The sequence below is a fragment of the Papio anubis genome, chromosome 6 (assembly GCF_008728515.1).
Source record: "Papio anubis isolate 15944 chromosome 6, Panubis1.0, whole genome shotgun sequence".
Taxonomy (NCBI): domain Eukaryota; kingdom Metazoa; phylum Chordata; class Mammalia; order Primates; family Cercopithecidae; genus Papio; species Papio anubis.
In genome coordinates this window covers 77082827-77346704 of record NC_044981.1, presented here as the reverse complement: position 1 = coordinate 77346704, position 263878 = coordinate 77082827, and the positions used below count along the sequence as shown (strand labels likewise).

At 38.1% G+C, this 263878-nt stretch overlaps 2 long non-coding RNA genes across 6 annotated transcripts; one reads left to right on the top strand and one right to left on the bottom strand.

Moving 5' to 3' along the window:
- The first annotated feature begins 47310 nt into the window (after window positions 1–47310).
- LOC110743116 lies at window positions 47311–170826 on the top strand. Its single transcript, XR_002521633.2, has 4 exons — window positions 47311–48647; window positions 90172–90229; window positions 99378–99444; window positions 170143–170826. It is a non-coding gene; the product is annotated as an uncharacterized LOC110743116 (long non-coding RNA).
- LOC103883816 lies at window positions 69515–137247 on the bottom strand. Of its 5 annotated transcripts, none has more exons than XR_002521630.2 (4): window positions 133780–137247; window positions 128730–128921; window positions 88032–88265; window positions 69515–70252 (listed from the first exon to the last, which is right to left on the bottom strand). It is a non-coding gene; the product is annotated as an uncharacterized LOC103883816 (long non-coding RNA). The 5 variants fall into 5 exon arrangements; XR_002521629.2 differs by lacking the exon at window positions 69515–70252 and adding an exon at window positions 83069–83789; XR_002521632.2 differs by lacking the exon at window positions 88032–88265.
- Window positions 170827–263878: the final 93052 nt, after the last annotated feature.

Sequence of the window (263878 nt, the reverse complement as noted above, 5' to 3'; positions counted from 1 at the left end):
CACCCGCACACCCCCACACCCACGCACCCACACACACACACACACACACACACACATTTTACTACTTTTGCCATAGGGATTATTGTCTCTATTGGTAAGATGCTATAATGCCATATAAATGAACTAACTGTTCATTGAGTTCTTGTAACATAGTAGCACTTTGGTGCCTTTCTTACAGGATTATATAGTTTATAGAAATATCAGGTATCTTAAAACAGGGCAGAATGTATGTTCAGAACAGAGTTCCCTAAAACATATGCTGTGGAATTATGGAATGCTGGCTATGAGGAGTGCTGATTGTGTTTTTCTAAAAAGCCCTATGGCTAAATTAATTTGCAAAATGCTGGGTTAAACGATGACTTCGCTTAGCAGGACTTCTTGGAGGCTTTAGTATGCTAATATGCATTGAAAACTGTCAAGAAGGGACTTCTACAACATACTTTATTTTAAAATGTATACTAAATTCACTTAACCAATGAAGGCTTTTGTCAAGCAATTTATCTAGGGACTGAAATTCTATGGCAATTATTCTGGATCATAGAGGCATCAGCATTAGATATAAAAACTCTGGAATTAGACATACTAGAAAGTTATTTTACGTTTTTGAGTCCCAGGTTCTTATCTGTACATTAGGAATAATAATTTCTACCTAATGAGAGTATTACAGATTGCTAATTCATTAGAGATTGCTAGAACATAGCTTATAATAAACACTAAAAGATGCTTACTTATCAAAACAGCATTAGTTGCTGAAGCAGAGATCGCAGCCAATATAATTCCTTGACACAATGTAACAAGCCTAGATAAGCTGAGCAGTATGTCACCAAAGACAACTGTGATGTAATAGAAAAACTTGATCCATTTTATATTAAAATATAAATTTTTCTTTGGTTTATGATTCATATTTTTGTGATATATAATAGATGTACTTTTTTTGGGGTACATGATGTTTTCATACATTCATATAATGTATGAAATAGGATAAATGGAATATTTATCACCTTAAAATTTTTTCTTTATGCTGGGAACATTTGGATTATTCTCTACTAGCTGTTTTGAAATATACAATAGATTATTGTTTACGATAGTCACTCTACTGATTTATTGAACACTAGGTCTCAATTTATCTATTTAACTGTATATTTGTAACCATTACCGACCTTTCTCTTCATCTTTCCCCATCCACACACTCACCTTGGCCAGTCTCTGGTAGTTATTATTCTACTCTCTACACCCATATTAACTTTGTTAGTTCTCACCTATGGATGAGAATGTGCAATATTTGTCTTTCTGTGCTTAGCTTATATCACTTATCATAATGACCTCCAGTTTCATCCATGTTGCTACAAATTATAGGATTTCATTTTTTTAAATTTCCAGGTTTTTTTTCAATAGTTTTTGGGGAACAGGAGCAGTGTGCACTGTACCCAATGTATAGATTTTTATCCCTAAACCCCCTCCCACCCGTCTCCCCGAGTCCCCAAAGTCCATTGTATCATTCTTACACCTTTGTGTCCTCATAGATGAGCTCCCACTTATAAGAACCATGTTTGGTTTTACATTCCTGAGTTACTTCACTAAGAATGATGGTCTCCAACTCCATTCAGGTTGCTGCGAATGTACTTATTTCATTCTTTTCTATGGCTGAGTAGTATTCCATGGTGTGTGTGTGTGTGTGTGTAACATATATATATAACCATATATAATCACATATATATCATATATAAAATATATCACATATTTATCATATATAAGATATGATATATATATCACATTTTTTAACTACTTGATTGATGGGCATTTGGGCTGGTTTCATATTTTTGCAATTGTGAATTGTGTTGCTATAAATGTGTGTACAAGTGTCTTTTTCATATAATGACTTCTTTTCCTCTGGGTAGATACCCAGTAGTGGGACTGCTGGATCAAATGGTAGTTCTACTTTTAGTTATTTAAGGAGTCTCCACATTGTTTTCCATAGTGGTTGTATTATATTCCCACCAGCAGGGTAAAAGTGTTCCCTTTTCACCACATCAACACCAATATCTAGTATTTTTTTTTTAATTATGGCCATTCTTATAGGAGTACAGTGGTATTACATTGTAGTTTTGATTTGCATTTCCCTGATAATCAGTGATGTTGGGCACTTTTTCATGTTTGTTGGTCATTTTTATATCTTCTTTTGATAATTGTCTATTCATGTCCTTATTCCCACTTTTTGGTGGGATTATTTATTTATTTATTTTTTGCTGATGTGTTTGAGTTCCTTGTAGATTCTGGATATTAGTCCTTTGTCAGATGCATAGTTGTGAAAATTTTCTCCCACTCTGTGTGTGGGTTGTCTGATTATTTCTTTTGCTATGCAGAAGCTTCCCATATATTTATTTTTGTTTTTGTTGCATTTGTAACCATTAACCAACCTCTCTCTTCGTCTTTCCCCATCCACACACACACCCTGGCCAGTCTCTGGTAGTTATTATTCTACTCTCTACCTCCATATTAACTTTTTTAGTTCCCACCTAAGAATGGGTTCTTGGTCATAAACTTTTTGCCTAAGCCAATGTCTAGAAGAATTTTCCCGATGTTGTCTTCTAGAATTGTTATGGTTTCAGGTCTTAGATTTTTTTTTTTTAAATTATTATTATACTTTAAGTTCTAGGGTATGTGTGCACAACATGCATGTTCGATGTATAGGTATACATGTGTCATGTTGGTTTGCTGCACCCATCACTTCGTCATTTACATTAGGTATTTCTCCTAATGCTCCCACCCCCCAACACGCCCCGGTGTGTGATGTTCGCTGCCCTGTGTCCAGGTGTTCTCATTGTTCAATTCCCACCCATAGGTAAGAACATGTGGTGTTTGGTTTTCTCTTGTGATAGTTTGCTGAGAATGATGGTTTCCAGCTTCATCCATGTCCCTGCAAGGGACGAACTCATCCTTTTTTTATGGCTGCATAGTATTCCATGGTGTATATGTGCCACATTTTCTTTATCCAGTCTATCATTGATGGACATTTGGGTTGGTTCCAAGTTTTTGCTATTGTGAATAGTGCTGCAGTAAACATATGTGTGCATGTATCTTTATAGTAGCATGATTTATGATCCTTTGGGTATATATCCAGTAATGGGATTGTTGGATCAAATGGTATTTCTAGTTCTAGATCCTTGAGGAATCACCGCATCGTCTTCCACAATGGATGAACTAATTTACACTCCCAACAACAGTGTAAAGCATTCCTATTTCTCCGCATCCTCTCTAGCATCTGTTGTTTCCTGACTTTTTAATAATCGCCATTCTAAATGATGTGAGATGGCATCTCATTGTGGTTTTAATTTGCATTTCTCTGATGACCAGTGATGATGAGCATTTTTTCATGTGTTTGTTGGCTGCATAGATGTCTTCTTTTGAGAAGTGTGTTTTCCTATGCTTTGCCCACTTTTTGATGGGGTTGTTTGTTTTTTTCTTGTAAATTTGTTTAAGTTCTTTGTAGATTCTGGATATTAGCCCTTTGTCAGATGGGTAGATTGCAAAAATTTTCTCCCATTCTGTAGGTTGCCTGTTCACTCTGATGGTAGTTTCTTTTGCCGTGCAGAAGCTCTTTAGTCTAATTAAATTTTGTTAATTTAAAACAAAATTTGTTAATTTTGTTAAATTTGTCAATTTTGGCTTTTGTTGCCATTGCTTTTGGTGTTTTAGTCATGAAGTCCTCACCCATGCCTATGTCCTGAATGGTATTGCCTAGGTTTTCTTCGAGGGATTTTATGGTTTAGGTCTAACATTTAAGTCTTTAATCCATCTTGAATTAATTTTTATATAATGTGTAAGGACAGGATCCAGTTTCAGCTTTCTACATGTGGCTAGCCAGTTTTTCCAGCACCACTTATTAAATAGGGAATCCTTTCCCCATTTCTTGTTTTTGTCAGGTTTGTCAAAGATCAGATGGTTATAGATGTGTAGTGTTATTTCTGAGGCCTCTGTTCTGTTCCATTGGTCTGATTCTCTGTTTTGGTACCAGAACCATGCGGTTTTGGTTACTGTAGCCTTGTAGTATAGTTTGAAGTCAGGTTGCATGATGCCTCCAGCTTTGTTCTTTTTGCTTAGGATTGTCTTGGAAATGCGGGCCATTTTTGGGTTCCATACGAACTTTAAAGTAGTTTTTTCCAATTCTGTGAAGAAAGTCATTGGTAGCTTGATGGGGTTGGCGTTGAACCTATAAATTACCTTGGGCAGTATGGCCATTTTCATGATATTGATTCTTCCTATCCATGAGCATGGTATGTTCTTCCATTTGTTTGTGTCCTCTTTTATTTCGTTGAGCAGTGGTTTGTAGTTCTCTTTGAAGAGGTCCTTCACATCCCTTGTAAGTTGGATTCCTAGGTATTTTATTCTCTTTATAGCAATTGTGAATGGGAGCTGGAGTTCACTCATGATTTGGCTCTCTGTTTATCTGTTATTGGTGTATAGGAATTCTTGTGATTTTGGCACATTGATGTTGTATCCTGAAACTTTGCTGAAGTTGCTTATCGGCTTAAGGAGCTTTTGGTCTGAGATGATGGGTTTTTTTCTAAATATACAATCATGTCATCTGCAATAAGGGACAATTTGACTTCCTCATTTCCTAATTGAATACCATTTATTTCTTTCTCTTGCCTGATTGCCCTGTTCAGAACTTCCAGCACTATGTTGAATCAGAGAGGACATCCTTGTCTTGTGCTGGTTTTCAAAGGGAATGCTTCCAGTTTTTGCCCGTTCAATATTATATTGTCTATGGGTTTGTCATAAATAGCTCTTATTATTTTGAGATACATTCCATCAATACCTAGTTTATTGAGAGTTTTTAGCATGAAGGGCTGTTGAATTTTGTCAAAGGCCTTTTCTGCATCAAGAGATACTCATGTGATTTTTGTCACTGGTTCTGTTTATGTGATGGATTACATTTATTGATTTTTGTATGTTGAACCAGCCTTGCATCCCAGGGATGAAGCTGACTTGATCATGGTGGATAAGCTTTTTGATGTGCTGCTGGATTCAGTTTGCCAGTATTTTACTGAGGATTTCCGCATCGATGTTCATCAGGGATATTGGTCTAAAATTCTCTTTTTTTGTTGTGTCTCTGCCGGGCTTTGGTATCAGAATGATGCTGGCCTCGTAAAATGAGTTAGGGAGGATTCCCTCTTTTTCTATTGATTGGAATAGTTTCAGAAGCAATGGTACCAGCTCCTCTTTGTACCTCTGGTAGAATTCGGCTGTCACTCCTTCTTGTCCTGTACTTTTTTTTGGTTGGTAGGCTATTAATTATTGCCTCAATTTCAGAACCTGTTATTGGTCTATTCAGAGATTCAGCTTCTTCCTAGTTTAGTCTTGGGAGGGTGTATGTGTCCAGGAAATTATCCATTTCTTCTAGATTTTCTAATTTATTTGCATAGAGGTGTTCATAGTATTCTCTGATGGTAGTTTACATTTCTGTGGGGTCGGTGGTGATATCCCCTTTATCACGTTTTATTGTGTCTATTTGATTCTTCTCTCTTTTCTTCTTTATTAGTCTTGCTAGTGGTATATCAATTTTGTTGATCTTTTCAAAAAAGCAGCTCCTGGATTCATTGACTTTTTGAACGATTTTTTGTGTCTCTATCTCCTTCAGTTCTGCTCTGATCTTAGTTATTTCTTGCCTTCTGCTAGCTTTTGAATTTGTTTGCCTTTGTTTCTTTGGTTCTTTTAATTGTGGTGCTAGGGTGTTGATTTTAGATATTTCCTGCTTTCTCTTATGGGCATTTAGTGCTATACATTTTCCTCTACACACTGCTTTTAATGTGTCCCAGAGATTCTGGTATGTTGTGTCTTTGTTCTCATTGGTTTCAAAGAACATCTTTATTTCTTCTTTAATTTCATTATTTACCCAGTAGTCATTTAGAGTAGGTTGTTCAGTTTCCATGCAGTTGTGTGGTTTTGAGTGAGTTTCTTAATCCTGAGTTCTAATTTGACTGCACTGTGGTCTGAGAGACAGTTTGTTGTGATTTCTGTTCTTTTACATTTGCTGAGGAGTGCTTTACTTCCAATTAAGTGGACAGTTTTAGAATACGTGTGATGTGGTGCTGAGAAGAATGTATATTCTGTTAATTTGGGGTGGAGAGTTCTGTAGATGTCTATTGGGTCTGCTTGGTGCAGAACTGAGTTCAAATCCTGGATATCCTTGTTAATCTTCTGTCTCGTTGATCTAATATTGACAGTGGGGTGTTAAAGTCTCCCATTATTATATATGGGAGTCTAAGTCTCTTTGTAAGTCTCTATGGACTTGCTTTATGAATCTGGATGCTCCTCTATTGTGTGTATATATATTTAGGATAGTTAGCTCTTCTTGTTGACTTGGTCCCTTTTCCATTATGTAATGGCCTTCTTTGTCTCCTTTGATCTTCGTTGGTTTAAAGTCTGTTTTATCAGAGACTAGAATTGCGACCCCGCCTTTTTTTTTTTTTTTGCTTTCCATTTGCTTGGTAGATCTTCTTCCATTACTTTATTTTGAGCCTTTGTGAGTCTCTGCACGAGAGATGGGTCTCCTGAGTACAGCACGCTGATGGGTCATGACTCTTTATCCAATTTGCAAGTCTGTATCTTTCAACTGGGGCATTTAGCCCATTTACATTTAAGGTTAATATTGTTATGTGTGAATTTGATCATATCATTATGATGTTAGCTGGTTATGCTGCCCATTAATTGATGCAGTTTTTTCATAGTATCAATGATCTTTCCAATTTGGCATGTTTTTGCAGTGGCTAGTACCATTTGTTCCTTTCCATGTTTAGTGCTTCCTTCAGGAGCTCTTGTAAGGCAGGTCTGGTGGTGGCAAAATCTCTCAGCATTTGTTTGTCTGTAAAGGATTTTATTTCTCCTTTACTTAGGAAGCTTAATTTGGCTGGATATGAAGTTCTGGGTTGAAAATTCTTTTCTTTAAGAATGTTGAATATTGGCCCCCACTCTCTTCTGGCTTCTAGGGTTTCTGCCAAGAGACCCGCTGTTAGTCTGATGGGCTTCCCTTTGTGGGTAACCCGACCTTTCTCTCTGGCTGCCCTTAACATTTTTTCCTTCATTCTAACCTTGGTGAATCTGACAATTATGTGTCTTGGGGTTGCTCTTCTTGAGGAGTATCTTTGTGGTGTTCTCTGTATTTCCTGAATTTGAATGTTGGCCTGCCTTGCTAGGATGGGGAAGTTCTCCTGGATAATATCCTGCAGAGTGTTTTCCAACTTGGTTTCATTCTCCCTGTCACTTTCAGGTACACCAATCAAATGTAGATTTGGTCTTTTCACATAGTCCCATATTTCTTGGAGGGTTTGTTTGTTTCTTTTTACTCTTTTTTCTCTAAACTTCTCATCTCGCTTCATTTCATTAATTTGATCTTCAATCACTAATACCTTTTCTTTCACTTGATCAAACTGGCTATTGAAGCTTGTGCATGTGTCACGAAGTTCTCGTGCCATAGTTTTCAGCTCCATCAGGTCATTTAAGGTCTTCTCTACACTGTTTATTCTAGTTAACCATTCGTCTAACCTTTTTTCAAGGTTTTTAGCTTCCTTGTGATGGGTTAGAACATGCTCCTTTAGCTGGGAAAAGTTTGTTATTACCAACCTTTTGAAGCCTGTTCAGCTTTGTTCTGTTGCTGGCAAGGAGCTGCAACCCTTTGGGGGAGAAGAGGCACTCTGGTTTTTAGAATTTTCAGCTTTTCTGCTCTGGTTTCTCCCCATCTTTCTGGTTTTATCTACCTTTGGTCTTTGATGTTGGTGACCTACAGATGGGGTTTTGTTGTAAATGACCTTTTTGTTGATGTTGATGGAAACATCTAACAAACAGAAAGACTGTTTGTTAGTTTTCTTTCTAATAGTTGGATCCCTCAGCTGCAGGTCTGTTGGAGTTTGCTGGAGGTCCACTCCAGACCCTGTTTGCCTGAGTTTCACCAACGGAGGCTGCAGAACAGCCAATATTGTAGAATGGCAAATATTGCTGCCTCATCTTTCCTCTGGAAGCTTCATCCCAGAGGGGCACCCGCCTGTATGAGGTGTCTGTCGGCCCCTACTGAGAGGTGTCTCCCAGTTAGGCTACAAAGGGATCAGAGACTCACTTGAGGAGGCAGTCTTTCCATTCTCAGAGCTGAAACACCATGCTGGGAGAACTACTGCTCTCTTCAGAGCTGTCAGACAGGGACGTTTAAGTCTGCAGAAATTGTCTGCTGCCTTTTGTTCAGCTATGCTCTGCTAACAGAGGTGGAGTCTATAGAGGTAGTAGGTCTTGCTGAGTTGCTGTGGGCTCTGCCCAGTTCGAGCTTCCTGGCTGCTTTGTTTACCTACTCAAGTCTCAGCAATGGCAGCTGCCCCTCCCCGAGCCAGGCTGCCACCTCGCAGTTCGATCTGAGACTGCAGCGCTAGCAGTGAGCGAGGCTCCGTGGGCGTGGGACCTGCTGAGCCAGGCATAGGAGAGAATCTGCTTATCTGCCAGTTGCTAAGACCTTGGGAAAAGCACAGTATTTGTGCAGGAGTGTCCCATTTTTCTAGGCACAGTCTGTCATGGCTTCCCTGAGCCAGGAAAGGGAAATCCCCTGACGCCTTGCACTTCCCGCGTGAGGCAACACCCCGCCCTGCTTGCCTCACTGTGGGCTGCACCCACTGCTCAACCAGTCCCAATGAGATGAACCAGGTATCTCAGTTGGAAATGCAGAAATCACCCGTCTTCTGTATCAATCATGCTGGGAGCTGCACACCAGAGTTGTTCCTATTCAGCCATCTTGGAATGGCTATCTTCAGGTCTTAGATTTTAATCCATTTTAATTTGACTTTTGTATATTATGAGAGAGAGGGATCTATCTTTTGCATATGGTTATCCAATCATTCTTATGCATGTGATTATCCAATTTTCCCAACACCATTTTTTGGATAGATTGTACTTTCCCTAATGTATATTCTTGGTATCTTTCTCAAAAATGAGTCAGCTATAAATGGAGGGATTTATTTACAGGCTCTCTATTCAGTTCTGTTGGTCTATTTGTCAGTTTTTATATCAGTACCATGCTATTCTGGTTACTACAGCTTTATAGTATATTTTGAAGTCAGGTGTTGTGATGCCTCCAGCTTTGTTCTCTTTGTTCAGGATTGCTTTGGCTATTCAGGGTCTTTTGTTGCTCAGTACTTGTTTTAAGATTTTTTTTTATTTCTATGAAAAATGTCATTGGCATTTTGATAGGGATAGCATTGAATCTGTACATTGATTTGGGTAGTACTGACATTTTAATAATATTAATTCTTCCAATTCATGTTCATGGAATATCTTTTTATTTTTTTTTTCAGGTTTTTTACCTGAGGTTTTACTTTTCCTTATAGAGATCTTTCACTTTTTTGTTTACATTTATTTTTAGGTATTTTATATTTTTTCTAGACATTTTAAATGGCGTTGCTTTCTTGATTTTTTTTAGATTGTTCACTCCTAGTGTATGTAAATGCTACTGATTTTTTGTCCATTTTTTTAATCCTATAGCTTTACTGAGTTTGTTTTTTTGTCCTAACAGTTTTTTTGATGGAGTCTTTAGGGTTTTCTAAATACAAGGTTATGGCTTCTGTGAACAAGGATAATTTGACTTCTTTGTTTTCAATTTGGTTGCCTTTTCCTTCTTCTCTTGTCTGATTGCTGTGGCTTCAACTTCCAGTATTATGTTGAATAAAACTGGTGAAAGTGGGCATCCCTGTCTTATTTCATATATTAGAGGAAAGTCTTTGGATTTTTTCCTGTTAAGTATGCTGTTAGCTCTGGGCTTTTCATATAGATCTTTATTGTCTGGACCTGTGTTCCTTTTATATCCATTTTCTTTTTTGGTGGGGAGAGTGGGGGGTTGTTTACAATAAAGGGACGTTGAACTTTATTGAATGTTTTTTCAGCATCTATTGAAATGGTCATATGGTTTTCATTCTTAGATCTATTAATCCAATGTATCACATTGATTTATTTGTATATGTTGAGCCATCCTTGCATCCTTAGGATAAACCCCACTTAATCATGATAAATAGTCTTTTTAATATGTTGTTGAATTTCGTTTGCTGATATTTTGTTGAGGACTTTTGCAACTATCTTCATCAGGAATATTGGCCTGTAATTTTTTTTTGTTGTGTCCTTGCCTGATTTTGGTATCAGGGTAATGCTGACCTAATAGAATGGGTTTGGAAGTATTCCCTCCTCTTCAACGTGTTTGAAGAGTTTGAGTAGAATTGATATTAGTTCTTTAAATGTTTGATAGGATTCATCAGTGAAGTCATCATTTCCTGAGCTTTTCTTTGATGGAAGATTTTTTTTTTCTAATTGTTGCTTTACTGTCATTACTTACCGGTTTATTCAGGATTTTTATTTCTTCTAGATTCAATCTTGGACAGTTATGTGTGTCTGGAAAGTTATTCGTTTCTCCTAGATTTTCCAGTTTATTGGCATATAATTGTTCATAATAGTCTTTAATAATTCTTTGTATTTCTGTGATATTGATTGTTATGTCTTCTTTTTAGTTTCTGATTTTATTTATTTGAGTCTTCTCACTTACTTTCTTAGTCCAGCTAAAGATTTGTTGATTCCGTTTATCTTTTCAAAAACTGACTTTTTGTTTTGTTGGTTGTTTGTGTTTGTTTTTTGGTTTCAATTTCATTTGTTTCTTCTCTGATCTTTATTATGTCCTCTACTAAATTTGGGTTTGGTTTTGTTCCTACTTTTCTAGTTTCTTGAGATGCATTATTAGGTTGATGATTTGAAGACTTTCTACATTTTTGATGTAAACATATACTGCTGTAAACTTCCCTTTCAGCATTGTTTTTGCAGCTGGGTATGAAATACCCATGTAATTTGATATTATTTCTATTGGTTGTATAATTTGGTTGTATTTCTATTTTCATTTGTTTCAAGAAAATCTTAAATGTTTTTCTTAATTTCTTCAATGATGTATTTATTATTCAGGAGCATGTTGTTTAATTTCCATGTGTTTGTTTAGGTTCCAAGATTCTTCCTATAATAATAACTAGAAATATCTAATTTCTAGTTTTACTCCATTATAGTAAAAAAAATACTTTATATGATTTCAACTTTTTTTGAATTTATTGAGACTTGCTTTATGGCCTAACACATGGTATATTCTGGAGAATGTTCAATTTGCTGATGAGAAAAATGTGTGTTTTGTAGCAATTGGGTGAAATGTTCTGTAATTGTCAGGCCCATTTGGTCTAGTGTGTAAATTAACTCTGATTAACATTTGCTTTTATACTTGTGTGCTCCTGTGTTGGATTTATAGATATTTATAATTATTATGTCCTCTTGCTGGATTGACCCTTTTATCATTATATAGTGACCTTCTTTGTCCCTTTTTACAGTCTTTGGCTTACAGTCTATTTTATCTAATATAAGTATAGCTACTCCTGTTCTTTTTTGGTTTCCATTTGCATGGAATATCACTTTTCATTTCTTCATTTTTACACGGTGTATGTCTTTATAGGTGAAGTGGATTACTTGTAGGCAGCATATATGTCTTATTCTTTATCTGTTCAGCCTATGTCTTATTTCTTTTTCTGTTCAGCCTATGTCTTTTAATTGGTAAATTTAGTCCATTTACATTCAATGTTACTATTTATAGATAGAGACTTACTACTGCCATTTTTGATTTAATTTTTGGTTGTTTTGTAGATTCTCTATTTCGTTCTTCCTTTCTTACTGTCTTCCTTTGTGATTAAATGATTTTCTCTGGTAGTATGTTTTAGTTTATTGCTCTTTAGTTTTAGTGTATTTATTTTAGCTTTTGGTTTTGTGGTTACTTTGAGGTTTACAAAAAACATCTTAGAGATGTAACAAGTTATTTTAAACAGATTACAACTTATATTTGATCACAAAGAAAAGAACATAAATAGGTCATGCATGGTGGCTCATGCCTGTATTCCCAGCACTTTGGGAGGCTGAGGTGGACAGATCACTTGGGGCCAGGAGTTTGAGACCAGCCTGGCCAACATGGTGATAAACCATCTCTACTAAAAGTACAAAAATTAGCTAGGCTTGGTGACACATGCCTGTAATCCCAGCTACTCAGGAGCCTGAGGCATGAGAATCACTTGAATCAAGGATACAAAGGTTGCAGTGAGCCAAGATCATGCCATTGCACTTCAGGTGGGGCGACGTAGTGAGACTCTGTCCAAAAAAAAAATAAATAAATAAAAAGAAGAAGAAGAAGAGAAATAGAAAAACTACAAGAACTCTATAATTTCACCCCCCCCCCCCACATTTTGACTTTTTATTATTTCTCTTTTTTTTTTTTAAGAGACTTTTTGTTATCTCAGTATAAGTATTTTATATTGCCTATCTCTTGATAGATTGCTATGCTATGGTTTTTGACATATTTATCCTTTAGTTTTTATATGAAAGTTAAGAGTTTCTGTTACAGTATTAGAGTATTCTGAGTTTGTGTCCTTAATTTTACCAGTGGGTTTTCTACCTTCAGCTGTTTACTTTTTAAACATTAGTGGTCTCTTCTTTCAGGTAGAAAAACAACTTTTTATCATTTCTTGTAAGACAAATCTGGTGGTGGTGAATTCTCTTAGCTTTTATTTGTCTGGAAAGATTTCATCTCTCCTTTATAACTGAAGAATAGCATTGCGGGAAACAGTATTCTTGAATGGCAGGTTTTTTTCTTTTAGCACTTTGAAAATGTTGTCCCACTCCCTCCTAGCTTGTATAGTTATGGTTTCAATTGAGAATTCTGTTGCCTGATGAATTAGAGCTCCTTTATATGTTATTATCTTTTCTCTTGTTGCTTTTAGGATCCTTTCTTTTTCCTTGAGAATTTGATTATTAAATGCCTTGGGAAAGGTTTATTTGGATTTAATCTGTTTGGTGATTTCTGACCTTCTTGTCCCTAGAATTTATATCTTTCTCAAGTTTTGGAAAGTTTTTCAAATAACTGTTTTTGTTGTTGTTTTGAGGTGGCGTCTCACTATGATGCCCAGGCTGGAGTTCAGTGGTGCTAACTTGGCTCACTGCAGCCTTCAGTTTCTGGGTTTGAGCAGTTCTCCTCCCTCAGCCTCCCACGCAGCTGGGATTACAGGTGCCTGCCAACACGCTTGGCAATTTTTTTTCTATTCTTAATAGAGTTGGGGTTTCACCATGTTGGCCAGGTTGGTCTCAAACTCCTGATCTCAAGTGATCCACCTTCCTCAACCTCCTAAAGTGCTAGAGTTACAAACGTGAGCCACCGTGTCCTGCCAAGGTTTTTTTGGAGACATAGTCTGGCTGTGTTGCAGGATAGAGTGCAGTGGCACGATCTTGGCTCACTACAGCCTCTACCTCCTGGGCTCAAGCTATCCTCCGACTTCAGCTTCCCAAGTAGCTGGGACTACAGGTGCATGCTACCACACCTGGTTAATTTTTATATTTTTTGTTAGAGATGGGGTTTCACTATGTTTCCCAGGCTGATCTTGAACTCCTGGCCTCAAGCTATCTACCCACTTTGGCATCTCAAAGTACTGGGATTATAGGCATGGGCCACCACACCTGGCCAAAACTGATATTTATTAATTATTATTATTATTATTTTAAATTAAAAGAAAGAGAGGTGGGGGTCTCACTATGTTGCCCACGCTGGTCTCAAACTGAGCTCAAGTGATTCACCTGCCTCGGCCTCATAAAATGCTGGGATTGTAGGCATGAGCCACTGTGCATGGCCCAAAACTGATTTTTTGTAATTCTTGTTCAGAGAGGTTGCCTATTGCCATCTTGTTATGGTCAGTCACTGCTTCCTTGCATTGATTCTTTGGGGAAGTCATGCTTTTCTGTTTGCTGTTGTTATGGATGTACGTGAATGCCTTTACAGTGAAGAATGGGCTATTTATTCTAGTTTTCTTTTGTTTTCTTATTGCATGTGTTTCCTTAGAGATTTTTTTTTTTTTTTGAGACAGAATCTCGTTGTGTTGCCCAGGCTAAAGTGCAATGGTGTAATCTCAGCTTACTGCAGCCTCTGCCTCCTGAATTCAAGAGGTTCTGCCTCAGCCTCTTGAGTAGCTGGGATTACAGGTGTGCACCACCATGCCTGGCTAATTTTTGTATTTTTAGTAGAGACAGAGTTTCGCCATGTTGGCCAGGCTGGTCTGAAACTCTTGACCTCAAGTGATCCACCCGCCTCAGCCTCCCAAAGTGCTGGAATTACAGGCATGGACCACTGCACTTGGCCTGGCCTGCTTGGAGATTTTTTAAATAATATACCTGTTGAACTTTTCTTCACACTATGTTGCTGCCTCCTTTTCAGCACTAGATGGCACCTTAAGCCCAGGTTTGCCTCAGCTATCGCCAACTTTGGAGCATTGTCCATCCTGACACAGAGGAGGTCCCCAGGGGGATATCCTGACAGTGTGGGAAGGCTGTTCTTGCCCAGGGTACCTGTGGAATGTACCTCCTAATGCATGGTGCCCAAGACACAGAGCAGAGTTTCCTGGTCTGGAGATGCTTGTCCCACCTGCCTACTCTTTGTCTTTGGCTCTCCTCAGGAATTTTTCTCCCTTCAGGCATTCTCCCTCAACCCTTCAGGGTTGAGGCAGAGACAGTTCTTCTGCCAAGGAACCCAAGGTGATGGGGAAACTGGTTGGTTACCTTGATCTCACTTTTTTCCAGTTTAATAACTGTAAGTTGAGAAATTTATGCTTAGTAAAAAAAAGTCAATCTTAAAAGATTACATACTATATAATTCCATTGATATACCATTCTCAAAATAACAAAAGTATAGAGATAGAGTACAAATTAGTGGCTTGCAGGGGAAAGAGACTGAAGGTGGGGAGGGGGTCATTGGGAGAAGGGGGCACAATACAAAGAAGTAGCACAAAGGAATTCTTTTCTGGTGATGGAACAGTTCTCATCTTGATTGTGGTGGTTGTTACATGAATCTACATATGGTATAAAATTGCATAGAACTATATGCACATACACACACATAAATGAATTTAGGTTAAAAAATCAAAACAGTAAGGTCTGTATTCTAGTTAACAGTAATACACTGCTGTCAACTTCCTGGTTTTCAGATTGTACTATATCACTATATATTGTACTGTAATTGTGATATTGTACTACAGCTATAAATTTTTTTTTTTTTTTTTTTGAGATGGAGTCTTGCTCTGTTGCCCAGGCTGGAGTGCAGTGGCGCGATCTCAGCTCACTGCAACCTCCGCCTCTTGGGTTCAAGCGATTCTCAGGCCTCAGCCTCCTGAGTACCTGGGATTACAGATGCATGCCACCATGCCTGGCTAATTTTTATATTTTTAGTAGAGACAGGGTTTCATCATGTTGGTCAGGCTGGTCTTTAACTCCTGACCTCATGATGCGCCCACCTTGGCCTCCCAAAGTGCTGAGATTACAGGTGTGAGCTACTGTGCCCGGCCCCATAGCTATACTTTTTATATTAACAGTTAGGGAAGTTGATTGAAGACTACATGGGACTCTTACAACCTTCTGTGAGACTATAATTATTTCAAAATAAAAAGTTTTTTAAAACTGTGCATGTGAGATGGGAGAGATTATTGCTACCACCTCAGAGACAAGTTGCACACACCTCCAGCTAAGTGAATAAATAGTAGTAGGGAGACTTAGAACTTGGGCCTCTGGAGCCAGGAAACTCAGATCATGGTCCCAAATGATATGCCTTTATTTCGTTGAGAGTACAAGGACAGAAGTCGTACGTAGCTCTAGATATTTGTTGGCGAAAACCATTAGGGCTCTTTCTCCATTAACTCAGGCTCAGGATCTAGCACCTGTCTTTGAGGGTAAAGAGTGTACTAAATAGGGCAACTAACTGGCAAAAATTAAAGGGGGAACCTAGGCAGAGACCCAATCCTGTAAACAGACCAAATTGGGGAAAAGAATGGACAACGTGGGGATTAGGCAGAGCCAAGGAGTTTTTGCAGCAAGTAACCTGAGCAGGGATAATCTGAACTAGTGAATCCTGTGTTGGTCAGTGGAACTTCTTACTAAATCCTACATTGTGGCTTCAGAGGCAGATGAAATGTACAGACTCTTGAAAGATCTCTCAAATTAGGACAGACCTGAGCCCACAGAAGATGTCATGGTAAAGGGCTAGTGAATGCCCACAGTGAAAACCAAGCAAGGGTCAAAGCACAATGAGAAAATAGGCACTTCCCTTTCCCCAAGGAATCCTAAGTTTTATGTCTTTAAAAAATTTTTTTTTTTTTTTAACCATTGCATCTTTTGTACATGTTTTCAATTTAGAAATGACTATGTGCCAGCTGCTTGGGAGGCTGAGGAGGGAGGATCACCTTAGCCTGGGGAGGTCAAGCCTATAGTGAGCCACGATTGTGTCACTGGACTCCAACCTGGATGACAGAGTGAGATCCTGTCTCAAAAACTAAAAACAAAACTACAAAGTACTATACAGATTGTCCCAGACTTATGACTGTATGTCAATGGATTTACAATTTGTTGACTTTGTGATGGTATAAAAGTGATACACATTCAGTCGACACTGTAGTTAAAATTTTGAAGTTTGATCTTTTCTGGGGCTAGCCGTGTGCTCCATGATCTTTCTTGTGATGCTGGGCAGCAGTGAGTTGCAGCTCCAAGTCAGCCATTATATCACGAGGGTAAATAACCAGTACTCTACAGTGTAAAGTGTGCTCTGTACCAGATGATTTTGTCCAACTGTAGGCTAATGTAAGTTCTGAACACCTTTAAGTTATGCTAGGTTAAGCTAGGATGTTCAGTAGGTTAGGTGTATTAAATACATTTTTGACTTATGATATTTATCAAGACATAACCCCATTGTAAGTTGCGCAGCTGTACTTTTTACAAAACAAGGGTACTAATTTACTAGAAATGTTAAGTTTATACTTAGATGGACTCAAACCACATATGGTGACTGAAATCACCTAATTTCTTTGAGGAAGGAACTTTACTGCATGGCAATGTGCTTTATAAACACTGTTTTTGCTTTTTCTTTGAAGAAAGAAGAGCATTTAAAATAATCACAATGTAATCCCCCCAAAAGCTATGCGAATAAATTTAAGCATTTGGGCTTAAAATTTTTCCTAAGTAGTAGCTCTCTTGTTCACTGTCTAAGATAGTAAAATGGTGAATTTAAAAAATTTTTTATTTTCAGTCCCTCCTTGCACCTCAGGATACTATAGACCAGTAGGTTGAGTTACTGTTTTCAGTAATTGTGAATGGTCAAGTGAATAAATGCTGACTGTCTTATTTTGAGTCCTTTCCTTTCCACCCCATCCTTGAGAAGAATGTTTTCTACAAAACTAGCTCCATAGTCCTGCAGTTGCCCAACTCTATGCTCTTTATACCCCCATAGAACTGCCACTCAAACCCCTATTCCCTCGTGAATGTTAGAAATGTCAGGTACTTGGCATATACTCTCTGCACTTGAAAAATGTCAATAAGAAGTATGTCCACAGAAGGAAATGTGTCTAAACACATCCTTACTATATTCTTTGGAGAGGAGGGAGTGGAAGGAGAAACTTCATAAGCAGCACCAGGAGGAGAATGGAAGCAGTGTTGTTCTGCTATAGCTACCAGAGCTGACAAATGGTTAAGACAATTCATTCTGCTCCCCACAACTGCCCTGATGTCATCCTGTTATTCTCAGGCTGTTTCTTATCCCTACTCGCAAAACAAATCTATAAGGTAAATCTACCTCACCTAAGAAAAGTTAATTGTGTTATTCCTGTGTTACTGGAAAGTTCTTCTCACACACACACAAAACATCTATTGGGATGTCATGTAAACATATGCAGAGCAGCCAGATGATTTCTAGAGGTAAAAATCAATTTGTCCATTTTTCCACACAGAGGAGAGGCCTGTTTTCATTGACTACTGAGTACACAGTGCTTTGAAATCGTGATTTAGTTTGGAACACTATTTAAATGTATACTCTTAGTTAAACTAAACACTTGGAATAACAAAGCCCAAAGCAATTGTGAATAATACTTTCAGTGAGGAATGCACTTGCTCAACTGAACATAATACGACTTTTAAATTTGACATTTATTTTATACAAGTATATCCATTGGAACATGATTCTATGGTACCAACTCTCACAATAGCTGTGTTTTAACAATGACAATAGAGGCTCTAAAGGCCCGGGTTTCAACTAGCAGAAGTTTTATACACTAATTTAACAGGAAGATGATTCTGAATTTAGTTTCACATATTGAATAAGTGTGTTGCCTGAAAGCATGAAGTGATGCTTCAGCAGGAAGCCAGGCTTTTGGCACATGGACTGGAAATTAGGACTAATTATTGTTCAATTGTACTGCAGTATGCTTGTTGGCATACCGCGGCCTTCCCTGCCTAGTATTGCAATCTTCCAATAAGAATCTTGTTAACACCTTTTCCTTATTTCAGTGGGTTGCCATCAAAGTTAGTTGTTTTTTCTTTAATACAAAGCTCTTTGAACCTCTTTGACATAAGTGGGACTTATTTCTTATTTTCTATTGGAAAATAAGCCTAGGAAAGGAAGACACAGATCTGGGCCCAGGCCATAGGGAATAAACAGCTAACAGTCCCCTTCACACACTGTGCAGAAAGCACAGACTTGGCCAGAGCCTAGCACTAGAAACCTCAGGAGGGAGCCAGTATGATAAACTGCTGTCAGAACAACCAAAGCTATTTTCTATTTTGATAGAAGAGATCTGAAAATACTTTTTATTAGAAAAGGAATATACTTAAGAGCTGTGCCTGTTTTATATTTGACCCTGAAATCTTGGTTTCATGACTCTTGCCTACAAAGTATCTTTAAGTAGCTTCTAAAGAGATTTGAATGACTGGCTCTGCTATTGCCAGGCTCTGCTAATCACTGCATATTTTAATGGAAGAGAAAATATGGATACCGTTTGCATTCTGAAAGTCAGTGAAGAATTAATCAGACTTTGTTCTGAGCATTGAGTAAAGGTGTTAGTAACCAGGCAGGGAGTGGAGTGGACTTCATTAACACACCTTCACTGGGGCAACTTTTACTTGGGCTAAAACCACCAGGAAGATATTTGTAATTGGCAGCAAAATGTGTAGGATAGCACCAATGTAGGATATTTTGATGAGGTAATATAACAATGTCTTCTTTGTCATTATAGATATGTTTACATTCTGTAGATGACTCTGCAGTTGATCTTGTGATGAGTTTGCAGGTCTTTTATTGCAAGATAATATGGTAAGTAATGCAAAACAGTAATTTGTCTCTGCCAGAATACACTGACATACACTAGGTGGTCAAAAACTGCTTGATATTTCTGAAAACATCCTTTAGACGGCAAGCCTGACACGAAGAAACGAGTGAAGGGATTAGTTGTTTCTGCAATAATTAATATGGATAAGAAACAAGGTAGAACTTCGGGAAGACTAAAGCTCTTAGTTTTGGTAGTGAGGACTGCAGGTGGTTTTACTTGTGTTAATGAAAGCCAGAAACATTGATGATGTGGCTCAAGAAGATGTTTTGACACCTGAAGTGATTTATGGTGTAGGGCTTTAGGACTTCCTATGAAGAACCAGTTTCTTCCCCAGTGGCTTTGTGTCACCTCCTGTAAAATGTCAAGTGGAAGCTTTCAGCCACATTAACTGTTTGAACACTGTAATCTCAATGCATGGTGACCACAGCAGTTTTGGCCAAAGGCCTGGATAGAGAACCCTGGAAACTCAAGAGATCAAGTAACCTGAATGGTTTGGACTCTCTAGGAAAGTATTCAGAGGGTCTGCTTCTTTGGACATAAAACAACCAAACTCTTCTAATTTCCCACTGAACCATCATTGTTAAGGGCTCCTGGTGTCCTCTCTGTCTGTTCACCTTAAGAGAGGGGCACGGAAGCCTGCACTTAGCTGCTGTTTCTGAGCCACATTGTGTGGAGGAAGGAGGGTACTCAGGCAGACAAGGCTCACTAACCAGTTTTTGCGCTGTTACAAATTGGGACGAGCCCCAGGCATCTTTCCTAGCACCCTTGAAATAGCATCCAATTTTTGGCTAATTCCAGGTGAGGTGAAGAACCATGGTAAGCAGTAGCATCATCACCATGCAAAACCAAGGCATATGGGAAAAGTTAAAGATGTGGTGTTCTTGTAACTGTGGCTTATAATCAATGTAAGTAAGGCCCCTATTTACCAATAGTAAAGAGCATTTGTGTTTAGACTTCAAACTGCAGCCCTTCCTGAGTTCTGCTTAAACTTGATTTTTAGAATCTTGAAGTGGTTTTGGAATTATAGTTGAGATAAAGATAGTAATATCACAATATAGATTTAGCTTTTAAATTGCATTAAGTAATATTGGAAGGTTTTAAAACTTACTTTAATACTCAAGCATAGAACAGGATAGACTCAAACTATTTATATTTTCCCTTTGGAGCTTGAATTGTGTACATTTATGTAGGTGAGTGTTTTGAATGTTTTCTACTAGGTTTTTAGCTACGATAGCGCACATCAACTTATTTACACTCCAGCATAGTGAGCAGCAGCATAAGCCTTGGATCTGATAAAGTCGTGATTCTGTGGGAACATTTCTATCACGTTTTCTGTCTCTCCTAAAGGGCGACTGAGGGAACCGATCCCTCTGGGACTTTTGCGTGAGTCATTCAGCAGTCAGCATCGCTGCTTGTGAGCTACTGACAGGCACTAACCGCCCCCCCGCCATCATTCCCTGTTCTGAGAATCACACCTTTATCACTTCCATGCATTTCTTCTGTTCTGAATTTTTTTTAACAGAAGATATGTGTGTGTGTGTGTGTGTGTGTGTGTGTGTGTGTGTGTGTGTGTAGGGTGAGAGAGGAAGAACAGGTGATTTATATGTTATAAATTCCTTTTCATTTTGCAAGGAGATCACATGCCATTTCTAAGACAGAGACATCCCGTGAGAAACAGATTTCATTAGAGTCTGAAATGACAGGAATGGTTTAAATTTAGCATGGAGGAAGGGAATGCTGCCTCTAGGTAATGCACAGCTAAAGTGGTTCCAAATGTTTTATCTGATGCCAGCTGTGCAGCCTTCTGGATAAATCATTTCATATCATACACTTCAGAGCATCCAATACAGATGTATCCCCCTGCCACAGAGATCCTTAGTGGAAACAAGCGGCTACTGCACTGCTACCGCCCCAAAAGGAGCTGCTTCTTCACCCCCATCCGTTTCAGCATTTCCAGCACCATCACCTCATCCCAACAGCTCCGTGACGGAACTCAGAGCAATGCAGACCAATAAACTCTGTCCATTGGGACTGAGTTTCCCTGAGTACACTAGCCATTCACTTCTATTTATTTTCCTTTAGACCTGGTGAATCATCTTTTGTGCCGTCTTACATTGTGTGACTCATTGCAGTCTATTTTCTGCCCAGGCTCAGCCCAGTGGCTCATTTCTGGAGAGGCCCCTTCCTTGTCTTAAATGTCATGGATCACAACATTACACTTTGTAGGAATCTCAAGCTCGCCTCACTGGAGATTAGTGTAGTGAAACAGTAAGAGGATGATAAAGAAATTGCCTTTGTATGGGTGAAACTACCCAGGCCTCTCAGACCCTTATTTTAAGGCCATAATTTGCATATTGCTTTGTGGTGATGACAGTGTTGGACTTTGAAATTTCATTCCTTTTGCTTTTATCAGGAGACACATGTGTATCAAATGCAGCACGTGAAATCAACATCTGCTTAAAGAAGTTTACAGCGCAAACCTTAGCTGGTGGTGGTGGCCTTTCCTAATGGCCTCCCTTCCCCTCCCCTCTGCTCTTCCACTTACCTTTTCTCCATGTACATGCTGGAGCAACATAATTTTTATTTCTTCTTGATGCCCTTTCTAATTTATGACAAAATAGCTTTTCCAGATGACACATTACTAGTTAAATCAGAAAAAAAAGAGTTTGTCCAGTATACTTAGAAATGATAAACTTCACATTTTCTGGAGATTTGAGGAGATTTTGGTGTTTGTCTTTGACAGTAAAGAAACCAATAGTAGTCTCTGCTTCTCCTAAAGGGCCAGGAGGAGAGGCAGCAATGTCTGGTGTCTGTCAGGTGTGAAGGGATGAGCTTGGCTGCCTGCATACCTTGGCCATGATTCCTGATGGCTAGGCTGGCTGTGGCCATTGGGCAAATGTTGAATCTTCTCAGCAGAACAAAGCAAATCTTTTCCCAATTGTTTTGTTTAATCACATTTGTTTTTCAGGGCAAATTTTGGGTTTATTCAAGGGTAAGATTCAGCTTTTCCTGGATTAGGAAACGGATTGTAAAATATTTTGCTGGGTCAGTACACAAAATACCTCACCCTGAGATGAGCTCAGGCTCTTGCTCAAGGCCCAAATGCCTCGAAAGTTTAGGTTCTGAAGAAAACGTGACAGGAAACAATTGTATCTCCATGCTAGACAGTTACCTAATGAACAAAAGAGGTCCTATGTAATCCATGCAACAGTCCTGGTGAATGGAGCGTGTTGCTTTTAATAAAGCGCTCTTGACAGAGCCATCATGTGGGCTTAGAGATATGCAGCCACTCCCACAGCTGCAGCCCAGAGAACGTAAGGCATGCCATGCTTTTGCTGTGTGTTTTAAATTAGCTTAGTCAAGCTATAAATATTTTTGGTAATTTCTAAAAACCGAAATGTTTCTATCTAAGCCAGAAGACTGGGTTGTGCAATACAAATTAACTTCTTATGGAATTGAGGTCTGGAAAAGAGAATGGAAGCGTGTTTCTGACCCTGGCTGGTCCAATAGGATTAATTATAATTGGTCAAATTTGCTCTAACAATTTCTCAGTTACTTCAGGAATGAAATTCACATTTCTGCCCATGAACTCTAATGACCTCCATGGAATGCCCATGCCAGCTTCATATAAGTGTCTTCATCTCTTGATGCACACCTTCATGAGCTGCTTCTGATTGGTTTTGCCTCATCTCAATGTACTTTGTCTAACTAGGGTAATTTCTGTCTTCCTTTCTGCCATGTCCTGGGTCTTCATTTCATTGTCAGCACCAGTTGAGACTGTATTTATTTATTTATTTATTTTCTGTGGGGACAGGGTCTCACTCTGTCACAAAGGCTGGAGTGCAGTGGGGCGATCTTGGCTCACTGCAACCTCTGTCTCCCCGGTTCAAGCAATTCTCGTGTCTCAGCCTTCCGAGTAGCTGGGACTACAGGTGTGCACCACCACGCTTGGCTACTTTTTGCATTTTTTGTACAGATGAGGTTTCACCACGTTGCCCAGGCTGGTCTTGAATACATGTGATTAAGTGGTTCGCCCTCCTTGGCATCCCCAAGTGCCAGGATTACAGGTGTGAGCCACCACACCTGGCCCCAGTAGAGACTTATTGTAAGAACCTATTCTGAAGAAATTTGAACAATTTCTAATCATTTATGCTTACTCCTGTCTTTTCATTCTGTAATGATTATATAGACAGTAGACCATTGGTGTTAACTAGAGATCCATTCTGATGGCCATTGGAACAGGAAAATGCACCCATACATATGATATTAGAATGATGATGATTGAGAGCATGGAAATGAAATGACATATACATAGCATTTATTCTCTTTCCACTCTCCTTCTATTGCCTCATCGCATGAAAGAGATAAGGAATCATCAAAGGTGAAGTACTTGATCTGGACACACCTGCGCTGGAAACATTGGGCTAACTGAGTGATGCTGAGATTTTTCTAGACTTTGGAACTAGTTTTGATGCCTTAACTGGAGCTCTGGTTAACCAGACTTCTACTGGGGCTGTGGCAGCATTACCTGTGGGTATTGTTGGAAGTACCCACATTAGGGTTGTGTGGGAAGGATACAAAAAATAAAAGAAACATAAAATTCTACCATATTCAGATCATCTTTTTTTTTTTTTTGAGACAGGGTCTCACTCTCACCCATGCTGGAGTGCAGTGACATGATCACAGCTTACTGAAGCCTCGACCTCTTGGGCTCAAGCCATCTTCCTGCCTCAGCTTCCCAAGTAGCTGGAACTACAGGCATATGCCACCATGGCCATCTCATTTACATTTTTTTTGTAGAGATGAGTTCTCATTATATTGCCCAGGCATATCTTAAACTGCTGAGCTTGAGCAGTCCTTCCACCTCGGCTTCCCAAAGTGTTGAGATTACAGATGTGAGCCACCATGCCCAGCAGATCATCAAATCTTTATCATCTGTTGGGTTGTGTCCTGTGCTGTGATGGATACCATCCAGTAGCAGTTATACAACTACACGTTTTTGGTCCTAATGATTGAAAGGGGCACAATGTTATAGGAATTGGATTGAAGAAGTCAGTTGGGTATGAGAATTTAGATGTAATAACAGGATGATGAGATGTAGACAGCTTGAATTTATTGCAGGTGAATGGCTGGCAGGAAGGGGAAGGCTGGTCTGGGCTGCCATTTAGGCTTTCCTCCTGGGAGACAGAGTGGATGCTGGTGTCATTCAACTGAGGAGAATACATCAGCCTAAATACAGCACTGGAGCTTTCCAAGTCTGCATTTACTGGGACTACTAAAGACATTGCAAACTTAATATGGCCAAACCAAAGCTCTTAATTTCTATTCCTCACCCCTAAACCTATTTCTTGATCATTTTTCTCTATCTCAGACAATAGCATCCACCCTATCAAAACCTCAGGGTAATTCTTGGTTCTGTTTTTATTTGCTTTTCCTTCAACAATAACATAAGTTGGTCCACTTCAAAAATATATCCCAAAGACATGCCTTTCTCTCTATCTCCATTGCTACCATGTGTCTACCTATCATAGAAGGTTAAACCAATAGTGTTTTAATGGCATAATCTTAATTCTCTTTTCTTTGAACAAAAACAGAAAACTACCATCAGAATGTGGGGCTATGAAGTCTGGGGGCTCAGGTACATTACAATGTCTAATACCCTCTTCTTTTCCAACTCTACATCCTTGAAGAGTCACCAATGAACAGTATTATGTATGCGAAATCTCACCTTGACCGGGGAAAAAGAAGACACAAGGAGACATTGTGTAACTTTGGGGAAGGCACAACTTTTTTCCCATGTATTGTGGTATGGTTTATGAGGTTATGTCTGTATTTTTGTGAGCTTCTAGAGGAATGCCCTCTTTTTCTCCTTCCCTTTTTCCTTTCCCATCCCTTCCTATCCCAAAATCTTCCCATGAGTCCGTCTCCCACCCTTAACAAGGGAATCTCAGAGTGCAAATCTTACGGTAGGTCCCTTTGCCATTGTAAGCTATTCATCTGGGATAGTTCTGTCAGAAAGAAGAGAAAATTGAATAATTCCTTCTCAATCTCAAGGAAATTCAGGGTAGAGACAAGATGAGTCAATTTTTTTTAATATATATATTTCTTTGGAGTACTAGATTGTAATGAAATTTTGTTAAGATTTTATTTCAAAGTATCTGCAATTTTAAAAACTCTTGATAAAAGCACATTTGATCTATTTAATTTTAACTTCAGCTCTAATAGGCATGGAGACTATTTTCTAAGACAGCCCTGCCTCCGGTAAAGTAAGTCAAAATGGTAACCAGTCATGCTATTCACTTTTTACCAAGTAGATTAGGAGTCGAGAATTTTTTGAACAACATTGACTGTTAAATTTTCCTATTTCTGAGAAATTCAAAATATTTCAAAGGATTCCTAAAGGCATTTTAAAGAAAAAAGTCAAAAATGTGAAGTCTAAAGAAGAAAAATAAATTGATGGCAGCTTTACAAAATTGACATAGCTTCCACAAAAATGCCCAGGATTCAGTGCTTGTTCTTTATTCATTCCATCAATACATGCATCTTCCATTCTTTCTGAGTTCCAAATAATTTTAACACACTTTTTTTTCCCCTTTTAGTTAGGGCTGAATTTAATAACTATATAATTTTTGATGTGTACTTTGTAAGAAAAATTATATAAAAAGTCTATTCATTACCTTATAGGCAATTATCTTTTTGTGTTATTATAAATGTTTATGCACAAAAGACTCGGATTACAGTTAGAAAACTTGTCCTGAAATTCTTTTTAGGACATAAAGAGAAAGAGAAAAGTCTACATGATGGAAACATAAACTCACCCAAACCCATTTGTGAACTTTTTTGGTGACATTATTTACTATTAAATAGCAACAGAAACTGGAAAATTTAAGCTCCAGACCTATTTGTGATAGCCATCTGGACCAATCTTACCCCCACATCTCAAGCAAGACATGATCAAATTCAATCAATTTTTTTTTTTCTAAACCTGCTCTACAATTGATACCTTATTACAAAACTCAGCATACAATAAGAGAGAACCTGTAGTCCCTTCAGGATCACAGTCCAAAAACCTAAAATATGAAAATTTTGTATTAGAAAGTTGCAGGGGAACATAAAGGATTAAAAATAAAAGACACACATTCTAATGTAGCTGTCCTAAGTTTGACCTAGAGGAGAGGGAATGAGTCAATTAGCTTCTAGAAGTCTCTATTATATGTTTTATTATCAAAATATATGTTTTTATATGCTGTTCATTGTACACATAATGCTCATTATCAATAGACCATGTTACTTATCAATAGTTTATTTTTTGAACAGTACAGTAGACACATTTATACCCATCTTACTATATTGTTGGCAAAAAGTTGGTGGCTGACTTGCTATGAGACAAGTAGAGTTATTTGATCTTTATGAGATGGGCATCCTTGATCTGAGACTCATAGCAGTGCTTTGTTAAACCAGTTTCTGTTGTCTTTACAACAGCACCAATTATTATTCTAGCAATTCGATATTAATATGTTCATTCATTTTGTTATTCAATAAGCATTTATTTAAACACTTAACTGCATGCCTGACACTATTCTGGGCACAAAGGGTATAGTGATGCTGTTCTTGTCCTCGAAGAGTTTAAAAATCAAGAATTATAATACAGTGAGAAATTTATTTTATGAAGATATGTGCAAAGTACAGTCAATATAGAAGCCCCTATTTTCTCTGAGATATTTAGAGAGGACTTTACACTGACAAAGATGCTTACTGAGACTTTAAGGATGAAGAGTTTTCTTGTTACATAAGAAAGGAAAGTCCACATGAAAGAGAGACACAATGTGCAAAGGAGTGGAAGCATAAGAGAGCATGATGTGTTCTGTACAAATAGTTTAATATAGTGAGAAGGCAAAATTAGAGTGACGAGAGATGAAAGACAGAAGATGAGAGTGAACATGTTGTTAGAGTTCAGATAATGAAGGTCCACGTGTAAATTAAAGGAATTCAGTTTCACCCTTTGGACAATTAGAGCCAGTAAAGAATTTTGAGCCAGCGTGTATAATAGAAAGGTCTCTCCACAAAACCCGGGGAAGATAGATTAAAGGTGTGTAGGAGGATCTAGAGACAAAGAGAACATTCAGGGTTACTGAATGTACAGAAAAGGATGATGGTTCTTGAATGAGTGAGTAAGGATTTGGAGATATTTAGGAAGGAGACTCACAATACTGAGCTTTTATTAGAGAGGGTAGAGGCAATGGAAGAATGTAATATGACTCGCAGCAATCTAGTCTGGATGTATCAGTCGTGGACAATGGCAGTATAGGTGCAGTAGCTTGGGGGAAAGATAACGAATTATAGTTTGGAGATGCTTGGAAGTCATTAATGTGTAAATTTATAAAAGACAAGTGTATATATAGGTCTGGAACTAAAAATAAGTCTTGGCTGGAGATAAATAATTGAGGATTATTTGCATTTTCATGGAGAGCAGACCATGAAATATTTACCAGTCCACACTGCATGACCCTGGGAACAGTCGTCTGCATGGTTTCTCCTGGAGGGAGGTGGGTGTTCCCTTTGATAAGAGATACAAGAAGAGATCCTACTACCAGTCTTTCTGCCTTTGAACTACATTGAATGAGGAAGTGACGCCTTGGGATGAAGGCTAACATGGTGAGGACTGCAGAGTGGAATGATGGGAAGAAGTTGGGACCTTGATGCCATCAGTTACTGCATTGACCTTTAGACTTCGTGCTTCTTGTTCTATGAGTTTATATATTCTTGCTATTTAAACCACATTCATTTTAGTATTGTGGTACTTACAGCAGAACTTATCCAAACTAAAAGGCTTCTCTTTGTGAGATATTGTGGAAAAAATTAAAAATGGATGGACAAGCACCTTATTTTGTGCTAGAAGGGCAGTAGACTGAGAGAGCATTCTTTTTTTTTTTTTTTTTCCTGTGGTTTAAGAAGCTAAATGATGAGAAAGGAGATGACATTGAGGATTGATGACAATGATGAAGGCAATGGGAGGGGATCTGTCTGGAGACATGCAGTAAGGTTGTTGTTTGTTTGTGACAGGGTCTCGCTTTGTCACCCAGGCTGGAATGCAGTGGCATGATCACAGCTCACTGCAGCCATAACTTCCTGGGCTCCAGTGATCCTTCCACCTCAGCCTCCTGAGTAGCTGGGACCACAGGCATGCTCCACTATGCCTGGCCAATTTTTTATATTTTTTATAGAGATGAGGTTTTGCCATGTTGCCCAGGCTGGCCTTAAATTCCTGAGCTCAAGCGATCCACCTGCCTCAGTCTCCCAACGTGCTGGGATTACAGGTGTGAGCCACCGTGCCCAGCCAAGATTGTCAAACAGTATGTTGGGCATAGACAAGTCCAAAGATCACATGAGACAATGGCACTAATTTGTAAAATTGCATAATTTTCTCCATGTTGTCTAGGGTGGATGGGAAGGAAGTATGGGTGGAAGAACTGATATACTTTTGAATCATGTAGTCAAGGGCCTGGAGAACATAATGAACAAGTGATCCAGTGAAGGGACTACACGGATAAGAAATTATGGCCACAGAATGGGCTGTTGGGGCCTATAAACATTCAACAGTGAAAATAGGTCCAAGCTGCCCATGTATAGGATGTGGTTAAAAAAATAAAATCTGTATGTCTAAAATGTAGAGAATAAAGGGGAAGTGAAATGAGATAATAATGGAGAAGTGGACATAAGCCAGATGTTGGTGGGCCTCCATCTAACATCTAAAGTTGAGGTTTTTTTTTTTTTTTTTTTTTTTTTTTTTTTTTTAATCTAAAGGAGCTAGGAAGCCAATGAAGGGAGTTAGGCAGGTCAGTGACATGATCTGATATTTTTAAAAGATCACTCTAGAGGTTGTGTAAAGAATGAATTATAGTAAGGCAAAAAAGAAATCAGGATGACAGTTGGTGATTGCAGTAGTTTAGGCAAGAGATAATGATGGCTTGGACGTAAGGGTGATAATGGAGGCAGACAGAGAAATGAATAGCTTTAGAATGTAATTGGAAGATGGAACCAATAGAACTCACTGACGGATTAGATTACTGGGTAAGGAAAAGCAAAAAGTCAAAGGTAATCTCCAAATTTTGGTCTTAGCAAAGTAATATATAGTGATGCCAATTACTGATAAGGGAATATTAGAGGAGAAACCAGATTCAGTGAGGGCATATGGTAGCAAGAGAGGGTTAGCTTGGTCATGTCACATGGAGATGTTAAATATAGTCATGCATCACTTCATGAGAATATATTCTGAGAAAAGTATCATTAGGTGATTTTTTTAATGGTGTGAACATCATAGAGTGTACTTACACAAAAATAGTTGGTATAGCCTACTAAACATCTAGGCTGTATGGCATAGTCTAGTCTACACACCTGTACAGCATGTTACTGTGCTGAATACTGTAGGCAATTGTGACACAGTGCTAATTATTTGTGTATCTAAACATGTCTAAACATAGAGAAGGTACAGTAAAAATATAGTATTATAATGTTATGGTACCACCATTGAATATGCAGTGTGTTGTAGACTGAAATGTCATTATATGGCACTTGACTATTAATAGTTGGATACTTAAGTCTGGAGCTCAGAGGAGAGAAAAAAATAAAGCATCATTTTGGAATATTATGTATGGTTATAGTGGTTACCTCCCCACCATCCCCTTTTTCCTACCACTATTGTGTGACACCCATATTATTTGGAGGGAATTGACTCCTCACCTGGAGTCTGGTGTAGATATTGATTGTGAATACTCCTTCTGCTTCCACATTATGGTTATTTATTTTTGAGACAGAGTCTCACTCTGTCGCCCAGGCTGGAGTGCAGTGGCGCGATCTCGGCTCACTGCAACCTTTGCCTCCCAGGTTCAAGCAATTCTCAGCCTCCTGAGTAGCTAGGATAACAGGCATGTGCCACCATGCCCAGCCTATTTTTTTTTTTTTCTGTATTTTTAGTAAAGATGGGGTTTCACTATGTTGGCCAGGCTGGTCTCAAACTCTTGGCCTCAAGTGATCTGCCTGCTTTGACCTCCCAAAGTGTTGGAACTACTGGTGTGAGCCACCGTACCCGGCCCACATTACATTTATTGTTTAAAGTAAACTAGGTTTAAGTCATTCTGCACATGGCATTAATCTTTCCAAAGAAACTGGATTAGGAGTAGGTCTGTAAAACATTTGGGCAAATAGGACATGTAGAATCTCATTTTCTGGGATCTTCTAAAAAATAATATTTTATTTCCTTCGGAGAACGCTGAAAAATCTACCATAAATCAAATATCCCTCTCATTACGGATGATATGATTTGTGGATGTGAAGCCTGGAACTGTTGCAGCCACTTTGTCAACATAAGGGACATTGCTATGAGGATGAAACTAATAAAAGGCAGGACAGAGAGCCAAAAAAAAAATTGATCCTCGGATGACACCATTGGGCCTTCAGGATTATCTTGCTTGAGGAATTTTCAGTTATGTGAGCCAAAAAAAACCTTTATTATTTAGGACAGAGTTTGATTTTTAGTTATTTGCAGTATGAGAGTCCTACTTGATGACTCCTTAGTCATTGGAACATAAATAGCATTAAAAGCCATGTGATTTGATGAGATAACCCAAGGAGAAAACATATAGTAGGAAGATTGAATCTTGAGCCCTTCTAATCTTAGAGATTGGGCCAAGGATGAGTAGCACATAAAGAAAGAAAATAAATGGCAGAGACATAGATGGAGAGTAAGGAAATTATGGACTCATTGATTCCCTAAGGAAAGTGCTTCAAGAAGAAGGGAATGGTCACCTGTTTGAGAGCTACTGAGAGTTTATATAACATGGTGGCAGATAGACCCTTGGAAGTGCAACGTACTATGGTGACCCTGGACAAAGCAGTCAGTGGTGTGTAAGATGAAAGACTGATAGGAGTGGACTGAAGGTTAAAGGGGGTTAGGAAGTAAAGACTGTGAATGGATGGATACAAGTTTGAGAAGTTTTTCTGTGAAGAGGAGCAGGGCAGTAGGTCAGGTATCGAGGGTTCTGTGGGATCTAAGGGAGTTTGCTTTCATTGCTATTGCTATGTGTTTTTTGAGAGTGGACAACAGGAATATGTCCATGTGCCAGTGGAGTGATCCAGAGGAAAAAAAGTGAGTAGAGGATGCTGGAAAGAAGAAACAATTGCAAAAGTGATGTCCTTGTAAAGGTAAAAGGGGATGAACTCATTCTTTTTTATGGCTGCATGGTATTCCATGGTAGCTATGTGCCACATTTTCTCTATCCAGTCTGTCATTGATGGGCATTTGGGTTGGTTCCAAGTCAACATACTAGAATCTTTGGGACACAGCTAAAGGAGTGTTAAGAGGGAAATTTACAGCTCTAAATGCCCACATGGGAAAGCGGGAAAGATCTGAAATTGACACCCTAATACCACAATCAAAAGAACTAGAGAAGCAAGAACAAATTCAAAAGCTAGCAGAACACAAGAAATAACTAAGATCAGAGCAGAACTGAAGAAGAAAGAGACACAAAAAACCCTTCAAAAAAAAAAAAAAAAAAATCAATGAATCCAGGAGCTGGTTTTTTCAAAAAAGATTAACAATATAGATAGACCACTACCCAGTTATTTTCTTTCTTACATGAAATTCCTATTTGTCTCAGCAAGTTTGCTTACGACTGCGGTCTTTGTTTGTTTGTTTGTTTTTTGAGACGGAGTCTTGCTCTGTCGCCCAGGCTGGAGAGCAGTGGCGCGATCTCAGCTCACTGCAAGCTCCGCCTCCTGGGTCCACGCCATTCTCCCGCCTCAGCCTCCCGAGTAGCTGGGACTACAGGGGCCCGCCACCTCGCCCGGCTAATTTTTTGTATTTTTTTTTTTAGTAGAGAAGGGATTTCACCATGCTAGCCAGTATCAGTCTCCTGACCTCCTGATCCACCCGCCTTGGCCTCCCAAAGTGCTGGGATTACAGGCCTGAGCCACCGCGCACAGCCACGACTGAGGTCTTTGTTAACACAGACTTAGCCTTTTCTTCTTTCTTTACATTTCCTCCAGTTCTTTGGTTGGAAGAATTTTGTTAAAAGTCAGAAAAATAATTTATAACACTTATCCAAAGCTATAACTAAAATGTATCTTCTTAATAGCCTAGATAAATACTAAAATATCATATTCCATTTTTCTGGACAGTTTCATAATAAATATCAAGTGGCGAAACTGCATGATGTTTCCAGATGATTGACTGTGACTTCTAAGTTGTAAGTTAGTAGGAAGTTTTCATTATATTGCAATGATAGGTTTTAGCTAACAAAATAATTTAATTAGACTACTATGAAGACCATCTAGAGGAGGAAAGAGTGTGAGTTATGGTTTTGTGAACACTGCTGGGTTTGTGCTCATTTTAGGCAGTATGAAATAACTTGTGTTGCACAAAGCTACTTAAGGGACTTGAAATACTTCTTTTGTATCCCGCCTCTCTAGCCATGCATTTCTGAAGAGCCAGCGAATCCATCATATCTACCTGAAGAATTGGTTTTAAATCCTGATGACACATGGCTCAGAACAAGGACTAGTTTCATTCAGATAAAGTCAAATCTAGGTCAAACCCATTGTTCATGAATCAAATAACCTTTTTGGCAGAGATGAAAATGCAAGACTTATTAGTTGTGTTGTTTAAAACATGTGGCCCAGGAGAGAATAAAATAAGACATTCATAAAACACAATCACTGGGCCAGTCCCTGGCTCTTTAAAGGGCACCAGTTAAAGCTACCTTAAAGATGCTTTATTTAAATAGAAGATTTCAATCATAGTCTCTAGCTATCAACGTGTAGCTATTATATAAAATTATATATATACATAAAACGTGTTATGTTAAATTCTATGACATATAATTTTAAGTTCAAATTTATGTGAGTTTTAAGTTATATAACAGCAAGTGTCTATATATATTAAATATGTATGTGTATATGTATACACACATACACATATATACATGTATACATACATGTATACACACACATATATACACACACATATATCAACATATATATACACACACACACATATATATACAACACATGGAGCTCAATCCTCAAAGTAGCATAAAGAAACCAAACACTGTATGTGTGTGTGTATGTGTGTGTGTGTGTGTACAGTGTAATGTAACTTTTAATGAAGGGACTTTCTTTTTTTTGAAACAGAGCATTGCTCTGTCACCCAGGCTGGAGTGCAGTGGCACAATCTCAGTTCAATGCAACCTTTGCACCCTGGATTCAAGTGATTCTCATGCCACAGCCTCCCTAGTAGCTGGGATTACAGGCATGTGTCACCACACCCAGCTAAACTTTTTTGTATTTTTAGTAGAATCAGGATTTCACCATGACTCTACTACATGGCCAGGCTGATCTCAAACTCCTGGCCTCAAGTAATCTGCCCACCTCAGCCTCCCAAAGTGCTGGGATTACAGGCGTGAGCCACCACACCCAGCTCTAATGAAGGGACTTTTAATGGTGGGGGAGTGAGAGATAAGATAGAGTCCAAATAACTGTGATGTTTTTAAAACTGATTTTGAAAGTCTTTTTCTTATTGCACGGAATGGGTCAGCAGTCTTAAGTTACGAGTATAAAGATATTCCTTAAAGAAGAGGAACCTGATGAGTGATCCTTATTCCTGAAATGTTTGATATGTATTTGTTGGGATGGAGTTGTTCTAGGGATTGTTAGTAAAAAATTTAATGTGCTTTGAACTTTTAGTCAGGAGAGTTAAGTTTAGGATCAGTAATTAGCCAATTAGTAATTAACATACCTACTATTTTTATTTTTCTTAATTGGGACAAGCTACCTCTGTCCCCTGCCTGGTACACAGTAGTGAAAAAGCCAAGGGCAAGAAGAGGGAAGGGAAAAGAAAAGAAAGTCTCAGTCATTAACCTTGGATTTGTGCCTTTTCACTTGAATCTTCTTTTTTTTCAATAACTGAATGCCATGTTCTATCATTGGGATTTTGAAGCCTTTGACCAGCTTTGTTATTGGTTCAGATATAGCCCATAGTCAAGTAGTTATTTGGACAAAATGGTTTGCTTTTCATCAAGTCATTCAGATCTATCTGCAGTGGCATATTGGCAGGGCCAAGTGGGGACGTGTACATAGCCCTGTCAGAAAAGATGAGCCAAGTGCTGTGAAGAGGGCAGGGCATTGGTGATCTACGTTCACTTACAATGCATGGAGCTCAATCCCCAAAATAGCATAAAGAAGAAAACCAAACCAACAGTGTTCTCTTCTTCCAGATGCAGGCAGATTTCTATTTTCTCTTGAGTAAGTCTGACAATCAGAATTTTCAGGCAGAAGATAATGGAAGATTTAATGTTTCTCTTCTTTTAAAAATATTTAGGCACATTAAGCTAGAGAAGTGAAATTTTGGACAATTCTACAATCCTTATTTTATTTACTGTTTTTCCCAAATTGAAAGAAAAGTCTAAATTATAAGTGTAACAGATTTGGGATAGAATCCAAGATTTGTTTGTGGTATAATTTTGCACTGCCCTGTGGTTCTGGTTACTTCTTCTACCATGGGAAACGCAGGGTGACCTAGACCCAGAGAGATTTTAATCTTCTGTGTCCCTAGTATGAGGTTTCTCAAAGTGTGTTTCTAGAACCAGTTGTGCTGAATGCTCCCTGTGGCGGGTTATATATCTTCATGATTTGCTTGATCCACATGACTTGCTTCAGTCAATGAAATGGCATACAAGGTGCTAGTTGCTACTTCCAGCAAAAGCTTTAAACCATCACATGGTTCTAGCATTTTCTGTTTCCTCCTCCATGAGACTGGCAATAACCAGATGAGAAACTTGGTTGTTTAAGTTTGATCCAAGAGTGAAGAAAATGCTGAATAGAGCTTCAGCCAACTAACAGTTGCCATGTAAAGTGAACAAGAAATAAAGCATTGTTGTTAGAAACTACTGAGGGGTGTGTGTGTGTGTGATTTTGTTACTGCAGCATTACCCAACTCATGCATCCTTACAGGTATTTTCTTAGAGAAACGAGATTACAGGCACATTCCTCGAAAAAAGGGATTCTTTGTGTCAAGTAAATTTTGGAAAAGTTGCATATGTTATACCACTCAAAGGAAATAATGTACATTGGCGTCTTAAAGGATGTTAAAAATCCTGCAGAAAAGAACTTTTTACCACTGTGAATCTAGCATTTTCCCAACTATCTTGTTTAAAAAGTTTTAAAATGACTTTTTGTTGAACACACTTATTGAGAACAGCCTTAATGCATGTTTTTTTCTTTTACCTGAAAGATAGATTTAAGAAGCTGGTGGCTTTTGTGAACTTTTGCCAACTAGTGATTACTAGCTTCATTTTTTTGTTATTTCATTCATTAATTCATTCACTCATTCATTCAATAATAAAGAAATATACGAGGTACTACAGTTGGTAATGGTAATACAAAGGTCTCCCACTACTGTCTTATGGGATGTGCAAGAAATATCACTGTCATTAATTTCCGTAACTCAATTTCTGACTGCATTTCTAAGCTTTCACATAGTATGATGTTTCAGGAGTGTGATTACTGCTGGTTACTGCTCAGATGTCCCCATTGGTCAATGCTCAGATGTTTATTGCTCAGTTCCACTTCAGTATTTGGGGCTTTGACATTGGCATGCTAGTTTCATGCAAACTGGGGCCATGTGGGAATCTTCGCTTGACTCCTTAAGATCCTTTGTTCTCGGGTACATCACCCAGCCATTGCCTCCATAACCCCGATGGTGCTGCCAAGAAGCAGGGCTCAGTTCCTTGCTTTGGTACTGTAGTAGACAGAATTCTGTGATGGCCTTCAAGATCCCTGTTGCCAGGGGTCCACCTACTTTTCTCCTAATTATTCAACAAGCAATAACCTAAGTACTGCTGTAAAGGAATTTTGCAGATGTAATTGAAGTCCCCAAATCAGAAGACCTTAAATCAGGGAGATTATTCAGATGAACTGGCCTAATTACATAAGCCCTTTAAAAGTCGAGTGTTTTTTCCTATTGGTTGCAGAAGAGCAAGTCAAAGATTCAAAACATGAAAAGGATTCGATATATCATTGATGGCTTGAAGATGGAATGGGCCATATGGCAAGGAATTCAGCTGGCCTCCTGGAGCTGAGAGAAGCCCTTCCTGACAGCAAGCAAGGAAATATGGACCTTAGACCCACAACCTCAAGAAACTGAGTTCAGCCAACCTGAAAAGCTTCGAAGCCGATTTCTCCCCAGTGTCTCCACACAAGAACTCAGCCTGGCTAACACCTTGATTTCAGCCTTGTGATACTCTGCACAGAGAACCCAGCCACACTGTACTGTACTTACAAAGCTGGGCCCATAGAACTGTGAACCAGAGAGCTATAGAGCATGCTGCATCTATAGTACTGAGAGCTAAGAAACGGTATTTTAAGTTGCTATGTTTGTGGTGATTTGTTACACAGCAATGGAGAACTAATTCCTGTATAGGCACCAAAGGCTTTGCTCGCTCTTTCTCCTCTTCTGCCTGAGCTTTCTGTTTCCAATTTGGAGAAGTCAGAAAGGGGATCCTTTGTTTCTCTCAGGCTTTATACCCTCTTCCTTTCACTTTCTTCAAAACCCCTGTATGTTTTCTTAAAAGTTTAGACTTTTAGAATGCAAAATCCAGAGATACTTGCAGGCTGTTTCTGATACAAGCTCTTCCCTTCCTCCATCCTCCAAAACACACTCACAGCCCCACCTGCTATCCTAAGACCACAAGACCAGAACCTACTACTGGTTTCAAAGTGGGGAGAGGAAAGGGGAAAATACAGAGAGAGGAAGCTACTCCACAAACTAGTATCATCACATATTGTTCCATTCCAACAACTTCATCCCACTTATGTGTGGATTTAGATATGGAAGAGCAGAGTTTTCCAGCAGTGACACCAGAGACAGCATCTAACCAGGTGACAGCCGAGCCTCGTGCATGACTGTGCAGGCCCACCCCTGGCTCCATGTGTTAAATGGCACAGGATGAAACACTAGTTCTACCAGCTGCTTCTGGTAAAAAGCTGTTCCCTTTCTCCATCCTCCAAAATCCAGAGATACTTGCAGGCTCTGTTTACCAGAACAGAGAGCCGTGCCCCAGGCTCCGGTCAGGTGGCTTGACACCTTCAAGGGGCATTGCCCTGAAGTGGTGGCATGTAGCAATAAAGGGAATTATGGACAGGTTAAAAATTCTAGGGATTCCCAAAGGGAGAAATCATCTGGTAAAATCTCCTGTTATCATGATCTTGACGCATGTGGACCTAGTCCTGCTTGGTAATTTCATAAAGTATATGTCTCTCTTGGGGTCCAAAGAAGAGGTGACTTCAGGCCCTGGAAAATGGACTGTGAAGTATAGAGCCTCTGAGAATCACAGGCAGAGCAGGACTCATATTTTCTTTCCCAAGACATCCTCTTGGGAGGAGGGCAAATAGAACGAGCAGTTTCTAGTTATTCAGTGCTCTTTTTTTTTTTTTTTTTAAAGTGCACTATGCATTTTCGGTGCAATGTTTAGTTTGACCTTCATAATAAATCTTCAAGTTTGGAAAATCCCTATTTTAAAGACAAGGAAGTTGAGCCACAAAGAGGTTAAAATAGTCTTCCTGATTCACACACCTCTAAGTGGTGGAAATGGGGTTGATCAGAAAAGAAGACTCAGGAGGTGAGGTTGTCAGGGCTCGGCCCAATCACTACTATCTAGTGGTGATACAGCTTGCCTGTCATTACTAAGCTCTTCTTCATAAATATCCTCCTACAGGGCGGATTGAGGTGGCTTTAGAAAACTGTTCAATGAAAATTAGAAGTTGAAGCTCAAGGCTATTATTAAAAAGCAGGGCTGTGTTTGACATTTTTGTTTCCCTCCAGAGACCATTCACAGCATCTCTCATTGCAAAAATGACTCTGAATAAGAACCAGTAATTATCAGAATGGATATTTAATATTTATCATGTTAAGTTCTTAATAACCTTTAATCATCATTAATCATGTAAACTTATTAAGAATCCCAACAAATTTGTGAGGAACCATTTCCTGGGGTGATTTATAAAATCACAGAGACCATCAAATTTCAACAAATCATTCCATGAAGTGAAAATAATTTAAAAATGAATATAAATCAAAACAAATTTGGTGTCTGATTTTGACTTAAGTGGAATATTAATGAAAGTTATTTGATGGTATTTCTTAAGTCATGGAAAAAATAACTTGAGGTTTTTATTACTAACAATAAAGCAATTTTACTCAAATTTTCATGATTCTGAAAAGCTTGCCTGCAAAGACTCAATAGTTTCCTGGTCTGTAATGTTGAAGTTGGAAGATCATTGCCTATAGACATGAGGTTTGTTTTGTTTTGTTTTTTAACTGGCCACTTACATAGGACACTGACTGAATTTAAAGAAAAGGTATGAGTTCAATGCAAGTTCAAACACAAGCATTGATGGATCATGTATTAGGAAATTTGAATGCATACTTTTCTAATTTGTATGCTTTGATTATTAAAAAACTCAAAACCTTACTATTCTCCTTTTCACTTTTGAATGATATTTCCTGTTCCCCTGTGCATCATGCTCCAGGACTTTCATTTGCAGGAATGCTCCATGATGGATAGACATATTTTTTCTTTCTTTCCTTTTTTATTCTTTTGAGAGACAGGGTCTTCCTCTGTCACCTGGGCTGGAATGCTGTGGTGTGATAATGGTTCACTGCAGCTTTGACCTCCTGGGCTCAAGCGAGCCTCCCACCTCAGCCTCCCGAGTAGCCAGGTCTGCAGGCATGCACCACTATGCCTGGCTAATTTCTGTATTTTTTTTTTTTTATAGAGATGGGGGTTTGCTATGTTTCCTAGGTTGGCATCAAGCAATCCTGGGCTTAAGCAATCCTTCTGCCTTGGCCTCCCAAAGTGTTGGGATTACAGGTGTGAGCCCCTGCCTGTGCCCAGCCTGTGTTTTTTCTTTTCTTTTTTTTGAGACAGGGTCTCCTGTCACCCAGGCTGGAGTACAGTGGCATGATCTCGGCTCACTACAACCTCTGCCTCCCAGGTTCAAGTGATTGTCCCACCTTAGCCTCCCAATTAGCTGTGACTACAGGTGCGTGTCACTACTCCCAGCTAATTTTTATATTTTTTGATAGAGATGGGGTTTTACCATGTTGGCCAGGCTGGTATGTTTGTTCTTAATGGAAGAAAAGTTTCTTCACATTTTGAATTCCTGGGTTAAATCAAATGCTTGCTCCCCAGTTCGTGCTTGGACAATTATAGATTCTTATACCTGGTCAGTCCTTCTGCTCACTATCTAAAAGAGGAACCTAGATTCTATTTTCTAAATAACTGGGTTGTCTTTTAATACAACTTATGTAAATATTGGCCTGACTGGACACAGATTCTTTTTGAAAAAACTATCATTGCATTTTATTTCTGATTATAAAAATTATGGCAAGAAATCTGGAAATTTCTGGAAAGTTTAATGAAAATAAAAGCAGAAATCCCATCATGTGGAAAGAACTACTGTTAGAATTTTCTATGTTCTCTGTATGTTATTTCTTTCTTTTTAACTACTACCACTAATTACATGTAGGATTGCCAGATAAAAAGGAGGATGACTAGCTAAATTTGAATTTCAGATAAGCAATGAATAATTTTTTGGTATATGTATGTCCCATGCAATCTTTGGGACATACACTAAAGAATATTCATTGTTTATCTGATATTTAAATTTAACTGGACATCTGCTATTTTTATTTGCTAAATTTAGCAATTATAAATATATGCTCATTATACACATTTTTATATATAATATACAAATGAAAGAAACTCAAATCACCAGGATTCTCATATTCTCTTCAGTCTAGAGTCCTTTCTTAATTACACAATATAATTGGAGCTATTTTGCATATTTCCCAACCAAATTTCTGTAAATGAAAATGTTTCCTAAATGATTATTCTCAACAAATAATAACAACATCTTTACCTTCTTTGGTTTTTCGTTCTTTCCCTGGAGCCATCTCATTAAGACGAATGTGGATGAAGCCCAGAACAAGAAACACTGACACAACTATACATTTTCAGTCTGTTAAGAATTTACTAAAATATTGACAGCAGACCCATGTTATGATTTCCATCTTTGGCAACCAGGAGAATGGCAGGGTTCGCACAATTTGTGAATTGGTATGCATCTTCATTCCACCATCTGCCTGAAATACAGTTAATGGAGCAGAAAAAAAAAAAAAGAAAAATACAGTGCAGAAAAAAAATTGAGCAAATATCCCTCACTGCCTATTTCTTGCTCCACCTAAACAATCTATCTATTCGTTCTGCTAACATAGATGGGAGAATGGGCATTGGCTTTCTGAATAATGTTCGTGCTGTGTTGGATACCATGATACTCATGAGTGGTAGATTGTATGTATGTCTCTCCATCAAAGGGTGGGCAGAGAACAACTTGTGGGATAGGGATGGCTCCTTAGACAGCAAGATCTAATGTGGACAGAGCACATTTCCTGGGATTTCTATGTAGTGCCTGTGTGTATCAAGATATCAGTACTCTTTTCATCATGATTTTAACGAAGCCTGGAATTATTTTTGAGGAAGTAGGTTTCCATAATTTGTTAAGCAAGGAGTAGATTTCTAAGGAAATGTTCAATGCTTCTCTTCCTCTTTCTCTCCCCCAGCATAAGGGAAAGAGTATTGTGTTACCCTCAAGAGCAAGAGTATTTTGTTAGCTTGCAGAGCTGTGAGGATTTTTTCCCCTGTGCTAAGTTAAGGGATTAAGAGCCCGATCCTACAAGGGTTGGATCTCTCTTTGGCCCTTCTGACTCCTTTGGATTTTCACCTACTTCTACTTAAAGGGCTAGCTGTGCTCAAGGCCATGAGAACAAACTCTCCCATTAACTTCTCTTTTGGTTATTAGTCTAATATCAAAGACCTTCCCCTGCTTGCTGTGGCTGTTTTTCAGATGTGAACCTAAAGGATAACCAGATGCTTTCCTTTAAAATGTCATAGGTATAAGAGAGGTCCTATGATTAAACCGTTGAACTCTTTGTATCCATCTGCTGGCCATTCTTAAGTTCATGCCTAGTTATAGAGACCCTTTGCCTGTCTGAGCAGGGATCCAAAAGAAGATTCTCTTTGGATGGGTCCCTTCAATGCTTAACATCTGGTCAGGGTTATCCATTTTTATGCCAGGCACAGAATAAGTTGTTGGAGAGAAAACAATGAAAGTCTTAGTACTTGCCCTCAAGGAGCCATCTGGTGAGGAAAATAGAGAAGAAACAAAAATTGCAATACGAGAAATGTTATGGAGACTATGGCTATGGAGATGACAGGACTACATGTGTATGTGTATGTGTATGTGTATGTGTATGTGTATGTGTATGCGTACGCGTATGTGTATGTGTATGTGTGTGTATGTGTGTGTGTACCAGAGTGGTGTGTGGTGGTTTGCTGGAAGAGGTGGTATTTAAACTGAACCTTAAACCTTAACCTTACCTGTAAGAGTAAGCTAGATAGGAACATTATTCCAGGAACAGGATTAACAGTACATTCACATGGAGAGATGACACATTCAGGGAACTGCAGATCAGCGTGTCTGGATTTTGGAGCAGAGGGAGAGATAAGTAAATGAGACCCTTGGAGGAGTACAGGGACCATCATGAAGGGCTTAGTGAGCTTTGCAAAAGGGATTGGGGTTGTACTGAGAACCACGGCAAGCCATGAAAGAGTTTTAGGCGAGCGTCATATTTGGACTTAAACTTCAGAAAGCTATCAATTGCAACAACAAGGGTAAGAGACTAGAGGAAGGATAAACAGAGGTAAAAAGCAAGAAATAAACTAAGGCAGTGATGATAGAGACAGGTACAAATGGTATTTCCATCAATGGAATTTAGGAGTAAACAGGGGAGGGAAGCAGAACAACTTCCAAATTTCTAATCTGTGACCTTGGGTGGATGGTTATGCGATTCATTAAGAAAGAGAAAACAGGAGGAGGGATTGACTTTGAGGTGAGTTTATGGCATTTTCAGTGTGACTCTTGTGAAATATTTAGATAAGACTTTGAACTTAGAAAAGAAGTTGGCTAGATTTTTAGGTTTGGGAGTAATTGGTATGTAAATGTTATATTGACCCTAGAACCTATCTGTGATGTTTAGGAGTCTCTGTAATAGGCAGAAACAGACTTTAGTACATTATTTTAATATTATTTTATGTAGTTCTTTATAGATACTTTTGTAGAGATTTAAATACTTTTATTTTTGATATTTCACAATTGTTAAAGTAATTCTGAAAGATGCTAGAGGCACTATTAGCCTCATTTTATATAAAAGGAAAGTGAAGGTCATTTTGAATGACATTTCTGAGGTCATACAGCTAGTAAGGTTCCTTAGTCTGACTTCAAACCCAGGACTCTTTCCTGTGCACGGTGGGGCCTCTTATATTACAGTGAATGATTGCATAACTCTCCACATCCTCCTTCCTGTAGCAGGCAAATGTGGATCCCTTAAGAGTTTTAAAGCCTGAAGGTACGACACTCACACAAAGATTATACCATAACACTTTTGGCATACATAGCACCACATTAGAAGTTCTTTGTTGCCAAATACATTCTTCATACGCGCTTGTTACCTGGACTACACCATAAAAAAGTATGGTTCCATAAAGGACTTCAGTTTATCTGGGTCCTGCTTAATACTTGTCTTTCAGTGCCATGGAAAACAGATCCCCTGGGGTTGGCACAACTTTGAGATAGAATTATGCTCCTTTCAGCACTGGGCCTCTCCCACAGCTCTGCTGGTGTCATGTGGCCACTGGAAATGCATTGTGTGGGAGACGTATGAAAAAAGCATATGGTTGCATAGTGAGTTCCCTGTTCAATTTCTTAGGTCAAGAAACGACTGTTAGTATTAGTTATGAACTTCTAATTTCCCCCTCTCCACTCATGGGTGAGGCCACAATCCCTCCCTGAAGACCCCTTAACATCTACCTTTTTCTTTCTCCCTAAGCTCGATTGCTCTGACATCCTTAGGCCCCGCCACTCTCTCCATGCCTGGCCTTCCTGGAGTAATGCGTTGGGTTGGAGTCTCTGGATCAGACCTTCAGATCATGCTGCACACTCACATCCTCCCAGATTCCTGAACACCCTACCTGACCCACAACCTTGGCTTCAACAATAGACAGGTTAAAACAGTTAAGTGAACTCAGGAGGACAGTGGCCTTCAGGTTCTACTTTTTCCTGACTTCAGCCGTATAATAGGATCATTAAACGTTCTACTTCATTCTCACTATAGTTTACTTACCTATTTCCCTGTCATTGAAAATTTCGGTTATTTATAAATTTCTGCTTAAAATAATAGTACAGCTGTATTTGTCCATAAAGTCTTTTATTCTGTTGAATTTTAACAATTTTCCATAGTTGGTATAGGTATTCTAAGTCCTGTGATTTCTTAAGAATTTCTCTCCACCAAGATCCTTTCTTATGCCACACCGACTGATAACTCTATTTTATCTCTCTTTCTCACCCTTGTTTTTATTTCCCAACCCTAATTCAGTTCCTTATTATTTTCCTTTGAACCCTTGCGATAGCTGCTTACATAGTCTCTCTGTCTGAGGTGAAATCTTCCTCCTAATATACTATCGTACCAGGTCATTTCTCCTAATAGAGATCCTTAATGTATACAAAGACTGAGAGTCCCCACAGAAAAAATGGCCAGTCTCAGTAATTCAGGATATCTATAAGCTAAACCACCAGGAGATCTCAGAACTAAAGACCATGGTCTCTGACAAACACAATCCCTGTGTTTGTCAGAATGGCTGCCGTTCATGAGCAGCAAATAGGTGGGGGTTTCCGGAGTCTGCTCTCCTGGACTCTCTGCCACAAGCTTGAATCTAATACTAGTCAAGGATTTGTGATTCTTTATTTTGCTTTGTGCAGCTGAACTTCTGGTCATACTTGATTAATACTTGACTCTTCTATCAGAATGAGACTAAGAAGAATGCCTTGTTCCCTTTGTGCAGGTTTTAAACCTCTCAATTAAAAAAAAAAAAAAGGAAAAAAACCCTGAAAAAACAAACAAACAAACAAACAAAAAATCCTCCCAGTTTCTGTCTAGGGCTATGTGAATCCCCAAAAGGATTTTAAAAATAGGGGACCTGTATTATGATTTCATCTTATATGAAGTTCTTAGCGTCATCATGACCCAGGATCAGAGGAGCGCCTGGGAATACACTAATTCATCTAAAACCACAATATATTCCAGGAGTCTTTGATGATGGAGGGACATAATGTTAACTCCTAGCCTCAAAATCTCCAGGCCCAGTTCATCTTATTCATGTATTATACCTCAGACATTTAGAAAACCACTTGAGTCATGCTCAATCATGCAAACCTGTGATACAGCTAGAAAACAAATCAGATTCTCTGATTTTTACTGCTAAATGTCAGCCTTGCTTCCTACAAGTCTAGGATCTTTAGCTTGGAACTACTTTAATTCACCTATAGGATACCTTCAGCTTGTTCTTAGTGATTCTAATATTAACACTTTCACTTTCCATATCCTGAAACCATACATACTCAATGAAAAATTAATACAGATTCTTGAACATGTTAATTACATGCCTAACTTTCCTCCAGTTTGCACTAGACTACCTAAACCCTACATAACCTGAGCTCTCCAAATAAGTGCTTTCAAAGCTTTACAATTTAACAGTGTGTCCTTGGCTTTTAGGAGTGTCAGTGGAAGAATGACCATGTAAAGAAGGAATCTACCTGATGATTAAAGTGATGCTGAAGAGGAACCCATTATAGTGTTATCTATAATCCTCTGACTGTGATGTTGTGCATGGGATAACCTCAGCAGTCAGAGCCAGGAAAATCTAAATTTGGAGAGAGACATCATTTGGCCCCGTGGATCTAAACTGTACAAGCTGGGGTCTCCAGGGATTGCCCCTCATGGAAAGGGACTTGGGAGAAGACACTAGGACAAGAGTGTGGTCCCCCACCTCCACTTCAGTCAGAGCAGCTTCTGTTCTCATAGGTTTTGTAGATTGCACCTCTTTCAGTGATTTTGTTTAAGGAAAAGATTCATTTGCTGTTCTTACACTTGGAAACTTCTGAGTCAAGAGCATGTGATTTAAGGCATCAAATGGTCCTGAGATTAATTTTTGATTCCATCTCTTACTAGCTTTGTGCCATTGGTCATGCACTCTACCTCTCAACAACTTAGTTTTCCTACCTGCCAATGGTACTATTAATAAATAACACCTACTCTTGAGGTGATGTGTTGAGGATTTACTAAGACTTAATGAGATTAAAATTGCCCATTACATAGTTCGTAGCCAATAAGCCTTCGTTTCTTCATCTCCCTCATCTAGGATTAGAAATTTCTAGAAGACAGGTTCTGTGTCTTATTCCTCTTTGTACCTCCACCTCCTAGTACAGTAATTTTCAACCATTCCTGTCTATTTAGCCTCACTGCATTGGACAAAATTCCCAGGCTTGCAATTCTGCACATAGATTAAAAATAACCTACAATGTAATTGATACTCAGTAAGTGCTTTCAATTCTTGGAAAACTGTTTCTGCCATTTGTTGATACTACAAAATAACACATTACATTCTTGTTTTTTTGCTTTTACTGCTGGAAAGTTAAATTCAGTTTTGCACTCAGCTGCTGAAGATTTCCTTAGTTTAAGTTGTCTGGTACTACTATCTTCTACCAGGTTTATTATTCAGCACTAAAAATAATTCCCATTTTTATTTTGGTTTTGTGGTTTTATTGAATTTCCATTGGAGGTGTATGCCACCTCCAAAACCATTTTTGGAAATATTTAGTGCATAAAAACTTTTAAAAAGTGAGTATAGTTTTTTACATATCCTTTGCCCCTGCCAAACTGGAGTTGATCTTCTTTATGCTTTCACTCAAAGTTTCCTCTATGGTTGAAATGCCTTTCCTTCTATGACCTCAGTGGTTGAAATCCCTGAAACCTTCACACCCCAGTTCTAATGCCCTGTTCTTTAGGAAGCTTGCTCTGAATTTCCCTCAACGTTTCAATGAGGAATAGTTCAAAGAATACCTTTGAACTCACTTTTGGCATGACAAGGTCAAGCAGGAGGTAAGTCTGTCATTTAGTATTGTGAAATGAATCATTTTTAGGAACTTTTCCCAGGAATTGTGAGCTACTGGAAAACACCATAAGTTCTAGGTCTCAACTGAGGAAGCAGAGGCAAACAGTAGGGACAAAGAAGGAAAAGAATGGGCGCCTGGGAAATAGACGTGGACTTGAATCATGGCTTTTTACATATCGTGTGTGACTATGGTCAGTTTCAAGGAGGTTCCTCATTTACAGAAATGAGTGTGTTAGTTAGAGATTGTGTTGGGCTCAAATGATCAGAATGACACCTGCTGAAACACACAGGGCTTTTTTCTTTTGCCCTGACACCCTTAGTTCGACTACTCTTCCTCATGATTGTAAGCTGGCTCCCCTACTTCCCAATATGGTGCCTTCAGGAAAGAAGGAAAAGGATGAAGGGAAAGAGGCACCGGCTGCCACATATACTCCCTTTAAACAAAGTTTCCCAGGAACCCACCCTATCACACACCGCTTACATCTTAAATCGCAACCGTGTCACATAGACATCTGGAGTTACAAGTAAAGCCAGAAAATAGTAGTGGTGTTGGTGTGTGTTTAACCTGAACACAACTGCTTCCCCTAAAGAAAGAAGGGGAGAATGGGTACTGTGTAGTAGTGTCTGCTACAGTGAAAGTGATGTGCTCCCTTGAGGACATGGAAGCAGCACAGAACCCAGAACCCTCTGGATTTTACTTGTCAACATCCTGGGTTAGTCTGTAACTCAATTTCCTTCTGTATTTCGCCATTTCTTCTTCTTCTTTTTTTTTTTTTTTTGAGATGGAGTCTTGCTGTGTCACCTGGGCTGGAGTGCAGTGGCCGGATCTCAGCTCACTGCAAGCTCCGCCTCCCGGGTTTACGCCATTCTCCTGCCTCAGCCTCCCGAGTAGCTGGGACTACAGGCGCCCGCCACCTCGCCCGGCTAGTTTTTTGTATTTTTAGTAGAGACGGGGTTTCACCGTGTTAGCCAGGATGGTCTCGATCTCCTGACCTCGTGATCCGCCCGTCTCGGCCTCCCAAAGTGCTGGGATTACAGGCTTGAGCCACCGCGCCCGGCCTTGCCATTTCTTCTTACGCTGTGACTTTATAAATCGAAGGGCCAGGCAATATCACTATTTCAAATCACTTCTCCTTTCCTATAAATGATGATTATTCTTCGAAATTCTCAAAGTGTGATAGAGCAGTATCAAGTAGCATTATATAGTTTTATTATTTTATGAAGATTTGTTTTTCCTTTTGATACGATGTATTTGTGTTAAGCAATAAGGAAACTGCTGATTTGTAAAGCAGGACAAAACACTGCTTAATTGTAAGATGTAAGTCTCTAGTCAGCACAGGCTGGAGTGAATTTGCTCAGTAACTCCAGTATTTTCACACTGTCAGTTTTGCCTGGAAGTAGATGAAACCGTCCCTTAGGTTGGAGATTTTGCAGGTGGCCACTCAGCCATGGTGAAAAAGAAGTTTGGGTACCATTATTAGGAGAAAATCACATTCAGTGGTCAACTCAGACTCCTTTTTCCTGCTTCCTCTAAGAATTTCTCCTTCTACCCTGTTGCTCCATCTTGGCCTCAGATGAAGAAAACACCATATCAAGCACACCTCCCCTTTCTGTCCCCTGCAAAGTGAATCCAAGGGAATTTTAAGGGGATGGGAAATGACATAAGGGAAGATGATCGTGTTCAGGATCTCTGGACTGCAAAGCTGGAAAAGGCTTGTCAGAAACCACGATGGTTGACTCCGTAGTGACCTCTGCCTGTAAACCTGCAATAAAGAGAAAACTGTTGTCTGAACCACAGTCATCCACCCCCTTCAAATTGTATTGTGTTATTTTTAGTTTAACCATAGTTTTGGTGGTGATGGTTTCCCAAAGTTATTTCTAGCTCTAACTGATAGTATTTATGGTTAGAACAATCAGACCTACTCTATCCTCACTGATTTTCCTTCAGGCATCATTATAGGATTAACAGTAAATTCCTCTAAAATGATTACACGTACAAGAGAGAAGGGGCAGGAAGGAAAGCATGCACCACATCACATTCTATTCTGAATCGTCTCCTTGGGGAAATCTTAATTCTAATTTAGAATGTGATAGTCTGACTTCTGTAGTTGATGAATAAAAATCAGTTATTTAATATGAAGCTAATTAGAATTTGAAAATGGAAAATAAAGTCTATTTTCAAACAAGCTTGACTTTGACTAGGTACTAATGTCAAATAAGCCATTAAGAAAATGTTTTTGTTCATAGTTACACTGAAGCCTGAACAGGAAGTAAACAACAAAATCAAAGTGAAGGATGGTTCCACGTGAGTATCATTTCTGAGCTCCTCATTTATTCGTTCACTCATGATAATTCACTCCACGAACATTCCTGAGTACTCAGACCTCAAGGTGACAATCTTTGTTGCTAGTTCTTCTGTAACTCTGAAATGGAAGGTGAAGGGCCTCAGGGATGTGATGTGTATCTTATCACTAGAGTGACTGTCCTGAGGTTTCAGTAGCCACTGATGAGAATCATTTTCACACAGCCCGTTTTCAACAGTAAATTACAAGTGAATGTGATATTATGCCTTCTTTCTAAAGACTGTTGCCAGACTCTAAGAAACTCAAAGTGAGAAATTGTAGAGAACCACTCTTTATCACAGCTCCAAACTTTTGCATCTAATTGTTAATAATGTTTTCCTTCACCAGGTGACTTTTACATGTCACTTCAAGAATGTTTGGCTCTCAAACCAACACAATAGTGTTCCTTTTATTTTTTTTTTAATGGATACCTAGTATTAGTGGGGTACATGTGATATTTTGTTACATGCGCAGAATGTGTAACAATTAAGTCAGGGTATTTATGGTATCTATCACCTCAAGCATTTATCATTTCTATGTGTTGGGAACATTTCAAGAGGTCTGTTCTACCTGTTTTGAAATATACACTACATTGTTGTCAACTATAGTCACCCTACTGTGACTATAGTTATCTGTAAATGCTAGAATGTATTCCTTTTATCTAACTGTATTTGGCACACATTAACTAACCTCTCTTCATCTCTCCCACCCCCTCTAGCAACCCACCCAGGTTTTGGTAACTATCATTCTACTCTCTACTTCCATGAGATCAATTTTTTTAGCTCCTACATATATATGTGTGAGAATATCTGATATCTGTCTTTCTATGCCTGGCTTATTTCACTTAACATAATGACTTCCAGTCCCATCCACATTACTGCAAATGACAAGATTTCATTCCTTTTATGTGGCTGAAAAGTATTTCATTGTGTATATATGTCACATTTCTTTATTCATTCATCTGTTGATCGACACATAGGTTGATTTCATATCGTTGCTATATGAGTAGTGCTGAAATAAACATGGGAGAGCACTATCCCTTTGATATTCTAATTTTTCTTTCTTTGGATAAATACCCATTAGTGGGATTGCTGGATCATATGATAGTTCTGTTTTTAGTTTTTTGATAAATCTCCATTCTCCATACTGTTTTCCACAATGGTTGTACTAATTTACATTCTCACCAACAGTGTATAAGAGTTCTCTTTTCTCCTCATCCTCCCCAGTGTAGTTTTTTTTTTTTTTTTTGTCTTTTTGATATTAGCCATTCTAATAGGGTTAAGATGATATCTCATTGTGGTTATGATTTGCATTTCTCTGACAATTAATGATATTGAGCATTTTTTCACATATTTGTTGACCATTTGTAGGTCTTTTTTTGAGAAATGTTTCTTCATGCCCTTTGCCAACTTTTTAATGGGGCTGTTTTTCTACTGTTGTGTTCTTTGAGTTCCTTGTATATTCTAGATATTAGCCCTTTGTCATATAAATAGTTTGCAAATATTTTCTCTCATTCAACAGGTTGTCTCTTCACTCTGCTGTTTCCTTTGCTATGCAGAAGCTCTTTAGTTTAATATAGTCCAAATTGTCTACATATAGTTTGCAAATATTTTCTCTCATTCAACAAGTTGTCTCTTTACTCTGCTGTTTACTTTGCTGTGCAGAAGCTTTTTAGTTTAATATAGTCCCAATTGTCTGTTTTTGTTTTTGTTTCCTGTGCTTTTGAGGGAGGTTTTAGCCATAAAATTGCCACCTAATGTCTTGAAGTGTTTCCCCTATGTTATCTTCTAATAGTTTTATAGTTTCAAGTCTTACATTGAAGTAAGAATTTACAAGGTCCCATCAAACAAACAAACAAAAACAAACAAACAAAAAAACAGGCCAATATCCCTGACGAAGATAAGCACAAAAAATCCTGAACAAAATACTAGAAAACTGAATCCAGCAGCACATACGCATACATGATCAAGTAGGATTTATCCTAGGGATGTAAGAATGATTCAGTATACACAAATCAACAAACATGATACATCACATGAACACAATAAAGGACAAAAATATGATGATCTCAATAGATTAATTTAAAATTCATGTGAAGTTGATTTTTTTATAAAGTGAGAGATAGGTGTCCAGTTTTGTTCTTCTGCATATGGATATTCAATTTTTCCAGCACCATTTGTTAAAGAGATGTCCATTCCCCAGTGTATGCACTTGGCCTCTTTTTTGAAAACTAGTCATCTGTAAATAGATGGATATATTTCTCGATTCTCTATTCTGTTCCATTGGTCTACATGTCTGTTTTTATATGATTTTCATTCTGTTTTTGGTTACTATAGCCTTGTAATATATTTTGAAGTCTGATAATGTGATACTTCCAGCTTTGTATTTTTTGCTCAGGATTGCTTTGGTTGTGTAGGCTCTTTTCTGGTTCCGTACAAATTTCAGGATTGTGAAGAATGCCATTGGTATTTAAATAGGGATTGCTTTGAATCTGTAGATTGCATAGGTAGTATGGTCATTTTAACAATATTATTATTCTGATCCATAAGCATAAGATATTTTTCCACATGTTTGTGTCCTCTTTAATTGTTGACATCAGTATTTTATAGTTTTCCTTGTAGAGGTGTTTTACCTCCTTGGTTAAATCTATTCCTAGGTATTTTTATTTTTTGTAGCCGTTATAAATAGGATTGCCTTTTTAATTTTTTGCATCTAGTTCAATATTGGTGTATAGAGATGCTATTGATTTTTAATGTTGATTTTGTATCCTAAAACTTCATTGAGTTTGTTGATCAGATCTCAGGGTTGCTACAGTCTTTAGGTTTTTCTAAATCTAAGGTCGTATCATCAGCAAAGAGGGACTATTTGATTTCCTCTTTTCCAATTTGGAAATAAAAGAAAATGCCTTTTATTTTGTTCTCTTGCCTTATTGCTCTGGCTAGGACCTCTATATTATGTTAAATAGGAGTGGTGAGAGTGGATATCCTTGTCTTGTTCCAGTTCTTAGGGGAAATATTTTCAGCTTTTTCTCATCCAATATGTTAGCTCTGTGTTTGTCATATATGACCTTTACTTTTTTGAGGTATGGTCCCTCTATGCATAGTTTGTTGAGAGCTTTCATCATGAAGGGATGTTAAACTTTATCAAATGCTTTTTCAACATCTGTTGATATTATTATACGATTTTTATCCTTTATTGTGTTGATGTGATGTATCACATTTATTGATTTGTGTATGTTGAACCATCCTCATAGCCTTAAGATAAATCCTACATGATTGTGTATGTGTATGTACTGTTGGATTCAGTTGGATAGTATTTTGTTGATAATTTTTGTACCTCCATTCATCAGAGACATTGGCCTGTAGTTTTCATTTTTTTTGTTGGGTCCTTGTCTGCTTTTGGTATCAGGATAATGTTGACCTTATAGAATGAGTTAGGGAGAATCCTTCCTCCTCAATTTTTTTTTTTTTTTGGAATAGTGTAGGAGAATTGGTATTAGTTCTCCTTTATAGTTTGGTAGAATTTGGCAGTAAGGCCATCTGATCCTGGGCTTTCCTTTCTTGGGAGACTTTTTATTTCTGATTCAATCTCCTTACTCATTATTGGTCCGTGCAGGTATTCTGTTTCTTCCTGATTTAATCTTGGTAGGTTGTATTTGTCCAGAAATGTATCAATTTCTTCTAGGTTTTCCAGTTTGTTAGAGCATAGTTCTTCATGGTAGCCTCCGATAATCTTTTGTATTTCTGTGGTATCCGTTATAATGTACCCTATTTGTTTCTAATTTTGTTTATTTGGCTCCTTTCTCTTTTTTGCTTGGTTAGTTTAGCTAGTGGTTTATCAATTTTTTTTCTTTTTTTGCAACCCCTATCCATTTATATCTTTTCAAAAAACCAACTTTTTATTTTGTTGATCCTTTGACTTGTTTTTATAGTCTCTATTTCATTTAGTTGGTCTCTGATTTGTTTTATTTGCTTTCTACTAATTTTTGGCTTGGTTTGTTCTTGCTTTTCTGTTTCCTAGAGGTGCATTATTACGTTGTGTATTTGAAATCTTTCTACTTCTTTGATGTAGGCATTTATTGCTATACACTTCCTTCTTAGCACTGCTTTTGCTGTATCCCATATGTTTTGGCATGTTGTGTTTCCATTTTTATTTGTTTCAAGAAATTTTTTTCTTTTGTAATTCCTCCATTGACCCAGTGGTTTTTTAGGAACTTGTTGTCTAATTTTCATGTATTTGTATAGCTTTCAAAGTTCCTCTTGTTACTCTGGTTTTATTCTATTGCAGACTGAGAAGATGCTTGATATGATTTCAATTTTTATAAATTTGCTGAGACTTTGTGGAAAAAAAATATGCTCTAACATATGGTCTATTTTGGAGAACATTCCATCTGGTGATAATAGAAATGTGTATTCTGTAGCTCTTGAATGTCTATTAGATCCATTTGGTTTAAAGTGCAGTTTAAATCTAAGGTTCTTTGTGGATTTTTTTTGTTTAGATGATCTGTCTAATCATGAGAAGGGGATGCTGAAGCCCCCAGCTATTATTATATTTTGGAGCCTATCACTCTCTTTAGATCTAATAATATTTACTTCAAATAAATGTCTAGATGTTCCAGTGTTGGGTGCATATATATTTAGAATAGTTATATGCTCCTGCTGAAGTGATCCCTTTATTCCTATATAATGACCTACTGTTTTTTACTTAAAGTCTGTTTTATCTGATATAAATATTGCTACTCTTGCTCTTTTTTGATCTTTATTTGTGTGGAATATCTTTTTCCATGCCTTTATTTCAGTCTATATGTGACTTCAGGCAAAATAAATTTCTTGTAGGCAGAATATAGCTGGGTCATTTAAAAAATTTATTCAGCCTGTCTGTATCTTTTAATTGAAAAATTTAATTGTTTATATTCAACGTTATTATTGATATATGAGGACTTATTCACGTCATTTTGTTAATTGTTTTCTGGTTGCTTTATATATCCTTTCTTATTTTCTTTCTTATTGGTTATTATTACTGTTTGGTGGTTTTCTGTTTCTTGTGGTGGTGACATTTGTGTCCTTTTGTTCCTCATTTGCGTATTTGCTCTATCAGTGAGTTTTATACTTTTGTGCATTTTCATGATCGTAGATATTTTTCTTCTGCTTCCAGGTGTAGGACTCCCTTAAGCATTTCTTGTAGGACTGGTCTAGTGGTGATCAGTTTCCTTGGTTTTTGCATTCCTGGGAAATACTTTATTTTTTTATTTATTTATGAAGAATAACTTTGCTGGATGTAGTTTTCTTGTCTGGCAGGATTTTTCCCCCCAGCACTTTGAATATATCATTTAATTCTCTCCTGGCTCATAAAGTTTTTTCTGAGAAATCCATCATTAGTTTAATGGGAGTTACCTTGTATGTGACTAGATTCTTTTCTCTTGCTGTTTTTAGAATTTTTTTTTTTTTTTTTTTTTACTTTTGACAGTTTGAATATAATGCACCTTGGAGGAGAGCTTTTTAGGTCGTATCTATTTAAGAATCTTTGAGCTTCCTATATTTGGATATATAAGTCTCTTGTTAGACTTGGGAAGTTTTTAACTATTAATTTGTTGAAAGATTTTCTTTTTATTTAACTTTCATTTTATGTTCAAGGGTACATATATAGGTTTGTTATATAGGTAAACTTGTGTCATGGAGGTTTGTTGTACAGATTATTTTGTCACCCAGATGTTAAGCCTAGTACTCATTCGTTATTTTTCCTGATCCTCTCCTTCCTCGCACTCTGCACTCTCAAGGAAGTGCTAGTATCTATTGTTCCCCTTTATGTATCCATGTGTTCTCATCATTTAGCTCACACTTGTAAGTGAGAACATGTGGTATTTGGTTTTCTGTACCTGAGTTAGTTTGCTAAGGATAATGGCCTCCAATTCCATCCATGTTGCTGCAAAGAACGTGATCTCATTCTTTTTATGGCTGCATAGTATTTCATGGTGTGTATGTACCACATTTTCTTTATCCAGTCTATCATTGATGGGCATTTAGGTTGATTGATGTCTTTGCTATTGTGAATAGTGCTGCAATGACATTGGCATGCATGTGTCTTTATAATAGAATGATTTATATTACCTTGGGTATGTACCCAGTAATGGAATTGTTGGGTCAAATGGCATTTCTGTCTTTAGGTCTTTGAGAAATTGCCACACTGTCTTCCACAATGGTTGAATGAATTTAGACTCCCACTAACAGTATATAAGTGTTCCTTTTTCTCCACAACCTCACCAGCATCTGTTTTTTTGGGTTTTTTTTGACTTTTTATTAATAGCCATTCTGACTGGTATGAGATGGTATCTCAACGTGCTTTTGATTTTAATTTCTCTAGTGATTAGTGATGTTGAGCTTTTTAAAAAAATATGATTATTGGCTGCATGCACATCTTCTTTTGAAAAATGACTATTCCTTTCTTTTGCCCATTTTTAATGGGGTTCTTTGTTTGTTTGTTTTGCTTATAAATTTGTTTAAGTTCCTTATAGATGTTCCTTTAGTTCCTTTGTCAGATGCATAGTTTGTGGAAATTTTTTCCCATTCTGTAGGTTGTCTGTTTATTTCATTGATGTTTTATTTATTTATTTGGCTGTGCAGAATCTCTGTAATTTAATTAGATCCTATTTATTCATTTTTGCTTTTGTTGCAATTGCTTTTGGTGCCTTTGTCTTGAAATCTTTGCCCATTCTTATGCCCAGAATGGTATTGCCTAGGTTGTCTTCCAGGGTTTTCATAGTTTTGGGTTTTACACTTAAGATTTTAATTCATCCTGGACTTTTTTTGGTTGGTAGGCTATTAATTATTGCCTCAATTTCAGAGCCTGCTATTGGTCTATTCAGGGATTCAACTTCTTCCTGGTTTAGTCTTGGAAGAGTGTAAGTGTCCAGGAAATTATCCATTTCTTCTAGATTTTCTAATTTATTTGCGTAGAGGTGTTTATAGTATTCTCTGATGGTAGTTTGTATTTCTGTGGGGTCGGTGGTGATATCCCCTTTATCATTTTTAATTGCGTCGATTTGATTCTTCTCTCTTTTCTTCTTTATTAGTCTTGCTAGTGGTCTGTCAATTTTGTTGATCTTTTCAAAAAACCAACTCCTGGATTCATTGATTTTTTGGAGGGTTTTTTGTGTCTCTATCTCCTTTGGTTCTGCTCTGATCTTAGTTATTTCTTGCCTTCTGCTAGCTTTTGAATGTGTTTGCTCTTGCTTCTCTAGTTCTTTTAATTGTGATGTTAGAGTGTCAATTTTAAATCTTTCCAGCTTTCTCTTGTGGGCATTTAGTGCTATAAATTTCCCTCTCCACACTGCTTTAAATGTGTCCCAGAGATTCTGGTATGTTGTATCTTTGTTCTCATTGGTTTCAAAGAACATCTTTATTTCTGCCTTCATTTCGTTATGTACCCAGTAGTCATTCAGGAGCAGGTTGTTCAGTTTCCATGTAGTTGAGCGGTTTTGATTGAGTTTCTTAGTCCTGAGTTCTAGTTTGATTGCACTGTGGTCTGAGAGACAGTTTGTTATAATTTCTGTTCTCTTACATTTGCTGAGGAGTGCTTTACTTCCAATTATGTGGTCAATTTTGGAATAAGTGCGATGTGGTGCTGAGAAGAATGTATATTCTGTTGATTTGGGGTGGAGAGTTCTATAGATGTCTATTAGGTCTGCTTGCTGCAGAGATGAGTTCAATTCCTGGATATCCTTGTTAACTTTCTGTCTTGTTGATCTGTCTAATGTTGACAGTGGAGTGTTGAAGTCTCCCATTATTATTGTATGGGAGTCTAAGTCTCTTTGTAAGTCTCTAAGGACTTGCTTTATGAATCTGGGTGCTCCTGTATTGGGTGCATATATATTTAGGATAGTTAGCTCTTCCTGTTGAATTGATCCCTTTACCATGATGTAATGGCCTCTTTGTCTCTTTTGATCTTTGATGGTTTAAAGTCTGTTTTATCAGAGACTAGTATTGCAACCCCTGCTTTTTTTTGTTCTCCATTTGCTTGGTAAATCTTCCTCCATCCCTTTATTTTGAGCCTATGTATGTCTCTGCGTGTGAGATGGGTCTCCTGAATACAGCAGACTGATGGGTCTTGACTCTTTATCCAGTTTGCCAGTCTGTGTCTTTTCATTGGAGCATTTAGTCCATTTACATTTAAGGTTAAGATTGTTATGTGTGAACTTGATCCTGCCATTATGATATTAACTGGTTATTTTGCTCGTTAGTTGATGCAGTTTCTTCCTAGCCTCGATGGTCTTTACATTTTGGCATGTTTTTGCAATGGCTGGTACCGGTTGTTCCTTTCCATGTTTAGTGCTTCCTTCAGGGTCTCTTGTAAGGCAGGCCTGGTGGTGACAAAATCTCTAAGCATTTGTTTATCTGTAAAGGATTTTGTTTCTCCTTCACTTATGAAACTTAGTTTGGCTGGATATGAAATTCTGGGTTTAAAATTCTTTTCTTTAAGAATGTTGAATATTGGCCCCCACTCTCTTCTGGCTTGGAGAGTTTCTGCCGAGAGATCTGCTGTGAGTCTGATGGGCTTCCCTTTGTGGGTAACCCGACCTTTCTCTCTGACTGCCCTTAAGATTTTTTCCTTCATTTCAACTTTGGTGAATCTGGCAATTATGTGTCTTGGAGTTGCTCTTCTCAAGGTGTATGTTTGTGGCGTTCTCTGTATTTCCTGGATTTGAATGTTGGCCTGCCCTACCAGGTTGGGAAAATTCTCCTGGATGATATCCTGAAGAGTGTTTTCCAACTTGGTTCCATTTTCCCCCTCACTTTCAGGCACCCCAATCAGACGTAGATTTGGTCTTTTTACATAATCCCATACTTCTTGCAGGCTTTGTTCATTTCTTTTTCTTCTTTTTTCTTTTGGTTTCTCTTCTCGCTTCATTTCATTCATTTGATCCTCAATCGCTGATACTCCTTCTTCCAGTTGATCGAGTCGGTTACTGAAGCTTGTGCATTTGTCACGTATTTCTCGTGTCATGGTTTTCATCTCTGTCATTTCGTTTATGACCTTCTCTGCATTAATTACTCTAGCTATCAATTCTTCCACTCTTTTTTCAAGATTTTTAGTTTCTTTACGCTGGGTACGTAATTCCTCCTTTAGCTCTGAGAAGTTTGATGGACTGAAGCCTTCTTCCTTCATCTCGTCAAAGTCATTCTCCATCCAGCTTTGATCCGTTGCTGGCGATGAGCTATGCTTCTTTGCAGGGGGAGATGCGCTCTTATTTTTTGAATTTCCAGCTTTTCTGCCCTGCTTTTCCCCCATATTTGTGGTTTTATCTGCCTCTGGTCTTTGAAGATGGTGACGTACTGATGGGGTTTTGGTGTAGGTATCGTTAAAACCACAATGAGATACCATCTCACACCAGTTAGAATGGCAATCATTAAAAAGTCAGGAAACAACAGGTGCTGGAGAGGATGTGGAGAAATAGGAACATTTTTACACTGTTGGTGGGATTGTAAACTAGTTCAACCATTATGGAAAACAGTATGGCGATTCCTCAAGGATCTAGAACTAGATGTACCATATGACCCAGCCATCCCATTACTGGGTATATACCCAAAGGATTATAAATCATGCTGCTATAAAGACACATGCACACGTATGTTTATTGCGGCACTATTCACAATAGCAAAGACTTGGAATCAACCCAAATGTCCATCAGTGACAGACTGGATTAAGAAAATGTGGCACATATACATCATGGAATACTATGCAGCCATAAAAAAGGATGAGTTTGTGTCCTTTGTAGGGACATGGATGCAGCTGGAAACCATCATTCTTAGCAAACTATCACAAGAACAGAAAACCAAACACTGCATGTTCTCACTCATAGGTGGGAACTGAACAATGAGATCACTTGGACTCGGGAAGGGGAACATCACACACCGGGGCCTATCATGGGGAGAGGGGAGGGGAGAGGGATTGCATTGGGAGTTATACCTGATGTAAATGACGCGTTGATGAGTGCTGACGAGTTGATGGGTGCAGCACACCAACATGGCACAAGTATACATATGTAACAAACCTGCACGTTATGCACATGTACCCTAGAACTTAAAGTATATATAAAAAAAAACTATGGAAAATATTAAAAAGAAAATAAAAATCATCTATAAACTTACAAAAAAAAATAAAGTGGGGAATTTCACTAATTGATCTTAAAAATTTAGACCATTCCTGTATTCTGGAAATAAATCAACTTTTTAATGATGTATTATCCTTTCATGCACTGCTAGATTTGGTTTAATATTTTGTTTAAAATTTTTGAATTCTATGTTCATAATAAAGTTGGCTTGTAATTTTCTTAAAAAAGAAGATTTTAATTCATCTTGAGTTAATTTTTGTACATGGTATAAGGAAGGGGTCCAGTTTCAATCTTCTGCATATGACTAGCTAGTTATCCCAGCACCATTTATTGAGTAGGGAATTCTTTTACCATTGCTTCTTTTTGTCAGATTTGTCAAAGATCAGATAGTTGTAGGTATGAGGCCTTATTTCTAGCTTCTCTATTCTGTTCCATTGGTCTATGTGTCTGTTTCTGTATTGGTACCATGCTATTTTGATTACTGTAGCCTTATAGTACAGTTTGATGTTGGGTAGCGTGATACCTCCAGCTTTTTCCTTTTGCTTAGGATTGCCTTGGCTTTTTGTGCTCTTTTTGGTTCCATATGAATTTTAAAATAGTTTTCTCTAGTTCTGTGAAGAATTTCAATGGTAGTTTAATAGGAATAGCATTGAATCTATAAATGCTTTGGAGACTATAGCCGTTTTAACATTATCAAGTCATCCAATCCATTAGCGTGGAATGTATTTCCATGTGTTTGTGTCATCCCTTATTTCTTTGCATAGTGTTTTGTAGTTCTCTTTGTGAGATATTTCATTTCTCTGGTTAGCTGTATTCTTAGGTATTTTACTTTATTTTTTGTTGCAATTATGAATGAGATTGCATTCCTGAATTGGCTCTCAGCTTGACTGTTGGTGTATAGGAATATCAGTGATTTTTGCACATTTATTTTCTATCCTGAGATTTTGCTCAACTTATTTATCAACTTAAGGAGCTTTTGGACTGAGTTATGGGGTTTTCTAGATATAGGATCATGTTGTCTGCCAACAGGGATAGTTTGACTTCCTCTCTTTTTATTTGGATTCCCTTTATTTCTTTCTCTTATCTGATTGCCCTGGCCAGGATTTCCAAGGCCATTTAGAATAGGAGTGGTGAGAGAGAGAGGGCATCCTTTTCTTGTGTGGGTTTTCAAGGGGAATGCTTCCAGCGTTTGCTCATTCAGTATGATGTTGGCTCTGGTTTTGTCATAGATGGCTCTTATTATTTTGAGGTATGTTCCTTCAATATCTAGTGTACTGAAAGTTTTTCATAATGAAGGAGTGTTGAATTTTATCAAAAGCCTTTTCTGTATCTATTAAGATAATCATGTGGTATTGGTCTTTGGTTCTGTTTATGTGATGAATCACATTTATTGATTCGTGTATGTTGAACCAACCTGATATCCCATGAAAAAAGCCTACTTGATTGTGGCAGATATACTTTTTGATGTGCTGTGGGATTTGGTGTGCCAGTATTTCATTGAGGATTTTTACACTGACGTTCATCAAGTATATTGGCGTGATATTTTCCTTATTCGTTGTGTCTCTGCCAGGTTTTGGTATCAGGATAAGTTGACCTCAGATAATTAGTTAGGGAGGAGTCCCTCTTCCTCAGTTTTTTTGGGAATAGTTTCAGCAGGAATGGTATCAGCTCTTCTTTGTACATCTGGTAGAAAATTCAGCTGTGGATCCACCTGGTCCTTGACTTTTTTGGTTGGTAGGCTATTTATTACTGACTCATTTTTGGAGTTCATTATTTGTCTGTTCAGGGGTTAATTTCTTCCTGGTCAGTTTTGGGAGGGTGTAGCTTTACCTTGCAGTTTCCTGGAACTGGGGCATGGGGCAGCACAAAGAAGCACCTAATGAATAACACACCTATGAAGAAAAGGGAAGGACATTTCTCTCTGAGAGCTAGCAATAAATCTAAGCTATTTGCCCCAAGCCTGCTCAGAGTAGGGCCATTCCAAGAGAGAGAGAAAAAAGAAGCAATAAAATGTTAAGAGTGGAAGAGTAAAAAAGGAAGAGTCAGAGGGCACTCTGTAGGGACACACATGCATCCCTGATTATGCCAAGTGTCCATCCTCTGCAACAGGGCTCCATTAATGCCTGAACCTATAACCCTCTGAGTAAAGTGACAGTGGTAAAAAGGGTAAGTTGTGGGCTCTCTTTTAAAGCCAACAACCATTTTCTCACTTTTAACACCAAATCTCCTTGATTGACCCTATGACTGCTAACCTAAATCTCTTCTGGTAGGATAGAGATCTATTCTCATATGTTGGCAACTGTTTCTTTCCTGCACAACTCACTTCAAAGTTCACCTCGTCAGTAAGTAGTCAATGTTATTCTCACACTACTATTGTACTGACTGTCATTATCTCCTAGTCTCTTGGAACTTGTGTAAGTTAACAAAAGTAGAGAGAGAATGAACCCCCAGGTGGCTGTGTTATCACACCTTCAGGGATTGTGCTTTGTGTGTTATAAGTAGTCAGTAAATATTGAACCATCACAACAAGTATGATTCATAGAACAAAAATGACTCACCTGATGTAACATGAAGATAATTATTCATAAAAATGGACCAGAGATCTTAGTTCCAATCTTCAACAGTACCTAGTTATGTGTTCTATTATTATTATTGCTTTCTTCCATTCTTTTATCTTCTTAAAGTCTAAAGCATCTCCTTACTAGACATAAATGTCAACACCAATTTTATCTAGAAAATTTGCACTATAATGCTTGTTTATCTCTTTATTCTTTTTTTTTCTTTTTCTTTTTCTTTTCTTTTTTTTTTTTTAGACAGAGTTTCGCTTTTGTCCCCCAGGCTGGAGTGCAATGGCACAATCTTGGCTCACTGCAACCTCCACCTCCTGGGCTCAAGCGATTCTCCTGCCTCAGCCTCCCAAGTAGCTGCGATTACAGGCGCCTGCTACCATGACTGGCTAATTTTTGTATTTTTAGTAGAGACGGGGTTTCACCATGTTGGCCAGGCTGATCTCGAACTCCTAACCTCAGGTGATCCACCTGCCTCGACCTCCCAAATTGCTGGGATTACAGGCATGAGCCACCATGCCTGGCCTCTCTTTATTCTTTAACATTTAAAATCTAACATTCTTAGAGTAGTTTCTAATCAAATGCATGTTTGTGGGAGGAATTATTGTATCGGCATGAATAAGAAGGTTAAAAAGAGGGCTGAGATGGAGGCCTTGTTTCCTTTCTCTGCAAGATGGAGGCAATAAGCTCTACCGTTCAATGTTGTTCAAGGCTAGAATGAAATATTATACCTGAAGGTGTTACTCAAACTGTAAAAAACTACGGAAATATGTTACCACTATAGAGAAAAATTTTGTTAGTTTGTTATTCCCAATCATACTTTAAAAATATACTGCAGTGTATTGTTCAAGGAAAGTATCTGATACTGTGAATTCCAAGCATTATTTCTTAACCTGTTCAAAATTAAGCAAAATGTGAGTATATACCAAACAATACTTTATTTTTCCATATTTTCCATATTTGAAAAAGCTGCAAAGATTTATGGAAGACTGGGCTACATGCTGAGTTTTATACTAAAATGTATGATAAAAACAATAAATGGGCCGGGCTTAGTGACTCACACCTGTAATTCTAGCACTTTGGGAGGCCGAGGTGGGCAGATCACCTGAGGTCAGGAGTTTGAGACCAGCCAGGCCAACGTGGTGAAACCCCATCTCTACTAAAAATACAAAAATCGGTCGGGCGTGGTGGCAGGCACCTGTAATCCCAGCTACCAGGGAGGCTGTGGCAGGAGAATTGCTTGAACCTGGGAGAAGGAGGTTGCAGTGAGCCGAGATTGCATCATTGCCCTCTAGCCTGGGCGACAAGAGTGAAACTCTGTCTTAAAAAAAAAAAAAAGTAATAAATATAAAATGTTTGTCAGATCACACATTATTTAGATAGAAATTAAGATGCTCATTCTTAAAAGTAAGAGTGAACATAGATTAATAAAACACCTCTACTTACCTCAATTTTGGTATGCTAGTTTAATGACTTGTAATAATCACTAACATTTATGCAGTTTTATGTGGTGGGTTTTTTGAATCATTTAAACCAAATAGGGGTATATATATCCAGTTATTTTATATTATTCCAAATGCCTTCTAACCTGTTGTGTGTAATATTCCTTTCCCACCCCTTAATAACATTTGTCTAGAATATTTTATTTCCTGTCATTTTCAGTTATGTAAAGACTCAATCTGGTCCAATATGAAATTTAAACTTCTAATTTCAAATTGAATTCAAACTTTGTCTCCTTGTTCCCACCTATGCATTCCCATCCTGTGGTAGCTAGTCTCCAAAGCTGGCCCTCAATGGACCATTCCCTTCTATGTCCCCTTCTGCATCGAATCCGCACTTGGCCTGTGACTCATTAAACAATAGAATGCAGTGGAAAGGATGCTGAGCTGGTTCTGTGCCTGTCATTAGAAGGCCTGGAAGCTTCTTATTTTGTGATTTTGGAAACACTGAAGCACCATATAAGAAATCTGACATGTCCACATATCATATAGAGAGACCACATGAAGAGGGAGAAGCCCTGAGCTTTCAAGGAGAGAGAGAGAGAGAGCGCGCGAGCGAGCGAGAGAGAGAGATTCCGTTATTCCAAAGTACCAGCTCAGCCCCATCTTCCAGCTGTCTTTACCAAGGGACCAGCCATGTATCTTGGGTATGAGAGCTTAGTCAATCCAGATGATTGCAGCTGCAGTGAACTTCACATGGAGCAGAAGAATTACCCAGCTGATTCCAGTCAACCTTCATACCCATGACAGAAAAGCCACTACATTTTGGGGTAGTTTATTATGTAGCAATAGATAATTGGAATGTGTCCCCTAATATGGGTAAGTTTTGTGTTCCCACCCAAATCTCATCTAGAACTGTAATCCCCATAATCCCCACGTGTCAAGGCAGAGACCAGGTGAAGGTAATTGACTCATAGGGGCAGTTTTCCCCACGTTGTTCTTGTGATAGTGAGTGAATTCTCACGAGATCTGATGGTTTTCTAAGAAGCTCTTCCGCCTTCACTTGCCACTTCTCCTGCCTACCCCTTTGTGAAGAAAGTGCTTTGCTTTCTTTTCACCTTCGGCCATGATTATGAGTTTTCTGAGGCCTCCACAGCTATGCTGAACTGTGAGTCAATTAAACCTCTTTCCTTTATAAATTACCCAGTCTCAGGGGTATGAAAGCGGACAGTATGAAAATGGACTAATACATCCCCTTTCCTTTTTAATCTGGTCTGGGGACATAATTTTTTTCTCTCTCTTCCTTTTCTGCTTTTAGCTTTTTGTATTGGAGACTGGTAAGAGGAATGAGGGAATAGAAGCAAAGTATTTTTTCTGAACTGATCCTGCCTCAGGTGATGCCCTAGAATTGACTTGCATCAGCTGATTATTAAAGTTACAGGAATTTTCTGTGCCAATTGTTAAATGTTATGATTAAAATTCAATAATATCAAATTATATTGAAAACAAGCAATAAATGCTAACAACGTGCCACTTCCTAATTATTTTACTGTTTTACTATTATCTATTCTCTTAAAGTTATTTACGTGTATCACACTTGTATGTGGTGGAAATACTATTGTAACTGTATGCTGTTACATATGTCTCCCAACTCCACAATCAGTCATATCCCACTGATAGCTTAAAATCACACATGGTGGGTGTGTTTGTACAATGGAAATAAGCAAACATTACATATCAGTACTTCTTCCCCTCTGCATTGATTTCTGGTTGTCAAACCTTTACTAGCAAACCACTGCCTGCAGTTCTCTGTTGTATATATTTGTATCATCTTGGACCCATCCTGGTTAGTGAATGCGATCTGTGTGGTAAACATGAAAATGTTAGTGCTTTTAAGGGGAACACATGAGATTTTTGAGGGTATACTTTGAGACCCCCTCAACATCACAGCTCCTAATAGGAGAAGCTCCTGCTCTACCTTTTCATCTTTACCTGTAGAAAACCTCTCAGCCTCTTGCTACTAGGTCCCTTTGCCCGTGGCTAGCCCTCACTTGTGTAGCATTGGCAAAACAGATCAAGCCCCATCTCTCTTTAAGTCCATTTGACCCATCAAATAAAGTTGGGCCTGAAAATGAAAGGATATGATTATCTAGATAAAGAGTTTACTGCTAGTTACAGTAATACTGTCCCAGTTGGGTTCCCCAGCAAGAAAATTCTGAAATGGAGCTAGTGTACAGAAAGTCTATTAAAGTGGGGGTTAAAGAGGAAGAAAAATTGGGCAGAAAGAGAAGTTGGGCTGAGGGGCAGTCACAACAAGGCCTCTACCTACACTGTGGCAGCTCTAAAACCAGAATGGCCTTTCAGAGTTGCCCTGATTTGTGGTGAGAAGTCCAGGCTTTTATAGTGCATTAAGTGGTCTTTATATGTGGTCTGCCTGGAAGGAGGCATGACTTTGGGATGAGGTCCTCTTCAGCTGATGCAATTCCCAAGGAGGACAGACAGTCAACAACCTTCTCTTGAGCTGGAGAGATACATCTTTCAATCTTGCAGGGAGAATCTGACCGTGGCACTGCATTTATGTTGGCCGATTCCTTATACTGCTTGGATGTACTTACTTCACATGAATTCTGGGCCAGTTCCTATAGGATTCTGGTGGGCCTCTTTTCCAGAGACACTCTTAAAAATGCTGGTGAGTGACAGAAACTATTGCCCCACCACTGCGGTTAGCCTCAAGGCCACAAATGATACTCATTACCTCCCTCTTCTGCTAACGATTCAAAATTCCCTTCACCTTTGGCTGATCTATGGGAATTACTTGGTGGGAGGTCCAGACTTTCAACCCTAAGGAATTCAATCTCCCTTTTCAGGAGTTGTTGCTGCGTCATCATCAGTATCATAATTGGGCAAGGGAACACTAAGACAAGCTCAAGAGGATCACCTGGGTGCCAACCTTACTCCTTTCTGCTCTCTTTGTGTAACAGCAATTTTGCATCCTTCCTGATTGATGATCAGGGTCCATTACCCCTGCCAAGGTGATTGCTCTTTTTACCTGCTAGTCATTCCGCATGTGTTGCCTGTTGTGGTTGGACAGCAGGTGTAGCTCAGTATTTGGTAGGATTCTTGCTAGGTTTCTTGGTTGATGTGTTTCCTCTTGAGGACTAAAAACTCTAAACTAAAATAAGTCAAACTAGTAGGGATCAGAAAAAAAGTTCACTAAGAGAGTATTAGGAAGTGTTTTATAGCCTTAAATTAGCAAATTACAACTCTTAAACATCCTCTTTTGTATTTTACTGTGCTAGAAATTGGAAAAGATCAAACTTTTACTCTGTGAGATAAGTAAAATATAAGAATGATGGAACTGGGCTGGGTGCAGTGGCTCACACCTATAATTCTAGAACTTTGGGAGGCTGAGGCAGGTGGATCACTTGAAGTCAGGAGTTCCAGACCAGCCTGGTCAACATAGCAAAACCCTGTCTCTACTAAAAATACAAAAAATGTTCTGGGTATGGTGACTTGCGCCTGTAATCCCAGATACTCGGGAGGCTGAGGCAAAGAATAGCTTGAACCCAAGAGGCAGAGGTTGCAATGAGCTGCGATCATGCCATTGCACTGCAGCCTGGGTGACAGAATGAGACTCTGTCTCAAAAGAAAAAGAAAAAAAAAAAAAAAGGATGGAACTGAATCCTAAACCATTTATAGATTGTGAAGCAGTAAAATATAAATCCTAAACCATTTATAGATTGTGAAGCAATAAAATATAAAATAAACCAAGTGATGTGAAATTTTTCATGAATAAATTTTAGAGCGGATAAATTGGCAACATTTGGATCCTAGTACACTGAGACATAGGTCTTCCATTGGATTAGTTTCTGTATGACTAATAAATTGGTCCTATATGGGATAAGCGGAGTCCCCTAAAGAATTAGGAGAATATAGGCTAGACAATAAAGCACATTTACATATATATTTGAAACAGGATCTTGCTCACTCACCCAGGCTGGAGTTCAGTAGTGTGATCATGGCTCACTGCAACCTCTGCATCCTGGGCTCAAGTAGCTGGTACTATAGGCATTTCCCACCATGCCTGGCTAATTTTTTTGTATTTTTTGTAGAGACAGGGTTTTGCCATGTCACCCAGGCCGGTCTCGAACTCCTGGGCCAAGGCAATCCATCTGCGTCAGCCTCCCAAAGTACTGGGATTATAGGCGTGAGCCACTGTGTATGGCCTGCTTCTTTGTATATTTATAGCGCAATGCAGGTTTTAATTATCATTAAGTTCATAATTTGTAATTTTCTTTGACCCACCTTAATATACTGCTCTGCTTTTTCTTACTTTTAGTCTTGCTAAAAGTAAGAACATTCAACAAGATTTTTCCATGCCCAAATCGCTACTAACAGTGATATTAAAACTAATTGTGTGTTAATAATGGTAAATTTGATTGAGGGCTGTGCTAAACAATCTATATATATTATCTGCTTTAATCCTCACAACAATACTAAGAGGAAAATTTTATTTCTTTTTAATCTTACAAATAGGACATGGGGGCTTAGAAAAGCTAAGAGGAATAGTTAATATAGAAAGAAGAAAGAAAGAAGTAAAATTTCTTTGTATCCTATGACTGCTTTTCATTAGCGTCATTGTTTAAGTTCTTTTGTTTTAGTGACTACAATTTCCAGTTCAAAAATCAGGACACAAGGCTTAACAAATGCTTCTTGTGCCTCTTAAGGTAATACAAAGCAGTCTGTGCTGTGAGCATGAGGAAGTGTAGAGACTAGCGGTGCAGACATAGAGGCAGGGTGACCGAGTCACACTAGGCTCTGTTACTATGTACTACTTGTGCGACTCTGGGCAAGGTACCTGTTTTAAGCTCTGGCTTCCCACGTGCAAAATGAAGTTAATGAAGGGTGGTGTCTTAGTCCATTCAGTGTTGCTATGACAGAATACCCGAGACTGGGTAATTTATCAAGAAAAGTTTATATGGCTCGAGATTCTGGAGAGGCTGGGAAATCCAAGATTGGGCAGCCCATCTGTGAGGGCCTCAGCTGTTTCTACTCATGGCAGAAAGCAGAAGGTGAAGCAGGGTGAGTGCAAAGAGATCAAACACAAGGAAGAGCAACTTGCAGTCCTGGTAATTAATTCAGTCCCACAAGAGGAAGAACTCATTCCTGAAAGATCGTTCATCTATCCATGAAGGATCCACCACTGGGAGCCAAACACCTCCTAGCTAGGCTCCACCTCCCAACACTACCACATTGGGAATAAAATTTCAACATGAGTTCTGAAGTAGGCAAACCGCACCCAAACCTCAGCAGGTAGTCTTGACAATTAGGCATGACATCCAACTTAAAACACTTAATATCTCAGTTATGTAGTTTCAGTGTCAAGAGTTCTGGGTTATTTTTGAGCTTTATAAGCCGTTGAGGATGACATGTGAACTGTTTCTAAAATGCAAGACCCATGATTGTTCTTTTTAAGCTTATCTGGATTTTTGTCCCATTCCTAGCTCAGAATTCAAGGCTGTTATGCTGCTTCTATTTTTCTTTCTTATTCTTAACATTTTATTTTCCAGGCATCCAGAGCTGCTTCTCTGACCCTCTGGTTTCTTGGCCCAGCTGATAAGATAACCCCTATTTGTCTGTTTGAATTTCCATGATTTGGTAGCTTCTGTACTGTTTATCTCATTAGTTTTCTTTCACTAACTACTTTGATTTTAGCTTCTCAACTAAGAAACTTGGAGTCTTTCTACTTACAAGTTAATCCTAATGATCATTACAAATTCTGGCACCTGAGGTTAAGATTTTAGATCCCTGAACTCATTTTATTTACTGGTAAATGCAAAATTAGGAGAGCTACGTCTGCAGCTCTGGGGCACATTGGCTGGCATTTTTGCTTTAGGGGTATTTTTGGACATTGTCTCTTTGCTCCTTTTAGTTAGACTACCATCAGTGACCAATTAATTTCTTAAACAGAATAGCTTATCTTCAGCAAGTAAGTGCTCTGAGAAACCTTCAGGGTTTAGCCAGATATTCTGTCATCTTGGGCATGGCCTGTGTGGTTGTACTGGGCTTTGTGCTCGCTCTACACTTGAGTTTTAATGAAATGCAGTCACCATCTTTATATTCTTAATTTTACCTTTAAATTTGTGTTTTAGAAATGAAGTCTGATGGGACCATAGAGGATGCAGAAGGTCTTGGAGCCTGCTTCACACAGGGTCCTGCCTCTTGTCATGAGGCTCCTCCCTGGGACAGGTTCTCAGCTGCTCAATTCCCCTGCCTCTGCCTGGAGATCACTGTCCACCATGGTGGGCTGGGTACAGGTTTGGGGAGAGTCAGAGGCAGGTGTGCAAACCCCATGTGCTGAGTTGGGGATGTTGGAGAGAGTTGGGGACTTCATGCCTATGAAGATCTATGCTTGCCTAATGAGTATCTCTGTGCCCAAAGAAGCAGGACATTAAGTAGCAAAAACAAAAAAAACACCATGACAGGTTGAGAAAAAGACTTCAGAAGAAAAGAAAAAATATTTTTTTATTTTTCTTTTTGAATAAGAAGCCCCACATTTTCATTTTTCACTGTGCCCTGAAAGTTAGGTAGCCAATCCTGCAGGAGTTGTACCTCTAAGGAGGTGCAGGGGTTTTTTATTTTTTAGCATCTTACAGAGTCTGTGATGCTGCTGCAGGTATTCCTGTCCTAATAAGCAAGACTTGAGCACTAGTCAGGGGTTCCATGGCCTCCAGAGGCTGTCGCAGGGTCAGGTCTCCAACAGCTCTGTGAAGTGGTAGGTCATCCACTGTTAGGCTCTTCAAGGCCTGTGACCCAGCTGCTTCTTCCCTGTAGCACACTTATTATGGAATTACATTATGTGGTATGCACATCATGTCTATTACTGCTTCTCATTATAAAGGCAGGGATGATGCAAACATATCTTTGTGGGATTTACCCAGTAAAGTTGAATTCCTAGATAATTCCCAGTACTATGATAAAGGACTGAAAAGTTAAGTGAAATTCTTGCTGGCTTGTTTCTACATATATTTTCTTCCTATTTTTTTATTATTTAGTTACATAATATTTATATAAATTATAACTTAGTGCCACATCAGAACATTGAATTGCCATTTCAGTGACTAGTCTTCAGCCTGGTCATTACAGCTGCACTGAGTGCCCAGCTCTTTGAAGTAGGTTGGTAATCCACACCCGGAACGAGTCTTGGGTTCCTTTTCAAGTCCATCTAGGTAAATATTTGTGTTCAATATGACGCAGGTTCTCCCTAGGGAAGTTAAGCTGGGAGGTTCAGTTTAGTTCTGTTTAGCAGGGAGTTATCATTAACTTTGGCTTGTTTCTCCTTCTAAAGAAAATAGTCACTATGGACAATCCTGATTGAGGTTGTGTATACTCACTGCCAAAGTGAAAAGTCTCATTGTGTTCAATGCAGGAACTTTTAATTCCACACAATGTCTCTGAAAGAAATTAAAAGCAAACTGTTCTATTCTCGGTTTTAGCAAATTGGTTCAAAACATATTGCATAATGCCTACCAAACAGCCCTGAGAAAGATTTCCAAATAAGGTCACAAAGCCAGTGTGGCACTTTAGTATCCCATGTTTGGTTAAAAAACCTGGGTTCTAACTAACCCTTGCCCTGTTGTTGATGAGTTGTAGAAAGAAAGATGACATATGAGAAAGGGACTGTCAGAGTCTGGGACAGAGTAGGTATTTAATAACATTCGTTAAAGGGTCTTAAAATAACTTCAAAATTTTTATTTTGTAATTGGCAAATAAAAATTGTATGTAGTTATGGTTAACAGCATCATGTTTTGAAATATGTATGCATTGTAGAATGACTAAATCAAACTCATTAACATATGCATTATTGCACATACTTTTTCGTGTAGTAAGAACATTTAAAATCTACTCTCGGCAATTTTAAAGTGTACTACACATTGTTATTGACTATGTATAGTACCATATAAATTTCTTGAACTTATTCCTCCTTATCTAATTTAAATTTTTTATCCCTTGACCCTTTGACCAACATATTCCTAATCCTGTTCCTCCCTTCCCCCAGCCCCTAGAAATCACCATTCTACTCTCTGCTTCTATAAGTTCAACTTTTTTAGATTCCACATAAAAGTGAGATAATATGGTATTTCCCTTTCTGTGCTTGGTTAAAATAACTTTTGTTTTGTGTGCTTTAAAAATCTCACTTAAATTCTAATTATCTACCAAAATGGAAGAAGCGTATATGTTATTTAATAATACGATTGATGCTATATTTAAAGTAATAATTTGTTTACGTGAATCTAATTGCATGCATAATGGAGGGGTACTACACTCTCATTTTGCCATTTAGTGTACAGTTTCCACAGGCAGCAACAATAGAGACTGGTGTTTCCCACTGGTGAGCTCCAGTCTGCCAAATGCGTCACAGAGCCTAGCTCTTCAGAAGCCACATGGCTGTAGAGTCTCAGTGGCTCCCAGTGGTGCTCAACAAGAAAGCTCACACGGAGCCTCCTCACCAACCACCATTCATCTCCTACCACTCAGCAGTAAGCAGAAGCTTCAAATGTAGAGAGCAAGCTGCCACCGGTCACCAGGGAAACCACAAAAGTAACTTGGAAAGCAAATGTGGCTTCTTCTAGGTAAGATAGGTCTTAAGGCTCTAGCTTCAAAGTACCAAAATAAAGAAAGCTTCCCATAGCAAATTAATTTTAAGAAAAACACAATGAACATTCCATATGTGACATTAGAAATCTGTTAATTTATAGTAGGTTGGAAAGTATGAAATTGCCAAGATTCAATTGTTTCTGATCTAAAACATAGCAGGTTAATATGATTCTATTAGGTAATAGTCACATACATTTACCATATAACAATTTGTTTTGCTAATCTTGCACATCAGCTGAATCCTAAATCATACCTTGTTTCAGTATAATTTTAGTATTAATTATATCTTTGGACAGAAAGTGTCATTGAGTTTTGTACTATACTATGGCATCTTGTGCTTTTTTTTTTTTGTCTTAAACATTCAAGTCATATTAGTTTTTACTTTTATTAATTTTTTTTTTTTTTTGGTAGAGACAGGATTTTTCCATGTTGCCCAGTCTGGTCTTGACCTCCTGGGCTCCGGTGATCCACTCGCCTCCAAGTCATACTAGTTATTAATGAACTGGAATGATTTATAATTTGAAATCCTCATAGGGAAACTCACTGTTATACCCAGAATACTGTCCATAATTTGACTAGGACCCTTATTATCTGGACTTGCCAAATAAGGATGCTCCTAGTAGTGGAAAGTTCAAATCTGTAATGTTTTGAAATGTTCCTAAAGTGATGATTACCTAGTGAAGGGCTGTCTGATTTAAAGCTACACATAACAAAGCTATTTCCACTTGATTTTGCTCCTGATTAAAGAGCCAGAGAAAATGACACCCATCTGAGAATCATTTCACCATTAGCCAGAAAAAGCATGTACCATTTTCAGAATGCTGGCCAGTAAGAGTCTTTCATCGGTGCCAGAAGCTTGGGATCCAAAGCGATCTTTGTGTTTTTTTGTCTTTGACGTTTCCCTTTAGAGATAGTAAAGCTTAATCTTCTCTTCTATGCATAAGTGTATGTCATCAGTTATTACAAATATTGGGCTGACGTTATCAGCAAGGTCTACAGACAAACTGACAGATAATTTAGCTTCAACTGCTAACCCACACTAATCATCCATCCAGTTACCTAAAGATGAATGACTGCAGTGTGCCATCTGGGAATATGAATGTTGTATTGTTATTTGCATTGGGAGGCTCTTCATAAAAAGCTTTATTATTTTACAGAGGAAATGCCAGCTCTAAAGAGAATAGGGTCCTCTTTACTCTTTTCTTTCTACCTGATTGTCACCAAATGTCTGGCCTTGGCTCTTTGTACCTTCGCTGAGAAAATGAAGAAGTTAAAGGAGGCTTATGAAAAGTTGGTAATGGTATAAGGAAAAGACTAGATTTCTTTCCCATACCTTTATGTACTGTAGCCCCCAGCATGATTCCAAGAGGCCTAGCATTTTGATGTCAGAAGGAGAGGTTATCTAACAAGAGGAACATTCCAATCAATGTGTCTTTTACTGTGGACAAAAAAGTATTATATATGAACCTTCAAAAGAAGGAAATGCACGTAGAGAAAATAATATTCCATATACTAGACTCTACTATTTATACTAATACAATACAGTTGTCTGATCTCAGGAAGTAACCAAATTTCTCTTTGCTTCAATTTCCTTATTCCTAAAATAGGGATTCAATAATAACTACCTCATAGGTGGATGAAAAGATTAAATGAGTTAATATATGTAAAGTTCTTAGAACAGAATCAACAAATTATGGCCCATAAGCCAAATTCATCCAGCAGCCGGATTTTTTTTTTTTTATAATGATCCATGAACTAAGAATTAAAATGAAATGTTTTAAATGATTGTATTTGAAGTGGTTGTATAGGAACTTACATAATATCTTCAATTTTGCCTTTTGGTCCATAAAGCCTAAAATGTTTATTATCTTAAAGAGAAAATTTGCTGATCCCTGGCATAGGACAGTGCTGACACATGGTGAATACTTTTAAAGTATGCACTAGCTATTATTAATAGTATTCCTTACTACACTACATTATACCATATAAAATTATGATCATGCTCTCTAAATGAATTGCTAAAGTCAAGAAAAAGGGCCCAAGTGTCAAGTGACACTTCATCCAGGCTTTTCTGTAGGCTCAGGACCACCTCAGTTCTCAATCCTTCAAAAGGTACTGTGGTTCAGTGAGAGTTCACTCAAGACTAGTGCCCAGATTCCAGAGGAGGATTTCTATCCCTATAGATTACTTATTTATTAAACATTTGCTCAGTGGTCTCTGTGTCTTTTGTTTCTGATGGGTTCATCAGGAAATAGAGTTCACAGCTTGACACAAGAGTATCTAGGTTTCTTCTCTAAGAATAAAAGGTACATGGTGCAGGCCTCCTTGGGTTCTTTTTTAATAAATTAAAATAAATTACAATATAGATGGGGTCTTGCTATGTTGACCAGGCTGGTCTTGAACTGCTGGCCTCAAGTGATCCTCCCATCTTGGCTTTCCAAAATGCTGGGATTATAGACATGAGCCACCATGCTCGGCCAACCCTTGGGTTCTTTATTTGGTTAATTTTAAGGTAGAGAATATCTCTAAAATAATTTTAGTCAATTTACATTTTAAAAGTTCCATCAAGAGAGTCAATGTCTTAACTTCATCATGTTAATAGTCAGTTGATTAATAGACCACTTATTAGTTAACAGACCCCTTACAGACATCTATTTCTGATATTGTATATTCAAATTAGCAAAGCATTGGTTACTGATCAAGATACAAGGAACAGCCCTCTTGTAGCACCAACTTTGGATTATGGACTTTCTGAATAGAACACCAGTATGTCATTTAATCTGGATAACACTCGGGTTACAGTTTGGTTTAAGTAATCCACTTTAGGTCACATTGCATATGCTGAGTTGTTTAAATTATAGACATTGAAAATTACCTCTTTAGAAAATATTTGTTATATGACCTTTGTGTCTAAACTTGACAGCATCTAGATTTCTGCTGATTTGTTTATAGTTCTTATATTAATTCAAAGTGGCATGTTTTATCTTTAAAAAGCAGAAAATTAAATAGTCTTTTGAAAGACTAATAATTCTATATTTAACAATCAATAGCTTTTAAAGTGCACAGCACTACACCTGGGACACAGAGTATATTTTAAAGAACACATTGCAGTCTCTTCTGAAGAGAATCTGTTATTATTTCAAAGTACATTTGATATTCAGATGTGTGTATGCGTGTGTGTGCATTGGAGAGGTGAAGTGGGTAGTGGATTGAAGGAAGAAAGACAACAGGGAAAGATATGTTGGAATGTTTTAGACAAGATATATGCATGCCTCAGAGCTGAAGACACAAGATACTGAAGATAGCATAGTGTATAGACTGTTAAGTTGTAGCCAGGTTTTCATATGTATTCTCATTATGCTTTATCTAGATTATAAGTTCCTGGCATCAAGAACCTTGCCTTATGCTCCTTTTACCTGCATAGTCTCAAACAGTCCCTGGGTATTCAAAACTCATCAGTAAGGCTCAATAATACAAATACCCATTAACAGTACAATGGACAAATTAATAAATTATACAGCAATATAAAAGAATAAACTACTGCTATAAACAACAGGAAGAAACTGCACAGACATATTAATTAATAAAATATACCCAAATTCCATTTTTATGAAGTTCAAGAGTAGGAAAGCTTATTCTATGGTAATAGAAGCCAGAAGAAGTGGTTAACTCAGGAAGTATTGACTCAGAAGGGATAAGAAACATCTTTCTAGGGTGTTAGAAATATTTTTATCTTGATCTGCATGGTGATTACATTAGTGTGTGTATATGTGTGTGTATGTGTATACATGTATATATATTGATATGTATGCTTAAGATTTGTGCACTTTATACATTCTATATTTCAATAAAAACAAAATAAAATGAAAAATTAAAGCACCATCTTTGTTGATCTAGGGTTGTGGTGGAAAAATTGCTGAGAATAGTACATATGGAGAAATGATATATTTTTACTGAATCAGAGGGTGAGTTGAATAAATGTGATATTTGAAATAAAAGGCAATATTGGAAATGGATTCATTCATTTTAAACAAATTTTTAACTTTTACTTTAGACACAGGGGGTATATGTCCAGGTTTATTACCTGGGTACATTGTGTGATGCTGAGGTTTAGAGTACCAATCCCATCACCCTGGTGGTGAGAATAGTACCCCATAGGTAGTTTCTTAACCCACTCTCCCCACTCTACCCTTTAGTAGATTCTAGTAGTTCGGTGTCTATTGTTACCATATTTATGTCTATGTGTGCTCAGTGCTTAGCTCCCACTTATAAATGAGAAAATGCAGTATTTGGTTTTCTATTTTTGCATTAATTTGCTTAGGATTTTGGCCTTCAGCTCCATCCATGTTGCTGTAAAGGACACAATTTCATTCTTTTTAATGGTTGCATAATATTCCATGGTGTATAGTATTCCATGGTATATAAGAAAATATACATTTTCTTTAGCCCATCTACCATTGATTGACAGCTAGGTGATTCCATGTCTTTGCTATTGTGAATAGTGCAGAGATGGACATACAAGTGCATGTATATTTTTGTAGAACAATTTGTTTCTTTTGGATAAATGCCCAGTAATGAGATTGCAGGGTAGCGCTGTTTAAGTTCTTGGAAAAATCTCCAGGTGTTTTCCACAGTGGCTGGACTAATTTACATTCCAAGGTATAAGTGTATACATGACAACTTATAAGCATTCTCGTATCTCAGCAGGCTGGCCAGCACCTGTTGTTTTTTTAAATTTTTTAATAGTAGCCGTTCTGACTAGTGTGAGATGATATCTCACTGTGGTTTTGATTTGCATTTCTCTGATTAGTGATGCTGAGCATTTTTTCATGTTTGTTGGACACTTGTATGTATGTCATCTTTTGAGAAGTGTCTGTTGTTCTTTGCCCATTTTAAAAATGGGGTTATTTGTTGTTTGCTTATTGAATTGTTTGAGTTCCCCGTAGATTCTGGATATTAGGCTTTTGTCAGATGCAGAGTTTATGAACATTTTTCATTCTGTAGATTGTCTGTTTACTCTGTTGACAGTTTCTTTTGCTGTGCAGAAGCTCTTTAGTTTAGGCCCCACTTGTCTATTTTTTTGTTTTATTGCAGTTGCTGTTGGGAACTTAGTCAAAAATTCTTTGTCAAGGCTATGTCAAGAAGACTATTTCTAGGTTGTCTTCCAGAATTTTATTTTATTTTATTTTATTTTGAGATAGAGTTTCACTCTTGTCGCACAGGCTGGAGTGCAGTGGCGTGAGATCTCAGCTCACTGCAACCTCCACCTCCTGGGTTCAAGCGATTCTCCTGCCTCAGCCTCCCAAGTAGCTGGGATTACAGGTAGCCTGCCACCACATCTGGCTAATTTTTTGTATTTTTAGTAGAGATGGGGTTTTGCTCTGTTGGGCAGGCTGGGCTGGAACTCCTGACCTCAGGTAATCCGTCCACCTTGGCCTCCCAAAGTGCTGGGATTACAGGAGTGAGCCATTGTGCCCAGCTGTCTTCCAGAATTTTTATAGTTTGAGGTATTACATTTAAATCTTCAATCCATTTTGAATTAATTTTTTTGTATGTGGTGAAAGGTAGGGGTCCAATTTCATTTTCTGCATATGACTAGTCAGTTATTCTAGCACCATTTATTGAATACGGAGTCCTTTGCCCATTGTTTGTTTTTGTCTGCCTTATCAAAGATCAGATGGTTTTAGGTGTGCAGCTTTATCTGAGTTTTGTATCCTGTTCCATTGGCTTATGTGTCTGTTTTTGTCCCAGTACCATGCTGGTTTGGTTACTGTGGCTTTATAGTATAGTTTGAAGTTGAGTAGTGTGATGCCTCTGACTTTTTTGTTTGTTTGTTTGTTTGTTTAGGATTGCTTTCGCTATTTAGACTCTTTTTTGGTTCCATGTGAATTTTAGAATGTATTTTTCTAATTCTCTGAAGAATGATGTTGGTAGTTTGATAGGAATAGCACTGAATCTGTAAATTGCTTTGGGTAGTAGGGCCATTTTTATGGTATTGATTCTTCCAACCCATGAACACGGAATGTTTTTCCATTTGTGTCACCTCTGATTTATTTCAGCAGTGTTTTGTAGTCATTTCAAAATGACATCTGGAGTGAATTAAGCATTGTTTCTTGGACTGAGGACTTTCATTGTTAAAATGGGAGAAGGTAAATGAATTATGAATAGTTTCAGCAAGTTCACAACTTGTTGTTCCATATATAAGCAATAATGTAAACCATTGTATAACATTTTAAACAGAAGTTCATCTATAACCTTATGTGTTGTTGCTTAAGATTCTAAGTGGAAAGTGGAAAGTGGGCTGAGTTAGGAAACTGAGAACAAAACGTATGTTTTAGTCTCAAATGGAATGCCGAAATGATTTTATGTGTGCTGTTTAACAGGCGTGTTTTTATAAAGATAATCCCAGAAAATATTTAGAAGTGTAGAGTACTGAATTGGAGGATGTTTTCAAACCTGAGTGTGAGCAAGAATCAGCATGAAGGCCAAGAAACACAGTCAACTAGCTGATTTCCTCAATTAGTTTGGTCAGGAGCAGTCTTTTAGAAATTTATCTTCCTTCTTTAGAGAATCATTGGTATTCATCTGTAGTGATTGACACTGGTTAAAGTCAAACAGTCACAAATGGTCTAAGGAGTATAAGGTTTTGTTGTTCATTTTTTTCCCGGAAATACTTACTATTTAAAATCTTTGGCTGGGCATGGTGGCTCATGCCTATAATCCCAGCACTTTGGGAGGCCAAGGTGGGTGGATTACTTGAGGTCAGGAGTTTGAGACCAGTGTGAACAACACGGCAAAATCCCATCTCTACTAAAAATACAAAAATTATCCAGGCATGCTGGCACATACCTGTAGTCCCAGCTACTTGGGAGTTTGAGGCACAGGAATCACTTGAACCTGGGATGGGAAGTTGCAGTGATCTCTACCAGAGATCATGCCACTGCACTTCAGCCTGGTCGACGGAGCAAGACTCTCTCTCAAAAAAATAAATAAAATAAAATAAAATCTTTAACATGAGGAGGGCCATAGACTGTGGGACCCAGTACAAAATAAAAGTGCAGGGCCTCTTGTTTAAAAAGGAAAATCTTCAAGGTAGTAACAGCAGAGCAGGAAACTAAGTATAGAGTGCTTCTATAAACATGGGGCCCTGTGCAGTTGCATCAGTCCCATGCCCTTGGAGCTGGCTGTTTCCTAACACTGCATTCGAACTGTTTGTGACCATGGCCCTGGCATACTCTGCAACCTCATCATCTACCTCCTTTCCACATGCTCTGCTCCAGCTATTTCACATGGCTTGCAGTTCTTAGGACACTTCATGTTAGCTCGTGTGTCCATGGCTTTATGCATATGGTTCATTTTCTTCCCAGAATTTTCTTCACTACCAAGCCTGACTGATATAGTCTATTCATTTTTGTCCATTAACTCCCCTGAGAGTTATCCTATCCTTTGTTGAGCCATCTCTGATCTTGTGAAGTCTTTATTATTATGCTTTATATATTTTATTGTATTTTTGTTTACTTGTTTCTCTTCTAAAATATGAGTTCATTGCAGTGAGAAATTGTTTTATTTACTTCATTGCCTAGCCCAGAGCAGATATTTAATAAATATTTATTTGTAAATGGACAAAGGGGTAAAATTCTAAACATACAATATAAAGGTAAGCTATATTTAAAATAAGTACAAATTTTAATTGAAATAGTGTGACATACTTAAAAAATTTAAAAAAATAAGGAGCGACTAGACTTAGTGTTTTCAATTTTTCTCATTTCTTATTCAATTAATCTTAGATATATACATATATTTTTAAAATTATTTATTTTTGAGACAGTCTTATTCTGTCGCCGAGGCTGGAATGCAGTGGTACAGTCTCCGCTCACTGCAACACCCACCTCCTGAGTTCCAGTGATTCTCATGCCTCAGCGTCCCGTAGCTGGAACTACAGGCACGTGCCACCACGCCTGGACAATTTTTGTATTTTTAGTAGAGATGGGATTTGCCATGTTGCTCAGGTTGGTCTCAAACTCCCATCCTAGGAACTGCAAACGATCCACCCACCTCAGCCTCCCAAAGTGCTGGGATTACAGGCATGAGACACTGCACCTGGCCAATCTTTAATAATTTTTATATTCAACTTGGTAAAATAATTTGACCTCATTCTTACACTCTGGTTTACTCTATTTTTACTTTCACATTTTTGTCTTTTAGTTCCACTTCACATAAATAAGATGACAAGGGAGTTATTAGGAGTGATGTTTTGGAATAAACTTTTCTCAGAGATTACTATATCCTGAATGAATAAATGAACCAATAACTGAATGCTAACAGTAGCTGGACTAGCAATAATTGCTTTCCTTACGTTTTTATATATAGAATAGTTTTTTATTGTTATTTCCATACACCATGGCCAAATTCTTTCTTGTTCCTTTGCAATAATTTCCACCAACTGCTGGAAAGTTAACAGGTATGAACTGAAATATAAACTGCAGTTTCTCTAGAGTTTTGTGCTGCCTTTTCACTCAGTGAGACATTACTTTCCAGTCCCAAGGGTCAAGATCATGAATCATTTTATTATTTTATTTCCTCTTTTTTCTTTTTCAGAAAAGTAATTCATCTGAGAAGGCCGACACCCTCTGGGCACTATAAAAAGCTCTGTTTAATAGCAAGCAAAATGAAGAAGGGAGGAGACACCCTTAGCTGAGTAAAGGGCAGACTGAGGATATTTCTGGCCCTGACTGTAGTCTGTAAGAAAACAGAAAAACAGAAACAAGTGGAAATATAATGAGGAGTAAGCCTCATCCAGACAGTGGTAACCAGGAGTAAGGATAGTCACACAGAGAGCTGTAGTCCTCAAAGCAAGACTGTTCCAAGTCATGTTTATTGAGCATTCACAATTTCAGAGACCTGGTCTCAGAGCTGCTGGAGCTGAGATCCCAAGAAAACAAATGAACAGAGTGATCACCACATGATGTTTTCTCACATTTATTTCATCCGTTATTCCAGGGTGGGAAAGGTGTACTGATAATGATTATGGTAGGTAGGAAAACACTTTAAACTTAAGTTTCATGAGAGAATTGAGGTAATCATCGGGGAAAAAAGGGCGTGGGAGAGAATTATGCTAAGCATATTGGATGGGATGGAAAAAATAAGAGTTTGAAGAAAGTGAGGGTTATTTTATTAAACAAGTGAACATAGATTTTTTCTTGTTTTGTGATCAATTCAAAAGCTTTTGCTTTTCACATGTGAACCTTTTTTAAAACTTTTATTTTAGGTTTAGGCGTACATATGCAGGTTTGTGATATAGGTAAATTGCATGTCACGGGGGTTTAGTGTACAGATTATTTTGTCATCCAGGTAGTAAGTGTAGTACCTGAGAGGTAGTTTTTTGATCCTCTCCCTCCTCCCCACCTCCACCCTCAAGTATGCCCTGGTGTCTGTTGTTCCCTCCTTTGTGTCCATGTGTGTTCAATATTTAGCTCCCATTTATAAGTGAGAACATGCAGTATTTGATTTTCTGTTCTTGCGTTAGTTTCCTTAAGATAATGTGTGAGCTGATATTTGAGAAGGAAAATTAAAGAATGGAATGGAGGAAAATAATATCAGTAGGAAAGCCTGAAAACAAATTGGGACAACTACTTTTATTCATTCATTCCCTCATTCATTCACCCATGTAATTGTCTGATGCTTGCCAGGCAAAGTAACAGATCCCACTAACTTTGTTTTGTTCCTTTTTTTTTTTTTTTTTGATAGAATGCAAAAAGTTGGAGCTATTCTTTTTTTTTTGGAGATGGAGTCTTGCTCTCCCGAGTAGCTGGGATTACAGGCATGCGCCACCATGCCCAGCTAATTTTTTAAAAAAATTTTTTAAATTTTTTAGTAGAGACGGGGTTTCACCATGTTGTCCAGGTTGGTCTCAAACTCCTGACCTCAGGTGATCCACCTGCCTCGACCTCCCAAAGTGCTGAGATTATAGGCGTAAGCCACCGTGCCCAGCCAAATGGAACTATTCTTAACCTCAGCTCAGCAACTCTCTGTTTATTGCCATTTCTCAACCAATTTACATCCCTCCTTTTCAGTCAACTCCACTAGGATCTATAGGCTCACAATATAAAATCAAAACTATACATATAATTAAATCATACAAATATACTATCTACTTTGTTTTATTTTTATAATAAATACATACATAATTGACCAATATATAATGTATATGTGTGAATTGTGGAATAAAAAGGAAAGTAAAATATCTGATTATTTTTGTGATGATTTTCTATGTCAAATATTTATCTGGATGATTAATTTCCCATAGAACTTAAGAAAATCTATTTCAAAGTATAAAAAATTCCTATTTACACCTGAAAGTAACATAGCTATTACTGGTATAATGATAGTGATAATAATAGCTAGCATATATTGTGTACTTCCTGCCAGGTGCTATTCCAGATACCTTAAATATATGACTTTACTTAATCCACACAACTTTTTGAAGAAAGTACTGTTGTTATTTCTATTTACTAGATGAGGAAACTGAGGCGCACAGTGTTTAAATCACTTTCCAGGGTGATGTGGAGAGAGAAGAGCTTGTGTTTAAGTGCAGTCTGGCTGGCAGGAGAACCAAGTCCTAACCTCCCAAATGCTACTGGGTGTGCAGTGTTTATGGTTTAGCAATAGCACTTAATAGATATGTAATGTTGCTAGAGTAGTGTGATGCTACTTCATATCAATTCATCACGAATACTTCATAGTGCAGAGATGCATCTTGTGCATCAGCACACAGAAAACTGGAAAAACACAAATATTTTACACTGTTCTTGATCTTTCAACTGTAGTCATTTAGGAATTTTACCATTTCCTTCTTTGGCCTGTCAGCCATTGTTATTTCTCCTACTTACAATTCAAATTCCCATGAGAATAGAATTAGGAGGTTTTCTGTTTCCCTGATAGAGAGCCAGACGGCTGACAGGAAATGCTAGAAGGAAACCTAAGAATTTGAAGAAACAATTTCCAAAGTTACCTACCGTTCCTTTCATTTAATTTACTTTTTCCCTCTTAACAACTTCTCTCCCTTTCTATTTCTTCCCTCCTTCCCTCAACTTAAGAGGCATGATGGGAGGGAGGTATCTCTTCTTTCTATTTTATTCTTCCTTTGTTTTTTTTGAGATGGAATTTCGCTCTTGTTGCGCAGGCTGGAATGCAATGGTGCAATCTCAGCTCACTGAAAACTTCGCCTCCCGAGTTCAAGAGATTCTCCTGCCTCGGCCTCCCGAGTAGTTGGGATTACAGGCATGTGCCACCACACCTGGCTAATTTTGTATTTTTAGTAGAGATGGGGTTTCTCCATGTTGGTCAGGCTGGTCTCGAACTCCCAACCTCAGGTGATCCGCCTGCCTTGGCCTCCCAGACTGCTGGGATTACAGGTGTGAGCCACCATGCCCAGCCTCTATTTCTTTTTTTTCCTTTTTTAAAAAAAATTTAATTTCTAGGGTACATGCGTACAATGTGCAGGTTTGTTACATATGTATACATGTGTCATGTTGGTGTGCTGCACCCATTAACTTGTCATTTACATTAGGTATATCTCCTAATGCTATCCCTTCCCCAGCCCCCCATCCCACAACAGGCCCCAGTGTGTGATGTTTCCCATCCTGTCCAACCTCTATTTCTTTAATCTTCCTCAGACTCATCTCCATAAGTTATCCAGAATATCTTTTTAAAAATGTTATTCTGGAGGAAACAGTCACTGGGTTGTGTAAATATTGTGGCAATATTTATTTTCTTTCAAACTTCAGATGAGTTTGGGAGTCAGCGAACAAGCCATAGGATGTGTGTAGCTTTAGTTGTGCCAAGGGCAGTGGACTGGAGCTGGTCACTACCAGGAGGCCCAGGACTGCATCTTCTCTTACAGGCACCATTGACTGTGGAGCAGACAGCGCAGGTGGTGCTAGACAGGAGTAGGCTGCTTCTACCGTGGGAACACTGACCTCCCACAGGGCTCAGTCGTCGGGGCAAACCATGCTGCTTATTCACTGCTGAAAGGATGAGTCTGACTTTTTTTCTCTTTTATTTATTGCTGTGAGTTCCCTCTGACATTTCTATTTGCACAGCAGTGCTATTTACCTCTGTACCCTAACCCATCTCCCCATCTGCTAATTCCTCCACAAGCTGGCACTCTGTCCTGAAGGTGGGAAGTAGTTCGACAGTCTTTGATAGCACATCTCTTATAAGTGACAGGCCAATGAAGAACAGTTATAGAAGTTTGGTGACTCGTTCAGGTATGGCTACACGAATGTGAGTTCCATGCTTGGACAGAAGCCACATGGGCAGCTTGAGGGCCCTCTGAATTCAGATTTAAAGAAATGGATTCAGATGTTAATTCTTTTGGGGATATTGGACTATATGCCATAAGATTTCTAAGTTATTAAGTATTATTTCTGGTGTTGTCAAAGGATCATATGTTAACTTTCCCAGTGAATGAAGTTTATTTCCAAAGTGGTATACAAACAGTAATGGTTTCTGCCACTTTTGCTTAAAGCTACTTTAGTTGTTTATTCACAAATTTTATAGAGACTTAGCCATAGGTTATATGACTTCTGGTAGAACTGTGAATCCCCCCTCTGTGTGCATGTGTGCATGTGTGTATGTGTGTAATGAATCCTTCGGAAGCCAGTATGGGTTTTTAGTGCCTTGGGTCCAGACCACAGATTCTGTCTGAGTGCACTCATTTCAAAGTGGTGTGCAAGGAGTCATTGCTGTGGAATGATCTCATTTATGATGTGGATGGGAAATGGAAATTCCAGTTCTGTTTTTACTTCAGAATATTTCTGCTTTTTTGGTTTCCATTTAAATACTGAAATATTTAAATGCAAAACACGAACAGATTTTTTTTCCCCAATGTACCTTATTTCATGCTTAACCATCTTATTACTAAATTACCTTTATTCGGTAATAAGGTATTCCTGCACAAGGATGCTGCATAACGAACTTGGATCAGATTTTATTACCTGATGATCTTTTTACCTTGGCCAGGTCGGTAGCTTGAAATCTAGTCTTAATAAAAGTTTGCTTATTTGACTTATTTATAATTGGTTTTTAAAAATAACTTTTAAATGGTAGATTTTGATTCTTGCCAGTGAAATCTTATATGAATGTTATTTATTTTTTCCTGAAGGATTCTGAATGTGTTTAAAAAGCTGTATTTAGGAAGGTCTTCATGCAACATCTGAGTAGTTGTGCAGCAGCTGGGTAACTGCACATAAGAAACTTGACTCAAAGCTCAGAATGCTAATTGAGAAAGAGCCTGTGTTTAGTTCCAAAGTCAAGGGGAAAGCAATGTGGGAGGTAATTATCCAATTTAGGATATTGCTTGTTTAAAAGAGTTACTGTGTTAATAAAAATATAATGAGGTCTCGTTCCCTGGGGCTGCTGTTTATTTTTGCATGTCTCCCCAGGAGATATCTGCAGGTGCAAGATGGCTCAGTGAGACCATGTCCTACTCTTGGCTCTGACTCAATTAGAAGGTGGGCGTCTACTTCCTGAGAAACACTAAACCCAATACTGACATGACACTGGGAAAGTAAATAATGTACAAGAATGGCAAGATAATCCTCTTGCTATTCTTGGCATTGGTGAGGCTCTCATGTCAAATTCTGGTTTCATCATTATATTTTAATTTTAAGAAAGATTAGTGATAGGGAAGAATAAGAGGATGAAAATAAAGATTTCAAAAAAGGATTTAGGGAGGAGGGTTAAAGAACACAGTCATTGGTTTGGAGGAGATCATGTACATTTATAACATGTAGCTTAAAGTGAAAATGTATTATGAATCTTAGGGGAATACCTCTGAAACAAGACAGTTAGAAATTAACCTGGGAAATAATCTAGGCCTTCTGTTTTACTGCAAACTTGAATAAATAAGATAGCTTTGGAAGTAAATGGCATTTTCAATATAGGAAATAATGGATAAGGAAATTGTTTTTGGTCCATCTCAAAAATTCCCTTCTCTTCTAGCGTGATTAGCACACCAAGTGGAAGGGCTTTTTGCCCTCTGGTCTGTTCTGGTTTTCAGTAACATAACATTAGGATTCTTTCTTTTGTGTTTCTTCTACATGTTTACTCCTTCTGGCTCCCACAAAAGTCCTTTGCTCCCCACAACCCATAACCTTCTACTGACTGGTCCCCTCATCCCTTTACCACCCTGCATCCCCTTGTTGGCTTCTCTCCTTTCCTTAACAACCTTGACTCCAAGGCCAATTGTCATGTTGTTCCCTTATGTACACACTGGGCTACTCTTTGCCTCTCTCATTTTGTAGAAGTCTCTTAGAATGCCTAGAGCCCTGGTTCAGTCCAAGAGTCAGCCTGCTTGGTGCCTGCTTCTGTGCAGCTGGGCTTGGCTGGAGAAAACACTCAACTCAATCACTTTAAATTCATCACCATGAACATTAAACAGGCCTTGACAGCTGCTGGACAGCCATACTGTACTTTCCTAGCTATTCACTCTCCCACTCTCCTAGACATGTATTTCACACCTTCTCCTCTCTTTGCTCCAAACTCCAACACCACCTCTTCCATATTGACTCTCAGCTGAGGACCCCAATTCCTGCATCATGAATATATTGAAGTGAATAGAAGAGAACTTGCACAGATGACTACTGCCCTACCTATCTGCTTGGCAGCATCCACCTCGTCTGCCTTTGGTCTGCACCATAGGAGCTCTGTGTCAATCCCTGTACTCTTGCATAGATCTCATCTCATCTTGCCTCCTCAGGGACATAGCTCCAGCAATTCCCCTCTCTTTCTTCTAAGTTGTCATTTTTTTCCTGCTCTTCTCAATTGCCACCATCAGCATATATGTATGTGCTTGTTCTTTCAATCTCAGAAGCTTTCTTTCAATCCTCCTTCTCCTGCCAGCTGCCATCTCATTTCATTGCTCCCCTTATGTTAAAACAACCCTAAAAATATTTCTATGCTCACTGTCTCCAAATCCTCTTTCCTCATTCCCTCTTAAGTCCAGTTCAGTCAGGCTTATGCTCCAAATACTTCACCAGGATGGCTCTTATCAAAGCCACCAGTGACCTCCTTATTGGTAAATGTACTGAATAATTCTCAGTCCTCGTCTTACTTATCCTACCCATGAATCTAATAAAGTGGAAGCACTCCCTCCTTGACATCCTTTCTTCGCTTCCAGGATACCCCATTTTCTTGGGTTTCTTCCTATCTCATCAGTTACTCCTTTTTTGTCTTCTTCGCTGCTTGTTCTGCTCTCCATTCCTCCATTTCTCTCCATTCCTCAAGTACTGTGGATTCTGTTTATAGATCTCTTTTCTTTATATTTATTTTTGTATTGACCTCACCCAGTTCCATGATTTTGAATATCATCTGTATGCTGATGTACTCTAATGAACATCTTCAGCCCATATCCTCTCCTGACCTTCAGATTTTTGTATGCAACAGCATACCTGACATATCTAGTTGGATGTTATAGAAATATCAAATTTAATATGCCCCAAATAGAGAGTCCCTGATCTTTCCTCCCAAATCTGTTTTACTTTCAGCCTTTCCTGTCTTGGTCAATGGCAACTCCATTTTTCCATTTGCTTACATACAAAACCTTGGAGTCACCCTTGACTATTTATTTACCCTCATAACCTACGTCCAATCTATCAAGAAATTTTGTTCTCTCTACCTTGAAAATATATCCATAATCTAACTACTCCTTGTCCCTAACACTGCAATACTGGCCTGTGCTATCATTTCCAATTATTCTCCTGGTTTCTACATTTGGTTTTCAACCTAGTATCTTTAAAAAATGTAAGTTAGATGATGTAACTTCTCTTTTCTGACACTATAATGGCTCCCATTTTTCCCGATTAAAAAACAAAGTCCTTAAAATGTCCTATGGAGCCTACATTACTTTCCTAGCGCTATTGTAACAAATTATCACAAACTGAATGGCTTATAACAACAGAAATATTCTTTTACAGTTTTGAAGGCCAGAAGTACAATACCAAGGTGTTGGCATGCTCCCACTGAAAGTTCTAGGGGAGAATCCTTCCTTGCCTCTTTCAGCTTCTTATGACTCTAGGCGTTCCTTGGCCTGTGGCAGTGAAACTGATCTCTACCTCCCACTTTACACAGCCCTCTCTTTCCTCTTATAACGACACTCCTTTCTGTATTTAAGCCCCTGGATAATCCAGGATCATCTCATTTTGAGATGATTAAATTATTTGCATTTGTAAAAACTCTTTCCAAATAAAGTCACATTTACAGGTTCCTGGAGTTAGGATGTGGGCATGTCTTTTGGGGGTCCCACATTTATCCCACTCTAGATCCCCACCTTCTATGAACCTGTGTTACCTCTTGGATCACTCCTCTTCTTGATCACCTTTTTGAAACCATACTGGCTTCGTTGATTATCTCAAACATGCCAGGTGCTCATAGATTAGGACCTTTGCACTGGCTGTTCCCTCTGCCTGGTACATCTTCCTCCATATTATCGATAGGAATTCCCTTGTTCATCTTTCTCTTGAGGTCTCCCCTGGATACTCTATTTAAAACTGTAATGCTCACCTTCCTTCTTACCTTGCTTTTTTTTTTTCCTTCCTATTTTAGTTGAATAGGACAATCCTTCTGCTTCATGTGGTGTTGCCTGGGGTACTAGGATGGCTTGAGGGTCCAGATGGCCTCAGACATGTGGCTGGCAGTTGATTCTGGCTGCCATATGGGAGCTAAGTTGGAGGCGTTGGCCAACCGCCTGGGTTCTTCTCCATGTGGGCTTCTTCATGTAGCTGTTTGGGCTTCTTCATGGATTGGTGGCTGAGTTCCAGGGAAGAATATTGTAAGAGGAAGGAAGTAGAAACTGCCAATCTTCTTAAGGTCTGGGCTTAGAAGTATATAGAATATTACTTTTGCTGTATTCAGAGTAGTTGCAAGCCCAGTCTAGATTCAAGGGGAGAAAAAATAAACTCTACCTCTCAGCTGAGGGAATGGCATGTTGTACACGAAAGACAGAAACTGCTGTAGAATTTTTAGAACTATCTACCAAAAGGACCTTCCTGGGTCCCTGATACTATGCCATGGTGTAGCTGCCCACAAAATGGACATCTTTATCTTTGTGTTTACTCTATTTCTTTTCTTTCTTTTTTTTTTTTTCTTTTTGAGACGGAGTCTTGCTCCGTCGCCCAGACTGGAGTGCAGTGGCGCAATCTCGGCTCACTGCAAATTCTGCCTCCCCCGATTCACACCATTCTCCTGCCTCAGCCTCCCGAGTAGCTGGGACGACAGGCGCCCGCCACCACGCCTGGCTAATTTTTTGTGTTTTTAGTAGAGACGGGGTTTCACCGTGTTAGCCAGGATGGTCTCGATCTCCTGACCTCGTGATCCTCCTATCTCGGCCTCCCAAAGTGCTGGGATTACAGGCGTGTATATTCTTTTTATCCTGCCACCATGTTATTGAGAGATTGCCCTGATCTTTAAAAAAGCAAATAAATAACCAATATTTTTTAGATTTTAAAATTTGAAACACATAGATCAATCAGTTTATTAGCCATCCTCACTGTTCCATGCATGAAACTTATGAAAATTATTCTGTGTGCAGTGGAGGCAGATAAATCATTTTTTGTTTGTGTTTTTTTTTTTTTTTTTTGAGATGGAGCTTAGCTCTGTCACCCAGTGGCTCAAGGCTCACTGCAACCTCCTTCTGCCAGGTTCAAGCAATTCTCCTACCTCAGCCTCTCAAGTAGCTGGGATTATAGGCACCCCTCACCATGCCCAGCTAATTTTTGTATTTTCAGTAGAGACCAAACCATGTTGGCCAGACTGGTCTCAAACTCCTGACCTCAAGTGATCTGCCCGCCTAGGCCTCCCAAAGTGCTGGGATTATAGGTGTGAGCTGCCATGCCTGGCCTGAGAGATTAATTGTTAAGCCTTAAAAATTTGTGCAAGTTTTATATAGTTTGCATTAGTTTCACGTTCAAAGAAATTACTCCTTGACGTTATTACTGCTACTTGACAAGGTCCTGATCTATAATCATATAGAAGAGGCAATCATTATTATAAATAATATTTTGAAGGTCTCAAACCATTTTAGAAAATCTCAATATAGTTAGGTAAGATTTTTCTGCTCTTAGCTAGTAAAAATCAGTGATTAAGAGGATTTCTAACGGAAGCTAAAGTTTATTGCTTTTTGAAGGGGGTTATGCCACCTCCATTGTGAAACTACATTTCCTTAAATTGAAAATAGGGGATGTATCTCTTTTATTTACATCTACTTTTCTGACTGTTTCAGTCTGCTCACACTGCCAAACAAAATATTATAGACTGTGTGGTTTAAACAAAAATCAATTTATTTCTCATAGTTCTGGAAGCTAGATGTCTAAGATCAGAGTACCAGCATGGTTGAGTTCCGATGAGGGCCTACTTCCTCACTTGCAGATAGCTACCTTCTCTCTGTGTCCTCACATGGCAGAGAAAGGGAGGAGGAGAGAGAGACACAGAAAGAGAAAGGGGGAGAGTGCGCACAGGAGAGCAAGCGCTTGATTTCTGGTATCTCTGTTTTAAGGGACACTGATCTCATCATGAAGACCTCACTCTCATGACCTCATCTAAACCTAATTACCTCCCAAAGGCCCCATCTCCAAATACAATCACACTGGGGCTTAGGGCTTCAACATGTGAATGTGAGCCCATAGCATTGACTTATTTTTTTCATCTCTCCATATAGACTACTGGTAGCAGATGAGAATAAAACAGATGAATCAAGCAAAAGAATACATTTCAATGTAAGTTCTGTAAAATTCATTCACCAGTCGTAAAATTTTATTTATTACAAATCTTTTGGTAAGCTTATTCTCTTCAATATAGGAAATTATTGTTCAGCAAGGGGTATGTAAAATTGGCATAGTAGAAAGACTAATGGCTTTTGAAAGGTGTCCGCATCCTAACCTCTGGAATTTGTGAACATGTTTCCTTACAGAGCACAAGGTACTTGGCAGATGTGATTAAGGCTACAGAATTTGAGTGTGGAAATTATACAGGTAGGCTCAATCTAATCACATGAGAACTTAAAAGTGGAGGAGATTGAGAAGGTCAGAGAGATTCAATGTTAGAGGGGCTCAACCCACCAGTGTTGGCTTTGAAGATGCAGGAAGGGGACCTCTAGAAGCTGGGAATAGCCCTCAGCTGACAGCCAGCAAAGAAACAACTACCTCAGCCTATAACCTGTAACCAAAAGGAACTGAATTCTGCCAACAACTCTAGTGAGTAGGAAATGGATTCTCCCCTAGAGTCTCCAGAAAGGCACACGGACTGCCGACACCACGATTTTAGTTCAGTAAAACTCATACTGGACTTCTTGTCCACAGAACTCTAAGGCAATACAATTGTATTGTTTTAAGCCACTAAATTTGCTATAATTTTTATGGCAGCAAAAACAAAACAAAACACAAAAAAACACAAAAAACCTAACACCATTGGTTATGAATTAAAGACCTCAGTCTCCAAATTCTAAAAGTCACCCAAACATGGCAGATTCTTCTAATCAACAAGAACAGTTGACACTTATTTTAGCAACTATTCTAGGACCATTGGAGACATTTTTGGAATCACTGTAGTACTATGTTCTTTGAAAGCAATTACATATGATCCCTCACTTACGATGATTCAACCTATGATTTTTCAACTTTATGATGCTGCAAAAGTGATACGTATTCAGTAGAAACTGTCCTTCGAGCACGTATCCAACCATTCTGTTTTCACTTTTACTATAGTATTCAACAAGTTATGTGAAATATTCAATACTTTATTATAAAATAGGCTTTGTGTTAGATGATTTTGCCCAACTGTAGGCTAGGCAAATGCATGTAAGTGTTGTGAGCACATTTAAGTAGGCTAGGCTAAAGTAAGGTGTTCGATAGGTTATGTGTAATAAATGCATTTCAACTTACAATATTTTCAATTTATGATGGGTTTATTAGGATGTAATTCCATCATAAATCGAGGAGCATCCATATATCACTTTGAACTATGGCTTTTGACGTATTTCTGGGTGAGCTGGGAAACACTTTGTCAGATTAATAGCTGGGTTGGGAGAGTAGATAGGTCATGCTCAACAATAAGGAATAGAAATTAGTGGGGGCATTCTGGAAAATTCAGAAGCTGCATAGAGTCTGAAGTCCTTAGTTCTACTAAAATATTCCTTATTAAAGAAAACTGTGCCTGATTTTAGAGCACAACTCTAAATCCACAGTATAGGTGGACTCACATTCATCATATAGCACCCTCCTTTTTTTGTTTTTTAACCTTCTAACTTTCAAGATGAAGACATTGAATACAAAGTCAAAGGTGACCCAGGTATTATAGTGTTGTTTTAATTGTCTGGGAACAAAGATAAGCCACCTCAAGTGGACATGTTTTAACACACTGAGGAGCTATCGGTAAGTTTTGCCAGATTAAAACCAAAGAAAAATTGGCATCAAACATAAAAATATTCAAACAAGAAAAAAATTTGTCAATTAATATTTCAGGCTACTTCACTAAGAAGCACTTTGGCTTTTGGTAAATGGATGAGGAATAAAACTAGAATCACGAGGGAGATTATTTCATATCAGGCAAATTATTAGAAATACAGAAAAAAATAAATGATCTAAGCAGTCATGTGACTAGTAGGCTATGCTAAGCTATGATGTTTGATAGTTTAGATGTAATAAACTCATTTTCAACTTATAATAGTTAGGCTTACAATATTTCAACTTACAATATTATTATAGTGAATTAATTTTCCATCAGAAATTTTGAATCTGGGCAATGCAAGTTATTACCTTTGTGACCCTGGACACACTGAGCCTTGAACTTCATTTTCCTTATCCATAAAATGGGAATAATAACAATACTTGCCCTATTTATCAATTATGGCTCAAGGGAGAGATACTATGTGTGAAAATAATATTTTAGCAAACAAAGTATTGGGTATACCAAAATATTACCATTAACACAGAAGACTTTTTATTACTTGTTTAATTTACTGAGAGAAATTATTGCACCTCTTCAAAAAAAAAGTACATTGTTTGTAAATGTTTGGTACTTGTTGCTTTTTTTGTGATAGAAGGAAGTGTTTCAATTAGCCAAGTATGGTTGTGCACACCTCAGTCCCAGCTACTTGGGAAGCTGAGGTGGGAGGATCACTTGAGCCTAGGAGTTGGAGGTTGCAGTGAGCCGAGATCGCACCACTGCACTCAAGCCTGGGTGGTGGAGTGAGATCTCATCTGAAAAAAAAAAAGAAAGGGTTTGAAAGAATATATTTTCTCAATTACAAAGTGGTCTAGTAAAGAAATACAAATTTTATCTATTAAAATGCACAGTTTTCTCTGAGGACTGAAAGTGCTTTTATGAAAATGCAAGTTAGTTATGTCCAATTTGTTTATTCATTAGTAACTAAGGAAGAATAGTATAAATATAGAAAACACTCTAATTACAAGTGTTCTACTTGATGGTTTCTCCTATAAAATGATTACCCCCAGTAAGCAACACCCACATCAAAAACCAGAATATTACCAGCACTCAGAAACCCTCTTCTTTGCCTGCCTCCTCATTCCCAAGGGTAACCACTTCTAACAGATTATACTAGTTTTGCCAGTTTTATAGTTTATATTACTGGAATCATAGTATATATTTTGTGTCTGGCTTGTTTCACTTGACATTGTTTGTGAGAGTCATCCATATTTTTATATACAGTTATAGGGTGATTATTCTTATTGCTATATGGTATTTTGTTGTGTGAATATATCATTTTGCTTATTCATTCTATTGTTGATAGGCATTTGAGTAGTTTCCAACTTGCAGCTATTATCAGTGTTCTATGAATATTCTAGTGCTGTCTCTGGTTAACACATGCACACATGTGTTGATCATGCGGTACACATATGTTCAGCTTAGCAGATACTGCTAGTTTTCCACCCAATTAACATTTCTACCAACAGTGTATGTGAGTTCCTATGACTCTACCTTTTCACTGACACTGTTTTCCTTCTATGCTATTTTCATTGTCTTGTTTGTTTAGTCTTATCTCATTGTAGTTTTATTTTGTATTTCCCTGATGATCAATGAGATTAAGCACTTTCACATTCATTAATTGCCCATTTGGATATTATGTTTTGTGCAAGATCTGTTCAGGTTTTTACCCATTCTATTGGAATGTCCTTTTCCTTAAAGATTTGTAGAAATACTTCGTGAAATTCTAGGCCGGGCACGGTGGCTCATGCCTATAATCCTAGCACTTTGGGAGGCTGAGGTGGGCAGGGCAGTTGAGGCCAGGAGTTTGAGACCAGCCTGGCCAACATGGTGAAATCCAACTCTACTGAAAATACAAAAATTAGGCGGGTGTGGTGGGACGCACCTATAATCCCTGCTACTTGGGAGGCTGCAGTAGGATAATCGCTTGAACCTAGGAGGTGGAGGTTGCAGTGAGTGGAGATCAAGCCACTGCACTCCAGCCTGGGTGACAGAGCAAGACTACATCTCAAAAAAAAATTCTAATATTTTCTACTTGCAGTTTTTCTGTTCCCTCTAGTATTATGCTTTTTGACGAACACAAATTCTTATTTTAATATATTAACATTTATTAATTTTTTATAGTTAGTTGTTTTTTTCCTGATTAATAACTCTTTCCTTACTTTGTAGTCATGAAGATATTCTACCTACAGTATTGTTTAATAACTGGAAGTCAGTATCAACAATAAAGCTATATAGAGGAAAAAATGTTCAATTTAGTTATTCAAATGCAATGAAGCAAATGACTTACTAAGCAGTGAACATGAACAGATGAATCTTTAACTCCATAATCAATCATTTCAAGCAGTCATGTCAGTTTTTTAGGGTGAAGTAACAGTCTTGTTTTTTTGTTGTTGTTTTTGAGACAGGATCTCACTCTGTTGCCCAGGCTGGAATGCAGTGGCGAGATTTTGGCTCACTGCAACCTCTGCCTCCCGAGTTCAAGCGATTCTCGTGCCTCAGCCTCCAGAGTAGCTGGGACTATAGGTGCATGCCACCACGCTGGGCTAATTTTTGTATTTTTTGGTAGATACAGGGTTTCACCATGCTGGCCAGGCTAGTCTTGAACTTCTGACCTTTAGTGATTTGCCGACCTTGGCCTCTCAAATTTCTGGGATTACAGGTGTGAGCCATTGTGCCCCACCTTTTTTCCCTTTCTTATCCATCTGATTTTAGTAGTATCAGATTACCTGTCATGACAGGCTTTACACTTTCCTACATGCCACCAAAAAAGATACAGCTTCTTACCTAATTTTGGAGGACACAACTTGTATATTGGATAGTGAGTAATTTCGAGATTGGAATTAAGAGACAAATAGAAAATGTAGATTGTGGTTTATGACCTAAACTGTTTGCAGGCATACATACATATTGAGAAAATTGAGTAAGGTTTGAAAACAGAGCCTTATTCCTTTGTTTTCATCTGTTGACATTTTTGGTAAATATTGAAATTAGGGCAATTGTTTCTTTATGAATGTAAAATATTTTTAAACATCAGACTGAAAGATTCCCTATCAATCTCCCCTGGCCCAATAAAGCTAGTGATTTGCTATCTTTAAATAGCTAGCTTTAAATAACATTTAGCTTTAGATAGAATTCAGGTTTGCTAGATGTAAACCAGTCAGTGCAAGCATGTTTTGAGGCAGCTAAAGTTGATTCAGAATATTTTTGGAAAATAAAAGAGATACTGAATGTGTATTATCTGCCTACAAGGATGTGGGGAGAGGTGGTGGTGGTGGCATACAGTTTATTTGAGAAAGCATTTATTTGTGATTTAAGTGAGAACTCTCAGAAGCTAAGATTTGCTTTCTGAGTTCAGGGATTTTTGAGAATAGTTGGGTATAAATATCTGAGGATTCTTTACAGGAAGACTTTATTAAGATTTTTAAATGAAACAATTGAACTACGCTGGTTGACCAGCCCAAAAATCCTCATTTACTTAGATGGCGCCGCTGATTCCCATGGGTTTAGGCCAGGCGGAATCAGGCATCTTGAGGAATCAATTCAGCCTCTCCAGGGCTTGGTACCTCCCACTTGGGATAGTCCACTGTTTCTCTGGATCATTGCTGTTGGGTTGTCCCATTTGCTGCGATAGTGGCCCAGAGATTTGGGAGGTTCAGGTTATGTTTGCCATGGAGAGATTCATCTGAATTTGTTTTTGTAAAAGAGACTTCTTATTTTCTGTAATCATTTGTTTCGAGAAGGCTAACATTGATTGACTCCCATACAGTTTGAGAAAGAAACAAGGAATCAGGGTGGACGCTGAGGGCTCTAAGTTTTCTTTGTTTTCAGACTTGACCTATCTGGAAGAGTAAACCCTTTCTGGAGAGCAGACCCTTGGGGGCTTCTTCACAGTGCATTTTAGAGGTCCAAATCTGAGCTGCACAACTTTTATCTTACAGCCACCTTTCTAAGCACTTCCTAACTCAGCATGTCTTCAGATACCTATAGAATTAAAGCGGATCATTGTTTTATTTCCTTATTGTGATATGCAGATACTGATACACATTAGAATTTATATTTAAAAATTTTTGGATTGTGGAAGGACTTCAGCAGTGGGTCACTGAAGGAGACCAACCATAATATAACGTTTATTGGGGGGTTTCAGAAGTAAAATAATGAAATTAAGTGTATTGATACTTCAATGAATATTTTTTAGAAATCAGTGTTTTGTTGTTACTAGGGGGATGAATTTTAAATGAATCCCTGAAAAGCTTCAACCAGCACTTTCTTCCACCGCACAAAGACCAGTAAAGGCCCCAAAGCAGCTTGGACCAGAGTGTTTGGGGAGTGGGAGTGAGGCAAACATATGTTTGTGAGGATCTTCCTACATCCTCCCCTTACCCCTCTTTGAAGGAATATGTACTCTTGGAATATATACTATTCCCTGGCATCACTTGGGAGGTTGCAATATTGATCTAATTTCAAATGTGACATTGAAGAAATGTCACAGAATTATCTGTCCACTTCTGCCTCCAATTCAAAAGCCATCTCTGGAGTGGCCATTGGTGGTGGAAGATTTAGTTTCTAGCTATCTAACATCTACAGCACTCATCCTGTTCCCAAGAACCCTAGACCACTGAGCTTGGTTCTGCCCTCTCATATGTGAACTCTCTTCCTCTAATTTAAGAACTCTCATGTGTGTTTTACTGATGGTAAGGAGTCAAGAAATAGCACAGGAGTGGATGTATGGTGTCCGTGTATACAAACGTGCTTTTAATGACTTTAAGGTTCATCTGTAAATTCATTAGCTTCTTGAAGGTTTACTCTATATATTTCTTATGCTACTTAGCTTGGTGCTTTGCATATTGAAGATAATGAATATTGTGGAATGGACCATGCTTGTATAAGTCATGTAGTAGCATTTACAGGTGGAGTTAAATGCTTTGTTTCTGGAGTCAGATAGCTTAGGTAGATTCCTGGCTATGCCACTTGACAACTGTGTGACCTTGGGCAAGTCATTGAACCTCCTGTATCTGGATTTCCTTATTTAGAAAATCAGAAAAATAATACCACCCACCTCACAGACTGTGATGAGCCTTAACTGAGTTAATATATGTAAAGTAGAACCACTGTTGACATGTGGTAACAACTTGGTAAGTGTTAGCTCTTGTTGAAATTATTATAACAGAACTTTAAAGTTTAGAGAGCTCTTCCTTACCATAGCTCATTTGATTCTCACAAGAATCTAGTAAAATGTGAAGGACATACATATTTAGTCTTGTCATTGCCCTGTCTCTACCATCACACACCATGTATCATTCTGGAGGGAATTAAAAAATATATGCACATTAAATTATATTGTTAGGAAGGAGAATCACAAAGATATGAGAGCCTTGGCTTTTGAGATCATGCTGGGAGACCACATTGACGTAATCCTTCCATGGTCTTATGTTTCTGACCAGATGGAGTGAATTGCACAGGAGGTAGCCCAAGTCCATGGGGATGGATAGACATGGCTCCCAATAGACATGGATTGGTGGGAAGACAGGCTGGAAGGTTGCTTTTCTCCCTGAGTTCAACCACTCTGAAGAATGATGAAAGCCAAGTTGGTCCTTATAAGGACCGGGGGAATGGGGCAGAGAAAAGGCCAATATCTCTATACAGAAGTTTATGTTCCTGAGCTTGTGTTACCAAGGTCTTTTCTAACTGTCTCTGCCATGTCCTCCCTTCTGTACCTGATACTTGATACTTGACGCTTTGCATCTAGTAGATGTTCAGTAAAGAAAAGCTGAATAAATGAACAAATAATCTTTTCTTTTGATTATTTGATTGCCAACTAGTAGGTATATGAACACCAAAATAATAAAAAGATTTGAAATTAGGAGTCACTTTAGTTATATTAGCTATTCAATTAAAATTGGACTAATATTAGCTATCAGCATAGTTAGCTTTTTTTTTTTTTTTTTTTTTTTGAGGTCAGAGTCTGGCTCTGTTGCTTGCAGCTGGAGTGCAGTGGCACAATCTCGGCTCACTGCAAGCTCCGCCTCCCGGGTTCCATGCATTCTCTTGCCTCAGCCTCCTGAGTAGCTGGGATACAGGTGCCCGCCACCGGCCCGGCTAATTTTTTGTATTTTTAGTAAAGAAGCGGGGTTTTTTACGTGGTCTCGATCTCCTGACCTTGTGATCCACCCGCCTCGGCCTCCCAAAGTGCTGGGATTACAGGCGTGAGCCACCGCGCCCGGCTTAGCTTTTTAAAATACAAAATTTCACCCAATTTAATACCGCAAGAGGTACCTCTTTCAGTAATCCTAGTTCTCTTTACCTTACTTTACTTTTCTTTCTGTAGCACTTGCTACTTTCTATCACAAAATATAATTTACTTATTTATTATGTTCATTATTGATTGTCTGATTGTCAACCACTGAAACTCTACTCCCTCAAGGACTGAGAGCTTTGCCTGCCTTGCTCAGTAATTTATCTCAGATTCCTAGAACAGTTCTTGGCATATATTAGCTCAATAAGTATTTTTTAAAAATAAATTTAACAAACATTTAATGGCTCCCTTTTATGTGCAAGGCAATGTGAGTAGTGTTGCATATAGGGATAAACAACGAGTGAAAGAAAGACCATTTCATTGAATATGTATAAATGCATATATATTCACTCATACAAAGGACTGGTATATTTTTAATGTAAATATATGTATATTAAGTAAAGTATTAAATATGTACTATATGCAAGCTTAGTATACGTATGTACTACAGATAAACTTAAGTAAAGGACTGTGCCCAACAGGATCAGTTTTGACCTGATTGAAGAGTGTCTTTGCTTTCCTGAGTAACCCCTACCTCCCTGTAGATGACATTCTCTGGGGTGTGCACGTCAACTCTGCAGGAACTCACCCAGCCTGCCATATGGCTCTCTCTCCTTCCTCTTCCTCATGCTCTAGAACGCAGCTCACAAACTAGATGTCTAAGGGTTGCATCTGGCACCCATATGTGTCTTGTTGGGCTTGCTGGGGGATTGGAAATTCTTTAAGTCAATTTCCAACATTTAAAAATCTGGAGAATTATCATAAATATCCAAATTTCCTTCCATCTTCTCTTGCAAAGCCTCAGAGTATTTGTCAACATTGGGCTGGCCTTTCTATGTGGCCTGGGCAGGCTGGGGCTGAGCAGCATCTGGCCCATTAGGCCAGCAGAGGAGGCATCTGCCCTTCTTCTTACGGGCATTGCCACTGGTAACTTCACCCATTCACTTCCCTGCCCAGCCCCTGAACGGGCTGAGCATGCAGCCCCTGCTCCTTATTCATCTGCATCTCTGGTAGGAATTTGATACTGCTGTAAACTGCTAGGAAGAGGCCAGCAGATAATGATGTTCAATTCACACTGATTGGTAGCTACACACGCTTTTTCTTTCTTTCCTTTTTTTTACATCTAGGATCCAGTCCATGAATAAGTAAATGGCTTCCTTCCAGTGAAGAGCTGACAGCTGGGATTGAAACAAGGTTTGTGATTCTTTCACTGCCCTTCAATACAATGTGCTTATTAGTGAAACAATCTCAAAAACAGTGTTTTGTTGTTTTTTTTTTTTTCTGAGAAAAAAGTGACATTAGAGACTAATGGCTCAGCATGTCGCAAAACACCTTTCTGAGGATTTTTCTTCTGCCACTTGAACTTGTCCAAGCTTGTCTGTTAGGCAAATGTACCTTTTTGCTTTTCGAATAATCCCCCCCACCATATATATCACTTTGGGCAAAATAGCACCATAGGCTTTCCCATTCTGTTATCACAAAGAGGGGTTATTATCTGTTATTTGAAGGCAGCAAGATGTACCCTGAACACTTGTTCAGATCCAGATGAAAACATATCAAAGCCAACATCTAACCATTAGTGGATGAGAGGATATCACTTTTTTTGCCCTTTCTTCTCTGAGAGGAGAAAACATGATATTAGTACATCTCCTTTGGTTCTTTATTTCTTTCTTTTCCTTCCTGCTGACAAGGATTAGAGGGCTATAATGTGAGGGCAAATTTGTGTCAGGTGGTACCGAGCCATTTACAGGAAAGTGTGAGTGTAATCTGAAGTTTTCATTGCTTTGAAACAACATTGCTAAGTCATTAATTAAAATGTTATCACTGATTGCCCTACCACAGTTTAACCCAGTGCTCAGTAAAGGGTAGAAGTTTTAAGTGAAAGAGAAAAACAAATGGCCCAAAACATTAGACAGCAAATAAAGAAATTTGGGGAAGCCATCCTAGGGTTTGTTCCTGATGAAAGTGACCCAGTTGGGGTCAAAGATGCCTGCTGATTTCAGCACCCAGGGGGAGTCTGACGTGGTGGGTGGGTTGTTGCAGTTGAAGTCTCCAGGAAATGCTCATGGGCAGGTGCACACAGCAGCCAAGGGGTCAGGGCATAGAGTTTAGTGGCCCAGAAAGAAGACTGTGTGTTGGGTATCAGCCAAGGAGCTTGAGAGAAACAGGGTACCAGGCCTCGAATGGAGAGCAAAAGTACAAATCAGGAAAGTGAGGCAGCTGCCCAGTCCTATGGGTTGCACAAACTCAAAATGGGCGGAAGGCTGTAGCTCCAGGAGGAGCCCAAGATTCATCTTGGCCCTCACAAAATCACAGTAGCAAGATCAGTTCCAGACTCTACCAGCTGGTGGGAGCTCTATCTATTGTTATATTATCAGTCCTGACTGCAGAGGGGTCAGGATAAGGCTGAGGCAGGACCAAGAAGCCAGGACCTTATAGGCATCAACACTGGCAAGGACACCTGAAAACACACACACACACACACACACACACACACACACACACATTCCTCTGGAAGTATATACTCCAAAATATTAGCAGTGGTTATGATTTGGTGGTAGAATTTTGAATGGGTTCTTTACTGCCTTTCTAAAATTTTTATGTCCATGTCCCCTTAATTATTTTTACCATGAAAATAAAATGACTATAAGAACTTCCGTAATAAGAAAACAGGTTATTAAATTATGCAACAATATATGACTCACTCTAATTGAATTTATACTTGGAGCAGGTTTAAAGGTGGTTAACATGAAGGAAAAAACAAAGAATGGTGAAGGTTCTTTTCCCCACAAATAGGTCTTACTACAATCTAATCATGATTCTACAATCACCCTCCAACCCTCTTTCTGTCCTTGAAGGTGGAGTGGGAATAGTAAAGGTAAAAGAAGAGAGAGCATACAAAATATTTTTTGAGGATTTCTCTGGAGTGGCCTTGTGGGGAATAAACTGAAAGCTGCCAAAATAAGAATTAGTGTTTGTATTTGAATTAGTAGCAAAATCTTATCAGTTAATGTTTTAGTCTTTGCTTCCAAGGAAATATATACTGCTATTCTCTTTATTCATATGTTCTTATTACTTAATTTATAGAATTGAATCTCCTGGTAACATCTTAGCAATATGATATCTAGCTCTCAGCAAATACCAGCCTATACTTATTCACTGATTTCTAATCTGAAGGAAGTAGAGAGGTACAAAGCTATATTTGCTAGGATCTCCAGCCTGTCTCCTTCTATTCTTACTCTTCTTGTTTGAATTGTACTGTTCAATTATAGAAATGGCAATAACTGCTCATAATTGTGCCTTAATATGCAATTAATGTTTTTGAATGATATCAGTGCAGCCCAGTACCTTGGTATAAGCTCATTTTCAAGGTTGCCTATTACAATGTATTTGTGTTATTCGGTTTATGTATCTAGGCTGGAGACTGGGTGATGGATGGATCACAGTTTTTTCAAAGGGTGAGAAATGTGTCTTGTACTCTTCACTAAGTATAAATCTAGGTGAATCGTTCAGTCTCTTGACATTGACATTCTAATCTGTAAAATGGGGTTGGATTTAGTAATCTCTATAACCTGCCTTCTACAATAAAAATATTGGCTTTAACTTCCCGCTTTGAAATAATCTGGGGTTGGAAATGGGATGTCTTCATGAATGGGGTAGTTCAACTTATACGTGGTGATGAGAGGAAGTATCAGAACCAAAAAAAGTTTGACTAGTAGAGAGTCATTAGATTTCAGCCGAAGATAATTCTCTTACTACTGTCACTACAGATGCGCTGCTGCCAGATCTCTTTCCTTGCCTTCTCCAAAAGGGAATGCTGATGAGAAAAGCGGAAGCAGAGAGGGGCTGCCTCAGAGATGGGATTCCATCCAAAGCATGGACATCCCTTCCAACCTCAGACCTACAGTTGATTAGTTTCTAGTCCTAGTATTTGTCCTTTCTCCTCTTTTCCAGACCTTGGGGACTGACTTATCCATATCATGGATTTGACAAAAGTCTAATAATAATTTTGGCCATCTCTCAGGAAAATGGGAGGGAAACTCTTACTTTTAATTGTTAGAACTCAGATGTTACACCTGTTGGGTGAAGCTCATGTCTTCTGAACACCTCCTGTTCTGCCACCACCACACAGTTCCTGGGGATGTGGCAGCTGACTTCAAGGGTCACCCAGAAGGGAGAATTAGAGGCTCATGCTTGCTGTTGTGCTGGCATCCACACCCATAATCTCTGGTCAGTTCCTCTTTCTGGACCTGTTTAATTACTCTAGAACTAAAGGCCTGCTCCCAAAAAGGCAGAATCTTGAATCATCTAGTTTATTGACCATCCCTCATATGTGATAAAATTGCTCCCCCAATCATAGCTGAGAGGGAAGGAAGTGATAAAATCAGTAATTGACTGGACTTCAGGTGTTAGTAAAAGTCTGGGGTTGGATCCTGACACTGAAATTTTGATAGATAATACAGATTTAATAAATTTAGGGTGGAGTGTGACCATTTGTCTTATTAAAAAGTTAGAGAATGTCAGGAAAAAAATAAGAAGAAAAAAAAATAGGAGGTGAGTTCCCATAACAGGTTATCATGACGTTATGAACTATTCTGGGCCTCAGTTTTATCCCTTGATACCCTTTGGTCAATTGTTATCCTCTGGGGAGAGTCAAATCTTTGGCTAAGGGCTGGAGGGTTTGTAATTCTCCTTAAAATTCTACCTTTGAGGTGGTGTTTTGTTTGTTTGTTTAAAGAACACTGTACCATAGATTTCTGGATGCTACTTTAATGATCTCCATGGAAAGAGGTCAGATGATCATGACTGCAAAGAGTAACAGAGACACAGATTAGTGGTTTGTAGATGAAGAGAAGATCTAGATCAAACCAAGTCCTGCCTTCAGGGGACCAGGTAATTATAACATTGATGATAGTGCTGGTATGATTCTGTCAAATGAAAGAATGATTCAAAATCATTTTCAGGTAAAGTTGTAGGGGAGGGGAGAATAAGAGGTTCCTGGCTTAGTCGCCTCAGGCCCACTGATATGGTTTGTCTGTGTCCCCACCCAAATCTCATCTTGAATTGTAGCTCCCATAATTCTCTTATGTTGTGGCAGGGACTGGATAGGAGATAATTGAATCATGGGGGCAGTTTCTCCCATCCTGTTCTCATGGTAGTGAATAAGTCTCACAAGATCTGATGGTTTTATAAGGGGAAACACCTTTTGCTAGGTTCTCATTCTCTTCTCTTGTCTGCTGCCATGTGAGCCATGCCTTTCACCTTCTGACATGACTGTGAGGATTCCCCAGTCATGTGGAACTGTGAGTCCGTTATACCTCTTTCCTTTGCAAATTGCACAGTTTTGAGTATGCCATTATCAGCAGTGTGAAAACGGATTAATACACCTACAGACCTCGTGCCCCACTCAGGCCAGTGCCCATTTATACCAGAAAGCCTTTCCTAGATACTTGTTTTATTATCCCTGATGCCATATCCTCCTACAGTTGATACAGGTCTTGTCATCCTGTAACACCATGCTCTCTTGTGCCTCTGCATCTTTGCCAATGTTATTCCCTCTGTCTAGATATTCTTTCACCCCCTATTTAGTCTTTCTAGAAAGCTCTTACTTACTTTTCAAGGCTCAGCTCCAAGTTTTATCTGCTTAGTCTTTCCTGACCTTCTTTTAACATCTGTGTTCCACATCAATAGGTTAAGGTTCTAACATATTGATAATGACTGGTATCCTCTCAGGTTAACACATTTGCCATTTTTTAGTCTAAACTAGGATAAAGGTTGAAGGCAGATTCAGTAATAGTTCCTTTTCATAGGAAGCCTGCAATCTAATTGTGGAAATAAAAACTGACACACTTAAAATTACTTTATTCTGCACTAATTACAATATTATATGTTGTAAATTTATAAGAGCTACAGAAATTCTAGAAAGGACTGTTATAATCTGAGAAGAAATATTATGAATGCCATTAAACCAGTGACATTGGACAACTTAGATAAAATAGAAACATTTCTTCAAAATGCAATGTGTCAAACTAACATGAGAAGAAATGGAAAATATAAATAGTTCTATAAAATAAATTGAATTTATTACCAGAAATCTCACAAAGAATCTATACAACCAGATAGTTTCACTGGCAAAATCAATTAACAACTTAAGAAATAAATATTGCCAACTTTACACAAATTCTTTCGGAACGTAGAGTTGAAGGGAATACTTTCTATATTATTCTATGAGGCCAATGTTACCCTGATAATATAGCCAGACAAAACAATAGCACACAAAGAAAACTATAGTCAAATATCTTCTCTGCACACAGGCACAGAAATCCTTCACAAAATAATAGAAAATAGGATCCAGCAGTATGTTTGTTCTTTTGTGTGTGTGTGTGTGTGTGTCTGTGTGTGTCTGTGTCTGTGTGTATGACTATATCATGATTAGGTTTTTTTTTTTTTTTTTTTTTGAGACCGAGTCTCGCTCTGTCGCCCAGGCTGGAGTGCAGTGGCCGGATCTCAGCTCACTGCAAGCTCCGCCTCCCGGGTTCACACCATTCTCCTGCCTCAGCGTCCCGAGTAACTGGGACTACAGGCACCCGCCACCACGCCCGGCTAATTTTTTTGTATTTTTAGTAGAGACGGGGTTTCACCGTTTTAGCCAGGATGGTCTCGATCTCCTGACCTCGTGATCTGCCCGCCTCAGTCTCCCAAAGTGCTGGGATTACAGGCGTGAGCCACCGCGCCCGGCCTAGGTATTTGTTTTCAAGGAATAAAAGAATTTGTTTAAAATTTTAAAGTCAATCGACATAGTTCACCATATTAAAAAAAGGAGAAAAATCATATATTGATTTCAATAGGTGCAGACAAAATATTTCACAATATTCAACATCCATTTATGATTAAAAGCTTTCAGGAAATTAAAAATAGAAATTTTCTCAATCTCATAAAGAGGACTCACTAAAAATCAACAGGTTATATTTAGTTGTGAAATTGAATGCTTTCCTTTTAAGACTGGAAACAAGAGTGTTTGTTCTTACCATTCCATTTGTATTTGAGGCACTAGTCAGTGCAAAAAGATGAGAAAAAGTACAAAGATCAGATAGGGAGAAGTTTTTGTTCTTCTATTTATATTCACAGGAGAAATCATTGCTTGCTTAGAAAATCCTAAAGAATCTACAGAAGAACCACTGGAACTGAGAAGTGAATTTAGGAAGGACTCAGTATACAAGATCAATATTAAAAAATTATTTCTATATGTTAGTCACAAACAATTAAAAAACAAGACAAGAAAACATTTTTATCCATAAAGCACTCAAAACATAACATTCTCAAGAATAATTTAAACAAAATATATATAAGACCTCAACATGGAAAACTACATTGTTGAAAGAAATTAAAGAAGAATTAATAAGAGATATAGAACATTTATGGATTGAAAATTCAGTATTATTGAGATATTCTCCACAAATTTAAATATAGATTGAATCAAATTTCAACCAAAATGTTGGTTCTACATTTTTAAAATGTAGATATTAAAAACAACTGATTCCAAATTTATATGGAAAATAAGAGACTCTAGAATAGCCAAAACAATCTTATAAAAAAACAATGTTAGAGGCTTCACTGTACCTAATTTCAAGAGACAGTCAGCTCATATCTGTGGGTTCTGCATCTGTAGGTTCAACCAACCACAGAAAACATTTGAAAAAAAAAAAACAATAAAAAAAAATACCACAATAAAAATAATGCAAATTTAAAAACAACACAGTATATCAACTATTTACATAGCATTTACATTGTATTAAGTATTATAAGTAATCTAGAGATGATTTAAAGTATATGAGAAGTATATGAGAGGATGTGTGTAGGTTATACGCAAACACTATGTTATTTTGTGTAAAAGACTTGAGCATCTGCAGATTTTGGTATCTACAGGGGGTCCTGGAATTCATCCCCTACAGATCAAGGAATGACTACAATATTAGGCTGTATTGCTTAAGACACCTTGAAATTGGTATAAAGATAGACAGAGAGCTAGAACAGAATAGAGAGTGCAAAAGTAGACCTATATATACATGGCAAACTGATTTTTTCCAAAGGCATCAAAGCTACTTAAAGGGAAAAGGAAAGTATTTTCAACAAATGGTACTAGACTGTTTAATTTTATGAAAAAAAGGGTATTAACACTACCTCAGGCATACTCAAAAATCAACTTGAGATAAATTATAGATCTAAATAAAAAAGTTAAAATTTAAAAGTTTCTAAAACACATAAGAGAATATCTTTGCAAATTTGGGGTAAAGATTTCTTAAATAGTATTTAAAAAGCACTAATTATAAAAGAAATTAAAAATCAACTTCATAAATAGTAACTTTTGATTATCTAAAGATGCCATTAAAAAATAAAAAGGCAGGGTGGGCACAGTGGCTCACACCTGTAATCCCAGCATTTTGGGAGGCTGAGGCTGGCAGATCACTTGAGGCCAGGAGTTTGAGCCTAGCCTGGCCAACACAGTGAAACCCTGGCTCTACTAAAAATACAAAAATTAGCTGGGCATGGTGGCACGTGCCTGTAATCCCAGCTACTTGGGAGACTGAGGTGGAAGGATTACCTGAGCCCAGAAGTCGGAGGTTGCAGTGAGCCGAGATTGTGCCACTGCTCACCAGCCTGGGTGACAGACAGACTCCGTCTCAAAAAATAGAAATAAAGATAATAAAAAGACAATCCATAGATTTGGAAAGTATATTTTCAATACATATATTTGAAATCTGTAAACATAAAAACTCCTACAAATCAATAACAAAAAGTCAACCCATTCAAAAATGAACAAAACTTGAACAAACATTTCATCAAAAAAGATAAATAACCATTATGAAGAAGGATAGGTGCTCAACATTGTCTTGGGGGAAGTGAATTTTACCCACAAAAGGATACCATAGAAAATATTCCACACCAACTAGAATAATTGAAATTGAAAAGACTGACTGCACTAAATGTTGGCCATGGTATGAAACATTATGGACTATCATACATTCCTGATAAGAGTATAAAATGGTACAACCACTTCAGAAAACTGCTATTTTTAAAATAAATTAAACATATACCTATGCTATGACCCAGCAATACCAATCTTCGATATTTGACCAGCAGAAATGAAAACATATGTTCACAAAATATTGGAAACAAATGCCCAAAAATAGGTAGTTGGTTAAATAAATATGGTACTGATAAGCTACCCCAAAACATGTCACCTTGGCATTTGAGCAACAGCAGAAGTAGGAAGGTCATTTTTCCTTCCCCCTCTTCTCCCCAAAGCAGATTATAAATCCTAAGATGGTTACGTTCTGACTTCCCACCCTTCTCTTCTGAAGCTGGTCATAAGACCCTCACTTGAGAGGTGCCCTTTTTATACCTGGAGAAAAGGGACACAGAGAGGAATCTTAACAAACAGGCCTTTGTAAGTTCCCCCCAGTTTATTATCATTAGATCATACCCCCTTTGCCCTGTCATACTTCTCCATGGCTGTCTACTTTTCCATCAAACATAAGTGTAAAAATACAAAAGTTTACCTATTTCTTTGAGTCTTCATTTCCTTATGAAGTTTCCTGTATTGTGTAAACACATTAAATACATGGGCATGCTTTTCTCTTGTTAATCTGCCTTTTGTTATGGGGCCTCAACCGTGAACCTACTAATGGATGAGGAAAGAATCTTTCCTTCCCTGCAGTACATATACATAACTGAATACTATGCAGCTTTAAAAACAAAAAGCAAAGTTCTCTATCACATGGCATAGCGTGATCCTTCCAAAATGTTCCATTTTTTAAAAAGTGCAAAATATATATAGTGTGCTACTTTTGGTTAAAAAAAAAAGAATTAAAACATGTATTTACTTTTCCAAAAAGGGGCCCAGGAAATATAAATCAGAAATTAATGAAATTGCTGAACAGCAAGAGGTTCGGTATAAGGGAATGGAGCAGAAGGGTTACTGGAGGGAGAGAAACTTCTGAGTGAACTACTTGCTTAGAGGCAGTAATGCTTCTGCTTTGCAGATGAATGAACCTAGAGCACAGGTGTTGGTTTACTAAATATCATTCCTTACTAAAAAGAACTTAGGCTATTTGGAGAAATGGCTCAGTCCATGGCTGGTGCAGGGAGTATACAAGCTGAATACAGAACATCTTGTGATACTTGAAAATAAGAAAGTGCTCAGAATAAAAGGATGGGGTCATGTCCAAAGGACAGAGGAGTGGGGACAATATGAGCATCAGAAAATTGTAACTCATTAAATAAAGAATCCATGAGTCTACACTGCTAACAAATAGATAAGTAAAATAAGGAAGAAGATAAAACTCTTTGTGAGAGTAGAATGCCATCTAGTAAAGTAAAAGAATAGTAGTACATTCATCCCCAAATTGCACTGGTGTTCAAAGATTATAATTGGCTTGATATGAGTCCGCAGTTTCTCCTGGGACCAGGCACACCCTCAGATCCCCTCTCAGCCCGTCTTCTGCTCCAAGCACAAAACATGGACAGGGATTTTACACTCTCCAACCCAGCCCAAGTGGTTCTTAATTAGGCCAAATGAGCATCTTGGACTACTTTGGTAGTCAAAGTTGATTATACCTTGGAATCACCTGGAGAGTTGTGGGCCTAACAGTGCCTGGGCCTCACCCTCAGAGATCCTGATTTAATTGGTTTGGAGTGGGTGCAGGTGCCAGTATTTTAAGAAACCTTTCCAGATGATTCTTTTGTATAGCCAGGTAGAAGACTACAGACATAAAAAAGAGTAGAGATTCTGAATTTAAAGAAAAGCTGAAGGATTTATTAATATTCTAGATCTTGCCTTGCTACATAAAATATCAAAATCCTTATCCTATTTGGGTGCTTAGTCCTAACCAGCTTCCGATTTGACCACACCTGCTTCCGAAAGGAAGCTGGAGGTTGAACTTCACACTAATGAGTCACACATGATTTTGTTTTAGGGCGAACTAAATCCTTTTAGGATGAATGCTCCTTTAAGATGATATTCCCTCCCAGCCCTTTCAGTGAGGTCAGTAACTGGGATTTCCACAAAGCAACCCCCTAGTCATCGGTTGTCCTTGCCTTTATTGGCAATGGCAGGACCACTTTAAAATAACAGGTGTATGAGTGAGGGTTGGAAGGGGGAAGGAGCACCAGAGACAGAAGTGATTAGGTGACATTGTCACCCTGCCATTTGTCTGCATGTCAGCTTGGCTTTTATATTCTTATTTCCAGGTCAAAATGTTCTCTTTACTCTTTTACCTAGAGCACTGAGGCCAAAAAAAATCAGAGGGTTTTTTAATGGAACAGCTTTGATGATGTAATTTTTACAATTCGTTGGTCAATGAGAACTCACTTCAGCTAGTAGGGAATCGTATTTGGCTGGGACAAACACAGACAAGCACTAGATTATGTTGCAAGTAATGAAAAAACAATTTTATGGATTTTGAAACCTAGTGTCTCTTCAACCCACACACAATCACAGCTCTAATGTTAATCTTTGTGAACTGTCACCAAGAGACTTGCTACAAACTGCCATCAAGGTTGATTTGGTTGCTAGTGGAAAAAAGGGAGATAATGTAATTGGCAAAAAGTGAGGCTGTTTTTGCATCTGTCTTGTCAATAGCTGAAGTCTTGTTTACTACCGGGTGCTATCAGTTAACTTCTTTCTAAATTCTGATCTTCATCATATGTCTTCAGTCTTCAGAGCTGTTGGAGAAAGGTCTATGTGAGTGAGTAGAGGTGGAAGGGATTGCCATCTCAAATTGCTTAGGTCGATTTAGAATCTAAAATAGGCCCATTGTTTAAAAAGAGCCAAAGTGTGGAGGATCTACCTTGTATTCTGAAGGTGACTTCTTCAGTCTGCAGACGATCTTGTTCGCTTCTATACCTATTTCCAATGTGCATACATTCAATTTCTTCTCTCTATCTGGGGAAAGCGTCTGTTCTGCTTCTTCACTTTCTATTTTTCCTAGTTTTTCTATTTTTCAAGTTTTCCCATACTGATTTGGGCTTCATGGCTTCTGTAGTCTCCTAAAGCTCTTGAAGAATGCACTCTAACATTTAGAACAAATTCTGGTTTTAGTGCTTGTTATGACTTCATATGCATCTCTCATCTTTCTAACACAGCTTTAAGAGAACTTTAACCCACTTTAGGATAGAAATATCTTATACTTCTGAATGTTTCTCAGCATCTAGCACAGCATTGAGTATATTCTAGGTAAAGACTTTAGTTAACGACCAATTAATGTTGGGCTACAGAGATTTGGTATAATAAATTTAGCATAGTGCTTCCTCTTGGGACCCTGGTTAATACAAAACGATATATCATAATAATATCCTAATATAGGTAGGTGTATAAAGGGATGTACTCATTTTTAAAATGCTACGACCTTTTCTTTTGTGGAGCTAAATATCTTTTTGTTAAAGTGGAGAATCACTTCTTAATTTATCATTTATGGAGCATCTATAATTTTTGAGGTTTTTTATTTAATACGAAAGTTCTCCATAGAACTAAGGAAACATGAAAAAATAGCAAAACCATGGAGAAGGATAACATTTTACAGATGGTGTTATTTTTTCTGAACACAGGTCTAGATGTGTCTGGATTTGGTGGTGCAGTTTATATGTTGTTCAGTTCTCAGTTTCCTTCCCACACTTCAACCCCAACTCAGGACTCTTCTCTGCCCTCTTCGGCTTCTCCACCCCAGGATAAGTTGTGATTCACACTCTGAGTGAATTGTGTGGATATTAGGCACTGCAGCCCCCTTTGGTCTGAGTGAGTCATTACAGTTTCCGTTCTCAGAGAATTAAAGTCCTATGTGGTCTAGTGACTCTCTGTTCCATGACCTTATATGACATTGCTCTGCATGACTCTTAAAAAGATTGAAGTCTTCCTCTGGAATTTCTTTCCTGAGTCTTTCCCAATTCATTTGAAACAATTCTGGTCTGTAATGCTGAGTAACCATGTCTGTTTAAGTATAACCTTTGAAATAGGAGATAAAGAAGAATGGGTACTGCATATAATTAAGCAAGTCATGAAGACTGAGGGTTGCAAATTGTACCAGGGGTCATAAGTATTAGATGACTACCACAACTTGCTTGCAAAACAGCTAGAATCAGTATAATATCTCTGATCTGCAGCCGAATCAGACATTGAGGTGAGTCCAAGCAGAACCATGTGCCAATATTAATGTTGTACATAACTTCTTGGTAGTTACATATAGGGCTGCTGATTTAGCATTATTTGTCCTTTGCAGAAATCTTCTTACTAATCCATATAATTGATGAAGATGAAAAAATAAACCATGACGGACAGAGTAGATATTCTGCCATGACAACTGAGACTGACAGAGCAAACAGCCAATAAGACTCATGCTTACCTTCAAATAGGGGAGATGGAAAGGGTAAGGGAGAGAGTTAGACATTGGGTCTACCACCCCGAACATTTGCAATAGAATCCTGTGATATTTCCAAATACTGAAATGACATGAGACAGGGACACTGTGGTAGTATTTGCTAGTGAGGGGTACCTAACATGTGTTCTGTCTCCCTGCCTCCTTCAGAAAGCAGTCTAAAGTCCCATAAGAGGGCAAATTCCTGGGGACAAGGCAACCCATTCCCATCTTTGAACTGCTGTAGCTATTGGCAATATTTTCTTTATATTTGGCATTTATATTTATCATATTCAAGCTTTTCTTTTGCATGTCTGCTTGGAACTTTTGCCCAGTTCAAGAATTGTTGAGGATATTTTGCTCTGTATTTTATGTAACTGCATCTAAATTTAGCCAGTACAGTCCCAGAAGTAATGGGAAAATGAATTGTTGGGTAAGATTTGACAACTTGAGAACATAGAGGGATTACGTGTTTTATTAATGATCATAAATAATGTATTTAACTATGTAACAAAATTCACTTGTTTATTTCCCACTTCAATTTACAGATTTTTTTTTACACATTTATATTACAGGGAACAAAAGTAAATGATAAAGTGTTAATAGAAAACCAGGACCAAGGGGAAGAAAATACAACTATGCTCCTCATATAAAATGACACAATTGCTGGGTGATATGATTTGGCTGTGTCCCCACCCAAATCTCATCCCATAATTCCTATATGTTGTGGGTGGGACCCAGTGTGAGATAATTGAATCATGGGGACAGTTTCCCTCATACTGTTATGGTAGTGAATAAATCTCACGAGATGTGATGGTTTTGTAAGGGGTTTCCTTTTTTGATTGGCTCCCTGATTCTCTCTCGCCTGCCGCCATGTAAGATATGCCTTTTGCCTTCCACCATGATTGTGAGGCCTCCCCAGACACATGGCACTGTAAGTCCATTAAACCTCTTTTTCTTTATAAATTACCCAATCCCAGGTATGTCTTTACCAGCGGTGTGAGGACAGGCTAATACCCTGGGGTAGGGCTTCAAGTTTCACTCTTGGATAAAAAGGTGAACATAACCAAGGAGAGAGCGAAACAATCCTCGAGCAGAAGCAAGCTTCATTTTGCACTGACATGAAGAGATTTACTCAAGGACCACTATACAGTGAATGATGATTCATGTCATAAATGATGTCCTCAACAGGTTTTACAGTAAACAAGAAAATATCTTTTATGGTTTTTCAAAGCAATATTTGGTAAAAGCTAGCACATTAATGTTAGCACTTGGTGAAGTCAGTTCTGAAAGGAGCTAGACTTCACCAAGTGCTTCACTATGTAATCTTTTAGAGGCATTGCTGGACTCAAAGACAGCATTCATAGACTCTCAAATTACTTTAACTTTTAAAAAACATTTTGAAATAATGCATATATACATATGGACAGATAAATTACAAGATACTGAAATGTATAAAATTAGAAGTAAAGAGCTCTTCCTTACTACTTCCTCTTAAGTTAGTCTTGTTCCCCAGAAGTAGTCCCATTGTCGTTTACTTCTTCTGGAATTGACATTATAATTTTAAGTTCCCGATTTATCAACTTTAGACCACATGCATTAACCCAGTGATTTATAAGATGAGGGATTAAAATAAATTTAAACAATTCTATTTTTCTTTCTTGATTTCCTAAATGTGTTGGTTATATTATTATTTTCAGTTTTTTCTGATAGTTGAAGGACTGTGTTTTGATTTATAGATTCACAGCATTTATTAACTCTCCACAAAAATGAAAGTTTCAGTGTACTTACACTTCTCACTTCCCTTGACCTGATTTTATTTATTGTAGTGTTTTTACATTGCCACGATTTATATTTCCATTATATTGTTTCTCCTTCCTTCCTTCTTTCCTCTCTGTTTCTCTCCTTCTTTTTCTCCCCCAACCATTCTTCTATATAATTCCTACAACATCTTTCTTAAACCCTTTTTGGACATAGGTTAGATCACCTGGACTGTTTTCTATGTTTTTAAACTTATCTTCATATTTCCCATTTCTTTAAATTTTCTCTGTTTGGGGAGATTGCCTTTATTTCTCTTTCTACTCACTAACTTCAGATTTATAGACTTTATTATGCAGCTTTTTTACTGCCTTTATGCAAATATATTTTTATTTTTATCTTTGAGACAGAGTCTTGCTTTGTTGCCTAGGCTGGAGTGCAGCAGTGCAATCTCGGCTCATTGCCCTACGCCTCCCAGATTCAAGCAATTCTCCTGTCTCAGGCTCCCAAGTAGTTAGGATTACAGGCCAGCACCACCATGTCTGGCTAATTTTTGTATTTATTTATTTATTTTTTTCAGTAGAGATGGAATTTTACCATGTTGGCCAGGCTGGTCTTGAACTCCTGACCTCAGGTGACCCGCCTGCCTTGGCCAACCAAAGTGCTGGGATTACAGGTGTGAGTCACCATGCCTGGCCTCAAATATATTTTTCACTACATAAATATCTTGTTTTCTGATTGCCTTCTTTTTCATACCAGTTACAAAAATGATATTCCTCAAATGTCTCTGAGGATACTAAATGAGATTTAAAAAAAGCTCTTCTGTCCTGTTGTTTACTCCATAGCTAGTTATTTTATCTTAGACACTCTCTTTCATGATGTTAATTTTTCTTACTTTTTCTGGCAATCCTTTGTGGTCCACTCATTTTTGGTATAGGTAGCTGGCAAGCATTTCCTTTGAAATTCAGTTAATTAAGGCTTTTAATAGTACAATTATTGATTTTGTCTGGTTATAAATAAATGCAAACCTATTGCATAACATATACAAAATGCAGAAAACAGAAAAAGTTAAACATGCATCACCTAGAGATAACCACTGTTAACACTTTTGGGTATTTTCCGGCACACACACATACACGCAAACACATACATACACAGGGTCCATCTCTCACTATTTCAAGATAAGTAGCATATACTGGAAAAGAGAAGGTCTCTGCTGACATGAAGATTATGGTTTGGTAATATAAAAGATAGAACTAAAATAATCACATAGATTAAGCATCATTACAAATTGCTGCAAGTGCCATGAAGAAAAAGACGTAGTTCCATGATTTCATATACAAGTAAGAAAAGAATATAGAGCTGAATTGGGGTGATAGGAGCCTTCTCCAGGGAATTGAAATTATGTCCTGAGTAAGACTTAACTAGATGAAGAGAGGGAGATCATTTCAGGTAAAAGAAACATATAAAAAGGTCCTGTAGCAGAAAAACAAACAAACAAACAAACAAACAAACAAACAAACTTCAAAGTAAGAGAGAGAAGCTAGAGTGCTACGGTGTGAGAATGAAGGAAAGAAGCCGGTACAGGAGCCTGGAAAGGTAGTTAGAAATGAGACTGTGTGGGGTCGGCAGATTGTGTTTAGGATTTTTGTCTTTATCTTAAAAGCAATGACAGGACTTTAAGCAGACGGATTGGTAAACTTAGATTTGAGTTTTGAAAAGGTCACTCTGACTGCGATGAGGATAGCCATCAGAGGAGTAGAGTGAGTGTTAGGACACAAGCTAGGAGATTATTACAGTCACCCAGATGAGAAGTGATTGCTTCAATGGTGCAGCGACATGGGAAGTGGGGAAAAGTAGTTAGAGGGAAATGCCCAAGAGGTGCTGAGATTTCCAACTACCACAACTAGATGGATGGAGTTGCTACGTACCACCATGGAATGCTATCAGGAGACCAGCTTTGTGAGAGCTTTGAGTTCTGTCTTGAACATGGATGGATTTTCAGAAGTTTTGATACAGTCAGGTAAAGATGTCAAGCTGACAGTTGCTTATTTATGTTTAAATATTAAAAATGGATCTGAGTTAGATGGTTGATTTACATTGGAGAACCATAGGCCTAGAGATGAACTAAAGCTATGGCATGGGGGAGATCTTAACGTACGGAGCATTCTCTGAAAAGATGGCACTGGTTTATAATGCATCAATAGCATAAGCATACCTGTTTTTCCACACTCGTGACAATAGAGTTGGTCCTTGAACAATCCAGAGATTAGGGGTGCTGACCGACATGCAGTTGAAAATCCACCTATAACTTTTGATTCCCCCAAAACTTTACTAATATTGTTGACCAGAAGCCTTACTGATAACATAGTCAATTAACACAAATTTTGTATATTATATGTATTATATACTATATTCTTTTTTTTTTTTTTTTTTTTTGAGATGGAATCTCGCTCTTTCACCCAGTCTGGAGTGCAGTGGCGTGATCTTGGCTCACTGCAAGCTCCAACTCCCGGGTTCACGCCATTCTTCTGCCTCAGCCCCCCGAGTAGCTGGGACTACAGGCGCCCGCCACCACACCCAGCTACTTTTTTTTTTTGTATTTTTAGTAGAGACGGGGTTTCACTGTGTTAGCCAGGATGGTCTTAATCTCCTGACCTCATGATCCACCCGCCTCAGCCTCCCAAAGTGCTGGGATTACAGGCATGAGCCACCGTGCCTGACCCATATATACTATATTCTTACAGTAAGGTAAGCCAGAGTAAAGAAAATGTTATTAAGAAAGTCATAAGTTAAAATATAGTAACAATTCATTAAGAAGTGGATCATCATAAAGGCCTTCATCCTTATCATCTTCATGGTGAGTAGGCTGAGGAAGAGAAGAGGCTGGTCCTGCTATTTTAGGGGTGGCAGAGGCAGAAGAAAATTCACTTATAAGTGGACCTGCACAGTTTAAACCCATGTTGTTTAAGGGTCAAGTGTACTTTGTATTGTTAAATTTTTGAATCTTTTCCAAATTGACAGATTAAAAAATGATAGATCCCTGTTACTTTGGCCTGAATTTCTAAGGGAAATTGAGCATCTCTTTTTATGTTTCTTAGCCATTAATGTTTCTTTTTCCTGTGACTCTCCATGTAATAAGAAAGTACATTTTTCTGTAGAGAAAGGCCATAGATTTGTCAGTTCTCAAACTGACTCTCAGATGGTTCAGAACCACCGATTTTGAGTTGCTCTAAACACTCAGATGGTTCAGAACCACTGATTTTGAGTTGCTCTAAACAAAGGAAGTTTAATCTTCCACATTTCAGCCCTTCAAACATTTACTGGCTGCCAATCTGGCATCCTTCAGCCACCTGTTCCACAGGTACTGGGATGTAGGGTATTGCAGACTAAGAAAGAGAGGAAATTTCCACAGGAATTTTTTTCATTTCCTCCCTTTCTTAGTTCACTAAACCTTGAGATTTCTGTCTTCTCAAGTTGAGCCTCTAAGTGTGGCAGTGATTTCACTGCCTTGACTTTGGGATCACTAGTGCAGACTGGGACGGATCTAGCATATTCCACATTCTCCCTTTCTCCTTTTTTATGTATAGAGTCTTCCTGCTTCTAACACTTTCTTCTCACAAAACAAGGAAAAGCTTGTTTACGCTGTGACAGACACTCATTCCCTTCAGTCTGTTAATTTCTAGATATTTGGTTTGCCGAATATTTCTTTCTAATCACAGGAAACAGCAGCAGCCTATGTGTCAGGTGGGGAGTGGGGAAATGAGGTGCCCACTCTTACAATCAGCAGCATTCAGGGCTGGCTCTTTTTGTCAATGAGCTGTGCTTTAGGCCATGGAAAGGTTTCCTGAGGCTGTCACTAGGGGGAGTGTGAGACAAATTTTTCACTTAGAAAATGCCAGAAAGAGGGTTGGAATGGAGGGGCATAGAAAACACTGAAAACTTAGGAATTTCTATGCTGGGTCATAAAAAGCACTGGAAACTTAGGCAGTGGGGCTATGTCCTACTAAGGGCTATGCTTCCAGCAGGTCCAGACCCACACTCAGTCCTGTATACTGTATAGTCCTGTATACTGAGTATGGGTCTGGACCTGCTGGAAGCACTGCCCTTGGTGGAGCATTCACCAGCAGCCAGAGACTCAAGACAGGGCAGTCTGAAGAGGTCAAGGAGGAACAGGGAGGACTGACATTCTCTGCCCCTCTAGGGACAGTGAGGGCTGTAGGGCTTGTAGAATTCTTGCATCCACTCTCTGGGTAGTTGTATATCACTTGGATCTTGCCTTGATTCAGGCATGCACTGTCTTCTATAGCATATCTTTTTGGATTTGCCATATGGTAATAAATCAAGGAGATACCCCAAAGCATGAACTCAGGCAGCATGATATGAAGGGGTAAAAAAACATTTCGTGAGTCCTACTTGGTACAAACCACAATTCTAAAGCCAATGGAGGGCAGATAAAAAGGAAAGAAAAAAGAAAAGCTATAATCCTTGGACTTGCAGTTTTAAACCTTGTTTGGAAGTTCGTAGTATTTCCATTTCCTCCCTTTCTTTATTTCAGTATTGCCTTCTTCATCCTATATTGTTCACATTTGTTTCTCTCTGTGTCTGTATTTATAAATAATTTTGTGTCTGTTTCTCAGTCGAAAAGAGACTTTTCTCAGTCTGATATTGTTCCTTCAGCTCACCCTAAGCCCTGCCCAATTGCTCTCCCTTTCCACAACCAGACTTCCTGAAAGTGGTCTCATGGCCATCACTTCCTAATCAGTCCGGTCCTCAACCCACTCTGCCTTGGCTCTGCTTACATCACTCCTAGAAACACTTTGGGCAAAGATTGCAAAAGATGGCATCCACCAGAAAGGACCCCTGCACCCCTATCTCCTAGCCACTCAGTTTCTCTCCACACAGACAATGATGGTGAGGATTTCGTGTGTGTGTGTTATCCCAGAAATATTATATACATGTCCAATAAAGTTTATTAATATGTCTTCCCCTTTTACATAAAGATACCATGCTGTACACATTGTTTTGTACTTTAAAAATATGTGTTGTCTCTTGGTGACCTTTCCATATATGGTTCTTTTTTGTTTTTTAAGTGCAAGTGCATCATACTGTGCTGACAAAATGTAGCCAACCTGCTTTTAGTGGGTATTTAATGTTTCCGATATTTTGCTACTAGAAACAATGCTGAAATGAATAAAGTTGTACACATGTCACTGTACATGAGTGTGAACATTACTGCAAGACAGAGCTTGAGAATTGGCACTGCTAGGTGAAAGGTATATGTGTTTGTAATTTTAATGTATATTGCCAAAATGACATTACTTCTGCCAGAAATGTGTGAAAATGCCTGTTTCTTCACCGCTCTCAAACTTTTTGCTTTTTGCCAATCTGATAGGTGTAAAACAGTATCTCTAAGTTTAACTGAGCATCTTACGTGCTTAGCCTAAGAGCCATTTAATGTTGATTATTTTTAAAATACAAATCAGATCATATAATAATTTCTTGATATTGCTGATAGGTCTTTACCCTTGGACACAGCTCAAAGTCCCAAGGTGGTCTTTCCTCTACCCTCCAGCCTCCTTTGTCACCTCACCTCTTTCCCACACTCAGTGATCCAAGCTCACTGGGCTTCTTTCTGTTCCTGGAACAATGTCCTCTCTTTTGCCTCTGTCTGCAATACCCTTCATCTCAGGCTTCACGTAGTTAACAACTGTTGTCCCTAAAGACTCAGCAACTCAGAGAAACCCTCCACGCTGTCCGCCTCCATATGCCTGGGCTTAGCTCCATTAGGTTCTTGTGATTTTTTTCCATCTCTAGCACAGTTCCTGGAAGGATGTTGGCCCTTAATACATATTTATTGGATGGATGAAAGACTGAAGGTCGCTACAACTAAGTTTCCTTTGTCATTAAAAAAAAATATATTCTGATTTCCAAGCAGAATTTCGGCTGCCAAGTGAAAATTTCCAGATAAATTTATCCTTTTGCTATTGCTATCCACAGATTTCCTTTTCTGTTTTTTATTTTTCCCCTTAATTAAAAAAAAAAAAATCCTAGAAATAAAAGCCTCTCAGAGTCCATGCAATTCAAACTCATTTTTCTCTGAGATGTGATTATTTAAGGGCAGCATGTTTTTTGCTGTGGCTTCTATTAAAGAAAAGATCAAATGTTTTGAGATGCTATGTAGTTCTAACTTTCTTTTAGTGGGAATGGAAAATATTTGACTTGTCCATTAGTAGGAGCCATTAAGGCTGATCGACTTGAGTTGGCCATTGGAGCTCAGAACCCGATTTCCTTCAGTATGCGTGTATCTCATGGCTCCAGTTTGACTCTAAGTGAAACTGATTTTCACATCATGCTTTAGGGAATGTCTGTTCTGGTACATACAGAGAAAGCTACACTAAGGGGAGTCGGCAGGTCTTGTTACTGATCCTGATGCCATTGGTTGACGACTAGCCATAGGACTGGAAAGTTCTCTCACCAGCAAAGCAAGGTATTTAGATTGGTTACTTACTAAGCTCCATAGTTCTGATATTCTCTAATTTTACATATCTTTCTGTTAAACTTTACTAAAACATTTGACATCTTCCATGGGAAAAAAAAAAACTATTTTCTAAGAATTCAGTTTTACTAAGTATGATTATTCATTCATTCATTTCCCAAATGGTTCCACATCTACTCTTGGACAAAATGATGACAGATTGAACAAAAAAATCAAATTTATGAGCTAATGGCAGTCACTTTTTTTTTCATGTAGGAACTCCATTCCCTTGAGAATCCCATTCATATGTTTCCAGGACTCACTGCGAGGTGTCCTCTGTGAGTTCATGATCTGTGTGGATCATTTCTAGTTCCCGGTGCCGGTCTAGGAATGCAGTGAGCCTGAGATGCTCCAGCATTCCTGTCCTTGTTTTTACCATGCTGAAAATCCTTTTCCACAAGATTTTTTTTTTTTTTAATCTTCCCCTGAGCTGAAGCCTGAGGAGTAAGGATGTTGTTGCAGCTGACAGCTGAGCGGACACAGTGGCCATCGTCGATCTGAGGCCCCAGAATTCAGCTCCCTGCTGATCTTTCCAATCACCTATGTCCTTACTCCTGAGGCTGAGGAGTAAAGGACACTCTAAGATAAAGTGATGTGCTCTATGAAAATGCACCAGAATTAAGGCAGATTAGGCCTGATTTGTCACCCAACTTAGTTTATTCATCTACTGTTCATTTCATGCACCAGAAGTAAGGCATAAATTCCAATTGTGGACATGGTTGGAGCATTTTTTTCAAGGAGACTTTTACCCTTAGTTAGGTCAATGATTGCAGCATAGAAATGAAGGAGTTTGGGCTAGGAGTAGGGTGAGGTTCACTTAGGTTCACCTGTCAGCTGTCTCAAATTTTAGTTTTGGCTAGCCAGGACCCTAATTATAAATTCATTCTATAAATATGTTAAATGCATTTTTATAAAATTATCTGTTTTTGCCAGACACTGTTTTAAGGGACAATTGAGTAAGTTAGAGTATATAAAATATAGCTACAGCGCTAAATAACTTATACTCACATTAATAAGTAACAATCAATAAGAGTGATAAATGTCAATATGAAAAATTTAAAAAATCAGCATCTATTTAGGGAAATATTATTTTCAGAGGCTGAATAGAGAAGGGATTCATAGGAGTCCTCCTAATGCAGCTGGTCCAGGAAAGACGGGAAGAGTTTGGTTTGTAGAAATGAGAACCAGAGAGATTCAATCAACAAATATGCCTGAATAAGGGCTGCTAGTGCCAAGAGTGAGGAATGTAAAGGGGACTGTGGAATGGTTAATTTTGGCTGAACTGGAGTAAGGATAGGGCAAAGAGATTAGTAGGAAGTGAACACAGCTCTAGATTGTATTCTTAACAGTCGAAAATAATAATGCCAATTTATTAATAATGGTGAAGTTAAACTTAGGAATTGGGAAAGCAATAAAGAGTGTAATAGTACTTTAGATTCTATTTCATCAAATTCATCACATTTAAAAGCATTTTGATATTTAAATAAATTAATTATTCTCTGAAATATTCATATGTATGGAACCCCTGTAAAATACTGACTATGCATTGGGCTTTATTGCTTTACTATTTCTGAATCATGCTGCTTTTTTTTTTTCTAGTGCATTTCACCAAAATTCACATATGTGGTATTGAACATTCCCTTGGGACACTAAAGGAGAGAGTGCTGTAAGCAAGTAGTGGCATCTTGACCTATGCTATGGGCAGAGTCCAGGAGAGGCGAGGCATAATTGTGGTGGTCTGGGAGACACAGGCTGTCTCCTGTGGGAGGGCCACGGCTATCACTTAGAAGTGGCATCTTTCCAGAAGTACAACAATATCACAGCTCAAAGTTGTACATTCTTCCAAAGTCATTTGGGAATGTAAAAGCTTACTCTAACCTATACCACTGGTGCTGTGTTTCATAGGGGTCCTCATAGTTGACTACCACAACCCTCTGTGATGTGTTCTCCAGGATTTTGTCCCACTAAGGGTCTATCACTGAAAGCCTTTTCTGTACAAATACTGCTCCATTCAGTAGCTGTTACTCTGAGAGAATCTTCTGATTACATAATAATAATCCATTCGTCAAACATTTCTTATAGTTGCCTTTGAGGAGTTAAAATCATTACAATCCTTATACGTATGTGTGTGCATATATATGTGTATGTATAAAGTTTTCATATGTAAAATCAAATTTGAGAGAGCTTTTCATTTCATAATTGGAATCTTGGCCTCCAATATGAATCTTCTTATGACTTACAAATGTAATGTAAGAATCTTTTGTGTTTTGATGGGAAGTAGATCAGAACTCCAAGAAAATTTTCCTGGCACCTGGTCTCATGCAAGGGCAATAAGTAGGTCAAAAACCTATGAGACCTGCAGAAGAAAGATGGGCTCTGCTCCCAACCTCCTCAAAGCTGCCCAATGGCCAAGAGTAATTCTAAACTCATGTATGTGGAAGCCGTGAATATCAGTCCAAAGAAACATGGAGATGCTATTTCAGGGTGTTTCATTCCAAAAATGTGGTTTCTTTTAAATGTGCAATAGTGTACTGCCCAGGTTTGGTAGAAGAAAAAATAAAGATGGATATATGTAATTAAAATAAAACCAGGGCCATAGGAGACTGTTTATAGAACAGTAAAATGTTTTTACAGGAAAAATCTGAAAAATCTCAGACCCAAAGGAGAAGCTATTTATTTTTCTTCTATATAATTTATCCAATGTTGAAGTTGCATCAACCCTGGTGGTGGGGTCTGCAGAGGCAGAGGCAGGCTTCTTTGTCAGCACCAAGGCATATTGCATTGTTCTTAGCCAGTCTTCTGTCATTTCACCTGGCAGAGACTGCTTGAATTCTCTCTGACCTTTAGTGAAGAGACTCATTCTCAGCTGACGATACTGACAAATTGAACCAGCATCCCAGGAACATCTTACTGCTCAGTGGTATGAAGTAGAATCCTCTGTTAGGATTGTGGGTGAGATGTGTGGGTCATATTTAATAAACTAGAGAAAATAATTACCATCCCATCCATCTTAAGCTTTGATCAACTTAATATCGAGGTGTTGAGGAGTTGGAAAGAATTTGAAAGATTAAAATAATTGGCCAGGTGCAGTGGCTCATGTATGTAAAATCACAGCATTTTGGGAGGCTAAGGTAGGAAGATTGCTTGAGGCCAGGAGTTTGAGACCAGCATGGGCAATGTAGCAAGACCCTGTCTCAACAACAACAAAGCAGCCAGGCATGGTGGTAAGTAAGCAGTGAGGTATGATTGTGCCACTGAGTTCCAGCCTAGGTGACAGAGCAAGACTCTGTCTCTAAATAATTAAATAAATAATCTAAAATTTAAAAGAAAAAATGATGAATTGCAAAAAGTCAAAGACTATGATATTTTATCGCTGCAGAATCAGAGTCGATTTGTTTCCACCAAATGCTTTTCACCCAAGAGTCCAAACCAATAAAAGCTTGTTCTTTTGGATGTTATTTGTTTCTATTGTCAGCCAATTTAGTGGGAGTTATTTTTGCAGGGGCTTAGGAAGGCCACCCAAGCTTGTTTGGTATTTTCTAGTCATTTCCTAAAGTGTTGAGATCATCTTTCCCTTCTCATCTCATTCCTGACTCCTCACTCTACGTTGCCCACAACTTTTTCTCTACTCCTCTGAAGCATAAATTACTACTTTGTCTCAAGGATAACAATGTTTTCTGACCTCAGGGACCATTGATAGCTCATTTGAAGTCCTTTCTCTCAGCTGCAGGCTGCCCCTACAACTCACCTATTCTCTTCCTCTCCCGGATGAAGCCCAGAGCTAGGGTTTGCAAATCTGAGCTTTAGCAAAGTCATGTGATGCTCTAATTATAGGAGACATTTGGAGACACTCAAATATTTTGTTGCAACCCCCACTTCTCCCTCCTCATCCAAGAATGTTTTCCCTTAAACTTGAGAGATGAGTCAGAGATAGTGAGAGCTAGAAAAAAACGAGTCTCTCAGGAGAGCTGGCAGGGAAGGTCTGCCTTCAAAGCAAGTTCTTTATGGAAAAAGTTTTTTCTCAAGACTACCAAATATATTAATTATGCAAGAAAACCTTGGATAGGCTATTACTACCCAAATGTGTTAGCGTCTGTCAGCCTGCCAATGTATGAGTCTTGGAAATACTCCTTGCACCGTCTGTTTTTCTCATTGGGCTTGTTGACATACACTGTAGCAACCTTGGCCTTCTCAACTATACCATGTCAAATATCAGTTAAACTTCACTTTCTGTCTTGACCAAATTCCTATGAGTCTGGCCCTATGTTGCCAAGGGGGAATGCAAACTTGGCTCACTGTTCCCTGCCCTTTTAAATATGCTGTCACCCCCTGAGATTCCTCTGTTCAAACTAAGTGCAGACCATTACACAAAGCAGGATGGTCTACTTAGCATCCAGCAAAGGCAAGTGCAGTTCCACACGTACGTGCAGTTTTGAGTGAGGTGCATAAGAGCACATCCATGGTAAGAGTCTTTGAATCCTGGAAGATAGGGTTGTAATAGGTTTTGTGTGAAGTGTATCTTTTGCATTCCCATTCTTTGAACTTTGGTATCCGAGTATGATATATACAGTTACTTTCTATTGATAAAAATTTGATTAACTGGTCTCTCTGATTGGATAATATCTTTTATAGCATTTAGAGTAGGTATTATTTGAGGAAACTGTAGTTTTTTAAGGAGCATTTTGTGGTGCTTGATTTTTACAATGGGGGAAAACACAATTTCATTTTATTTTCTTAAAGAAACCTTCAATTAAAAAACCCCAGTATTAGACTTCTTATTCTCTAAAAATAGGCTTTTCAAATGTGCAGGAGTTAGAAAGGAAGAAGATGATATAGAGGTGGGTGTACAGGTTTTCTGGGCATTCCAAATACAATAACGGTCCAATCTAGGCCCCTAAACCTGTTCTCCCTTCTGTGGTCCCTCTCTGAGACTGGATCTACCACAGGTCTGAAACATCTCATTGGTTACCAAAATCCCACCGGTTCCACTTTCAAGGTGATTGCTCTGCTTGGTCATGGCTTTAATTCAGGTCCTTCCCACTTCTTCCCCTCACTATTCCTCACTTCTTCTCTAGCTCACATCCTCCCTCCACTTGACAGCTGGAATCATCTTCCTGAAATGCCAGCTGAGACTATTACTTAAATGCTCAAAATCTCTCTGTGCATTTTTATTACCAATAAGAAAAAGCCTTTGCTCCCCAGATGGCCCAGAAAGCCCTTGGAGAGCTAACTGTCTTTTTCTTGCTTCACCTCTTGCTATTCTCTACTCCTGCTACTTTGTTTCAGAACTATTTAATGCATTGTAGTTTATCAAATCTTCGATTTTATTTCTTGCTTCCCTGCCAGTGAAGATTCTCCTTGGAATGTTTGTCCATTTTGTGTATGTGTGTTGAATGAACCCCTACTTACCCTTTAAAATTTCACTCAGTCACTACTGCCTCTTTGATTTTTTTTTCTGTATGTTAAATCTTCATGGCTTATTGTATATATTATTCTGTAATATTAATACATTCTAGTTTATTTATCTTTCTTTAGATTTAAAAATCATTTGTGGCCACTTATAGTAGTCATTAAATGTGTATTGAAATGAATATGGTAGAGAATTTTAATGAAATTGCTATTGCAGAAAAAGTACTTGAGAACTTAATCCTAAATCACATTCCCTAGAAGGTGACATTATTTGGACTTGCAAGCCAAGCAAGTAGCCTCAAGCTTAGGGATATATTACCTCTTGGATCATACCAAGCAATGTCTTGAGTGCGAGTGGGCTTATAGAAATAGTCTTGAATAACTGCTTACATGGTACTCAAAATTTCATTCATAATATAAAGCTCACATTTTACATGTAGTAATTAATAGGCTGATTACTGACTTCCTTTTTATTTTGCATGAAAGTAAAAAAACCTTTGTATATGTACATTTGGCTTATGATATTTGGCAGAGATATTTGCACTTCCTCATTTACGGTAACTATTATTATATTTGAATCAGTTGCTTTTGGTTTCAGTCTGTTAGGCAGCTTCACTGACTTTGTCTTGCTTGTTGTCTTTTAAAGTTGAACATTCCTATGCCTTTATACTGTGAAAATATTTCCTTATTCCCTACGTAGGGATATTCATCAGTGTCACAATTTTGCATCTGGATGAAATTGTTAAAATATCATCTGATTTTTTTTTTTAAAACAGATCAGATAGAAGCAGAAAAGTGTTTTGAAAACTTTGTACAGCTGTTTGGTGGCCGAGCCAAGCCCAGCTGGTCTCCTGACCTATTTCAAAGCTGGTGCCCTTTCCCCTGCCCATATGACCTCCTTCTATTGGACATCTTCATTGGATCTCTTCTTCTCTCCAAACCTCCTTCAGAGCAATCAGTTCACTTTACCAGATTAGTATCTGTGCTTTCCGTTTCCTCTATGCTCCTGGGTATTGGGGGAAAAATGTTGGTACTTATTGAATTTTCTATTTCTTGTTCTAGATTTCATGTCTCATATTTCTTCTATAAAAGTTGAAACACTACTTTTGTTTTAAAATTCCTGTGACTTGGTTAAGGCTTTCACTTTCCTTTATTTGATTCTGTGGTTTTTCTATATTCTTACTGAGTATATTTTGTGTTTACTTAGACCGTCTATTTTTTATTTGTGGAGTTAAAATATGTGATTCCTCTCATTTTTCTTTCCTCCACATTGTCTTTAATAAAAAAGAATTCCAAATTTTGGTTAGTACATTCCATTTCCTTATAAGATATCATGTGTTATTTTGTCTGGACATTAACATTCTTTACTTAAATGAAAATCTTCTTTATAGAATTCTTGAATATCAAGGTCAGAAGATTCATGATCCAAGCTAATTTCCAGTGCTTTGATTCCTCTCTCTGTGTTAAGCCTTTGCTTGAAGACATCCAAAGATAGAGAATTCAGTATTTCCCATGAAATCCCAACTGCCTCTGGACACACTACCTTTTAGAATCTTCTTTTCATCCAGTTGAATCCATCTCTTTTAGTAATATAATTCTGACCTCAGAGCCATAAAAAATAACTCTTGTTCTACTTTCAGCCAGCTGATTGTGTATTTGAAGGCAGCTTTCATTTCCCCCATGACTGTTCTTCCTCAGGCTAAACATTCCCATTTCCTCCAAACCATGCTCCAATCATTTGGTTTTAAGTTCCCTCCTCCTGCTGATTGCTTTCCCTTGTATGTGTCTGTCAAAGGCCCAGAACTGACTGCCGTTCCCCAGGTGTTTTCTGTCCAGTGAGGCTGAGCTGTCCCTTTCCTCCTGATCTATGCAATTGTGCCTTTCATGATTGGCAGATTACTGTTAATCCACACCAAGCTGTTTGTTGCGGGCTGAATTGTGTCCTTCCAAAGAGATTTGCTGAAGTTCTAACCCCTAGTACCTCAGAATGTGATCTTGGAAACAGGTCACCTTTACAGAGGTGCTCAAATAAAATGAGGTCATTAGGGTGGGCCCTAATCCAATATGACTGAGGTTCTTATGAAAAGGGGAAATTAGAACGTAGTGACAGACATGCACAGAGGGAAGGTGGTGTAAACCCACAGGGAGACGATAACCCTGTGACTACAGTGGTGCATCTACACTCTAAGGAACGCCAGGTATTGCTGGCAAACAAGCTACAACAGGCAAGGAAGGGACAGCTGCCAGAGAGAGCACAGCATTGCTAGTAACTTGATTTTGAACCTCTGGCCCTTAGAACTATGAAATATAAAATTTCCATTGTTTTAAGCTACCTAATTTTTGGTACTTTGTTATGGCATCCCTAGAAAAATTATACGCTATCCTTTCTCTAAAATCCCCTGTTTTCTGTTCCCCATTCTCTAATATTTCTTTCCCTCTCTTTTGTAATAATGCTCTGGTTCTTTCAACCCATGGGAAAGGCCCTATTTTTTGATGTTTAATTTTTGTTTGACTTGGCTCATTATTTAAGCCATTTGAGATCCTTTATGGCCTGTTTCCATCACATGGGTATTTGCTATCTGTCTCAGCTTTGGCACTTTCAGAATTGAGAAACCTTTCTCAAACCACAAGTAGAAACATTGCATAGGATAGGAAAGATGCTCTTGGAAATCCCTTTAGGCTGACACTGACTTCTTCACCAAAGTTATTCAACCCATTTTAAAGTCAACTAACTCCCCTTATCCAATTTATAATTCTCTTCCCTGAATACAAAGTGAAATATTTTAAGAGACTCTGTCCAACATCTTGCTGCAATCATGATATGCCATATTTAGATCATTTTTTTCTTGCCAACTTATTAACTCTACCAACAATTAGTTTCATCTCAGTTGATTTATTTCTTATTATCCCTACTTTCTTTTCATGTATTAAAAGGCAAGATTTTAATAATCCAGTCAAGAATCCTGCCCAAAATGAACATCAAATCTTCTGGTTTAAGATTTGAGGAATTTGTCTCTCCTCTTTGGAAATGTACACCACAATGGCCCATTCTCTATTTTTTCTGGCTTCTCAAACATTTGTTTCTGAGAACTCTTCCCCCACCCCAAATTATTCTGTGATTTTGTTCAGATCATGAGACTTAAGTTATTTTAGAGCCACCCTTAGAATCTCTATATTGTTCTTGGGTTTTGGGTCTATCTTATCATTATTTCTTCTGACCTTTCCAAGCCTAACATTGTGCTTCTTGACAAAGAAGATGAAAGCATGAGTTGAAACTAAGTCTTACGCATATAGAAACATGTGATAATAATTATGTCTTAAAAGTTTTTACATTGTAAAATAATAAAAGCATTTCTGACACTTACTCAATTCTCTAGATGGGTAGCTACCATTATCACATATGTTTTCTTGCTTAAAGTTTTACTTGACACGAGGGTCAGTCACTGCATATTTCTTTAAGCATCCTTTTTCTCAGTGTTGGCTATAATTATCCTTTGTCGACTTGATAAAATTTCAGAATGTCCTGGTATATCCTATCACATTTTGACTAGATAATTCTAGAAGATGACAGAATAGAAGCCAATACCAATATATAAGTCATGTGCATTGTAGTATACATTTTTATGAGACTGTATCACACTAGAGAAAATAAGTTCCGTATGTAATACGCGAAAACACTCAGTACTTAGCTGTTTAAGGAGTGTCAGATAAAATTTGAGTTGTTTTAGGAAATCAAGTTCAAAATAGGTTTCTTGTCAATAGTAAGACAAATGTAAAAGGCATTGGACCCAGAGTAGATTGTCCTTGTTGACCAGACCTGCCTATTGCCTAAAGTAGGACATGGCAGTGGATGCATGAAGACCTGACACTAGGTCATCCTCACTGGATGACAGCCTGATTGGCAGCCAAGCTGCAGTAATACAAACAAGGAACAGCAGAGTGTGTGGGTTGGAGGTGGCAGTCCTCAGACACTCTTCAGGCACATGGTTGGCATTGGTGCTGGAGAACTAGGGCAGGTCATGTTTCAATTCAATTCAACTAATATTTATTAGGTAGCTGCTATGTGCCAGTTGTTGTCTGAAGTGTTGGCAGTTTTGGTAGGCAATACATATAGCACTGGGCTAGGTTTGGGTCAGATCATCACACTCTTTAAAGCTATCTTGGAAATATAAAGGCAGGACTATGGGCTTTCCAAGGAAGCTAGGATCCCAGGAATTTATTAGAATAAATGTTATTAAGGAAGTCACAAAGAGAGACCTTGGGTTGGGGAGCTCAGGAGCAGAAAAGTGTTATCAGAATGAGTTATCTGTTAGGCATGCAGAAATGTGACTTAAACAGCATGACAGGCACTCACGGGTCAGCCTTTTGTTAACCCTCTCCCAAGTTAGACTGCGATTAGAGTGTTGGGCAGAGCAGCCACATTTTAATTCTGGTGAGAATGGAATAAGGCGTGGTGGGCAGGAGGGCTGAGAAGATGAGGGAGGCCAAGATTGTTTCCATAATCTTTAATCTAGGAATTGGGTAAGATTGAGCCTGTTGGTGTTTTTTCTAAGTCACCACTAATTGTTTGCACTATTTCTCTTGCATCTATTTAATATCAAATTGTGGAGAAGATAGCTGAAAGCTACTGATTAGAGTTGTGCATTCCATAAATTGTGCCAGGGAGGGCCTATGACTAGGGGATAGAGCAGAAGAAACAACATTTGGCCATCAGAAAATTCTGGAAGATGTTAATCTTGGAAAATTCAGGCACTCAGTGAAACTCTGAATTCCTCCTGTAATGTTCCTGATACTATGGTCACAATTATTTCTACACCACTTTGCTATTAACCAGAACCCCTTCTGGCCTGCTAAGCTTTGAACATTGATATAACTTCTGATTATTTTTAAGTTTCCCTTTTATTTCACAAATTTGGCTAAAGGGGATTTTTTTTTTTTTTTTAATCAGACTATGTACTCACTAAACTGACTCTTTATGTAGGATGGTCCATAATTTAAATAACTAACACCCGTTTCCTCTGAATAATTATTTGAGAACATATTTGATAGGCAGAAATACATTTTATCTAATGCTTGAGGTTGCTGTAGTTGCTATCACACATTTCTCAAAGAGCTGGTGAGATAGGTTTATTTTTGAACATATCCTTGATAATGATAGCAAATGGTGCCATTTTTCTTATCAATTTCACTAACAGACTTCTTGATTAATCTGATATTGCTGTCAGAAATGAACTTCACTTTTTCTTAAGAATAAAAACTACATGAACACTGTATTCACTGCCTTTTATGACTTTGCTCTAGTTAATATACAACCAACATGTTTTTAACATTCTCTTATAAGTAAGTGAGAGATTGGAAAACAGTTCACAGCACATTATTTGGCACTGTAAATGTGTAGTGGGTGTTTACTTTGATAAAGGTGAATATTGTTTCACATATTCTTAATGACAACATAATCACTGGTTCTTAACAAAAGCTGTAAAGTCCTACTACCCTCATTTAATCTCTTTCTGCCTTCTTTCCTCTCTCATTCCTTTTCTTTCTTTGATATGTCGACAGCTACTTATTGAGGGCCAACTATGTGATTGGGTTGGGCACTGTACCCTGCCCTGACAGGGCTTACACTCAAGTGGGAGAGAGAGCCATTAAAGAACTAATTATGAAAAATAATTTATGAGAAATGCTGTCTCTTGCTTATTGGCAACAAGGCTTCTTTCACTGGTAATCTGAAGTCCTTCATTCTGTGACCTTTGCTTGTACCTGTCCTACAAATCCCTGAGCTTCTGGCTAGAGGGAGCCATAAACCAAACTGATTGAGTCTCCTACAATTCACACAGCCATCTGCCCTCACCTGGGGCCATCGGAACTAATAACTTTGTATTATGTCTCTTAAATGTATTTTCAAGACTGCTATTCCTAACCTTTCTACTCTTCTTAATCACAAAACTTCAATTTGCACAATCTCTCTCTCCTTTCATGAGAGGTTAAGGCCAAGAAAATTCTTCAGCTCAGAATTTCTCTGATCTAGCTCAAGATTTATGTTCCAAAATGATCTATTGATTCTCACATAACAGCATTTCTCCTTTTTCCTCTCTTTGAATAAGAAGTATCACTTTTAAGGACTTGTTCTTTTTATCCCATGTCCTGTGATCTTTTCTGGCTGCTTTTTTCCATAAACAGTGTTTTTTTTTTTTTTTTTTTTTTTCATTTCTCTCCTTCTCTCTCTCATCATTGTTCTTTATTTACAAACTATAAAAGGGCCCAAATCTCCTTCACACTTAAAAGACTAGGGCTGGGTGTGATGGCTCACACCTGTAATCTCAGAAATTTGGGAGGCCGAGGCAGGTGGATCATGAGGTCAGGAGATCGAGACCATTCTGTCCAACATGGTGAAACCCTCTACTAAAGTACAAAAAATTAGCTGAGCGTGGTGGTACAAGCTACTTGGGAGGCTGAGGCAGGGGAATTGCTTGAACCCAGGGGGTGGAAATTGCATTGAGCCAAAATTGCACCACTGCACTCCATAAGCCTGGCGACAGAGTGAGACTGTCTCAATCAATCAATCAATCAATCAATCAAAGGCTAAGGGAAACAACAGCAACATCAACTGCCATTAACAAAACCAAAAACATGTGCTAACTTCTTGTGCTGTTAGTTTATCTCACTATTTCCTTTCAGAACATTTCAGCGTGCATCGATTACTTCTAATTCCTTACCACTCACTCTTTACCCTCCTCCCCCACTTCAAAATTAAAAATATTTTCTTTTAAAGATGATGTTGAGTGACTAGCCATTTTTAAATTCATTAACTTATCTACGAAACAATTATTTGGCTACTGTCCTGTGACAGGTACTATGATAGGTTGGGAGTAAGACCCCAATCCATGCTTGTGGGGAATATTTGCCCTGCAGTATAACTATTAGTACAAATATGGCATTACAAGACATGGTGATTCCCAAATACCATAGTCTTTTTTATTCATTTTTGCAGAAATAAATGGTTTCAGCATATGTGGTTCTTGCAACAATGACTTATACATTCCATTGCATTGTACTATCTAGGTTTGTTCTTACATTTGGGAGCACTCTTTCTCTGCCTCCTTCACTGGCTGTTGGACCTCTCCACTAGTTTTTCCCCTTTTATATAGGCATTGCCTACACTTCTGTCTCTAATCTTTTGAGACATTGCCAGCAATGGCTCTGTTAACTGCTGCAGAAAGACAAAGATCTAGCAGAGTTGGGACTTTGACTTTTCACTGAACACTAGGCTCAGAGGAACAGATCCAGCAGTAAATCATGGGAAAAAATCCAGCCAGGCACGCAGAGCATGGTATTCAGAGACAGGGCAGATGCCCAGTCAATATACAGCATTAGGAGATGTTATGCATGTAGGACCTGAAGATCTTGATAATTAAGACCCTTGTTCTCCTGAACCATCTCAGTAGTCTATTTTATTTGCCTCTGTGTTCGATTATACATTTTAACTCCAGACTTATCCTGAGGAAGCATAGCTCTAATAATGCCATTGTCTTTCTAAAACACCTTGAATAACTCCTAGCATTCAAAATTCTCCATGATCTGATGTTTTAAGCCTCATTTGTATACTTTCCCCATTTGGGTATTACATTTTCAAACTGTCTTTCTTGCTAGTTCATGAACACGCGCTATGGGATTTTCCTTGTTTTTCCTTGCTTTTCCAATGCCTCCTTTTCCTATGACTCCAACCCCACCCCTTCACCCCTACCTGTAGTCATTTTATTTTAAAAAAATTAGCCAATTGCCAGTTCCTCCAATATGCTCCTCAAATTATCATTCAGAAAAATCGCATCCTTCTCCAAATTTCTAATGGTATTTTTTTCATGTTTCCTTTGACATTTGCCACAATAAAAACCACAATATTTATGTGTTTATCTCTCTTCTCAGGCTGTAAGCATGTTGAAGAAAGAAACCATATCATAAATATATTTGTATATTCTTTAAGTTCTCAAGGTAGTCTTTTGCACACCAAAAGTGTTCAATAAATGTTTATTGAATAATACCTTAAAGTGTGCTTCAAAAGAAAAGTTGTCATTATTAGTTTGTTCTTTGAGTTAAATATAAATTCATCTTCTTTACTGAAAATAAATTATCTAAAATCTGTGTTTTGAATTTAATATTAAGCATATAATCCAGTGAATGACAAGCTTCTCTGGGAAACATTAAACTGAAATTGCTATGTTCCATCTCTTCAATCAAATGTGAATTTTCTATTAAAAAGAAAAATTATACTTTTAGAAGGTTGAGTAGGATGGCACTTTTAAAAGCCTTCCAACTGTATAAATTTAGATCAATTCAAGGAAATTCTCTGACTCTGAGCCCACGTCTTCTTCATTTATTGTCAATTGGAGCATTTTCATTCATTTTAAGTTTTCTTACCTTAGTCCTGTGATCTCTAGAAATGAATGTTAGAGATGAGAACTTAGCCAGATGAGCACTAAGATGGACAGTGGAGCAGAGGTTCTGTTTACAGTCTTAGTGGAATATAACTCATAATGGGGACGCAGGTAAATACAAGTTGTAACTGCTGAGGGAGGAGAAGGAGATTGACAGCAACCAAAAAAAACCAAACAAAAACAACAACAACAACAAAATCCCTAGTTGTTTTGATTCAAGAATGTTCATCTATCAATGCTTAATTTTATCATTACTAGACTGGTCAAATATAACAGCTGGAGATGCAGTGTAAACCCTAGGTATATAGTTCTTGACCAATAATTCACTAAAAATGAGTGTTTGTCAGGCTCCCATCTTTAATCAGCACTAAATAGACACAAAAGCTCACTGAACTACAAAGAGGAGAATTGCTGAAGTCATTGCAAGTACTTCTCCAGCCTTAGGGGAGCTTAAAGTGAATGAAAATGCCTTCTGCTGCATGTCCATCTCAACAGCCTCCACCTAACTGAACCGTCTTCTCTAAAGTTAGTTTTTAGAGATCATAGAATTCCCAAATATCATTCACCTCCCAAAGTTTGGGTCTTAGGTTCTTTCTAATGTATACTCTGCTCTATCTGAATCAGCACTAGCTCTGTCCCTGTGGCCCTCCCCACAGCTTTGGGCTCCATTGCTCCCTTTTTGTCTGTTGATTGGAAACTTCAATCAGAGAAGTTCCATCCCACTTTGGTAAACATACAATGTAGAATATCAGCTGACTTCTCCCATTATGAATTCATATCATTGTGCTTCTGTTTTGTTCAAACTTACTGTTCTATTCAAAAACCCAAACCAGCAGTTTCAAAATTTCATTTCTATAGACTCACAGCCTCACTTTTCTTTTTCATAAAGAAAAGTGACAATTTACTGAGAATTCACAAGGTTATTTGTTTATTATTTATTTTAGAATATGTATTTATTTGAATTGTCAAATAAAAATTGTGTAGATTCACCGTGTACAACATCACGTTTTAAAATGTGTATATATTGTGGAATGAATAACTTAGCTAATTAACATATGCATTACCTCATTTTTTTGTGGTGAGGCAATACATATGTTAATTAGCTAAATTTACACTTAAAGGAGAATCATTTAAAATTTACTCTTGCCAATTTTAGAGAATGTAATGCATTGTTATTAACTATAGTCATCATAGTTATTATTTCTTGACTTGCTAAATTGTACCAGAGATTTCCCTCCCACTTGCATTTGTGCCAATTTATAGCTGTTTCCTAATAGTTTTAGTCCAAGAAGTATATTTCCTATTCTAGAATATTAATTTGTAGCACTCGCACTAAGGTTCTATTCTCTTTCACACACAAACACATGTACAAACCCTTCTGACATCTCTAGTCCTGTTAAACTTCACTCACTCTCACCTTCCAAACACCACATTGACTACAGCTTCTGAGCCCTGAATCTGGACATGTTGTGTGACAAATGATTTGTCATTTCCAGAGTAGAAGATGAATCTATCTTCTAGCCATTCATCTTGATTTTTATCTGTAGTCATACAGAATAACTCTTACTTTCTGTTTTGCGTGGTTTTCCTGAATAATTGTGGTGATCAAACCTCTTAATTCTTTTCTTTCCTATTGTAAACTTTCCCTGTTCAGTTAACATTTTTCATTTAATGTAGTTTTCAAACATGTCAAACTTTTCAATCTCCTTATAATGTGTTGATCAGAAATAATGATAATACTAAAGATGTAGTCTGTTTAGTGTTAGGTACTATAGACCTACTCTTTTCTTTTGTGTATACCATATTTTATCAATAGAACCAAGATAACATTCACATTTTGACCACCTTATAAAATGTATCTTGGCTTATATTGTACCTGCTTCAACTAAAACCTCAATGTCCTTTTTGTTCAAGTCTCTTGCTATGTGACTGTTTGTTACTTTACAGTACAATAATTTGTAACTTGAAAGTTCTCCTTAAGTCTGCAGTTTTGGGTCATTCAGCAGGCAGCAAACATTTACTGAGCCCCTGCTGCATACATGGCACCATGCTTAATGCTAAGGGATACAGTGGAGGAGCTCACAATCTCATGAAGGAGAGAGAGAGACTGACACGTATTTTTAGTTCGGAGTAAGAAATGCAGCAGGAAAGATATCTGTAAGATAGACTTCTACCCAATTAAAGAGGAGCAGGTAGTTATCAACGTGCTAAGAACTTTAAGTAGAAATGGTCAGTCATTGGAGCTGAGGAGAGGTTTAGCCTAAAGTTAAAGATGGGACCATAGTAGACTTGTCATTTTGTACCCTCTTATTCATTGTTTCTTCCTTCGCCTTTGAGGCACAAGCCTTTCCCTCTTTGATACAGCCAGATTTGGATTAGCAATCAACATATGCTCTTCCTGTCTCCCTTACCCATGGGATTGTGGTATGTCCCAGCTAAACCAATATGATATTCACTTTCTGGAATTTCAGTTTGACCAAGGAATTGAAATAATTTTCAGCCAATTTCTTGAAGTTGCCGGGTCCTGGTGAGACTTCTTTCAGTTCCTACAAGCTTGGTGCTGCACTCCATCTAGGTCTATTTTTAAGCCCAAGTCTTCAGCTTCCCCTTCAATTATGTGAGTTACCTCATATCCTTACCACAAATTCCTTTTCAGCTTAAGTTGTCAGAGCCAGTTTTCATTGCTTGCAACTATATAATTCAATTATATAACTTATTGATGCAATGCTGTATAAGCTTAACTTAGTTGTTATTGTCATCAAACTAGACAGGATACTCTTAAGAGCATAAACTCTGGGATCAGTTTACTGTGTTTAAGTGCTAACTCTATCACTAATTACTCTAATAAACTTAAACAGAATATTTCTTTGAGCATCAGTTTTCATATCTATTGAATGACTTTTTAAATAACCCTATCTGTCTAATGTATGGTTTTAAACATAAAGGAAGAGAACGTGCATAAAACACTTAGCTTAGTGTCTGGCACTTACAAAATACTCAATAAATGTTAGAGTGGAAAAGGATTAAATGTTTCAGGAATTAGAATATTACTCAGGAAAGATCAGAGTAGGAAGAGAAGAAGTGGGAGAGAGTGGAGTCATGGATTCAGAAGATAAGATTATCTGGTTAGAATGGGGCAAATGCTACAGGTAATGAAATAAGGTAAGAACTAAAAACAGCAATTTTTCAGCAAGGAAAAAGCCACAAACAACCCAATTCAAAAATAGGCAAAGGATTTGAATAGATGTTTTTTTCAAAGACAGTATCTAAATGGCCCATAAGCACATGAAAAGATACTTAACATCACTAGTCATTAGGGAGATGCAGATCAAAACCCCATGCCACTTTCCACCTATTAGCATAGTAATTATCCAAAAAATAGAAAATAATCTTGATGAGGATGTGCAGAAATTAGAACTAGTTTGTGGCCGGGCGCGGTGGCTCACGCCTGTAATCCCAGCACTTTGGGAGGCCGAGGCGGGTGGATCACAAGGTCAGGAGATCGAGACCATGGTGAAACCCCGTCTCTACTAAAAAAATAGAAAAAATTAGCCGGGCGCAGCGGCGGGCGCCTGTAGTCCCAGCTACTCGGGAGGCTGAGGCAGGAGAATGGCGTGAACCCGGGAGGCGGAGCTTGCAGTGAGCCGAGATTGCGCCACTGCACTCCAGCCTGGGCAACAGAGCAAGACTCCGTCTCAAAAAAAAAAAAAAAAAAAAAAAAAAGAACTAGTTTGTACTGCTGGTCAGAATGTGAAATGGTACAGTCACTGTGGAAAACAATTAGGTGGTGCCTAAAAAGTTAAACATAGAATTAACATAAGATCCAGCAATTTTACATCTAGGCATACCCCCCAAAGAATTGAAAGCAAAGAACTCAATCTGATACTTGTGCACCAATATTCATAGCAGCATCAATAACAATAGCAGAAAGATGGAAACAACACAAATGTCTGTCAACAGATAAATATATAAACAAAAGGTGGTATACACATACAATGGCATAGTACTCAGCCTTAAATGAGGGAAGTGTTGACACATTCCTTAACATGGATGAATCTTGGAGACATTATCCTAAGTGAAATAAATCAGACAAAAGAAGGACAAATATTGTGAGTCCACTTGTGTGAGGTACATAGGGTAGCTGAATTTATAGAGATAGAAAGGGGATAGAGGTTACCAGAAGCTGAGGGGAAAGGGGACTGGGAAGTTACTATATAATGGGTACACAGTTTCTGTTTGTGATGATGAAAAAGTTCATGTGAATGGAGAGTGGTGATGGTTGTACAACACTGTAAAAAGTACTTAATGCCATAGACCTATACACTTAAAATGTTCAAAATGGTAAATTTTATGTATATATATATTTTACCACAGTAACAATATTAAAAATACAAAAAAATGGCTATGTGTCTTAAGATTTTTTTTTAAATTTTGATTGAGAAGTAAATAAATTTTTAAATTTATTAAGTTCCAGGATACATGTACAGAATGTGAAGGTTTTTTATATAGGTAAATGTGTGCCATGGTGGTTTGCTGCATCTATCAACTCATCACCTAGGTATTAAGCGCGGCATGCAATAGCTCTTCTCCCTAATGCTCTTGCCTCCCCCGCCCTCCCCCCACAGGCCCCAGGGTAAGTTGTTCCTCTCCCTCTGTCCATGTGTTCAGCTCCCATTGTTCAGCTCCCACTTATAAGTGAGAACATGCAGTGTTGAATTTTCTGTTGCTGCATTAGTTTGCTGAAGATAATAACTTCCAGCTCCATCCATGTCCCTGAAAGGACATGATCTCATTCCTTTTTATGGCTGCATAGTATTGCATGGTATATATAGTACCACATTTTCTTTATTCAATCTATCATTGATGGGCATTTTGGTTGATTCCATGTCTTTGCTGTTGTGAATAGTGCTGCAATGAACATACATGTGCATGCATCTTTATAATAGAATGATTTATATTCCTTTGGGTATATACCCAGTAATGGGACTGCTGAGTCAAATGGTATTTCCGGTTCTAGGTCTTTGAGGAATTGCCACACTGTCTTTCACAATGGTTGAACTAATTTGCATTCCCACCAACAGTGTAAAAGTGTTTCTATTTTTTCACAGCCTCATCAGCATCTGTTGTTTCTTGACTCTTTAATAATCACCATTCTGATTGGCGTGAGATGGTATCTTTTTTTTTTTAAAATTATACTTTAAGTTCTAGAGTACATGTGCACAATGTGCACGTTTGTTACATATGTATACATGTGCCATGTTGGTGCGCTGCACCCATTAACTCGTCATTTACATTAGGTGTATCTCCTAATGCTATCCCTCCCCACTCCCCCCACCCCATGAAGGCCCCAGTGTGTGATGTTCCCCTTTCTATGTCCAAGTGTTCTCATTGTTCAATTTCCACCTATGAGTGAGAACATGTGGTGTTTGTTTTTCTGTCCTTGCAATAGTTTTCTGAGAATGATGGTTTCTAGCTTCATCCATGTCCCTACAAAGGACATGAACTCATCCTTTTTTATGACTGTATAGTATTCTATGGTGTATCTGTGCTACATTTTCTTAATCCAATCTATCATTGATGGACATTTGGGTTGGTTCCAAGTCTTTGCTATTATGAATAGTGCCACAATAAACATACGTGTGCATGTGTCTTTATAGCAGCATGATTTATAATACTTTGGGTATATACCCAGTAATGGGATGGCTGGGTCAAATGGTATTTCTAGTTCTAGATCCTTAAGAAATCGCCACACTGTCTTCCACGATGGTTGAACTAGTTGACAGTCCCACCAACAGTGTAAAAGTGCTCCTATTTCTCCACATCCTCTCCAGCACCTGTTATTTCCTGACTTTTTAATAACCGCCATTCTAACTGGTGTTTGATGGTATCTCATTGTGGTTTTGATTTTCTGTGCCTTAAGATGTTATAGTTGACCTTTCCTAGTCCGTTTCAGAATGTAAGGGCTAGAATCACAAATTTACAGTGAAAGGAGGTAGAGTCATCAGGAACAGTTGTGAAGAGAAGGATAGAGCAAAAGCTATAGGTATAATGCAGAGTTAAGAAATAGTTTCTTGAAGATATATTTGGGCACATTTATCTGCTGAAGAGAAGCCAGCAAAAAGGGGGAGGTTGGTTATACAGCAGAAAGACAGAGTCGATAGAACAAGGTCCTGAGGAATTAAGTAAAGTTCAGTGGGGTGAATGTAGCTTGGTAGATTGGGTGTAAGGCTGACAAAGTTTACACTGAACGCACTTATTCCCTCTGTGAAGTAGCAGGTGTGGCCATTAATGAGAATGAGTCATGTGGAGCTGAAGAGGGGGCTGGAGTTTGAAATAGTCACCAAAGGGGCTGGAGAGGGTGCCGATCAAGAAGAAGTCAAAGGAATGCTGTTCATTGTCAAGGGCACAGGAAATAAGAATCATACGTTTTTGTTGTGATTGCATGTTTTTTTCCATTTGTGTTTAGTATACTGCGGAGGAATGGAGGAAGTAGATTATTGGATTCACTCCGTGTTTAAGGCTTCTAGTGTAGGGGGCTATAGGACACATAGACAAGGAAACTGAAATCCAGTCTTGATGGGAGAATGGTTTAAGTGATGAAGGTCTAGTCTGGTGAGAAGAGGAAATCAAGTGAGGAGGAATAGAGACTAGTCATTGGCAGTTTCACCAACTAAGCCAGTGGAATTCTGCTACTTCTCATGAAATGGATATGGAAAGATCATGGGCTTTAAACCAGGAAGCCTGTGTTCTAGACACAGCTTTGCTACTAACCAGTTACATTGTTTTGAACAAGTCATTTCATGTCTTTGGGCCTCAGTTTCTGGAACAGAGATCAGATGATATGTGACACTCCTTCCAGTTTTAACATTCCAGGACCACAGGTCAGGTGATTCATCTGATTAGTAATTCTTACAGGGCTCTCGAGGGGAAAATCCCTACATGTGGACTTTTTCTTAACACCTAGGATAGAAGTTTCTTAACAAAAAATTTGCCCCTTATACACTGTTAGAGGAAGTAATCCAGGAGTTAGCTAATACTAAGAGGATATCAGAGTTCAAGTATCTAAGACATGTAGCCACTTCTACTCATCAGTGCTGGCATTCCTGTTCTGTGAGTCACCTCAGGAAATCTTAGCTGCTTTCATGAGGGCACAGTCCCTGCACCCCACTCTCCTTTTCCCTTGCTCCTCTTCCTCTGGCTGCTTGGCAATGGTCTGTCCTGTAGCATGTTATTTAACAGATCAGAAGATATTTATCAGGGGTTCCATGAAGTGCCCTGCTCTATGCTGGGACATTGGAATTCAGGATGGTTATGTGACAGCTGTTTCACCCTGTGAAACTTATATTCTGGCTGAGGAGATAAGACCCAAGCACATGAAATCTTAGCAAATAACATAAAAGAATATATAATGATGTTCCAAACTGAGAAGTAAAGACAAATACTCTAGGATTTCAGCAGTAACAGGTCATCATAGATCTGTAGAGCAAGCGGAATTTGAATTGGGCCTTGATTTTGGGTCAAAATTTGGGAAAAGTCTCTCAATCAAAAATGGGTAGCATCAGACTTGGCAGCAAGAAGGAACTTACTTTGGCCTTGTTGGTCATTTGCTGATTCCATCTTTTTGGTGAACTTTCAGTTCATTGACAGTCGCCTTTCTCAGTTTTATGCATCCAATTTCTCTCCATACATCCATTGTTCCTCTTACATTATACAGATATCTGACTGAATACAGATAACAGTTTATGTTTAAAAATAACCTGAAGCCCTCTTTAGGTTTGGAGGTGAGGTTGCAGAGTCAGCTGCTCAGATTGCCAAACCACCTGCACTATCGGCTCTTCCAGATACTCTCAGGGATTTGCCATATTATGTTAAAAACAGCTCTTTGCAATTTTTATTGCACACTTGTTATGTGTTGATAAGCATGCATTCCGAAATAGCATTTCTTTTGCTCATACCTTCTACATGTTCCATATAAAACCGTATTGCAATAAGATAAAACAATACTCTAAAATGGGATGGCAATGCCTTTCCATTGAGAACAATGTGAAGCTGGGTTTGAGGTGGGATTATACTTCAGGTAAGAGACAAAATTCTCACTGAAAAGTTAGTGTAGATAACTCCAGGACTGAGGAGGATGGGCAGCATATGCCTTAAACACTAACCCAGAATCCTCAAAATATATATGATTGAATCTATGCTCTGACATTGGAAATGCAAGGTTCAGACTCACAGTGTGCTGGGATAATCATCACTTGACTGCTTATGTCCTCACTAATTTGTATTTCTTAAAATGCAGAATGTTTCAGGTAAAGAGTGAATCTTCCTGCATAGCACTCTTTGGGAAACTGTGTCAGAATAGAAAATACTTTGATAGTTTCCATTTTTATGAACTTAATGGGGGCTGAAGGTACACACATATGCAAATGATTTAATAAAGCTTATGGAGAAGTCTATAAACCAGAAAAACTTAATTACATAATAATAATGACTATATGTTGAATGCTTACTATGTCTCAGGTATCGTTGAAGTTCACAAGAGCAGAAGGAGGTGCAGGATTAGCAGAGAAGGGTGAACTTGTAAATCTGGACCTTCAGAGTACTCCCTTCTAATATTCTTTTCCTCTCCTCACTTGCCCGTCAGATCTGTTCGTCCTTCAAATCCAAGCGATCTCATTCTTTCAGATAATTCCGTAACATCTAGAACTTCATTATCCTGTGAAAATGACACTAGCTGGCTGTTGAAATCTTTTTTTTTTTTGCCCATTTTATTTTTATTTATTTTTAAAATTGCCACAAATGTATAAGGTACATATGCAAATGTGTTATATGCATAGATTGCATAGTGGTCACATCAGGGCTTTTAAATTAATTAAATAAAATGAAAAATTTAATTCTTCAGTTGCATTAGCCATATCCAAATATTCAATAGCCACATGTGGCTAGTGGCTATCATGTTGGGCTGCACAAATATAGAGCATTTTACAGATATAGAAAATTCTATTGAACAGCATTGACTAGACTACAGATCTCTGTAAAACAGAGTTTCTTTTATACTGGTCAATGTACTTGAATTACTTATATTGCCCCATCTTGCCCACCAGATTTTATATCCCATAAAGTAGGGACTTTTCTATCTTCCTAACTAACCATGGTATATCCATTATCCAGCATAGTGTCTAGCATATCTGGTGTCTGATGCACAATAATATTTTTGACAATTCACCAATGCATAGGAAGAAATTTATAACTGTCTGGATGAGTCAGAAATTGTCTCCCAGAAGAGAAAAGATTTGGGTTGGATTTTGAATGACAAATATGAGCTTGTCAGCTTGAAAAAAAGATAGGCATTCAGGAAAACAGACCAGCACAGTCAGAGGCAAAATCATTATAGGTTGTTTGAGAAAAAGATCAAGTAAGAAGTTCATGGTGGCTGGAGCGGAGTTTGTATGTGTATAGAATGGGTATATTGAAGTGCAGGGAATGGTCTGGGGGTGGGTTTATGTAGAATAGGTACAGTTGGAGACAGATAGTGAAGGAGGTTTTTGTTATATAATAATTTTAGACTATTTTCTCTAAAGGTGACAGGCACCAAGAGCAGTTACAGGAAGGAGATTGGCATGATCAGATTATACCAATTCATTCATTTATTTTAGGAGCATAATTATGGAAGCAATGTGGAAGATGGAATCAACAGCAGAGAAACAAGAACAGAAAAATAAGCTATTCTCTAATTGTAATACCTGCAGCTATAAAGGAAACACTGCAATCAGGGAATAGTCCTGAGGCAGAATAGATAGGATTTGTTAGCTTCTTAATAAGATGGATGGTGACAAAATGAACAGAGATTATGAATATGGAAGGAGAGACATATTTGGAAAAGAGAATAATTGATTTGATGTGCTCAAAGGCAATACAGTGGGTTAGGAAATTGGCAATACACTTGTGGAACCCAGGAGAGAGGTCCAGGCTGGAGATACAGATTGAGGAGTAGAGTTGCCAGCTTTTAGACTGATGGAACCCATGGGAAGCTCATAAAGAGGCTTGAAACTTAACATACAAATGAAATTCAGATACTGGAAAATGCTAGCATTTAAAATATCTGAACAAAATAAAAAGCCAATGAAGCTGGTAGAGAAGGGGCAATCATGGGTGCTAAAAAAAAAAAAAAAAATGAAGAAGTAGAAAGTAGTTGATAGAAGTCATGAAATACTAAATGTTAGTCATTAACATCTAGGAATATAGTAATAACAAATCCTGCATTCTTTTCACATTCTTTAGCACAGTGAACATTGATGCTACATCAATGAAGTCAATACCCAGATAAATATTTTCCAGCACTAGTGGACTTTCTTTCCTATTTTTCTTCAGTCAGAAACTATTCAGAAACTATTCTCCTGTTCTTCTCTGTCAAAGTAGAGAACTTACAGCTCATTGTCAAAGATAGTCCTATCTTTGACTGATAGGAACTTCACATTGTGTTTCTTTTAGGGGCATTTCATAGGAATCATTTATTTCCAGAGATAAGTATTTAAAACTGAAATTTTGGCTTTAAATCTGATTTGGATCCATTGATATGAAAAGACCATGGTCTTCCAGCATCCTTAAATGTTTAATTCAATAGTTGGCTCCTGATTTTATAAGGGCAATTGACCTAGGGTACAGCTAGAGAAGAACTACTAGGGTAATCCTAGTAGCCATTTAAGGACAAAACCTTAAGCCATGTTATAGTTTGAAGGATCCAGGATTGTAAACATGAGATGATACCTAAAGGGGGTGTGATAGTTGAGGGTGTTAAGTAGAGAAAGGACTGAACTTACTCTGTGACACATTGAAAGAGAACCATGAAAGAAGGGTGACATGCTAAAGGGAGGCTGATTGTGTTTCTTATGTTGGACTGTCAGTTTCTTGAGATTAGGATGTTTTATCATCTCTCTAACTCCGTCACTGGGCAATGCTTGACAGATAGAGAAAGTTTTTGATATCTGCCTGCTGTAATTACTAGTAAATTGAACCATTCAAATAATTAGTTAATCATTCATCCTGCAAGCTCATGAGTTGTCTGTATTAGAACTATTTGAACATAAGTTAGATTTCTCCTTAAAAGAGTGCGTTAGACTCCATGCACGAGGGGAGGGCTGGATTGGAGGACTTTGATGAATTCCTTCTCCACTTTGCTATAGTCGTATGCAATGAGACTTGTGATGGCTGGAAACTTGAACTTTAAACATGCACTGTCTGCAAGTGTAAAGGGATAAGAAGAAGGAAATGATAAGAAAATGATGAATTTTCTAGAGATCTGGCATTCATATTGCCCACCTGTAACTCAGGCATTCGACACACAAAAGCTTATCATAACACAACTAAGTTTAAGAAAATAACCACAGAACATGCTCAGTCTCTTGGATGCCCCCAACTTGTATCGTTCACTTGAATGCACCCAATCTTATTCCTGGAATGTGCTTTCTTTTCCTGTGTCCCAAATGAGAACAGATTAGTTGGGTGAGAACATATCTCAGACCTTTAGCTTGGCTCAGAGAAACACTGGCATGGTTGATTCAGAAACTAGGAGCTATGTCTTGAGTGCTCACTAAGAAACAAAAACAAAAAACTATAAACACCTAAAGATAAGTCTGATGGTTTTGCTGTTCAGTTTCAGCAGAGTTGAAATTAGCTGTAAGGAATCTGGAAATGTGATAATTTGGAAGGTAATGAAGTCTCAAGATGCTCAGGAATTACCTGTCAAGGTGCTGACAACTTTGGAATTCTATCTTCAGTGCCATTTCCAAGTTGCTAAAGAGAATATAGGCAAGAGTTCAAACTGAACCTTATTCTTGACCCTGACATCCAGAAAATTACTAGTATGCTAAAAATAAAATTTCTATTAGCATGATAGTCATAAGAGACAGTAGGGAATGGTTGAAAGCATGGGTTCTGGCGGTTGCCAAACTAGATTTGACTGGGGGCCTAGCTTTGTGATTTTTTGGCAAGTTGCTTATCCCCTCTCCAAACTTTAAATTCTTCATCTGTTAAAATGAAAATACTAATACCTACATCATAGGGTTGCTTTTGAGAGTAGAATTAATTACTATGAATTCTATACAATGGAATTAACTTATAAACTGATTCTTCAAAACAGGATTTTTTTTGGAGCACTCAGTATGGTAATTTTCATGTGGATTGGATAGATTAATCATACCCAGAATGGGTAGAAATATTTTGCAGTTCTCACGGGGGAGATTGAGAAATCTCAAATCAAATCTAAAAACTTTAAAATGGCATGTGATTCCTGCTTGCTCTGTCCCCTTCTCCCATTGCCTGTTGAAATGACTGGGAGAGCTGTTAAGCAAGTGCTTAACTCCTCGGGGATTGATGAGTCAGAGTAGGCAGAGAGGACTCTGCTGAGCCTCTGTGACCCTGAGCCCTCCCGTCTCCCAGGTTATGACTGATTCTTGCCCAGTTTTGCATTATTTCACCATGGAGACAAATGTTCTAAAGAGAGAAGCAGGATTTGCTGGGCTTGTTTATTGCTGCAATAACATCTGTCAGGTGTTAAGCAACTACCTTCTCTCCAGCCCCCTTTCCTCCTGTTCCTTTGAATAAGCCTAGATAGTTACCCCAAATACCATTTCTACTGTGGATAGGAGAGTTGCCTCCAAGGTTGGTCCTTGGTTGCCAGCTGTGACAATACTGCCACATCTCCAGCAAGACACCATTGTGCAGTGTTTATAACCTGGGATTCGGCATCAGACTCAATCAAGGTTTCCATCTCAGCTCTAGTTACCAACCTAGCTTCTCTTACTTTCAGTTTCTCACCCATAAACCAGGATAATAATAGCTTATTTTGATGAAATTAGAGGAGATTGTGGCTTTGTACTAACCATTTCACATATGTTAGCTTCTAAGATCATTATTACTAAAAATGTTCTCTGGAGCTTTAAATTTATTTTTGGAACTACTTATTCTGGATTCCAAACAGCCGTGATAAGAGTATAAACTCTGAAAACTACTGGCTTAGGCTCCTGGCTACCTCCAGATTTATCTACATGCCTCTCTTAGTAGGCAAGGTGTCTGGCCAAACTATTGATTGAATGACTCTGTATCAATGATCTTTTGCTGCATTTATTATTCCTGATGAGACTGTTGGCTAGCTAGATAGTTTTGGGTCCTGTTTATCTGATCTTTACTTAGTTCTGCTAAGCTTACTGATGCATCTTATGTCTGCTGTTGGGTCAGTTAGAAACAGGCTGATATAGAATAGTGTCACTAACACGGTTGGCTATCAGTTTGGGTGATGTGCAGGATGGGACTGTGTGTTTCTTCTCATCCAGCAGGCTAGCCTAGGCTTATTCTCATGCTAGAAACTGGGTTCTGAGACAAGAGAGAGGTAAAGCATGCAAGGTTTCTTGATTGGTACCCCATCGTATTGCATTCTGTTGGCCAAAGCAAGTCACAAAGGCAGCCCAGGCTTAAGAGGCGTGAAAATAGACCTCAACTAGCAAAGGACAGATATGCAAAGGCATATTGCAAAGGGTACGGATACAGAGAGCTGTGAACACATGGGGCCATCAGTTTACCATGTACTCACCCTAAATTAATCATTAGCTCTGGGCATCAATATTCTTGACTTAGTAACTGGAACATAAAACTTTCAGTGTTTCAACAACCATTTTCCCGGTGTAGGTGCTAAGGAAGATGAACATAGTATTCTGAATAGGTCAGAGTTTCTGCTCTCTCCTTCTTTTCCACTCTTCTTTTTCACCCACTCTCCTGCCTCCTACTAAATGTTCTTTGAACTCAGTGATCTTCTCTATTCTGAAGAGTGTAAATCAAGTGCAGAAAGAGGTAGGGCAAAAACATGAGAGTAGAATTTAAACTTCTAAAAGTTCTTTCTTGCACATTTGCTCTTGGAATCACTGCATAGTCAAAGCAATGCACCGTTGTCACTTGCCATTCAGTTTTGAGAAATGAGTCTCTTTTTCTTCTTTCCCTCTCATGCCTATTGCCAATATTTATTTTTCACCATGGAATAGTTGTTGTGAAATTTTTCCTACACTGAGTACTTTTTTAGTTTTTCTGTAGCACGTAGACGCACCATGGCTAGCATCTCATGGCTCACTTCCCATTAGGCATTTGTGAACATGATCTTTGGATGGTACTTAAGTTTTCTGGAGTGTCAGTGTAAGGAGGAAGGGAAATTCAGAGCAAAGCATCAGAAGGAAATGCTGTGACGTGGGGCATGATGTTCAAGGACCAGTGAAACAAAGGCAAAAACACACAAAGAGTGACCCTGGAATGATTTATTTCATCAACCAGTATGAACCTCAGAGAATTAAAATTACAAAGTACCATGAAAAGCCAGAAGTGTGATGCCTTTGTGAACCCAAAGACTTTACAATCTGGTTGTTAAGGCAGATCCTTAGAGAATAATAGACAATGATATAAGAAAGAAGATCATTAAGGGCAGAATTGAGAGGGGTGGTCTATAAAGAACTAAGAATTATAAGGATGGTTTGGAGTGACCGACAAAGGTTAACAAACTCTGGTAAACTGAAAACCCAGGTTACTTTCTGAACTGACTCAGAATGGCTGTCACAAAAAAAGAACAAAGGAGTCAAGGAGACTATGTGTACTTCCTTAATTATTTTTATGGTTTGCTGATCCATAGACTGATTGAGCTGCAGGGTTGGAGGAGACTGTAGCTGTCATCTAGCAAAACTGCTTTCTTGCCATCCAATGTTGGAAAATATTGGAAGCCTTCTTCCACACTCCTTTCCTTCAGCCCTTGAGTAGATCAGCAGTGCTTCAAACTTTACTGTATGGAATATTGACTTTCTGTGTCTCTGCTAACACACCCTGAAATGGGCAGAACTTAAGGCTCCTCGGAAGAAGACAGTTAATTTCCTGAGTCAGCACAGACCCATCACCTCAGCCTCAAAGCTCTCATTTTATATCTGAATCAAAGGATGGCCTAAAGATGGAACACAGCCCTTCCCTTCCTTTTTTTCCCTGTCAAAGTGAAAAATGGCTGGGTAGGAGCTCTAATTATGTGGAACATGCTGGACACTCTTTTCATGTCCAAGTAAATTGGTGTAACCACTGTCCTTGAAGCAAATGAGGTGATGCTGTGGTGACCAGAGAGATGGGCCAGTATGCTTAGCAGTAGCAACAAAATCTAGTATTTGCACAGTGTTTTATAATTTTAAGGAATATTTACATATATTATTTTATTTTAATCTTGTTAAATTCTGTACCCTAGACCCGATAACTATTATTATCATAGGCTCTCATTTCTTGAATCAGTAAACTGAGGCTTAGAGAAGCATAACTTGACTGAAGTTAGTAATCAAAATCTAGAACTGAGATTTTTTTTCTCAACTCTCAGTTCAGTGCTATTTTTCAGTGCTATATTGTGATTATTTTTTCCTAATAGTTCATCCCATGATTTTTATTTGTTTGGTAACTTACTGTCTGTAAAAACTCCCCCAAAATAAATTAATGTCATTGGTCTTCATATTTTTCTTAAGAAAACTGGAAAGACTCCAAAGATTTGTCCCCTGTGATCCATTTAGGACCTTTAAGATGAACAAAATAGATCTATGGGAAGAAAAAAATAATATTTTGAAATTTAAGCAATCTTCCTTCTGTCTACTCTAAAAATATGAGTCTATTGCTTGTTAATGCTGACAACATCCCAGTGAGGTAAGGAGGTCAGGAACACTATTATCTCTCTGTTTTTAAAAGTGGGTACACAGAGAGGAAATAACTTGCCCAAGGACATGGTGACTCAGTCAGCAGAGGAGCCAGGATGAAAACAGTCCTCATTTTTTGACTTTCAATACAACCAAGACCCTGATCCAGATGGGTTACGGGATTATGGCCCTTCACAAATAAGTGCATATTAGTCAGACGTGGAAATAATTATGTCCCTTTCACATTTTGAACAGAAAGTGAACTCTCAAAGATATTGGCAAAGGGGAAGCCAAGATTCTCCAAGACTTTTTCTTTCCTTCTTTTTATTTTTAAGTCACAGATGGCTAGTCTGAAAATGAGGGGAAAAAAAACAACCTTTCCTTGTCTTTTCTCTTAGGCTTGGCCTCACATAACACCCCCTACCACACCCCTGTGGGAAGAAGGATTACACTTTCCACTATTCCCTAGAGTAGATTTTGTTCTTTTAAAATAAACAAACACTTGAAAACTTTTTTTCTTCTAATATTAGCTTTGGTCTTGAACCAGAATTGATTTGGCATGGAGTAACTAGAAAGGATGAATAGTATTCTCCATGAGCAGTAGAGGAGATTCTCTTTCCACAGAGCCTTTTAGAATCATCATTTAATATGATGAACCCAAAATGAGACTAATTTTAACCGAGAGAAATAATGACATGAGATAACCACTCATCATCCCCCTTGGCTGGGATTACCTAATGATGCCAAGTAGGGTGGCTGCCTACATTCCTATTTTCCCCACACCAGAATGACCATTTACCCTGGGTCTGGTTGTATAATAATAAATTATCCTTTTTTTTTTTTTTTTTTAACTTGAGGAAGGATTGCCTTTTTCAGTTCACACAAAGATTTTTCACAGTGTCCATTAGAGGCCCTGATCTAGTCCTTCCTAGTAGCTCTATTCCTCTACTCCCAAATTAAACCTGCTTTCTCATAATGCTGGCAAAGTTGGATTAAATGGCAGGTTAGTTACTTGCTGAAATGACTATTTGGTATTTGATCCTCTTTCTGCAACATGCATATAATTTTCTTACAGATAATGGGTCTATAACTTTATAAGATTATAAAAGTAAGATTATGTTTGTAGGATAAACATTTAGAATTAGAATCAGTGTGGTAATGGAATCCTCTTTATCTAGTGATCTAGGAAATACAACCTTGGAGAGGAACTGTGAATGGGTGAGTGGAGATGCGAACAGCCCTGTTTTAGTCTGCTAAAACTGTCATATCAAAATACCACAGCCTGGGTGGCCTAAACAACAGATTTTATTCTGAACGTTTTGAGAGTCTCAGGAGCCTAGGATCAAGATATTGGCAAGGTAGGTTTCATCCTGAGGCCTCTTCTCTTGCTGGCTGCTTTTTGGCTGTGTACTCACAGAACCTCTTTGTGAGCTTGTGAAGAGGGAGAGAGCTCCTTGGTGTCTCTTATAAGGACACTAACCCTATTGGATCAGGGCTCCACCCTTATGACCTCATTTAACCTGAGTTACTTCTGTAGAGGCCTCAATTGCCTGAATAGCTCTTTGAAAACATGATATGGTGTTAGAGTTAAATAGTCCTAGAGGTAAATAGCCCTAGAGACTATTCAAATGAAAAAAAAAATTGTTCTACCTCATATTTCAAAAGAAGAGAGCTTGCACAATTTTCAGTGTTAACTCTCCTTTTGTAAAACATTATCGGCCGGGCGCGGTGGCTCACGCCTGTAATCCCAGCACTTTGGGAGGCCGAGGCGGGCGGATCACAAGGTCAGGAGATCGAGACCACGGTGAAACCCCGTCTCTACTAAAAATACAAAAAAAAAAAAATTAGCCGGGCGCGGTGGCGGGCGCCTGTAGTCCCAGCTGCTCGGGAGGCTGAGGCAGGAGAATGGCGTGAGCCCGGGAGGTGGAGCTTGCAGTGAGCCGAGATCACGCCACTGCACTCCAGCCTGGGCGGCAGAGCGAGACTCCGTCTCAACAACAACAACAACAAAATTATCAAAATCCTATTTTCCAAAATGTTTTCCTGTATTACCTTGGTGTACATTCTATCAACTCTTTAAGTTTTTTTAAGCCCTTTAGGCTTTTTTCCCCCTTTCCCCTAAAACATAGTATGTGGCAATTTTATCAAGTAGAGGCTGCATCTTTTCTGTTTACTTAATTTCTTTTTTAAAAAGACCAACTTATTTAGGTGTAATTGATATATAAACAGCTGTATACATTTAATATATGCGTCTTGATGAGTTTGGGGATAAGTTGACATCCATAAAACCAGCACCACCATCAAAGCCATAAACATATCCATCATCTTCCAAAGTGTCCTCCTGCCCTCTTTGTTGTTGTTGTTATTGTCTTTCCATAAGAACACTTAACATATGATCTACCCTTTTAGGAATTTTGAGTATGTAATACAGTATTGTTAGTGATGGGTGCAATGATGTATAGATCTCCAGAACTTATCTTACACAACTGAAACTTTGTAGCTTTTAATTGTTCTTTTCCCATTTCTTCCTCTCCCTATTCAGCGACAACTACCATTCTACTCTCTGTTGCTGTGAGTTTGACTATTTTAGATTCCACATGTAAGTGAAATCATGCAGTGTTTATCTTTCTGACTCTGGCTTATTCCATTTAACATAATGTCTTCAGGTTCATCCATGTTGTGCAAATGGTAGGATTTCCTTATTTTTGAGGCTGAATAATATTCCATTGTATGTATCTACCATGACTTTTTCATTCATTCATCCATTGATGGACAATTAGGTTGTTTCAATATCTTGGTTATTGTGAATAATGCTGCAATGAACATGGGAATGCAGATGTCTGTCTCTTCAAGGTCCTATTTCAACTCTTTTGGATATAAAACCCAGAAGTGAGATTGCTGGATCATATGTTAGTTCTATCTTTAATTTTTTAAGAAACTTCCATACTGTTTTCCATGATGGCTTTACAATTTACATTCCCATCAACAGGACAGGGTTCCCTTTTCTCCACATCCTTGGCAATACTTATGTTTTATTTATTTGCTTCTTTATTTTTATAACAGCCATCCTAATAGGTGTGAGGTGATATCTAGAGATTTTGATTTGCATTTATCTGGTGATTAGTGATGTTGAACACATTTATGTACACTTGTTGGCCATTTGTATGTATTTTTTTTGAGGAATTTCTTGTCAAGTTCTTTGCCCATTTTGTAGTCACATTTATTAATGTTTTACTTTTCAGCTGTATGAGTTCCTTGTTGTTTTAGATATTAATCCCTTATCAGATATATGGTTTGCAAATATTTTTTCCCATTCCATAAGTTGTGTTTTCATTTTGCTGATCATTTCTTTTGCTATCCAGAAGCTTTTTAGTTTGATGTAATACTACTGGTTTATTTTTGCTTTTGTTGTCTCTGCTTTTTCTTTTAATGATTGCTAAAATTAACTTTGAGGAACTTTTCCCCTGTATCTTCTTCTCTAAGTCTTTATTTTGAGTTGATGTTGGTGCTTGGTGTAAGATAAGAATCCAGTTTCATTGTTTTGCATGTAGATACACAGATTTCTATTCAATATTTATTCAAAAGGTTATCTTTTCATCTTGTGGATTCCTGGTGTCCTTGTCAAAAATTAGTTGCAAGTGATGGGCAAAGACTCCGAGACTAAAACACCAAAAGAAATTGCAACAAAAGCCAGAATTGACTAATGAAATCTAATTAAGCTAAAGAGCTTCTGCACAACAAAAGAAACTATCATCAGAGTGAACAGGCAACCTACAGAATGGGAGAAAGGATATGATCTCATTCTTTTTTGTGGTTACATAGTATTCCATGGTGTATATGTACGACAATCTCTTTATTCAGTCTGCCTTTAATGGGAACCTTTGTTAATTCTATGTCTTTACTATTTTGAATAGTGCTGCAATGAACATGTAAATGCATGTGTCTTTTGGTAGAATGATTTATTTTCTTTTGGGTATATACCCAGTAATGGGATTGCTGGGTCAAGTGGTAGTTCTATTCTAAGTTCTTTGAGAAATCTCCAAACTGCTTTTCATAGTGGCTGAACTAATTTACAACGGTGTAAAAGTGTTCTCTTTCTCCACAGTCTGGCCAGCACCTGTTGTTATTGACTTTTTAATAATAGTCATTCTGACTGGTGTGAGATGGTATCTCATTGTGGGTTTGATTTGCATTTCTCTGATGATTAGTGACGCTGAGCATTTTTAAATATGTTTTTTGGCCACTTGTATCTTTTCTTTGAGGATGTGCCTCTTCATGTCCTTTGCTCATTTTTAAATGGGATTGTTTTTTGCTTATGCAATTGTTTAAGTTCCTCATAGATTCTGGATATTAGACCTTTGTCTTATGTGTAGTTTGCAAGTATTTTCTCCCCTTTTCTATCTAGCTTGTCTATTTACTCTGTTGATAGTTTCTTTTACTGTGCAGAAGCTCTTTAGTTTAATTAGGTCCCATTTATACTTTTTTTTTTGAGGACTTGGTCACAAATTCTTTCCCTAGGCAATGTCCAGAATGGTGTTTCCTCTGTTTTTTTCTAGGATTCTTATACTTTGAGGTCTTACATTTAAATCTTTAACCTATCTTGAGTTAATTTTTGTATATGGTGAAAGGTAGGGGTCCAATTTCATTCTTCTGCATATGGCTAGGTAGTTATTTTTTTGAATAGGGAGTCCTTTCCTCATTGCTTATTTTTGTCAGCTTTGTCAAAGGTAAGGTAGCTGTAGGTATGCAGCATTATTTCTGGATTCTCCATCTGTTCCATAGGTCTATGTGTCTGTTTTTGCACTAGTACCATGCTGCTTGGTTACCGTAGCTTTGTAGTATAGTTTGAAGTCGGGTAGTGTGATGCCTCTGGCTTTGTTCTTTTTGTTTACAATTGCCTTGGCTATTTTGGGCTCTTTTTTGGTTCCATATAAATTTTAGAATTTTTTTTCTAGTTCTGTGAAAAATGATGTTGGTAGTTTTATACGAATGGCATTGAATCTGTAGATTGCTTTGGGTAGTGTGGCTATGTTAACAATATTGATTCTTCTAAACTATGAGTATGCAAATATTTTCATTTGTTTCTGTCATCTATGATTTCTTTTAGCAGTGTTCTGTAGTTCTTCTTTTAGAGTTCTTTCATCTTCTTGTTAGATGTATTCCTAAGTTTTTGTTGTTGTTGTTGTTGTTTTTTTTTTTTTTTTGCATGGCCATTGTAAATGAGATTGCATTCTTGATTTGGCTTTCAGCTTGAATGTATTGGTGCATGGAAATGCTAGTGATTTTTGTACATTGATTTTGTATTCTGAAACTTTACTGAAGTAATTTTTCAGTTCCAGGAGGCTTTTTGCAGAGTTTTTAGGGAGTTTCTAGGTGCAGAAACATATTTGCAAAGACAGATAATTTGACTCCTTCTTTTCCTATTTGGATGTCTTTTATTTATTACTCTTGCCTGATTGCTCTGGCTAGCACTTCCAGTAGTATGTTAGCAGTGATAAAAGTAGGCATTCTTTTCTTGTTCCAGTTCTCAAGGGAAATGCTTCCAGTTCTTACCCATTCAGTGTGATTTTGGCTCTGTGTTTGTCAGAGAGGGTTCTTATTATTTTGAGGGATATTCCTTCTTGAGGAACAGAGTTTCTTGAGGTTTTTAAATTTTTTATCATGAAGGGATGTTGGATTTTTTTGAAAGCTCTTTCCACACCTATTGAGATGATCATATGGTTTGTCTAGTGGTAATGAATTCCCTTAGTGCTTGCTTGTCTGGAAAAAGTTTCATTTCTCCTTTGCTTATGAAACTTAGTTTGGTGGGACATGAAATTCTTGGCTGGACTTTTTTGTCTTTAAGAATGCTGAAAACAAGCCCCCCATCTTTCCTTGCTTGTAAGATTTCTGCTGTTAGCTTGATGGGCTTCTCTTTGTGTGTCATCTGACATTTTTCTCTAGCAACCTTTAAGAGTTTTTCTTTAGTGTTGACCTTGGACAGTTTGGTGACTATATGCCTTGGTGATGTTATTTTGTATAGTATCTCACAAGTGTTCTTTGGATTTTTTGTATCTAGATGTCTACCTGCCTAGTGAGATTAGGGATTTTTTTTTGAATTATTCCCTTAAATATGTTTTTCAGGTTTTTATCCTTCTCTTTTCATTCTCTCTGAGGAATGCCAATAGTTGGTAGGTTTAGTCAATTTACATAATTCCATATTTTTTGAAGACTTTGTTCATTTAAAAAATTCTTTTTTCTTGATTTTTGTCTGGGTTAGCTAGAAAGACTAGTTTTCAGCTCTGAAATTCTTTCTTCTGCTTGATCAGGCTATTGATAAAGCTTTCAACTGTATGTTGAAATTCCTTAAGTGAGTTTTTAAATTCCAGAAACTCTGATTGATTTCTTTTCATGATGTTTATCTCTTCCTTCATTTCTTAGATTGCTTTAGAAGTTTCTTTGTGTTGATTTTAAGCCTTATCTTGGAGCTTGTTGAGCTTCTTTGCAATCCATGCTTTAAATGCTTTATTTGTCATTTCTGAGCTTCCATTTTGTTAGTGACTATTGCTGGACAGCTAGTGTGATTTTTTTGGTAGTGTTACTACATTCAGATTTTTCATGGTGCCAGAATTTTTGCATTGGTTCCTTCTCATCTGGAGACACTGGCACTTCTAGTTTTTGTAATTATTTTTGTGCAGGAGGGATTTTTTCTTTTTCTTTCTTTCCCTGTAATATATATGTTTTTCCTTTCTGTTTCTTTCACCCCCTCTACCCCACCAGGGGATGCAACTGTAGAGGATGCTGGATAGGGTCTTTTGGCTTTACTTCTCTAGTTTTATGCACTGTTTTTGGCAGATTTTATATTGGGCTGTGCAGTTTGACCAACGAGCCAGCAGATGGCACTTATAGGTAAGAGCTGGCTGTGGCCAATGTGGCTGGGTATATACTTGATCCTTGTTTACTGGCAGAAGCTCTTTGTTACCTGAGGCAATGCGCTGGTTCATGGAACGCACAGTGATGTGAGTTCTCTGCTCAGCCCTGAGGCAGTGGAGGCAACAATTGGTGGGACTGAACTGGGCAAGTCCCCTGATGGCAGGCACAAGCACCTGCACTGTGGGAGAATCCAGTGGGTAGCCACCAGGCACCCAGAAATGTGCCTCGGCACGGAGCTGAGAAGCCTACTCAGCCCCAACTTCTCTGCATGGGGATGTGTCTTGTGTGTGTGTGTGTGTGTGTGTGCGTGTGTGGCGGGGGAGGGGTCTAAACTCCTAATCCAAGAGAATGGATGCTCCAGATGCCTGGAGATCTGCCTGGCATGAAGCAAGGAGGGTTCCCCTGAACCAAAATCTCTGCATAGGAGGTCTGCCACTCTGTATAGGGTAACTCTGGCGGCTGATCCAGGGAAGCAGGTGCTTGGAATGCCTGGAGATCTGCCTGGGCACAGAGCAGAAAAAGCTTCGCTGCACCACGATCTATGTCCAGGAAGGATAGGGCGAATCAAGCTGCTGAACCAGACAAGTGGGTGCTCCAGATGCCTGGAGATATGCTTGGGTGTGGAGTGGAGAGGACTGTGACACACCATGATCTTAGGAAAACAGCCTAGGGCCCCAACAATGGCACATGCAGACCAGTTCTAGGTGGCCAAGATGGCTCTGGCTGCAAGTCTCACTCTTCAGCAGAAGCCACAGCTATAGCCTCTCTCCTCCTGTTCCAGTCTTGCAATGGAATGGAGGAGAGCAGGTCCTCCAGTCTCCGGCCTGAGTCTAAAATGCCTGTGTGAGCATGCTGCCAAATGTCCAAAGAATGGCTGACTTTGTATTCACCTGAATTAAAAATGGTGTCCAGTTCTAGGTCCAAGGTGTGGGAAAATTTCTGTACCTTTTCCCAGTGTCTTTCCCAGTGTCTCCAGCCTTTTCCCAAGTTAGTGCCAGGGTTTGGGAGAAACAAAGCGCTCTCTCTAGGTTTGGGTTGCTCAAGGTTTGGGTTATACAGATCCCCAGTGTAAAGCTGAGTCACAGAGGATGTCTCTGCTTCTTTCGCAGACTGGGCTTCACTCATGTTTATCAGCCAGACACCATCATGGGGGCTGTTTGCCCGCATTCTCCTTCCTGGGATCTGGAGTGTCCTTAACGATTCTGGAAGATTCCTGTTTTCCTTCTTCTGTAAAATAATTTGAAATGAGGACGTGTAGTACTTTCAGTTTTGTTCTTTCTCAAGATGGCTTTGGGTATTCAGGGCTCTTTGTGGGTCCATGCAAATATTAGAATTACTTTTTCTGTTTCTGTGAAAGTGTCACTGGAGGCCGGGCGCGGTGGCTCACGCCTGTAATCCCAGCACTTTGAGAGGCCGAGGCGGGCAGATCACAAGGTCAGGAAATCGAGACTATCCTGGCAAACAAGGCAAAACCCCGTCTCTACTAAAAATACAAAAAAATTAGCCAGGCGTGGTGGCAGGCGCCTGTAGTGGGTGCCTGTAGTCCCAGCTACTGGGGAGGCTGAGGCAGGAGAATGGCGTGAACCCGGGAGGCGGAGCTTGCAGTGAGCCAAGATCGCGCCACTGCACTCTAGCCTGGGCGACAGAGCGAGAGGCCGTCTAAAAAAAAAAAAAAAAAAATAGAAAGTGCCACTGGAATTTTGATAGCAATTGCATTGAATCTGTAGTTTTCCATGGGTAGTATAAACATTTTAACAATATTGATTCTTTCAATTTATGAACATGGGATATCATTCTGTTTATTTGTGTCTACTTTAATTGCTTGCATCAATTTTTTTTTCTATTTTTTTTGAGGCGAAGTTTCACTCTTGTTGCCCAGGCTGGAGTGCAATGGTGGGCTCTCAGCTCACCGCAACCTCTGCCTCCTGGGTTCAATTGATTCTCCTTCTTCAGCCTCCCGAGTAGCTGGGATTACAGGCATGTATCATCACACCCGGCTAATTTTGTATTTTTTAGTAGAGATGGGGTTTCTCCATGTTGGTCAGGCTGGTCTCGAACTCCCGATCTTAGGTGATGTCCCCCCCTTAGTGCTGGGATTACAGGTGTGAGCCACTGCGCCGGCCACATCAATGTTTTATAGTTTTCACTCTGTAGTGTCTAAAGAGTGTGAAAAAATATTTTATAGTTTTCAGAGTATAGATTTCTCATCTCCTTGTTAAATGTATGCATATTGTGTTGTTTTAATGCTTTTATAAATGGTATTGTTTTCATAATTTCTTTTTCAGATAGTTTGTTATTGGTGTATAAAAACACAACTGATTTTCATATGTTGATTGTGTATCCTGCAACTTTACTGAATTCATTAATCATTTCTAACAGTTTGTGTGTGTGTGTGGGGGGGCAACGTTAGGATTTTCTATATGTAAGATTATGTCACGAGCAGAGACAATTTAACTTCCTCCTTTCTAATTTGGATGGTTTTTATTGCTTTTTCTTTCCTATTTGCTCTGGTTGGGACTTCCAGGATTATGTTGAATAGAAGTGGTAAGAGTGGGCATACACTTCTTTTTCCTGATCTTAGAGAAAAAGCTTTTAGTTTTCCACTAAGTATGATGTTAGCTGTGGATTTGTCGTATATGGTCTTTATTATGATGTTGAGGTGCATTCCTTCCTACCTAATTTCTTGAGAGGTTTTTTAAAATCATAAAATGGTATCGAATTTTACAAAATGCTTTTTTTCTGAATCTATTGACATAAACATATTTTTTCTTTCATTCTGTTAATGTCTTCATGTTTATTTTGTCTGTTGAACTATCTTTGTATCCCAGAGATAAATCCTACTTGATTATTTCATATAATTATTTTAATGTGCTGTTGATTCAGTGTATTTATATCCAGTTTGTTGGAATATAATTTTTTAACAGTAGACTTTTATAGTTCTTTATTTTTATGTGGTATAAGTTAAAATGCTTTCCCTTTAATTTATATTTTTGCTTGGATTTCCTCTCTTTTTTTCTTATTCTACCTAAAGATTTGTCAATTTTATCTTAAAAACAAAAAAACTTATTTTTGTTGAAGTTTCCAATTGTTTGTCTAGTTTCTATTTCATTTATTTCACTCCTAACATTATTTCCTCTCTTCTGCTAATTTTGTGCTTCATTTGTTTCTTTAAAATTCAGTTCTTTCGGCTGGACGCCATGGCTCATGCCTGTAATCCCAGCACTTTGGGAGGCTGAGGTGGGTGGATCACAAGGTCTGAAGATCGAGACCATCCTAGCTAACACGATGAAACCCAGTCTCTACTAAAAATACAAAAAATCTGCTAAGCGTGATGGTGGTGCCTGAAGTCCCAGCTACTCGGGAGGCTGAGGCAGGAGAATCACTCAAACCCAGGTGGCAGAGCTTGCAGTGAGCCGAGATTGTGCCACTGCACTCCAGCCTGGGCAACAGAGCAAGACTCTGTCTCAAAAAAAAAAAAAAAAAAAAAAAAATCCAGTTCATTTGAGGTACAGTTAGGTTGTTTATTTGCCATTTGTATTTTTTCTTGATGTAGACCTTTATAGCACCTTTATAAACTTTATTCTTTGAGCTTTCTTTTCTCAGCACTCTGTAAGTTTTTGTACATTGTATTTCCAATTTTGTTTGTCTCAAGATATTTTTTGATTTCCCTTTTGATTTCTTCTTACACTCATTCGTTCTTTAGGAGTGTATTTGTTAATTTTGCATATTTATAAGATTTCCAATTTTCCTCCTGTTATTGATTTTTAGTTTCATTCTATTGTTGTTAGAAAATATACTTGATATAAGTTCAATTTACTGAAATTTGTTAAGATTTGCTTTGTGGCTTAACATGTGATCTGTCCTGGAGAATATTCCTTGTGACTTTGAGAAGAATATGTATTGTAATGCTATTGGATAGAATGATCTGTTTATGTCTGTTAGGTCTATTTTTCTATAGTGTTGTTCAAGTTCACTGTTTGTGTACCGGTTTTCTACATGGGTGATCTATCCATAGTTAAAAGTGAAGTATTGAATTTCCCTACTATTATTGTAAAGCTATATATTTCTCCCTTTAGTTCTGTTAGTGTTTGTTTCATATATTTAAGTGCTCTAATGTTGAATACATATATACAGTCATTCCTTGGTATCCTTGGAAATTGATTCCATCACCTCATCTACAGATGTTCAAGTCTCATATAAAACGGCATAGTATTTGCATATAACCTATACATATACTCTTTTATACTTTAAATCATCTCTAGATTACTTGTAATATCGAATACATATATATGTGACCTAAAAAGTTGTTATGCTGTATTGTTTAGGGAATAATTACAAGAAAAAAGTTCTTACATGTTTGGTACAGATGTAACCATTGTAAGCCTAACTATTTTTAATTTGTGGAATTGGTGGATGTGAAAGCTGTGCATACAGAGGATCCACTGTGTTTATAATTGTTATATCTTCTTGACTAATTGATCCTTTTATAATTATATGACATTCTTTGTTTCTTGTGACAGTTTTTCATTTAAAGTCTCTTTGTCTGACATAAATATAGCCACTCTTGCTCTCTTTTGGTTAGCATTTACATGAAATATCTTTTTACATATTTTCATTGAAAGCCTACGTATATCCTTAAAACTAAAGTATGTCTCTTATAGGCAACATCTAGATGGATGTTGTTTTTGTTTTATTTTAAATCAATTCAGCTAGTCTTTGTTTTTTGGTTGGAAAATGTAATAAATTTAAACTGATTTAAAGTGGTCATTGATAGGTAAGGACTTAACTATTGTCATTTTGCTAATTGTTTTATTTTATTAAGAGCCACTTTTCTGGCAGCTAATAGTGTTCTTACCGTGTTGTAGCTCCTTTTTTCCTTTCTCTCTTGCTGTCTTTCTTTGTTATTTGAATCAGGAGGTTCTAGCTAGATTTTTTTGTAGTGGTATGCTTTTATTCCTTTATCTTTTGTGCATCTACTACAGGTTTTTTCTTTGTGATGATCATGAGGCTGGCATAAAACATCTTATAGTTATAACAGTATTTTAAACTTATAACAACTTAATTTTAATTACATATGAAAACTCTAAACTTTTATTCACCCCATTTTATGTTATTGATTTCACAACTGACATCTTTTTTATAATATGTAATCATTAACAAGTTATTGAAGCTATAATTTTTAAAATTTCTGTCTTTTTAACCTTAATACTAGACTAAAAATGATTTATTTTTATTCATTACAGTATTGTAGTACTATGAATTTACTCTATATTTACTTTGACCAGTGAATAACAGCTTGCTGGATGCAATATTCTTGGTTGGTGATTGTTTTCCTTTAATACTTTGAATATATCATTCTATTCTCTCCTGCCTGCAAGGTTTCTCCTGAGAAATTTACTGATAGTGTTATGTAGCTTCCTTTGTAAGTGATGAGCTGCTTTTCTGTTGCTGATTGAAAAATTCTCTTACTTTGTTTTTTGACAATTTGATTAAGATGTGACTCAATGAAGATGTCTTTATGCTCAACCTATTTGCAGTTCTTTGGGTTTCATGTATCCATATGTTCATTTCCTGCTCCAGATCTGGGAAGTTTTGTGTTCTTTCTTTCTTTCTTTCTTTCTTTCTTTCTTTCTTTCTTTTCTTTCTCTCTCTCTCTTTCTCTCTTTTCTCTCTTTCTCTCTCTTTCTCTCTTTCTCTCTTTCTCTCTTTCTCTCTTTCTTTCTTTCAGACAAAGTTTCATTGTTGTTGCCCAGCCTGGAGTGCAATGGTGTGATCTCGGCTCATTGCAACCTCTGCCTCCCAGGTTCAAGTGATTCTCCTGCCTCAGCCTCCCAAGTAGCTGGGATTACAGACATGCACCACCATGCCTGGCTAAGTTTTTGTATTTAATAGAGACAGGGTTTCACCATGTTGGTCAGGCTGGTCTTGAACTCCTGACCTCAGGTGATCCACCCTGCTTGGCCTTTCAAAGTGCTGGGATTACAGGTGTGCACCACCAGTCATCATCATTTCTTTAAATAACCTTCTAGCCTTTTTCTTTTTCTTTAATCCTTCTGAGATTTCTATGATATGCTTATTGGTGTGCTTGACCGTGTCCCGTAAGTCCTATGTGATTTCTTCACTCTCTTAATTATTATTATTATTATTTTTGTTCCTCTGAATGGGTAATTTCAAATGATCTGTCTTAGTGTTTGCTGATTCTTTCTTCTACTTGACTGATTCTTCTATTAAGCTCTCTATTCTTTTTTTCACTTTAGACATTGTATTCTTTGGCTCCAGAATTTCTGTTTGGCTCTTTTTGTGTGTGTGTGGTTTCTATCTCTCTATTGAACTTCTGATTTTCTTTTGATGTATTGTTTTCCTGATTTTGTCTAGTGTTCTGCATTCTCTAATAGTTCACTGAGCTTTAGGATGGCTATTTTGATTTACTTATTATGGAATTTATAAATCTCTCTTTCTTTGGGGTTCGTCCACTAGAGCTTTATTTTGTTACTTTGGTGCTGCTATATTTCCTTGAATCTTTGTGCTCCTTGTAGACTTTACTCTCGTTACATTTGAAGAAGTAATCGTCTTCTCTACTCTTTACTGACTGGCTTCAAGACAGAAAGACCTTCACTGGCAAGCCCAGCTAGAGATTCTGGGAGCCTCTCAGACTTTTCCTGGATGCATCAATTTTACTCTTCTTTTTCTCTATAAGAGGAGAAATTTTAGGGATTGTGTGCTGTCTCTGGATTCTGCAACACCAGGTCTGGTGCTATGATGCTCCCGTTTATTTTTCCTAGGGAAATGTTCAAAGTTATGTGCTTTCTCCCAAATCAGCAGGGTTGAGCTCTCTGCTAAGATCCATACCTTCTGTTGAGATATGTGTGCTATCAATGGGATTTTATGTGGGCTATGCACAGAGTACTGTCCATGGGGAGGGCATGTGGGGTCCTGGAGGTATGTGTCAGCTGATTATGATGGTCCTCAAGTGAGTCATTCTGTGGGCAAACCTCTTTGTGGAATGTGAAAGCTGATTAACAGGATATATGTTCTAGTCTTTTCAGTGCGTCCACTCTTGGGTTTTGTGTTCCACTGGAGTGCTGAAATATCAGTTAGACTCTGTGATTTCCACAAAGATATACTCATCCATGGGTGGCTACCACAATTGGTGTTTTGGCAGGGCGTGACATCTAGAATCTCCTAATCCATCATCTTGCTGACATCTCTCCCTGTTTTCACTGTTGTTATTTTATTTAATTAATTATTATAATTTTTTGAGACAGAGTTTCGCTCTTGTTGCCCAAATTGGAGTGCAATGGCACAGTCTTGGCTCACTGCAACCTTCCCCTCCTTCAAGCGATTCTCCTGCCTCAGCCTTCCTGAGTAGCTGGGATTACAGGTGCGTGCTTCCACACCTGGCTAATTTTTTGTGTTTTTAGTAGAAACAGAGTTTCACCATGTTAGCCAGGCTAGTCTCGAACTCCTGACCTCAGGGAATCCACTCACCTCGACCTCTCAAAGTGCTGGGATTACAGGCGTGAGCCACCAGGCCCAGCCTTCATTGTTATTATTGTTATAAGATGTCCAATTACCTTCATGTATCGCTGATAATGATCCAGTTTTTATTCTCATGGTGATTCATATGGGAAAAGTTAGTTTGTATGATTATTTAGGAGTCATCATTTCTTCATTTTAGACAGTTTTGCTTACTTTTTAGGAAAAAACCCAAAATTTGATCTAACTTAAATGTGAATTGTGATTCAGAAGGGTGGAAGACATTATCATTTCTGTGGCTTCAAATACCAGTGTTGCTTGTTTATCTGTGTTGCTAAGGTTGACTTTTGTTGCTGTCCCTCATGTGTTGGGATTAACCACAGTGACTGAATGGGGATTCTTACGGTTTGAATTCTGTCCCCTCTAAAACTATTAAAGTCCTAACTCCCTGTACCGGTAAATTTGACCTTATTTGGATGCAGGATATTTGTAGATGATCAGTTATGGTGAAGATTCCATCTTTATTACAAAGAGAAGTTTGGACATGGAGATACATGCACACAGAAAGAATGTCATGTGTAAATTGGAGTTATGCTCCCCAAATCCAAGGAATTCGCAGAAGCTACAAGACAGACCTGGAACCATCCTTCTAGGGTAGATGCCTTTGGAGTGAACATCCTGCTGACACACTAATCTCAAGTTTCAGGTCTCCAGAACTCTGAAACAAAAAATTTCTGTTGTTTGAGCCACTCGGTTTGTGGTGCTTTGTTAAAACTGACCTAGAAAACTAATAAGGGGCCATTATATAGGAATCCATACTTTTCTTGGTTGCCCCACCTTAGCACTCTACATTAAAAGTTCTATATTAGGAGAGTTTGAGGGAGCGCAAACTATCAAAACCACACCTAGGAGAAGTTTATTTCAGAAACAGAAATTAAAGAGTCACTCAGGCTGGTAAATGTACTGAGACTTTTGACCCGTTACAGTAATCTGTCTCTGATGTGTCTGGCCCATGGGAGTTACTTGTAACTTATGAGATGCAAAACCCCATTGGGCTCCTATATGACTGGGAAGTGCCCATCATTCACTCATTTCCATTTTATTAGATCTTAGGATATTTAATATGCCAATATTCAGAGTAATAAAGATAGAGCTATGAGTAAAAGTCTGCCGGGAAATTGGTAATGAAAATACTTTTGTGGGTGACACAGCAATTTCACCCACTCACATCTAACTGAAAAGTTCTCTTCATAGAGACCAGATAACCCAAGCTGTGCTGTGCTGTTTGACACGTACATATTTCCCCTTTCATCATAATTACTCTGCTGGCCAGTGCGTGGGTACTGTATTTTTTTTCCCATTTGAGGAGCAAGTTTTTTTTTTTTTTTTTAAGAAAGGAAGAAGAAAGACAGGAAAGTTGTTTGCTTGAGTGTAGAAATGCCATCGTGAAGTAAGACATTTTAAAAAATTCTCTTATTTCTGGTGTGATGTGTAGTTGTAATTCCACAGTATAGGTTACTTAAACGTAGCTAGAAGCAGCTTGATTACATTTTATATCAGGGTGAAAATGTCCCTGGCTATTGGTATACAGCTGGGAAGGAATTTTATGGCTGAACTGAAGCAAATCTGAAAAGTGAGGAGGTCTGACTAAACCCTCTTTCATCATGCCACTAAAATCACTGTTTGGTGTTAGCTTCTGAACCAAGATATGAGTCACAAATTTAAAAAGCCTCAAGAATATGTGCTTGCAAAATAATGTGTACCAATTTCCTTTAATGGAAAAAATTAGCTGATATACATTTAAGACTTATAAACGAGATATAAAGTCAAATAGTAGTGCTATGTCTAAGGACTTTGCTGGGCTCTGTGAGAAACACAGGGAAGGGTAAGTTAGGTGTTTAATCTGAAGAATCTGAATGCCTGTCCAAGAAGTCAGGTCATATAGTTAAAATGCTAACACAAATTTTTTGAGTAGTATATAATCTGAGCCAAATGGTTGATACAGCAGGCAGTAAATACAATAGGAATTCAAAAGAAGGAAAGGTCACCTTAATTCAATCTGTTGTTCATTCGTTCTTTTGATCAGCAAATATTTCTTAAGCATGTATTATATGTCATGTACTGGCCTGAGTGAGAGAAACAATTTAATACGCACATAGCATCCAGTATGCCTGCGGCAGTCGAAGTTATTGATTACAGTCACACCTATGATCTCACCTTCTCATCTGACCTCTACTTTAACACCATTTTACAGGTGAGAAAATCAAGACTCAGCACTCAAAAAAAAACAAGTTAACTAATTCAAATGAGTATTTGAGTTAAACCTGATGGTTTGAGTAACAGTTTTCAGAGATGACTCAGAGGTATGAGGTCTGGGTGCTTGAGAGGCCTATGAACCAAAATAGTCATTGAATGAGTGTGTGTTTAGGTGAGATGAGAAATTTTATTTTAAATATATTGAGTTAAAAGCAGTGGTGGGGCGTCTATGTGAACCATCCACTTCGTCTTTGGAGATGTGAGCCTGCATCTTTGATAGCAAAAGGTTTGGGTGACATCCATATAGAGATGATAATTGAAGTGTTAATAGTCAGTGAGTTTTCCAGAAGAAGTAGTATGAGTATTTGAGAGAGGGGGGCAAAGGTTCCAATCTTGTGAAAAGCCTGTGTTTGGGGAGGTGGGGAAAGATTGACAAAAGCAGTCATCCAAGAGACCAACAAGGAGAAGGAAGAGCATCAGGAAATGCTGCCTCATCCCAGAGGTTGATAGCATTACTTCAAGATGAAACACGTAAAAAGCTACCAGGAATACAAGGAGAAAGAGGGCAAAACAGAAACAGAAAAAGGGCCTTTGAGGATAGCAACAATGCTGATTTGTGGTTCTTGGGAAGGTTCAGTGAAGGAGGAGGAGCCAAACCAGATTACTTCAAGAGATGGGAGCATAGGGAAGAATGAAAGTATTGGATATAAACTATTCAACTGGGGGGAGTTTAAAAAATGTAAGTGTGAAATCTTTCAACTGAAAAATAATTATCCAATGTTGTTTTGCACTTGTCCAAAGATTAGATTAATATTACCCTGCTAATGAAATGAAAGCAGCATTCTACTTTCCTGATTCCTTTAATTGCTCTTAGTGCAATGTTGGCAGACTGCTTTAGGGAATTATCTGAAATCTGATTCCTATTAGATTCAGAATTTAGTCATCATCATGGTTCAGAGAGTAAGACGTGGAAGAACAAAATCAACAAAGATCATGCCCTGTGCCAGACCAGAGAAAAGAGGAATACTAGACTGTGCTCTTTCATGGCAGGTCCAGTGCTTTTGGTAGTCTCCATTTATTCCCACTGCCAAGCAAAGTCTCAGCACATGGCAAGTGCTTTACAATATTTATTGGATGTAATGTGGAAGTGTTAATTGTGGACATAACGATTTTACTGTACATACTTCTTTTTGGACTCCTTAAGCATGAATTACCTGGTGGCATCCAGGATCGAAGGCTTTAAAGGCAGTGTTTAAACCAAAAGGCCATCACTAATAAGCTCACTACAAAAACAAAGACTACAAGAATTTCATGGCTTTATGCTATTCTCCAATTTACCACATTTTTTAAAGGTTTTTAGAGCTTAGATGTGGAAATTTTTCAGGTGTGTAGAGTTAAGATGATGCTGTAATGCATCAACATGACTTAATGCAGATGAGACATTTTCTGTTACTCCTCTTAGAATGACCAAGTCATGTTTTATTTATTTACAATTTACATTCACCTTTTCCTAAAGGAGTTTGATGTGCCATACAAAACTATATTAATATAAAAGTTACAATTAGGATTAGAAAGAAGAGTAGAGCAGCAATCATCTGTAAGGGACAGAGAGAGGATATGTTTTTAGACTATCAAAATAAAACCTTTCTTATAACAGGACATTTATTGAATTTGCCTCCTCTCTGTGTTTCCCAGTAGCTCAGGCAAAGCTGAAGTAGTTTGGATATAATTTTATTGTTGGTTAAAATAATCACATTTCTCTGGAGTCAAACCTTTCCCAGGAACCAAGCTCTAGGAGGAATCTGTCATGCAGTTTCTTATATAGGTGATTTGGAGGAACACAGCAGTCAGTGTTTTAAGAACACAATCACAGTGTTTTAAGAACAAAATCACGCAATACCCAGGTAAAATGTTCAGCAAAGTACCTTTTATGTTGCCCTCTATAAAGGTTGAAGGTGTAACATTAAATTGAACCCCAGGGAAGATACTTCCACTGGAGCATGGGAGAGGGTAGTTGCCAGATAGTGAATTGCTTTTTTAAAAAAACTGTTTATATACTTTTATATTATGAAAGTAATTCAAGTAGATAAATCTATAAAGATAAAAAGAAATACATTTATAATTTCAACATTACTATTAATATTTGCTTTGTTGCCACAATGAATAAATGCATGTCTAAACATATGAATATAAATTTATATATGGTATACAGATGTATATATGAATGAGAACATATAGTGTATATGAACATTTGGAATTGAGATATGTCTATATATCTATGTGGATATATGATTTTGTATTAGTCTTCCATTTAATAAAAAATCATGACCATTTCCTCATGAAAACTATTTTAATGGTTAATAATTCTTTATGCAAATAATTTCTAATTTATTCAACTCTCAGTTGTTGGGAAATTGATATTTTATTTTATTAAGGATATTATCGCTGTGATATTTGTTGCAAATACTTTCATAGTTTATGATTTGCCTTTTAATCTTTTGGTATTACAAACTTTCATTTTTATTTAGTCAATCTTTTCCATTGTAATTTTGTTTCTGCTTTTTTTCCATAAAATCTTCCTCCTCTGGTTCATTTTTTCAGCTTTGAAAAGCTGAACTTTAGCTAGACAATGATTATGTCTACTAAAACCTAGACTTAGGCAAGTTATGATTTTTAATAAGAAAAATACAATAGTGCCAGTCAGAAGAATGTAATTTTAAGTAGTGAAGAGAAAAAAATATGACTGAAAGGATAAAGTCCCAAGTCTTACTAGGAAGACTTTTCCCTTTATGTTTTCTGCTTTGCTATACTTTGAAATGTCTTTCCCACTCCAAAATGGTATGAATGTGTTTCTAAATTTTCTTCTAATTCTTTTATATTTTCACATCTTACACTTAAATTTTATTCATTTGGATTATTTAACTTGGTATATTGAATACATCTAAGTCATTTTATTTCCAAATGAACCTGAATCTCAACACCATTTTTAACAAATCGCCCTTTCCCTCTGATCTGAAATGGTATTTGCTAATGTTCTGTTACACTCTGTTTCTTAGGACTCCTGCCCAATCCTAGTGTTTCTAACCAAACTTGTGTATAGCTTTCCCTTTACATCTTTGTCATTTTAATTTGTAAACTTTTGATATTGGGAATGGCTTTGCTTCACTAAATATATTAAAAGTAGCACTCCAAATGTTTTAGTATTTTAAAATGGTTTATAGATCATGAGAAATATCTGTTCCTTGACAGCTGAGTTTATAAAACTGCCGGATTGTATAGCCTTCCTTGAAGGCAATTCTTCAAATTAAAAAAATAATGTCCATAGCTATAGGCCTATTATTTCATTTCTTTTGAGTCCATCTTGATTATTTATATTTTCTCACGAACTGTCCATTACACACAATATTTATAATTTTCTATTTTAAAAATCTATAAAATTTTGTATGGAATATTTGCATATGATATTCTTTCATACTTTTAAATAATCCCATGTTTCTTGATTACATATGCTTTCTCATTATTAATGTTTGTGTTTTTTCTCTTCTGCTAAGTTTATCAAAGTGTAAATCTTTTAAAAAATAACTATGAAGGCCAGGCGCGGTGGCTCAAGCCTGTAATCCCAGCACTTTGGGAGGCCGAGACGGGCGGATCACAAGGTCAGGAGATCGAGACCATCCTGGCTAACACGGTGACACCCCATCTCTACTAAAAAATATACAAAAAACTAGCCTGGCGTGGTGGTGGTGCCTGTAGTCCCAGCTACTCGCGAGGCTGAGGCAGGAGAATGATGGGAACCCGGGAGGCGGAGCTTGCAGTGAGCTGAGATCTGGCCACTGCACTCCAGCCTGGGCGACAGAGCCAGACTCCGTCTCAGGAAAAAAAAAAAAAAAAAAAAACTATGAAAATTTTATAATCCATTTCTATTATGTTCAAACTTATTTAATTATTTTAGTAATTGAATACTCGATTATATTTAATAACTTCTCTAATTTTTTTCTTCCAATTTTCCTTAGGTTTTGTCTTGATTTTCTGACATTTTGAGTTCAAATGAAACCTTGAAGACTTTTTTGTGAGTAAATTTGGCCACATATCTGAAGTTTATATTTTTGTTTTTATTCTCATTATCTTTTATATAAGTATTTCTCAAGTGACAAATCTTAAAACTTTAAAAAGTGTTTACATTAAACTGTGTCACAAGAATTGTGTTGGTTTCAGAATATTTAGTGAATGGCTTTTCATTGTTTATTACAGTACAGTAATAGTATGAAATGAGAATTACTTGATCTTTATCATTTGATACAAGGAAGAGGTTACTGTTAAACCGGCCCTAAATCATTTTTAAAAAGCAATTTTTAATACTTTTCATTCTATATTAGCTTTGTAAGAAGTTTTTCATTGTCTAAATGTTTCTTGTCTTCAAAATGAGGTCTTAAACTTTATAAGTGATATGTTTAATGTGTCTTGTAAGAGTTTTGTTTTTGCTGTTTTGTTTTCTTGTTCCCTTATTTGCTTTTTTACACACACCTTTTTTTGGGGTCTCTAAAAAAACTGTTTCTAAACTATTTTTATATTGTAAATTTTAAAATACAGTGATTTTGAAGATTTACATTGTGTTTCACATTCAGCTTGTGGCTACATTTATATTTATTCAAAAATATTCTTCAAAGGTTTTTTTTTAGTAACCAAAATCCAAAATCTAGTGCAGCTGGATCTTTTGAATGTTTATTTCCCTGTTTTATGTGAGATATTTAGCATGCTTTTAATCATCTTTCTTTTTTTTTTTTTTTTGAGACAGAGTCTCACTGTGTCGCCCAGGCTAAAGGTGCAGTGGCGCGATCGATCTCGGCTCACTGCAAGCTCCACCTCCCAGGTTCATGCCATTCTCCTGCCTCAGCCTCCCAAGTAGCTGGGACTACAGGCGCCTGCCATCACGACTGGCTAATTTTTTTTGTATTTTTGTTAGAGATGGGGTTTCACTGTGTTAGCCAGGATGGTCTCGATCTCCTGACCTCGTAATCTGCCCGTCTCAGCCTCCCAAAGTGCTGGGATTACAGGAATGAGCCACCGCACCTGACCAGTTTTTTCCTACTTTGTATTAAATTTTATCTTATTAATAATCACTTAAACTCAATTCTATTATTAATTGGTTTCAGTTTCATTATCAATTGTTAATCTTTTTTTAAATCATGACCTCCTCATTCTTAGATTTTAAATTTGGATTTATCCCTTGGTAGAACAGTGTCAAGTAATTTTTTTTCAAGATTGTGGATATGTTTTTCTCAATATGCCTACACTTTATAATAACTTTCTATTTCCTTCGTGCGTGAATGACAAGTTGGTTTAGCATAACATTTTAGTTCACCACCTTTTTTCCTTCAAAATTCTGTGGTTGCTTTTTTCGTTACCTCTTGGCATTTCACATTGCAAAAGAAGAGTCTGAAGCCAGCCCAGTTTTGATTTCTCTGTTAGTAACATGTGTTTTCTGGAGGATTGCTTGTTAGATGGTTTGTTTATTTTTGTAAGTCCAGTATTTCGTCACTCTTAGGTTTCTTTTTAATAATTTATACTAAGCCCCTTTCAATATAAGAGTTATCTTTGAAAATTGTGTCCATATTTATCTTATCAGAGTATCCTGTTGATTCTTTACCTCCATCAACTCTGGAATTGATGTTCACTTTCTTAACCTCCTGTTCCCATCCAAGATCAAACCACTGGCATCTCTTACTGGGAGTCTCACTATAAAAGCCTTAGATTTGCTTCTTTACAAATCTGTGCATGTAGTCAGAAAGATTGTTTTGTCTCCAGATTCAATTCTGTTCACATCACATATCTGCTTAAGTAACTTTGATGGGTTTTAGATGAAGAGTGAAATCTCTAACACAGATTTACTATAGAATTTTTAAAACTGCAAGTGGGGATCTATTGATGTGTCATAAAATCAATTTGTGAGATCATGACAGCATTAAATAAATCATTATACAGATGGAATATACATATAAAATATAAATAAACCTAAACAAAAGATTTCATGAACTGCTACCTACTTTTACGATAAGAAAAACACTCTGGTATGTACTATTTTATTCTGTTCTTTCATTTTTTTAAAATGCTCTCATGATCTAGCAAATTGATTTCTGTATATGTACATATGGGTTTGTGTACTGGGCTATGATATAGAAAGTATTTCTTACTTTAGGTCATGGCGTTAAAAAAAAATGGTTGAAGTCTCTGACCTACAGTGCCCTGGATAATCTAGCCCTTGCCTGTTTCTCCCATTGTCATCTCATCCATGTTCCTCTTGATTCTAACCTTCTTGTTTCACCAGTTTCCCGAGTCTTCTGTTCCTCAGCCATATTCCTCAGCCTACCATTCCTCAACCATGCTATGCTCACTTTGACTAAAGGTCTTTGCATATGCTATTCTCTCTACCTGGTTAATTTCCACTGTCTCTCAAACCTTATATGAAACATAATTTCCTCAGGGAAACCTTTTCTGACCTCCTGATTAGCTCACGTCCCCATCACATTCTCTCATATCACCACCGACTCTCTTGTCCTGGTTGTAATTTTATGTTTAGTCATGTGATTATCTGTCTATGTTTCCTAATTACTCACAGGGTAAAGATACCCCTTTAAAAAATTATCCTCAGTGTATTTTGTATAATGGAACCCAAGTAGTTATTTGTACATGTATGTAATAAATGAATGCATATTCACACAATATTTTGTCTTAGTTTGGGAAGACTCTTTTTCATTGTACTTTTGGTTACTGCTTTGTTTTAAACTTCTTTTTTCTTCCTATTCTTGTATATTTCTTGTGAATGTCTAGATTTCTTATGATGGACATATTTTTTTCCTTTTATAGTGATTCAATCTGTTAATATCTACTCTTATCCTCTGCACTCTGAAATAGCTTCTCAACTGTTTTCCTTATCATACTGGATTTAAACTGTAAATACTGTTTTGTTTCTACCTCTACTTTTTATTTACTGCATCTTAGTTTTCATGCTCAAACCTGTTATTTTTAAAATCTCACTCTGTTACGTTTAAATATCAGTTTGTTCACTCCTTATTACTTTGTTACTTTATCATATAGACCATGTCTTCTTTTATTTTATTGAGGAATCCAAGACATTTTCTAAAATTTTGTTCTGGATTTTATCATACCAGTTTCCAAAGGTTAGTTATTGTTTTAGGAATTGGGAGGATGACATTGCCTCTATTTGAGCTTCGGGATCTCTCTCTTTCTCTCTCTCAATCTCTCTCTCTCTCTGGACAAAATAGACTGTGTGTGCTACTTACTGTCCACTTGGGAGCTGTAGATTTTCAGATCTCTAGCTATAGGACAACATGATATGCAAAATGCCTAAGCCAAATTCGGTTATTTAATGAGGCTCTGTAGGCATGAGATAGAAACTTCTGTTTTGCAGTATAGTTCCCTGATGCACATCATAATTTTTCAGTAGTTTTGTAGAGATTGAATGAAGATGGATGGGAATTTTATTTTGGTTGGTTCAGAAATTTGGCAGAATATTGATAAGCAAGTCCTCCTCATTGCTCAGGTTGATGGAGAATATGCTCTTCTGAGTTGGGGGATAGGTAATGGTGTGTTTTGGTGTCCTTTTTTTCCCCTCCTTCCTGGTTGGCAAATTCCTTCTGTTTAATGAAGTAAAACATGGGTAGACGAACGCTTGTTTCTGAAATGAGCTCCATTGTCTTTGTACTTAGTAAAAATTTCTCATATATGAAGGCAACAGGTTAACTATCAATCTTAGATTTTATGTTATGTATGTTTTCTACTTTATATGTTTTAATGTATATTAGGTGATGAAAATAAAGTTATAGTATTGGATTCCAAAGTAAAGTTCACAGATTGACTATTCTTAAATTTGAGAAGATAAAGGAATTTGCTTTTTTTTGTCAGATGGGAAGTTATACTTAACAATTTCTTTTAGGATTAGTTGTTTAAACTGGGTTGGAATAGTTACACATATTGGTCAGATACTAAATAAATCTATAACAAAAGATCTTTTCTTGGGTATATTTTTATTTTTATAAAATTGATCACATAGTTGTAGATTTTTCTCTCTCAACTCTGAGGTTTTTTGGAATCTACAAATATGAAGGACTCACTCTATACTGTGAAGCAATCAAAATGCTAGCGATCTCCTTAATACTTTTGTTTACTTGAATTACCCAACATATTTTTTTAGTGCTCAAGATCACCAGATTATCATAATTCTCATAGTACTCTTTGGAATACTTGAAATAATGGGGGATTTCTATTGTTATATATTTATTTATACATAAACCATATAGGTTTATAATCCAGCAAATAACAACTGAGTGTGGAAACTTTTCTCTTTGGACTTTCTTGGTGCTTGGCATGTTTGTTACACTGACACTCAGGTGAGATATCCCAAATGTTGTCTAGTTTTCAATGGATATTTATGCTTTTATCGTGTCTTTTAAAGAAAATCTTAACCAGGCCAGGCGCGGTGGCTCACGCCTGTAATTCCAGCACTTTAGGAGGCTAAGGCAGGTGGATCACGAGGTCAGGAGATCGAGACCATCCTGGCTAACACAGTGAAACACTGTCTCTACTAAAAACACGAAAAAAAAATTAGCTGGGCATGGTGACGGGCACCTGTAGTCCCAGCTACTCAGGAGGCTGAGGCAGGAGAATGGTGTGAACCCAGGAGGCAGAGCTTGCAGTGAGCCGAGATTTCACCACTGCACTCCAGCCTGGGCGACAGAGCAAGACTCTGTCTCACCAAAATATTTTTACTGATTGTTGTCACTTGTTATTGAGCCTTCTTTTCAGAGTTATCTTTTTGAAACAGATATGAACTTTGTGAGTCATTGAGTGATTTAAGTTAAAATGAATTCGATAGCTTTGAGGGAGTTTGCTCAAGGGAAAAAAGGAGACTGTGTTTTTTTCTACAGGTATTGTCAAATCAATACATACGATAGCCAACTTTATTCTCCCAGAACAGATATGGTCAAGATTGGTTTCAGCCTATCTTCTATCTTATATATATATTTAAAAGAATTTGTTTTTCCCATAGATGATTTTGAATAAAAAACTGTCAATTCTTTTCATCATTATTAATCTTAAGTTATAGTAGTAGAAATTGTCATTCCATCCTAGTAGGCTTACGTCTATAATATTGCTTGCTCTAATAAGTATGTGACAACACACTTCCAGCAGTGTCAATGAAGTTCATATTAAGTTTTAGGAAATAATTTCACATTTTAGCATTTCCAGGTGAAGATATTGCAATGAACTGAGTTTACATGTTTAATAATACGAACCCCTTAAAAATGTATGTGAAATTACATTTCAATTTATCACAGAGATTGCATTTAATATGGTGAAGTTATGAAGATGAATATGCTTAAGAAACAATGCTCTATTTTTTTATCCACTTTGCAGAGAAAGAGCTGGAAAGAATATGTGCAGAATAATCTAATAAATTTAGATTTAAACTTGGATGAACAGTCCAAGATAAAATTACCTACCAGCATTGTGCTATTGCTTAATGAATATTTGGAGGATATGATGTTTGGTTATTTATTACATTGATTTCACACACAAAAGTGTATCTTGTCCATCAATATATAGAAATTAAGACTCATCATATTACTGTCTTCTGGAAACTGGAAAGGTACTAAAGAAATATGATCTTCTTATATCAATTTAATAGTTTGAAGACTCCCTTTGTGATGTTGGCTGAACTTTGGTGTATAATTAAGTTATTATTATTTTTTCTGTTAGCTTGGGTTTTAAAGGGACCTGAGAGTTTTGGACATGGCAACATTGTTTTCATGAATACTTCAGAGATTTCAATATTTTCATTTACTTTCTGTATTAGTTCATTTTCACGCTGCTGATAAAGACATACCTGAGACTGGGCAATTTACAAAAGAAAGACATTTAATGGACTTACAGTTCCATGTGGCTGGGGAGGTTTCACAATCATGGTGGAAAGTGAAAGGCATGTCTCACATGGCGGCAGACAAGATAAGATATCTTGTGCAGGAGAACTCCCCCTTATACAATCATCAAATCCCATGAGACTCATTCACCACCACAAGAACAGCACAAGAAAGACCTGCCCCCATGATTCAACTACCCTCCATCAGGTCTCTCCCACAACACATGGGAATTCAAGATGAGATTTGGGTGGAGGCACAGTCAAACCACATCACTTTCCATATTGCTGTATTCTGAGAATATTTAGTCACTGAAAGATTTGATTAAAACACAATTTGGGTCAAATAATATCCATTTATTTTTGTGGGGGATTTGGATTATAAAGTTCCACAGTTGTTGGGTTATTGATTGTGTCATTATTCCTGATGCAGTTGCCAGGTTCAGTTGGCATGGGTTGAGACAACGCATAATAGTACAGTTGTTTTATAAGGGAGTTAAGGGGCTTTAGAGTTCATATTTATTGAGGGAACTAAGTGGAATCTAAGGAATAGGAGGATTTACAAAGAAGTTAGCTGAGGCGTTGACTATGATCTATCCTTGGGGAGATGAAAGTCTTGGTGTTTGATGAAAGTCTCTTTACTGGGTATATCCCCAAAAGAATATAAGTCATTCTATTATAAAGATATATGCACATGTATGTTCATTGCAGCATTATTCACAATAGCAAAGATATGGAATCAACCTAAATAACCATCAATGATAGACTGGGTAAAGAAAACGTGGTGCATATATGCCACGGAATACTATGCAGCCATACAAAGGAACAAGATCATGCCCTTTACAGGGACATGGATGGACTTAGAAGCCATGATCCTTAGTAAGCTAACACAGGAACAGAAAACCAAATACTCTATGTTCTCACTTATAAGTGGGAGCTGAATGATGAGAACACATGAACATATGGAAGTGGGGACAACACACACTGGGGCCTGTCAGAGGTAGGGTTGCGGGAGGGAGAGCATTAGGAAGAATAGCTGATGGACACTGGGCTTAATACCTAGGTGATGGGATGATCTGTGCAGCAAACCACTATAGCACACTTTTACCTATGTATCAAACTTGCACATCCTGCACATGTACCCCAAACTTAAAATAAAAGTTGAAGATAAAAAAAGTATCTGTGAAGAATGACCAACCATAAATGTAAAGACCAGCCAGAAAGGATCTTGACTAAAAAAAATATATGGAGGAACATGCTGTCCTTAAAATGTTGTCACATTGAAGTTCACAAATGGAGACAAATTTTCACTCCAGTGTGTGAGCAAAGTAAAAATGGACAGGATATTATAGTGATCAAAAACTTCAGGGAGCAATAATAATATAATTCACATCGGCTTCCTGACTTAGATCCTACATATTGGTCAGTTTTGTAAGGTTTATAAGAATTTTATTCATTTATTTAAGGATTTAAAAAAATGTAATATTAGTCTTAGAAGGATGTAAAAGAGATTCAGAATACACCTCTCTGTAATATCCTATATAGAAATATAGGACCTAGAAGAATAAGGATTTGCATTTTTTGGAGACCTCATGAAGTCTTTGAATTATAACTAAGTGTTGGTTTTCACAGTCAGTGTTGGACTCTTCCAGATGGAGATTGGGAGATTGATCTCAAAGGTTTCTAGCACCCTTCATTCGAAGGACCATGCTGAGCTTCTAGCTCATGCGAAGTAACATCTTTTTATTCACAAAAGAATAAAGAGGAGAAAAGTGAGGAGTTCATGCAGTAAGAGATTTCTTCAGAAGTGCTGTCAAGTTGAAAGCTAGACAATTTTTTCTTCAAATATTTTGAAAGCTTGGTAAATTTTTTTAGGCTTATTCAAAAAGTTGAGTATTGTGAGAAGGACTCTAGTAATAAACCTAAAGATACTATATTGTGCCTCATCCCAAATCTCATAGATTCAGAACTGCTGTTTGTTTTCCTCTTCTGTGATCAGACTTGTGGAGCCATAGCTCCATGGGTCATCCTGAGCCATGGCTTCCTACCCATTTCCTTCAGGTGAAATAAGAAATCTTAGTGATGTAAAAAAAGATTGAACTCACTCAGAAACAAATGAAACTTGATACATGGGCCAAAAAGAGTCTAAATGCCAAGGAGATTATGTAGCAGATGTCCTAAGGCAATTTGAGAAATGAATGCTGAATCCCTTGAAAGGCACAAAGGGTAGAATTTCTCAAAAAGTAGAATATTAGCATCTAGAATACAAGCTAGATAACTTACAGGAAGGAGGACATAGACAGAACTTTTGAGTTTTTCTTCCCCTTTTCCCAAAATGTGCCTGAATATTGAACCAGAGTCAGAGGCTTTCTCATGTTGTAGCTGTAGGAAGCCAGACTACTTACATGAACAGGTCCTGCTGCTATCATCTGGTCTCTTGCAAATTTCTAGTTCCTTGCTCCTAACATAATTATGAGAATTAGCCCCTCTCGGTTCAATGATTGTTCAACTCAGGGCCCTGAATATTATAGATTTATCTGCTGAGATTTTCAGTCTACTAAATTTATTTCAACTGAAGATCAAATGCTTTTGGGTGGTGTTACAATTGGGCTTTGTTTTTTCCTTCTGAGAATAAAAAGTTAATGTCTCCTCTCAATTCAGCTTCATTCTTCAACTCACCTCTCTTGGCTAATGAGCACAACCCAGGCATTTCAGCCAGCGAATTTCACCTTGCTGAGTTTTAGCAGACATCCAAATGAAAAATGCAAAATATCAATAGCACAGCTGGTGCTTGGGTTTACAATTGTAGTGAAAAGACAAGAAATGGGAACCATACAGCATCTAATGTCAGAAGTGGGGCCCGTTAATTTTTTTAGTTTTTCTCTTTTGATATGGCATTTATGTACAATGTGAAACACAAATCTAAAGTAGACATTCATTAGTTTTGATCAATGTATATATTTGTGAAACCCAAATTTTTTTTACCACCACCCCAAAATGTTCTGGAATGCCCCTTCCCAATTTATCCCCTACCCACCCCTCAGAAGTAACCACTTTTCTGATTTTTTCACCATAGAATAGTTTGCCTGTTATAGAACTTCATATAATTGGAATAATTCAGTATGTATTCTTTTGTGTAAGGCTTCTGTATTAGTTTTCTAGTGCTGCCATAACAAAATACCATAGGTTGAGTGATTTAAACAACAGAAATTTATTTTCTGACTTTTCTGAAGGCTGAAAGTTTGAGATCAAAGTGTCAGCAGGTTTAGTGTCTTCTGAGGCCTCTCTTCTTGGTTTGCAGATGGCTGCCTTCTCACTGTGACCTCATATGGTCACCCCTCTGTTTATATTTTGTCCATGTCCTAATCTCTTCTAATGACACCAGCATATTGGATTAGGGCCTATGCATGAGAACTTATTTTTCCTAATAACCTCTCTAAAGGCCCTCCCACCAAATATGGACATATTCTGAAGTGCTGGGGGTTAGGACTTCAATATGTGAATTTTTGGCAACACAGTTTAGCACATAACAGCTATTTCAATTATCAAACTGTTTTCGAGACTTATCTGTGTTGATTTTATGAGTAGTTTGTTCTTTTTATTGCAGAGTAGTATTTTATTGTATGAATGTATCACAGTTTACTTGTTATTTTAACAGACACCTGGGCTATTTCCACTTTTTGGTTATTGTGAATGAAATGACTTAAACATTAGGCTACAAATCTTTTTGCCAATGTATATTTTCATTTATTTTTGCTAAATACATAGAAGTGGAATTACTGGTTACAGGAGCAGGTGTTCATTTAACTTCATTAGAAACTTCTCCCACATTTTCCAGTGTGGTGGAAAATTTCTCACTATTGGCTTATGAGAATTGCAGTTTCTCCAAATCCTTAGCAACATTTAGCTCTATAGGTATTTTAAAATTTTATTCATTTTGGTGGATGTATACTAGTATCTCATTGTGGGTTTAATTTGCATTTTCCTCCAATGATTAATGATGTATTAGGTTGGTGCAAAAGTAACTGAGGTTTTTGCCATTGAAAGTACTTTTGCATCAAACTAATATAAACAGAATTATGTTTTTGTTTCTATTATTTGTTCCATTACCAACAAAATTACTTTTGCACCAACTTAATAGAATACTTTTGCATGTACTCATTGGCCATTTGTGTGTCAGACTTTTAATTCACATTAAGTAGAGGGCAGCTGGGGGCACAGGCAACATTCATGTGAAGCAAATGTTCTCAGCATGTTTATCACCTAAATCCTCTAAAGATCCAGTTTTCATATTTCACCTGATGTTTGTGACCTCTCTGATCATTTCATGTGTGACTTTAAGAAATTCAGTCATAAATTATCTAAGAGCATGACATTGACCTTAAAAAAGAGAAAGAACTCAGTGTGTGTATGACACCACATTTTCATATTTATTGATGTTCCTTCAAATTACAAATATGTGAGAAGAAAGAAAGTACTGTAATTAAAATTGGCCTAGAAAATAACTGGACAGGGAGTTGGAAAACCATGATGTTTAGATCTCTATCTCACCCCACTCACAATATAAATTCCAGATGGGTAAATAATCTATTTTAATTATTTTTAATCAAATACACATTCATTTTTATGAACTCAAATATTTCTTAAAAGTTTGTAATGGAAATATTAGTCTTTTACTCCACCTCTTTTCTAGCCTCCAAGTCATGTTGTCCACAGGCATTTCAACTATGCTTAGTTTTTTTTTCTACATAATATGGCTATGTAGCTGTTTTGGCTTATCAATTTTAGACATTATCTGTTGACTTCCCTCCATAGTAAATGAAGCCTTATCCTTCTGAAACACCTCTCACTCACCTTAGCCCTAGCTCCCCGTTCAACATCATAATAGAATTTTGGTGATATCACATCCGTGTTTTAATATTATAACATGAAAATAGTGTTTACTGCTTTCCCAAAAGGTACGTTATAAGAATATAATATTTCATTTATAATCTCTCATTAAGTGATTTTCTTTTGCTCAATTATATCCTTAAATTTCAATTAAGCTTTCTGAAAGTATCTGAAAGTATGAATTGCTAGAGCAGGGAATATAATGGATAAACGCCAAAGAATAAAATAAGACAAGGATGAGTGGAGAATCAGGCCATACTGGTACATGGGTTCAGCAGACCAACAGGCTTGAGATGAAATTTCAGCGTTGCCTCTTGCTAGCCATGTGACCTTGGGAAAGTTATTAAACTTTCTAACTTGTTTCAGTTTCTTAATTTGAAATATGAGAATGACAGTAACTATAATTTATGGAATACCTATCATGCACCAGGCATAACATATACATGCAGAGAGAGAGAAAGAGAGGAGGTGCACCAGGTCGAAGGTGTACTGATTTTATTTGGAAGCTATACAGCATCACTATCATGGCATTTCATTCATTAGAAGTGAATCACTAAGGCTGGATCATGTTCAAGGGGAAGGAAACTAGATTTCACCTCTTGAGGGGGAATGGCATGCTTTTGGAACAGAATATGGAACTAAAAATATTGTTGTGGCCATTTTTGGAGACTGCTCTCTGTTTCTGTGTGTTTCACAGTGGAAGGGAAAAGGTGAGGGCAGAGATTGGTGAAAGAGAAGTCTAAAGAGGTAAGCAGTCGTTAGGTTATGTATGGTCATTTAGATCATTCTAACAGAGTTAGACTATATCAAGAAGGCAGTGTAACATTTGAAAGGGGAATGACATAATTAAATGAAACGTTTACCAAAATTATGTGGATTGTGGAGTGAAAGAGGCAAAACTGAAAGCAAGAATTTCAACTGGAGGCTGTTGTAGTAATCCAGTTAAGAGGTGATGCTGCCATAAACTGTTGAATTTGGAGAAGGGTGGAAGACAGTTTTGAGATACTTTGGCGTTAGAATATGTAGTACTTAGAGAGTGACTGGGGCCAGAGTGATAGAAAGCTTTCTGTCTTAGGCAACCATAACAAACCATGTTGGGGAGGGTGATGACGCATTTACTAAGATGAGGAACACAGGAGGAGGAGCAGGTATGAGATAGACTGAAGAGTAAAACATAATTTAGTTTTGTTTATGTGAAGTGGGGGCAAATGTTGTATGTCCTATCGAGATATCTTGTTTGTTATTAGCAAAAGCTGTGGAGCCCAGCAACAAAATAAACTTTGTTAGTCATCAGTCTATAAGCTTTAATTTAAGGAATAGAAGTGGTTGAGGTCACTCAGAGTTTGTGAAACGTGAAAAGGGAGTTCTAGAAAAGACCCCTGTGAAACATTACAACTGAAGAAAAATGACAGCTACCTAAATCCAAAAACTAAACATCTTCCCAAAACTATACAGATGAAGAGAGCAAGTAAAACTCTACTGACCCATGCCCATCACATAACTAGGGATAAAAGATACCAAAAATTTCATTTACATACAAGAGGGGAAATTAACCAGCAAAGACAACTCTGGAGCACACACTGAAATGGAAATCAAGTGGAGACTTCATGGTAAAAGGAAGACGGGATGTTTAGTGGTGATAAAACAATGAATTAAAAAAAATCAACTTGTATGTCAGAATGCTGACTAGAGGAATTCAAAAGGAAGTGGCTCAAAATGCAGAGGATCTAAGATGGAAATCTTGGAAGATTTCCATTTGTGGAGAATTGAAAGGACTTGGTGGTGAAGAAAATAAGAGAAAAAAATCAGTGTAAAATAGGATCCAAATAAACAAAAGAAGATTACTTAATAAAAAGTCAAACCGGCCAAGCGCGGTGGCTCATGACTGTAATCCCAGCACTTTGGGAGGCTGAGGCGGGCGGATCACCTGAGGTCGAGAGTTCGAGACCAGCTTGGCCAATATGGAGAAACCCCCTCTCTACTAAAAATACAAAAATTAGCGGGGTATGGTGGTGCATGCCTGTAATCCCGGCTACTCAGGAGGCTGAGGCAGGAGAATCGCTTGAACCCAGTGGGAGGTGACAATATGCTAGCAGCCCTCACTCTCAGCGCTTCTTCGCCTCGGCTTCCACTCTGGCGGCCTTGAGGAGCCCTTCAGCCCACCAGGGCACCATAGGACCACCTCTCTGGGCTGGCTGAGGCAGGAGCTGCCTCCCTCTGCTTGCGGAGAGGTGCGGGTGGTAAGGCAGGCTGCGCGGGGCGCTCGCGGGCCAGCGCGAGTTCTGGTGGGCGCGGGCTTGGCGGGCCCAGCACAGGGAGCGGCCAGCTGGCGCCACCGGCCCAGGGCAGTGAGGGGCTTAACATCCGGGCCAGCAGCTGCGGAGGTTGCTCCCGGTCCCCTAGCAGTGCCAGCCTGCCGGCGCCACACGCAAATTTTCACTGGGCCTTAGCTGCCTCCCTACCCGGCAGGGCTTGGTACCTGCAGCCCACCATGTCTGCGCTCACCACCCTGCAGAGGGCTCCTGTGTGGCCTGAGCCTCCCCAACGGGCGCCTCCCCCTGTTCCGTGGCACCTGGTCCCATGGACAGCCCAAGGGCTGAGGAGTGCAGGCACTGCTTGGGACTGGCGGGCAGCTCCGCCTGCAGCCCAGGTGCGGGATCCACTGGGTGAAGCCAGCTGGGCTCCTGAACCAGATCGGGACTTGGAGAACTTTTATATCTAGAAGAAGGATTGTATGTGCACCAATCAGCACTCTATATCTAGCTAACCTAGTGGGGACTTGAGAACTTTTCCCTCTAGCACTCTGTGTCTAGCTCAAGGATTGTAAATGCACCAGTCAGCACTCTATATCTAGCTAACCTAGTGGGGACTTGGAGAACTTTTCCCTCTTGCACTCTGTGTCTAGCTCAAGGATTGTAAATGCACCAATCAGCACTCTGTGTCTACCTCAGGGTTTGTAAATACACCAATCAGCACTCTGTGTCTAGCTCAGGGTTTGTGAATATACCAATTGGTACTCTGTATCTAGCTAACCTAGTGGAGATTTGGAGGACTAGCACTCTGACTCTGTCTAGCTCAAGGGTTTGTAAATACACTGTGTAAATGCACCAGTCAGCACTCTGTGTCTAGCTCAGGGTTTGTAAATACACCAATTGGTACTCTGTATCTAGTTAACTCTGTATTTAGCTAACTAGCACTCTGTGACTCTATCTAGCTTAAGGATTGTAAACACACCAATCAGCACTCTGTCAAAATGGACCAATCAGCTCTCTGTAAAACAGACCAATCAGCAGGATGTGGGTGGGGTCAGATAAGGGAATAAAAGCAGGCTGCCCCAACCAGCAGTGGCAATCCACTCAGGTTCCTTTCCAGGCTGTGGAAGCTTTGTTCTTTTGCTCTTTGCAGTAAATCTTGCTGCTGCTCACTTTTTGGGTCCACGCTGCCTTTATGAACTGTAACACTCACCGCAAAGGTCTGCAGCTTCACTCCTGAAGCCAACGAGACCACAAACCCACCGGGAAGAACAACTCCAGATGCACTGCCTTTAAGAGCCATAACACCACGAAGGTCTGCAGCTTCACTCCTGACAGGGAGACCACAAACCCACCAGAAGGAAGAAGCTCCAGACACAGCTGAACATCTGAAGGAACAAACTCCGGACACACCATCTTTAAGAACTGTAACACTCACTGCGAGGGTCCGCGGCTTCATTCTTGAAGTCAGTGAGACCAAGAACCCACCAATTCTGGACACACCAGGAGGTGGAGGTTGCAGTGAGCTGAGACTGTGCCATTGTGAGAGGTGACAATGTGCTAGCAGCCCTTACTCTTGGCATCTCCTTGGCCTCAGCGTCCACTCTGGCGGCACTTGAGGAGCTCTTCAGCCCAACACTGCACTGTGGGAGCCCTTCTCTGGGCTGGTCAAGACTGGAGCTGTCTCCCTCTGCTGGCAGGGAGGTATGGAGGGCGAGGCGCAGTGGGAACGGGGGCTGCGTGGGGGGCTCATGGGCCAGCATGAGTTCCGGTGGGCATGAGCTCAGCGGCCCCGCACTCAGAGCAGCTGGCTGGTGCAGCTGGCCCAGGGCAGTGAAGGGCTTAGCACTAGCACCCGGGCCAGCAGCTGTAGAGGGTCTGCGCCTGGTGCCCCAGCATTGCCAGCCCACCCGTGCCACGCTCGAATTCTCGCTGGGCCTCAGTCGCCTCCCCAAGGGGCAGGGCCTGGGACCTGCAGCCCACCATGCCTGAGCCCCCCAGCAGTGAGCTCCCACGTGGCCCAAGCCTCCTGGACCGGCACCGCCCACTGCTACAGGGTGCCCAGTCCCATCAACTGCCCAAGGGCTGAGGAGTGCAGGTGTGTGGCATAGGACTGACGGGCAGCTCCACCCATGATCCTAGTGTGAGATTGACTAGGTGAAGCCAGCTGGGCTCCTGAGTCAGGTGGGGACTTGGAGAACTTTTATGTCTAGCTGGAGGATTGTATATACACCAATCAGCACTCTGTGTCTAGCTTGGGGTTCGTGGATGCACCAGTCAGCACTCTATCTAGCTAATCTGGTGGGGACTTAGAGAACCTTTGTCTAGCTAAAGGATTATAAATACACCAATCAGCAGTCTGTGTCTAACTCAAGGTTTGTAAACACACCAATCAGTACCCTGTGTCTAGCTCAAGGTTTGTAAATGCACTAATCAGTGCTCTGTGTCTAGCTAATCTAGTGGGGACTTGGAGAATTTTTATGTCTAGCTAGAGGATTGTAAACACACCAGTCAGCGCCCTGTCAAAACAGACCAATCAGCTGTCTGTAAAATGGACTAATAATCAGCTCTCTGTAAAATGGACCAATCAGCAGGATGTCGGTGGGGTCAGATAAGGGAATAAAAGCAGGCTGCCCGAGCCAGCAGTGACAAGCTGCTCGGGTCCCCTTCCATGCTGTGGAAGCTTTGTTCTTTTGCTCTTTGCAATAAATCTTCTTGCTGCTCACTCTTTGGGTCTGCACTACCTTTATGAGCTGTAACACTCATCGCGAAGGTCTGCAGCTTCACTCCTGAATCCAGTGAGACCATGAACCCACCAGGAGGAACAAACAACTCCAGATGCACCGCTTTTAAGAACTGTATCACTCACCGTGAAGGTCTGCAGCTTCACTCCTGAAGCCAGCAAGACCACAAACCCACCAGAAGGAAGAAACTCCTAACATGTTCTAACATCAGAAGGAACAAACTCCAGACACACCATCTTTAAGAACTGTAACACTCACCATGAGGGTCCGTGGCTTCATTCTTGAAATCAGTGAAACCAAGAACCCACCAGTTCCGAACACATGTTGGTGACCACGAAGGGATTATCGCTTGTTGCCAAGCAGTGAGACTATAGCCTATCACTAAGTGATGATTACCATCAGACCCCTTTCACTTGCTATTCTGTCCTATTTTTCCTTAGAATTTGGGGGCTAAATACTGGGCACCGGTCAGCCAGTTAAAAGTGACTAGCATGGCCACCAGAATAAAGACACGGGTGTCAGGCTTTCTGGGAAAGGGCTCTCTAACAACCCCCAACTCTTCGGAGTTGGGAGCATTGGTTTGCCTGGAACCAGTTTCCGCTTTTCCTGTACTTCTGGGCTGAGCTGAGGGTCAACAGAGGGAAAGCCATTCAGCTCCGGGGTCCTGACAACACGTTGGTTGACCATGTGGCCATGAGTGTAACTCTCAAAGGCATGTCGCCCAAGCAAGACTTGCCCATCTATCCTATTTATCCTGACCCTTGCCCCCTGGGTCCTAACGCCTGCCAGATAAACTTTCTCTCATCTCTCTTCTCTGAGGCTAGTCCCGCTTCTAAACATCACTTCCTGTCTCTGGTGCTTTTCTAGTTTCTCCTGTAAGAATGATTTCTAGTATAAACTCCAGGACTCTGTTATCTTCTTTAGGCACCCCGGCTCACCAATCAGAAAGACATAATTTTTGCCCAAAGCCCCAAAGTAGGGGGTACTATCTGGAATTTTAGGATCCCTCTTCAGACTAGCAGGCCTAACAAAAGCTATTCCTGAAGCTAGGATATGGGGAGCCTCAGAAATTGTATCCTTCCTGTTCATATAAGTGAGGACAAAAGGTGTCACTCTTCCAACTCTGGAGATCCCTTCCCTCCCTCAGGGTATGGCTCTCCACTTCATTTTTGGGGCATGATATCTTTATAAGACATGGATAAAGTCCCAGTACTAACAGGAGAATGCCTAGGACTCTAACAGGTTTTCGAGAATGCATCAGTAAGGGCCACTAAATCTGACCTTCCTCGGTCCTCCTTGTGGACTGAGAGGAAAACTAGTGTTTCTGCTGCTGCATTGGTGAGCTCAACTACTTCGATCAGCAGGGTCCAGGGACCATTGTGGGTTCTTGGGCAGGAGGAGAAACAAAACAAATCAAAACCATGGGCGATTTTGTTTTTCAGATGGGAAACACTTAGGCATCAACAGGCTCACCCTTGAAATGCATCCTAAGCCATTGGGAACAATTTGACCCACAAACCCTGAAAAAGAGGTGGCTCATTTTTTTCTGCACTATGGCTTGGCCCCAATATTCTCTCTCTGATGGGGAAAAATGGCCACCTGAAGGAAGTACAAACTACAATTCTATCCTGCAGCTTGACCTTTTCTGTAGGGAAGGCAAATGGAGTGAAATACCTTATGTCCAAGCTTTCTTTTCATTGAGGGAGAATACACAACTATGCAAAGCTTGCAACTTACATCCCACAGGAGGACCTCTCAGCTTACCCCTATATCCTAGCCTCCCTAGAGCTCCCCTTCCTATCAATGTTAATCCTCCTCTAATCTCCCCTGCCTAGAAGGAAATAAGCAAGGAAATCTCCAAAGGACCACAAAACCTCCAAGGCTATCTGTTATGTACCCTTCAAGCTGTAGGGGGAGGGGAATTTGGCCCAACCCAGGTACATGTCCCCTTCTCCCTCTCTGATTTAAAGCAGATCAAGGCAGACCTTGGGAAGTTTTCAGATGATCCTGATAGATACACAGATGTCCTACAGGGTCTAGGGCAAACCTTCGACCTTGCTGGAGAGATGTCATGCTATTGTTAGATCAAATCCTGGCCTTTAATGAAAAGAATGTGGCTTTAGCTGCAGCCTGAGAGTTTGGAGATACTTGGTATCTTAGTCAAGTAAATGATAGAATGACAGCCGAAGAAAGGGATAAAGTCTCTACGAGTCAGCAAGCCATCCCCAGTATGGATCCCCACTGGGACCTTGACTCAGATCATGGGGACTGGAGTTGTAAACATCTGTTGACCTGTGTTCTAGAAGGACTAAGAAGAATGAGAAAAAAGCAAATGAATTATTCAATGATGTCCACCATAACTCAGAGAAAGGAAGAAAATTCTTCTGCCTTCCTTGAGTGGCTATGGGAGGCCTTAAAAAGAATATACTCCCCTGTCACCTGAATCACTTGAGGGTCAATTGATTCTAAAAGATAAGTTTATTACCCAATCAGCTGCAGGTATCAGAAGAAAGCTCCAAAAGCAAGCCCTGGGCCCTGAACAAAATTTGGAGGCATTATTAAACCTGGCAACCTCGGTGTTCTATAATAGGGACCAAGAGGAAGGGGCCCAAAAGGAAAAGCAAGATCAGAAAAAGGTCGCAGCCTTAGTCATAGCCCTCAGACAGACAAACCTTGGTGGTTCAGAGAGGACAGAAAATGGAGCAGACCAATCATCTTGTAGGGCTTGTTACCAGTGTGGTTTGCAAGGGCACATTTAAAAAGATTGTCCAATGAGAAACAAACTACCCCCTCGTCCACATCCACCATGCTGAGACAATCAGTGGAAGGTGCACTGCCCCAGAGGACGAAGGTCTCTGGTTCAAAAGCCCTAACCAGATGATCCAACAACAGGACTCAGGGTGCCCAGGACAAGCGCCAGCTCATGTCATCACCCTCGCTGAGCCCCGGGTATGTTTAACCATTGAGGGTCAGGAAATTGACTTCCTCCTGGACACTGGTGTGGCCTTCTCAGTGTTAATCTCCTGTCCTGGACAACTGTCCTCAAGGTCCGTTACCATCCGAGGAATCCTGGGACAGCCTGAAACCAGGTATTTCTCGCACCTCCTCAGTTGTAATTGGGAGACTTTGTTCTTTTCACATGACTTTCTTGTTATGCCTGAAAGTCCCACACCCTTATTAGGGAGGGATATATTAGCCAAAGTGGGAACTATTATCTACATGAATATGGGGAACAAGTTACCCATTTGTTGTCCCCTACTTGAGGAGGGAATCAACCCTGAAGTCTGGGCATTGGAAGGGCAATTTGGAAGGGCAAAAAATGCCCACCTACTCCAAATCAGGCTAAAAGATCCCACCACTCTTCCTTATCAAAGGGAATATCACTTAAGGCCTGAAGCTCATAAAGGATTACAGGATATTGTTAAACATTTAAAAGCTCAAGGCTTAGTAAGGAAATGCAGCAGTCCCTGCAACACCCCAATTCTAGGAGTACAAAAACCGAAAGGTCAGTGGAAACTATTGCAAGATCTTAGACTCATCAATGAGGCCGTAATTCCTCTATATCCAGTTATACCCAATCCCTATACCCTACTCTCTCAAATACCAGAGGAAGTAGAATGGTTCACGCTTCTGCACCTCAAGGATGCCTTCTTCTGTATTCCCCTGCACTCTGACTCCCAGTTTCTCTGCCTTTGAGGATCCCACAGACCACACGTCCCAACTTACATGGACGGTCTTGCCCCAAGGGTTTAGGGATAGTCCTCACCTGTTTGGTCAGGCACTGCCCAAGATCTAGGCCACTTCTCAAGTCCAGGCACTCTGGTCCTTCAGTATGTGGATGATTTACTTTTGGCTACCAGTTCAGAAGCCTTGTGCCAGAAGGCTACTCTAGATCTCTTGAACTTTCTGGCTAATCAAGGTACAAGGTGTCTAGGTCGAAGGCCCAGCTTTGCCTACAGCAGGACAAATATCTAGGGCTAATCTTAGCCAGAGGGACCAGGGCTCTCAGCAAGGAACAGACACAGCCTGTACTGGCTTATCCTCACCCTAAGACATTAAAACAGTTGCAGGAGTTCCTTGGAATTACCAGCTTTTGCCTACTATGGATCCCCAGATACAGTGAGATAGCCAGATCCCTCTATACTCTAATAAAGGAAACCCAGAGGGCAAATACTCATCTAGTAGAATGGGAACCAGAGGCAGAAACAGCCTTCAAAACCTTAAAGCAGACCCTAGTACAAGCTCCAGCTTTAAGCCTACCAACAGGACAAAACTTCTCTTTATACGTCACAGAGAGAGCAGGGATAGCTCTTGGAGTACTTACTCAGACTCGTGGGACAACAGCATGACCAGTGGCATACCTAAATAAGGAAACTGGTGTAGTAGCAAGAGGCTGGCCTCACTGTTTAAGGGTAGTTGCAGTGGTGGCTGTCTAAGTGTCAGAGGTTATCAAGATAATACAAGGAAAGGATCTCACTGTCTGGACTACTCATGATGTAAATGGCATACTAGGTGCCAAAGGAAGTTTATGGCTATCATACGACTGCCTACTTAGATACCAGGCACTACTCCTTGAGGGTCAGATGCTTCAAATATGCTTGTGCATGGCCCTCAACCCTGCCACTTTTCTCCCAGAGGATGGGGAACCAATTAGCATGACCACCATCAAAGTATCGTCCAGACTTATGCCGCCTGAGATGATCTCTTAGAAGTCCCCTTAGCGAATCCTGACCTTAACCTATATACCAATGGAAGTTCACTTGTGGAGAATGGGATACAAAGGGCAGGTTATGCCATAGTTAGTGATGTAACCAACTTGAAAGTAAGCCTTTTACCGCAGGGACCAGTGCCCATTAGCAGAACTAGTGACACTTACCTGAGCCTTAGAACTGGAAAAGGGAAAAAGAATAAATGTGTATACAGATAGCAACTATGCTTATCTAATCCTACATGCCCATGCTGCAACATGGAAAGAAAGGGAGTTCCTAACCTCTGGGGGAACTCCCATTAAATATCACAAGGAACCATGGAGTTATTGCACACAGTGCAAAAACCCAAGGAGGTGGCAGTCTTACACTGCTGAAGCCATCAAAAAGGGGAAGGAGAGGGGAGAACAGCAGCATAAGTGATTGGTAGCAGGGAAAGACTAGCAGAAAGGAAGAAACAAAGAGACAAAAAGGAGACAGAGAGGAAGAGACAGAAAGTCAAAGAAAGAAGGAGAGAGAGGAAGAGACAGAGAGAGAAACAAAGGCAGAAAGTCAAAGAGAGAAGGAAAGAGAGGAAGAGACAAAGGAGTCAAAGAGAGAGATAGAAGTAGTAAAGAAAATACAGTGTACCCTATTCCTTTAAAAGCCAGGGTAAATTTCTGTCTACCTAGCCAAAATATATTCTTCTTATGTGGAATGTTGACATATATCTGCCTCCCCAGTAACTGGACAGGCACCTGCACCTTAGTCTTTCTAAGTCCCAACATTAACATTGCCCCAGGAAATCAGACCTTATCAGTACCCCTCAAAGCTCAAGTCCATCAGCGCAGAGCCATACAACTAATATCCCTACTTATTGGGTTAGGAATTGCTACTGCCACAGGAACCAGAATAGCCAGTTTACCTACTTCATTATCCTACTGCCACACACTCTCAAAGGATTTCTCAGATAGTTTGCAAGAAACAAAAGAATCTAGTCTTACTCTACAATCCCAGATAGACTCTTTAGCAGCAGTGACTCTCCAAAACCGCCGAGGCCTGGACCTCCTCACTCTTGAGAAAGGAGGATGCTGCACCTTCTTAGGGGAAGAGTTTTGTTTTTACACTAACCAGTCAGGAATAGTATTGTTTTTACACTAACCAGTCAGATGCCACCTGGTGTTTACAGGAAAAGGCTTCTGAAATCAGACAATGCCTTTCAAACTCTTATACCAACCTCTGGAGTGAGGCAACATGGCTTCTCCCCTTTCTAGGTCCTGTGGCAGCCATCTTGCTGTTACTCGCCTTTGGGCCCTGTATCTGTAACCTTCTTGTCAAATTTATTTCCTCTAGAATCGAGGCCATCAAGCTACAAATGGTCTTACAAATGGAACCCCAAATGAACTCGACTAACAACTTCGACCGAGGACCCCTGGACCAACCTGCTGGCACTTTCACTGGCTTATAGAGCTCCCCTCTGGAGGACGCTACAACTGCAGGGCCCCTTCATCACACCTAACCAGCAGGAAGTAGCTAGAGTGGTCATCGGCCAAATTCCCAACTGCAGTTGGGGTGTCCTGTTTAGAGGGAGGATTGAGAGGTGACAACGTGCTAGCAGCCCTCTCTCTCTCGGTGCCTGCTCAGCCTTGGTGTCCACTCTGGCAGCGCTTGAGGAGTCCTTCAGCCTGCACGGCACTGTGGGAACCCTCTCTGGGCTGGGCGAGGCTGGAGCTGGCTCCCTCTGCTTGTGGGGAGGTGTGGAGGGAGAGGCGCAGGCGGCAACTGGGACTGCGTGTGGCACTCATGAGCCAATGCAAGTTCCAGTGGCATGGGCTCAGTGGGCCCTGCACTTGGAGCGGCCGGCTGACTCTGCCGGCCCGGAGCAGTGAGGAGCTTAGCACCCAGGCCAGCAGCTGTGGAGGGTGCACCAGGTCCCCCAGCACTGCCAGCCTGCCCGTGCTGCGCTCGAATTCTCGCCGGGCCTCAGCTGCCTCCCCATGGGGCAAGGCTCGGAACCTGCAGCCTGCCATGCCCAAGTCCCCCCACGGTGGGCTCCCACATGGTCCAAGCCTACTGGACGGGTGCCGCCCCCTGCTCCAGGGTGCCCAGTCCCATCGACTGCCCAAAGGCTGGGGAGTGCAAGCACGTGGCGTGGGACTGGCAGGCAGCTCTGTCCACGGCCCTGGTGCGGGATCCACTCAGTGAAGCCAGCTGGGCTCCTGAGTCAGGTGGGGACTTGGAGAACTTTTATGTCTAGCCAGAGGATTGTATATGCACCAATCAGCATTCTGTGTCTAGCTGGAGGTTCATGGATGCCCCAATCAGCACTCTGTATCTAGCTAATCTGGTGGGGACTTGGAGAACCTTTGTCTAGCTAAAGGATTATAAATACACCAATCAGCAGTCTGTGTCTAGCTCAAGGTTTATATATACACCAATTGGCACCCTGTGTCTAGCTCAAGGTTTGTAAACGCATCAATCAGTACTCTGTGTCTAGCTAATTTAGTGGGGACTTGGAGAACCTTTATGTCTAGCTAAAGGATTGTAAATACACCAATCAGCACTCTGTGTCTAGGTCAAGGTTTGTAAACACACCAATCAGCACCCCGTGTCTAGCTCAAGGTTTGTAAATGCACAGTGCTCTGTGTTTAGTTAATGTGGTGAGGACTTGGAGAACTTTTATGTCTACCTACAGGATTGTAAACAGACCAATCAGCACCCTGTCAAAACGGACCAATCAGCTGTCTGTAAAATGGACCAATCATCAGGATGTCAGTGGGGTCAGATAAGGGAATAAAAGCAGACCACCGAGCCAGCAGTGGCAACCTGCTCGGGTCCCCTTCCATGTTGTGGAAGCTTTGTTCTTTCACTCTTTGCAATAAATCTTCCTGCTGCTCACTCTGTGGGTCCGCACTACCTTTATCAGCTGTAACACTCACCGCGAAGGTCTGCAGCTTCACTCCTGAAGCCAACAAGACCACGAACCCACCAGGAGGAATGAACAACTCCAAACACGCTGTCTTTAAGAGCTGTAACACTCACCGCAAAGGTCTGCAGCTTCAGTCCTGAAGCCAGCAAGACCACAAACCCACCAGAAGGAAGAAACTCTGAACACGTCTGAACATCAGAAGGAACAAACTCCGGACACACTATCTTTAAGAACTGTAACACTCACCTTGAGGGTCCGTGGCTTCATTCTTGAAGTCGGTGAGACCAAGAACCCACCAATTCCAGACACAATTGCACTCCAGCCTAGGCAACAATAGTGAAACTCCATCTAAAAAAAAAAAAAAAAGTCAAACCAATTATTTTCTTAACAAATGGTGCCATTTAATAAAATTACATTTTATTATATCAACAGAAGAAGGTGCTCTTGAACTAAAAAACTAGTAAGCCACTAAATGTCTCACATTTGTCAACACAGAATTATTTCTTATTGTTAATCCAGAAAATACAAGATATTTACTGTAAACAACCATCATAAAGGTTACTATATAAAGAAGATGGAAAATAAAAATCAAAATATTTCTATTGATGAAAATTCTAAAAAAAATCCATGAAGAGTAATAAAACTGAATTAAATAATATTAAACTTTTTCATATGTTAAAAAGCCCATCCCAATAGAAATTCAAATATTCAGAAGAAGGGGGTGAAAGAAAATGAGAATTAAACTAAGTCCAGAAAGAAATAGGAAAAAAAAGGATAAAATCATTTTAGGAATGAAAACTAAAGTACAGAGTAACCAAGAGAGAAAAGAATCAACGATAAATATCACAAGGGAAATTTAGGAAGAGAATCAAAATAGCCAAGAGAATGAAAATAGCAAGAAAGAGAAACAATAAGCAAGTGATAGCTATAGAAGATAAGCAAAGTAGATCTCACATACATACAATTGGAGTCCTTAAATCAGAAAAAGCAAAACAATGGAATAACAGAAATGTTATTTAAAATTATTATATTGTAAATTTAAAAACCTGAATCCACATACGTGGGACTAAAAGTGACTTAGAACAATCAACTCAGAAATATGTGCTAATGAAACTTTTAGACTTTAATGTTTAAAAATAATCTCAGGGGTTACAGACAAAAAGACCATATATTTTACAAGAGAGAGAAAGAAAGTTAAAATAAGAGTTCTTGACAGCAAGATACAAAGCAAAACAACTTTGAAACAAGATTTTTTAAAAGCAAGAACAGGAAGTGTGAGTGAAAGCTTTTATATCTAGACAACGTAGTGTTAAACCACCAATGCTATATATAAACAGTTTTGAAGATAGAGTGTGAGAACTCAAGGAGGGGTATATTCACAAATAAAACTAAAAGTTAAACTTTATCCAACCAACAGAAGACTAGATAAAGTCTGGCAAATGAACTGATAGTATACATGGAATATATTTCAATGTAGACCTAACATTAAAACAAATAGTGGAGAAAGAGTATATAAGCATTATACAATCTGACAAAGTAGAAATAAGACAACTCGCCATAAAAATTGTAGAGAAAAGTGACAAGAAGGTGGACATAATAAACTTATTGCTTTATAGGTAATATGTGCAGTCCAATTATATCAATTAAACCAAATAGTAGAAGCCTCAGAAAGCCAAAAGTGGACTGAAGACATTACAAACAACATTAGAAAGAGGTAACCACTGAAGAACAGCAAAACCTTCCTAAATACCAAGAGAAAGAAACAGTAAATATTACTGATATGCACAGTTTGACATAAAATTGACTTGAGCCAAGATATATTGTCCATAGAAAGAACAAAGTATAAGAAGTGTATATGGTATGGTCGCATTGTAAAGAAATATAGGTGAAAAAGAGTATGTAGTTTTTGCAAAAAAAGAAAATCAAGAAGAATGTCCCAGAACTGAATAAAAATGATTGTATATTGCGGTTGGGTACGAATGGGACAGGATTGATAGGTTGAGAGCATAACATTTTTGAGCTTACCTTTATATATATTTGAATCATGTAAAAGTTTGTAAATATAAAAAAATTTTTAAAAATGAAGAAAAACTCTAATACAAGTAGAAATAAATGAATCTTTTTGTCAAAATGATAATATCACTATACATACGAGAATAATAGATTCAAGTAATTTGGAACACAGTACTCTGTATACTTTAAATTAAATATATTCTAAAGACAAAAAGAGTTGCAAAGAAATGTTAATCTTCACATGATAGGTTTGTTTTTGGTGATGAGACTATAATAATCTAAAACAATGTTTTGGTCAGACATTGTGCATATGGGACAGTCATCCCATAAGATTATAATGAAGCTGAAAAATATCTTGCCTGGTGATTTCATAGCTATTGTAACGTCATAGTGCAATGCATTACTCATGTTTGTGGTGATGCTGGTGTAAACAAATCTACTGTGCTCTCAGTCATATAAAAGTATAGCACATAGGATTATGTACAATACATAATACTTGGTAATCATAATGAACAATTATGTTATTTGTTTATGTATTCACCATGCTATCATTTTTATCATCATTTTAGAGGATACTCCTTCTACTTGTAAGAAAAAAGTTAAGAGTAAAACAGCTTCGAACAAGTCCAGTAAGACATATTCCAGAAGAAAGCATTATTATCATAGATGACAACTCCATGCGTGTTATTGCCTCTGAACACCTTCTAGCCGAACAAGATGTAGAGGTGGAAGACAAGTGATATCGATGATCCTGATACTGTGAAGGCTTAGCCTAATGTGTGTGTTTTTGTCTTAGTTTTTAACAAAAAACTTTAAAAAGTAAAAAAAAAGTTAAAGTTATAGAATAGTAATGTAAAGAGAAAATATTTTTATACAGCTGTATAATGTGTTTTAGCTAAGTGTTATTACAAATGGATCAAAAAGTTGAAAAAAAATTAAAAGTTTACAAAGTAAAAATGTTACGGTAAGCTAAAGTTAATTTATTATTGAAGAAAGAAAATATTTTAAAATAAATTTAATGTAGCCGAAGTGTGCAGTATTTGTAAGGCCTAGAGTAGTTCATAGTAATGTCCCGGCCTTCACATTCACTTACTACTGACTCACTGCCTCAGCCAGAGAAAATTCCAGTCCAGCAAGCCCCATTCATAGTAAGTGCCCTATACAGGAATACCATTTTAAAATCTTTTAGACTGTATTTTTACTGTACCTTTTCTGTGTTTAGATATGTTTAGTTACACAAATACTTACCAGTGTGTTACAGTTACCTAAGGTATTCAGTAGCATGTGCAGTAACATGCTGCACAGGTTTGTAGTGTAGGAGCAATAGGCTATGCCAGATACTATAGGTGTGTAGTAGGCTATACCATCTAGGTTTGTGTAAGCACACTCTATGATGTTCACACAGTGATGAAATCATTTAACAACTAATTTCTCAGAATATATCACTGTCCTTAAGTGATACATGACTGTATTGTAAGATAATGCTCATGATTAAGTCTATTGCTATTGTTGTAGGAAACTAGAGTTCTTCAGACAAATATAAAATGAGGAAAGGTGAAGACGAATCCTGCAGTGTTAAATTGGAGGAGAATGTGAGGTGAATGAATTTTTAAAAATTAATTGTAGAAGGCTTAGTATGTTGAGTATTGGTGGGTAGAAACTAGTTGATTACATTTCTTGATTAAAATGTAAGAGAAAGGGGATAGTGTACAGAGCAGGTTCCTTAGGGTATGAGAAGAATGGGAACCTGCATCTAAGTGAAGGCATTAGCCTTAAATGGGAGAATAAATAACTCTCTGTATTAGGCCATTCTTGCATTGCTATAAAGACATACCTGAGACTGAGTAATTTATAAGAAAAAAGATTTAAGTGGCTCATGTTTCTGCAGGTTGTACAGGAAGCAGCATAAGCAGCATAATAACACAGCATAATAACACCAGCATAAGCTTCCTGGCCTCAGGAAGCTTACAATCATGGTGGAAGGCAAAGGAGGAGCAGACATATCATGTGGTGAAAACTGGAGCAACACTGAGAGAGCTGGGGGGAGGTGCCTCATATGTTTAAATAACTAGATCTGGACAACACCACGCCGTGAGGGATCTGCCCCCATGTTACAAATACCTCCGACCAGGCCCCATCTCCTGCACTGGGAATTACAATTAAACATGAGATTTGGGCAGGAACAAATATCCAAAGTATATCACTCCTCTATTGAGGCAGGCAGAAAAAAGGAAAGAACAGAGACAACACAAATAAGTGTATGGGTTTATGTAGGAAGCTCAAGGATTTCCTGAATGATGGTTTCTGTTTTCTGTGGGATGTAGAGGAAGTAATCTGCTAAGAATGACAGGGATTATGTGGGGGGATATGAGGTTTTAGGAGAGCACAGAAGGTTTGAAATCCATTATGGAAGATGGGAGAGGGACTTAATTAGAGTATCATGAAAGGATTGCCAGGCGATGCTGTGGATCTCATTGGAATTGAAGGTTATTAATTTGTCTTGGCACCAATAGATGTGTTGTTTTTTCTTGGGAATAGCATTGGATCTATAAATTACTTTGGGCAGTATGGCCATTTTCACGATATTGATTCTTCCTATCCATGAGGATAGAATGCTTTTCCATTTGTTTGTGTCCTCTCTTATTTCCTTGAGCAGTGGTTTGTAGTTCTCCATGAAGAGGTCCTTCACATCCCTTGTTAGCTGTATTCCTAGGTATTTTAGTCTCTTTGTAACAATTGTGAATGCGAGTTCGTTGATGATTTGATGCTCTGCTTGCCCATTGTTGTAAAGAAATGCTTGTGATTTTTGCACATTGATTTTGTATCCTGAGACTTTGCTGAAGTTGCTTATCATTTCAAGAAATTTTTTGGCTGAGATGGTGGGATTTTCAAAATATAAAATTATGTTATCTGCAAACAGACAACTTGAATTCCTCTCTTCCTATTTGAATACCATTTATTTCTTTCTCTTGCCTGATTGTAGATAAATTTTTTTGATGTTCTGCTGGATTTTTGTTTGCCAGTATTCTATTGAGGATTTTCTCATCAATGTTCATCAGGAATTGGTGGTGATGAGGATTGGTTTGAAGCACTACTAGGTGAAGACGATCTGAACTCTGCTTCCTTATTCTGCAATAACAAAGGATGTTGACAACCACATTCTTCACTTGGTGAGACTGCTGGAGAAGCAGTGTCCTCAGATAGAGAAAAGCTTTAATTAAGGCAAGAAGGTGGAGTGAGTTTAGTGGCAAGGCTAGGGACTGAGGGCTCCAGGAAACATAATGAAAGTACTGGGAATGGGAAGATGGTTAGAAGTTGGGGTCAGGAGAAGGAAGTCACAGAACACTGTCATAATGCACACTTCTAATTTCGTTGCCTAGAATGGGAATCATGACAGGCTAGTTCATGTTCTCCAACCACACATAGCTAGTTAAAGAAGCAAAGGCAAACTAAGACCTCTAAGATTTAATAGTAGCAGTGTTTAGTCATACTACACTGACGTGCATCTTTTTAATGGTAAGTTTAATGCAAAATAAAATTTTATTGTCTCAATAAAAATGCATTTCAAGGAAGCAAATACTATAAAACACAATTTGAACATTAAAATGGAGTTCAATGTAAAACCTAAGCCAGTTTAGTTTCTAAAGTATCATCCATAGGCATATATGCATTTATTTCAAAATGATGGGCAATGAAATTAAATAGACAGTGGCTTGAGGAATTGGTTTCCAGAAAATGAGTCATAAAGTTGGAACTCAATCTTATAGTAATACAGTGACCCAGAACTCCTGGTAATCTATAAAGCTCTAACTAGGAAACACAGAAATAAATGTCTCTTAGGAAATAGAGCTATAGAGTTCTTAAAAAATGGCAAAAGTAATGAAGCCACTGGGATAAATTACTGAGGCAAAATCAACATTTAAACAACTTGTTATATTACATAGGTCATATTGGAAAAAAGGGGACCATATTCTAATATATATATATATATATATATATTTTAATCTCTCTATATATACACACTCTACAATATATGCAGTATATACAAGTATATACATATATACACATATATAATATATAAATCCTGCATATAAAATGTTTACATATATATGTGTACACAATTTTGTCAGAAGTACATGGCACTGGCAGCCAAAAATCTTCTCAGAGATTAGTAAAGAGACAATACTTTTCCTAAGATAGAAGGATTTATTCAAAAGCTCTTTATAAACATTTGCCTTTAGTAACATTTCCACATTATAGAAATAACAAATGACCGGCATGTTAAAATCTGAAGCTTCTTTTAAATGCAGTAGGATTATATGGGAACTTTCTGCTCTTTAAAAGTCATTTTCTTGGAGGGATAAATATCACTATATCCTATGAATCTTATAAAATGTTTGACATTCATATGCACATATATAAAGATACAAAAGTTCCTTTAATTCTGAACCTTTTTTTTGCAGTGTAGCATTCATGGATTCTCTTATTCACATTATTAGTATATGCCCTCTATTTTCCACTTCATTCATGCAACAAATGGTTTTGGGGTACCTACTCTGCACCAAACACTGTTCTGTGAAATAGGTGTGAACATAATTTTGAATTCTGTTAGTATAAAATAAGATATGAGGTTTTTGTGAAAGACCTCTCTTCTGAGTTCCAGACCCACATACACTTTTCTTCATAGCCATGCCACTTGGAGGATCCCAAGGCTCCTCAAACTCACTCTTGTAAGTGAAATCAGTGTTCATTCTACTAGGAAAGAGTGATTGTTTCCTTGTGTTCCTCTCTCACCTGTTAGAAGCTTTCCAAAATATAAACCTGGCCACAATGCACTGCTGTTGCAATACTCCATGACTCTTGTGCCTAAGGCAATATTTCAAAAAATATATTTGAATGCACTAAAACAAACAAACAAACAAACAAAAAGCTGAGTAGGCTTGGAAGAAAGAGATCATAGGCTAAAATGATGACCACAACCATGGCATTTTTCCAAAATTCCATGATTTACCTTTATACTTTATGAAGTTTTACATATTAATCTACAATGTATCTTTATTTATTTTTCCTATGTTTGAAAATTCTCACTGTTTAACACCTTCTCACCTATCTGAGTAAAATTTTCCCTTATAGGTCTTCCAGTACCATTGATTTACTGGGCAAATGGCTACATATATTCTCTGGCATTATGTATTTCTGACACATATGCTATAGTTTGAGAAGTAGAGACCTAAAGGATATAGCTCAGATCTTGATGCACAACATTCATGAAGAGGCAGTGTAGTCAAGCACTTAGGAACCTGGGCTCTGGAATTTAATTCCTTATTTGAATCCTGACTCTGTTGTTTGTTAGTTGTTTGATCTTGGGCAAGTTATTTAACTTCCTTGGTTTTATTAAATATGCCTTGTAATACCATCGACTTTAGGGTTATTATTAAGACTATGAAATGATATAAAGGGTTCAGCCTAGTGCCTGGCCCATAATAAATGTTCAGGAGTGTTTATTCATCTCCTGTTAGAGCCCCAAGAAATAACTTGCAATTTCTTTCACATGCCATAATATTTCATGTGGATCTGCCTTTGGTCTAGAATATTCTACTGCCATAATATTGTATATGGTGTCACCAGGGAAGGAATAGAAGAAAAACATGTTTCTGTTACTTCCCTAAAGGAAGAAAAAAAAAAACAAACAAACCAATAACCCTGATATGGCAGGCATAAGATACATAAAATTCATTATGAGGATAGTAAAAAGTAAGTCATCTCTTTTTTTTTAATGTAATAGTGTAAAACTCACCTAGTCTTCATCAGAATAGAAAATAAAACTATGAGCATTCTATCTTGGGAGAGGTTGACTGGGTCTCACCAGGATTGTAGTATGAATGGCAGAGTTAAGCATGACGGATATCACCTTATAGCCCCATCCCCATGTTGTGTTCTTCCTTGACTCATCCAACCTTATTCAGCAGTTGAATTTCCACTCTCCTCCTTCTTTCTCATCCCTTTACCATCTTTTTCCCATCCCTTTTCCATCTTCAAGTGGAAGGTTGAATACATACTTTCCACTTAAAACAAACACACAGCTCAATATTTCACATATCACATCCTTCCTGGAGCCTTCACCGGCATTAGAAGATCCTGATAAACTGACATAGTGAATTAGGACTCTTCAGCTTGAGAAAAGTTCTGCTTAGCCAAATAATGTTGGCATTTCCATATTGTGAACCTCAGAGTAACATTTATACACTCTACTAACAAAGCCTGCATTTCCAGCATATACCCTAAATCTTGGAACCCCACATGGCTCAGTCTCTATATAGCATCACATGCAAAGAAGCATGGTCTGGCAGACCAAAAGTGACTTTATGGTATATTTTAACTTTACTTTTATTTCTCAACAAAACAACAGAGGGGTTCAACTCCTGTCTCAGAACAACCCTTATTAGTACCATTTTCTCCACTCTTCTGCTTTCTTACCCTTCACCTCATAAACTCTCATGTTCCAGAATTGCTTATATAATACCAGCTTCTAAAACGCTCTCTTCACATTTAGTGCCAAGTGACTTCTTTTTGTAACTGATTACTTCATTCCTTCTCTTTAGGTAGCCCAATTTAGCCTCTTCATCCTTTTATCTAATTACCTTTTCCTACCTCTTCTTTCTTTCTATTTTTTCTAATTTTGCTTCTCAAAATCTTAAGCATTCAAGTTAGCAAATACTCTCCTATAGATGATTAGTGTGACTAGAGAGATTGTGAGTTGAATGCAGATTAAAGATCTGGTCCCTATCCACATATTTATTTGTTTGTTCCTTCTCTGGATTGGGAGTGTCTTGGGAGGATGTCATATTTACCTTTGTGTCTGCAGTACCCAACATAGAGCGTGGTGCAGAATGACACTCAAAAATTGTTGAGTAAATGATGAAAATTACTAATCTCTGTGAAGGGCTTCTTAAATAGAAATTCATGAAAAAATAAACTTGGTTTAATCTGTAACATAACCAATGTAAATAAACTTTAAGAGGCCTGTTGGGACTCTAAGTCTCCTTATCCATAAATTATCTGTTGTGACATCAATTGAGCAGAGAGGTCTTTCCACATTGTCAAACGGTCTATTTCTTCACCTCTGTCTAGATACCATCTTTTTCTCTGGTATGTCTGCTCATAGATCATTGTATAAAAGCAGCATTTTAGTTGAAAATTTGCATAAATTTTGTGAAATGTTCAAATTATGAGTTCAGCTTTAGCCACTTGTGAATTCTGACTTTTATTAAGTTAATACCATTGAAAAATTTGGTATAAAGTGGGGCCATTCAAGGTTGACATGGTGGCCCTTTACCACAGACATAGATGTGAAAAGACCTGGGCAAGAAAGCTGTCCACCTCCACCTGGGCTCTTCCTTCACCTTCAGTTCAGCCTGGGTGGGCTTTTCCCCTTCCCTTCCTCTGCCATCTTTGCAACCACAGCTCCTGTAATATTTGCAATTGGAGACTCAAGAGAAAACAAGTACATGAGGCTGTATGGCAAGGGCATCACAGAAACACTTGATTATTTAACTAGGACAAAGGCTCTCAGCATCTTCAAGGTGAAGCATTATCTAGTGTTTTAGTTTAATTCAGCAAACATATAGTGCATGTAGTAAGAATAGAAATTAAAGTCCCTTTAGGAAAGGGATTCTATTTATTTCTCTTTATATTGCCAACCAACAGTCCTGTGCTTGTTCACAGTTGCCACTTCGTAAATGTTTGTTGGATGAAAGAGCAAATTAAATTTATCCTTACCCTTATGGAGCATATGATGCAATGCTGAACACACTGAGATTGGTATATACAATAATAGAGGTGGAGCTACAGTATGACGGGAGCAAAGAGGATGTGGAGATTAATGGTTGGTATAAAAAATGTTCTGAAACCTTCTATATTATATGCCCAAGTTCAACAGCAACACTCATAAAATGAAAAGCCGTATAATATGTTTATGTGCCAAAATTTTGATTGCAGGTTGCTATGAACAGAGGGAAACTAAAATTAGAAAGAAACTGCATGGGTTTTGATATGAAGGAAGAATATAGTTTTTAAGAACATACTTACGGGAAAAACCAAACCCAAAAGTCGGAAGCAACCTCCATTCTCCTAAGGCATTGGGTGGAGGATCTTTAACTAAATGAGGTTCTCATGCAGATTATAATGAAGTAGAGAATAAAAGAACAAAGCAGGGTAGAGTGAGGTGACATAAGAAGGAACAAAAATGATCACATCTGACAACTCTTGTCCAGAAGAAATGCCGTTACTTTCTCTCTACAGCCTGAATATTACCTTCTCAGAAGGTATTTAGCCCATATTTATTGCAGTAAAACTAAAGAAACTCTACTCTTTCAAGCTCTTTTTAGTTTAAAATTCATTCCTTAGATCATTCATCTCTTTCTTCATTCAGGACCACTGGTGTATGAGACCCTATCCTGGTAAGTTTCAACATGGGAGTGCCTTTGGACCTTAGGGCAGGTCTCTGAGTGACGTTTAAACCATCCTGATCCATTCGGATGAATTGACACAGGCTTTCCTAGGCTTCAATACCCGATTGTTTTTGGCATTAGAAACACTGTTTTACAATTTTATGATATTGACATGACTGTGCTCAGAGTGACAGAATGTTATGTTTACTTCTCTTCACTGTGGTTGACTCTTTACAGTCAATAACATGTAATAAAAAGTGAGATTTATTGTCTACTTTATATTGGGCCTTTACAATTAATCATGTAATATAAAGCATTAACCTTAGACTGAAAAACAACATTTCCATTTTTTTATATTACAGAGAAAAAGTGTAGTGACACTATTAGTAATTATTGAAAGTATCTTAAGCTGAGAATTAAGACTTCTCCCCAGGCTTAGACCACATATATTGGCTGTGGGGTGCACTGGTATCCGATCTTTTTGCTCTAGACTTTGGATGTTGAAATCTGGATTCATATTTCATGTAAAGAGGATGAATCTCTTTTGCCTACAGCTTTTAAAATATGGTTATCTAGTTTTGGTCAAAATTCTCACCATTAAGTTCATTGTTAAATTGAATAAACTATCTGAAATCTGGGGGAATGAGAAAATGGATATTTTGGGTAATTACATACTCTGCTGAATAACCTAACCAAACATAACATATATGGGCTGTTCAGGTTTCAAGTTAGTAGAAAGTAGTATAACATTTTCTGATCAGACTGTTGAGATCTTTTGTTAGTTACAGCTCAGGTTTACCTCTGTGACTAGCCTTCACCAAGCAGCCATCCCTTCCTTGAACAGACTCCTCTCTCTCATGCCCCTTTCCTTGGTACATTCTCTTCTTTTTGTCCAGAAATACTTTTTCTCTTCTTCCTGTTTAGATGTCACCCCTACTCTGAAGCCTTTAGTTCCTTCACAAGAATCTCTCCCAATCCAATTGCTTGCTCTTTTATACTCCTATAACAATTTTTTTGGTAATTTTTTTCATAGTGATAAAATATAAATAACATGTGATTTACCATTTTGTCCATTTTTAAGTGTGCAATTGAGTGGCATTAAGTACACTTGCTGTTGTGCAACAACCATTAAGTACACTGACACTGTTGTACAACAATCACTACCATCCATCTCCAGCATTCTTTTCATCTTCCCAAACTGAAACTCCATCAAACAATACCCTATTAAACAATAACTCCCCATAATTCTTCCTTTTAGCCCCAGGCAACCACCACTCTACTGTGTCTCTATGAATTTCACTACTTTAGGTATCTTGTAATACTGGAATTGTTCCACTAATTGTCCCTTTGTGACTGACTTATTTCACTTAGCTTCATGTCTTGAAGGTTCATCCGTGTTTAGCAGGTGTCAGAATTTCCTTCATTTTTAAGGCTGAACAATATTTCATTGTATAAAAATGTCACTTTTTGTTTATGCAGTCATTCATTGACGGACACTTGGTTTGCTTCCACCTTTTAGCTATTGTGAATAAGGCTGTTATGAACATTGGTGTGCAAGTATCTGTTCAAGTTCCTGCTTTCAATTGTTGTGGGTATATACCCAGGAATGGAACTGCTGGATCATATTCCATATTTATTTTTTGGAAGAACTACCATACTGTTTTACATAACAGCTGCACCATTTTACATCCTAACCAGTAGGGCACAAGGGCTCTGATTTCTCTTTCATCAACACTTACTTTCTTTCATTCTTTCCTCCTCCTCCTTGTCCTCCTCATTCTTTTCTCCTCCTCCTCCTCCTCTTCCTCCTCCTTCTTCTTCTTTACAATAGCCATCCTAATGGATGCAAAGTGGCATCTCATAGTGTTGATTTGTATTTCCCTAATTAACAGCAATGTTGAACATCTTTTCATGTGCTCATTGGCTATTTGGAAAAATATCTTCTTTGGAGAAATGGCTCTTTAAGTCCTTTGCTCATGTTTTGTTTAGTTTTTTGTTGTTGTTGTTGTTGAGTTGTAGGCATTCTTTTTACATTCTGGATACTAACCCTTTGCCATATATGTGATTTGCAAATATTTTTTTCCTATTCCATAAGGTGACTTCTTATTCAGTTGGTAACACACTTTGATAAATAAAAGTTTTTAATTTTAATTTTTATATACATTATTTATCTTTATCTTTTTTTTTTTTTTTTTTTTGTGAGACAGAGTATTGCTGTCTCACTCACTCAGGTTGGAGTGCAGTGGTGCAGTCTCGGCTCACTGCAACCTCCGCCTTCCAGGTTCAAGCGATTCTCCTGCCTCAGCCTCCTGAATAGCTGGGCTTACAGGCATGCACCACCATGCCCAGCTAATTTTTGTATTTTTAGTAGAGATGGGGTTTCACCATGTTGGTCAGGCTGATCTCAAACTCCTGACCTTGTGATCCACCCGCCTCAGCATCCCAAAGTGCTGGGATTACAGGCATGAGCCACTGCACCAGCCTATTTCTCTTTTGTTAAATGTACTTTTGGTGTCATATATAAGAAATCTTTAATAGATCTCATATTATGAAGATTTTCCCATGTTTTCTTATAGAAATTTTATAGTTTTAGCTTTTATGTTTAGGTCTTTGATTCATTTTGAGTTAATTCTTATATGTGGTATAAGTTAGAGGTCCAACTTCATTCTTTGGCTTGTGGATGTCCAGTTTTCCTAGCACTATATATTGAAGGCTCCCTTAATATTTTGCACATATATGTATACGTTTTTCTATTTAAAATGATGTGTTTGTAAACTGGCTGTCATGCAGGGAGAGATTTGCAGAATTAGCAATTTCCCTCGTATGAACAGTCTACCATGGCCAAATTCAAGCTAAGATGGTATCACTGAACAGGGAGTTAGGAAGAAATATTAGTTAAGGGGTAGAGGCCGGATTATTTTACTTTGTCTTTCTTGCACCTGGCATATACTAAATACTCAAGTCTTACTTCATAGATTCTTATTTGACAAATATTTCAGAGTGCTTTCTATGTGGCAGGTAATTGTGCTAGATGCTGGGTACACAATAATGAAAATAAAAACAATAACAGCAAACATGCATGATCTCTACCTTCATGGATATTATAATCTAGAGAGATGAGAAATAATTTAGAAGTAAACCAGAAAATAACTAAATAATAATTACCCATTATCGGCTGGGTGTGTTGGCTCACACCTGCAATCCTACCGCTTTGGGAGGCCAAGGCAGGTGGATCACCTGAGGTCAGGAGTTTGAGACCAGTTTGGCCAACATGGTGAAACCCCATCTCTACTAAAAAGTACAAAAATTAGCTGGTCGTGGTGGCGGGCACCTGTAATCCCAGCTACTCAGGAGGCTGAGGCAGGAGAATCCCTTGAACTCGGGAAGCGAAGGTTGCAGTGAGCTGAGATCACGCCACTGCACTCCAGCCTGGATGACTCTGTCTCAATAATAATAATAATAACCCATTATCAGTAAGATAAAGTGCACAGTGACAGAATTACTTAAGCATTCCTGTCTAAAGAAGGGTTGGGGGGAAAAAAAGCAAGCATGATGCTCTATACCTGGAAGGAGAGACAGAAATGATTATGAAAAGTGCTGAGGAAGAGCCTTTTAGGGAGGGGGCCAACATGTGCAAAGGCCTTGAGCCAAATGACAACTGAGTGAAGCTCAAAGGAGGCCCATGTGGCTGGGTTAGAAAGAGGAAGCAGAGTGCCCTATGCTAAGATTAGAGAGTTGGCGGGGGCCATATCATACATGGCCTTGGAGGTCACTGTCGGGTATTGGGATTTTATTAAAAGCAAAATGAAAAGCCATTTATGGGTTCTAAAAAGAAAGCAGGCATAATTGGATTTTTAAATATGAATTCTTTTTTGTCTGTGTGAATAGTGGGTTACTTGAAAGTCATTGATGAAGTGGAATTGTGGTAAAGAAGCTTTTGAAGTGCTGCAGATGACGTAGAAAGAAGTGGGCAGATTTGAGACTTTATTTTGAAGGCAAAGTAGAGACTTGGTGATGGATTACATGTCGAGGGTGAGGCAGCCAAGGTGTCCTTCAGTCAAGAACTTGTGGAAAGAAAGTTAGAAAAGACATAGTTCATTCTTTTTAAGAAGCTGTGTGCCAGCCAGCCCTGAGCTAAGCACTTTGAGTGATATAAAAGAGGTAGATGATATATTATTCACACACAGAAAACATAAACCTTGCTCCTAGTAAAACTTTTTAAATAAATTTTATATATAGTTTTACCCAAATCTGCAAACTACAATAAATCAGTGTATATAAAGGTGTAAACTACTGCTGTATTTGAGGTTGAGAATATTAGTGTGAAAAGAATTTTGACAGCAAAAATCCTAGTGGGTTGATTAGGAATGAAAGTTTCATGGGGGTTAAAGTATCTGAAGAAATTATAAGACTCATACTGGTGGACAGGAGGAATTTGAGGTTCTTACAAGTATGGTCAACTAGAAAACCACAGAATCTATACAGAGGGCTGCATGTGAGGTGGGTGGGAAGGTAGCTGGTTCAACTGCAGAGCTGCTGGATCTAGGTTAGTGGAGAGCTAATAGGAACTGCCATTACTATCATCAGAGCTTTTGGTGCTTTTCCTACAGTTCACAAAGTGCTTTCCCTTGATTTACTTGTTTCAGTCCTTACCATGAAATAGGTAAGGTACCAGGATATTTCCTTATTTTATAGTCTGGAGAGATGGGTTATTGCAATGGCAAGGTGTTTCACTCAAGTATACATGTCCAGGGTTTGTATTAGAACTGGAATCCAAATCTCATTCTCTGATTTTATCTTTTTCAATAAAAAACTTATTTTGCTGTAACATTATCATGATTAGTTATTTGGGTATGAGTTTTGTTGGTCTTTTTTGGGTGGTGAGGAGCATAGATGATTTTTTTTTAAATAAAATATTATAATGATTTCATTTAAAATTAAAAGCCATGCCAAGATTGGGTTTGAGAGAATTGATCCTCTTTACTTTGAAAGCCATGTAGAATATGTTATTTTTTAAAAATAGCGCTACTTAGATACCAAGAAGCCAGAGGCCAGAGTTTCTAAATTAAGAGGACTTTAATACTGGTTCGGTATTCTAAGTTATTAATATTTTTGAAACTACTACCAGGAAAACAAATTGTACCTTTAAGATTTACCTCTGAATTAACTGCATGACTTGAAAAAGCTAGAAGCCCCTAGCTTCTATCTTCAACTTCAGTATATTTCACCAGAATGACTAAATATCCAAAATGTGATTTTTAAATTTTATTTATTATTTATTATTATTATTATTATTTTGAGATAGAGTTTCTCTCTTTTGCCCAGGCTGGAGTGCAATGGCGTGATCTTGGCTCACTGCAACCTCTGCCTCCCAGGTTCAAGCGATTCTCCTGCCTCAGCCCCCCAAGTAGCTGGGATTACAGGCATGCACCACCACTCCTGGCTAATTTTGTATTTTTAGTAGAGATGGGGTTTCCCCATGATGGACAGGGTGGTCTCGAACTCCCAACTTCAGGTGATCAGGTGATGAGCCTCCCAAAGTGCTGGGATTACAAGCGTGAGCTATTGCGCCTAGTCAAAATGTGAATTTTATATGACAATGATTATCTCAATTCTCTTTATCTCATTTTGTCTACATGATGGTTTTCATACAGATTCTGAGGTTTTAAGAAGGTGGCATTTAACAGCAAACTTTAGAGACCTGAAACATACTTTACATCATGACTCTACTTCGTGGGTATTATAATTTTGTTGATTTCTGATTTTCTTAATTAGATACCATATTCTATTTTAAAACAGTTGTGTGTAGCTCGTGTGTATGTATGTATGTATCCATCCATCCATCCATCCATCCATCCATCCATCTGTCCATCCATCCACGGGACTCATGCTTGCTTCTTTTAAATTCCACAAACATTTACTAAAAGTTCACTGGCAGCAGATATTATGACAGTGGACGCAGAAAATTCTTAATCCAGCACTGAACGTGATGAGTACAGTTAGCATGAGAGATAGCTACAGAAAATCAGTGAGGTGAGAAATCCCTGTGATTGAAAGGACTAGGGAATATTAGGCATTTAAGCAGCATCTAGATTTTAGTAGATAGAATTTCGTCAGGTAGAGATGAAGGTAGGACATGCCCATAAAGGAACAGTGAGGATAAATATCCAAAAGTGAGAAAACGATAAATGTATTCAGAAAACCAGGAACAATCAAAATTTACAGATGCCTTTGATACAGGTTGGGTAGTAGAAGGTAATGCTGGAAAAATGTTTAGGTCAGAATAAAAAATGTGAACTTAATTTGGCGGGCAGGTGATGTTTAAATATATATGAAATTGAAATATCTAAGATGGAAGACTGAGAAAAATCACAGTGACCTTGGAATATAGATGAGATTGGAGCAGAGAATATCACTTGCTGTGGGATGGACTAAGGAAGAGCTCTGAAAAACCAGCTTGGTTGTAACAATCTGATCAAGGATAATGGCAGATGACAGAAAGAAGGAATTGGTGGGATAGATTATTTTTAGTGACATGATGCATAGCTGACTCATGGTCAGCTATGGTTATTTCTGACCTAAGTACATTTAGTCAGCCTTTCTTTACGTTTTATCAATGTAGTATGTTTTCCCCAGGAGTGTAGTTTTCTAATCTGGCTGCCATCCTCTATGAGATCAAAAGTGTGAGAAGCAGAGGCCAAGCAGCTTTCACATTTTCCTCTGTTCACTGGGCTAATTTTGGTGAGCATTTCCTTCCTTCTTGACTGGTGAGGGCATTCTGAAGCTAAGGAAAAGGACAGCCGTAACCTGTAAAGGGGCATTCTTTAATTAAGATCATATAAACCAAAAGGATTAATTTGTGTAGAAGGAAAGCCCTGAGGCCAGGGTAGGAAATTCTGATGAATATCAAGAGCTTAGAGGAAGATCTAGAAGTCAATATCCAGCATCTATACTCCCTTCTCTGCAAATCTGGTGTCTTTTAACCTACCTAAAGGTCCAGCACACCCTTTTCCAGGATCTTCATGAGCCACATACACCAGCACTTGATGTCTTGGTATTGAGTCAACAGCCATGCAATATTGTACCAGGCTTGGCTTAGTAACCTACTTCTACTTTGATGGTTGTTTTCGAGGTTCTACTCTAGTAAATCTTTCTGGTACTATGCCTCATTCTGATCTGTTCTCCTGGATCCATGAGTCTGAATGTGTGTCCAGGTTTCTGACATACCACCTGTTAAGTAACTTACTTGGATAGCCGGTATCACTGCTATCGTCTGAATGCTTGTGTTTCCCCCAGATTCACATGTTGAAACCTACCCGTGAAGTGTTAGGTTTGTAACATCTTGGTTGCCAGGTTGATGGTATTAGAGGGAAGGGCTCATCGCTTCTCAGCCTTTTGGCTAAGATCAAGTGTAGAAGGAAGGGCTCTTGGAAGGTAATTAGATCATGAGGGCTGTGCCTTTATGAATGGAATTAGTTCTTTTATAAAAGAGGCTCCAAAGAGTTTATTGGTTTCTTCTAACATGTAAGAATGCAGCTAGAAGGTGCCACGTATGAACCAGAAAGTGGGTCCTCACCAAACGTTGAATCTGCCAGGGCCTTGATCTTGGACTTTCTGACCTCTAAAACTGTGAGCAGTAAATTTCTGTTGCTTAAAAGCTATCCAGTTCATGGTATTTTGTTACAGCAACCCAGATGAACTGAGACTATCACCCACCCTTCTTTTCTTGAAACTTTCTTTTTTTAACCACCTGCTTAAGATGTCCAGCTGTCATTCTCCTACCTTGCCTCTCCTTGCTGCTGGATTGTGAATGGAAAGGCCATATTCTTCAAGTCCTGACATGTGAGAGCCTACAGATGCAGCCCCTCTGTCACTCTGTCTACAAAAGGGTTGTTTCTTTCAAATTTGGGCCACTCAAAGGACACTTCTGATGTTCCTGACTGTGTCTGCTGACTACTGAATTCAAACAGAAAAAGTAAAGTTTCAAAAGTCAGGCCCAAGTGAGGAGTTATGGGGATGTGGGATAATCTTATGCAAGATAGATGGGAAATGTAAAAACAAAAGCTGTCGACTTTATAATTTGCTCATTTTTCTTAACATAGGAAACTCAACCTTGAATCACTTCTCTAGAGCAGAACCGGACTCCATATAGTTTTATTGTTGTTCTTTTTCTTTATTAAAAATAGGGATTATTTTCATAGTAACAAAACTTATAGCACAATATTAAGTCTGATGCAATATTTTCTTCACCTAGAACTGCAAAAAGGAGATTTTCACTGAAATGGTAGGAATATAGGGGTGGGCAGTGGTGGGAGTACTATTTGTATTTATGTAATGTGATTATCATGAATCTATGAATGCTGAACTTGGTTCTCCTTGATTATATTTGTAGGTTTTATCATTTATATTAGTTATGCAAGTTGTTTACATAATGTATAGAGGTAATGACTCTGTGAGTGATGTATGTGTGTAGACTGGTGCTAATTTTAAAGAAAAAATATTTAAGTATTTAGAGCAGACTAATCAAATACTGTGATTGTAGCCATCCTCTTTCTTTTAAAGGAAGAATAAATCGTTCAGTCCTGAGCATGCTGCTGAGCCAGATCATTTCTCAAATACCCTTCTAATTAGATGTTTTCCTAGGTGAGGATGTGTGGCTATAAAGAATTTATTGGTTTCTTTTGTTTTTCTCTTTGAGAAATATAGAAATCCAACTGTGTTTCTATTGAGGGAGTCAGGACATTTGTAGAGTTGGAAAATAACATATTTCAAGAAGACTAGGTATTACTGAAACTCAAAGATGCAAATCTGAAAACACTACTCAATAGACTAGGAAACATTTATTCAGCATAATCCTTGAGAAGAAAAAAATTATTGATCTGTTATAGGCAAAGTTATTAAGGTTGACAGTAGTAATGGTTGGTATAATAAGAATAATAATTGCTCTCCTGAGCTATTATGACTTTAAAAAACCTGAAAATTCTTAATATTCTTATTAGACTTATTAATATGAATATTGTGTTAACCACTATGTCAAAGACAATACATTGTAATTTAAATGCTACTCAGTATTTCAATTTCTTTTTCAATAAATGTTTGTTGAGCATCTACTTACTGTGTGTCAGATACAATGGTAATGCTGGGGATACAGGGGTAGACAGGACAAGTTATCTGCTCTCATGAATTTCCCTGCAATGACACTAACCACTCAGGTACTTGTGGTCATTGATCTCTCTCTCTTTCTTTCTTTCTTTGAGATGGAGTTTCGCTCTTGTTGCTGAGGCTGGAGTGTAATGGAGTGACCTCGGTTCACTGCAATCTCTGCATACAAGGTTCAAGTGATTCTCCTGCCTCAGTCTCCCGAGTAGCTGGGATTACAGGTGCCTGCCATCATGCCCTGCTAATTTTTTGTATTTTTAGTATACACAGGGTTTCACCATGTTTTCTAGGGTGGTCTCGAACTCCTGACCTTAGGTGATCCACTCTCCTTGGCCTCCCAAAGTGCTGGGATTACAGGCATGAGCCATCACACCTGGCTGGTCATTGATCTTAACAGAGTTACAGGAGTTTAATTTCTTTACTTAGTAGGCAAATGATTACTGACAACCTACTATGCAGAGGGTATGCTGAGGATTCAGCACCAACAAAATGATCAGAGCCTCTACCTTTATGAAGTTGACTATCTATTAGTGGATGGAGACAAGGACATAAGCTCTTAAAATACCATGTTTTAAGTGTCATATGAGTGAAGTACCTTGTGGTATGGAGAAAATTTGAGGGGAAACTAATCATGCTTTCAGGAGTCAGCAAAGGAAAGGAGAAAGGTCCAAGCTGAGACCCCAAAGATATATAGGAATTAGCCAGCACTTCAGGTACAGAACAGCTCATGTAAAGGACTGGAAACAAGAAAATTGAAGGAAATGCAGTATTAGTGGTATAGAAAACATCCAGGGAGGGGACTAGGAGTGACCTATGGGGCAGGAGACGTGGGATCATTAAGGAGTTTGCACACCACACTGAGGCATTGGACTTCATCCTACAATGTAACAGGGAACAACTGAAGTGTTTTGAACCCAGAAGAGACACAATTGGGAATAGCTCTGTGTAAAGAATATACTTACATTACTGCTCCATCTTTGAAAGCTTCACAACCCCAAAGGATGGTTTTTATGTATGTTTTAATTTGGCATGGGATTCGGGCTCAGATGTTTCAACTTATCTGAAATCAAATGTCAATTTAAAATTACTGTTTACAGAGTAAACTGCCTTTTTAGTTTGGATGTTTTTCCTTGCTGCTTTGCCCTAGTAAGCACCATAATCTTGTGTCTCTATTTAGACGTCCCATAGTGGATACTCTCCTCATTTAGAATGTGAGCGGGCAGGTTCTAGTGATCCCACAAAAGGCCAATGCTTGAAATGTTTGTTTCTGTCACAAAATCTATCCCAGAGATGCACAATTTCTGTCCAAAAATATTCTTTAATGCCTCCTGTTAACATCTGGGTGAGACCTTCATCTAAATACTAACATGTCTTCAATGTCTGCTAGTCTCCACTTTAACAGCAGAAGGTGGGGAGCCTGAGGCACACAGACTCTGTCAGGGAGCACAGGGAGCTTCCAGAACTAAAATCCTGAACTGGAAAAATAGGGAAGTTGTGAAAATGAGGAAATCCGAGTATTAAGTTTAGTTCATTACAAAGGAGTTAGAACCCTATGGCGATTCCATTTGTATAATGGAGATCCAGCTCTCCTTTGAATTTCTTGGTTAAGGTGGTTATTGTTGTACCTCTGTGGTAAGAGAACATTTCTTTTTTTCCTGAAATAGGAGACAAATGTCTATGTTCACATACAATAAAAAGTCTTATCCTGAGTGTGTTTGATGGATCACTGGACTTTCAGTATGTGATTTTGGTGTGTAATGATGTTTTAATCATTGGTGGTGTTTTATATCTGCCTTCAGAAAAAATCTTTTCATGGCAGAAAAATGTGTCATATGCAAACTGAGATTTTACTAATATGCCCTTCCTCTGTCCTCATCTCTCTTCTTAATAATCTAAAGACTGCTGCTTCTGGATGCAGTGCAGGGAGGCTCAGGGCTGACCCCAGGGCCTGAACTGGAAGTGCTTAAAACACCAATCAAACTCATGGTTAAAAAACAAAAAACAAAAAACAAAACAAAACAAAAAACAACCAAATACAAGTTTCTCCAGGATTATACTGCTCACCTAACACAGACAATGACATCTTTTAAAAACTTGTTTGAATTACAGAACAAATGACAAAAGAGACATACAAAAAAATAGCTGCTGCAATCTCTATTTACAATCTCCAAGGCTGAGAATATACTTGTGCTTTGGTAATTGTTTAGTGTGTGGAACATATTCTCTTTCTTTTAAATTCCCTCTCATCTTGAGAAACATTAGATTTTAAAAGTAAGAGATGAATGGATTTTTTTTTTTTTTTTTTTCCTGAGTGACTACTCTGAGCTCAGCACAGTCATTAATACAGTCTCGGCTTGATACATGTCTTTAATCCAGCAAATTCCTCTGAGGAGCTCACTTTTTAGAAGGAAAACAAGTTATACATATTATCAATTCTTGAAAAATAAAGCCATAGCTTCGCTGTATAAATACATGGACTATCTACCAAATATCTTGATCATTTGCAAAGAAAATTACTATTTAAATAATAAATGTAGTATCTCTCCACTAATAATATGAATATGCTATTTCTATGTGCACAGAATGCCCTTTGATTCTTGTAGGGAAACAGATATATGAGTTTTCTCAGTGTTTAAGATATATTAAATCTACATAGATCCTTTGGATAGCTTTAAATCTATATTTGTGATATGCTGATAAATGTATGTATAACAGCTTTCCAAAAAAAGAAAACAAAAGAAAGAAAGAAAGAAGAGAGAGAGAGAGAAAAAGAAAGCCCAGATTTGTAGTGTTTGCCAATTCTCATGCTATAACTACAGCATGGCCTATTTCAAGCGACCAATGAGACATCATTGTATGCAGAGTAGGGGGAAAAATATACACAATTGATGCCTACAAGATGCAGTAGCTCCATCTGACTCCAGCACAACACTGGCTATAACAACTAACAACTTCTCATGCTTCTAAACCCAGTTGTGCACCTCAATGCTATAGGCCTGGGTTTTGTAGAAGTAAATAGATTTCAGATAATTTTAGATAGTCTCTCTCTTTCTTCTATAGGCTTAAAAAAATTAAATCATCTCTATGTAGCACATATAATGGCAACACATTCTGCTAGGAATTAGGAATAGGAAAAGATGTAAGATAACGCTTGTCCTTAAATTACTGTTTCATTTGGGATACTAAACATAAATTGAAAATATAGAAATAGTATAAGTAATAGTTTAGGAAAATTTAAAAACATAACAGGTAGATAATAGAGAATTAACTACCAAATAATATGTGAAGTCAATAATTATGATATGGGAGCTTCAAAAAATCCTAAAAGAAGACTTTATGAGAAGGTATATTGGAAAGACTTGACGTATAAGTGGCATTTGGATGCATGGCAACATCTGAGAAAGTATAGAACTGAGACAGAATACATTTTAGAAAATCATGAGTAAAGAACTAGGCAGGGACAGAGCATTTGTGTAGACATATTTTAATAACAATGACTGATAGTCACTGGACAGTTACTCTGTGCCAGACACTGTACATAGCTTTATATAGAGTAGCTCATTTGATCATCACTGAAACCTAATCAGTCAGTTTGCTGGGAGTATTAAATGAGAAAATGCATGTTTCATAAGTGAAACATTAACCAAGTAGCCAAGGTTACTTAGTTGGTAGACGCTGGAACTAGGATTTGAATTCAGGTTTGACTGCTCCCAAAGCCCATAACCTGAAGCATATTGCTAAGGTTAACAATTTTCTGGGAAACAAAGACATGGAATTTTGGGGATAAAATTATAAAAACTTTGAATATCAAGCAAAAAAGTTTAAATGTTGTTATTCAGGGCCATATACGTTTGTTTTTTTTTTTTTTTTTTTTGAGACGGAGTCTCGTGCTGTGTCACCCAGGCTGGAGTGCAGTGGCGCGATCTCGGCTCACTGCAAGCTCCGCCTCCCAGGTTCAGGCCATTCTCCTGCCTCAGCCTCCGAGTAGCTGGGACTACAGGCGCCCGCCACCACGCCCGGCTAGTTTTTTGTATTTTTAGTAGAGACGGGGTTTCACCATGTTAGCCAGGATGGTCTCGATCTCCTGACCTCGTGATCCGCCCGCCTCGGCCTCCCAAAGTGCTGGGATTACAGGCTTGAGCCACCGCGCCCGGCCTACGTTTGTTTTTTTAAGACAAAGTCTCACTCTTTTGCCCAGGCTGGAGTGCAATGGCGTAATCTCAGCTTACTGCAACTTCCACCTCTTATGTTCAAGAGATTTTCTGCCTCAGCCTCCCATGTAGTTGGGATTACAGGCATGCACCACCACATCTGGCTAAATTTTGTATTTTTAGTAGAGATGGGGTTTCGCCATGTTGACCAGGCTGCTCTCAAACTCCTGACTTCAAGTGATCCACCTGCCTTGGCCTCCCAAATGGCTGGGATTGCAGGCATGAGCCACCGTGCCTGGCCCAGGGCCATATTAAGTAGAAAACCAATAATAAAACCCTTAAAAACTTGATCAAAAAGTGAAATGTCTAAATGCCCTTTCCTTTCCTCCCATGATATCTTTTCTCTTGATTTTGGAGTTCATCATAGCTAACTGGGATATAATGTGTGCACAGACCAAATATTACAAAAGTTTGAGATAATGTCCTATAAGTTAGGCAAATCAGTAGCTAGCTTTCAAAACTTGATGATACTTGAGCAGAATATATATGAAGATAAGGCTTCAATACCAGGAGTCTACTGCTTCTTCAAAACATTTCTTGAATTGTGTTTATATAAAGTTAACAGTTTGAAAAAAATGTCAAAGTACCACACTTTCCTTTCATCCTCATGATGCATATTGACAAGAAATGAATGTTTATTCTTATTTGTGTTGATAAATTACTTGCAATTGTATAGAGAACTTTGGATTGTCTATTAATTTTGTGGGGGTTCTTTTTATCCCCCATAGTCAGGAAGCTTTTGATAAACAGAAGTCTGGAGAAGAAGAAAAATACATTCTTTTGGATAAATGAAAGTATTCCGGCCTTTGCTCATCTCTTCCAGACAGTAAAGTAGAGGCGCTGTTCAATTTTTGATGAGATTCGTCTTGAAATGAAAAATTGCTTGTTTAAGTAAAGAAAGTCTATACAGTTTAAAGCAACTATTCAGTATCCAAATCATTAAGTGTATTGCCAAATAACCTTCTATAAGATACTTATATTGCCTATGAATACCTTTAAAATGAAGGGAAGAGAAATTTTCTTCCCTTCTTTGAAAAAATAATGAACAGAATAAAACTGCTTTTTGATTTACAGATAATAAAATAGGGCAGTATATATGCATTTCTGTTTTGATATTTAAATAAATTCACTAACATTTTAATTTTATTGTTATTACTTATAACATAGTCCTTATCCTATTAGGCACTTCTTTCCTTTTTTCTGTACAGAAAAGGAATGATGAAAAGAAATCTGCATTTTGCAATGATTGCATAGACCAAATATTACAAAAGTTTGAGATAATGCCTTACTAGTTGAGTAAGTATAACAACCTTAAGTTAGAAAAACCATCAAAAAGAACAAAGCATTACTGAATACTGAAAGTTTGAATTGTGTAAGACATATCTTTTGTGTCAGTGGTTTTAAAACTTTCTTATTTATATTGTGAACCCATCTTAGAATCTAACAGAAAGCATGTTCACAAAGATACACGATTTTTCATACTATTTTAAAGGATATGCTAATTGCCTGAACTCCATCTATGGATATTCTAGCATCTAATAAGAATATATTTACTTGGCACACCATCTTAGATCTAATTAATATCTAATATTTTGGAATTTAATATCTATATTTAATTTCTAATCTATAGACAAATAATTTAGCCAGGCTTCATATTTAGTACCTTTCTCTTTTCTAATTTAGGTTCTTAAAACATTTCATTACAGAATGTTTTTAAAATATTTTTTGCAGAACCAAAAGTTTATAAAAACATAATTTATTCACTGTCATTACTTCTATATTTTTATGGACACATTCTAAAATTGTGAAGCTTTAAATTTTAAGCTTTTATTTCATACAAGTTTACACTAGAATCTAGTTTATGAGCAAAGAAAGAGCTACTTTATTTTAACGTTTCTGGCCATATCGTTTTATGATCTTTTCTAGTTAGCTTTGCACCGGATCATGGAATTGCTGTGGAGCTGACATTTTCCAGACTATTAGACAGAGGAAACCTTTAGAGTGGTATCTGGGCATTAAGGTTTTGAAAAGCATAACAATTAAAGGATTTTCTCAAAATTGATGTCTCAATCATAAAAGCCAACAGCCAAAAGCTCTAGGCCTTAAAACAAGCAAACAAAAAGCTGTTTGGACCATACTTGGCAGCCAGATTAACTTTAGTAAAACAATGTTACAATTGCAGCTCATTTTGCATTGGCTTTTATTCATGTGCTTTTTGATGAAAACAAGACAGCTGTGCCTTTGATAAGTGCTGCCCAACCCGCCATACGCACCATCCGAAGGTCCTGGCAGGTAGATTCATCACGTATTCTGCCACATTGTGCATGGGCTTCATTCAGTAATCTGTAGGATTAATTAATTTATGAAAGAGAGAGAGAGGGAGAGAGCGTGTGTGCGTGTAATTGATTCACAGGTATGTAGACCACAGCAAGGACTAGGAAACTACCCTCTGTGTAAAATCACGCCTTGCCCAACCTATTCAAGCTCTTCTATCAAATCGATTTCTTTTTCTTGTCTCCTCCTGGCTCCCCTCCCCAGTGCACCCACAATTATAAGTGAGTCTTTTGAAGGAAAGATGAAGGCAACGTCTAGTACAGCCTTACTCGGGTGAGTCTCCCCCGTGTCTGTCTCTCTGGCCTTTTTTTCCCTCTTGGTGTCACAATGCATCCCTGCTCTTAGTGGTAACAGATAATAGATTACAGTCCCGCTGGTTTGCCACTTCCTTCATGCTCAGGACAATGAGGCCTGTAAAAGAAAAGACGGTTACTTAGGCAATTAGGTGGTTAGGCATTGCTAACAATCTTGACTTTTTATGCTGGTGACTATACTTGTGCCTGTATGAAAGGGAATGAGGAAATGTCCCAGCATTTTGGCACAGCCGTTCTCTGCTTTTGATACCAGTGCAAGAGTATTTGAGGCTGCCAGTAACTGTCCAATTCTGAACAGTTATGGACTTTTCTCTTGTACTTAAATCTTGAATTGGCTCTCACTCACTGATTTCTTGTTCCTTTATATGGTGTTCTCATACATGTGCTCCATACACATATTTTAACAGGAACAGCAAGAACAGTTTGTCTTCTGAGATTGACATCGCCTGCTGATAGGATACGGGTTAATTTAGTTGGTAGAGAAATGCGCAAAAAGGAAAAGCTTTCTTCAAGGAGATATAATACACCAGTTCTACCTTTATCAGTAATCTGTTGAATGGCCTTGGGTAAGCCTCTTAATCCATTCTGCTTCTGTTTTTCCTCTGTGAAAAAAAGAATTACAAAGACATCCTGCAGCTGAAAGGAATGTTACAGAATGATCCTAGAACACTAGAATATTAAAAGGAGGAGCACTGAGCATTGATGGTGCTGCTAGTTCCAGAGAAAGCGTACGCTAAATCCCCAGACAGTTTCAACTCTTCACTGTCTGGATTATTCAAAGCATATTCAGATGTTTTTGGACAAATAAAACAATGGTTGAATAATTAGGATATAGTAAAAATGGTACAAGTGTATGCAGGTTTAGTCAATCTCATGAAGAGGTTAAGGAAATAGATCTGCCAAATTCTTTTAAAAACCTAATGTAAATGAAAGGCACATTTTAAAACAAGGTATTTACAGATGATGACATCTAATTTATTAAAATCTCATTGCTCATGGGAATATGTGCTTGCCAGTGAGAAGATAATTGTTTAAATATATGATCTCATGGAATAAATATGTGATATAGATAGGGTTATACACAAGAACATTATTTAAATATACACTGGAATTTGTTATTATACTCTTTTAAGATTGGACTTTAAATGTTTTAACACTCAAGGATATTAAGCTGCTGATGGTAAAATTTTCACATTGGTACTTTCTCCACATTCACATTTCTAATCAGTAAAGGAAGCCAAGGGGTAAAATTTGTAATTTACAAGTAGAATTCTGTTAGATTGAAGCGGTCCTTAATTCTAGCCATCTTGTCTGTTTCTGGACAGGTGTTGCTTCTGGGTGTTTGAAGTGTAAATCTGGGAACTCTTTAGCTATAGCCTTAGAGCCATTTCTGAGGTAACCAGCATCCAAAACACAGACAGCTTTATAAGTCAGAATTAACTTATAAGTCAGAATTAAACCTTGAATTGTTTCTCAAAGCCAAATGGAAGTTCTCAAAACTTCTGGAGCCCAGTTGATGTCACCGTGTTACCAGTTTCCTGGACAGATGTAGCTCCAGCATTCTCACCACTTAAAAGTTTCTCTCTCTTTTGTAGGCTTGTGTAGTTCTTGAGAATAGCTGTATGTAGGGCATCCAGTTATAATCCAGCTGAGAAATTAGACTTCTAGAGGTCACAGTGGCCACTGTGAAGCCAATTTATTTTCTTTCAAACCAGACCAGGCTACCCCTTAGGGCTCCATCCACATGTTACTGGCCTCTTTCTGGGAGAGGGCAAAAATCCATACACCTGATTACATACTCAAGCCTTCATCAAAATAACTCCAACCTAAGTCAGCTTGATCAGCTCTGATAAGGCCATTGATTGGGTTTGAGAGTCAAGATCAGAAGTAGTAGGACAAGGATGACACAGGGAGGAGTGGTTTGTTTTGGAATTCCTGGGTGTTTCAATCCTGATACTTTTCAAGGGAAAGAAAATGATCACTAAAAGAGTAATAGGTAGACAAATTAAGTAGCCTTGGGCAAAAGTGGCCTTTGCCCTGAATAATTAGGTGCTCTCTCTATGTGTTTATGTGTGAACCTAGTAATCCAAGTAGCAAAATGGGCTAACAGCATTGCACATTTATCTTCATCTGTTACATGAGAAAATGGTAGGGTAACACAAATGAAAGAGGTTTTAAGGAAACCAGTTTGGCAGGGCCACATTAATATTTAAGAGTTGATTAACACAATATCCTGCTTTAAGTTTAGTCTGCAGTAACTTGGAAAACTTTCAGAATGATCAAGTAGTATAAAACAAACATTTAACTTCATTCTCTTGGCCACAAATTTCAAATTCTGTGATAAGACAACCTAAAGAGCTTTATCCCTTCTTGATGAATTTCCCAATTTTATCTTGAATTCCAAATTTAAAGAAACCATCATGATTGCCTAAGTTCTGTGGGGTTGCTGCTATTGCTGTCACTTGCCAAGTGTAATCAGTGAGTTTACTAGTCGAACCACAAACACATAGTATTAACCAAGTTCTCAAGATTTAAAAAGTAAAAGGAGATAAGGGACTTGCTGTAAAGTCTTTGTCATTTTCCTATGAAGTGCCAGCCAAAAAGGCACTTTTCTAAGAGGGAAAAAAATACTTGGGAACTTAAACTCTTTGGCAGTGCTTAAGCTTTTCCTGAATTCCTTCATTAGAAGAACTCTGTGGCATGGCACCTACTGAATACTTTTATGGTGTTTTCATGGCATTTACACTCATCCTTAGCTCTTACAGAGCTTTCTTCAGTAACCAGGTCTTTTGGGACAGCAGACAGGAAGCAGGATAATTATGAAGAAAGCCAAGTTCACAAAATTGCTGAGATAATTTAACTTCTTACATGGCCAAACCCACATAAGATGAAGTCATTTGCATGCTGCCTAGGACATGCGTTTTCCATAAACCCTACCACTGACTCATGGTGCTTAGTCATCAACATTCTAATGTCCCCACCTGTAAAACAAAGATAATAGTATCAGTCACATGGAGAGTGATGAGATGAAACTGCTTTTAGGGGACTTTGACCTTGTCAGTAAGTGAAATCCACATAACTGTGTTCTTTAGCAGAAAGGTGTTTTATTAAAGAAGCATATGGACAAGCAACTATCTGAAATGTTTTCAGAGCTTCTCTGGTGTTACATGCATAGTAAATATTTTCTTTAAATTAGATGAAAAATGTGAGTGATACTTTTACATACTGTTATGAAACTGCTCCCTTTGTGTTATGTTACATAATGGTTTCCTTTTAGTTTTGTGATTCTGCCATTTTCTGGTGAATTATTGGTATTTAAGTAATTGTCCTGCTAAGACCACGGCATTTAAATGGAAGCTTCCACTCTGGCATTTGCAATTCTCCTTACCCTGATTTTTAATTTTTCTACAGCACTTCTCTTTCTCTTTCAATATACTTTATAATTAATTTATTGATTGATTACATTAAGTGTTTGTTGTTATCGTCCCCCACTGGAATATAATTTCTGGGAATTTACACATTTCTGTTTTGATTAATAACATATCCCCAGTATTTAGAACATGTCCTGACATAGAGTATTGGTTAAATAGTTCCACTGAATAAATGAAGTACTTGTTTGGATTCCAACTTCCACTCAGTTTCCACAACTTAGAGCTGAAATTTGACTCAGGCTTTTGAACTAATCTGGCCCTAAATGCATCCACCAACACTTTCTTTCTTCCCCTCTTATCATTCTGCCTTCCTTCCATCTGTCTGTTCTCAGCTTCCTATCTATGTAGGATTTACTCTTTGCATTGCCACCAGGAACAGTGGGAAGAGACTACCTCTCTCTCATTTGCTTGGTTTTGACACTTGCTTTTAGCTATTAGTTGTGATTCTCTGACTAAGTGCTACTATAATCTGGTGAATCATTTACCTGAAGAAGAATTATAGAGGCGCAATCAATAAGTACAAAATGGCTGCCAGTGCATCATGGGGGGAACTTATGTGTGGATGTTGGAATTGATAGTCCCTGGGACAGTGTGTTACAAAGGGCCCTTCTGGCGTCTGATTATCTTTCAACAAGAAAAGCATGCATACCGATCGATGTTATTATGTGGCCTTTTAAACTTTCAATTCATTTCAGATGTGGCTAAAAGTAATGTGTCATCCAGAGTTTGTTCGCCTGTTGGATGATTCATTCATTGATCTTCCAAACAAACAGATGGTGGATAGGGGAGAAGACAGTGGAAAAAGAAAGGAAAGAAAGAAACAAAAGGAGAAATAATGTTGACATGAAGATGTCTATTTTGTGATTTTTTTAAATCTCTTAAAAACTAGAAATGACCGTCTTGGTTTTTTTCTGTGAAAAATTCAAGCTAATAATACCATAAACTTGAAGTAAGTTCCATGGTTTAACTGAAATATCTGCAGTATTGTTTGTTTTATGGTTGTTGTTTTCATCTAAATGAAGATGATATTTATATAGGACAGTGAGGCTAGAACATAAGTAATACATTGGATCTGATGACTCTGGTTGAAAATATTAAACATTTGGGATAAAAAGGGATCACATCATGAATGGTTCTTTACTTTGTACTCAAAAGAGTCAGGCCATAAAATTTATTGCATGTTTTATAGAAAGCCAAAAATAGTGTGTGTTTTTTGTCAAGACACTTCTTTGTGATTCATTCAACAAACATGACAGTACCTTCCAAGTACAAGGCGCTGTGCCTAGGACTACAGAAGGAGAGGGAGATAGGATGATGAAAGCTACAATTTCTATGTGCTTGTTTCTTTCAAAAATTATTTTTAAGCCTCACTAAACTCTTCAATGCAGGTATTATGTTTATTTTCTAAGTACAAAAACTGAAGATGAGAAAAGTTAAGTAATTATTCCAAAGCCACATAGCCTATATGTGGCAGAAGCAGTATTCAAAACAGTGGCACTACGTCTATGGTATGTTGACCAAGCCACCTTCAAAATATTCACAACCCAGAAGAGACAATCTCTCTCTCATTTGCTCAGCTTCTCTCTGTCTCTGACTCAATCACACACACACACACACACACACACACACACACACACACACACATGCACCTAGAATATAAGGGAAGATGTAATACATAAATAAATAAAAGGGGGGCAGATACTCACTTATTTGATGATTTTGAGTATGTAGATTTGAAGGTCTTCCTTAAATGCCTGGACATCTGACTGAGTACAGTAGCTCATGCTTATAATCCCAGTACTTTGGGAGGCCAAGGCAGGAGGCTCACTTGAGCTCAGGAGTTTGAGACCAGCCTGGGTAGCATAGTGAGACCCTGTCTCTACAAAAAAATTAAAAATGAGCCAGGCATGGTAGTACATGCTTGTAATCTCAGCTACTCGAGAAGCTAAGGTAGGAGTATTGTTTGAGCCTGGGAGATTGAGCTGCAAAGAGCACTCTAGCCTGGGCTACAGAACAAGACCCTGTCTCAAAAAAAAAAAAAAAAAAAAGCCTGGACATTTGCCAACATTGCACATTGTTGTCTGGTTATTCAATGACATGCATGTATTCACAACTATCCACGTCTACTTTGTGCACTTGCTAAGTACTGAGATGCTGGCATACACACATACCTAAGACGTACTGTTACCTTTGAGTCTTAGTTTTATGCAAGACAGTGATATATAAAAAAACTGTTATAGTATTGGCCAATTATCCAATTCTTTTGAAAATATACCAGGTAGAAAAACTAACTGCCACTTTCAACGGAATAAAGAAGGTACAGTTGGTGGTTAAAATGCCGTAAGCCTGTCTGGAAAGGAAAGTGGGGCTTAGGTAGTACAATGAGGCTTAACTGAGGACAAATATATTCCATTCCATTTTCCTATTCTTCCCTTTCAAAGCATTGCTTTGAAGCTATGTCTCCCTCATAGTGTTCATATTTTGCATCCCCTGGAAAAATATTTTTTTCGGAGTTTACAGATGGCAATTAGATGACAGGGTTATGGAAAATAATTATTTAAAACTGCATAGAACTTTGAAATCCTTGGAGAAAAGTCACTGCATGGCTATACAAATCACGGATGGTGGTTACACTACAGTCACTCAGCTCAATATAGCAAACTACTAGTTTGCATTTCCAAAGTAATATGTAGTTGAGGGAATGGCGAATACTCTGTCAAATACCAGGAACAATTATATTTCACTGGAAACAATGTCAATTTAAAATATCTTATGATTTTAGAGAAATGTGAAAAGATAGACATCTTAGAATTGGTGAAATAGGGTGTCGATTCAATAAAGTTCTCCAACAAAATAGAACCGATAGGATGTGTATATATATAGAAAGAAAGATTTATTTTAAGGAAATAGCCCCTGTGACTGTTGAGGTTGGCAAATCCAAAATCTGCAGGGTAACTTGGCAGGCTGGAGACCCAGGAAAGAGCTGCAATTTGAGTCCAAAGGCAGTCTCCTGTCAGAATTCCCTCTTCCTCTGAGGAGGTCAGGCTTTTTCTTTTAAGGCCTTCAACTGATTGGATGCAGCCCACTCACATCATGAGGGGTAATCTGTTTCACTCAAAGTCAACTGACTTAAAAGTTAATCTCATATACGAATATCTTTATAGAAACATCTAGAATAATGTTTGAACAAATATCTGGGTATAGTGTCTAGCCAAGTCGACATAAAATTAACCATCATGGCGGGCATGGTGGCTCATGCCTATAATTCCAGCACTTTGGGAAGCCAAGGCAGGCAGATCACAAAGTCAAAATATCTAGACCATCCTGGCCAACATGGCGAAACCCCATCTCTACTAAAAATACAAAAATTAGCTGTGCATGGTAGTGTGCACCTGTAGTTCCAGCTACTTGTGAGACTGAGGCAGGAGAATCACTTGAACCCAGGAGGCAGAGGTTGCAGAGAGCCGAGATCATGTCACTGCACTCCAGCCTGGAGACAGAGAGAGACTCCATCTTAAAACAAACAAACAAACAAACAAAAAACAATTAGCCACCACAGGGTGACATCAGGAAGTATGGGGAGAGTCTCTTCGCTGTCAGAAATATTAGTACTAGAAGTCACTCTGAAATAGAGTCCAGAGACCAGATGGGACAGAACAGCGAGCACTTTGCTCTGTCTCCCAAGGCTTCCATAGGGGTTGGAGTTCATTGTCTCTGATCTCTTCAGGCCCCTCCCTCAGAGAGAAACATCTGTAACACACCAAACCCAGACCTTAGAGCACTACTGTGGTGTGGTATAAAGGGGAAAAGTCTCTGTCCTTTTCTCCACATCACTAAAGTTTATATTTTTCTGTTTTCCTAACTTAATAGAGGCCAGACACCCAAGGGGAGGTTGGGAGATGTAGAGAGAAATCACATATGCTTCAAATATATGAAATACAGTGTTTTTCTAAGTTTCAGTTATCTCTTCTTAGTTGGAACTTGTGTAAGTGGACAGATGAAGGGTGGGGGGTCGGGGTGGGGGTGGAGAAAGAGAAACTGTGGGGGAGGAGAAGCTCAGACTCAACACTGTCTCCACCTACCCTCCTGTCAGATTGCACTTCAACCTTAACCCTAATCTCATTCTCCCACCACTGAGCCTCTCTTCAAGCTCTCCTGGATCCACTGCTCTTCCTCTTGCTAATGCTGCTAAGTCTGTTGTTGGAAACAGTAATTCCCTGTTAAATATTACCTACATTCAATATCTTTCCTTCTAGCTTATTGCACAATCCTTCAACCACTGACTCATACTTGCTTTACATAAGTATATATATTTTGGTTAAAATCATAGACTTTGAAGTCACCAAATTTCTGCTTCACCTCTTGTGTTCAGTTCTCTCATCCATAAAATTGTGATAATGACAGTTCTTATGCAACACGTTAGTTAGGAAGAGTAAATGAAACGGGATAAGGAAAATCCTTAGTACAGGGCCTGGCAAGAAATGAGCTCCCAATAGTTATTTGGTATTGTCATTCTCTTTTATCTGACATAGTTTCCCCCATGAGATCACAATGCTGATTATTTGCAAACTGAACTGGTACACAGAATACAAAGATGAAGCAGTAGGGTCCCTGCTTCTGGCCAGCTCCAGGGATAATTGGAGTGATATTATGATAAGCTCCTGTTCGTTTTCTTCCATGTCAACCATGAAACACAGGGTTGATCTCAGCCACATTGAGGTAGAGGTCAACTATCTATGTGATGAGGGTTATAACAATGATATAATGATAATCCAGGTAGCCTCTTGGCTTAATGTGGCCCATGGACATGTTTTGTGTGGCGAAGGGTTTTCGGTTTTTGTTTTGTTTTCAATAAAGCAGCATGCCTTTAGACAGGGCCAGTGCTCTCTCCAGCCACTCTCTATTGCCTTGTAATCATCACATCACACATTCACACATATTTACCTGTCCATCCACCTCATTGTCCTTGAAACTGTGACCCCCTACTATACATCATAAGGAGATATAGTAAAGGTTTCAAAGCAGTGAATGGTTCAATGTTCCTCACTCTTAAAAACATAACAAACAGCATAGTTAAAAAATAAGTCCTATTTAGGAAATGAGGTAAGAAGTGAAAACCTAATCATTTGCTCATCTTAAGCATTCTCAAATTTGCATATATGTGTATTTTTTTCTTATTTTTTAAAATTATACTTTAAGTTCTGGGGTACATGTGCACAACGTGCAGATTTGTTACATAGGTATACATGTGCCATGTTGGTTTGCTGCACCCATCAACTCGTCATTTGCAATAGGTATTTCTCCTAATGCTATCCCTCCCCTAGCCCCCCGTCCCCTGACAGGCCCCAGTGTGTGATGTTCCCTTCCCTGTGTCCATATGTTCTCATTGTTCAACTTCCACTTATGAGTGAGAACATGCTGTGTTTGGTTTTCTCTTCTTGTGTTACTTTGATGAGAATGATGCTTTCCAATTTCATGTATGTCCCTGCAAAGGACATGAACTCATCATTTTAGGGCTGCATAGTATTCCATGGTGTATATGTGCCACATTTTCTTTATCCAGTCTATCATTAATGGACATTTGGGTTCGTTCCAAGACTTTGCTATTGTGAACAGTGCTGCAATAAACATACGTGTGCATGTGTCTTTATAGTAGAATGATTTATAATCCTTTGGGTATATATGCAGTAATGGGGTTGCTGGGTTAAATGGTATTTTTAGTTCTAGATCCTTGAAGAATCACCACACTGTCTTCCACAATGATTGAACCAATTTACACTCCCACTAACAGTGTAAAAGTGTTCCTATTTCTCCACATCCTCTCCAGCATCTGTTATTACCTGACTTTTTAATGACTGCCATTCTAACTGGCATGAGATGGTATCTCATTGTGGTTTTGATTTGCATTTCTCTAATGACTAGTGATGATGAGCTTTTTTTCATATGTTTGTTAGCTGCATAAATGTCTTCTTTTGAGAAGTGTCTGTTCATATCCTTCGCCCATTTTTTGATGGGGTTGTTTGTTTTTTTCTTGTAAATTTGTGTAAGTTCTGTGTAGATTCTGGATATTAGCTCTTTGTCAGACGGATAAATTGCAAAATTTTTCTCCCAATCTGTAGGTTGCCTGTTCACTCTGATGATAGTTTCTTTTGCTGTGCAGAAGCTCCTTAGTTTAATTAGATTCTATTTGTCAATTTTGGCTTTTGTTGCCATTGCTTTTGGTGTTTTAGTCATGAAGTCTTTGCCCAGGCCTATGTTCTAAATGATATTGCCTAGGTTTTCTTATAGGGTTTTTATGGTTTTAGGTTTTACATTTAAGTCTTTAATCCATCTTTAGTTGATTTTTGTATAAGGTATAAGGAAGGGATCCAGTTTCGGCTTTCTTATGTGTATTATTTTAAGGGATTGTGTGTGTTCCGAGTCCAAGGAAATCCATAGTAAAAGTAATGGGAGCCTTTGGATAGTGTGAGTTAGAATTTAACCTCACTCCCATTGAGGGTCTCCCTTTAGGTTTTCCTAGGAGTCCCCCAGAGCGTCTCACAAGTGCTTAGACATAGATCCTATATGACACACGATAGCATGTGTCACTTTCTACTTTCTGCCCCAGTGCCCTTAAGCAAAGGTCATGTCAAACAAAGCTGCATGAAATAGCCTCCTTCTGGTCCCTCCATAAGCTTCCTTTTCTAGTATATGTGCTGCCAAAGCAAGCACCATAAGCTTCCTTTTCCAAATATGGTGCCTCTGTCAGCTGACATCAGCATCTCTTTGGGACATCAATACCTATGCAGATGCTGAAACCACTCCAAGATACACCAGTGCCACTTCCCTGCCAGGCACATTACCTCTGCGCCCACATTTTCTCTGAATACTGCAGCCTGTGTGTTTGGGCATGAATGTGCTCAAGTCATCCAGGTACCAAAACTGTGTGCTATCTTCCTCACAGATATGGAGTAATCACCACCTCCCACAGCCACTTGTGTCACTGGCTGGCACGTAGGCATCACCAGAGCATTTTCTAAGCTCCAGTGCTTTACAGAGTGAAGGGAACCCTTCTAGGTTTTCTCAAAACACCTCTGCTCTCTAACACCTAGCTGTTTGTGTGTGATGTCAGATCCAAGAGATAGACACCATGCAGCACTCAGAACTGAGTGATCCTCAGATACCTGAAGTTTAGCTGGGTCAAGTTTATTTGCCTGAGTCTCCTTTCTCACAGGATGAGTTTTTCCTTCAGAGGCTACTCTTTGATTTAATTAGAGTTATACTGGTCCTGTCCCATCAGGATCCTAAGTGCCCACATGTACAACAGAATATTCAGAAACATAAGTGCACATATGTGTAACAGAATACTCAGAAGAAATCAAATTTAAATCCTCTTATAGGCTGGAAAATCTTTGGGTAGATTCCCTTAGTCTGAGAAGAACCACTTGGATGCATTGCATGCAAAGCTAATACTCTAGTTCAAGGACAGCATATAATGGGACTTAATTGAGCCAGACCTGGATCCAGCTCTATAGATGGATAGAGTCCTCATACCCCTCTGTGAAACTCAGTGCCCTTAAGAGACTGGAGATTACAAGGTACATATTCTGGAAAAGTACTTGCTGCACAGGGGCTTGTGGGGTGGAAACCCTTCAGGTCCCAGTTCTTCCACTTTGTTATTCAGTTTTAAAAACGTATCCATGGGACTGGCAGTAACCTCTATTGAGGTGAGATGGGAAGAAAAGACTAAAGAACTCCTCTGAAATTAGTCACCAAACAATAGTCCGGGGAAGCTGGAAGGAAATGGATCCATACTGGCTTTGTAGGTTGCACCCAGGATGTGGCAACTGACTCTGGGATGTTCAGAATGGTACTGGGATCTCCTCTAACCCACCTCTAGGGTGCCATCACATGCTTTGGAGGAAGTGGCTGCTTCTGAGTGACAGGCAATGGCTAACTCTCAGCACTGTACACTTGGCAGCTGGGCCAATTTTGAGTGTAAGCTTACTGCTGGGGGAGAGTATGTCCTCCTTCCCACAGGAATTCTGTGTCTTGGTAAGGTTTCAACAAACGAGTGAGTAGAACTTGGATTAAAGAGTCTTGGTTTTGGCAGTCAATCTGCACTTCAGCACAAATGAACTAAAATAGGGCATATTGTCCCCAACAACTCCATCATGCACATGATGACAGCTTCTGTGAAAGGTGCCAAGATTACTCAGCTTCAGAACAAGGCAGAGGTAGCTCACAATAGCTTTACACTCAGTAACATGAAAAGGTAAGGTTTTACGCAGCACTGTTCATAATAGCCAAAAGCTAAAGACAACCCAAATGTCCATCAGCAGATTAATGGATAAAAATGTGGTATGTAAATGATGAGAACTTATGAACACAAAGAAGGGAGCAGCAAACAGTGGGGTTTCCTTTAGGGTGGAGGGTGGGAAGAAGGAGAGTAGCAGAAAAGATAACTATGTGGTTCTGGGCTTAATACCTTGTCGATGAAATTATTTGTACAACAAACCCCTGTAACACGAGTTAACCTATAACAAACCTTCGCATGTACCCTGAACCTAAAATAAACATTTAAAAAAATTTCATATGTACATACAATGGAATACTATTCGGCCTCAAAAAGGAACAAAATTCTGATACATGCTATAGCATGAACAAACAAAAAGGACGTTATGCCAAGTGAACTATCACAAAAGAACAAATACTGTATTATTTCACTAATGTAAGGTACCTAGAGTAGTCAAATTCATAGGGACAGAAAGTAGAGTGGTGGTTACCTGGAGCTGGGGGCAGAAGGGAATAGGGAATTATTGGTTAATGGGTAAAAGATTCTGTTTGTGATGATGAAGTTCTTGAAATAGACAGTGATGATGGTTGGAAACAATATGAATGTACTTAATACCATTGAATATAGATAAAATCCATATTTTACCACAAAAAATTTTAAAGAAGTAAGGTGTTAGAGGTTGGATTGGTGGATAACCGCATTTATTGCTACTCTGATCTTATGGGAGCTAGAAATTTACGTAACTTGAATATTAAAGCAAATCTGATCTTATTTTTACTTACAAGTTAGTGATGACAGGAGAATTCTGTATTACAAAAATCTGATGTCCAAACATATGAACAGAAATGAGCATCCTTTAATTTGAGAGATGTCGTCAAGCCTTTAAATTATTTATTTTAGATGGATCCCCATCCATGTACCTTTGCTCAACTGTCCTCATACCAGGTAAGGTTCAAAATCCAAATATAACTACGCCCAGGAAATGACTGTGAACCATGTCCTCCAAATTGTTTCTGCCAGCGGTACTGTGTGGAACTTTGAGGCTTCTTATTTCCATACTCAGTTCCCCTTCCACACCAAGCCCGTTGCCCAATCCTTACGTTGTACTGGGAATATGAACTGTGTGGGGATTTTGTTAACATGCAGCTTCTGATTCAGTAGGACTGTGGAGGGGCTTAGACTGCATTTCTCACAAACTCCAAGTGAGCATGCCAGTCTGAGAAACACCTTTTGAGCAGCAAGGCCCTGGTCATGCTCCCTTTTGTGTCCGATGTGTGGGTCTTTTTCTTTCACTGGAACACATGCCACCTTGAAGGCCGAAACTGGGACTCACAACTGTGCATCTCTTCCAGCTTCCAGCATGATGCTGTATGCAGACATAGGAGCCCACGATACTGGTGCGATGATTAGCTTCAAATTACAAAAATAAACAGCAAATATAGAAAGAAAAGAGGAAGAAAAAAATATTAATTAGAAAATAAAAATGGAAAAACTGTGAATAGTGTATGATATCCCAGATGAATAGACTTTCCTAAGTAAAAGAAATGAGCTTTGTAATACTTCAGTGCTCACATGGCCTTGATTAAAAAGTTTAATACTCAGGAAAATATGTAGGAAAAAGTACAGATGATTTTCTTATTAGGCTGACAAATAGCATCTTTGAAAGGAATTTTATCTTTCAAATTTCAAAAAGGCTTGTCTCATTGCACACATGAAAATCAAACCAATTCTTGCCCATCCAAATGAATTTCCAAGGATTCGGTGTGTGGGGGCACCATAAAATAATTCCACATTATTTAGCATAGTGCTTTGTCCTTAAGCAACTATTAACAATTCCTCAGCACCGCTGATGTTCTTTGGAATAAGTGTACATAATAGGCCTCAGGAAATAAATACAATCTTAGAGTGTAAGAAAATCAGTTAACATAATAAAAAGTAATCATGAGTGAAACTGATCCTTGTTGATGTATAAAATAAATTTTATGCTAAATAGTTACAAGGTTGCTGATGAGAAATATCCTGAAGTAGGTTGTGAATTTTAAGTTTGCACAAGTTTTGCTTTTTCAGCATAAAAATGTATTTCATTCTGTGATCTTCCTGTGATGCTAATTCTTCTGAGATCACATTTTTTTCTTGTATTATTCTGTGGGCAGATTAATTTCTCAATATGTGCTAATCTACAATTAAGATGCTTAAATCTTCCCCTGCACTGATCTCTTCCATTTTCTGTAGCACATAAAGTGAAGTATAATATTCATTTTTCTACATCAGAATGTCTTTCTGATACTGCTTTCTTCACAGGCACCACTAACAAAAGTAGGAGCCCTCATTCATCCCTGTGGTTGCCATATGGAGAATGTTCAGTCCAACCGAACTACTTAAAGCAGATCTGAAGACCAGACAGCCTCCCTCCCTGATAGTTTATTATGCCTTGATCTCTGTAAATTGGAGGCCATAAATCTGACAACAGTATTACAGCCTCTGAATTGAATGTATAATTTAATTTATAAACTCATGTTCTTCATTTCAAGAATTGTAACAAACCAAGTGTGTGCTAATTTTCTAACATGAATTTGTTTTTTGGTTAGTTTGAAAATTGACATGGCTTGAGGCTTTAATAGATATGAATTCTTAAACACTGGTTTATTTAATCTGCTAGTTCTCATCTCTCTCTCACTATTTATTTGAAAGGCTTTGAAGTTTCTTATTACAAATTACATGAAACATTGATTAACCCCATAGATTTATTTTGGTGCTTTTGTTATTAGATATTTTGCAGAAACTCACAGAGGCAGAAGGGCAAAAATTCTGTAATTAATCAGGATTGCCTGGCTCTGTTGCTACAGTGTCAGTGAATTGGTTCCCAGTAGGAGAGCTAATAGAAAAACATTCAATTTTAAAATGGCCTGGATGCATCAAAGGGATTAAGCTGTAATGCGTTTAATCCCTGTAGCTCAAACAAAGAGAAAATTTTCCTAAGGAATGAACTGCATGATGTGCTTGTGGGGCAGCAAATGATAATTGTGGAACATCAGCTAAATAGCCAACTTTGTAGCCCAGCCATTTCGCATGGCACAGCCAGAGTGACAACCCAGGGGATTTAGCAGTTTTTAAATGCATTTGAGTAAAACTAAAATGGGTGCTATTTTGGAAAGTCCTAGTCTCAGGAATTCCCAAGCTATCAGAGATCCTACTGACAAACCTTTAGGTTAAAACTCCAAGGCAGAAATGGCAATTATGTGGTACACAGGCCACAACATCCCCCAATACAGGGCCCATAACAGACATTCCTCTTCCCTCATAGCACCCTTTCCCACCAAAGAGTATATCAAATTTGATCCATTTGCCATCCCTGTTCCAGGTCTTTTTCAAAAAGAAAAATAATATAAATTATTTAATCTCCATGATCAAATTTCTCAGTTTCCAAACATCTGGTGAGGCTGTCAAATAGCGTATAGATACAACTCAACATGTATATGTTGTTAATAACCTGTATTTATTTTGTTTTGGATGGCTTCTGAGTATTGTCTCCTAATTCAACTTTTTCTTTTGAGAAAATTGTAAATACACATGCAATGGTAAGAAATAGGCCAGGCGTGGTGCCTCAGCGCTTTGGGAGGCCATGGTGGGAGGATCCCTTGAAGCCAGGAGTTCAAGATCAGCCTGGGACCCTCCACCTCCACCATCTCTACTGAAAAAAAAAAAAAAAAGGAAGAAGTAATCAAGAGTACAGAAATATCCCATGTATTCATTTCCCAGTGTCCCACGATGTTAATATTTTGCAGCACTAGAGCACATTTTACAAATAAGCTATTGACATCGATAGAGTCAAAAAATAAAACATTTCCAGCACTTCGAGGATCTCTTATGTTGCCTATTACAGCCACAGCCATTTCCTACCTGGCCGCATCTTCTCCTTAACCCCTGGCAAAGACTAATCTGTTCTCCATTTCTATAATTTTGTCATTTCAAGAATGTTACAAAAATGGAATCATGCAATATGTAATTTTCTCTGACTGGATTTTTTTCACTCAGCATTAATTCACTGGAGATTCATCCATATTTTTCTGACTGGAAAATATACTTGTTTGTTTTTTATTGCTGAGTAGTATTCTATGGTATAGATGCACTGGAGTTTGTTTCATCTTTCACCTGTTGAAGGGTAACTGGGATTTTTCCAGGTTTAGGCTATTATGAATAAAGCCACTATAAAAATTTGGGTACAGGATTTTGGTGTGAACATAACTCTTTGTTTCTCTGGGGGAAAAAATATGCCCGGGAGTATAATCTCTAGGCCACATGGTAATTGCTTGTTTCATTTTTAAAGAAACTGCCAAAATGCTTTGTAGAGCAGTGATAGCAGTTTAAATCCCAAGCGGTTGATCTGTCCAGTTTCTCTGTGTCCTTGCCAGCATGTGGTGGTGTCACTATTTTTTATTTAAGCCATTCTGATAGGTGTGCAGTGATACCTCATTGTGGTTTTTATTTGTATTTCTCTACTGGTTATTGATATTGAACATTTTCTTCGTGTGCTTATCTGCCATCTATATATCCTGCTCAATAAAATGTCTTTTCATGTCTTTTGTCCATTTTATAACAATATTTTTTGTTGCTGGATTTTCAGAGTTTTTTTAAGTTAATGTATCTTTTAGATGTTAGTCCCTTGTCAGATATATGATGTGCAATTATTTTTTTCCCAGTCTGTAGCATGTCTTTTCAGTCTCTTAACAGAGTCTTACATGAAGCAAAAATGTGTAATTTTGATGAAGTTCAATTTAACAATTTTGTTTTATGTGCTTTTGGTTTCAAGTCTAAGAATTATTTGCCCAATACTAGATCCTGAAAATGTTCTCCAAATTTTTTTCTAAACATTTTATAGTTTTATGCTTTACAGTGAAGGCTGTAATTCAATTTTATTTAATTTTTATATAAGGTATCAGACTTAAGTCTAAGTTGATCTCCTCCTCTTCCCTCTTCCCCTTCTGCCTCCTCTTTCTCCACTTCCCTGACTCCTTGTCTTCTTATTGTCTATGGATGCCCAATTGCCTGATACCATTTATTTATAAGACTACATTTCCTCTTTTGAAGTGTTTTTGTAACTTCATTAAATATCAGCTGGAAATATTTGTATAGGTCTATTTCTAGGTTCTGTTTTAATGATCTGTATGTCTAGCCCTACACAAATACAATAGGATTGACTACTGTGGCTCTAAGTCTTGAAATCAGGTAGACTGGTTCTTCCCACTTTTTTCTTATTTTTCAAAGTTATTTTAGCTGTGCTAGTGCCAATACCTTTCCACACAAATTCTAGAATTCTTTTGTCCATATCTATAAAAATACAACTGGAATTTTGAAAGGAATAATATTAACCATATATCAGTTTTGGAGAGAATTGACATCTTGACTATGTTCCGTCTTCTGATCTATGAGTATGGCATATTTCTCTATTTATTGAAATCTTCTTTAATTTCTTTTATTATTGTTGTGCAGTTTTCGGCATATCGATACTATACGTGCATTGTTGGATTTATACCTATTTCTTTGTTTTTGAGCAATTGTAAATGGTATTGTATTTTTAATTTAGGTGTCTGTATGTCCTTTGCCAGTATATAGAAATACAATTGATTTTTATATGTTTACCTTGTATCCTGTGACCTTACTAGACTCACTTATTAGTTCTTGTAGTCTTTTTGTGAATTCCTTAAGATTTTCAATATAGATCAAGATATTATGTTCAAATAAAGACAGTGTTATTTCTTCCTTCTTCACATGTATAACTTTTATTTCTTTTTCTTATCTTATTGCATTGACTAGAACTTCCAGTATTATGTTGAAATAAGTGTAGAGTATACATCCTTTTCTTGATAATAGGGGGAAAGCATTCAGTCTTTTACTATTAAGTACAGTATTAGCTATCGATTTTTTGTAGATGCTCTTAAGCTGATGAAACTTCCCCTCTATTCTTATTTTTCTGAGATTTTTAAATTATAAATGAGTGTGGAATTTTGTCAAGTTGGTACAATTATGCAATGTTTCTTATGCATCCTGTTATAATGGATTACAGTGATTGATTTTTAAATATTGAGCTAGTCTTTCATCCCTGTAATAAATGCCACTTGGTTAAAGTATGTAATTCTTTTTATATGTTGTTGATTTTTCTGCTAATATTTTGTAAAGTATTTTCGCATATATATTCATAAGCAATATTGCTCTTTGTTTTTTTCTTTAATTGTGTATTGTCTTTATATGGTTTTTGGTATCAGGATAACACTAACCTCATAACATGAACTGGAAAGTGTTCCTTTATTTTCTATTTTCTAGAAGAGGTTGTGTAAAATTGGTTTTAATTCTTGTACATAAGTTTGGTAGAATTCTCCAGTAAAAACACCTGGGCCTAGAGATTTTGGGGGGAAATTTTTAAATTGTGAATTCAGTTTCTTTTATCTTTTAACTGGTACATTCATATTTAAAATAATTATTGATATGTTATAACTTAACTATGTCATTTTGGTTTTATTTTTTGTTTGTTTTTCATTTATGTTTTCTTTTTCCTGCCTTTCCGTGGGTTACTTGAGCACTTTGTACCATTTTTTTTTATAGTGTTTTTGAATGTATCTCTTGGTATAACTTAAAAAACTCTTTTTATAACTCTAGCTATTTCATTATATATATATATTCATAACATCACAATCTACTGATATTGTCATTTTACCAGTTTGGGTGAAGTACAGAAATCTTACCTCCTTTTAAATCCCTTTATCCTCCCCCATTTATAATATAATTACCTTAAATATTAATATTTTCTCTACATTCATTTATGTTCCAAGGTTCTTTCTTTTAGTGTTTCCTTTCTGTTTAGGCAAACATTTAACTATAATTTTAGGGTAGATCTGATGATAACAAACTCTCAGGCTTTTTGAATCTGAAAATGTCTTGAGTTCCCCTTCATTCCTGAAAGATATTTTTGCTGGTTATGGGATGCTAGATTGATGATGATTTTCTTTCAGCACTTTTTATATGGTGTGCCACCTTTGCTGGCCTCTGTGGTTTCTGACGAAAAATTCATTGTCATTTTAATTATTTTCTCCATAGATAAAGTGTTGTTTTTCTCAGACTGTTTTCAAGATTTTTTCTTTATCTTTGGTTTTCAAAAGTGTAATTATTGTGTGTCTTAGAGTAAATTTTTTGGCTTTATTCTGTTTATGGCTTGCTAAGCTTTGTGAATTTGTAAGTTTATGCCTCTTGTCAAATTTGAGAACTTTTCAGCCATTATTACTTCAAGTTCTTTTCAGCACCACTTTCCTTCTCCTCTCCCTCCATAATTCCAGTGACACAAGTGTAGATATTATGTTGTAGTCCCACAAGCTCCTGAGACTCTGTTTATTTTATCAGTGTATTTTTTCTTTGATATTTTATAGTGGGTAATTTCTATTGCTTTATCTTCCTATCCACTGGTTCTCTGTTTATTTTCTCTGTCCTCTCCATTCTGATTTTAAAGCTCATCTACTTAGCTTTTTATTTCAGTTGTTATTTTATTTTTTTAGTTCTTTTACATTTGATTTTTCTTATCTCTTCTATTTCTTTGCCCAGGCTTTCTAATTTATCATTTGTTTGAAACACATTTGTAATTGATGAATGGAGTATTTTCATAAAAGCCACTTTAAAACCTTTGTCAGGAGATTCTAAGATCTCTGTCTTCTTGGTGATGGGTTCTACTGATTGTCTCTTTTAATTTGAGAACTTCTTGGTTATTTGTAGAGTGAGTGATTTTTTTATTGAAGTCTGGACATTTTCAGAATTCAGTTATAAGACTCTCAATCTTATAGCATAAATCTTCTGTTTTAGCTGTTTTTTCTTTTTTTATCAGACACTGTTCCAACAGAGAGATCATGCTTCATTATTGCCAGGTGGAGGTAGAAGTTCAGGCTTTCCTTTCATCCTCTAGTCACACTGGAGTCCTCATTATTGCCAGGGGGAGATGGAAGTTGCCACTCCCCATGGTGTTGGTGGCCTTGTTAGCACTGGACAATGGTGAAAGGACTGACTCTCCACTTATACCTACTCTGACACCATCCCAATGGAGAAAGGACCAATTCATTACTACTAGGTGGGAGTGGCAGCCCAGGCTTTACACTCGGTCTCTATGGATGCTCTGTGGGTTTGGGAGCTCATTACATGCTGGTGGGGATGAAAGCCCAGCTCCATATTTAACCCTCTCTGACTCCATCCTGGTGGAGATATTGGGGTGCCTTGGTATAGCCTCAGGAGAGTAGAAGTCTAGGCTCTCACTTGGCCTCTCTGGCACAGGTAGAGTGGTGCTATGATTTTTTTTTTTTTTCTAATGAGTCGCTGGAGTAGAACAGACTGTGTAAAAAAGTTCTCTTTCTTTCTAAGTTGCCTTTTTTGGTCCTCTGGCTAGAGAGAGCAAACATTTTTTTTTCCTCCTGCACCCATTGATTGACATTTCTTGGTGCTTGATATTTTCAGCTTCTAGTCTGGGATATATGTGAAACAAAAAGAAAATCCAGTGATCTCATCACTGTGCTATTTTTTGGGTCTTCATTTCCATAGCCAGTCTTCCTCCTTCTCTCCACTATTCAGAGTCTTATTATGTTTGTTTTCTATCGACTACCAATGATTTTTAGTTGTACTTAGTGAAAGTAAGAGGGAAAAGTGTATCTACTCTATCTTCCTAGGAACAGCAGTCCAGGTCCATCTTTTTATTCAATAGGACATTTTAGAAAATATCCTGTGGTATTTTATTATAAGCAAAGTAATCATTATTCATAGAATCTGAGAATGTTGTTTTCAAAAATGCCCAGACGCCCAAATAACATTTGGACATAACTCAGATATTAAAATCTTGTTAGGAAAGCTGCTGCTATGTTATAAAACAGAGATCTCTAGCTCTCCCCTACAATAGAAGACATACCATCTTCTCTTGCATGTTGTTCATTCTGTGAACCTGCTCACTAGTTTTGAGACAAACCCTAGATGACTACCAGAGTTTTTGTTTTGGTTTGGTTTGGTTTTTAGCTGAGGTCCTTTGTGTGTTTAAGCACCCTGAATGAGAACTGAGAACTGAGGGTTATAATAAAACTACTTACATAAAGTTGTTCATGACTTACTAAGTTACACTTCCAGTGATATTTGCATTTTAAATGAGGCATACCACAAAAGGAGCAATGTTCAAAGAATAGACCTCATACAATATGTTTTCCATCATCAGTATGGGATATTTTCTGAGAAGGAAGAACATATTTACCAGAATTTTTTAAATTATGAGAAATCATAGTTACCTTATAATTCACATTTAAGTCAAGCCCTATGTGGTAGTATAGAATTTTTTTTCAAAGATGTTACTGTTAGTAAATATCTTTACTTTCTGTGTATATTCATGAAGATTTTCAATGTGAAAAATGTGTGTGTGTGAGTATGAGCATATTGCATTCTGCTTGATTCAAACAATTCAGGCTAGAGCACAAGAAGAGAAATTCATTGTTCAGGGGATCATAGTGATCCTGGCTGTTTCCAAATTGAAAGAGTTTCTTCTGTTCATGGAAACCCAGCACAGCAAATAAGAGTGTGGCTCTAGGTTCAGTGAAGCCTGAGTCAAATTCCTGCTCTGCCTTTTACTGGTAATATTGCTTCAGTAACTTTCTAAACCTCAATTTCTTCATCTGTTACTTAGACATTATAATATTATCTATCTCATGTATGATAATTCATGTAAATCACTCAGCATATTAATACATACATGGCACAGACTTAATAAATGTTAGATATTTAGAGTTAGTCTTTGAATTACTAAGATGATGTTCCCCTCACAGGGACAGATCTGTTGCTCTGTGGATAGGGCATCTGTGTTGTATTGCCTTCGTGGAAAAATGCTCTATACGGATAAATGGCTGGAAACCTTGAATGACATGAGAGAAGCTTGTGATCTTGCTTGTGGACCAAGTCCATCTGCTTGTGTACCTATCACCTCTTAACTTCTGCAAAGGTTGAATTAGAGCACACACATCTTTATGTTTTTGAAAATCTTGGGCTATCATAAAATATGTCTTGCTTCTCTCTCTTGTAATCACACCATCATTGTTTTAAATCATTACAAAATGAGAGATGTGTGGTGATGCACAAATCAGAATCTATCTCGGAGAGTAGTTTATAGCAGTGGAAGGGGTGCCTGAATTGCAATAATTTTTCTTGAGCTGGTAATTTTGCAATGATAGGCTAATTTGTCAAAATGCAAGTCATGTTTAAGTTATTTGAAAATAAAGCAGGATTATTGCTTTAGCCACACCCTGTGCTTACAGGAAAAGATGTACTTAAAATTTTAATGTCCCCATTGCCAAATCCTTGATATCAGATAAACTTAGTCATGGCCTCAGCAAACTGGGTTAATCTGGGCTGCAAAGTCAGTAATATTGTGTTTCATTCACATCTAGAATTGTAATAAAACCAAAAAAAATTCTGAGCATGTGCAGGACCCTACAATGCCTATGAGTGAGGGATGGCTCACAGTGTCCTTCCTGGACAGAGTGAGGTCACAGTGAGGAGTGCAGCAAGACCAATCTATGAGGACCCTCCCCATACCCCCTGCCAACCCTACTTAGCCTGGCTTGAGTCTCTCCGAATTATTAGTTGTCCAGCAACTCCACAGTTGAGCATTTTGCAACCTCAGTTAGCTGAGCTCATCACAGGACTAAATAACAAGTAGTATTTAGAAGACACTAAATGTATGTTGAGTTGGATTTAATGAAGTTAAGTGGAAGAGAAACTAATGTCATTTCCTTCTGAAGGAAGGAGAAAGGGGAGGGGCATTCCCATTTTTTGAAGACCTACCATGTGACAAGAAGAAGGGTGTAGTACACAGTTGGCACAATGGATGTGTTATGGCAAAGAATAGCATCACATAAGGAGTTTGTACTTGTCATCACCCCAAGCCTGGGCCACTTCCTTGGACAATTACCATGACTCTAGCAATGTGATTCTTTAAACCTATTGAGGAGAGAAGCAAGAGGGAGGGTTGTGGAAGGAGGCAACTGGCCTTCATTGAGTACCTGCTGTGTGGCCAGAACCCTGCTCAATAGTTTACATAGATTCACATCATATTTTGTCAGCACCCTTCAAGCCAAGCTCTGAAGCACAGAGGTACCCCGTTAGCACCCCCAGCCCAAGAGAGTATCAACGTCTGATAGAATAATGTTATTTTTCCAAAGAACTTCCATTTTAATAGTGACCAAAGGGTGATATAAAGGTTTGAGGCCACAAACTCTAACTGAGCAATATTTCTGTATTTTTCTCTCTCTCTCTCTCTGTCTCTGTCTCTCTCTCTTTCTCTCTTTCTGTCTCTCTCCTTACCTACCTCTCTCTCTGTCTCTCTCCTTACCTACTGAGGAAAGGGAAGGAGACAGAGAGAGATAGAGGGAGTAGAGATAGAAGAGGAAGAGTGAGAACTTAGAGGACTGGAGTGTCCTCACTGTATGAGGCTTAACTCTGACTACCCACATTGTTGATCTTACCGTCTTGCCCTGAGAATAATATGTGACAAGAAAATGTTATGGAAAAAACCTGTGGTGTAGTGTACTGAATCAAAGTAGATGCTGGTTATTTGTACTTAACATTATCTTTCTTTATTACTCGGTCCACTTTTTTCCTTTTCTTTTCTACATTCCCAGTTATTTTTATGAGGCTGATGCTGACACAGTCTGTCAGAGTACTCCCCTTATCCTACTCCAAAGTAACACATCAATTTGGGCTTTGTTTTTCCCATTTGCACCCATGTCGATGCTCTTGTTAGGATGGTAGTCAGCGCACTTGGGTGAGTATACACTGTATGAGTATCTAGTGTAGTATCTAGTGTAGTAAATGTAGGTTACATTTATAGCAGTATGTTTCAGTTTCAACTTCTTATAAGGCTATTAGCATTTAATTGCCTAAGTTGGTTATTTATATGATGACACTACCAGGACTCAAGAGAAGACCTCAATTAAGATTCCAGGCCTGAAAACTTTCAAAAATACTCTCCTGGACCTGGGGACTCTCCCTCTAGCAGGAATTTAGCCCCTCAGGGACTGCCCGTGCCATTGCCATATTACGGAGGGAGGGTAGGTGGACTGATTCTAGTTCTGAGGCCTGGTGCATTTTTTCTATACCCATCCTCCTAGAATTACTTCTGAAGTCAAGTCTTGTCAGTTTGGGTCAGTTCCCCTTCCTATCACCTTTTGTATATTGTGCCAATCTTCTTCAGAAGATGGGAGTACCTTGTTTGTCAGGTTGTGTTTTGTTCTTCTTGGTCTCCTTAGCACCTAGTATAGGCTTGATCCAAGTAGGTATCCAGTAAAAGGAATGAATACATGAATGAGAGAAGAAATTACATGAATTTTTAAAGAATAAATAACAAGACAATCTTTACCAATCTCTGCTTAGACACATCCAGATAAGGGTTCTCAATAGCTCCATAAGTCAACTCTTTCATTTTAGAATTGTTATAATGCTCCTTATTTGGAGGCAAATATGGATACTCCATAACTGGCACCATTTTCCTCCTTGTTTACCCCTTTGATAGAATAGAGACATGGACGCTTCTTATATGCTTATAGACATGAAGCTCCTGATTCAGTTTACCTTTTTTGCAGGCTAAACATCAACCTTTCCTCATAGGATGTGATTTTCAGACCCTTTATCATTCCTTGTCTCACTTTTCTGATTTATCACATTCTCTACTTAAAATGTAGTACCAGACCCTGAATACAGTTATTAGACATGGCCTGACCAGTGACCTGGGTATTCGTATTGTCTACATCTGTCTGCCATCCTGCTACCTACTGCACTGTCAAGGAACTCATCTTAGCCAAATGAACTTCCTTCCTTCTTTGATTGGGCTTCTACTCGGAATCCCTTCCTAACTTTTCCACCATGAGAAACTAGTTAGAAGAAAACTTGAGCACACCATTTCACCTATGAAAGACAGGTTCAAGAGGTTTCAGCAGGTCACCAATTCCTCCTTGCATTCTCTCTCAGGGCTCCATCCTGTTGGTCCTCTCTGCCTAAAGTCAATGATGCTTCCTAAAAAATAATCTAACCCCAAATACATAGCTCATAATAGTACCATCCCTTCGATAAATGAAAATAAGAGATGAAGAAAGCATTGGTCATCTTTTTATGCTTTTGGACAAGATGCTTATCATCCTTGTCCCATCCCACTATGGTCTCATGCTGTCCTGACCCTGACAGTGGGGAAAAAAAAAAAAAAAAAAAAAAAAAACCAAACAAAAAAATCACATGAGATTGCTTTACTCTGCCCAATCTTCTTAGCATTTCCTAATTCCTCCCCACCTTGAGCCATGTGATGTCTTCTATTCCCAAGATGAGATTTGCAAGAGGAGTGGAAGCAGGCACCATACATAGTAGTCTAGAGATCATGCCTGGCATTCATCTGAGCATTTAATGCCTATTAACATAGTCCAAGATTATGTTGGTTTCTTGGCCTACCTTTTTATAATGTAGGCTCTTATTGAGCTGTGGCCATGAAAAACCTACTTTCTATGCTTGTGCAAATTGCCATTTAAGGCACAAATTCAGGTTAAAATTTTATCTTTTTGCCTAACATACCTTGTTAATAATTAAAAAGTCTTGGATTTATCTCTGGCAATAATATGGATCTAATTTGTAAACAAAGTTTTAATTTTATATTTAATATGAGTTGATGAAATATGTGTACAGTCAGCCTTCTATATCTGTGGGTTCTGCATCCATGGAGTCAATCAACCATAGATCTAAAATATTTAAAAAACCTTGTGTCTGTACTGAAAATGTACAGACTTTTTTCCTTGTCATCATTCCCTAAACAATATAGTGTAACTATTTACATAGCATTTACACTGTATTAGGTTTTTCTTTCATAATCTAGACATGAATTAAACAGAAGAATGTGCATAGGTTATATGTAAATATGATACCTTTTTATATCGGAGCCTCGAGCGTTAGGGATTTTGGTATTGGGAGAGAGGTCTTGAAACCAAAGTCTTGTGGATTTTGAGGAATAACTGTACTTAAAAAACTCCAACCTATTTTCTTCTATTTGTTTATACTTTGTTAACAATTTCTAATGTTATTGCTTTGTGATCACATTGTATACAGTGTAACTTATTTTTTAGATGTTTTGTTTTCTGTGTGTGTAGGATGATATTTTTATAAGTTGTACATGAGTCCTTGAAAAAAAAGATGTACTGTTTTGGCTACAGAGTTTGCTATATTTATCTACTTACAATTATTAATGATCTTATTCAGATCTGTATCTTTAGTTCCTTGTTTTCTTATTTGAACTGTCAAAGACTGAGTGGTAAATTCTGTTATTCCAATCACATTATATTTCTGCTGATTTCTCCTTGAATTTCTAAAGTTTTTGATTTATATATTTTGATCTTGACTATTCAACTCATAGTTTTCTGACTATTATATATTTCCTGTAGATTGTTTTCTCATTAATTGATATACAATGTGCTTCTTGATCTTCTTACTGCTTCTATTATTATTGTTGTCTTGAATTCTGATATTTCTTACTCCAATATTCCAAATGTTATTTGCCCTTAGCTGATGCTTTATTTTTTAACTATCCTCTCACCTTAAATAGATTGTATTTTGATGGCTGTCTTCCATAAAGTTGAATTTAATTTTTTTTGACTCAACTTGAAGTTACTATTTCTAATACAAATGTTTAAACAATTTACATTTTCTGTCATAATTAAAGTGCATTTGTTTTATTTCTGCCACCATTTTAGGTTATCTGTTTTTTATAGGTCTTGCTATTTCTTTTCTTTTGAAAAGGTGGATAAGTTTGCCTAAATGAAAAATGTCTTTATATATTTCAAAAGTCAAAACATTTAAAAAAAATAAAAAGTGATTAACTGGGAAAAATATTTACAATATATGTACTGGCAAAAGATTTATACTCTTAATCTTTTAGGAGTTCTTTCAAATAATTTGAAATTATAGATAAAGGCCAATTGAATTATGGGAAAAGTTTACAAACAGACAATCCTTTAACAAGGAAAAACAAATGTTCAATAAATATTTTAAAATACTCAAACTCACAGGTCAGAAAGGAAGCATAAATCAAAGTAATGAATCGTTAGCATTTTGAACTTATCACAGTGGTAACCTTCTTCTTCATAATATCTGGAGTTTGTGGATTTGAGTTAAATGAATAGTTTCCTAAGCAAAATAAATACATTGAAGGATAGTGTATCAAAACCCATGATATACGCATATTCTGTTTTCTCCAGAAAATTCACAAATTTATCATAAAAAACAAAATTATTTTAGAAATATACACAGACACGTACAATGATGCTAATCATTGATATTTAAAATGATAAAATATTAATGACAAAAGTAAAATTTGGTTAAATTATAATAAATTCATAAGATGCAACCAAGTTTCAGAGGAACGTTGAATAGTCATAAAATATTTTGTTTGAATGACATGTTTTAAAAGTTTGTGTATAATACAAAACCAATTTGTGGTAGTGCCTATATTTGTATATACATATATACACATACACTTTGAAATTGAAAAAAAATGAGACAGGCTGGAGGGATATAAACCCATTGTTATCACTGGAATTTGGGGTGATTTTCATTTTTTTCTTATAATTTTTAAGATTTTTCATATTCTCAAGAAAGAATATATATTCTTTGTAGTCATAAAAGAAAGAATATATTTCTAAAAATTGAACAGGGCCATGGGAAAGCACTAGAAACTGACTATTAGACTGATACACAACCACCTTCAGTGTGGTGCTTAGACAGCCATAAGCCACCCTGACTGCACAAATCATGCTCGCAGGATAATCAAGAGAGAGTTTGTGGAATTCCTCTCAGAATCAACTTCATTTTGGTTACCAGGAACCAACTGAGGCCATTTTAGCTTAGGACTGGTTGTTGGTATTCATAAATGTCTTTTTAAATAATAATCTCTTTTAATATATGGGGTCCCTAACATAATAATAATAGCCATAATTCATTTGAACCTCTACTGTGTGCTTTATATACATTATCGCATGTAATTCTCACAACCATCTCCTGTCTTTTGGTCTTGCGCTCTTTTCACTATATCCATGTAATCAACTACAAGATTGTTTTGAATGTTTATGTTACTCCTCTTAGAAAAAATCAAAATATCTTGTGGGGATATGAAATTCATTTCCTATCAAATGAGCTCTTTACTCAGGTTGTGCTGCAGAAACCATCCAGGCCTTTATTTATGTGGCTGATGCAGGTTCAGAAACAGCCTTATGGTTACCACGGGCAAGGGCGTCTGTGGCAAGAGAAGTGGCACTTTTGGTGGCATATCAGGTGGTGCTATCAGCCTGTCCTAGCCAAGGCTAGAAAACTGTGTCCCAAATGAGTTATGCTTCTTTTCTATCCCAAGATTTCTTTCTCCAGTCACATTAAGAGGGTTAACAGTCTTAGTTTTCCTGATAAACCCTCCTTATAATAGATTAAGTCTTCAGTCCTCTAGCTGCTGTTTGGACAATAACTTTAAGGGACTGAGGGACTAAGGCATAGTAAAAGAGTTATTGGCAGGCCCAAACTGAAGCCTTTCTCTATCCTTACTCCCTGTCTAATCTTGGCATAATACATAATGTTTCTGGGCCTTTTTTTTTCCTTCAATAAAATTGGAACCTGCTTCAAAGGTTGTTGTGAGGATGAAATGAGATGCCATCTGTCAAGTGTGAGGTATTAGCACTCGCTCTGCCTTCTGCCTGCTGTTGTTTGCTATTGTGAGCCAGACCACTCTAGGCATTGTCATACTGGCCCTGCCCCCAGGCACTTTTATCGCTCTGCATTCAGTCTTACTGAGATACTCCCCTCTCTAATGGCCTGTGTCCAAATTCCCAAGATACAAGTAGCCAGTGGATCTATTGCAAATATTGAGTATTTAGTCTTCAAAACAAATACATACAGTGATAGATACATAAGACTTGAGAGAGTCCAGCAGTCAATGACATCTTGATATGTTAACAGCATGTATTAGTTGTTCACCACCTTAAGGAACAAAGATCAGAGAACTGGAGAGTTAAAATACAGGATATGAATATTTTGATTAGGGATGGGAGGGAGTTCCAGTCACACATTCATGAATTTATTCTACAGATATTCACTGAGAAACCACTTTAAGGTAAGCACAATAGGGAAATGCGGCCGGGTGCGGTGGCTCATGCCTGTAATCCCAGCACTTTGGGAGGCCAAGGTGGGTGGATCACCTGAGGTTAGGAGTTCAAGACTAGCCTGGCCAACATGGTGAAATCCTGTCTCTACTAAAATATTAAATTAACTGGGCATGGTGGCACATGCCTGTAATCCCAACTACTTGGGAGGCTGAGGGAGGAGAATTGCTTGAACCCAGGAGGCAGAGATTGCAGTGAGCCAAGATAGTGCTATTGCACTCCAGCCTAGGTGACAAGAGTGGAAGTCGGTCTCTAGAAAATCATGATGAGGAGGCCACATAGGTAATTAAAATTCAAGGCAATCTGAGGTGCTGCAGGAGGAGATGAGCTAGAAGTGCTACTCTATTTCAGGGCTTGGGCCAGATGAAGGTGCCAGGCATCTGCAAGACATCAGGGTGCCTCAGGGGAAAGTAGGGTGGAGGCAGTAAAGATCATGTCTGCGAACTCTGCAATTTTGCCTCTCACCGGCTTTGTTACTCACATATGCAAATCTGAGCCTCAGGATCTGGATGTAAACTCACTCAGCTCTTCTGCAGCATACCACTACTGCTAACAGGGCTAACAGTGTCTGCTGGGTGGGCTAAAATATACAGTGTGATCTTGAAACACAAAAGTAGAACTACAATGGTGAAGCTGCATAGTAGAGTTCACAGTGCACATACCTGCAGGCCCCACTGATCCCTCGCTTGTAGATCTTGAGCAAATTATTTTATTTCTTTATGATTTGCTTGCCTCTTTGCTTTCATGGGGATAATACATATTTTAAAGTTTGTTGTGGGGATTAAATGAGATACTTTTTCAGTTTGTTCCTAGCTCATATTAAACCTACTATTGTTAATTTCCTTCCTATGTTTTCGCCAACCTCACCTGTGCCTTCTCTTCACTTGAATGAAAGTTCCTTGGTGTTCAACGTGGTCAATGGCAATTCTAGTCTCTTTCATTTCCTGCTGTTTATTATTTTGAAACCGCAGGATTGTGTAGGGTAGACCAGCATGTTTCCATGTACCACATTTGGGCACTTGATAAACTTTGATTAGTAATTGGTGTCATGAATTTTTAGAATTTAAAAAATTCAAAAGAGTTATTTTTAACAAGCAAATAGGGTTTAGGTTGTTTTAAATTTTTCTCCCTTTCATTAAAAATAATACCACTTAGATACAATTTAATTTTTTTTCAAAAATTCTCAAGCCAATTTAACTTAATTTATTAAATGATAACAAAGAAGTGTTTTGAATAATGAAAATGTTAAATTTTTAATCTTCAAAAAGAATAACCAAAGACATGAGAGAAAAAGGTGGGAGTTTCCAAGTTGCCAAAACCAGAGAGCTCCACTTTTTAAAAAATAGAAAGTAGCTATTCCGTATTATTTGTCAGAGTGAATGCCAAAAAAGAATCATCAATTTATCTGTTTTCTAAAAATATATTTTTTAGTTATATTGTTTAGGACATATTTCATGTTTATTTATGAAAATTATAATGATTCAGGTGATGTTTTATCTGTGGATTTGAGTATTTCATTATTTTTCAAAGTTTTTTTTTTCAAATTATGATGACTGAAAGGAGGTAAAATATATTTTTCTTAACCATTGTACTAATGATTACTTTTTGCTTTGTAATTTTGGTTTTTGGGATTTAGGGATTGCTAAATATGCTAAGGTATGGGATGAGCATTGCACATCTAGATTTTAGAGGTTTATCTAACGTTGAAGATAAACAGGACATGTTAGAATTGGGCGAAATAATCACAACATCATTTATTGGGCTCTCTTTCGTTGGAAAATATTAACTTCCCTTCCTAAGGACAGGGCATTCTTGGATTAACATGGGAAGTAAAAGCACCCTTTGACTACTTGTGTTAACATGCAGTAGTCAGAAAAGTATTGGCACAAAATCAAGTTGTACTATTAAGCTTAAATATTTTGTCATTCTATTTGTAAATGGAGTGACACTGTTACATCTGATGAGACTATATTACAGTTCTTTCTATTTCCTAAGTAATTTCCTTCTACTTAGATTTAAATTGTTGAAGCAGTGCATATTTGCAAAGACCCTACTGGATAAAAGTAGTTTGTGCTTCTGTTTTCAAAGAACAGCAAGGTTGTCGACTGAGTTATCCTCACGATAATTTGGAATGTGTCATCCTGGTTGCCTTAAGGATAATTTACTCTAAAATTCTTGTTGGCTTTGGCAAAAATTGTCTCAAATTTAAAATAACGGTCTGAGTTTATGGCAGATGATTTTAATATTTTATTCTGTAAAGTCAAACTATGTCATGGAACAAACAGATTGAATAATGGTTTGGAGGGCTTTGTTAGCCACAATAGTGTTTAGTAAATAGTTGTTAACTGGTCTGTGCTGGTGGCCAGTCAATGGAATTTGGAGTAAGATGTCAGGACATCAGGCAGTGGAAGAGCAAAATTGAAAAACATCTCTTTTTTATAGGCCAGAAGTGCTGAATATCTCCCGCTTTCTCCTGTTACAACCCTCTTTCAACAAGTCTGCTGAGCTGTAACTCTCTGATAAAAGACTTACATTCTTGAGAGTTTCCTACAGATTTTGTATTGTAGTCATCCCCTCTGCTTTTTTTATGGCATGAGATTTTTAACTGCTGTGGAAAATGTTAGAAATACAACAGTGACAACATGAATTTCAAAATGCTGTGGAGTCTGGTTCTAAATTAGTTTGGGATATACAAAACTATTTCCTGGTTCTATTTCCATTTCCATTCTCTTGATTTTACTGAAATAGAGCCACTGATTGAGAGACTGACTGGAAGTATTTAGAAGCTTGATAGTCCAGAAGCAAATTTCTGTTCCTTGTGTTAGGATGTTTGAGGAATATAAATGTGATGTGGTACCTTGACAATGTTAATAAATATTTTCATGTGAAAGCTTAGGAGAAATGTGTTTCAGCTACTGAAAGTATGTTAAACCCTGCATGTCTATATTTATTGAATGCTTACTATGTGCAAGGAAGCCATGATTCTGCCCTCATGAAGCTTCCATTTCAGCAGCATCTTCATTGTAGCTGTAAGACAGTTGCATCCTCAGTCCTTCCACAAAGCTTAGCAGTGGGTATGGGAGCTCTAGGTGCCAACAGCAGGACTAAAACATACAGAACGAGAAAAAAAAAAAAAAAAAAACTGAGAGAATGAGAATAATAGAAGCAGGGAGAAGTAGATAATTTACTCTAAAATTCTTGTTGGCTTTGGCAAAAATTGTCTCAAATTTAAAATAACAGTCTGAGTTTATGGCAGATGATTTTAAAATTTTATTCTGTAAAGTCAAACTACGTCATGAAACAAACAGATTGAATAATGGTTTGGAGGGCTTTGTTAGCCACAACAGTGTTTAGTAAATAGTTGTTTTTAAGCACAAAAAATATGTGCTTAGTGAGTAGAGGTGGGGATGGGAAGAAGACACCAGTGATTGTGTTAGGAGCCACTCAGTGGTCCAGCCAACCTACCCCTGAAGTATGTGTTGCCCGTTGTTAAAACATTTTACACACCATTTCAAAGGTAAGAAACTGCCCCCACCTAACCTGTCAAGGAGCTGATATTACAGTCAGACTCAGTCGCATTGCCACAAGAAAGCAGAATTTCTGATTGCCAGTGCAGACTATATTTTCCCCTTTTATGGTTTATTATAAAAACATTTGTGCTGACCTGTAAGTTGATAAGTGCCAATTGGAACCAACCCACTTGAGAGAAAAATTATTTATGATTGCAATTTGGCTGTAAGGCTTCTTCAGTATTGCTGCTATCCTGTATCAAGAATTAAAATTAGCAACACCAAAAATGGCATTTTCTTACCTGTGTAAAAAGATTATTTAGTAGCTTCAATGGATCACAATAGAGACTTGTCCTCAGGACACATCCACATAGCTGTGGCTGAGCTTTTCTCTAATCACAAACTGTCTTTGCTGCATAATCTATCCTCTCATTAAGCACATTTCTTGACAAATTTTCCCTTTTCTTCAAAAGGCCTCTTCTGGCCTGTCTGGGTTATGTATTGACCTATTTATTTTGTGTGTGGGTGGTTTTTGTGACTCCTCCTGGCCCCCAAATTTAATGGCTGAGTCTAAATTTTTAACTCTGAGTGAAATGGAAATCCTTACTAAAATGCATGTGCACCTGTTTCATTTCCAAAGTCTTCCTGAATTTGCATGTCTGTGGTTGTTCAGCTCAGAAGATCAGATGGTGCTAATGAGGCCTGGTTATGGTTTTGATGCTTAGGTGCCAGTTAGTACACATGTCCTGCAGACCAAGCTGAACTCTGAACCCAGAGGTACTCTGCACATGCATAGCCATGGTACTGGAGGGCCAGATGGAGAAATGAAGGTGAATCTGAATAAATCTGTCATCATCAAAACAACTCAGTGGTAAGCTTTCTTGATGAGGTGTCTCTTCTCGGTAGCCACTTCTTTGCATATGAAAGCAAGTGCATAAATATGTGGTGGATGCATCTGCAAATTTTCAAAGTGAGAACTTGACAGGTTTGGGCTAGTCCCAGAAAGCAGACTACGCAAAATTACCATGGTGCCAATTCATGGGGTGGAGTTTCCATAAGAGTTAGGCTGCCACTGGTGCTCAATTTCCTGCCTCTTCAGCCACGGGGAAAAAAAAAAAAAAAAAAAAAACCAGAATCTGAAGTTTTGTTCATAAACCATTGTATAAATGACTCTGTGTGCTCAGGGGTGGTAACACCCCATAAACTTTGCTGAAGAATCTTCTCTGGTCTTGGAGAAACCAATTGTTTAGCCAACATCATGGACTGAGCACATACCTATGGCCAGTTACCACACGGAAAGAAAATAAACAAATGGGGACATTCTTGCCTTTTAGGAGGTTAGGGAAAAGGGCCTCAAAATGTATGAAAAAGATACAAGTGAACAATGGAAACATAAGAAAATATACTTATCTAAATATAATTGGACACAAGTAGCCAAGTAGCTTCGTCAAGGGACAGCTTCATGTGCGAAGTGATTCATAAACAGAGTTTGGAGGTAGAGCAAGATGTACCCAATACAGGACAGCAGGAAGGATATTCCAAAAGAGAGGATCAAACATGTTTACCTGGTGGATGGCACAACAGCAGCACAAAGGGCAAGCTGTGAAACATGATGAGAAATGTATTCTACTAGTGTCATTGTCTATCTTATCTTAAAAACCAGACAAACAAAAAGTCTCTCCTCCAACCTATATCCCTGTTGTAGCTAATGCTCTAACCTACTCCTGAGGACTGTATGCAAATATCCCAGTTCTCTTCCTTCTGGATGCATGATAGCATTCTACTTCTCTGCCTTGTTTGGCCAAATGACTTGTCTTGACCAGCGAAATAAGAGTGAAATGGCAGGTCTTGCTTCCAGGTGAAAGCACTTAATTGCTAAGGTGAGGTACAGCAGTTCTCTCTTCTTGTTACAGCAATTGCAGATGCATGTGCTGAGGTGGAGCCTTCACTGGCCTGGGCCTCTGTGTGACTACCATCAGCAGAGTTCTCCTGATGACCTGAATTGGACATGTAGCACAATGAAAAATAAGCCTCTGTTGTGGTCAGCCACTACAATCTGAGAGTTGTTCCTTCAGCCTAACTTAGTCTATCCTAGATGATACAAATGTTGTTGTCACATTTTTCTACATATCTTTCATTCACTCCTCAACTCCCTACACTCCAATTTCTATCCCTAACACTCTAATTAAACTATTGTGGAAAGGTCACAGTTGCCATACACAATGATGGTTTCTGGCTTTATCTTCCATGGTGTCTTTGCTGCATTTCACACTGTTGACCACTTTGTTCTTGAGACTCCGTTTTCCCTTGGCTTCCATGACATCATTCTTTGCTTTCACCTTCCAGATAATTAATTGATCATGTGTTTTAGGGATAAAATCCAAATAACCTCATTTAATATCCCGGTTTTTTTAACTAATATGTATGTGACTAACATGCTGATGAGTAAGTGTGTACTTCCTAATCCAGTACAGGCTGTATATATAATATAGAATCATAAAGCAAAAGGTCATTCAAAAGCAACATGTCCACAATTAAGATTATCTCTGTTCTCAGGCCTGATTATTCTTTAAAGTAATAAAATCATTAACTGGGAATCTTATTTGATTTCTCCTTTCCCTCAGTGATAGCTCCCCAAAGCAGTGTGTGATCAGAAACTACAATGCTGTTTATAAATTTTATCTGCCAATATGTCCATATCTTTCTTTCTTCCTTTTTCTTTCTTTCTTCTTTTATTTATTATTTATTTATTTATTTTGTTCTTTTTAGGTAGAGTCTCACTCTGTCACGCAGACTGGAGTGCAGTGGCGCAATCTCGACTCACTGCAACCTCCGCTTCCCGGGTTCAGGTCGTTCTCCTGCCTCAGCCTCCTGAGTAGCTGGGACTGCAGGCGTGCACCACCATGTCTGGCTAATTTTTTGTATTTTTATTAGAGATGGGGTTTGACCGTGTTAGCCAGGATGGTCTCAATCTCCTGACTTCGTGATCTGCCCACCTTGGCCTTTGAGAAATCACCAGACTGCTTTCCACAATGACTGCACTAATTTACATTCTCATCAGCAGCACATAAGTGTTCCCTTTTCTCCACAACCTCACCAGCATCTGTTATTTTTTAACTTCTTAAAAATAGCCATTCTGACTGGTGTGTGATGGTATTTCATTGTGATTTTGATTTGCATTTTCCTAATGATTAATGATGCGGAACTTTTTTTTTTTCATATGGTTTTTAGCCACATGTATGCTTCTTTTGAAAAGTGTCCTTTGTTCACTTTTTAATGGGGTTGTTTTTCACTTGATAATTTAAGTTCCTTATAGATTCTAAATTTTAGACCTTTGTCAGATGCGTAGTTGCAAACATTTTCTCCCATTTTGTAGGCTGTCTGTTTACTCTGTTGATAGTTTCTTTGGCTGTGCAGAAGCTCTTTAGTTTAATTAGGTTCTATTTGTCAATTTTTGTTTCTGTTGAAATTGGTTTTGGCATCTTCTTCATAAAATCTTTGCCAGGTCTTATGTCTAGAATGGTATTTTCTAGGTTATCCTCTAGGGTTTTTATAGTTTTAGGTTTTAACTTAAGTCTTTAATCCATCTTCAGTTGATTTTTGTATATGGTTTAAGGAAAGGGCCCAGTTTCAATCTTCTGCATGTGGCTAGCCGTTTCTCTCAGCACAACTTATTGAATAGGGAGACCTTTCCCTGTTGCTTGTTTTTGTTGACTTTGTCAAATATCAGATGGTTGTAGGTGTGCAGCATTACTTCTGGGCTCTATTTTGTTCCATTGTTCTATGTGTCTTTGTACTTGTTTTTGCACAAATACCATGCTGTTTTGGTTACTGTAGTCATGTAGTATAGTTTGAAGTCAGGTAATGTAATATCTCCAACTTTGTTCTTTGTGCTTAGGATTCCTTTGGCTATTTGGGCTCTTTTTGGGTTCCATGTGCATTTATAATAGTTTTTTTCCAGTTATGTGAGAAATGATCTTGGTAATTTGATAGAAATAGCATTTTATTTGTAAATTGCTTCACCTCCACACCTTTGTACATGCTGTCCCCTGGACATAAACTTCCTTCGCCTGGCCAATGTCCACTTTTTGTTTAAAAATCAACCTAATCATCACCTCTTCCAGAGAGCCTTCCAAACTCTTCAACACTGAGTTTTAAAGGTCTTGTCTCCATGGTCCCATAGCACTTATAACACTGATTGGTAGAAGTCACTTATGGATCAATTTCTCCTCCAAAACTGTGTGTTACTCAACACTAAGCCCATCTTTCATCTCTGTATTTTCCACACCTAGCAAATATCTGACATGCATTAGGTATGCAATCAATGTTTGATGAATGAATTCACAGCTGCTGGGTCTAGAAAGTCATGATCATGATTTTTACTTTTAATTGAAGAATCTGGGGAACCATTATAGACATTTAAGAAGGTGATGATACCCAAATGATAATTGCAGAGGGTGATTAGAACAAAAGAGAGAAGGCATCTTAAATTTCTCAGAGATGGTAAGAATGAGGAGAAAATAAGGAGCTAAAGAATTAGAGCATTTGATTTCCCAGAATTCTATTTTTAACAATTCTCACTGTAACTTACTATGTTTAAAGTTAGTACGAAGTGTTAGAGGCAGAGTTATTAAATAGTTTGTAAATTCAACAAGACAGAAGCCAACATATTTGAAGAGTTAATCATTTAAACCTCACATTTTAGTCTTAACAAAGTCTTCCACAATTGTTTTTAAAAATATTAATGTCACCTTAATTTTGACATTTATGAAAAGATCTAATATACTTAGCCTATATCTAAAAAGCCCTTTTTTTTTTTTTTGTCACTCTCTTTATGGAGAAGTCTAATCACTTCTCTCTTTCTGTCAACTAACCTAAACTGTTGTCTTTTGCTTCTAACTTTTCTTTTCTTTTCTTTTTTTTTTTTTTTTTTTTTTTTATGCCTCGCTGTAATGTGCAGAGGTTCTGGAAATGAAGAAAAGGTGATTTGTGAGGAGCTGGCTCTACTAGTACTATACAAGAGGGTGAGCAATAAGCCTCCCAATACTTTCCGTGCTCTTGTATCCTGGGTCATCACAATTCTTCCAGGGCTGGCAGCTTGCTTATCTTTAGTGAAAGCTAGGCATAATTTCAAATGTCACATTGCAGAGAAGTCACTCTCCTTGTCATCAGGAAAAGAAAGAGAGACACAGGAGAGGAAAGATGCCTTCTTATATCTGGAATCTGGCACTGTCAGCCATTTGGAACTTGCTTCCTAGGCTCTGTCTGGCCTTGGCTTGCAGAAGGCAGGGTTGCTGTGTAGCACAAGGAGGTGCAAAAACAAACATAGGCGCACAACCAAATATTTGACTGCAAGAAATGTTCTGAGAGTTTTAAAGTGAAATACTACTTCCAGCTGTCACTTTATACAAGGATTAAGTTGAGCTCAAGGGGCTGCAGAAACTAAATAAGAAAGGGAATTATCTATTAAAGTACTGATCTGAGTTGCAGAAGATGCCTGGGTATTCTACAGAGAGATTACTTTTGATCTATTTGTCTACTCTTTGATTTACTCCTTTGCCTTCTCACTTGTCTTTCTGTATATATCTGAAGATGTGCTATTGCTACTGCTAAGGTAGATGGCAGAGCTTCATATTCTTGGTGAAGAATATGAAGCTTTCCTATGGTGAAGAACATCCTGCCCACTGGTCTCCCTTTCTTTTTAGGAAATGTTGCCTCTTGTGGTGATTTCTCCTTAGCCTCATGGTCTGCATAGGACATTGTTGAAATGAACATTGTCATCCAATGATCAGAGTACAACACAGCAATAGGTACATAGTAAGTGTGTACTAAGACTTTTTGGTTGATTGGCTGTGTTTAGGCAGATGCATTCCCACAATCGTTTTCTAACCTTTGATATCCATGATGCATAGTTCTTCATTACATTGTTCTGCCCAAGTTATACCCCATGTCCTTTTATTGGCTCAACACCTATAAACTGCTTAGATAACACATCATCATCCATGCTCATGATGACCATTTTTTGGCCACATGGATACAACTTCTTAGCCCCTGGGGTTCTTTCCATTGCTCAGTTTTGCTCCATTTCAAGCCCAATGGCAGCTCAGAAGTATGAAGCAGAAACATAGAAGGTGATGTGGTCACTTTTTGCACACTCTCTTTTTCATCCTATTTCTGGCTTTCATTTTCACATGGCAGTTACAGCCTGAAACTCATGTAGCTGTGTTATTGGCTTTCAGGTGAGTGAGGTGGGGAGGGTTTGTTTTCAAACATTTTTATAGTATAAGAACCCAAGTCCTTCTCCCTATTGTCTAGCTTGCTAAAATAAGACCACATTTGAAATCTAGTATCTCTCAAACTGACCGCCTTTATTAGATTTTGATTACTCCTGACTGCAGGAACTCTTGAAGCACAGGCTTCACTCATTACTGCTCTCAGAGAAACACTTCCACATGTGGAATTGGGAGCCATGTACTAGGGGGAAAATAGACTAATCTGATCATAAACCATGAAGCCCTCCTAAAACTGTGTCAACACTGGCAGAGGTATTTCTCAAAGTTCATGCCAGAAGGAAGGAAAGATTTTTGTGAAGTTTGTGAACCTTTATTCAAATTCAAAGCCCTCATTCAGTCGTAGGAATTCACACTGAGTAGTATGTCTCATCCCATGCCAGGCGACACTGAGAGTTACATTCTGCAAAATTCAATATTTTTGCTAATGGTGCTGTTACTTAGCTATTTGAAAATATTTTCTAATAAAGGAAAATGTCAAGGCACATCAAAAGTAATATTTTATGTCATTTAGTCATTAAAATCTTAAGCTGGATAATAAACTCACAACCTTTTTCACCATAACTTTCATCATTCTGATTTAGTCAACCATATTGTACAAGGGACAAGTACTATCCTTGTCCTTTTTTCTATAGATAACAATGTAGCAGGCGTTAATTTTAGGGATCTTCACATTTCATTTCAAATTTTGCCTTGTCAGTATTAAGTTTATTTTAAAAATCTTTCAGGAAGAAACTATTAAAGAGTATTTTGATGTCAGAATATATAAGAAGGAAAAGTGCAGTTATATTTTTATCACAGAAAACTATCATAAATAACTTCACACTCATGAGTCATAGATGTCCTCAGTAAAGAGTTTGTAATTGCGAAAAAAAAAAGAGAAATGTGTGAAGGTGCTTTTATCATTTCCATTTTACAGTTGGAAGATCTGAGGCTCAGAGAAATGCAAGTAATCAAGAATTATGGACAAAAATTATGGGTCAAAGGGAGCAGCTCTCTATTTTGAGAACATAGCATTCCTGTATTTTGATATTTTTATTGACTTTATAATAAAGTACTTATAAAAAAATTAATGGCTGTTACCCATTTGGATATTCTTCCTTTTTGTACTTAATTATTTTGGCTTGCAAAATTTGTTGAAAAACTCCAACACAGTAATTCTCTAACTATGCTTCCTGGACCCCTGTGGGTCCCTGAGACATTTTCAGTCTGTCTTTGAGATTAAAACTATTTTCATAACAATACTAAAACATTATTTGCATTTTCCCCTTTGTTACATTTGCACTAATAGGGCAAAAGCTATGGTGAATAAAACTCCCATTGCCTTAGCACAAATCAAGGCAGTGGCTCCAAATTACACAAGTAGTTAGTTGTAGTCTTTGCCACCAAGTACTCACAGGAAAAATACACGTGTGTCCACCATCATAAGCTTGAAAGCTTCCTAATGTTTTAAGACTTTTCTATGAGACTGTCATCTCACAGATCTATGTGATTTTTGGATATTGTATAATTACAAGTGTCAATGACCTTATAAAATGATCTTATAAAAATCATACATAGATAAAAGATTCATTTAAAAATACAAGATCGTGGCTCAAGCCTGTAGTCCCAGCACTTTGGGAGGCCGAGACGGGTGGATCACGAGGTCAGGAGATCAAGACCATCCTGGCTAACACGGTGAAACCCGTCTCCACTAAAAAATACAAAAAACTAGCCGGGCGAGGTGGTGGGTGCCTGCAGTCCCAGCTACTCGGGAGGCTGAGGCAGGAGAATGGCGTGAACCCGGGAGGCGGAGCTTGCAGTGAGCTGAGATCCGGCCACTGCACTCCAGCCTGGGCGGCAGAGCAAGACTCCGTCTCAAAAAAAAACAAAAAACAAAAAACAAAAAACAAAAAATACAAGATAGACCAATGGATTTTAGTGTAATATAGTACAAAAAGTTTGTTGGTAATGTTTCGGATGCCTCATTGCAACTATTCTTTAAGAAATTGCTACTTGTTCAGTTTGGGTAGAATGAATATCTATAATTCTCTGAAAAGACTATCAGAATAGTTTTCCCTTTTCTTCCTACATATCTGTGTGAGGCTAGATGTTCTTTACATACTGTACTTCAAAACTAGGACAACACATCCTAACAGATGAAATGCAGATGTAGATATGAGAACCCAGTTCTCTTCTGTTAATCCAGACAATAAAGAGATGTGCAAACATGTGATGTACTATCACCCTTTTTACTAAATTTTGTTTTGCTGACATAATTTTTATAAAAAATGTTTAATTTTCGTCACAGTAAACATCAACAGACAAAATACACATAACAAAAGGTCTGTAGAATCTGAATAATTTTTAAGGGTATAAAAAGGTCCAGAACTGAAATGTCTACACATTTCTGCTCTTAGGGAAACAAAGCCCCACCATAAGAGAGAGGAGCTTATCTGCTCCCTGAGCCTGTCAGAGAGAAGACATTTGTGTGGGATGTCAATGAAATGAAGGTAATAACATGGCATAACAGGGCGGATCAGGGCCAGCCAGCAAAATGGATTACATTGTCTATGTTTTATTTTAGTTTAGTAAGGAAACTTTTCCTAAAGTGATTTTTAAAGTAATAGTACTAGCTTGTTCTCTCTCTAAAGACATTTTGTTTTTATAAAATTACAGCCTGGAAAACACACTATGTGTTTAGTCTGAGTAGGTAGCCTGAGTTGTTTGTTAAATACCAGATCTTAGATTTGTGGCTGTTCCTCAAAAATAACTACACGACACCAGCAATTAAATTTATGTATCATTTTGATTATTTATACTTTAGCAAATCAAAGGAGATAAATAGTGGTGTGCAGGTGAGTACTTCCATCAGCACTTCATCGATAAACCCCTTAGATTCCCTCCATTATGAAGCTGGACACAACACATAATCTTCCCATTAACTAGTCTGGAGGGAGCCATCTCCACACTGGCTTTCATCCCAACATCTTCCCATTTCTGCAGTCGGGTCTTCCTGAACCACAAACATGCCCTTTGAACTACGTAAGGCAGGGATGTGTAGTCTCAACTGTTTTTACATTTCTCTTTCCTTTTACATAGGACATTGTTGATCTATCAGAATTAGGGTTTCTTTAGCCCTGCCTCTCCAAGTTCTACAATATTGGACAAAAACGTAATACTGCACTGACTTAAGAAGGAGTTGATGGACTCACTAGGGAAGATTACAGAATAGGTGGATTTTCTTTCCTTCCCAGGTGCCACTGCTCCAGCTGCTTCAACCTTTCTTCATGTGACTACTATGCCTTTAATTTGATCTTGCAAATGAAGGTGCTGGGGAACTTCCGACTTGCCTCAGCCTATGGTCTTCAGTGACAGGGAACTAACTGTATATTAGGTGGGAGAGTGAGCTAAATCACTTCTAAGATCTCTTCTTACATTTAACATTTGGTGGCTCTTAGATTTACTCCGCCCATTAAATGAAAAACAGCCACACGGTTGGGGGGAGCATCTGCAGCAGTGGGGTGTGTGTGTGACTGTAATTGATCTCAGCCTCCTTGTCTGAAAGAAAGACTGAAGTGGGACAAGCTCAGCTTCCACCTCATGGCATGACACATCATAATATTAAACCAGACTGCTGCCTGTCATACCTAAAAATGAAAACACATTTTATTTTGAAGCATACGCTCTGAGAACAATCAGGAACTGTGGAGACCTCCTGTGTAATTGGTTTCAACTAATGGCGATGATCTAGTGAGACTTGGGAGTTGCGAATCAAACCAAGAAATAATTTAGCTTTCTGAAAGGAGTTAGATTACAACTTATAAAAAAATAGTGGTTTTTAATTTGTTTACAGAATTTGTCATCAATAGCAGTAAAAATCCCCTTGATTTATTGAAAAATCAATGTTTGTTTATTGTTGTTCAAATATGTTTAAATATTGTTTATATGTTGAATCCCACTGGAAATTCTATTCAATTAGGAATGGCTGAGGTTGCCTGGGGCTCTGTGTTGAGAAGGGTCTGAGGCTCTGTCTGGATCAGAGGGAGAGAATGTCATGGTTGGCTAATGATTGGATTCAGTTCTCACGATAGTTTGTGTGGATTATTAGCATTATTCCTCTTTTATTCATGAGCTAACTGAGTGCAGAGAGGTTAAATAACTTTCCAGAAATACATGGTGCAACTGTGATTCAAATACTAAGTTCCTCCAAGGAACTATTAGTCACTGTAATACCATGAGCATTTCTCAGGTACCTTCAATTTTCTCATTTTTGAAAAGCTTTGGACTGCATTGCTTTCTTGACAATCTTTCAGCCTAAATGTACTTTGGTCTCTGAACAGTTCAATTAAACACCTCATATCCTGGCAATCTTGCCCTCCTTTCAACCCCTGGAATATTTATTATCATTTGGCCATTCAGTGCTATTCTGGGAACCGCAATGCTTGCTAGTCTTTTTTGTGTTTAGATCCTGTTTCTGTGAGTACAAGGGACATGCTTTAAAAGGAGGATGCGGCCAGGTGCAGTGGCTCATGCCTGTGGTCCCAGCACTTTGGGAGGCTGAGGCAGGTGGATCACGAGGTTTGGAGTTCAAGACCAGTCTGGCTAAGGTGGTGAAACCCCGTCTCTACTAAAAATACAAAAATTAGCCTCGCATGATGGTGGGTTCCTGTAATTTCAGCTACTTGGGAGACTGAGGCAGATAATTGCTTGAACCCGGGAAGTGGAACCCGGGAAGGCTGGAGTGCAGTGAGGCGGAGATCACGCCACTGCACTCCAGCCTGGGTGAGAGAGTGAGACTCCATCTCGGAAAAAAAAAAAGCCCCATCCCCACCCTGCCCCCCACGACACTCCCGGCAATGATGAGCCTAGTGTTTTGCACATGGTCGATGTTTAAAAATATTAGTTGGTTGGTTGATATGACCCAGGCCACCAAGCTATGAGATATTGTAATAATAGACTGAACCTAATATTTGCCACAGAATGAGGGGCAACCAGATGCTGGTTTCTGAGTCAGTATTGCCTGGGGTATGGTTGATTTGGTGATCAGGAATGGCAAGTGCCCTCTACCCGACAGCTGATGCTCTCTACTTCTAACCTTCTGACCGTTAAG